Below are 288,358 nucleotides of genomic sequence, written 5' to 3' on the forward strand. Positions count from 1 at the left end.
GCGTGGTTCAGTCAGTTGGGCGTCCGACTTTGGCTCGGGTCGTGATTTCACAGCTTGTGAGTTTGAGCCCCTGTCTGTGCTGACAGCTCGGAGCCTGGAGCCTGCTTTGGATTCTGTGTCTCCCTCATTCTCTATACCTCACCCACTCACACTCTGACTCTCTCAAAAATAAATAAACATTAAAGAAGAAGAAGAAGAAGAAGAAGAAGAAGAAGAAGAAGAAGAAGAAGAAGAAGAAGAAGAAGAAGAAGAAGAAGGTCCTATGATGGGCATTCAAAAGGATGACAAAAGCTTACTAATGAAAGCATGGCCAACACTGGTAACTTCTGCACTGGGATCAAATCAGAGTCCGTTGAGTTTTTCAACTTAAAAGCCACTGGTAACATTTTCCAGAATCGTTTCACTGGAACACTAGAGGCAAGAGACAGATGGTAGGAAGATGAAGACATAATCAGTGTAGACTATTAAGGAGCTTAACTGTGAATGGAAGGGCTATGGTTTTATGTTTGAAGATAAAAGCCAATTGAGCACATTTTAGGCTAAGGAGGAGCTAGCAGAAAAGGGTTGCCATGGTTAGAAAGTAAACAGATGATTTTAAAAAGCCATAACCTGGGGCGCCTGGGTGGCGCAGTCGGTTAAGCGTCCGACTTCAGCCAGGTCACGATCTCGCCGTCCGGGAGTTCGAACCCGGCATCGGGCTCTGTGCTGATGATGGCTCAGAGCCTGGAGCCTGTTTCCGATTCTGTGTCTCCCTCTCTCTCTGCCCCTCCCCCGTTCATGCTCTGTCTCTCTCTCTCTCCCAAAAATAAATAAACGTTGAATAAAAAAAAAAAGCCATAACCTAATCAGAGCCCAGGTGGAAAGTTTAACCTTAAAATGCTGTAAGCAGAGGTACGGCTTCTCTGAGAGAGGAGGAAAAAATATATATATATATGTACGTGGCTGCATGTAAATGTTTATGTTGGGAAGTCCAGGTGGCGTCTATTGGACGGCTTTTATTTTATCTATGATGTGGATATGCAAGAAAAACTGAAGGAAGCAGAGCTTGGGTGCTAACCCTAGAAGTAAAACTGCCAGTTATGTTACCAGCAAAAACAGGTTTATTTGGAATAGCAGATAACTGCAATCTGGGACAAGCAAGCTGCGGCAAAACCGCAGACAAATCCAGAGGACAAAGGTAAGGAACGGGCTGCTCTTTTACGGAGGAAAAGGGGGGAGCAGGGAGGGCTGTTCTAGGCAAAAAGTCCATTGGAATAAACTGGGAGTTCCAAGTATAGGGGCCTTTCCTTGGCTGAGCTGTGACAGAATCCCATTGGCTGGGCTGTTGCGGGAGCGGAAGGAAAAATCTCCTTCCTCCTGCTGGGATAGTAAAGTAGAAGCTAAGGCGGTACCAGCTCGCAAGCTACCCCTCTTCCCATTGGGTCTGCAATTAACCAAGGGTGGCCGGGCGTGAGAGGTCCCCGCCCCCTGCTGGCTCCTGACTCTGTTTTAAACCAGCTTTCCTTTTATTAATTTTCTTCGGGGTCAATGAGAGAGAGGCCTTGCCGAGAGGGGTGTAAGTCTCTACCTGCTAAACGGAAGAGGAGCTGACCACCACCAGGTTAAGAAAAAAATACACATATATTACAAGATGGGCGCCGTCATGACTGAAGAGTTTACATCCAAAGTGGTTCTGATCGGCTGATTGTTTCTCCTGCTGCTGCCCAGGTGCGGAAGCAAACAGGCAAAAGCAGGTGTGGCTCCTTGGGTGTGCGGGGCAGGTACAGACACTAGCAGACGCGAGCCTGGAGCTGGCAGGTGAGAGTGTCGTCAGAGTGATAGTGCACCAGGCCACAGATCAGATAAGAAAGGAAATGTGGCCCGGACGGGGAGATAGAGGGATTAAGATATTTCAGAGTTCCTCCGAGGTTGAGGGTTAAAGGTCGTGGAAGTAGAAGAGCAAGGGTGCCTGGGTGGCTCGGTTGGTTGAGCATCCGACTCTTGATTTTTCGGCTCCGGTCATGATCTCCCTGTTCGTGGGTTAGAGCCTTGCATCCGTGTGAAGCCTGCTTGGGATTCTCTCTCTCCCCCTTTCCCGCCCCCCCCCCCCACGTGTGCACGCTCTCTCTCTCTCAAAATAAATAAATAAACTTAAAAAAAAAAAGGAAGTAAAAGAACAAGAGCTAGAAGGATGAGAGTTTGTGGTCTCAGTGTGGGCTTTTAGAGTTTTAGATTTTTTTTCAACGTTTAATTTATTTTTGGGGGGACAGAGAGAGACAGAGCATGAACGGGGGAGGGGCAGAGAGAGAGGGAGACACAGAATCGGAAACAGGCTCCAGGCTCCGAGCCATCAGCCCAGAGCCTGACGCGGGGTTCGAACTCACGGACCGCGAGATCGTGACCTGGCTGAAGTCGGACGCTTAACCGACTGTGCCACCCAGGCGCCCCATTAGAGTTTTAGATTTTTGAGGTAGAGTTAGGTCCATCCAAGACGTGACCATTAAAAAACAATAACCTTTGATATGAGGTGCAGAGGACAAAAACCATTTAGAGAAACGGCTCAGAAGCCGGAGTTTCTGAAATACCTACCGGTCCTGGGCTTGTTTCCTTTCTTATCTAATCTGTGGCCTGATGGACTATCACTTTAACGACTCTCTCACCAGGCAGCTTCAGGCCCTCGTACCATTTTGTACCTGCCCTGCACTCCCAAGGAGCCAAACTAGCATTCGGGGCACTTGGCTTGTTCAGTCAGTATGTGGGTCTTGATCTCGAGGTCGTGAGTTCGAGCCCCACGATGGGCATAGAATTTACTTTAAAAAAAAAAAGAGATTAAATTAAAGGAAAAGTATTGCACTCAGCAAGAACTAGTCTTAGAGATCATCACATTCCCATCTGTTACCCACAGGTGGTAGACATGACCCACAATCAGGATTCTCGAAGGCGATGGAGAGAAAAGGAAAATCTGCCCTCTCAGAGGATAATCATATAAATGAAGAAAGAGTTATATCAGAGGTAGGTGTTATGCCCAGAATTCGTGATCCCCAAAGACCACCAGGGAGCCGAGTCCGATGCAAAAGCAAAAGAGCCTTTATTCGAGCTAGCTCGAGCTCAATCCCCTACCTGCACCGACGCAGCGGTGAGATACCAGGGAGAGAAAGCGAGTTTCAAAAGGACAAAGGTTTTATTGGGGCCTAGGGGCAGTTGGTGAGGTAATGGCTATGGCCTCAGCCAATTGGCTGGGGAAGGGTCCGAGTCCTGTTAGGCAGGTGAGGGGGGGGGGGGGGTTACTCCAGGGGAGGAGGTGTGGTCAAGGTGAAGGACACAGAAAAAGATGGAGTCGGCTGCGTAGGCCCGCCCTTTCAGTAGGCAATGAGAGATTCCCAGGCCAGTAAAAGGGAACCGTGCCTTGAAGCATCTTTGTTAACACTCCTCAAGAAAGAGGATCTGTCAGGTTGTAGTTGGGTTGGGAATTGAAGCATGAACAAGAATCAGAGACAGCGACTCTGATTTGGTAACTCTAGCACAGAGCCAGGCCAGGGGGCACCTGGCCCACGGACCAAGATAACCTGACACAGCCAGACTCCTGCTATAGATCATAACTACGTGACATCAGCCATTCAAGTCGTCCAACTGATTCCCTTTGTGCCACTTCTGTGCTCACCAAGTAATCCTACTGGAATCTGGCTTCCCACATAGATTTTGCAAATAGGACAAAAATGTACTGGGGTGCCTGGGTGGCTCAGTCGGTTAAACATCTGACTTCGGCTCAGGTCACGCTCTCACGGTTGGTGAGGTTGAGCCCCGTGTCAGGCTCCGTGCTGACAGCTCCTCCCCATCTTGTGCTCTCTTTCTTTCAAAAATAAATCAACATTTAAAAAAAAAAATGTATCGGTTAGGGACACAACTATTTGGTCATGGTAATTACAGATCTACTTAATATATGAACAATTAATTCATTAATTAACAAACAGGCATTTTAGGTTTATATATATGGTTTTGGTCAAAGAGAGTCAGGCTCCCAGACCCAAACACCTAGGGATGCCCTAACAATAGAAGTTTAGAGCCTAAAAAGCTAAGTATCATCCCCTGGAAAGTGGCATAAAACACCGGCACCACGTGAAGTCAGATTGGGGTGACAACAGTCCTCCTCTGGGTAACGCTTCTCTGGTTCCATGTCTCTCCTGTGAATCCATCCCGGATTTCTGCATGCCACCTAAACAGAAAAAACACTCGGCTTCTCTTTCTCTCTAACCAGAGAGTACAGACCAAAGTTAAACTAAGGAAGTTGGGCTGATTGGTTCTGTGGCGGCATATAAATGTATAAATACATCTGCAAGTCGGTGTGGCACTCGCACAGGATACAGGGCAAAGAAACGGGAAGGAAAAGACCTCTCGGGTCCTAAAATGATAAGGAAATGAACAGGTTCGTTGCCATCCCAGTAGGGCAAGGTTAATGATTTGGTAACCAGGCCAGAGCTAGGTAGGCCTGCGTGCAGCTGAACTCTCAGTTGGGCTCCACCCCGTGACCTATGCTGTGCAAACAAGCCTTTCTAGAGCTGTAACTATCGCTCCTACGGCTGAAACTAAGGGCGCATTGTATCGAATAGCATGCCCCGGTATCCCAGAATAAAGTAAATCTATCTTCCACTCCCCTTTGAAATAGATTTCTTGGGGCTGTTCCTCCTCTCCCCCGTGGAAGCAGGCTCTGTGGCTTTTCTAATTGTTCTCAGATAATGCAAGGTCCCCTGGCCCGTTTGGAACCTATCAATTTCACGTCGCAGTTCAGGCTTTGAACTTCACGTTGAGCTGGAGCGTCTCCTCCCATTGCTCCAGCTCTGGCTCATGGCCAGACAGCAGCAGCTTCTCTTTTTCTCCCACTTTGGGCTTGACTAGTCCACCCCTAACTCACTACCTGTGTTTCTAATGTTTCCAGAAAAATTTTTAGGGAGCAGGGAAATTATTACTTGCGTTATTATGCTTGACTAGCACTCTTTGGAACTGCCAGACAGTGAAAACTTTACCCTCCTCTAGCGGGCGCTTTTACGAGTTCTGTGAGACCTCTGATCAGTCAAGGTCCTACGGAAAAGAGCATTTGCCCTAGATGGTTCAAGCAGACGCCAAGAAAGGGCCTGATGATAGAGGTGTGCGGAGCGCTAATGGAAGAGATGTCCAGAAGAGAGCGCTAACAGAAGAGATGATGTCACACTGGAAAGCCGTTTCCACTCCGGACGTGAGAGGACAAGGAAAGAGTAGCACGAGAACCCAGAGAGAGCTGAGGTTATAAAAAAGGAACCGCTTGGACGTAGTGTAGTCCTGGAAGGGTGCAAGCACTGCCAATGGCACAATGCCAGTACAGGGAGGCAGCAGGGGAGAAATGCCTAGAACGTCCTCTCTGATTTGCTGCTAGTATGTCAGCCTGGCCAAACCCAACTGGTAGTGAGCCAGCAATAGAGCTCAAGTCACAGAGCTCTCAAGAGGATAGCCTCCTGGGAAGGATGAAGGATCTAGGTGAACAAGCAGAAAAACCAGTACACCCCCATCACGGGGGATATCTCACCTCCACGTCCCCTGATGAAGGCAAGTGCATCCCTGTTATGACAAGTTGCTGACTCTTTCCTGACCCTCTAGGAATTACTCCTGCAATGCTATCCCTCTGCTATGTAGAGAACTACAGAAAATATTCACACATCCTGTTACATATAACATTTACTATTCACTGAGCTACTTGGAACGAGGCATTGTGCTAAGATGCCCTGCGTGCGTTCTCTTTAAACCTCATAATAGCCCATGGAAGCAGATGGTGTTTAACCAGAGAGAGTGATTGAGAGGAGAGAGAGAGAGGTGGACCCAGAGTGGTCAAGTGACTCACTCGAGCCCCAAAGCTGTCTTTCTCTACCAAGTGTTCTCTAGAAACAGCAAAAAGAACACATCTTTATTATCATTTGTTTTTGCTCTTTATCCCTCTGTCTTGTCCTTGAAGTTGGCATCAGTATATTTACTTGGACATTGCAAACAGCTGACCTTGGCTCTGAGCGCTGAGATTCCCCCGGGGATTGCTTTGCGTCAAGCTGGTTAAAGAAACCAAATCCCATGTGCCCTCCTTAATTAGCTGGCTCATGCTTTAGCTCATTGGATGTTTTATTTGGAGTTCTTTAAGAAGAACAACTGTCCTTCTCCCCTGAGTAAGGGTTCTTTCGTGTATTAAGACATGATTTTTTTAAAGGGCATCTCCCAAGGGGTGTGAACAACATATGGTATTCACATATGGAAAATTCAGCTTTCCAAAGAGATTGGTTTTCATCACCAACCATCCTCTTACTTGATCAGATCGTTAGGGGAGCTGAACGTGGGCCCTATTCATTCAGCTAGGGGAACACTCAGAGACCAGCCCAGACTGAACACAGCCTGTATTCCACTTAGAATAATGCTCCCCTGGGCTATTCCCAGTGTGGAATGAATCTTCACTGGCAACCCTCTTCCAATGTCTTAATTTCACCAAGACATGCTCTGAAGGAGCAAAGCAGCCTTACCTGGATTGCCAGGTATGAATAAGTAACGGGCCTATTGTAGTGGTTAAATCAGCTAATTGGCTCCTAGGACCCTCTATCGAAAGTCTCTTTAATAAGCCTTACAGTTTTGCTCTGAACATTATTAAACACAATTAAAGCTTTCCTTCCTTCCTTCCTCCCTTCCTTCCTTCCTTCCTTCCTTCCTCCCTCCCTCCCTCCCTCCCTCCCTCCCTCCCTCCCTTCCTTCCTTCCTTCCTTCCTTCCTTCCTTCCTTCCTCTCTCTTTCTCTCTCTCTCTTTCTTTCTTTCCTTTTCTTTCTTTTGTTTTTAGAAAATCTGTAGTGCTTTATTTGATTTAATAAGTAAATAGGGCACCTGGCTGGCTCAGCATGAGACTCTTGATCTCAAGGTTGTGAGTTCAAGCCCCATTTTGGGTATGGAGCCTACTTAGGAAAAAAAAAAAAAAAAAGGAAATAGAATTGCTTCTTTCTGTAAAGGCGGTATTTTTTCCTACAAATTAGTTTTACTAAGATGTAATCTTCACGCAATAGAATTCACCCATTTTAAGTGTATAGTTTGATAAGTTTTGACAAATGTAGACAGTTCTGTAATCAGGACCCCAAATGAGACAGAGAACATTCATCCCCTGGTGCCAGTTTGCAGTCACTCTCCGCCCCGACCCCAAGCCCAGGCAACCACTGACCTGTTTTTTTCAACAGAGGCTTTAGAAGTAGAATTTCTTTTTTCACTTAACAGCAAATTTCGTTAAGATTCATCAGTGTCTTTGCCTGTATTGGCGGTCTGCTCCTCCTTACTGGTGAGTAGTATTCCATTACATGGAATGGACCAGGGTTTTGTGATTTTTTTTTTTTAATATCACAATTTGTTGCCCATTCATCAGGTGGTGGACATTTGGATTATTTCCAGTTTGGGGCTATTGTGAATAAAGCTACCATGAATATCTGAGTATAAATCTTTGAGTGGACATATTTTCATCACATCTCTTGGGTAAATATCTAGCATTGAGATCGTTGGGATGTATGGTAAGTGTATTTTAACTTTATTTTTTTATTTTTAATTTTTATTTATTTTTTCGTGTTTATTTTTACTTTTGAGAGAGAGGGGCACAGAGAATCCGAAGCAGGCTTGGCACTCAGCACGGGGCCTGCCATGGGGCTCAAATTCACGAACTGTGAGATCATGACCTGAGCCGAAGTCAGATGCTCAGCCAAGTGAGCCGTCCTGGGGCCCCTAACTTTATCTTTTAAAAAGTCCAGCTGGGGCGCCTGGGTGGCGCAGTCGGTTAAGCGTCCGACTTCAGCCAGGTCACGATCTCGCGGTCCAGGAGTTCGAGCCCCGTGTCAGGCTCTGGGCTGATGGCTCGGAGCCTGGAGCCTGTTTCCGATTCTGTGTCTCCCTCTCTCTCTGCCCCTCCCCCGTCATGCTCTGTCTCTCTCTGTCCCAAAAATAAATAAACGTTGAAAAAAAAAAATTCAAAAAGTCCAGCTGTTTTTCAGAGTAGCAAGTGCTTCACATCGTTGCCAAAATTAGTATTGTCCTTCATTGAATTTTATCATTCTAGTGGTCTGTAGTGTCATCAAGTTATGGTTTTAATTTGTGTTTCCCTAGTGAATAATTATGTTGAGCATCTTCCCACGTGCTTATTTGCCACTTTTTTCATGGCGAAATGTCTGTTCTAACCTTTCTCCCACTTTTAATTGCACTGCTTAATTTACTATTGAATTGTAAAATATACATTTTAAATACAAGGTTTTTTTACAAGATGAATTTGGCAAATATTTTCCCTATGTGTGACTTGTTGTTGATTTTCTTAACGGTGTCTTTGGAAGAGCAAAAGCTTTTCATTTTGATGAAATCCAGTTTATTAATTTTTCTTTCTATGGTTAATGCTTTTGTGTCCTGCGTAAGAAAACATTGCCTAACCGAACACTGCAAAGATTTCCTCCCTTGTTTTCACCTAGCAATTTTATAATTTTAAAACGTTTTTATGTTTATATCTATGATGTATTTCAGGTTAATTTTTATAAATGGCGTGAGGTAAAGGTCAAGTTCTTTTTTTATAAGTATATATTTTCAAGTTCATCCAGCACCCTTTAAGACTATCCTTTCTTGCATTGAACCTTGGCACTTGTGTTGAAGATCAATGACCATATACGTGTAGGTCTATTTTTTTTAATGTTTTTTTATTTATTTTTGAGACAGAGAGAGACAGAGCATGAGCAGGGGAGGGGCAGAGAGAGAGGGAGACACAGAATCTGAAACAGGCTCCAGGCTCTGAGCTGTCAACACAGAGCCTGACACAGGGCTCGAACTCACAGACTGTGAGATCATGACCTGAGCTGGATGCTCAACCTACTGAGCCACCCAGTCGCCCCTGTGTAGGTCTATTTCTGCACTTGATCGTCTATTCAACTGTTATCATTATACAAATATTACACTGTATTGATTACTACAGGTGTATTATAGGTGTATTACTGCAGGTGTATTATAATATATAGGTGCATATATTCCTTAAAATCAAGAAGTGCCCATCCTCCAACTTTGTTCTTCTTTTTCAAGTTTATGTTGGCTATTGTCAGTCCTTTACATTTGCACATAAATTTGAGAATCATCTGATTATTTTCTACAAAAAAGTTGCTGGGATTTTGATGATCAGGATTCCATTCAATCTACAGATAATTTGAGGGATAGTGGAATTTAACATTTTAAGAATATCGAATCTGCCGATCCCTGAATAGGTGTACATCTCCTAAGTAGGTCTTCTATTTTTTTTTTAAGTTTATTTATTTTGAGAGAGAGAGAGCTCATGCACGTGAATGGGAGAGAGGCAAAGAGAACAAGAGAGAACCCCAAGCAGGCTCTACACCATCAGCGCAGAGCCCAATGCAGGACTTGAACTCATGAACCATGAGATCATGACCTGAGCCAAAATCAAGAGTCAAGCACTCAACCGACTGAGCCACCCAGGTGCCCCCTAAGTAGGTCTTCTTTAATTGTTTTATAGTTTTCAGTGGATGGGTCTTATTCTATTAAATTCATTCATAAGCATTTCATATTTTTGATGATACTTTAAATCATTGATTTAATTTTAACTTCCAATTTTCTTTGCTAAAATGTGGAAATATAGTTTATTTTTTATTATTCATCTTGTGTCCTAAAATCTTGCCGGTTCACTTATTAGTTCCAGTAGCTTTTTCATAGATTCCTTAGAATTTCCTATATAGAAAGTCATGTTGTTTGTGGCATTTTTACCACTTATTTGCCAACGTTTATACTACCTGTATTCCTTTTTTCTTGGGTTATTAAACTAAGTAGGACATCCAGTATAATACTGAATGAAAGTAGTATGAGTGGACATCTGTCTTAGTCCATTTGAGCTGCAGTACCAAAATACCATAAACTGAATTGCTTATCAACACCAGAAATTTACTTCTCACAGTTCTGGAGGCTGAAAGTCTGGGTTCACGGTTTCAGCATGGTTGAGTTCCGGTGAGAACTTGCTTTTGGGTTGCAGATAGCTGACTTCTTGTATCCTCATGTGGTGGAAAAAAAAAAGAGGAAGCAAGATCTCATGACTCTTATAAGGACGTTAGTCCCATGCATGAGAGCTCCACCCGCAGGGCCTCATCTGTTCCTAATTACCTCCCAAAGACATCACCTCTAAATACCATCACGTTGGAGAGTAGAGTTTCAGTTTAAACATTCAATCCATAACAGTATCTTGCCTTGTTCACAGCCTCATGGAGAAAGCATTCAGTCCTTCATCATTAAGTTAACGTTAGCTAAAATGTTTTGTAGATGTTCTTTATCAGGTTAAGGGAATTCCCTTCTTTTTGTAGCTTGCTGAAACTTGTCATAAATGGATGTTTAATTTTGTGAAATGCTGTTTCTGTATCTATTGAGATGCTATAACTTTTTTTCTTTCACTCTGTCAATGCAACGAATGATACTAAGTCTTGAATGTTAAACCAACCAGCCTTCCATTTCTAGATAAACTTCATACCGTAATGGTGTATTATCCTTTTGTGTGTTTCTTGATTCAATTTCCCAGTATTTAATTGAGGTTTTTGTGTCTCTTTAAGAGATATTGGTCTAGGGACGCCTGGGTGGCTCAGTCGGTTAAGCGTCCGACTTCAACTCAGGTCACGATCTCGCGGTCCGTGAGTTTGAGCCCCACGTCCGGCTCTGGGCTGATGGCTCAGAGCCTGGAGCCTGCTTCCAATTCTGTGTCTCCCTCTCTCTCTGTCCCTCCCCCATTCATGCTCTGTCTCTCTCTGTCTCAAAAATAAATAAACGTTAAAAAAAAATTAAAAAAAAAAAGAGATAATGGTCTATAGTTTGTGCTTATAATAGTCTTGTCAGGCTCTGTTGCCAGGGTTTTGTTGGCCTCAGAAAACAATCTGGAAGTGTCACCTTTCTCTTTTTCTCTGAAAGAGTATGTGTAAGATTGGTGTTATTTCTTCTTTAAATTTTTGATAGAATTCACAAGTGAAGGTTTTTAAAATTACAAATGCAATTTCTTTAGCAGTGTTGTGTGGCTATAACGATGTTCTGTTTCTCCTTGTATCAGTTTTAAGTTAGGTTTTTCCAAGAAATTGTATGTTTCATCGAGGTTGTCAAATTTATTGGCATAAAGCCCATCATAATATTACCTTATTATTCTTTCTCAATGATTTGTAGTCATATCTCCTTTTTTATTCTTGATATTTGTAATTTGCCTCTTCTATTTTTTACTTTAATCAGTTCTTCTCAATTTTATTAATCTTTTCAGAAAATCAACTGTTTTAATGATTGGTTCTATGTATCCGCAAAATGACCTCCTAAGGCCCAACGAGTCTTTTTTTGTTTTTTTGTTTTTTTTAATTTGAGAGAGAGAGAAAGCAGCTCATGAGTAGGGGAGAAGGGCAGAGGGAGAGAGAGAATCTTAAGCAGGCTTCCCACTCAGCACAGAGCCAGACATGGGGCTCAATCCCACGATGCTGGGATCATGACCTCAGCCAAAATCAAGAGTCAGATCCTCAACCAACTGAACCATCCAGGTGCCCCAGACCAAAGAGTCTTAAGACTGAAGAAATAGGCCAATGAGGCCAGCAGGATAAGAAATGGTTTTTTAAGGGGAGCTATGGACAGAAGGACAGAAGCATGTCTTAGGCAGCCCCAAGACAAGAACCCCACATCCTGTAAGACCTGCTATCTCCAGAGCCGATCAAAGATGTTATGCCTCAGGGTGTACTGAAGGGTGTGGTTACACTAAAAGAAAGAATGTGGGTGGGGTAGGGGCTGTGCTCTGGAAGTCCTCAGTGAGCATAAGTACAGAAAAGTTGAATCACTGTGTTGTACAGCTGAAACTAATGTAACATTGGTGTCGTGTCTAAATGTGGTGTCTCTCTCAATCAGATGGGGACCCCCAAATGTGGGGTGACGATTGGGTGGAAGCCCATGCACAGAGGGTGAAAGAATTCACCTGAGGCAAAACAAAGATGATACAAGTTTATTGAATATACCACAAAGGAGCAGTGGGCAGAACAGCGAAGGAGAGCCTGTCTGCAACTAGGCAGTGGGTGGGGGGCTATTGTTGTTGTTGTTGTTTAAACTTTATTCATTTTTGAGAGACAGAGAGAGACAGACCACCAGTGGTTGAAGGACAGAGAGAGAGAGAGACAGACAGACAGACAGACAGAATCCAAAGCAGGCTCCAGGCTCTGAGCTGTCAGCACAGAGCCCAACACAGGGCTCGAACCCACGAACGTTAAGATCATGACCTGAGCCAAAGTCGGATGCTCAACCGACTGAGCCACCCAGGTGCCCCACAGGTGACCCATGTGATTCCTGGATTTTGATGTCTGTGTCTTTCCCCAGGTTAGGAAAGTTTTCTGCTATGATTTGCTCACATAACCCTTCTACCCCAATTTCTCTCTCTTTCTCTTCTGAGACCTCTATGATTCTGATGTTGTTCCTTTTTAATGAGTCACTGATTTCTCTAATTGTTAAATCGTGCTCTTTTGCCTTAATCTCCCTCTTTTTTTTTCTGCTTCGTTATTCTGTATAAGTTTGTCCTCTATATCGCTGATTCTCTGTTCTGCCTTGTCCCTCCTTGCCACTGCCACATCCATTCGTGATTGCAGCTCAGTTATAACATTTTTTAATTTCATCTGGACTAGTTTTTACTTCTTTTATCTCCGAAGAAAGGGATTCTAATTTATTTTTGACTCCAGCTAGTATTCTTATTATCATGGTTCTAAATTCTGGTTCAGACATCTTGCTTATATCTGTGTTGGTTAAGTCCCTGACTGTCATTTCTTCCTGCTCTTTCTTTTGGGGTGAATTCCTTCGTTTCATCATTTTGAAGGGAGAAAAGGAATTAATGAGGTAGAAAAAGTTAAAATTAAAAAAACTTAATTTTTTTAATTTTAATTTTTTTTAAACTTTAACACACACACACACACACACACACACACACACACAAATCGAATAAATGATGCTAGATCCTACATGTGTTTTGTTCTGGGTGTTGAAAGTGGCTTGACAGATTAGAGAAAAAAAGGGGAAAGAAGAAAAAAAAAGGAAATTGTTTGAAAATTTGAAAAACTGAATACACTGAAGAAGACTAAAATGAAATGATGGAAGTAAACTAGAATTTGAAAAAATGTATACCAAAGTAAAAAATATAGTAGAAAAAAATTAAAGAAAAATATTTTTAATAAAAATTAAAAGTAAAAATGAATTTTTTTCTTTCTGTATTCAAGAAACAGAGAAAAAATGAAAAAGAGAAAAAAGAAAAAAAGGAAATCGTTTGAAAATGTGAAAAAATGAATACACTGAAGTAGACAAATAAAATGACGGAAGTAAAATAGAATTTGAAAAAGTTTACACAAAAGTAAAAAATATGGAAAAAAATTAAAGAAAAATATTTTAATAAAAATTGAAAATAAAAATGATTTTTTTCTCTTTCTGTGTTCAAGAAAAAGAAAGGAAATGAAAAATAGAAAAAAAGAAAAAGAAAGAAAGAAAGAAGGAAAGGAAGAAGGAAGAAAAAAGAAACAAAGAAGGAAAAAATTGAATAGATGGACCTGCTAACAGACTGAAATACAACTAAAATTACATTGTTTTCTCTTAGAAGTCAGACTATGAAGCGCTTTATAGTCCATAAACTAAGCAGGTGGTGAGACTTCTGTTCTTGAAGAGCCAGGTTGGCCCAGTTGCGTGGGGCTTAGTGTAACGGCTCCGTTCTCCACTAGATGGCGCTGTTAGCCTAATGGGGTGGATTGTTGTGGCGCTTGTAGGTGTGTATGCACATGCAACGAAGCAGTAAAAATGGCGTCACCCAGCTACCCAGTCTCTGGTATCGGAACTCTGTTCTCCCTAATCAGCAATCGTGCACCCATTCTTTGTCTTCAGCTTCCATCCACTCCCCAGTTTTACACGGTCTGTGACCAAGCCCCAGGTAGTACCTCTCTCCCAAGTTTTGTCTCAGATGCAGCTGTTTTCCCCAGCCCTTTACTTCTGAGGGACTACAGCTTTCACGCATTCTGTCCCTCTGTGGAGGGTCTCACAGAGCAATGGCTGAGTGCCGGCCGCACCCAGTAATGTTCGCGGGACCATGCTGCTGCCGATTCCCAGAGACTGTGGCCAGGTGCCAGCCTGCCCCAGAAAAAGTTCACGAGATCATGTAGCAGCAGCGTTTCAGGGATTATGGAAAATCACAACACACATCTGGCACCAGGCTTCACCCTTACCGACCTTGTCCCAGCACCAGTGAATGTGGCCATTCTCTGGAGTCTGCTAGGACCAGGTGGCCTCACAGTCTCTATCAAATGTCCTTTCAGCAGTGGAACCGCTTCTCCCTGTGTGGCCCGAGAACCTCCCAGACCCCACTCTGCTCCTGGGGATTTGCCCTTCCCAGCGGAGCACCGCCAGTTATCGAGCTGTGGAGTTGCAGACTCCCGCTGTTCCCGCTGTTTACAGTCTTAATGGAATTTAAACCCTCTCCTTTCTCCTTTCTCCCTTTTTAGTTCAGTCCCTGCGGCTGTTTCCAATTTTCCATTTTCTCTCCAGCTGCTTTTGGGGACGGGTGCTTTTCCCATATTCTCCCCACATCTCCATCCTCTCTCTGCATGCAAAAGGACCTCCCTGCCCTTCGCAGCTTCTCGCTCCCCCAATTCACCTCTCTGTGCCGCTTACCTGCTGAATTCTGTGGTTCACGTTGTGCAGATTGTTGTGTTAATCCTCAGATCAGTTTTCTAGGTGTGCAAGATGGTTTAGTGTTTGTCTGGCTGTATTTCATGGACGAGAGACACACAAAAAAATTCCATGCTGTTCCACTATCTTGGCTCCCTCCCGGATTGTTTTCTTAATTTCTCTTTCTGTTGCATCATTACTGATGTATAGAAATGCAGCAGATTTATGAATGTTGATTTTGTATCCTGGGACTTTACTGAATTAGTGTATCAAATTCTAGCCGTTTTTTGGTGGTTTTTCAGGTTTTCTATGTAGAATATCATGTCATCTGCAAATAGTGAAGGTTTGATTTCTTCCTTGCCAATTTAGATGCCTTTTATTTCTTTTTGTTGTTTGATGGCTGTGGCTAGAACTTCCGGTACCATGTTGAATAAAAGCAGTGAGAGTAGATATCCCTATCTTGTTCTTGACTATAGAGGAAAAGCTCTCAGTTTTCCCCTATTTAGAATGATATTAGCTCTAGATTTCTCATAGATGGCCTTTATTATGTTGAGGTATGTTCCGTCTAAGCCCACTTTGTTGAGGTTTTTATCATGAATGGATGTTGTACTTTATCAAATGCTTTTTGTTCTTCTATTGAAATGATCATATGGTTCTTATCCTTTCTTTTAATAATGTAACATATCATGTTGATTGATTTGTGAATATTGAACCACCCTTGTAATCCAGGAATAAATCCCCCTTGATTGTGGTGAATGATTTTTAAAATGTATCATTGGATTGGATATGGTTTGCTAGCATTTTGTTGAGGATTTTTACATCTATGTTCATCAGAGATATTGGCCTGTGGTTCTCTTTTTTTTTTTTTTTTTTTTTTGTGGTTCTTTATCTGGTTTGGGTATCAGGGTAATGTTGGTCTCAAAATGAATTTGGAAGTTTTCCTTCCTTTCCTATTTTTTGGAATAATTTGATAATAATAAGTTTGAATTCTTTAAATGTTTGATAGAATTCGCCTATGAAGCCATCTGGTCCTGGACTTCTGTTTCTTGGGAGTTTTTTGATTACTGATTCAACTTCTTTGCTGGTCATCAGTCTGCTCAAATTTTCTATTTATGTTTCAGTTTTGGTCATTTATATGTTTCCAGGAATTTATTCATTTCTTCTAGATTATCCAATTTGATGGTATATAGTTTTACATAATATTTTCTTATAATTGTTTGTATTTCTGCGATGTTAGTTGTTATTTCTCCTCTCTCATTTGTGATTTTATTTATTTGGGTGCTCTCTTTTCTTTTTGAGAAGTCTGGCTAGAGGTTTATCAATTTTATTAATTTTTTTCAGAGAACCAGGTCCTGGTTTTATTGATCTGTTCTATTGGGTTTTTTTTTTTTAGTTTCTATAATCATTTATTTCTGCTCTAATCCTAATCATTTTCTTCCTTCTGCTGGCTTTAGGCTTTGTTTGTTGTTCTTTTTAAAATGCCTTTCAGTGTAAGATTAGGCGGGGTTTTTTTGAGATTTTTCTTGCTTTTGAGTTGACCTATATTGCTATATACTTCCCTTTTTAGAACCACTTTTGCTGCCATCCCAAAGGTTTTGGACCACTATGTTTTCATTTCATTTGTTTACATGTATCTTTTTACTTCTTCTTTGATTTCCTGGTTCACCTGTTGTTTAGTAGTATGTTATTAACCTCCATTATTTGTGGCCTTTCCAGATTTTTTCTTGTGGTGATTTCCACTTTCATAGCACTGTGGTCAGGAAAGGTGCATAGTCTGACTGCAGTGTTCCTTAATTTGTTGAGGCCTGTTTTGTGGCCTAATCCATGATCTATTCTGAAGAATGTCCCATGTGCACTTGAAAAGAAAGTGTAGGGGCGCCTGGGTGGCGCAGTCGGTTAAGCGTCCGACAGCCAGGTCACGATCTCGCGGTCCGTGAGTTCGAGCCCCACGTCAGGCTCTGGGCTGATGGCTCAGAGCCTGGAGCCTGTTTCCGATTCTGTGTCTCCCTCTCTCTCTGCCCTTCCCCCGTTCATGCTCTGTCTCTCTCTGTCCCAAAAATAAATAAACGTTGAAAAAAAAAAAAAGAAAAGAAAAGAAAGTGTATTCTGCTGTTTTGAGATGAAATGTTCTGAATATATGTGTTGTGTCCAGCTGGTCCAGGGGCACCTGGGTGGCTCAGTTGGTTACACGTCTGACTCTTGGTTTCAGCTCAGGTCATGATCTCACAGTTTGTGAATTCGTGCCCCATGTCAGGCTCCGCACTGACAGATGTGGAGCCTTCTTGGCATTCTCTGTTTCCCTCTCTCTCTGCCCCTCCTTTGCTTGCTCACTCTCTTTCTCAAAATACATACATACATACATACATACATACATACATACATACTTTTTAAAAAAATAAAAATAGGGGTGCCTGGGTGGCTCATGGCTCAGTTGGTTAAGCATCCAACTTCAGCTCAGGTCATGATCTCACCACTCATGAATTCGAGCACCACGTTGGGCTCTGTGTTAACAGCTCAGAGCCTGGACCCTGCTTCGAATTCTGTGTCTCCCTCTCTCTCTGTGCACCTCCCCCCCCACTCTCTCTCTCTCTCTCTCTCTCTCTCAAAAATAAATAAACATTAAAAATTTCTTTAATTTATTTTTAAAATGTTTTTATTTACTTTTCAGAGATAGAGGGACAGAGCACTAGCTGGGGAGGGGCAGAGAGAGAGGGAGACACAGAATCCGAATCAGGCTCTAGGCTCTGAGCTGTCAACACAGAGCCCAACGCAGGGCTCGAACTCATGAACTGCAAGATTATGACCTGGGCCAAAGTCAGACGCTCAACTGACTGAGCCACCCAGGTGCCCCAACATTAAAAAACATTTTTTTAACAAATAAATAAACTTTATTCATTTATGAGAGACCAAGAAAGACAGAAGAGGAGCAAGAGAGGGGCAGAGAGAGAGGGAGGCACAGAATCCGAGGCAGGCTCCAGGCTCTGAGCTGTCAGCATAGAGCCCGACGTGGGGCTTGAACCCACAGACTGGGAGATAGTGACCTGAGCCAAAGTCAGAAGCTCAACCAACTGAGCCATCCAGGTGCCCCTGTCTTGCTGCTTTTAAGATTTTTTTTCTTTATCATTGCATTTTGCAGATTTAATTACAACATGTCTTGTTTTGGACCTGCATTTGTTGATTCTGTTGGGAGTTCTCTGTGCCTTTTGGATCTGGATGTCTGATTCCTTCCCCAGAGTAGGAGCGTTTTCAGTTTTATTTCTTCACATAAATTTTCTGCACCCTTTTTTCCTCTCTTATTCTCCTGGGACTCCTGTAATACAAATGGTACTATGTTTGAGGGAGTCACAGAGTTCCCTAAGTCTGTTCTCGTTTTGCTTAATTCTTTTTTCTCTCTTTTGTTCAGCTTGATTACTTTCCATGAGTTTGTCTTCTAGGTCATTAATTCATCCCTCTGCTTCTTCCAGGCAGCTGTTCATGGCATCAAGTGTGTTTCTAATCTATTTATTGCACTCTGTTGATCTGATTCTTTTTTAACTCTTTTATCTCTGTGCTAAAGGGTTTCACTGTCTTCCATTCTTTTCTCAAGTCCAGCAAGTATCCTTATAATTGTTTCTTTAAATTCTCCATCAGGCATGTTACTTACACCAGTTTCACTTGGATCTCTGGCCGTGGCTTTGTCTCGTTCTTTTATTTGGGATGAATTCCTCTGTCTTCTCATTTTGTCTAAGTCTCTGCCTGCTTCTCTGTATTAGAAAAGCCAGTTGTGTCTCCTGCTTCTGAAACTAACGGACTTACGAAGAAAAAGTTATGTAGTGTCCAGGATCTGGCTCTTCGGGGAGTGTCTCCAGTATGTGCTGTGTCCACGCTGCTGATTTGGTGTTCTGTGTGCTCTTTCCTTTTTATTTTTGAATGTTTATTTATTTTTGAGAAAGAGAGAGACAGAGTGTGAGTGGGGGAGGGGCAGGGAGAGAGGGAGACACAGAATCCGAAGCAGCCTGACGTGGGGCTCAAACCCACGAATGGCGAGATCATGACCTGAGCCGAAGTCAGGCTTTCCCTGTGAAGCTCCTTGACTTTTAAAACTCCAAACTTTAAGCCTCTCTGGTTACAAGAACTCACAAAATTCAGCCCCTCTCGTTTGCTAAGCCAGTGACTATAGGGAAATGTTCTTGTGCATTTCACTGTATGCCTCTCTCTCTCTCTCTCACCCTTCTCTGAGACCACATCTCCCTCCGTTCCACAGCAGCCAGGATCCATTTCTCCACTAAACACATCTCTTGCACTCCCCACCTTCTTCGACGTGGCCACTTTTCTCCCTTTAGTTGTGGAATTTGTCCTGTCAGCCTTCAGATTGATTTATTGAGTGTTTAGGATGATTTGATAGTTACATAGTTGTATTTGTGGGACTATTGAGTGTTTAGGATGATCTGATAGTTACATAGTTGTATTTGAGGGACAATGTGAGCCTAGAATCCTCCTACCCCACCACCATCTTTCTGTCTGTCTCTATATCCATGATTTTTGTGTGTGTCTTTTTGTTCTATGATACAACAAATTTCAGAGAGGAGAGTTAAACTCTCCAAGTAGAATTGTAGACTCATCTACTTCTTTCCTTCAGTTTTTGCTTTGCTAGGTTTCAGTGAGCCTCGTAAGTGTGCATGCGTCCCCACCTCAGCCAGTGAGCCAAGGGAGCTACCACGTGACCATTTCTGGCTACTCTCTCCTCTCCTGTCCCCTAGGACAGTGCCTCCTCGTTGGTTCCTTGTCCCACAAACTCCCACCTTCTCAGCTGCTCCAGAAGCCCGGTGTTCTTGACTTGAGCTCTGTGTTCTGCAGTCTGGAGACTGCCCACAGGCATAAATCAGAGCAAAACAAATGTGGAGCACACATCACTTATTTGCCTCGTTTCAAGGATTATAGCCCCCCCTATCTGTTATCTGTGCCTAAAAACAGCTGTTTCATAACTTTTTTTCGGCTTTAGACTGGTTTATGGTAGGAGGGAAAGAACAGAACTGGTTACTCCTTCAGTCTATAAGTTATGTAATAACACATACATGCTGTATATTATTACCAACAGAAGTTAATGCTATGTGTACATTTAGGTTTTTTTACTTATTAAATATAAAATCTTTTAATAGCAAAACTAAAACAAATTCAGGAGGAGGAAGATAAAGAAGAGTAGAAAGCATAGCTTGCGCAGAAGTGTAAACCACACTTTCTATCCATAAATGTCTTTCCCAATATAAAAACCACTTTTCTCCCAACGGATTTTTTAATCCTGCTGTTTACGTAGTAACTTTTTCCCACACCCCATTACATTTGGTTTACATTTTGGAGTTCTACATAAGAATTTCATTTGAAAAATATTCACTACCAAAAATGGGAAGAAAGTTTTAAACTTTTATGCACCAATCCAAAAAAGTAAAGAAGGCAATGTACCTCATGCCTGAAATAATGTTGTGTGAACCAGACTAACGCCATCTTAGACAAATTGGCCATGATGGCTGCTCTGTGACTTGAGGCCTTCTGGAGCACAAGCCCTGCCCTCCACATTCTTTCTTTTGTTTAACCACACACCCTTAAGTCCACCCTTGGGGCATAGCATCCTTGATCTGCTCTGGAGATAGCAGGTGTTGTTTTTTTCATTTTATTTTATTTTTTAATTTTTTAAAGTTTATTCATATATTTTGAGAGAGAGAGTGAGTGAGCATGACTGGGGTAGGGGCAGAGAGAGGGAGAGAGAATTCCAATCAGGCTCTGTGCAGAGCCCAACTCGAGGCTCAACTCAACGAACCATAAGATCATGACCTGAACTGAAATCAAGAGACTGTGCTTAACTGCCTAACCTACTGAGCCACCCAGGCACTCCTTTTTTTTTTTTTTTTTTTTTTAAGTGTATTCATTTATTTTGAGAGAGAGAGAGTTGCAGGAGGGGCAGAGAGAAAATGAGAGAGAGAGAATCCTAAGCAGCTTCTGCATTGTCAGAGCAGAGCCTGATGCGGGGCTCGAACCCAGGAACTGAGAGATCATGACCTGAGCAGAAATTAAGAGTGGGGCTCTCAACAATCTGAGCGCCACCCAGGTGCCCCCTGGAGATAACAGTTCTTACGGGAGGTGAGGTTTAGGAAATGTATTTATCTTGCAAGTGCCGGAGACATGCTTCTGTCTGTAAGTCCCTTAATAAACCATTTTTTTTGTGGGCCTTTTTCTTCAATCTTATGACTCCTTTGCCCTTTGGAGGTCATTTTGCATGTACCTTCCTTTCATGGAACAACTGTATAGGTAAGTTCAAAGTCTCCTGAGAATGACAGACCACACTGATCTGGTACATTAAAAAATTTTTTTCTAGGGGCACCTGGGTGACTCGGTTGGTTAAGTGTCCGACTTCAGTTCAGGTCATGATCTCATGGTCCGTGAGTTCAAGCCCCGTGTCGGGCTCTGTGCTGACCGCTCAGAGCCTGGAGCCTGTTTCAGATTCTGTGTGTCTCCCTCTCTCTCTGCCCCTCCCCTGCTCATGCTCTGTCTCTCTCTGTCTCAAAAATAAATCAACGTTAAAAAAAATTTTTTTTTAATTTTTTTTCTAAAAATTAGCAAAGGAATAATGAAGAATGTCAAGAATACACCATAACCTTTGCAGAGGCTAACAAAATGTCACACCAGTATGGCACGTATCTACAGAGCAAATTACCGTTCTCTAAAGCAGAAGGGATCCTTAACGGACTCAAAGGCCGTGAAATCAGAAGCATGGCATGTTTAGAGCAATGCAAGAGCCTCCATTACACACTAATTCAATCTCTTCACTTTACAGGTGAGTAAACTAAGCCACCACCTAATTAATAACGCAGCTGAGCTCAAGGTTGAGATTTCCCGACCCCAAGTGCATTCCATTGTCCCTGACATCATGGCTGCTGCCGTAGACTCAATATCGGTACAGGCCCCCGGGTGCGTGTGATAAGACCTAAGAGAATCTAGAAGTCGCTGTGAAGAGGGAAAAATGAGTGTTTGGTCTGAGAACACTTTGTTCAAGTTCCTACGCTCTCTGCTATGGTCTGAACGTTTGTGTACCCAGGTGACTGTGCAAATCCATATGTTAGCACCTATCCCCCCACCCCGAGTGATGGTATTAGGAGGGGGTACCCTGGGAAGTGACTGGGTCCTGAGAGCAAAGCCTTTATGAATGGGACTAGAGAGAGAAAGGTTTTTCCCCTTCTGCCATGCGAAGTTACAAGTGAAAAGTTGGGAATCTGGGATGTGAGCTGTCACTAGACACGATCTGCTGGTGCCCTGATCTTGGACTTCCCAGCCTCCAGAGCTGTGAGAAGTAAATGCTTCTGGTGTATAAGCCACCCGGTCTGTGACAGACTGAGGCAGCTTATCTTCCTCGGCCAAGTTAATTCATCTGTAAAAAGAGGCCTCACTCAAGTGGCCATGTTGAGGATATTTTTAAATGTAATAATGCGTATGCGATCTCCAACACCACGTCTGCAACACAGTTGGCACAAAATGAAGGCTAGTATCCTCCCTTTTCTTAGTCACACTGGCATGCAAGTTGGATTCAAGGCCAAATAACCTCAACTAAAAAAAAAAAAAATAACAAGCACCAATAGTTGAGAGACAATGAAATTCGTAAGCATTTTTGTTGGTGCACTTTGTTGGGACGAAGGCAGGCTGCAGCACAGAGGAATGGTACGTGCCAGACCCCACCTGGTTTCCAGCCTGCACATCCCTCTTACTGGCTCCCCACTCACATCCCAAGGGCAGGCCCAGTCTTCCTCCAGTTCCCAGGACCAATCTTGATCCGGGGCCAGATGTGCTCAGATGACTCCACCTCTATATCTGGCTGTCAGTCTAATTCTGACCTATTGCCCAAGTCTTGATGGCTGGATTTCTTGGTGCTTTCCTATTTGAGTCCCTGTCCCACTGACCTGATTTCTACTTTTCCCTGACCTCATTATCGTTCGGCTGTACACACCTGATAGGAAAGCCCTGACCTTGTCACGTTGGCTGCTCTTGCAAGCCAAAAATCACCATGGTTTCCTGGCAGATAATGGTTTCCCAGAAGCCATGAGCTTGTTGCCATGCCATCATCTTGTCCTTAAGCTATGCCTAAATGATCCAAGGAAAGGGGCGCCTGGGTGGCTCAGTCAGTTAAGCATCCGACTTCAGCTCAGGTCATGATCTCACCACTCATGAGTTCAAGCCGCATATTGGACTCTGTGCTGACAGCTCAGAGCCTGGAGCCCGCTTTCGATTCTGTCTCCCCCTCTCTGCCCCTCCCCCACTTGTGTGTGCACGTGCACACAGTCTCTCTCTCTCTCTCTCTCTCTCTCTCTCTCTCTCTCTCTCTCTCAAAAACAAACATTAAAATAAATTTTTAAAAAATGATCCAAGGAAAGGGAGTGGTGATGGAACAGGTTCTTGCCTGCGAACTCTGAGAACTTAGAGACAGAACATGGTAAGAGCTGAGTCACCCCTGGTGATGTTCAGGAGAAAAGCCCATAAGCTCTTCCTGATTCTGAAGGACCCACCCTGTTGCTACCTTTCCTGAGACTTGGCTCTTTAGCTCTGCCTTCTCTTGAGAGCTTCTAGAATTCATCGAGTCTTTGCTTAAGTGATAGAAGATCCGTGTCTGGTGCTCGCCTCCACATGAGCCTTATCCAGTATACTTCTCAACTGTTGACTATTTACCTGAACTCAGCGTGTCCTGCTGTGAGTCCGGGACCTCTCTTTCCATCGACGTGCCCACCCAGGCCAAGTCTTAAAGCATAAAAATACACACTGGTATTGGGGCGCCTGGGTGGCTCAGCCGGTTGAGCATCTAACTTCGGCTCAGGTCATGATCTCACAGGTTATGAGTTCAAGCCCCGCGTCGGGCTCTATGCTGACAGCTCAGAACCTGGAGCCTGTTTCAGATTCTGTGTCTCCCCCTTCTCTGCCCCCACCCCGCTCATGCTCTGTCTCTCTCTCTCTCTCTCAATAATAAATAAACGTTTAAAAAAAATTTTTTTTTTAAATACACACTGGTATTTCACTTGAGATTTGCCCCAGCTTCTCCAGAGGATCATAGTTTGGGGAACTGACTCTAGTAATAGCAATTTCTTCAGTCGTATTCACTTATTCATCTACCCATCCATCCATTCAGCCCTGCATGCAACATCTGCACACAAGGCACTGTCAGTGGGTCCAGGGTTATGAAAACACAGCAGATAGCATTTCCGGTTTTCAGCATCATAGACCAGTGAAGGTAACTGCCATACCAATAAATAAGGTCGGTACAAAGGCCTAAGAACGCTTATGGATGTACAAATATGGGCAATGAAAGCACTGAGTTAGGAGCAAATGGCTGTCTTCACAAAAGGGGTCAGGAAATCTTCACAGAGCAGCTAATGTTTAAAATGAGTATTGGGAGAGGGGCGCCTGGGTGGCTCAGGTGGTTGAGCACCTGACTTTGGCTCAGGTCATGATCTCACAGTTCATAGGCTCGGGCCCTGCATCAGGCTCTGTCCTGACAGCTCAGAGCCTGCAGCCTACTGTGGATTCTGTGTCTCTCTCTCTCTCTCTCTGCCACTCTCCTGCTTGTGTGCACCCCCCACCAAAGGTGAATAAATAAACATTTAAAAATAAAATGAGGGGCGCCTGGGTGGCGCAGTCGGTTAAGCGTCCGACTTCAGCCAGGTCACGATCTCGCGGTCCGTGAGTTCGAGCCCCGCTTCAGGCTCTGGGCTGATGGCTCAGACCCTGGAGCCTGTTTCCGATTCCGTGTCTCCCTCTCTCTCTGCCCGTCCCCCGTTCATGCTCTGTCTCTCTCTGTCCCAAAAATAAATAAACGTTGAAAAAAAATTAAAAAATAAAAAAATAAAAAAAAATAAAAATAAAATGAGTATTGGAGAAAGAATGAGTTCACCAAGAGAAAAAGGGTAGTACTGCTTTAAGAAAACACTGTAAGAATGACATATTTGTTAACCATTTAACCCTGCAATCCCACTTCTGGGATTTATCCTACAGAAATATACGTACATGCAACAAATGACTTATGCATGAGATTAACAATTGCAGCATTGTTTGTAAGAATTTGAGATCATAAACAATCCCTGGGTGGCTCAGTGTAAGTGTCCAACTTTGGCCCAGGTCATGGCCTCATGGTTTGTGAGTTCAAGCCCCACATTGGGCTCTCTGCTGTCAGCGCAGATCCCGCTTCAGATCTTCTGTCCCCCTCTCTCCCTGCCTCTCCCCTGCTTGTACGTGTGTGTGTGCACACGTGTGCTCTCTCTCTCTCAAAAATAAACATAACAATGGGGCGCCTGCGTGACTCAGTCGGTTAAGCGTCCGACTTCGGCTCAGGTCATGATCTCACGGTCCGTGAGTTCGAGCCCCGCGTCGGGCTCTGTGCTGACGGCTCAGAGCCTGGAGCCCGTTTCGGATTCTGTGTCTCCCTCTCTCTCTCTGCCCCTCCCCTGTTCATGATCTGTCTCTCTCTGTCTCAAAAATAAATAAACGTTAAAAAAAATTTTTTTTGAATAAATAAACATAACAAAATCCACGTGTACATTAATAAATCCACGTGTACATTAATTAATAAATACGGCATCTTCACTTGGTGGAAGACTATGCAGCTGTAAAAAAGAATGAAGAAGGTCTCTCTGAAAGCTCTCTAATCTGAGACATCTTTAAGATATAGTGCTCAGTAAAAAAAAAAAAATAGCAACATTTAGAACAATACTGTCTGTCTTTTTTTTTTTTTTTAACTGGGGTAAAATGAGAATATACACTTGTATTCACGTTTATATGAAAAGGCTATACACATAATAGACATCGGATAAAAATGGTTACTATTGAGTACGGGGACAGTAGAAGGGGAGAGAGTGACACTTTTCATTAGACACTTAAGTTTTTCAGGGTTTTTTTTGACAGATACCTATTAAAAACGTGAGTAATTTTGCAAAGAATATGTTGCAGGGAAACACTGAAGTTGGATACAGAGCTCCGAAGACTTTTTTCTTAACTGCTCCATGAGTCAGAAACTTTCTAGCAAAAGAAAATCAGTAGAGAATATTTTGTTTCACCTCCCTCTTACGTGGGTAGTGATACTCTAAGAGCAATGACATAATATGAGAATAGGTGTGTGCAAAAACACAAACATGAGTGGAGACTTATGGCTGATGAGAGAGCAAAACATTGTTGGCAGAGAAGCCTTCCATCTAGATTTGGAAGCAGACTTTCGATTCCTTCTTATGTGGGTGTATTCACTCAATGTACACAACATTTCTTCTGCCTTATTCCTGAAAGGATGTGAAGGCTTTTCATTTAAAGCCCTGGGAAAATAAAAACAAATATTATTGTGTATCCTAAAGTCATCTTCCAATTTAAAAATAATCCACTGAAATTTTAGGTTTTTTTTAACGTTTATTTTTGAGAGAGAGAGACAGAGAGACAGAGTGAGGGAAGGGAGGGGCAGAGAGAGAGGGAGACACAGAACGTGAAGCAGGATCCAGGCTCTGAGCTGTCAGCACAGAGGCCGATGCGGGGCTCAAACTCACAAACTATAAGATCATGACCTGAGCCAAAGTCGGCCGCTTAACCGACTGAGCCACCCAGGCACCCCAATCTACTGAAATTTTGAGCTTTAGAAGCCTCTTTCATGGAGAGTGTAGGATACAAGGTGGAAAAGTCTCGATTTACTCCAGGCAATGGGCCAGTGAATGTCATCAGATGGGCTTTTTATATGTTTTTTCCATCCTTTCAAGCCTCAGTGCCCTCCTCTTCAAAAGGAGAACAAAAACCCCCCTTAGCCATTTCATGCCATGTGATTATTATAAAATTCATTCAGACGCTCAACTGAAAGAAGATGAAATTATGTAAACTCAGTGTCTTTCAAATTAGAGTGTCCCCTAACATTTAGCGTTACCTGAGAGTTCAGTCCTAGTTTCAAAAATTTTGCTTTCAGTTCATTAAGGATGACCAGATTTGGGGGGATTGGGTCATTCTACCAAAACTCCAGAGAATCTTGGTTGTCGTTGACAGCTGTTGGTTTTGTCTGCCCATTATTGCCTCCCTTTCTTTGGGAAATTATTCTTCTCCAGTCCACTTGGCAACTCAGATTTGGAGTCTGCTGGAACTGTCAACTACAGTATCTAATATGTGGCCACAGGGTAGCGTACATCTGGCCAAACCTAACAGGTCATTCCTCTAGCCCCAGTTATTGTTTCAAAGGAACGGGGACACCGTGGTTGGTGGGCATGTGTTCCAAGCTGGATGAACCATCCTCCTGGGTGGTTGTTTTGGAGCTAGGTCAGAGGGAACCTTGCCTCTCAGATCACAAAAGCTGGAAAGATATAAATATGGCAGACAGCAGCCATATAAACTATATGTGAATATTATAAATGTTTGTTTATTTATTTATTTGAGAGAGAAAGTGTGAGCAGGGGAGGGGCAAGGAGAGTGGGAGACAGAGGATCCAAAGCAGGCTCTGCACTAACAGCCGAGAGCCCCACGCCGGGCTCGAACCCACAAGCCGCAAGATCGTGACCTGAACTAAAGTCAGATGCTTAACCCACTGGGCCACCAGGAGCCCTGTGAATATTATAAAATTTGGAAAGCTACTCAATGCATTTTTAAAGTCATTTTGGTTGTTACCATTATGTATGATTAAAAATTTTTAGTGCTGGGGTGCCTGGGTGGCACAGTCAGTTAAGGGTCCAACTCTTGATCTAGGCTCAGATCATGATCTCCCGGTTTGTGAGTTCGAGCCCCAAATCAGGCTCTGTGCTGATGGCACGGAGCCTGCTTGGGATTCTATCTCCCCTTCTCTCTGACCCTCCCCCACTTGTGTGTACTCTCTTTCTCTCTCAAAGTACATAAACTTAAAACAAGTTGTTTTTTTAAATTTTTAGTGCTATGATTTTGCTTTTCAATTTAAAAAAAAGAAAAAAACTTCATGGGGATGTATAAAAATATCAAACCACTATGATGTACACCTGAAACCAATAGGATATTGATGTCAATTTTACTTCAATTAAACACACACACACACACACACACACACACACACACACAAGATAACAAACAGGCCGATTAAACATTTGAGGTAGTAAAGTATACAGGACAACTTAGAGAATTTGGTACAGATTGGAGTGGGAAAGCCTTCATAGAAATAAAGAATTTTAGTTGTACCTTACATGGATGAACAGAGGGAAATGGCGACCACATTTTGTGCAGAAAAGAGAGCTAGTAAGAAGACTGACCTCACAAGAGGAAGGAGTGGGTGTCAGTAGAAGTGCAGTGGGCCAGAAAACATGAGTCGTATGTGAGAGTTTCAAGACTAAGGGAGGAGCAGGGCCAGCCCGGAGTTGAGGTAAGGGGGAGTACATAAGGAGCCCCCTCCAGCCTGAGGAGTAGAGGAGGCGGCAGGAGCAGGCCTGGCGTGAGGTGCCTACCCCAGACTCACGTGCACTAGACATAATTACATTCCTAACTGCCTTGTGTCTATGGAAACGAACTCCGTGTATGCCCCTACACCCCACCTCCCCCCAGCAGCCCATCACCATGGCCTCAGCTGGTTAGAACAGAAATGGAGGTAGGACAGGGCCGTCTGAATGCCCACCAATGGCCTAGCGTGGCCTGGTGCTCAGGGTTTTTCCCACACAGGGAGAATTGGGCCAATCCTCTCCTCTTTCTTTCTGCCTCTGGCATTTGCTTTCTCTCTCTCTGGAGAGCCAGAGAAAAGTTTCTTACAGCTCCAGGGGCTGATGTGAAAGATTATGAAGTAGGCTGTAGGCCAGGCACAGTTCTCCAGAAAAAATAAGAGTTAACTTTGAATTTCAGATCAACAATAACAACAACCATTTTTTTTTTTACTATGAGTATGTGCGAGGTAGTGGACGAGACATACTTACACTAAAACAGCATTTGTTCATTATTTATTTATAGCTGGAGGTCAAATGTAACTGACCTAGCTACATTTCTAGCTTTGTAACATTTCTAGTTACATGTTCTAGCTTCTTCACTTGCTAAATCTGGCAATCCTGTCAGGTATCCTTTAGCAGCATGTGAGTGTGGAGTCTATGGAGTGTTAAAAACCGAAATTCAACTAAGTAAATTTTAAGATCTATTTGGCTTTTATTAGACAATGTATGAATAGGGCAGAAGGGCGATCCAAAGAGTTGTACAGAACGGAAGGCTTTAGTAGGAAGAAGGGTGAAGCAAGGAAGTTGTTAGCAAAAGTTGGAGCGCCTGGGTGGCTCAGTCGGTTAAGAGTCTGGTCACGATCTCACAGTTCGTGAGTTTGAGCCCCGTGTGGGCTCTGTGCTGACAGCTCAGAGCCCGGAGGCCGGTTTCCGATTCTGTGTCTCCCTCGCTCTCTGCCCCTCCCCTGCTCAAGCGCGGGAGCCCTCTCTCTCAAAAATAATAAGATAAACATAAAAAAAAAGTGATTAGCAAAAGAAAAGAAAGGATTGTTTCAGGCAAGATAACCTTCCCTTACTGGGATGGGCAGAGGGGTCTTGATGAAGAAGACGCCTGTGACAGATTACCTCACTGCTACTGATCAGAAAATTCCTGACGGACCAGTTAAGTCTACCTTTCTGGGGGAGGTTAAAACTACCATTAGATTAGGCGTTCGGCCCGGGTTCACTGACTTGGGGCCTTAGCCATTTGATGCTCGCGGTTTTCTTTTTAACAGGAGCAAAGCAGTGCGGATCTCTCTTTCTGCCCTAAGGAGACTCTGCCTCGATGCGGCTGGTGTGTGTCTTGTCCTCTCCCTGCTGGAGCCCCGCTAAGTCATGGAGAACACTTACTGTTCCTGCCTGGGAATCCCAGCTGCCCAGTCTTCCCTGACCGGACACCCGATGTACTGTAAGTGGGCCATAGGGTTTCATCTCCATGGAGTCAGGCTGTAACTGTGCCGGACTTTATCCTCCTACACCCCAGGGAAAGCCTCCCAGACTAGGCCTTCAAAAGGAGGGAGTCTGATATAAATGCCCCCTCTCTCTGTCCTTCTTCAACCTCTCTCTAGCTAATGTAGTCTGTCTTTGAAGCCCCCAGTTGGGTGCCCCCATGCCCACCCATCCCTCAGGAAAACCCTGCCCTCCCCGTAGGAGGACGTTCCTCCCCTCGGACTTTGGTAGGGACTTGCAAACTTGAGCATCCGAGAGGCTGTGCTTTGCTTAGTCGCAGCTGACCCTGGGAGGGCGAGGATCATCCCCAGTGTTTGATGTCTTTGGCCTCCTTAGAAATGTCCCTAAAAAGTAATGCACACCTCTCTAAGGTGTGAAACAGGGTGCTGTTGAAAAACCCACCAGATACCCAACAGAAGCAAGGCAAGATTTTATCCACAGCCTGGCCAAACCTGATATCCCGATCTTAAGGAGAAAAGTGCCAAGAATGGCCCCGAACAAAGGTAGCAGTGGGCTTATATGGATTTTAGCAAGTCAGAATACGTCATTATTTAGTTAACCAATTACAATTTACAACATTTCATGGTAGCCAATTATACTGTGACACACAGGCGTTAGTTTTGGCGGGAACCTATCAATTTAAAGTTCTTTGTCCTAAGAGGGTTTAAAGTGACCAATCATAGACACCTAAGGTACCATGGGGCAGTGAGTTCGTGACTTTTTACATGTTGGTCTTGCCTAGGCCAGATCTGGGTAGAAGGGGTGGGGGAGCGTTTTGCCACCTAAGTCATCCATTTAGCAAGCAGGCGAAGTTACAGAAGCGAGATAGGGTGGTTAGTAATATCCGATAACCCTAATAGGGAACTACATAAGCTTTTATCTCATTCTTCGTGAAAGGTGAGTTTAAGCCGAACTTACATACAATAAGCTTTCTGATATCTTATGAGTTGACCTATTACAAGGTGAGCAGTTTTTTCTCAACTACAATCACATACAAGGGAAGGATTATTCTTCCTGGAAATGGTACATATTTGACAAGGTGCAAAAGAGTAATTGTGTTGAGAAAGAATAGCTTCTGTCCCTTAGATCTAGCTCACATGACCAGAGGTGTAGATGGCTCTCTTTCCCATCCTCAGGGGTGGGCCAGCTCTGCTTAGATCCTTCTTTATTATACACCTCCTCTTCCTAGACTAGCTAGAAGGTGAAAGTTTTCCCAACCATTTAGCAGTCTACAGAGGGAGGAGGTGAGAACTACGTGACAGAGAGGAGAGGAACGGAGGGGAGATGCACAGTGACAGTCAAAATGCCACAAGAGGGGCGCCTGGGTGGCTCAGTCGGTTAAGCGTCCGACTGGGTCTCCCTCCCTCTCTGCCCCTTCCCTGCTCATGCTGTGTCTCTCTCTGTTTCAAAAATAACCATTAAAATGCCACAAGAGAAAATGTAGCGTTGATTCCTGGTATCAGATCCTATGTTTTGGATTTCCATAAAACCTCTACATATATTTTTTTTAATGTTCATTTTTAAGAGAGAGAGAGAGAGAGAGAGAGACAGAAGAGAGAGAAGAGAGGGAAAAGATGTTTTTGTCCAAGAGCAGGGCAGAATCTTCTATCAGAGAGTATTTCATTATCTGCCCCCGCACTTCTAGCCTTCAATCATTTTATACCATTTCCAGGATCTATCATCCTCACATGAGTGAATGTGTCTCATAGAGGAAGTAGGGTTGTTGCATCCACACGACTCCCGAAACAGAATGCTACGGGCACCAGTGACAGTCACAACAAAATTTATTGCAATGAGAGGCAAGGCCAACCGATCGGGACCAACACTCTTGACCAGAGTACGGTCTCAAACAGCCGGGTACAGAGGTTTTATAGCCGACCACATCGTCTTATCATCACCTGGGGACAGAACAAAGAAATAGTTTCCAGATGGGGGTGGAAACAGTTCAGACATTGCCCTTGCCCCAATCCAATCAAACATAAACCAGTTGATTTCCCTTAAACTTTTGTTCCCTTGATTGATAGGACAAGGCTGTTATCTCTTAATCTACAGTGTTAAAACAAAGCTGTTATTTCTTAAGGCTACAGGTTAGCCCTACACTACAATTTAACCCTTACAGGGTAACTTAAGCAGATAAAACAATATTTGGTTGGAGGGGCACCTGGGTGGCTCTGTCGGTTAAGCATCAGATTCTGGATTTTGGCCCAGGTTATGGTCTCATGGTTCATGAGTTCTGTGCTGAGGGCACACAGAGCCTGCTTGAGATTCTCTGTCTTCCTCTCTCTCTGCCCCTCCCCACCATGCACACATGTGCTCTCTCTCTCAAAAATAAATAAACATTTAAAAACAAAAAGGAATCTTTGGTTGCAGAATCTTAAGATGATCTTCCAGGATCATGGAAATTAGACAATGTCCCAAGTTCCCTCCATCAAAAATCGCAGCCTCTCCAAGTCTGTTCTTCACATCCATAGTCCCTATAACCAAAGGGGGCTGAACATTTTGTGATCGTTTTCTCCAGGTCTATATTTTCCACTAGTGGCCATTCTTACTCCCTTTGCTCACTAACACGGAACAGTACAGGTATTCTAAAGCAATTCATTGGGGGCAATTCAGAGAATAAAAAGAAGGTCGTTATGCAAATACGTATTAACTGTTATTCAACCTTGAAAAGCATCATTGCTTACAATGAAAGGGGATGCTAGATTCATGTTTTCCACCTGGCTGTTAACATTCCTTGCATTCAGTGTCAGGCCTCTGAATAGTTCTCTTATTCCTCACTAAATGGTTATTATTCTACCGACTGCCTTTATGACTAAGAGCACTCCAGCTGTCTTTCCCAGCCACACCATTCCATTTCTGTCCTTCTACCACTCCTCCTTTCTTTGGCAGAGAGGAAGCCCCAGGTGGTCCCCTGGCTTCAGGAAAATCTCTCTCCACCTGAACACACAATCTGTTGAAGCAGAGAACCCAGGAACAGTACCAAGGAAAAAGATTTTCTCTTGTTTGTGTTTTCAAGGAGGAATCCCCAGCCCTTCTTGTGGAGAAGAGCTGGCTAGTTCCTCTTTTCCTGAAGCCTCACAATGTCTAAAGGGCATTGGGTGAGGCCTAGGCCTTTGCCTCTACCCCTGCTCACTAGAAATGCCAGAGGGTGGGCTGTGGAGGCAGGGCCTTGGAATCTGGTGGGAATGTCTGCCCCAGAGAACCTGAAAGGAAGAAAGGTCAAGAAAGGCACTTTGTGATTGTCATTTACATTTTAGAATTGAGGTCTGCTCTCCCGCTAATTGTGAAGTGGTTGGTTTGCATTTGAAAGGAGCACTTAAAGAAGAGTCCTTTATTATTCCTTGGAATTGGCTATCTCTGGGAGGGGAGATCTCTTCGGTGTTTGCAAGATATCTAAGCGTCATAAACACACGGTTAAGACAGCAGTTTGGGATGATAACCCAAAGCATAAAAAATGAATCCATGATATAAATAAAAGATTAAATACTTAACTCAATGGAGAAGAGTCAAGTCTCTCTTACAGAATTCCAAATAATCTATGTAACTGGAAAATCAGTTGGCTTAGAATAACATCAGAAACAGTGTAGCTATGGTAATTCATCAGTAGGGGTTAAGTTCAATTGAGGTAATAGATGGCAAAGAAGTATTTTTTTAGAGACACAATTTCTATTTTTCAGTTCAAACTCATCAGTGCTTTGAAACGCAGCCAACTCTCAACCAAAAGAATCCGTGTGTGTGTGTGTGTGTGTGTGTGTGTGTGTGTGTGTGTGTATTTCACAAAGGTGAAAGCAAAGGAAAGAGCAAAGAAGAAGGTAAGTGGGCCTTCGCTCCCTTGTCTCCCTTTGATTGTCCAGATTTTTCCCAAACAACATGGCAGGCAACACCACAGGCCAGGTGTCCCACAATTGGAGATGCTAGCCAACAAGATGAGACTGAGGAGGAAAGCTGGTAAACGCAAATAAAAAGGACCGGCCAGGTGTCCCACATTTGGAGATGCTAGCCAACAAGATGGGACTGGGGAGGAAAGCTGGTAAACGCAAATAAAAAGGACCGGCCAGGTGTCCCACATTTGGAGATGCTAGCCAACAAGATGGGACTGGGGAGGAAAGCTGGTAAACGCAAATAAAAAGGACCAGCCAGATGTCCCAGACCCGATACTCCCCTTATATGCTTTTGGCTTCTGCAGTCTTTCTTGCCTCTTGCATCAGCCAGCAGTCAGGAACCAGAAACTTGACGGTACTAGTCCTGCCCAACCCGGAAGCATATATGTATAAAAGATCAGTAAAACCCGAACTGGATGCTCAGCCTTTGGAGGTGCCACTGTTGGGCCAGCACTGGTGCGAAATAAACAGTCTTTTCTGATTCCCCAAGTGCTTGTTGCTTGTCTCTCCCTGGACACTGAGTATTTGCTGTAACAGGACCAACAGAGTCAAAAATGATCTGAGGAATGAAGAGGCCACTGGATAGGAAAAGCCCATTCTGACCAAGCTCACGGCTGAAAGGTGACTTTAATGGGTGCAACGGCATTTAGTGTGCTGAATCAATCATTCTTGGAAATAGTGCTGTTCAAGCATACAAATCTTCATGCATTTTTATTTTTTTTATTTAAAAAATTTTTTTTTCAACGTTTATTTATTTTGGGGACAGAGAGAGACAGAGCATGAACGGGGGAGGGGCAGAGAGAGAGGGAGACACAGAATCGGAAACAGGCTCCAGGCTCTGAGCCATCAGCCCAGAGCCCGACGCGGGGCTCGAACTCATGGACCGCGAGATCGTGACCTGGCTGAAGTCGGACGTTTAACCAACTGCGCCACCCAGGCGCCCCACTTCATGCATTTTTATTATCATCACACATAATTCTTGCCCCTGCCCTAGCAAACTCTTCTCTTTGTAAGATGTATCCTTATGTGTTGTGCTGGCTTAAACCCTAGGGCTTTGCTCCACGAGGGTCTCCTCTGGGTGTTGCATCTTCCATGCTGTCTTTCTACCACTTTTGTGCTCTCTTCCATCTCTCGACAATCTCGTTTTTTATTATTACTTTATCTACCATCTTCCTAAACGACCCTGCAGATCTATGTCCTTAGCACGGTTCACTTTCATTTAGGTTCAGATTTTTCTCTCTACTGGGCATCTCCACTGGACTTCAAATTAGGGTGCCCTGTATATATTGTCATAAAAGGATGTCCAAGATATAACCTTATGTGAACAACATGAGGTATAGAATATAGAACGTGAGGTATAGAATATACTATATATACTATATATAGTATATAGTATACTATCACTTGTGCAAATGTACGTGTGTGTGTGTATGATTTTTTGGAAAGATACCCAGGAAACTGCTAACTAGAGGTATGGATACCTCCAGGAATCTAGGAAGGGGGTCTTGCATGGCTTGGGGAGAAGGGAGAAAGACTTTCCCTGTATATTTGTATCTTTTAAATTTTGTGCCATGTGAGCCATTGCCTACTTAAAGATTACTGTTATTATTATTATTATTTTAAAGTTTATTTATTTTGAGAGGGGAGGGGCAGAGAGAGAGGTAGAGAGAGAATTCCAAGCAGGCTCCACACTGTCAGCATGGAGCCCAACGCAGGGCTTGATCCCACCGACCACGAGATCATGACCTGAGCCAAAATCAAGAGTTGGATGCTTAACTGACTGAGCCACCCAGGTGCCCCTATGTTCCTATTTAAAAATTGTTTTTAAAAATCTAGATCAGTTGTACATCTCAGAGGAAAAGAAGCTAAGGCCAGAGAAGAAGAATAAAATAGATGACATAGGAAAATGTAGACATCAGAGAGAACTAGATGGAAATACGGCTTGGACATGTAATGCCCGAAGTTCCGAAACCTCCCACAAAAGTCCACCAGAGTCGTAAGTCAAAGCCAAGCGGCAAGGGTCGTTTATTGCAGGTTCGAACCTGGTCCTCTGCGCACTCGTCGCCGGTGACGCAAGAGGCCACGATTAGGGTTGGTACAGCGTTTTTATAGACAGAGACAAATAGCACAGGGGAGGTTTCAAATTATGAGGGGCCTGATTAGTTGATTTTAAAGTAAGGACATTTGTTGTTCTCTGATTGGGCGTCCTTTGTCTGTCCTTTGGCGGGAAGGCTTTGTCCGTTACTTGTGGCGGGAGGAAAAAAGGGGGAAGGGGGAAGGGGGTAGGGTAGGTGAGGAATGTGCTAAGCAAGCAGGTTTACAGAAGCGAGAAATGCCGGTTAGTTTATGTACAATCACTCATTCCATTACATATCAGACTACATTTAGGAAGGTTTACAACCCATTCTACTACACAGCGGGTTACATTCAGGAAAGGCCTCACAATGCTCGTAGCAAACAGCAAGCAAAACAGACTTCTCAGCAATTGTATTTCTTATCAAAGATCCATAATAAGCAGAAAAGAGAACCTAGCTTTAAACTAAGGCAGGGCTGTCATTTGGATTGTTCCTTTCAGACAGTCAACACTGAAATGATGGAAACATGATTTTTGTCTCAGGTGAGGCTCTCAAGTGCCTATAGTTGAATTCTGATAAGGAGAACTTGGGGTAGAATTATTCTGGAAAGCAAACTGGAAGTTCACATGTGGAATCACATTAATTAGGAATGGGGTGGATTGTAGAGATATAATACATCAGAGATCACAAACTGTGGGCCTCAGGCCAGATGCCTCTGTGTGTTGTATTTGGTCTGAATATTATTTTTTAATTTTTTTTTATATTTGTTTTTGAGGGGGCGGGGAGGAGCAGAGAAAGGGGGAGACACGGAATCCGAAGCAGGCTCCAGGCTCTGGGCTGTCAGCACAGAGCCCGACGGGGGTCTCGAACTCATGAACTGTGAGATCATGACCTGAGCTGAAGTCGGACGCTTAACTGACTTCCACCCAGGCGCCCCTGAATATTATTTTAAAATGTTATATGAGCTGTTAAAAGGTAAACTGAGGTGTATGAAGACATTTTTTTTTTACAAGTCTATCTGACCAAAACTGGACTCAAATCAGGCAGGCAGTGCCACATTGAAGTGATTAGGAGCATCCCCTGGGAGGAGCTTGGAGAGAGGTGATTATGGAGAGAAGGCAGGAGGAAAGCAAGGAAATTGACTGGAGCTTAAGCCTGGTTGGCTGTTTGTGATTGGTCGTCCTTAGCATTTTGATTTCATAACTTGGATACGTTGATGGACTTACATTGGGTTCGTTTACTTTGGCCACCATGGCATTAGAGCCATCTCCGTCTAATGGCTTCTTTGTTTAACAAACTTAAATTTGTCGCTTCTTTTTTGAAAGCTGAATATCTGACTTCTTTAGGACTTTTGGAGGCTCTGGTAGATGAGGCCTGCATTCCTGCACGTTGGCCATTGCAGCTCAAGGTGTCTGTGTGTTTAGAGGAACCGGTTCCTGTGCACTTGGCCTCTCACCACACCTCATATCCTCCTGTGTCTCACACCTCTGGTTTACTGCTCCTCCTCAGTTTGCCACAGTGCCCACAAGCAAGCCAGTTTTCATCACCTGATAAGCCCATATAAGCATCTCAGGCAAGGAAACTAAAAGCTCCGAGGCAAACTTTGAGAGCTCATGTCTCCCTAATTCCTACTACTCAACCAAGAGCCAGATACTTCATAATCTTGGTTTGTGCCATTACCCAGAATCCCAACTCTTTTTAAAAAAAAATTTTTTTTAATGTTTATTTTTGAGAGAGAGAGAAAGAGAGAGAGAGAGTGCAAGCCAGGGAGGGGCAGAGAGAGAGAGAGGGAGGGAGACACAGAATCCAAAGCAGGCTCCAGGCTCTGAGCTGTCAGCACAAAGCCCGATGCGGGGCTCAAACTCACAAACCATGAGATCATGACCTGAGCAGAAGTTGGATGCTTCAGCAACTGAGCCACCCAGGCACCCCACCAGAATCCCAACTCAATCATAGGCCACCACCTCAACCTAATGGTTCCAATATCCACAATTGGGAAGCCTTAGAGGTTTTTTTTTTTCTCTGTCAGGAATCATACAGAGCTCACCAGAATTACAGGGACTATACCTATCCTGGGTGTGGGTATATACCCGCCTTTCTGCCTCCTTTCTGCTATTGTCTAGTTCTAGGGCCAGGCCCAGCAATATTCCTGTCTTCTGCCAAATTCACCAAAGGATGGGAAGCTGCCTTTGCCACGGCCTCGTTGGGAAGGAAAAACTTTTCCTCTACTCTCTGGGATTCAGCCATTGGCAGTCTGTGAATTAAACTGACGTCAAATGACTGATTAAAGAGGAAAGATAGGGGTGCCTGGGTGGCTCAGTTGGTTAAGCGTCTGACTTTGGCTCAGGTCATGATCTCATGGCTCGTGAGTCTGAGCCCCGTGTCAGGGTCTGTGCTGACAGCTTGGAGCCTGTAGCCTGTTTCAGACTCTGGGTCTCCCATTCTCTCTGATCCTCCTCTGCTTGTACTCTGTCTCTGTCTCTCAAGAATTGATACATATATATATTTTTTAATTTTGTAAAGAGAAAAAATAGATTTTTATTCACATATGTATGATGTATGGGAGAGTTCACAGAAAAATGTGACTCAAGGAGACGGTTCTAATTTTGGCTTATACACCATCTTAATAGAGGCAGAAGGGGAGAAGGGCATTTAGGAAAACAAATGACTTCATAGGGGGAGGGTAAGGGCACTTACCGGAAAATAGGTGGCTTTTAGGAAAGATAAACTGGCCTTGAGGAGAATAGATGGGAGATATGATAGTTTTATGACAATGTCCGTTTGAGTGTGTGTGCCCACTTCTAAGTCAATCTTCTTTGGCTGCAGGGAGGGGATTTATGACAATTGTGTTCCTTGGGGCGGCTCTGCATTTAGGCAGACAATGGAGTTCAGGGGGAAATGTGTATTCTCAAACACCTTCAGTTCAAAATACTTTTTATTCTGCAGTGGATATTGTGGACCTCTTCAGCCTTATTCCAAGGGGAGGCTGCTGATAAAAAGACTCACCTGAGTGCCATATTGCAATGGCCGGCTGCTGGTGCTCATCACAAATCCTTTCCCCACGAATGCTTGCAATCCACACCTCTCAAACTGCAGCTCCCAGCACCACACCTTAAAGTGATGAGAACCACCTTTCCCTGATACGATTATTCTGGTCCTGCCCCTACCCACTGCTGCTCAGGGACCATTGTGGCCTCCACTCCTGAAGCCATTGTTAACTAAATCCCAGATGTGTTTTAGAATTCTGCCTGAAGTGTGACCTCATTGTCTGGAGTGAGAGCTCCCCCTGTTGAGAGGTTTTGGGTGAAGTCTTACAGGCACTGGAAGGATTGTGCAAGAATCCAACTCAAACTAGTTTAAGTTAAAACAACCACTGGCTTACATCATGAGGGGAAGATGGCTTTAGTTACAATGACACATGACTTCTCTCCACCTTCTGACTTTGCTTATTTAAACTCTTGGCTTTCTTTATTCTCTTAGGCAGGCTGTCTGGGTCACATCCTTAGGTACTCAGAATGGAAGAAAAATTTCTCAGTTTATAGATAAAACCCCAGAGGAGGATTCTGCTTGGTGCTAATTGAATAATCTACTCATCCTTGAACGAATCACTGTGGCAGAGTTGGAAGGATTCTATGTTAGGCAGCCCTAGGAGGACCAAAAGGAGTAGGAAGGTCAAGTCTAATGGGTGCCTGGTGGCTCAGTCGAGTAAGCATCCAATTTGGCTCAGGTCATGATCTCATGGTTTGTGAGTTCGGTTCAAGCCCTGCATCGGGCTCTGTGCTGATGGTTCAGAGCCTGGAGCCTGCTTTGGATTCTATGTCTTCCTCTCTCTCTCCCTCTCTCTCTCTCTGCCCCTCCCCTGCTGCTGCACACATCTGCTGTCTCTTTCTCTCTTTCTCTCCCAGAAATAATAAATGGTAACTTTATGGGGCGCCTGGGTGGCGCAGTCGGTTAAGCGTCCGACTTCAGCCAGGTCATGATCTCGCGGTCTGTGAGTTCGAGCCCCGCGTCGGGCTCTGGGCTGATGGCTCAGAGCCTGGAGCCTGTTTCCGATTCTGTGTCTCCCTCTCTCTCTGCCCTTCCCCCGTTCATGCTCTGTCTCTCTCTGTCCCAAAAATAAATAAACGTTGAAAAAAAATTTAATAAATGGTAACTTTAAAAAAAAATGAACAGTATACTAAGCAAAAACAACAGATGTTTCCTACAACAATATGTAGAGAAATACCAGATCTCCTGTAAAAAGACATATAACCTAACTAAAAATTGGCAAAAGACTTAAATAGACATTCCTGCAAAGAAGATATACAATTGGTCGGTAAGTACTGAAAAGATGCTCAATATCACTAGGTATGATATGCAAATCAAAACCACGAGATACTACTTCACGTCCATTAGGATGGCTACAATAAAAAAATAAGATAATAACAAGTGTTGACAAAGATGTGGAAAAATCTGAATCCTCATACAATATTGGTGGGAATATAAAATGGGGCAGCCACTATGGAAAATGGGCAATTCTTCACATGGCTATATAGTCACATAGTGACTAGAGAGGGAGAGAGAGAGAGAGAAAGAGAAAAGAAAAAATACCTATGAAATAAATGAAAATATACGTCACAAAAAACTTGTACATGAATGTTCATAGCAGCATTGTTCATAATAACCAAAATGTAAAAATTTATATATATAAATATATATATATTTATATATATATATTTAATGTTTATTTTTGAGAGAGTGAGGGAGGGACAGAGAGAGAGGGAGGCAGGATCCTAAGCAGGCCCTGTGCTGAAGAGAGCCCCATGTGGAGCTTGAACTCATGAGCAGTGAGATCATGACCCGAGCCAAAGTCGGTTGCTTAACCAACTGAGCCATCCAGGTGCCCAGAAACAACTTTTTGTTGGGATAAACAGAATGTGCTTTACCACGCAATGCAATATTATTCAGCCATAAAAAGAAATAGATACATGCTACAATATGGATGGTAAGCCCAGAAAATATGCTGAGTGAAAAAAGCTAATCACAAAAGACCACATAAACGTGCCATTTATACTAAATGCCCAGAATCTGTAAATCTATAGAGACAAAGATTGGTGACTGGGTAGGGCTGGAGGAGTTAAGAGGATTGTGGGTGATAGCTCAAAGGTGCAGGGTTTCTTTCCGGAGCGGTTAGTTTATCCTCAAATTGATTATGGTGATGGTTGCACAACTCTGTAAATAGCCTAAAAACCACTGGATGAACATTCAAAATGGGTTAATTATATGATGTGTGAATATATGGTATATCCTACTGGTATATGATATATAGCAATAAATAGCCATCCAGAGCTCCTTCTATATGTCCTGCTGAGTCCTTTGGGGCTTCTGAGCGAGGGAGAAAAGTTCCATCTGAAGCTAGACAGTTCCATTCCTGCTTCTATTTCCTAACAGTTAACTCCTTCCTCAACAGTTACGATGGGGCCGATAATCCCTTCCTGAGAGGGTTGTGATTTTCAAAAATATACATTAGAGTTAATAATGTATACAGTATCTGATACATAGTTGACTCTCAATAAACACTATCGTGCGTGCGTTGAGCGATGCATACGTTTATACTCAAGAACATGGGGCCGCTGGGGAGATTTTTAACGACCGGAATCTGGAGGTCCGGTAGAGTCAGTGGTCTCATCCCTCGCCCCCCAGGTCTCTCAAGCTCTGGGACAGTGAGGCAACAGCGCAGCGCACGAACCCCGGAGTCAAGGAAAAGTCTCGCATCCCGGGGCCAAATACTGCAATGATCGGGGATCGAAGGGCGTACAGAGGCCGCCCTACCTAGCAGAGAGCGACGCCACGTAACCGTGGGGGACGGGAATGCAACAACACAGGTGACCCCGCACTGAGAACCCAACCAACAGCTGCTCGTGAATCCGCGAGCCGAGAACAATGCGCTCAGCCCTGAGCGCGGAAGCTCGCGGTGCCGCGCCCGGGGGCGTGCCCGGCCCGGGGCCTGCTGGGAAATGTAGTGTCTGAAGCTGAGCCCACGCAGCCCCGCCGCCCCTCGGACCGAGCCCCGTGCAACTACAAGTCCCATTACGCTCCGCGAAGTCTTGATCGCCCGGCTTTTGCAGGGAAAGGAGTGGGTGAACATGGCTGAAGGCACCCGGATCGGCCCAACGTGCCACGGGATGGGTAGCAGGCAGGACCCCGTCTCCAGCAGTGGGAGCTGCAACTTTCCAGAGTACGAGCTTCCCGAGCTAAATACGCGTGCATTCTATGTGGGCGCTTTCGGGGAGCTGTGGCGTGGCCGGTTGCGCGGAGAAGGGGACTTGTCGCTGAAGGAGCCGCAAGCATCCGCGCTGCCAGGGAGCCAAGGGGTCGCCGAGTGGGGCCAGGAGGATGCTGCGGTGGCCCGGGATCTGGGCTGCAGCTTGGAGGCGGCAGCAGAGCTGCGGACCGTGTGCGGGTGAGTGCGCGGCCGAGGGGCTCTTGTTGCTTGGGGCCAACCTGATTGAAGCCTTGCTACTGCGCTTCCCTGGGACCCACCTTGGGAGGGCCTGTGATTTACTCCCCGGGGTAGAAGGGCCGCCCTTTGAAAGCTTTAAACCTGCTAGAGCTTTCCTGGAACCCTGGGAGATGTCCCGTGATCGGAATGCACAATTTCTGCGAGTTGGAGTGAAGGGACGGGAGAGCTGCACGAAAGATTAATTCCCCCTCCCCTCCCCCCGTGATTTTTTTAAAGTCCTTGTTAATATAGGGAAGCGGTCAGAGTAACAGGATGTGTACCTGCCATTGACAAGACACTTTGACAATGGAGGAGCTTTAGCAATGATGGGGCCGGAAGGAGAGGAGCGTTAACCAGAGGAGCGTTAAGACCTTGATTCACTGTGGTCCCTTTTGGGGACCTTCCGGGTATGCTATTACGAAAATTTCCCCCCCAAAAGTGGCTTCAATGGGGTGAAAATATAAACGATCTCTTTCTCCATGTAGTAGCATTAGCCGCCATATGTCAATCGGCCACGTATCCTTTCTTTATAGAATATCGGCACAGAAATCATTGTCTTGAATTCTGACTTCCTCTGAGCCGCCTGCCGGATTTGATCTGACTTAGTTATTTAATGATATTTTTAGGACACAAACCTGACTCTCTGTGGACAAGATGGGTGATTGCTTTTCCTTTTTGTTTCTGTTTTAGCCTTGATAAATTAAAGTGCCTTGAGGAGGGTGAGGACCCAGAAGTCATCCCAGAGAACACCGACCTAGTGACTTTGGGGTATGGCAGGCTTTACTTTTATTATGTGGTACTTATTTAACTATTTTTTCAACATTATGTTATTCAGAGGTTGAAAGTACCTATAGTTATCACCCCCCCCTCCCCAATTCAACCATTGTTAACATTTGGCTGTATTTGCTTTAGCTGTGTGTGTTTGTGATACCTGCTGCAAGGCTTTATCTATTGCCGAACTATTCAGTAAGTTATCAGACAGTAATTTATACCTAACTATATCAGTGTATATCTCCGAAAAGTATCATTCTTCTACGTAATGAGTGGTATTATTACCCTAAGAAAATTAGCAGTAAATAACAACTAATGTCCAGTCCATATTCAGAGTTGTGTTTATTTAAAAAAATTAAAAAAAATTTTTTTTTAATGTTTATTTATTTTTGGAAGAGAAAGAGAGACAGCATGAGAAGGGGAGGGGCAGAGAGAGGGGGACACAGAATCCCAAGCAGGCTCCAGGCGCTGAGCTGTTAGCACAGAGCCCCAACACACGGCTCGAACTCACGAATCATGACCTGAGCCGAAGTCAGCTGCTTAACCGACTGAGCTACCCAGGTGTCCCTTACAATTTTTTTTAATGGTTATTTTTGAAAGAGTGAGAGAGAGGGAAGGGGAGGGGAAGAGAGAGAGGAGACAGAGAATCCAAAGTAGGCTCCTCACTGTCAGGGCAGAGCCCATCATGGGGCTGGAACCCACGAACCATGGGATCATGACCTGAGCCGAAGTCGCATGCTCCACCGACTTGAGCCAACCAGGCACCCCAGATTTATGTTTATTTTTAAATGTGTGTAGGGGCACCTGGGTGGCTCAGTCAGTCAGCTCAGGTCATGATCTCGTGGTCTGTGAGTTTGAGCCCCACATAGTTGAGCCTGGAGCCTGCTTCCTATTCTGTCTCCTTCTGTCTCTGCCCCTCCCCTGCTTGTGCTCTGTCTCGCTCTCTCAAAAATAATAAACATTAATAAATAAATAAATACATAAATAAATAAATAAAATGTGTGTTTACAAAGAATGCAGTTAATCTACTTAGATTTCAGTGTAAGTGAAATATGCTGATAGTGTTTTTCAAGCTGTTGTAAAGAACCAGTTATCTTTTGTTTTCAATGTTTAATTTTTGACAAATTCATACTTTTGTAAAATAGGATACCAATGAATTACTAGGAAAGTGGAATGACAAGACAAACATTCTTGTCTGGCTTTTGATCTCAGCTCAGGTCTTGATCTCAGGGTCTTGAGTTCAATCCCTGCGTTGGGCTTCTTGCTGTGTGTGAAGCCTACGGCGGGTGGGGGGGGGGCGGTGGGGCAGGGGGACAACAACCACAAACACAATAAAAGTTTGTGGTTGTTTTTTTTTTTTTAGACCAAAGTTTATTATTACTATTATTTTTTGAAGATTTTTTTTTTTTAATTTTTTTTTTCAACGTTTTTATTTATTTTTGGGACAGAGAGAGACAGAGCATGAACGGGGGAGGGGCAGAGAGAGAGGGAGACACAGAATCGGAAACAGGCTCCAGGCTCCGAGCCATCAGCCCAGAGCCCGACGCGGGGCTCGAACTCACGGACCGCGAGATCGTGACCTGGCTGAAGTCGGACGCTTAACCGACTGCGCCACCCAGGCGCCCCTATTTTTTGAAGATTTTTAAAAAGGGCTGTCAAAGACAACTTTTCCCAGAAAACTTCCAGGTCATTATGCTTTTTGTTTTGTTTTGTTTTTATTTTTTTTAAATATGTCATTGCCTTGAATTTGTTTTTATTGAAGTATAATTGATACACAATGCTTCATTGGTTTCAGGTATAAAGCTTAGTGGTTTGACAGCTATATATGTTCTATGCTTACAAGTGTGGCTCCCGTCTGTCATCACACAAGGCTATTTATTACAATATTATTGACTGTATTCTCTCTGCTGTCCCTTTATCCCCATGATTACTTATTCCACAACTGAAAATTTCTACCTGTCACTCCCCTTCACCCATTTGTACCCCCCCCCCCAACCTTTCCTGGCAGCCATCTGTTCTCTGTATTTATGGGGCTGTTTTCTGCTTTTTGTTTGCTTGTTTTGTTTATTAAATTCCACATATAAGTGAAGTTGTATAGTATTTGTCTTTCTCTGTCTGAATTATTTCATTTAGCGTAATACTCTAGGTCTGTCCATGTTGTTGCAAGTGGCAAGATCTCATTCTTTTCTATGGCTGAGTCATATTCCGTTGTGTAAGTATATCACATCTTTATCCATTCATCTATCCATGGGCACTTGGATTGCCTCCATATCTTGACTTGTAAATAATGCTGTAGTAAATCTAGGGATGTGTATATCTTTTCAAATTAGTGTTTTTGTTTTCTTTGGGTGAATACCCAATAGTGGAGTTACTGGATCATATAGTATTTTTCTTTTCTTTTCTTTTCTTTTCTTTTCTTTTCTTTTCTTTTCTTTTCTTTTCTTTTCTTTTCTTTTCTTTTTTCTTCCCTTGCCTCCCCTCCCCTCCCCTCCCCACCCCTCCCCTCCCCTCCCCTCCCCTCCCCTCCCCTCCCCTCCCCTTCTAGAACCTTCATACTGTTTTCCACAATGGCTGCACCAGTTAATTGTCACGAACAGTGCACAAAGGTTCCTTTTTCTCTACATCCTTGCCAACACTTGTTATTTCTTGTCTTTGTGATTCTAGCCATTCTGACTGGTGTGAGATGGTATATCATGGTGGTTTGGGATTTTTTTAAATGTTTATTTATTTAAAAAATTTTTTTAATGTTTATTTTTTTGAGAGAGAGAGAAAAAGAGAACGTGAGCAGGGGAGGGGCAGAGAGAGAAGGAGACACAGAATCTGAAGCAGACTTCAGGTTCTGAGCTGTCAGCACAGAGGCCAATGTGGGGCTCGAACCCACAAACTGTGAGATCATGACCTGAGCTGAAATTGGACTCTTAACTGACTGAGCCACCCAGGCATCCCAATGTTTGTTTACTTTTTGAGAGAGAGAGAGAGAGAGAGAGAGAGAGAGAGAGAGAGAGAGAGAGAGAGAGAGACATAGTGTGAGCAGGGGAGGGGCAGAGCGAGACGAGACACAGTCTCCAGGCTCCTAAGCTGTCAGCACAGAACCCAATGCAGGGCTCAAGCCTGAGCCAAAGTTGGACCCTTAACCGTCTGGGCCACCCAGGCACGCTCATGGTGGTTTTGATTTGTATTTCCCTGCTGAGTGGTGTTGAGCATTGTTGGCCATTTGCATGTCTTCTTTTGGAAAACATCTGTTCAGGCCCTCTGCCATTTTTAATTGGGTTATTTGGCTTTTTTGCTGTTGAGTCGTGTAAGTTCTTTATTTTGGATATTAATGCTTTATTGGATATATCATTTATATCTTCTCCCATTCAGTAGTTTACCTTTTCGTTTTTTGATGGTTTTTGTTGCTATGTGAAAACTTTTTGCCTTGGTATAGTCCCAATAGTTTATTTTGGCCTTTGTTTCCCTTGCCTGAGGAGACATCTAGAAAAATATTTAGAGATTAATGTGTTTTTTCTTTTAGGAGTTTCATGGTTTCATGTCTCACATTAAGGTCTTTAATCCATTTTGAGCTTATTTTTGTATGTGGTGTAAGAGAGTGATTTGGTTTCATTCCTTTGCATGTAGCTGTCCAGTTTTTCCCAACACCATTTGTTGAAGAAGACTGTTTTTCCACATTATATATTCTTGCTTCTTTTTAAAAAAAAAAAAAAATTTTTTAATGTTTATTTACTTTTGAGACAGAGAGAGACAGAGCATGAATGGGGGAGGGTCAGAGAGAGGGAGACACAGAATCTGAAACAGGCTCCAGGCTCTGAGCTGTCAGCACAGAGCCCGACGCAGGGCTCAAACTCACGGACCGAGAGATCATGACCTGAGCTGAAGTCGGATGCTTAACCGACTGAGCCACCCAGGCTCTTGCTTCCTTCTTCATAGATTAATTGACCCTATAAGTGTGGGTTTATTTCTGGGCTCTCTATTCTGTTCCATTGGTCTATGTGTCTTTTTTTGTACCAGTATCATACTCATTGATTACTACAGCTTTGTAGTGTATCTTGAAATCTGGGATTATGATACCTCCAGAATTGTTCTTTCTCAAGATGGCTGTGCTCTTTGGGTTTTTTTGGTTCCATACAAATTTTTATGTTATTTGTTCTAGTTCTATGAAAAATGCTGTTACCTTGATAGAGATTGCATTGAATCTGTAGGTTGTTTTGAGTAGTAGGGATATTTTACCTATATTAATTCTTCCAGTCCATGAGCATGCAGTACCTTTCCATTTCTGTGTGTTATCTTCAGTTTCTTTCATCAGTGTTTTGTAGTTTTCAGAGTACAGGTCTTTCACCTCCTTGGTTAAGTCTATTCCTTACTATTTTATTCTTTTTGATGCAATTGTAAATGGAATTATTTAAAAAAGTTTCTCTTTCTGCTACTTTATTATTACTGTATAGAAATGCAGCTGATTACTATATAATAATTTTGTATCCTGCAACTTTATTAAATTCATTTATTACTTCCAGTGTTGCTAAATGCTTACTCTCGAAAAAAATGCTTACTCGTTGTCTGTACTGATTGGATTACAGATAGCTGTCAGACCAGTGCTGCTCTGTCAGTCACACTTTATACTGCGCTGTGATAACACTAGAGGAAATGTGTGTGTAATAGTGACGTTTATAATTTTCCGGTTTGTAGCCCACTTCCTTCACACCACATCGTCTTTCCGTAACCTTGATCCTACCCTTCCTGTTGTCCCCCTCGACCATTTAGTCAGGCGTTTCAACTCCACCCTGGTTTCTTTTATAATATCAGCCAAATCTGTTTGCCTAATCGCCATGGCTAGTGTTTACATTAGCGATGCTTGGAGCGCTATGAAAGCCTCCCACCTCTCCTGGGCCCAGTTTTTCTCCTTTTGATTTATTCATCATGCTACCACCCGAGCATGCTCATCTGCTATGGACTTTTCAATGGCTGTCCCTCTTCTCTGCGACATATTTCAGATTCCTTAGACATATGAAGCCTTCCACCTATAGTCCAAATCTGCCTTTCAACCACTGTCTCTTTCAAATGGCTCAGGACGCACTTGGCCCCTCTCCCATCTAAAACTCCATTTATTTTGGCCCTAAGATGCCTTTCCACAGGACTACAACTTCTCTCTCTTCCTTGGGAAATAGATGTACTTCTAATATCCGGAGCTCTTCTTGTAACATTCCTAAAGTTTTTGAAGGGTCTTCTAGAGTCCAGACTCTTTCATCTATGTATTGCCCTTAAGCCTATCGTGTTGTTTTGCTTCCGTTGGTGCTCTCTCTCTATTGTTGGTTGATGCGTTGGAGTTTTCTGAGTTGCACATCTGGTTGTGCCTCTCTTAAAACCTTTCAGTTTCTCTTAGACAAAAGTCTTGAATTATTCATTGGCTCACAGGGCGTCTATCTTGCTAATGTTTTCAGCTGTATCTCTGCAGTGCTTCAGCTACACTCCAGTTTGTGGTTCAGTTCCTGGAATGTGCTCTCACTCCAGGCCTTTGCCTAGAACATTCCCTTCTTATCGTTCTGGTCTTGCTGACTTCTACTCATCCTTCAAGTCTTAACCAAAGGACTATGGACTCCCATTTAGGTCCCCTTTGATTGCCACGTAGCCCCCTGTACTTCTGTATTTTTTAAAAAGTATTTATTTTTGAGAGACAGTGTGAGGTGAGGGGGCAGAGAGACAGGGAGACAGAAGATCTGGAGTGGCATTTTCGCTGACAACACAGAGCCTGATGCAGAGCTCCAGTTCACAAACATGAGATCACGACCTGAGCTGAAGTTGGACGCCCGACTGACAAAGCCACCCAGGTGTCGCTTCTTCCCTATTGAAATACTCATCAAACTTATGATACACTTGTTTAATTTTCTGTCTTCCTAGCTAAACTTACTTAAAATTTCCATAAACTGTGTCTGTTGCACACACTGCCGTATCCCCAGTTCCCAGAACTTTGGCACGTAATAGGGAATCAGTAGATATTTGTAGAGTGAGTAGAATGAATGAAACGTTCATAAAGCTGTGAAAGTAGTTTTAGGCAAATGGCTGAAAAAAGATTGCTACAAAGCAAACTTCTTTACTATATTAAAAAAATTTTTTTAACATTGATTTATTTTTGGGACATAGATAGAGCATGAATGGGGAGGAGCAGAGAGAGAGGGAGACACAGAACTCGATGCAGGCTCCAGGTTCTGAGCTGTCAGCACAGAGCCCAACGCAGGGCCCAAACCCACAAAACATGATATCATGACCTGAGCCAAAGTCAGACACTTAACTGACTGAGCCACCCAGGTGCCCCACCCCATGCTATATTTAATAACATACCAGTTGGCTTATTTTTTTTTTAACTTTTTAAAAAATTTTATTTTAAAATTTTTAAAATTTACATCCAAATTAGCATACAGTGCAACAATGATTTCAGGAGTAGATTCCTTAGTGCCCCTGACCCATTTAGCCCATCCTCCCTCCCACACCCCCTCCAGTAACCCTCTGTTTGTTCTCTATATTTATGAGTCTCTTCTGTTTTGTCTCCCTCCCTGTTTTTATATTATTTTTGTTTCCCTTCCCTTATGTTCATCTGTTTTGTCTCTTTAAGTCCGCAGATGAGTGAAGCCATATGATTTTTGTCTTTCTCTGACTAATTTCACTTAGCATAATACCTCCAGTTCCATCCACATAGTTGCAAATGGCAAGATTTCATCCTTTTTGATTGCCGAGTAATACTCCGTTGTATATATATATGTATATATACGTATATATATATATATACACACACCACATCTTCTTTATCCATTCATCCATTGATAGACATTTGGGCTCTTTCCATACTTGGCTATTGTTGATAGTGCTGCTATAAACATGGGGGTGCATGTGTCCCTTTAAAACAGCACACCTGTATCCCGTGGATAAATGCCTCGTAGGGTAGTTCTGTTTTTAATTTTTTGAGGAACCTCCATACTGTTTATTGTACCAGTTGGCTTATAATGATTTTATTAAGCCATGTTGAATAGTAATTTTCAGATTATTTTACACATTGCTTCACCTAGCTGTTTTGTATTACTAAATCAACTGAATCTCATCGGTTGTCTTCTAGTCCCTTCCATAGGAAATGTAGGAGAATTTTATGTATAATCTAATGTAAAAGGAGTCAGTACAGCATTACTCTGCTGGGATTATTTATGTGTACTTTTTTTTTTAACGTTTATTTATTTTTGAGACAGAGAGAGATAGAGCATGAATGGGGTGGGTCAGAGAGAGAGGGAGACACAGAATCTGAAACAGGCTCCAGGCTCTGAGCTGTCAGCACAGCTGGCATGGGGCTCGAACCCACGAACTGCGAGATCGTGACCTGAGCTGAAGTCGGACGCTTAGCTGACTGAGCCACCCAGGCGCCCCTATTTATGTGTACTTTGAATGAAACTTTTATTTACTTATTTATTAAATATTTTATTTATTTATTTTTTGAGAGAGTGAGAACGAGCACGTGGGCAAGTGAGTGAGGGGCAGAGAGAGAGAGAGAGAATCCCAGGAGGGGCAGAGACACAGCAAGAGAGGGAGAGAGAGAGAGAAGCAGAGCTTATGCTCACCTGAGGTGGGGCTTGAGCTCACCCAATACGGGACTTGGACTCATGAACTGTGACATCAGGTCCTAAGCCGAAGTCAGATGCTTAACAACTGAGCCATGCAGGCGCCCCGAAACTATTGTGCTTAAAATATAATATTGGGGCGCCTGGGTGGCCCAGTCAGTTGGGCACCCGACTGTTGGTTTCGGCTCAGGTCATGGTCTCACGGTTTGTCAGTTCAAGCCCCATGTTGGGCTCTGTGCTGACAGCGCAGAGCCTGCTTGGGATTTTCTCTCTCTCTCTCTCTCTCTCTCTCTCTCTCTGTCTCTCTCTCTGCCCCTCCTTCGCTTGCTCTCTCTCTCTCTCAAAAACAAACTTTAAAAAAATAAATAAAAAATAAATAAAATATAAGTAATATTAACCTTAACAGTACTGCAAGTAAATTAGACTTGTGCCAAAAGTTAAAATCTGTATCTTTATGCTTTCTTTTTCTCTAAACTGTCCTTTCTTCTCTCCACCAGTAACTTCAAAACAAAAATAAAAACAAAACCTGATTACATGGCATAAAATAAATACATTTTATTATGGCATAAATATATAGCAATTGCTATATATATATATATATATATATATATATATATATATATTGCTATATAGCAATATAGCAAATTCTTGCACCTTCTTTGCCCTAATAAAGGAGTTACTGGGTTCATTTTATGCCTGTAAGGAGAACAAAAGTCCCTTGGAAGAGATTGATTCTCCTTTGATACATGCTACCGTATTTATACTAAGCTAAATAACTTGTCATCAGCATTTTTCACATTATTTAACTGCTTAAAGATTTTAATTCCTAGAAATAGTAGAGGTAATTGCTACATGGGTACTAGTGAAACTTAATCTGTCACCCCAAAAGCTTCAACAATACTACTTTTAAGAAAATAGCAGTTTCATTTAGTCTGCCCATCCCTGTCACTTTGCTAGGCAACAAAGCACTGCTCAGTGCACCATAAAGGATTGAAAGGGGAAACTTCAGCGTCCTGCAAGAAAAAGAGAACCACAGAATTGAAGGACTCTTAAGCCTGTCACCAAAATAGAAACAAACAAAAACACACTCTTAATTTACCTGGACTTTGTTGGAATGACAGAAAAGACTACCATTAAACTAGGAATCTTATAAACCCCTTCCCCACAACTAACACAGAATGAATAAGAAGAAATAAAATCCATAGGGAATTTATTGCAGAAAATCAGGAAACATCTGTTTTTACAAATCCACTGAGCAAATCTCTCCCCTTCTCCCAGAAAATAACTAAGAAACTATGAGTCTACATTCCAGACAAAATTGAATATGCTAAAACAAGCATTTGAGGGTGTGAAAGCACTTTGAATCTGAAATTTTATTTTATTTTATTTTGTTTAATTTTAGAGAGAGAACATGTGCACAAGCAGGGAGGGGGTGGGGGGTGGGGAGGGAGAGAGAGAATCTTAAGCAGTCTCCATGCTCAGCACAGAGCCTGATGCGGCACTCTATCCCACAACCCTGGGATCATGACCTGAGCTGAAATCAAGGGTTGGACATTCAACTGACTGAGCCTCTCAGATGGCCCTAAAATTTCAAAACTAAGAACAGAAATGATGAGAAAAAGAGGAATGGGGAAAAAAATTGATGGAATTTGGAAAATGGAAGAGAAAGACAGAATTATCTTAAATGAATTATGAAATAACTAAAACAGAATAGATGCTAATGAAAATTTACTAAGAGGCGACGAAGAAAGACATGAATACAGTTAGAATGAAGTGATGTAAAGAAAGAAATGAGTGAGAAAGTAGTGGGAATGGAAAACAGACAAGGAAGACAAAATACATTCATATTATATGAATGCCTCAAGAGAAAAAACAAAACAATTGAACAAAATTAATACTTAATATAACCCAAAAGGAATTTCCAGAATTGGAAAAAAATCTGAATCTACAAATTAAAAGGGTTCACTGGGTATCTGGGAAAATTAACCCAGAATTATCAATTCTGAGGCATATCCTAATAAAACTATTAGATTTCAGAGATAAAGGTAAAACCATTAAGGCTTCTAAGCAAAAAGAACACATAACGCACAAAGGCGAAAGAATTAGAATGACATGAATTTTACAAAGAAGACAGCAGCTGAGCAGGATTTTTTTAAAAGCTCAGTGAAAGGATTTTCTATCCAATTGAGATGTCCTTCCATATTGAGGCTATAGAAAAAGAATTGTAATGTACAAAATCTTGGATAATTACTCACCCACCAGCCATTTCTGAGGAATATACTAAAGGATGAACTTCGTCCAACCGAATGATGAGTGGGAAATTTTCACCAGAGGACTGATAGAGGAAGGATACAGGCAGAAGGCTAATGTACAAGTGTTGTATGTTGTAACAGATTAGAAGATTGTAGCTAAAACAATGGGATAAGAAAAGAGGAAGAAGATAATGTGTAGGCAGTAAGTGGATTTTAAAAAATACTGATGAAAAACTTGGCAAATTTAGTAAAATATTAAATAAGGCAATGGGTAATGAAGGGTATTAAAATATATGTAAGTACAGAGGTAACCACTGGAACAAAAATAAGTGCCAAACCCTCCTCAATTTTTATTTAAAAAAAAAAAATTTTTTTTTAACGTTTTATTCATTTTTGAGACAGAGAGAGACAGAGCATGAACGGGGGAGGGGCAGAGAGAGAGGGAGACACAGAATTGGAAGCAGGCTCCAGGCTCTGAGCCATCAGCCCAGAGCCCGACGCGGGGCTCGAACTCACGGACCGCGAGATCGTGACCTGAGCCGAAGTCGGCCGCCCAACCGACTGAGCCACCCAGGCGCCCCCCTCCTCAATTTTTAAAACACAGACAAGCAAAAAGACACATCTCCCAATGAGCACAACAGCTAATATCATAAAATACATATAATTAGGAAATGTGATATAATTGAAACCAAAAGCATCAGTTCTCTACAACCTGTTAAAAGGGGTTTAGACTTGGCTCACAAAACAAAAACCTTGTGGAGACAACAGACATATGTAAAATAAAGTGATTCAGAGAAAAATAAAGGATTGGACAAAAATATTACAGATAAATGAGAAATTGAACAGGTGTAGCTGTTCTGATACAAGGCAAATTGAATTCAAGCCCTAACACATTAAATGTGACAAAGGACACTTCTTTTTTTTTCTTTAATGTTTATTTTTGAGAGAGAGCACGTGAGCCGGGGAGGGGCAGAGAGAGAGGGACACAGAATCTGAAGCAGGCTCTAGTCTGCTGTCAGCACAGAGCCCGAGGACGTGGGGCTTGAACCCACAAACCATGAGATCATGACCTGAGCTGAAGTCAGGGGCTTAACTGACTGAACCACCCAGGCGCTCCAACAAAGGACACTTCTTAATGCTATAAGCCACAAACTCCAATTAAGATAGGATACTTACGAAATATATATTCACAAATATATGTATGTATACACACATATTAAATAATACAGCAATCAGGGGCATCTGGGTGGCTCAGTTGGTTAAGTGTTTGCCTTTTGAGTTTGGCTCAGGTCATGAGATCATGGTTTGTGAGTTTGAGCCCGCATCAGGCTATGTGCTGGCAGCGCGGAGCCTGCTTTGGATTCTCTGTCTTTCTCCCTCTCTCTGCCCCTCCCTCGTTCATGCTGTCTCTGTCTCTCTGAAAATAAATTTAAACTTTAAACATACTAAGAAAAAAATAATACAGCAATCAACTTTATAGAACAAAACTATAGGAGATGCAAAATGCATAGTTAAATACACTAACAATAGGACACTTTAATAACAAATGGTAAAAAAAAAAAAAAGGAGAAAAGCTCTCAACAACATAATAGGCTGTATTTTATGGAGATCTGTACTTAAAATTTATAACCTGATGGAAAAGACAACGTGGCGTACTCAAAAAAGTTGTTTGTATATTAGATCACAAAGAAAACATCAGTAACATCCATAAAGTAGAAATTTTACTGTAAACAACACTTTTAGAGCAACGTGACAAAACTAGAGCTTACTAACAAAAACAAAAATCAGGCCAACCTACCTGGAAATTAAAATTTAGTTAGTTAGTTAGTTATGGGAGAGCACAAGTGGGGAAGGGGCATTGGAAGGGGACTAGAGGATCTGAAGCGGGCTCAGCACTGACAGGCTGACAGCAGCAAGCCTGATGTGGGGCTTGAACTGTTGGACTATGAGATCATGACCTGAGCTGAAGTTGGATGCTCAACTGACTGAGCCACCCATGTGCTGCCCCACCAAATTGTTTTTGTGTTTGTTTATTTTTGAGAGAGAGAGAAGAGAGACAGAGGATCCAAGCCTGATGCGGTGCTTGAACTCATGAATTGTGAGATCATGACCTGAGACGAAATCAAGAGTCAGGCCCCCTACCTGGAAATTTTAAAACTTTCATTAAATACACGCATGCCTTGGAGATCTTGTGGGGCAATTCCAGACCACCACAATAAAGCAAACATTGCAATAAAGCGAGTCAAATGAAATTTTTTTGGTTTCCCAGTGCATATCAAAGTTATACTTACACTATAGTCTATTAAATGTGCAGTAGTTTTATGTCTAAAAAAGTACCTATTTCAAGTAAATACCTATTGGTAAAAAATGCTAAAATTTGAGCTTTCAGCAAGTTGTAATCACTGATGACAGATCACCATAACAAATATTATAATAATGAAAAAGTTTGAAATAGTAGAGGGAGGGATAAGAGTAGATAAAGAAGAAACACTAACTGTATCTGCCAGTGATACAATAGTATACCTGAAAAATTTGAAAGAAATCAATGCTAAAACAAAGAAACAAGAAAAACAAGAATTTAGTATAAGAGCAGGATACAAAATTGATAATTATAAAAAAGTAGCTTTCATATATACAAACAATTAGTGGACATAATGATGGAGAAAATCCCATTTATAATAGTCAAAAGGAAGACTATGTAGGAATAAATTTACAAGAAATGTGTAAAAGTTAGGTAAGGAAAATTTTAAAACATTCTGGGAAGATTTGGAAAAAGACTTAAACATTGAAAGATGTCCTCTTTTGGATAGGAATACTAAACATCATGATAACAGTTATTTATTTTTTAAATGCTTTGACCTCTGCAATGGCAGTAAAGATTTTAATTTGAAACTACAGGTTTCACCTATAAAGCTGAATTTAGCAACAAGACAAAAAATTAAATAATTTGGTAAATGCAGTGCTTTAAAAAATTTTTTAATGTTTATTCATTTTTGAGAGACAGAGTGTGAGCAGCAGAGGGAGGACAGAGACCGAGGGAGACACAGAATCCAAAGGAGGCTCCAGGCTCTGAGCTGTCAGCACAGAGCCCGATGTGGGGCTTGAACCCACGAACCGTGAGGTTATGACCTGAGCTGAAGTCTGACACTTAACCGACTGAGCCACCCAGGCGCCCTGAAAAATATTTATATTCGTAATTAGAGAAATGCAAATTAAAATGACAATATTTTTTCTCACCTACCAGACTGGCACACATTTAAAAATATGTATTCTTTTGATGAGGCCATGGAGAAATGGGCATTTTTGTACATTGCTGATGGAAATGCAGACTGCTACAAGCCTTCTCTAGGGCAATTTGGGAATGCGTAACACAAAGGACATAGGTGCTTACCTTGTGACCCAAGCGATCCTACTTTTAAGCAGTCTCTACTGGAGCTACACCTCCAACAGTATGAAAATACAATATGTACGGGGTTATTTATTGTTTGTTTATATTGTTGCATTGTTTATAATTGCAAAATATTAGAAATGCCCTAAATATATACATAGGAGAGTGTTGAACAAACCATAGGACATCCATACAGTTAAGTGTTGTGCAGCTATACTAAAGGCTGAGGAAGGATGAACTGATAGCATAGTTTCTAGGAGATACTGTTACATGAAAAAAGCAAAGCCCCATGGGGACGCCTGGGTGGCTCAGTAGGTGAAGCTCAGGTCATGATCTCACAGTTCATGAGATTAAGCCCTGAGTTGGGGCTCTGCACTGATAGGATCCTGCTTAGGATTCCCTCTCTTCTCTCTCTCTCTGCCCCCCCCCCCCCACCCCCACGTGTGCTCTCTCTTGCTCTCTCTCTCAAATAAACTTTATTAAAAAAAAAAAAAAAAAGTCCGAAAGCATATGCCACCTTTTATGTAAAAACTCAGTTTGCCAGGTATCAGTTTGTTGGCTCTCATCTATAAACTTGCCTTTTTTTTTGCCTTCTCTGTAAAAATGGGCCTTGGCCCTTATCCTTGGCCAACTGGCACATTGTTAAGCTTTGTCAGTAAAAGTGCAGAAGAGACTTTGCAAGAGGGAAGGGTTTTGCCTGCTGGGCCGCTGTTCAGGGCGCACAGCGCCTGGCTGGCAGTAGCTCCCATTGCCCAGCAGTGTTCCCTGCCCCTCCACCCCCCTTCATGTTTCCCCTGTGCAGCTCCTCCTCGTACCCTGCATTTCCAGCAGTTCTGCTGCTGGAGCACCATAGCAACTTTCTCTGCCCTTCAGGGAGTCACAGCCATGGCCTCTTTACCAAACTGTGGATCTCAGTCCTGCGGGGAGAAAAGGAAGACTTCTTGGGCACTCTGTCTCAGCCCAGAGGACAGGATGCTCCTTAAGTATGCTATGCCTATATTCTGCAGTTCTTTACTTCTTACTTACTAATCACTAATCATCTGTTAAAGTTAATACTTCCTTAGATTAAGCTTTCTCTGTTCTAATTACTGTGTAGGTTTTTTTCCTCCTAAATTGAACTCTGATAGAAAAAGAATTTTTTTTTTTTTGAAAGAGAGAGGGTGAGTGGGGGAGGGGAGAGAGGGAGGGAGAGAGGGAGACAGAGAGAGAATCCCAAGCAGGCTCTGCACTGTCAGTTTGGAGCCTAATGTGGGGCCAAACTCACAAACTGTGAGATCATGACCTGAGCTGAAACCAAGAGTCGGATGCTTAACTGACTGAGCCACCCAGGTGCCCCACAAAACTTAAGAAAACACACAGATATTTGCTTATTTGAACAAAACAAATGGAAAGCATAAACCACAACTGTAGAGATTGGTTGCCTACAAGGGGTGGGTGGGAAAGGGGTGGGAAGTAAGGAAGGAATGGGAACAAGTTAGTAGGGATGAGGAGGGAATGGTGCTTCTTCAGGGGTGTGTGTGTGTGTGTGTGTGTGTGTGTGTGTGTGTAAACACATTATATGTATCTATAACTCTGACCGTTAGGACCGTAGTGAGGTCTCACCTATCCTTTACCTGTCTCCAAAGCAATCAATTAAAACCAGCCAGGATGTGAGTTATTTGGGGGGACCCAAAATAGAGCACAAAAACTAACAAATGACGCTGTGTCACAGAAAACAACACTGAAGAGAATGAGGAAGAAAGAACTGACCTAAGTCCTGCAGAAGCGTAGCTTGATTCAGTGTTGCAAGGCTAAAAACAAAAAGTACTGTTCCTGACTTAGTGATTCTGAAACTGTGTTTTCTAGGCTTGAACAAATAAGTGAATTAATTAATGGGTAATGGGAGCCAGGTTTCTCACCTGTGGAGAAAGAAGAAGTTACAAGGAAAGGTTGAGGGCTAAAGTGAGCCCTCTGAGTTTTGTTTGAGATTAGAGTGTCGGTATAAACTCATGGTTAAATATATACCAGATAGAAAAATATAGAAATGCAGATGTTTGTACATGCGTGGGATAATACACATCTGCATGTTTTCTGCCTGTCTCCGCTGAGAGGTTTGGAAGCACTGGTGGCAGTGGCATTGCGAACACCCAGCGCTCAGCTCACGGTCTCTGTGGGGCTCTTAGTAGTTGATTCCAGGTGAGCCTTGAGCATCTTATGGTGCTAGAAAGTAAGGAAATGCTCAAAAAAAGGATGAGGGTTTGTTGAAAGAAAGGGAGCCAACTTGAAGGAGTTCCTGATGGCCACAGTTTGATCAGCAGAGTAATTTAATTAGATATTAGTTAACTAGGTACTAACCTACAGAATGAAACAAATATGAGTTCGTGTTAATATAAATGACCAAATAAATGGGAGAAAAGAGACCGGTCTTTCTCATAATGCCAGTGAATAAATGTAGAAGGAGGGAAATAGAGAATCACCACGAGGCATATTCCACAGTAATATATGTGCAGACAAATTTTTTTAAATTTTTTTTAACATTTATTATTAAGAGAGAGAGAGAGGGGCGCCTGGGTGGCGCAGTCGGTTAAGCGTCCGACTTCAGCCAGGTCACGATCTCGCGGTCCGTGAGTTCGAGCCCCGCGTCGGGCTCTGGGCTGATGGCTCGGAGCCTGGAGCCTGTTTCCGATTCTGTGTCCCCCTCTCTCTCTGCCCCTCCCCCGTTCATGCTCTGTCTTTCTCTGTCCTAAAAATAAATAAACGTTGAAAAAAAAAAAAGAGAGAGAGAGACAGAGCATGAGCAGGGGAGGGGCAGAGAGAGCAGGAGGCACAGAATCCAAAGCAGGCTCCAGGCTCTGAGCTGTCAGCACAGAGCCCGACACGGGGTTCAAACTCACAAACTGCAAGATCATGACCTGAACTGAAGTCGGTCGCTAACCAACTGAGCCACCCAGGCGCTCCAGACAAAATCTCCTTTTGAATGCTAAAATTCCTGGGTGAAAGTTCTAGGAGAAACAAGATTTGCATGGTTTCAAAGGGTCTCCCCCTAAATACTCAGCAACTACAAAGGAAAATAAAGTATCTTTTTAGCGTAGGAATCGGGCAGACAGGAACCTAACCAAGGGCAGCCTCACCGGTAACAAGACATGTGAATATCGACACCATGAACTTCTTGGTGTGATACCGTGAGGACATGATTCTTGTGGTATTCTTGCCCCAAATGTACAACCTTACTCTAATTGTGAGTAGACAGCAGTCAGTGCGAATTGAAGGATATTCTACAAAGTAACTGAGCGGTGCTCTTCAGAAGTGTCAAGATTATGAACGGCAAGAAAAACTGAGGAACTGCAGCCACCTGGAGGGAAAGGAGAAGCAAGAAATGCAGCGCAGTGTCCTACAGAGGATCCTGGCGGCGGAAAAAAGGCATCACGTTTAAAAATTTGTGAAATTCGAAGAAGACTTACAGTTAATAATGCTGTATTAATGTTAATTTTCTGATCTTGACAATTACTCTCTGATCATATAAGGCATTAACATAGGGAAACCTAGTGAGAGGTGTAGGGGACTCTCTGTACTAATTTGACAGCTTCTCTTTAAGTCTGACATTATTTCAAAATAAAAGTTGAGTATTGAAGATACCTTGGAAGACTCAATAAAGAATATTGAAGTTTGATTTTTCTTGTGTCTGGCAGGGTTAGAAAGAGGCTTCTGGAACAGCGGGAAGAAACCATAACAATAGATCGGGTTTGCAGGCAAGAAACCTTTGCTTACGAGATGGTAAGAGTCTCCTCTTTTGCACCTTTTCCCGTGAAACGATGAACTGTGTCATTAGGCGTAAGTGGTGTCTCCGTGGTGGCTTTCTATTGGATATGCTTAGTTGAAAACAAACCGGAGAAACCTCGTTGGGACTGGGAACTGGTAGGAGAAACAGACCCATACCTGGGTCTTTCAGATCTCTGCCTTTATTTTTGCTTTTAGCTTAGTCTTGCTCTGTGTGTTAGGCTAACTTCATGCCTTTTCATCACCCTATTCCTGATACTTTTGTTCTGCTCCGGATTTTGATTTCACCACATTCTTCCTTAATCTACCAGCTCTTAATGTAAACCGTCAGAAGAATTTAAGATGCGGAGTAGTGAGGAATTGAGTGTTAGTAGACATGATGGTTTTATTCAGTACATATTCTTGAGGACCTACTGTGTGTCAAATGCTGTGTTGGGCACATTATAGTACATAAGGGCATCTGTTTTCTCTCCCATGTATATTTTTATTGTAAAATTTGAGTAACATAAACCTTACTATTTTTTAAAAAAAATTTTTTTTTTTTTTAACATTTATTTATTTTTGAGACAGAGAGAGACAGAGCACGAACACGGGAGGGTCAGAGAGAGGGAGACACAGAATCTGAAACAGGCTCCAGGCTCTAAGCTGTCAGCACAGAGCCTGACGCGTGGCTTGAACTCACGGACCGTGAGATCATGACCTGAGCCGAAGTCGGCTGCTTACCCGACTGAGCCACCCAGGCGCCCCTAAACCTTACTATTTTAACCATTTTCAAATGTTCAATTTAAGTGACATTAAATACATTCACTGTGTTGGGTATCTCTTACTATTTCTAGAACTTTTTCATCACCTCAAACAGAAATTCTATACTGAGCAAGGAACTCCCCATTTTCCTTTCCCCCAGCCCTGAACCTTTATTCTACTTTCTGTGTCTGTGAATTTGCCTATTCTAGATACCTCACATGAGTGGGATCATGCAATATTTGTCCTTTTGTGTTCAGCATATTTTACTTAGTATATTGATTCAAAGGTTTATCTGTGTGTTATAGGTATCAGGACTTCATTTCTTTTTTTTTTTTTTTTTTTTTTTTGACTGAATAGTATTCCATTGTATGGATATACCACTTTTTTTAAATCTGTTCATCCTTTTTTAAGTTTATTTATTTTTGAGAGAGAGCACAAGTGTGCGTGAGCAGAGGAGGGGGAGAGAGGGAGAGGGAGAGGGAGAGGGAGAGGGAGAGGGAGAGAGAGAGAGAGAGAGAGAGAGAGAGAGAGAGAATCCCAAGCAGGCTTCTTGCCATCATCACAGAGCCCAAAGCAGGGCTTGATATCATGAGCCTCAAGCCCATGACCTGAGCTGAAATCAAGAGTCAGATGCTCAACCGACTGTCACGCAGGTGCCCCCATCTATTTATCTTTTGATGGACATTTGGCATATTGGCATATTTCCACTTCTTAGCTATTGTAATAATGCTGCTGTGAACATGAATATACAGGTATCTGTTTGAGTCCATTTTCATTTCTTTTCAGTACATATCTGGGAGTGGAATTGCTCAGTCATAAGGTAATTCTAGGCTTAACATTTTGAGGAACCACCAAACTGTTTTCCAAAGGAGCTGCATCGTTTTACATTCCCACCAGCAATGCACAAAGATTCTAGTTTCTCCACATCCTCTTTAGCATTTGTTATTTTCTGGGTGTTTTGTTTTGTTTCGTTTTGTTGAGAGTAGCCATCCTAGTGGACCTAAAGTGGTATCTCATTATGGTTATGCATTTCCCAGGTGATAAGTGATGTTCAGCATCTTTTTATGTGCTTGTTGGCTCTCTAGATATCTTCATTGGAGAATGTCTATTCAAGTCCTTCACTAGTTTTTTAATTGGGTTGTTTCTTTGTTGTTGAGTTGTAAGAGTTTCTTTGCATGTTCTGGATACTAGACCCTTACCATGTGTGTGATTTTAAAAATATTTTCTCCCATTCTACAGGTTGTCTTTTCACTCTCTAGATAGTGCCCTCTGATACGCAAAAGTTTTAAAATTTGATTATGTGTGGGCACCTGGGTGGCTCAGTCATTAAGCATCTGATTTCAGGTCATGATCTTGCTTGCGGTTCGTGAGTTCGAGTCCCACATCGGGTGAGCATGAACCCCACTTCGGGTGGGCTCGAGCCCGCATCAGGTGAACACGAGTCCCACTTCGGGTGAGCCCTACTTCTCTTTCTCTCTCTCTCTCTCTCTCTCTCTCTCTCTCTCTCTCTCTCTTTCTCTTTAGCATTTCTATATGGCAAGTCTACTAGCAATGAACTCCTTCATCTTTCTTTTTTTTTTTAATCTGAAAATGTCCTTAATTTGTCTTTCATTATTGAAGGATATTTGCCAGGTATAGAATTCTTGCTTAATGGTTTTTGTTTTCCTTTCTCTCTCTCTCTCTCTCTCTCTCTCTCTCTCTCTCTCTCTCTCTTTCTCTTTAGCATTTCTATATGGCAAGTCTACTAGCAATGAACTCCTTCATCTTTCTTTTTTTTTTTTAAATCTGAAAATGTCCTTAATTTGTCTTTCATTATTGAAGGATATTTGCCAGGTATAGAATTCTTGCTTAATGGTTTTTGTTTTCCTTTCTCTCTCTCTCTCTCTCTCTCTCTCTCTCTCTCTCTCATGTTTTAAAATATGTTGTCCTCCTCCCTTATCTCCATGGTTTCTGTGAGAAAATACCTGCTAATCTTACTGAGGAACCTGATTTCCTTTAGTTGTTTGGGGTTTCTTTTAGCTTATTGAGTGCATTTAAAAGACTGTTGATTTAACATTTTTGACCAGTAATTTCAATATCTGGGCTTCCTCAAGGATGGTTTTTGTCAGATTCTTTTTTTTTCTTTGAATGTGACATATTTTCTTGTTTTTTTTGTGTGTGTGTGCTTTATAAGTTTTTATGGCTACCTGGACATTCTGAGTGTAATTTTTTACTTGTTGAGGGTTGGAGCTATCTATGACTTTTCCAAACTTTTCTCAATGTGTGTATTCCTTGTGTGTGTTTATGGATATTTCTGTTTCATTTCCTCTGTGGGCAGCTGGTGACCGTTGAAGATTTCCTTAAATGTCTGCCTCCACAAATGGGGGGCGGGGGGGGAAGGCCCTGTCTCTAAATGTTCTAGTAGCTGCTGCTGTGGGAAGCCACTGCTGGCAGGAGGCTCAACACCAAGGCTAGTGTGGGCATCAGGCCATCACCAGACCAACCAAAACACCTAGTTTTGGGAGAACAGGGTCCCCACAGCTTGTCATATGACATTAGCCATCTGTTCCAGGAACACAGGCCACTATTTCCACACCTGCAGTGGAGCTAAGGAATGGGGATGGGAGCTGGTTTGTACCCTGTGCTGACTTGTGAAAGATCAGTGGCTTGTTTTCTCATCAGACGCTTCCCTGGTGGATGTAACTGACCTATCACTTTCCAGAGTTCCAAAATAGTTAATTCCAGTCTCTTTCCATCTTATTGGTTGCTTTGGTGGAAGGACTGACCCCCAGAGCTGCCTACTATGCCATTTTGTTTAACATCACTCCCTCTTATTTTTGTACGTGTACTTATTTTTGTACTTCTTAACTAGTCCACCCTGGTGGCCTCTATTCTGTAGTTACCGCACACACATAATAGAGGGTGTAAGGTATTAAAGATGTGATAATGTTGTAAAAAGCAAGACAGTGTTGGTTTTAGAGCTAAATAGATGTGTATTTGCATCTTAACTTGCTGATTTACCATGATTAAATCTGGGGGCGCCTGGGTGGCGCAGTCGGTTAAGCGTCCGACTTCAGCCAGGTCACTATCTCGCGGTCCGTGAGTTCGAGCCCCGCGTCAGGCTCTGGGCTGATGGCTCAGAGCCTGGAGCCTGTTTCCGATTCTGTGTCTCCCTCTCTCTCTGCTCCTCCCCCGTTCATGCTCTGTCTCTCTCTGTCCCAAAAATAAATAAACGTTGAAAAAAAAAATTAAAAAAAAAAAAATCTGAACCTCTGTGCATAATCTGTCAAATAAGCGTTCATAGTGATATGAGAGGGGGTATGTAAAAGTGTTAGCAACTGTAAATGCCAGTGTTGTACCAACATTCGTTGATAGCTCCTGTTTTATCATCAGTGGCTAAGCACTTAGTGCCAAACATTGTCAGATGCTTTATGTACACACTCCCAGCAATACTTCTATAAATTGAGTATTTTCTGGTTTTTTACAGAAGAGGAAACTAAAGCCTAGAGAGATTTTTAACAATTTTCTTAAAGTAAAATTAAGAGTCAGACTCAGGGCCGTCTGATAGCTGTTGTTCCATTCTGCCTCTTACCTGTGTCACAGTGTCTGATTTTTAAGGTCTCTTACTCGTTCTTCTCCTTCAGGAGTCACATGCCATAGGAAAAAAGCCTGAAAACCCAGCAGACATGGTTGAAGAAGGGGAGCTTATCCTATCTGTGAATATCTTGTACCCCGTTATATTTCATAAGGTCAGTAGTAAAATCTTTTGAATTTTGCAGATAATATGGTTGACTTTTGTCAAAGGGTTTCATTATTTGAAGAGTCACAGTCCTTAGGGCTCAAAATAAATGAAACATATGCTGCTTTATCTGACATCCTGCCTATATCCTTGGTTTCTTGTTTTAATAAGAATTATAAATAAGGTCAAATTTCAAATAATCTCTTAAGAGGATTACAGTTATAACACGGGAATGTATACCTAATTGCTGCACTGGAAGCAACTGAAAGTATATGCAAATCTTCAGTGATTCTAATTATATGAATTATTGAGGGAGTTGTTTTTTTAGTTTTGTGTTTTCTTTTTTTTAATTTTTGTAGTATCAGAATACAGACATTTATTAGGTTTTAGTAGTAAGCACACGAGATGTATTTGGGTAGAAAGCTGTGAAGTTTTGACTTTTTTGTGACCATAGTAGGGAAGTGAGCCAAGGACACTGGTGGAATATGACCAGGGATCTTGGCTAAGGACGATGGTGTGAGTCTCCTTTCTGATTTCTGGAGTTTTGAGTTACCTCTTTTTAATTTTCTTTCTCTATTTATTGTTTTTTAAAATTACATCCAAGTTAGGTAGCATATAGTGCCTTAATGATTTCAGTAGTAGATTCCAGTAGATTCCAGTCCCTGTGTATAACACCCAGTGCTCATCCCAACAAGTGTGTTCCTTAATGCCCCTTGCCCATTTAGCCCACCCCCCCCCACAACCCCTCCAGCAACCCTCAGTTTGTTCTCTAAGAGTCTCTTGTGTTCTATCCCTTCCTTGTTTTTATATTATTTTTGCTTCTCTTCCCTTATATTCATCTGTTTTGTGTCTTAGATTCCATATATGAGTGAAATCATATGATAATTGACTTTCTCTAATTTCGCTTAGCATAATACACTCTCATTCCATCCACCTTGTTGCAAATGGTGAGATTTCATTCTTTTTGATTTCTGAGTAATACTCCATTGTGTGTGTGTGTGTGTGTGTGTGTGTGTGTGTGTGTGTGTGTGTGTACACACACACATCATATCTTCTTTATCCATTCATCTGTCAATGGACATTTGGGCTCTTTCCTTACTTTGGCTATTGTCAATTGCGCTGCTATAAACATTGGGGTGCATGTGCCCTTTCGAAACAGCACACCTGTATCCTTTGGATAAATACCTAGTAGTGCCATTGCTGGGTCGTAGGGTAGTTCTGTTTTTAATTTTTTGAGGAACCTCCATCCTGTTTTCCAGAGTGGCTGCACCGGTTTGCATTCCCACCAACAATGCAAAAGAGATCCTCTTTCTCCACATCCTGGCCAACATCTGTTGTTGTCTGAGTTGTTGATGTTAGCCCTTCTGACAGATGTGAGGTTGTATCTCATGGTGGTTTTCATTTGTATTTCCCTGATGATGAGTGATAAGCATTTTTTCATGTGTCTGTTAGCCATCTGGATGTCTTCTTCGGAAAAGTGTCTGTTCATGTCTTTTGCCCTATCTTCACAGGATTATTTATTTTTGGGGTGTTGAGTTTGAGAAGTTCTCTATAGATTTTGAATACTGACCCTTTATCTGATAAGTCATTTGCAAATATCTTCCCTCATTCCATCGGTTGCCTTTTAGTTTTGCTGAATGTTTCCTTTGTCGTGCAGAAGATTTTTATCTTGATGAGGTATGTTCATTTTTGCTTTTGTTTCCCTTGCCTCCAGAGATGTGTTGAGTAAGAAGTTTCTGCGGGCTAAGTCAAGGAGATTTTTGCCTGTTTTCTCCTCTAGGATTTTGATGGCTTCTTGTCTTACGTTTAGGTCTTTCATCCATTTTGTAAGAAAGTGATTCAGGTGCATTCTTCTGCGTGTCGCTGTCCAGTTTTCCCAGCACCATTTGCTGAAGAGACTGTCTTTATTCCTTTGGATATTCTGTTCTGCTTTGTCAAACATTGTGGCCGTATGTTTGTGGCTCCATTTCAGGGTTTTCTATTCTGTTCCATTGATATATATGTCTGTTTTTGTGCCAGTACCATTCTGTCTTGATGATTACAGCTTTGTAATACATCTTGAAGTCCGGAATTGTGATGCCTCCAGCTTTGGTTTTCGTTTTCAGGATGGCTTTGGCTGTTTAGGGTCTTTTCTGGTTCCATACAGATTTTAGGATTGTTTGTTCTGGCTCTATGAAGAATGCTGCTGCTATTTTGATAGGGATTGCATTGACTATGTAGATTGCTTTGGGTAGTATCAACATTTTGACAGTGTTTGTTCTTCCAACCCATAGCATGGAATAATTTTCCATTTTTTTGTGTCTTCTTCAGTTTCTTTCATACACTTTCTGTAGTTTTTAGTGTATAAATTTTTCACCTCTTTGGTTAGGTGTTATTTCTGGTTATTTTATGGTTTTTGGTGCAACAGTACATGGGATTGATTCCTTGATTATTTCTCTTTCTGCTACATCATTATTGGCAACCGATTTCTGTGCATTGATTTAATATCTTGCAACTTTGCTGAATTCATGGATCAGTTCTAGCAGTTTTTTTGGTGGAATCTTTTGGGTTTTCCATATAGAGTATCATGTCATCTGTGAAATGTGAAAGTGTGACTTCCTCCTTGCCAATTTAGGTGCTTTTAATTTCTTTTTGTTGTCTGATTGCTGAGGCTAGGACTTGCAATACTATGTTGAATACCAGTGGAGAGAGTGGACATCCCTGTCTTGTTCCTGACCTTAGGGGGAAAGCTCTCAGTTTTTCCCCACTGAGGATGATATCAGTGGTCTTTCGTATATGGCTTTTATGATCTTGAGGTGTGATCCATCTACCCCTACCTTCTTGACAGTTTTTATGAAGGATGTCGTGTTTTGTCAAATGCTTTCTCTGCATCTATTGAGAAGATCATGTGGCTCTTGTCCTTTCTTTTATTAATGTGAGGTACCACATTGATTTATTTGCAGATGTTGAACTAGCCCTGCATCCCAGGTGTAAATCCCACTTGATCATGGTGAATAATTCTTTTAATGTATGGTTGGATCCAGTTGGCTAGTATCTTGTTGAGAATTTTTACATCCATGTTCATCGGGGAAATTGGTCTATAGTTCTCCTTTCTGGTGGGGTCTTTCTGGTTTTGGAATCAAGGTAATGCTGGCCTCATAGAATGAGTTTGGAAGTTTTCCTCCCATTTCTATATTTTGGAACAGCTTCAAAAGAATAGGGTTAACTCTTCATTAAATGTTTTGTAGAATTCCCCTGGAAAGCCATTTGGCCCTAGACTCTTGTTTTTTGGGGAGAATTTTGGTTACTAATTCAATTTCTTTACTGTTTATGGGTTTGTTCAAATTTTCTATATCCTCCTGTTTCAGTTTTGGTAGTGTATATGTTTCTAAGAATTTGTAGATTTCCTCCAGATTGCCCATTTTATTGACATATAATTGTTCATAACATTCTCTTATTATTGTTTTTATTTCTGCTGTGTTGGTTGTGATCTCTCCTCTTTCATTCTTGATTTTATTTATTTGGGTCCTTTTTCTTTTTGATCAAACTGGCTAGTGGTTTATTAATTTTGTTAATTCTTTCAAAGAACTGTCTCCTGGTTTCATTGATCTGTTCTACTGTTTTTTCGGTTTCAGTAGAATTGGTTTCTGTTCTAATCGTTATTATTTCCTGTCCTCTGCTGGTTTGGGGTCTTATTTGCTGTTCTTTTTCCAGCTTTTTAAGTTGTAAGGTTAGGTTGTGTATCTGAGACCTTTCTTCCTTCTTTAGGAGGTCCTGGATTGCTAATATACTTCCCTTTTATGACTGGCTTTACTGCATCCCACAAGTTTTGGGCTATGGTGTTATTCTTTTCATTGGCTTCCATGTACTTTTTAATTTCCTCTTTAACTTTTTGGTTAGCGCATTCATTCTTTAGTAGGATGTTCTTTAGTCTCCAAGTATTCATTGCCTTTCCAAATTTTTTCCCGTGGTTGATTTCGAGTTTCATAGCATTGTGGTCTGAACATATGCACAGTATGATCTTGATCATTTTGCACGTGTTGAGGGTTGATTTGTGTCCCAGTATGTGGTTTGTTCTGCAGAATGTTCCATGTGCATTGGAGAAGAATGTATATTCTGCTGCTTAGGGTGAAATATTCTGAATATATCTGTTAAGTCCATTTGGTCCAGTGTGTCATTCAAAGCCATTGTTTCCTTGTTGATTTTCTGCTTAGATGATTTGTCCATTGTTGTAAGTGGGGTGTTAAAGCCCCCTACCATTACGGTATTATCGATGAGTTTCTTTTTTTCCTTTTTTTAATGTTTATTTTTGAGAGAGAGAGAGAGAGACAAAGCTCAAGCGGGGGAGGGGCAGAAAGAGAAAGAGACACGGAATCTGAAGCAGGTTCCAGGCTTTGAGCTGTCATCATAGAGCCTGATGTGGGGCTCGAACTCACAAACCATGAGATCATGACCTGAGCCAAAGTTGGATGTTTAACTGACTGCACTACCCAGGCACCCCTGAGTGAGTTTCTTTATGTTTGTGATTAATGGATTTATATATTTGGGCGTTTCACATTGGGGGCATAAATGTTTACAATTATTAGTTCTTCTTGGTGGGTAGACTCCTTAATTATGATACAGTATCCTTCATCTCTTGTTACATTCTTTATTTTAAAATCTAGATTGTCTCATTTAAGTGTGGCTACTCCCACTTTCTTTTGGTGACCATTAGCATGATAGATGGTTCTTCAACCCCTTACTTTCAATCTGAAGGTGTTGTTAGGTCTAAAGTGAGTCTCTTGTTAACAGCACATAGATGGATTTTGTTTTCTTATCCATTCTGTTACCCTGTGCCGTTTGATTGGAGTGTTTAGTCCATTGACATTTAGATTGAATATTGAAAAATCTGAATTTATTGCCATTGTGTTGCCTGTAGAGTTGGAGTTTCTGGTGGTGTTCTCTGGTCCTTTTTAGTCTTTGTTGCTTTTGGTCTTTTTTGTTATTTCTTTTCTCCCCTCAGAGAGTCCCCCTTAGAATTCCTTGCAGGGCTGGGTTAGTGGTCACGAACTCCTTAACTTTTTGTTTGTCTGGGAAACTCTTTTATCTCTCCTTCTATTCTGAATGACTGGCTTGCTGGATAAAGAATTCTTGGCTGCATATTTTTCTGATTCAGCACATTGAATATATCCTTTCACTCTTTTCTGACCTGCCAAGATTCTGTGGATAGGTCTGCGAACCTGATCTGTCCTCCCTTGTAGGTGAAGGACTTTTTTTCCCTTGCTGCTTTCATAATTCTTTCCTTATCTGTGTATTTTGTGAATTTGACTATGATATGCCTTGTTGATGGTCAGTTTTTGTTGAATCTAATGGAAGTTCTCTGTTCCCAGGTTAGGAAAGTTTTCTGCTATGATTTGCTCACCTAAACCTCCTATCCCTTTTTCTCTTTCTTCATCTTCTGGGACTCCTATGATTCCGATGTTACTCCTTTTTAGTGAGTCACTGAGTTCTCTAATTCTTATCTTGTGCTCTTTAACCTTAGTTTTCCTTTTTTTTTTCTTCTTCATTATTAGCTGTAATTCTTCTCATTGGCTGATTTGCTGCTGTGCTTCATTCATCCCTGCCGCTGTGGTATCCATTCAAGATGACATCTCAATTATAGCGTTTTTAATTTCACTCTGACTAGATTTTACTTCTTTTATCTCTGTAGAAAGGAATTGTTTTTTTCAACCTCAGCTGGTATTCTCATTATCGTGATTCTAAATTCTAGTTCAGACTCTTGCTTATATCTGTGTTGAGTAAGTCTCTGGCTGTCTTTCCTTCCTGTTCTTTCTTTTGGGGTGAGTTCCTTCATTTTGTCATTTTGGAGGAAGAAGAAGTTAATAAAATAAAAATATTAAAAACAACACAAAAAATCAAATAAAGGAAGCTAGATCCTAGGTATGTTTTCATCTGCTTGTTGAAAGAAGCTTGAGTGAATAGAGAAAAAAGGGAAATAAGAGAAACGAAAAAGTGAGAAAATGTTTCAAAATTAAAAATAAATAAAATAGAATAAAATGAATTGAAGGTAAAGTAGAATAGAAAAGTAAATTAAAAAATAAATATAGTAGAAAAAAATTTTAATTTCACATAAAAATGGAAAATAAAAAACTTTTTCTGTATCCCAGAATAAGAAGACAAAAAAAGAAATTACAAATACCAAACCAGTGCAACAAAAAAACACAAATAGATGGACCAATGAACAGAATGAAATTACATCTAGTTTCCCTTAGAGGTCAAACTATGAACCACTTTATAATCCATACACTAAGCAGGAGGAGAGTCCTGTGGTTGTCCTTTTGGGCTTGGTTGGTGCACTTGGACGGGGCTTGGTTAACGGCTCCGTTCTCCATTAGGTGGTGCTGCTTAGCTTGCTGGGGTGGATCGTTGTGGCACATATACGAATGTATGTGCTTGCGCGGGAGAGGTGAAATGGAATGCCCAGCTTCCCAGTTTCTGGCTCAGGAACTCTGTGCTCTCACCAACTGGCAGTTTAGCACCCCTCCTTTGTCTCCAGCGTCTGGCCACTCCCTGCTTCTACACTATCTGTGTCCAAGCTGTCAGCCTTGCAGGCGGCACCTCCCTCCCAAATTTTATCTCCAATAGGGCTGTTTCCAAACCCCTCCCTCTGAGAGCCCTGCGGCTTGGACCGGCAGGTACTCCGGTCCTCTCCGACCCTCTAGAGGAGGATCTCATGGAGCAATGGCCAGGTGCCGGCCCACCCCTCAGGAACATTCACACAAGCACGCTGCTGCAGATGCCCAGAGACTGTGGCCAGGTGCCAGCCCGCCCCAGAAAAATTTCTCACGATTGTATAGCAGCAGCATTTCAGGGATTACGGTAAATCACAACACATCACCAGCGCCAGGTTTCACCACACCCTGGCGTCTTTGTTCCAGTGTCAGCAATTATGCTCTCCGGGGTCCCCTGGGACCTTTGCCTGTGGGGAGGCCGGAGACCTCTGCCAAATGCCCTCCTAGCAGGGGAACCGCTTCTGCCCGTGTGGCCTAAGGACCCCTCTGACTTTTCTGCCTGCTCCTGAGGATTCACCCTTCCCACCAGAGCACCACCAAGTAATGGGCTGCGAGATTTCTGATGCTGTCCTCCCTTGTTTATGAGTCCTGATGGAATTGAAACCGTCTCCTTTCTCCTCTCTCCCTTTCTTGTTAAGTCAGTTGTGGGTGTTGCCACTCTTTGTCTCTCTCCAGCTACTTTCTGGGAGAGTGTATTTCCTGGACTCTTCCCCCTTTCTCTGTTCTCCACAAATATAGCTCCCTGCCCTCTGTGGCTTCTCTCTGCCCCACTTCACGTCTCTATGCCATGTACCTGCCGAGTTCTGTGGCTCAAGTTATGCAGATTGTTGTGTTGATCCTCAGATCAGTTTTCTAGGTGTGCAAAATGGTTTGGTGCCGATCTAGCTGCATTTGAGGGATGAGAGAAGCAGAGAACTTCCATGCTGCTCTGCCACCTTGACCTCTCCCCTCAGAGTGTGTGTATTCTGGATTCCCAAAATAGATGTGTCATACACTTTGATAAGGTTTGCTTGCAATATTACTATACATGAGTTGTACTTTGGAATGAATAGTTACTAATGAAGCATCTGGGATATAGTTAGTACTAATTACCTCGTTTGATTAGCTTCTGAAGTTACCAGTCAAACCAAACCAATAAGCCTGAACCTCTGGGGTCTGTAACATGAGAGTATAAAGATTGCTTGACTTCAGTGAGGTAACTTCCAGGATATTTTAAAACACAGTGCTGCTAGATGAAGTTATATGCCAGAGGTTCTTCTTGCTAATGTCATTTTAATAGCCTTTTGATTATAACTTTACCTTAAACTAAAAAAGTTCATTGCCAAGTGTCTTAGTCCCTTTTGGCTCCTTTAACAAAATATCACTTACTGAGTGGCTTATAAAGAGCAACTTATCTATCACAGTTCTGGGGCCAGCATGGTCAGGTGAGAGCCCTCATCCAGGTCTCAGACTTCTCATGTGGCGGAAGGGGCTCGGGAGCTCTGTGGGATCTTTTATAAGAGCACTAATTCCATTCATGAGGGCTTAACCTTCATGACCTGATCACTCCCCAAAGACCTAGCCTCCTAACACTATCACTTGGGCGTTAGGATTCCAGCGCCTGAATTGGGGGCGGACACATTCAGACCTTTCACCAGGTGTCTCAATCGTGCCCTTGCGATTTTAACTTACGGACGTGACTGAGTGACCACACTGGAGGCCAATGCCATTGAAAGAAGACTTTTATTGCTTACATTTCTTGAGAGGAGCGAGTATGCCAAGATGCAGGGCCACAGGGGGAAGCACCAGTGAATTCAGGAGGCAGAAGGAGTGAGGAGAAGCCAGAGGCGACAGCCTTTATTAAGGTTTCCATGGGAAAGGCTGGGCAGGGCAGGGCAAACAGTTTGGGATTGGCCAGTTTGGATAATTCTGGTGGGCTCTGGGGTGCAGGAGCTATCCCTAGTTGTCCACTCCCTGACCTTACATTGATTTAGGATGGGAAATACTGGCTTGGTGTGTGAGGGTTAAACCAAGGAGGTGGTTTCAGAGAACAGGGTGTGAATCACAGGGGAGAGGTAAACAATTGTGGCCATTAGTTGGGACCTGTGATTAATGGGTTCCAAATAGGCCAGTACAGAAACCGAGAGAACACAGAACACTAAGTTATGAGGATAACTTTAAGAAAACCAGTAACTTCATTGAGATCTGATCAGGACAGGATTTATTGTTTAATTGCTTTGTCTCTAAGTGGACACTTACTTATCTACCATTTGACTTTTAGCACAAAGAACACAAACCATACCAGACGATGCTGGTATTGGGCAGTCAAAAGCTCACGGAACTGAGGGATTCAATTTGTTGTGTCAGTGACCTCCAGATTGGTGGCGAATTCAGCAACACTCCTGATCAAGCTCCTGAGCACATAAGCAAAGTAAGATGGTTTTTGTTGTTGTTTTTGTTGTTGTTTTAACCCTCATAAAATAAGAAGAAATCATCATCATCATCATCATCTAAGTAAGTAGTGATATTACAAGGCTGCTAGTAAATCTTCCAGTAAATGCTTTCTTCTTCTCTGCCACTCCATCAAGCCTATCTCTTCCCTTCTTTATCTTCAATGAGACTATGCTCAATTTTGATTTCCTTATCTCCCCTTCAGCTCCCCGTCAACCATTCAGTATACACCCTTCCTTTTAAGGCCGTAGGGACCACCTGTTGTCTAACCTCTTCTCCATGTTCATACAACTTTTCCTCACTGTGCCGGTTGAATTCACTGTTCACTGTTTCCTCTTTCAAACTCTGAGTTTCAGTCTGTCATAACTGCCCCCCACCACCTGAGAGCCCCCTCGGCCATAGAAGGTTCTGTCAGTCCAAGCACCGGCACCAAGCAGGGATATAGATACCAACCGATGTTGGTCTTTGTTGGTGTTTCCCATGGAGGTGCTCTCAAAAGGACAGAGAAACTCTACATACCCATTGGATAAGGATGGAAAGGGTCAAAGTGGTAGACCAGGCCCCCACAAAGTTTCACAAGGGATTGTTTGCCCAGTAAAGTAGTAGGTTCTTGTGAATTCCATTGGCGGGCAGACTTGAACTCCTTCTGTTACTTGGTACAGCTCTGGTAGAAGCCCTCAGGTTTACTGGCCCCCTTGAAAGGGGCAGCATCTCCTGTAGGTCAGAAAAAGATATTTGGGTCAACTAGAACGGACATGGAGTTTGGACACGAACCATCATAATCACTATTTTTGCTGGTTCCTGTGCCACCAGCCAGATAAATGTTGTTATAACCCAGGTTTCATCTTGGTTCTTCTAAATTCTCCTGGTCTTTCCCCAGTTTTCATGGTTTTAAGTGGACTCTAACCTTTGTTAGAGTCTCTCTCTTGTAGCCATGTTCTCTCCTGATTTCCAAATCATTTCTTTTCTTTTTCTTTTTTTTTTTCTTTTATTTTATCATTTCACTTCATTTGATTTCATCTCATACCATTATTTTAATTGCCTCCTGGACATTTCCACTTAGCCTCACTGCTGCCTGGCATTGTATTGCATTTCTGTAGCGACTCACTCTACCGCCTTTTAGGAGAATTGTTTCTTTCATTCTGAAACTGCTAGCATCTTTTCCTCATGACTGACCGTCAGCTGAAACCCTTGCTGTTTGTTTCACTGAGAAAATAAAGCTACCAGAAAGGCATTTTCCATCACCCCTCACCTGCATTTACCCCCTCTACCCGTCTGCCCGTGAGCCCTGCCTTCCCACCTGTGACGGTGGCTGGACTAAGCCTGCCACTCCCTGCACTGGGATTCCATGTCCTCCAGCTGCTTGCCCTCACGCCATGGTTGTGCCATCCTGGCATCTCCCCCATCGTTACAAGTGTGCCGTCGGATCTCCCGTCCAAACCCTTTTCTTGGCGGTGCAGCTCCCTCTAGCCACCGCCTCATCTTTCTACTTCCTTCTCAGCACACTGACTCATAGCAGGTAGTAATAACGAGTTAGTAATCGTATCTAAATTCATTGTTTTCTCTTTTTCTGCCACCACTTTGGCTTGCACTCACTTTTGTTCCCTACCAGTCCTCAAAAATCACTTTTACTGATGTCACCGGAGACTTCGTTCTCACCTTTTTTGACAGCTCATCGACATAAGACACAACCGAATAGTCCTTCTTCCTTGCCACATTTTCTTTACTTAGGTTTTAGGATATTATATGCACTCGATTTTCCTTCTTTCTTTCTTTTTTAATATTTATTTGTTTATGAGAGAGAGCACGCAAGCATGGGAGGGGCGAAGAGCGGGGGACAGAGGATCCGAAGTAGGCTCTCCGCTGACAGGGGACAGCCAGCTGCAGGGCTTGAACTTCTGAATGGTGAGATCATGACCTGAGCTGAAGTCGGACATTCAACCGACCGATCCACCCAGGTGCCCCAAAACTCACCTACTACATAAAATTGTTCCTGACCGTCCCTCTCTTGGCCACTCTGGCAGCATTTCTTTTGGCCGTCATAGTGCCTAGAATTATAGGCTGACGCTGTTTGATTTCTCTCTGCCCCACAAGGCTCCTTCCTGTGTCCCGGTCTTTTCAGTGAGTGGCAAGAGGACCAGCATCGTGACTCACACGCAGATCTCACTTAAATTTAGTCACGTTGAAAATGGGTTTAAGGTCATTGGATTCTTCACATTTGACATCTTGGTGCTCTTGGAAGTAAACATTAAAGAGAAACAGGTTGAAGTTCCAGGCTGTGTGCAGAGCAGAAGTCTCTTGTAGGGTTTTCTCAACCCTACCAAAAAAGTCCCAAAAAACAGAACCAAAAAAAATCCAAAAACAGTTGGAACTGTAGTTTGTAAGTTTACTTTAATAAGCAAAATCTGAATTCATTCTCCTTGCAACCGTGTCGTCAGTGCTCAAAGGAGCTCAAGTCCAATGTGCGAATTCGTTTTAGCTCCAGGAACCCTGGAGAGTGTTTTTCACCAGCCTTGGCTCGTTTGTCGTGTTTGTCCATCATTGCTGATGTCTTCCCAGCTCTTCCCAAGTTGGGGGGGGGGGCCGCTGACCCATAGTCCTCTTTTAAATATTTTCCAGCTATGCTTTGGAAAGTGACCTCAAAAATAAGTGAAATTTTGCAGATACTGACATTTGGCCCGTGGAAAGATTTTTAGGTCACCAGTTGGCATTTATGTTTTATGGTTTGGGATTTTTTTAAGTTTTGCTTTGGAATTTTTTTTTCTATTTATGTGAGTCCTCTTTCTTCTTTCTTTTTTCTTTTTTCTTTTTTTTTTTTTTTTTTGATGTTTATTATTTTTGAGAGAGAGAGAGACAGCAAGCAGGGAAGAGTCAGAGAGAGAGGGAGACACAGAATCAAAAGCAGGCTCCAGGCTCCGAACTGTTAGTGCAGAGCCCGATGTGGGGCTCGAACTCACAGACCACAAGATCACGACCTGAGCTATAGTCGGCTGCCCAATCGACTGAGCCACCCAGGCGCCCCGAGTCCTCTTTTTTCTTGAGTAGTCTGGTGCCTTGGAAAATTCCGAACATGCTCACAGGAAATGTTACGATGAGTCCTAATGTACCCATTACCCACCCTCACCAGTTCTCAGCATTTTGTCAGATTATTTTCTCTGTTCACCTCATGCCTTTGTCCCACCTGACAACATTGAAAATTGGTCCTTCATTTATAATCCTCTTTTTGACAGCTATTTGGCATGTATTCCACTGGTGATTGTAGAAGAAAAAAATCAGTGAGTGGCAGTTCTTGTAGTTGAGGAAAGGAGAATCTTTATTCCAACCAATAAGCAAGAATTTTGAACATTATCTTAGGTGGCTTAGTATGTGAGAAGTCTGGGAGAATTGGGCCAGGATATTTAAATCTCTTTTAAAAGCATATGTCTAAAACGTAGTATGTTTTGCTATAACATTTGTTTCTGGACTATAGTAGTTAAAGAATGGAGTGCATTTTAAAAATGTGTGTATAAGATTAATGCCAGTATTTTCTACTCAAGTGTTTGGTTTTTTTTTAGTGTTTATTTTTGAGAGAGAGACTGAGCACAAGCAGGGGAGGGGCAGAGAGACACATACAGAATCCGAAGCAGGCTCCACGCTCTGAGCTGTCAGCACAGAGCCTGATGGGATTTGGGACTCGAATTCACAAACCACAAGATCATGACCTGAGCCGATGTCAGACACTTCACCGACTGAGTCACCCAGGCGCCCTAAGTGTTTTTTGGTTTTTTTTCTTTAATGGTCCTTCACATTTTAATCTCTGGTCTATTGATTTTTTTTTTTTTTTTTTTTTTTTTTTACATTGCTCAGATTAGTTCTTTTTTTTCTTTTTGTTGGTAATCTCTTAAAGGTCTTGCGGAGAGGAAGTTTAAGAAAATACTTTGCACACCTGTTTCTCTGTTATGTGTTGTAAATAAAGCCCTGTTCTAGGACACAGAGTAACAAATCTAAGTGGCAACAATTTCCTTACCCATAGTTCTTCTGCACCTTCCTCCCGTTACCATTTCTCTGACAGCAGATCCTAGGATTATTTCTGAAATTCTAATATAGCTGATTTGAATGTTAGCAAGAGAACAAGTGACTAATGGATGCCTAGAAGGATATATAAGTGACTTTGTTCCGATGATACTAGTTGTCGACAGTGACGTCGTTTCTAAAATGGAAACGGTAACAGTAGACTCTTAGGCTACACTAGAAGATAACAGAAGTAACTTCTTACACTAGCTTTTCCTTGTTGGTTGGTGATCCTCCCTCCCCAAAGTTGGTCAGCTAAATTAACTGGCAAAATAGGGAGACTGTTTAGTGAGGATCTCTGGTTCCCACTGAAAATGAAAATTACCTGGTAATGAGATTGCTAACATCTATTCTATTTGTATGCTGGGACAAGGAAAGGTTATTAATGGATGAATTAATTTAGAATTCAGATGGAAAACATTTTTGGTCTTGTAGAGTTGCCCTTCTGAAAGATCATAATGGTGCCAACCACAAGCCTTGAGTTGCCTAAATTGCCTAAAATGACGTTCTGTAGAGGCGTTTTGTAATGAAAAAAAGTAAGCGTTTGTGTTTGTTCCCCAAATAAGGCAGTATTCTTTCAGACCCTTTATTTGGGACCCTAGCTTACCTCTTTGAGTGTTCAGAAGTATATTTAGTGGCAGTTTATATGTTAACAGCAGCTACATATGGCACTCTAGTCCATATTATCCTTTTGTCTCTACAAGCACCTGGGAAGGAGGTACTGGTTTTACTCACATGTTACATGAGGAAACAGAGGGTCAGGGACACTTAGTGAGGGTCCAAGGAGAAACAGCACGGCCAGTCTTGTAAGGGCGTCTGATGCTGTTACCAGATAATTTATAAATAGGGGAGTGAAGAAAGAAAAATAGAAGCTTCAGGGACGCCCGGGTGGCTCAGTCGGTTAAGGGTCTGACTTTAACTCAGGTCATGATCTCCCAGTTCGTGGGTTCAAGCCCCACGTCCTGCTCTCTGCCGTCAGCACACAGCCCACTCCGGATCCTCCGTCTCCCTCTGTCTCTGCCCCTGCCCCGCTTGTGCTCGCTCTCAAAAATAAACAAACATCAAGAAAAAGAAAAGAAAAAAGAAGTTTCCAAGGAGGAGATAAATTTGGCTTTCTTTAGAGTAAGATTTAATACCCGAAACTTACATGTTTTTATAGTTCATAAACTGTTCTGGAGTCCTGGAAGATAGCATGGCAGATGTGGTCATTATAGGTGAGGAAACTTCGGTCTGAAGAGTATGTGTAAACTAAGAAAAAGAACCCCCCTCCCCCAGGGGTCTAATGTATTCTAAGAACATTGTGAAGAGTGAGTCTAACATATGAATCTCCTGGGGAGCTTGGGAAAACAGTGGTGCCCGGGTGAGTCTCATTTAACAGCTCTGAGGGGAGACTTGGGCTCTGGTGTTTCTGTGACTCTGTTACGCAGCAAGAGACACCCATCTGGAAAGTTGCTGGACGGAAGGTTAAGAAACCTTAGGGTTCAGACCAGCTGTGTGACTACAGCGGTACTTTGGGGCAAGATTGCTTGAGTAAGAATAGATACTCAAATTCTGCCTAAGAATTACTGAAAATTTGAAGGGAGAATTTTTATAAAAGAATGCTGAAAATATTAAAAAATAACAGAAAGACATAACTCTCTGATTGATCACTGTTATCATAGCTGGGGAAATACCAAAAACATGACTTCCAGTTTTTAATAATTCTAGAATCCGAAACAAATCCCTGCTGTGTATGCATATAATAAGATAATATTGAAGTTTATTTCTAACTGGGTTCCTTTCATAAATCTCATGATATCTTTACACTTTTATCCCTGGTAAGTAGCATAATACTTGTCACATAGGAGATTCTCATTAAATATTAAACTAATGAGCTAAGCATATTTTGTGCAGTTGCCTAAAGTTACTGTAAAGCACATTAATAGGTGTGATTTTATGACATACGTTTTGAATTGTAGCGATTCGTAATTGTTAATAGTGGACTTTCTTTTAATACCATCTCGTTTCTTATAGGACCTGTACAAATCAGCCTTCTTTTATTTTGAAGGAACATTTTATAATGATAAGAGATACCCTGAGTGCAGAGATTTGAGCAGGTACAGTCTTCAAAAAGCTTCTGTCTTTCCTGTTTCTAGTTCTCAAAATGGTGAGAGCTCCACAAACTGGTCTGTTAGGGACCTTTGCCAAGGAATTGTTTCGTTAGACTGTTTTGTTTGTTTTGGGGTCAAAAATATCTCCGTTTCTTTTGTTTGTTTGTTTGTTTGTTTTTGAGGGAGAGAATTAGTGTGCACGCAAGCAGGAGAAGGGTAGAGAAAAAGAGAGTCTTTTTTTTTTTTAACTTAAAAAAAGAACTTTTATGTATTTTGGGAGAGAGAGCATGAGCATGGTCGAGGTGGAGAATGAGGGAGAGAATCCCAAGCCGGCTTCGTGCAGTCAGCACTGAGCCCCACACGGGGCCCGAGCTCACAAACCATGAGATTATGACCTGAGCCGAAATCAAGAGTTGGACACTCAACCGACTGAGCCACCCAGGTGCCCCATGATTTGCTATAATTTCTAAGACAGTAGATAACACAAAGATTTTGAAGTGATCTATGCATACCTTTGGTCAGAAAAGTTTCTTTCTGAAGAAAAATTTTAACTTACCAGTACCTAGGGCAAGCACATGAAATAACTGAATACATTTTAAAAACAGAGAGTGGCCCCTGGGTGGTTCATTTGGTTGAGTGTCCAACTCTTGATTTCAGCTTGACTCAGGATCCCAGGGGCATGGGATCGAGCCCCACACCTGGCTCCTGCTGGGCCTGGAGGCTGCTTAAGACTTGGCGCCTGGGTGGCTCAGTTAAGCATCCAACTCTTGATTTTGGCTCAAGTCACGATTTTACAGTTTGTGAGTTTGGGCCCCACATCGGGCTCAGTGCGGACAATGAGGAGCCTGCTTGGGCTTCTGTCTCTCTCTCTCTCTCTCTGCCCCTCCCCTGCTTGTGCTCTCCTCTGTCTCTCTCACAATGAATAAACTTTAAAAAAAAAAAAAAGCCAATTTACAGCAAATCTTGTATTGAGCTATAGATAAATCTAAAAAAAAAAAAATGTAAATCCCACTTAAAGAATTTATTAGTCTCTTTCATATTTAGATGATAGCAGTAAATTAATCGTTCACTATTTTTTCTGCTTGTCCAGTGTATACTGTTGTTTGCCCGATGGGAGTATGTAAGTCCATGGTTAAGTACATAATATGAAAAATCTGTAGCTAATGACCATGTTAATTAGGCCATACTTCTGTTGTCAGTGTCCCAGTGACTAGAGTACATATGTGTATTTTTTCTTGAGTGTTTATCTGCATTCTTTCATTAGAGCAACTTGTGTGTGTATTCTAATGTGGCGGTTCTCAGACTTGTTCTCAGCATTCCTCACTACTCTAAATACTTGTAGACTCCAAAGAGCTTTTGATTATGTGGGCTATAGCTATCCATGTTTACCGTATTCGAGGTTGAAACTAAGAAATAATTTGAATATCCGCTAATTTAAATGATCCCATTAAATGTTAACATTAATAATTTGGGGGGGGGGGATAACTTTTCCACAACAAAATGAGAGGAGTGGCATTCTCCATTTCCCAGTCAGTAGCTTCTGGGCTATCGGTCCTTTATGAGTGAATAGGAATTGAAAAGGGCAAATGACATTTTTTCATAAAGATAATTTTGACCTCAGGAAGCACACTTTGAGAACTGTTGCTGTAATGGATACAGAAGGAGTCAGAGTTCTTTTTTTATTTTTATTAAAAAAAATTTTTTTTAACATTTATTTTAGAGCGCACGAGCCGAGAAGGGGCAGAGAGAAAGGGAGACAGAGTCCGAAGCAGGCTCCAGGCTCTGAGCTATCGGCACAGAGCCCGATGTGGGGCTTGAACCCCCGAACTGTAAGATCATGACCTGAGTTAAAGTCCGGCGCTTAACCGACTGAGCCACCCAGGTGCCCCTGTTTTTATTTTTAAAATTTTTAAAAAATATTTTTGGAAGAGAGACAGAGACAGCGCAATCGGAGGAGGGGCGGAGAGAGAGGGAGACACAGAATTCCAGGCAGGCTCCAGGCTCTGCCCTAAGAGTCCGATGTGGGGCTCGAACCCACAAGCCGTGAGATCATGACCTGAACCCAAGCCGGACACTTCACTGAGTGAGCCACCCAGGCGCCCCAAGAATCCAGAGTTCTTAATTTCAACATGTGTCAACCACTAAGATTTTTGCCTCAAGACGGCAACTGTCGTTGAGTGAGCCAGGTTTTAAGAAATAGTTGCGGTCATAGAGCATTTTCTGTCATTTCTAGGTTTTTGAGGAGTAATGAAATACCGTTGCCTTTTTGCCCCCTTCAGAACTATCATTGAGTGGTCAGAGTCCCATGATAGAGGCTATGGAAAATTTCAGACCGCTAAAATGGAAGATTTTACCTTCAATGACTTGTATATTAAACTGGGTTTTCCTTACTTATATTGTCACCAGGGAGACTGTGAGCATGTTGTCGTCATCACTGACATAAGGTAAGTGGCAGCATTTGGCAGCATTTTCTGTTTTTGTTTTTAATACGAGGAATAAGATTAGTCACCGCAGCCTGGCTTGGGAGCAGCAAAACTGTCCACTTTCCATAGAATAACCACCCATTTGCACGCTTTCTTTTGGGAAGATCTGTGATAAATACTTTACTGGTTATCGGAGGGTTGAAAATCTGTAAAGAAGTGTCTCCTTTGGAGGATTAGACAGGCAGTCTCCACCCACTTTGTACGTAGCCCCTTAGCTTATTGCCAGATTTGCAACTACGTCTAAGTTTCTTGTCTCTTTGCCAGAATTTTAAGATTTAAAAGCAACTGGGGGAAGGGAAGAGTAAGTCTCATCTTTGACAAATGTGAAGCCTTAATGCTTTCATAAGTATAAAGGGGGAAGGACCAAAGTGGTTTAAAATCGGATTCCTTTTATTTTAAAATGAGCTAACTTTTGTGTAGCTGGCATCTCATGAATAAGGCCAGTCATCCCCTTATTTCGGAATCTCAGTGTATGAAGGATCAACATATAGGAATGAGCCCTGCTCTCTCCCTGCTTTGGTTCCGAGGGACTGTTTTTATGTTTTATGCGAAGCACTGATCTACCCGTGCTTTTTATTATACCAGTGGTAGGAACCGATGCCCGGACAAATCCCTGTGTCCACTTCTCTTGGGTCTTAGGGACCGGTCTCTCCGAACATCTGACCTCCCGTGCACTCATTCTCAGGAAGTTCCCAGAGGAAGTACTTGACACAAAGAGTAAACCTTGGAATAGGGGGAGACATGAGGAGGACTCCCAGGGACTCCCGGGAAAGGGAAATCCCAGCACAATGGCCACGTAGCCGAGCTGTTGAGCAGCTTAGTCCCAAGACTGGGGCGCGGCCGAGAGCTCGGGAAGCACGTCTAGAAGTGCCAGACCTCCCGCTGACGCACAGCACACGTGGAGAGCACGTCTGTCCTTCTGTCAGGAAATACAGAACTGAATTAGCGACAGGTGCATCGAAACCTCATTAAGCAAATGCAAACACGAGGGAATTAGCAGCTAGAAAGCCACGTGTTACGCTATAAAAGGCGCCTACGGTCAGTTGTGTGGTTTAGGTGTAAGTATTAGTTTGGCAGCATTTGAACATGCAATATTTTACCAGAATTAGTCTGGTTCCTTAGAGGAATGTTGAGGACCTAACTTTAAAAGAAACCGTTAAGAATGCAAAAACAGTTGCCCTGAGGGAAAAAGAATTGCTCAAGCCAGAGCCAGGAGAGCTCATAACCCTCAGCTTTATAGGCCTTGAAATTATGTGCGTTTCTTTGATAATGTGTTAAATTTTACAGAAGCTGTCACTCAAATGAAGGGGAATGTGCCTGAGAAATTAGCATAAGATGGGAGACAATCCAGTTTTTTATGATTTTAGTTTTATGGGTGTTTTTAAGTTTATTTATTTTGAGAGAGAGCACAAGCAGGGAAGGGCAGAGAGGGAGAGAGAGAACTCCAAGCAGGCCCCACACTGTCAGCGCGGAGCCGATGCGGGGCTCGAACCCATTGACTGCAAGATCGCGACTTGAGCCAAAATCGGGAATCAGACGCTTAGCTGACTGAGCCGCCCAGGCCCCCCATTTTACATTCTTACTGAACAGCGAGCGTTATCAGTCCTTACACTCGAGGCAACTTGGGGAAACAGTTGACACTTACTAAGCATTTATAGCATGGGACTTTTCTAAGGAGTTAAAAAAATTTTTTTTAAGATTTAAAGTTTTGTAACTATCTTTTAAAAGATTTTATTTTTTATTTTAGAGAGAGAGAACATGTGCACAAGTAGGTGAGAGGGGCAGAAGGAGAATCTTTTCTCTCTTTAAATTTATTTTGAGAGCGAGTGAGCACAAGCAGGGGAGAAAGATAGAAGCAGAGGGAGAGAGAATCCCAAGCAGGCTCCGTGCCCAACGTGGAGCCCGATGCGGGGCTCAATCTCAATAACTGCAAGATCAGGAACTGAGCTGATAACCAAATTTGGATGCGCGACAGACTAAGTCCCCCAGTTGTATTTTTAAGTAATCCCTACACCCAACATGGGGCCTGAACCCACACACCCGAGGCCAAGAGTCATTTGCTCTGCCGACAGAGCAGCCAGGTGCCCCTTTTAAGGAACTTCTAAGTGTAGTTTTAGGCTACAAATCATTTTTATCTTCTAGGTGGATTAAAGTCTAAGACTTGGTAAACGGTTACAAGTGTATTAACCATTTGCTGATGGTAAAGTTGATATATTGCTACCCTTTCATACTAAAAGAAAATCATTACATTTTAGAATTGTCAGGGACATTCAGAATACTCTTGTGCAGTCCCTTCATTTTTGGGGTGGAGAATCTGAGGTCCAGCATGGTTCAGGGACTTATTCAAACCCAGTCATCCGATCAATGGCGTAGTTGAGAGTGCCTTCCGTTTTCAGTTTACTTAATTCTGACACCTAAAACTGAAGTCCTGTCAGCTCACATTATACCAGGAGTCAGATTTAGATTTTAATAAAGAGGACAGTAAACAGAGCCATGTACCACAGAACCAAGTGGGTAAAACAGTTGCCCAAACTATGTTTCATAAAAAGGTATTGAGTAAAGCAGGGGCTCTCTGATGGAATACCTTTGAGATATGCTTCCTCTTAGTTCAAGCATATCCCCATAAAGAGCTTTGGGAAGTTTCACAGGAAAGAAAACATTGTTTAATCCAAAATGATCTTTCGGAGAATGTTTTTGTGGAACGGTTTGGTCAGACCTAGTGAAACGAGTTTATACCTAAATCTTTTAGAAAAAAAAAAAAGAAAAATATACCTGCTATGTTAATGTTGAGGTACAGATACATTTAATTCTTTACAGATCACACCAATTTGCATTTTAATATCTTCATTTACTTCTCATGTACACAAGGCTTGTGCATCGTGATGACTGCTTGGATAGGACCCTTTATCCCCTTCTTATCAAGAAGCATTGGTTATGGACCAGAAAATGTTTTGTTTGTAAAATGTACACAGCCAGGTAAGTTCATAATTATTTGAGAATTCCTGGTTTTCAGTAGTCAAGTACTTTCCGTTTCTAGTATTTCAGTTTTTCCTATTTTGAATTTGAATCTAGGGACTTCTACTTTGGAGGTATAAATAGAAATGGTTTTATCTGGTAGGTTAAGTGCTGCAAAGTAGGTTACAACATTTTTAAACAGTAAGGAAACAAATAATATGTAATGAAAGTCCAGGGGTGGGTCAGACTTTGGATGAATCAATTCTGTGTCATCAGGGAGCCACGCTGTGTCTTGTGTCTGCAATTTACAAAAGAAGCTTCATCCACAGCTCCTCCATGAAAAAATAACACAGCGTCTCATGTATATAATGAGGTTAAAATACGGTTTCGTAAAATTTTTACTCTGTGGTACTTCACATTTAGTTTGCTTTTTAACTGTGGATCATAGTTGGAAAGAAGCATTCAGAAGAAAAGAGAGTAACTGCGTATCGTAGATTTCTTTTGGGCTCCCTGCCCCCACTGAAATATGCTTTTCTAAATGATCAATAAGAAAACATGAGATAAATCGGTTACCAAACTGGCAATCAGGGAATGTAAAAACATACCAGGAGATGCAGAATTCAAATAGACTGAAAACGTCTTTTCATCTTACTGTGACCAGTAACATTACAGGCCAAAAAACAAAGTATCAGTTGAATATTACCCATATTCCCATTTGTATACACACTAACATTTTAACCTGAATTCTAGGTAAAACACCTGGAGTTTGCAAATTAACCAGTACTAATTTACTGGTTTACACAAAAGTTTATCAGGTCTGTAGCATCTAATATATTGTGGGTTTTTCAAAATGGTGTAAATTTTAAGTTACTTGGAGGATAAGTGAGTCGTGGCTAAAGTGTATGACACATTCACATACGAATTTGTAGTTTTCTCTACTTACCTTTAAGAAGTCTTTCAGAGAAACAGCATTCTACAGGGTTTCTGTTAAGTTGCCCTTTTGCCTTGCAGAGTATTGGGTAATAACATACATCTGTATTTATCTATCTATATACACACACATATACACATACGTACATACACAAAATAATATAAAGGATTATAAAGTATTGTTAAGATAGAATAAGGCAATAGTGGGAATGTTATATTTACACATTACCACGAGTTATAACTTACAGCATGTTAAAGAAAGTCCATTGTAATGATGTACATCTTTTTTTTTTTTTTTAATTACAGATGGGTGACGAACAATGACAGTTTTGCACCAGAGGACCCATGTTTCTTTTGTGATGTTTGCTTTCGGATGCTCCACTATGATTCAGAAGGCAACAAACTGGGAGAATTCCTTGCTTATCCTTATGTTGATCCTGGAACCTTTAATTAATAACAAAAGTACACCCTTGTGAAGTAACTACCCTGTGGATGGTTACTTTATTTCCAAAACATGTCACTGAGGAACAGGATCCACCCGAAACAATCAGCCAGTTACCCACCCCCCTGCACAAGTTCAGATCACAGGTTTTCTTACAAAGTAACTTGTGTTTAGAAATACATTAGTATTTATTCCAAAATATGGTGATTATTTAGTGCCTCTGCCCATTAAGTGTGTTTATCTAAGTTGTAGGAGTACTTTATATATTTTGAATACAAATCCTTTGTCAGATTCAAGTGTTCTGATTTTTGCCCAGTCTGTGGCTTGTCTATTCATTCTGTGTCCAGAGTGGTTTTTGCTAATCTGTAATTAGAAAAATTCAGTTAATGATACATCAAGTGGTGGGAGTATTTTGAAAATTCTTTGAAGAGTGCGAGAGCTACACCTTGTACAGAGCTACACCTTGTACCGTGAGGCTTCCAAGGTAAACATCATTCAACTATCTGTAATAAAAATGAGGAACAAGAATAAAAGTAGATTTAACAAATAACAGCATTAAGAATAGCTATTGTGTAATCTGTTCTCACAGTGGGTTCGTTTATAGTGTTTTGTTTTGTTAGAAACTAGTAGGCACACCACACTAAACATTTTAATGAGACTGCATGAATAATGAATGTAAAAGAATCCTGAGTATATACTCCTACCTTCACAAAAGTAACCTTTAAATTGAAGATTGATTTCTTGGGCAAGAATTTTTTCAGTTTAATGTTATTAAAAGAAAATAGATTTTGAGGCACATGGCTGGCTCAGCCGGTACAGCGTGCAACTCCTGATCTCAGAAGTTCAAGCCCCACGTTGGGTATAGAGGTTACTTAAAAATAAAATCTTAAGAATAGCGGATTTTATGTACTATGACCACTGGGACATGGGTGGGACATGGGAAGTCAAGATCCTGTGGATTGCTAGGATCACTCATTCTTGGGCAAGAATACCCAATATTCTATCAGAATCAGTTGGACCAGAGGTTTTCTGGTCCAGTTCTTTCATTTTTCTGCCCCCCTCACTCGGATAATCCTACTTATTCTCTTTCATTTTGGTCCAGAGGACACCTTTGATGAATTCCAAGATCTAGGTCATTAGAGAAAATTGTAGTTATCTAGTTGTCTATATTGAAATGTTTTCTGGAAATTTTGGTGGAAAGTTTAAGACTTCTAAGAATGCTGTAAAATTGTTCCTTTTAAACGTGTCATAAATTCTGCTCTCTTCTAGGTTATTCATTTAAAGTCAATTGAGTTCCACATTCCCTGGATGGTTAAGAGCAGACATTTACCATACAAGTCAAAACTGATGAATCCTTTAAGCCTGTATGTTTAAAAGATTGGCAGTGAAATGTTTTGTGGACTTAAGTACCACATACCCAATTAAGTCCATTGCTGTACAGAGGACACGCACCTGTTTCTGGTATGTGTAGTGACCGTCTCTTTCACTCATTCAGTGAATACACCACCAGAGGATCAGTATAAAGAACTAAGAGATCCCTCCCTCCCTTGCCTGGCTTCAGTTGCTGCCTAAATGTTTACTTTCATGTTTCCAATGATGCTAATAAATTCAACAGATTGAAAATTCTGCTACAAACCTATTGATTTAACCAATTCCTAGAAGTTCCAGGGGGTGAAAATGAATTTCTGCGTCCTTTATTTTTAAACTGCATTCCTTATAGTTCTTGCATTAGTATGCAAGGGTCTGTTTACTTCTATTCATTTTCCTTTCCTAGTCTCAAAACAGAAAATTCCAAAAAGTGCATTGTCCCAGTGGAAGCATTAATCCATATGTGGTGCCCATCAATTCATTTTAGTGGACGAAGAAGACTGTCAGTTAAAACATTACTGCTAGTAAAATTCTTACTTTATCATTAATATTGTCCTGCTGGCTCTTAAGGTTAAACTTTCCCATCAAAATTACAAAGGCTCTGATATCTTTTTATCATTTCCTTGTGAAATCTAAAGGAAGAAAGGCTAACCTTGTTACTCCCAGAATTTGCCAGCGTATTGTTGGATACACAGGTGTCCCACCAAATTCAAGTCAAAAGAACTTCTAACTTTGAAACAGTCCTAAAAGAGGTCTTGAGTGAGGGATTTTGTAGCTGTAAAATTCAGTGTTAAACATGACTTAAATTACGTATTTTACCTGATGCAAAGCAAATCTGAAAATACTGTAATGAACTTTATTTAATCAGTATCCTCTGTAGTTAGAATAAGATTTTGATATAATAGATGAGTGTGTGCAAAAATCAGTATTTAGAAAAGCAAAATTGGTTTATTTCTTTCAACCCCTGGTATCTTGTAAGGATAGTTTTACCTTCTCCCAATCCAGTCACAATATCTTTATCATCTCTAAGGTTAGAGAACTAAATTAAAGATAAAAACATTTCTACCTACGTAGCGGTTCATTTCTTAAGGTTTGTAATTATGGGTTTGCTATTTCCAATAGATCATCCTTTCTCTGACCAGTGGGACAAAATAAGGTGTTAGTGAAGCCCTCACAGCCTTGTAAAAGCCTTTGCTCTTATGTAGGATTAGTTGGCAGACCTCATCTTGACCCGACCTCTTCAACCAGGTAAGTGTGTGTGGGTACACTATAATCAGTGTTATCAGCCAAAAGCGGGTAAAGTATCTTCCTACTGTTTGAAATTACAGGATAAAACAGCAGAAGGCTTAAGACAGTCAAGTTGTTTATACATTGTTTCTCCAATTCAGATGGTACCTGTGAAATTTCTCCAAAGCAGCTAAGAAAACTTGAGACAATTCGTTCTATAGGGCCACAACGTACTCTCTTTTTCCAGAAAACTTTAACATTGATTTTTGAGAGAGAGGGAGACATAATCCAAAGCAGGCTCCAAGCTATCAGCACAGAGCCCACATGGAGCTCAAACTCACAAACTGTGAGATGATGACCTGAGCTTAAGTCAGATGCCCAACCGACTGAGCCACCCAGACACCCACTCTTTTACATGTTATCCAGTGGTTGAAAAAACATGAAGTAGGTGGTTTATACCTACCAAAAGAAAAATTTGTTCCCCACTTTTGTTAGCTATCTCATTTAAATTATCTTGGTGACTTGACTTGTTCAGCACTGGAGTTTTGACCAAATACACAATTTAAATTGAGAATATGCTCCTGAAAGTTATTGGTATTTATGACTTTTTAGGGGTTCTCACAGTGGTAGTTACCTGTGAATCAGCCTATGACAAACCGAAAATAGAAGGCCAGTTACGTTTAACACTATGTAAGTCAATGGTTTAGAGCAAGGCCAGCCCAAACACGCAGACATAAGTTATCAGAAAGCTATTATATAGATCTCCTGAAGTTGAATATTCTGTGGTTTCTCAGTAAAACTGTTATCAATCTGCTGGGTCACAGAAGAAAAGGGGAGGGTGAACAAAAAATAACATTTTTAGCTTCCTATAGATTTAGTTGTTACCCTGTCTCCCCAGGCAACACAACCTATATACCAAGTTAAGAAATTAACTCCGCTAGAAGCAAATCCAGAATTCCAAAAACATTTTTAAGTAGCAAAGAATTTACTAGTAGAGTTTGATAGAAAAATCCTTTAATCAAAACAAGTTTACAATGTTGACACTTATGGCTTAACTAGAATAAATCTGTTCAAATTTAAGTTGTATTAAGGACCAGATATAGTGTAATATCAATAGTTCCCTCAAAACAGTGGGTCCTGGTTCCATTGTAAGACCTCTCAAAAAGCAAAACTCCAATTGTTGAAATAATTCACACTTTTCATCTATAGATGAAAGCCATTACCTGAGAGGTCAAAAACATATAATGCATGTCACATGCAAACACTGGTATTAGTATTAAGCCTTTTCCCCATATTCATAGTTTTGAAACATGAGAAGTGTCTTAGCTACTGAAAACCACCAACTGACCTAATATTCAAAATATCTTAGAAATTCTATCTGCTAAATTACCCTTAAGTTTTGTTAACGTTGGCTTACCCTGACTTAAGTCCATATATATGAATATACAGACCATCGAAATACTCCTTTACTTTGTCTTACTGCCTCAGAGCAACATGTATTTCTAACTCCTTACAATTCTGTCACATGCAGGATCTCTAAATAATAATCCCCTTCTGATATAGCCTTGTTTTCAAATAGGTTAGTTTTCTTATATAGTATTTACTATTTACTGCGTAAGAATCATGGATTTTTTTTCCAATTAAAAAAATACTTAGTGACTTCCTTAAATGAGTGTGACTTTTTAAAAATTCGGAAACTTGAGACAGTTCTCAAAAATAAACTTTTATCATTTACTTTTAGTTTCAGCTACTAGTGCCTGTAAAGGATCTTAGATGGTAGAACCCTAAAGCCAGATTCATTCCTATATATACCTATTCTGCTTTCTGCAGGGAAGTCACGTGACTTCACTGAATTCCCAGCCATAAAACCTAAATTACCTTCGAAAGTTGACATGAGTTTTGTACCTCGTAGAATTGTCAGTTCAACGTCAGTTGGGTATCTAGTTGTCATACAAAAAGGCATACAGACCACAAATTGTTACAAAGCAGCAGGATAATAATGTAGCACAATGTAGACTGTGAGATTAAAATTAACTTTTGATAAAAGAAGTGAGTACTTGTATAGAAGTAACATTTTATCTACCATAAAAATGCATAACTTCTACAAAACCCACAAACAGTGAAAAGACAACTCTGGTAAATCCAATATTTGTAAAAACTATGCACAAAACCCACAGTATTTGGGAAAGAGGAAAGGTTTATACAAGTAGCAGTTTTAAAAATGTAACTTTTTTCTACTATCAATTACACGTTAACATACACACACTAATTGAAATTATGCTACAACCAATGTCTGGAAAAGCAGTTTAACATTTCCTAAATGAGTTTTCCCTCACACTTAGTGAATAATGTAGCTGTTAATACTGCACAAGTACAATTAGCAATAATGTTTAATTACTTTTAAACAAATATAAAGGGATTTTTCTCCCTCCAAACAAGTTTTCAACATCAAAACCTATGCTTATAAAAATTTAAAATTTTCAGCATTCTAAATATTTCAAATGAAAACCATTACAAACTTCTCAAATGTTCTTTATATTCCAGGTATGTCAACCTAATTATCTAGTGTAGAATCCTTCAGAGATATTTCAGTCTCTCTCTCTTCATTGGATGGCCTAAAGAAAGGAAAGAAAGGTGTGTCAACTGGGATTAGGGGCTCTTTTCCTTCAGGGGGAGGGGGAAAAACACATTAAATCCGTGCATTATGTTTTTAAGGCCACCAAAAGATTAAAGAAATAATAATCTTGACTTCCTTTTGTTCAAAATTTTATTTGACCATGTTGTGTCTTCTTCCTCAAGTAATACTGGGATCAAACACAGAATAACTCAGGGAAGCATCATGGCCCAGGCCCTTTCCATCATTTCCAGCTTTAAAGTGAATTCTCTTTGAAAAACATGAAAAGGTTAGATCTGTGATACCGACACATTATAAACCTTAATAAAGAGAAGGGGTGACAGACACAGATGACAAGATTTCCCTGCCTTTCAGAATTAGAAGGGATGCCTGATTCCAAGCCCTTCAAATGTGTAGCAGAACAAAGCCAAGACTTGGAGAACCCCAGTTCAGGTAACTAGTTATTTAGAGTGGGTGCAGCAGAGAACAGCCTGTGATTTTAGTCTAATTTTTGTATTATTCTGTCACAATTCAAGAAAGTATAAATGTAAGTCACTATTAGAGCTGCATCAGTGAAAGAAATCCAAAGAATACTTATTTAAACCGGAATCCTACCATCTAGCTCTAATCCTTTGAATACAGGCAAATTAACTGTAAATTGTATTTTTTTGGTTTTGCCTTTTTGATTTCCGTCTTGCTTCCTGAATTCAGGAACTGAGTGATCAAAATAGAATTCTTCTACAAATAACCTTGGAACAGCAATGTGACTTAAGAATTAAAAATCTACGTGATGACCCATTAAAACCTGTCCTCACTTTTTCTTACTGCTGGCCTCATGCTTGTCTTTGCTTTCTTCACTGCTGTCTCCATTGTGCTGTGCTTGGTTACTGTCTGGAGCGTCGGATCCTCCATTCAGAGTCTTTGAACCTTTAGAAGGGTTCCAAAGGAAAAACCGTTAGAGCTTCTAATGCTTTTAAGATATCCTCTAAAGAGTCAAAATAAAAAATAAAACCTGGCCCTGAGGTCTCTAGTACTTAATGTACCTCATCTGAAACTACGCTGTAATCTTTTGGGTATAACTGAGGCACAGTAAGAAGCAGGGTTACTCTATATACCTATCCGTACAAGAACGGGGATTTTTTTTTTCTTTTTTAAGTTCTTTATTTTGAGAGAGAGCCAGAGCAAAAGCACAAGCAGGAGAGGGGCAGAGAGAGAATCCCAAGCTGGCTCTGCACCGTCAGCACAGAGCCTGACACGAGGTTCAGTCTCAGGAATGGTGAGATCGTGACCTGAACTAAAATCAAGAGTTGGATGCTTAACTGACTGAGCCACGCAAGCACCCCAGAAAGAGCATTTTTCATCTGATTATTCTATTTCTTATAAAAATGTGAATCAGGGGCACCTGGGTGGCTCAGTCGGTTGAGCGTCCGACTTCAGCTCAGGTCACGATCTCGCGGTACGCGAGTTCGAGCCCTGCGTCGGGCTCTGGGCTGATGGCTCAGAGCCTGGAGCCTGCTTCCGATTCTGTGTTTCCCTCTCTCTCTGCCCCTCCCCCGTTCATGCTGTGTCTCTCTCTCTGTCTCAAAAATAAATAAACGTTAAAAAAAAAAAATTAAAAAAAAAATGTGAATCACAGTAAAAATTTTGTATTTCTCATTAGTATTTTATTAAAACAATTTTTTTTAGTGTTTATTTTTGAAGGAGACAGACAGTACGTGGGCTGGGAGGGGCAGAGAGAGAGGGAGACACAGAATCCAAAACAGGCTCCAGGCTCTGAGCTGTCAGCACAGAGCCCGACGGGGGGCTCGAACCCACGAACCGTGAGATCCTGACCTGAGGGAAGTCCATCGCCCAACCGACTGTGCCAACCAGGCGCCCCTCTCATTGGTATTTTAGAACAAAAAGTGTCAAATGTACTATTTACTAATTGACACGATTTTATGTCCTATTACTAATTAAATGATGAGGGCACTTTCTAACAAATCTCTAAGGAGACCTGAATCATCATTCCCTAATAAATGAGTAAAAACAATCCAACTCCTTTTGAATATGTTTTCTACATTAAGCAGCTCCTAAGACGTTTAACAACATGGAATTGGGGCAAATGATAATAATACTGTGGTTCTAGGAGTCTGTCACAGAGGTACCCTAAAATATCTGTGGTGGAAATTGCGTATCTGGAATTGGCTCCCAAATTATCTTCAGGGAGGTCACAGAGAAGCCTGATGAGAGTAAAACAGAGCAATAATCGCAGAAGCTAGGTGATGGGGACCTGGAACTTCCTTTCTTGTCTACTGTGGGGTCAGAAATTTTTCCTAATTGAAGTGAAAAGAGAATAGTAACTGCTCATAGTATTATTACTAAACACTAGTATTTACTACTACATTAAGCTTGATGAAAATGATTTAAACTGAATGAAAAAGAAAAACCCAAGTGTTTAACCTTAGCTTCTCTTTTTCTAAGTGCTTTATGAGCCCTCTTCATCATTTAATGCAGAGAAGATATTAATGAAATTACATATCAAAGTCATTTTTAAAAAGCAGTCCCAGCAGCAAACAACTTATTATCACATACCTGTTTGTTCCTTGTCTAGCTTTTTGTTTGGCCCTTTCTTCCCTTGATCTTTGGTTTTATTTGCTTCCTCATGCTGTCTTTGTTCGGCAAGAGATTTATTCAGCACTTGTGTGATCACAGAATCTCCTTCACCAACCAAAAACATATTCTTAAACTTGTTATACAACATTGTGGACTTTTCCATGATAATCTGACTAACTTTGAATCGCCGTATCTGAGAAAACAAAATGTACACTCACGATTGTTTTCTTCACTGATTTTTAAAACCTTATTTCTTAACCAAGTGGTAATGAGAAAATTTTTTAAATCTGCACGATTCACGATCACTCACTTTTTTCAGCGTGGTGATCATCTCTGTGTGTTTCTGAGCTTGTTGCATCGTGACCTGAAGTGACGCAAGTTCATCCAAGGCCTCGATACATCTGTTCACGTCCTTCATGACAAAACAGTAACGTCATAACTGTTAATTACCACAGCCTGGATAATCTATTCCTAAAGAATACTTTAAAAATCTCAAACAAGGCAATACAAAATAACCGTAACGGTCCCACTTCTTAAATTATCCATACTTATAACATCACGAGAGAACATGAAGCTATAAAGGCAGTACTATATTTTTAAGTGAGGTATGAAACACTTACAAGATTATCAATTTTGAGTGAATTTTTAATTTCAGCATGTATCCTCTGAAGTCGAGAATCCATTGATGTTTCTATAAATTGAAATGTGAAACACAGTGAATAGTTTTTCCAAAACCCGTATTTCTGTATAAATCTACTAAGCAAAGCACAGTGACAAGACCTGGTGAATTTTTAAAAACGTTCTTAGTAATCTGCCCAGATCACTAAGAAGTTATTTGGCACATTTTAGTGTTTAGGAAAGCAGCGTTCATCATTTAAAGAAAAAAAAAAAATCACCTTCTAGCTGCATAGGTGTCTAAAATAAGCTGTCTGCATCCAGTAATTAACCCCTTTATGCCAATCCTTAGACAGCTGTTTCACCTTACACATTTAACCAAATAGAGAAACTATCTGAAACAATGAGATCTGTCAAAAATGGGAAAACATCTAACTTTTGGCAATGTTACAAAAACATGATCATCAAATAATGAGCAATAAAACCGCAAGCATGACTCCTTATTAGCAAGTTCACCTGATTATACTTAAAATACAAGGACTATAGAATCCGTTAGGGATCTGAAAAAGCACAATTATAGGGGATTTGAGAACTCTTACGAAATGACTTAAAAACCTACACATGAAAAATTAAATATATAACTTCCTTTCTATGTATAATTTTTATACATCTTAGGAAGGGAAATAACTAACCTCGCTTCTTCTCCACTTTCTTAACTTCTGGCTTCTTTCCTTCATCTTTATTCTGCCTATCAAATGTTAACACAAATATTTCAAAACGTTGGAACTTTGTGACTGATTACCAAATGCCCACAATCCCTTATGTAAAAGCTAAAAAAAATTTTAAGGTAGAAAATAGCCTAGATCACAAGGAATTGACTTGGAATGCATACAACTTTAGAATGCCACAGCATTAACTATAAACAAAAAACACATGTAAAAACGAACATGCTAAAATCTAGCGTTTCAGTGGCATCACAAATAATTTTGATGCTAGTCATTGTGAAACTTTTTTCCAATAGTAAATAGTGTGTTGCTTAAAGACCCAATTTCAGGGTCAGTGGACAAACATACCATAGTGGGAAAAGAATGCTTATAAACATTTCATGAATTCTACATAATTATTTTTAAAAGTAGTATGTCAAAACAGACTAACTTTTCCCACATCTCCAAGAGGGCAGACAGTTGAAGGAGTTGTTAAGTTTCAAGGTTAAACAGACTGTTCAAAGACAATAGTATTAAAACGGGGGTTTGGCCAATACATCAAACTTAAATGACACTCACTGACATTTACATACCATTATACAAAAGAAAAAGTACCATTTTACTGTGAATAACCCTTTAAAACAACTCCTAATTTCTAGTGTCTTGGCTTTGAGTTCGGGCCCTATTGTAAACCAATTGAAATAGACAAGAACAAAACAATATCTAAAAATCAGGTTTTTTTAAAAAAGACTTTATTTTAAAATTTTGGTTACAGTTTCATTTTTGTTTTCTTAACAAGTCTACTGTTTAATCTCTCAGGATTAAAAAAACAATTATTAAGATTCTAAAGAATTAAACAACAAAGGAATGTCAAGGGAAGGGCACAACTGCCCCCATTCTCTGGGGTATAAGAGCTATTCCAGTTTAACACCTAGCTTCAAAACAAAATGAATTTTTATATTTTCTAAATGAAATAATGTACAACCACCATCTTCTAACTTTCAAACACAAAGCTTCACCTTAAGCTTGGAAAAAAAAAAAACAAAACAAAACAAAAAAAAAAACTTAACAGGAATGATGGCCGACCTTAGTATGTAGTGTGTACCTTACAGGTTTTTTTTTGTTTGTTTTTTTTTTTTAACAATCATAACACAGTAATGCCATTAATGAAGTCCTCAATTTAGAATCTGCAACATTCTTCCATCAAGGGGGGGGAGGGGGGAATTCAGTCCAATGAGTCTGTCTCGAGATCTTCATCTCTTGTTTGCTCCACTTGTATTCTCTTTTCAGTAACTGGATTAATGCTTTGAGCCCAAAATGAGATATATTTTTTATTACTGTAGATTACATGTTGTTTGGCTGGGAATACAATACAATAAACTTTATTTTGCATAATGCATTTCACACAAGCTGCATCTGAAATGCTTTACAGAGCAAAACTGTCCAAGTACAAAGTTTTGTAATAACAGGAGAAGGAAAGAAAACACAAATATTAGAATTTGAGAAAGTTACATTCGGAGGACATTCAAAAAGAAACTGAAACACATAAAGATAACTTTGAGATACTGAAGAAGGGCCGGGCTAGATTTACTAATAAGCAACCACTAATTTTCTATCTTAGTTTGGGGAGCACAATAAAGTCAAAAGTAACAAACAGTCCAACAACTCTTCAGTGAAAGGATAGAAAAGGATAGGCAATAAAAAGTAACTTTAACATATTTACAGAAATGGTCAAGTCTAACAGACTAGAGGGAGTAACATTTCTGAGCTTTAGATCTTTGATGTCACTCCACTCAAGCAGCTGAAACTGCTTATGTATTATCCTCCAAACAACTAAGAAAGCAGATAGTCAAACGCTATACTTGTGAAGAGACTTTGGCTCACAACTCTATCTTATAAAGAGAAAGTACAAATTAATTAAAGAATTCATTACTTATCGTTAAATGTGTCTTAGTGACCTACAGCATGTTTTTAAAATCACTTCCATTAACAAGAAACCAAGTTTAGTCAGAATAATGCAAGACGCTTCGCAACAAAATGCTTTTCAAAGAAAACTCAGAAGTGACAGTCTAAAGATAACTAGGAAAACAAATGTAATAAGCACATGGAGTGTAATCATCACCAGTGCTATTTTCCTCCTAATAAAATTATGTTATGGAATAAAATTAAAGGGGAAAGAAATTCCCCACGGTAAGTGCGTATTGTCTCCAAGTATCAAAACTTAAGTCAGCTTGGAGCTTTTGTATCGCACACATCCAACTCAAACCCTGTCAGCCTCTAGATTTACTTTTACTGGCTTCTCGGGTTTCCAACTGTGCTCCTCTTATTGTTGCTGTTCTTTTGGGAAGAGGTCTGCTGGTGGTATGACAAGGATGTTTCCTTCTTCCTCCACCAACATATTATCACCACTTTCTGTATTTAATACTAAACAAGTAAACAGTAGAGGATGAGGACATTTTCAGCAAAGCCACTAACAGTTAAATCCTATCTGCACTTTCAGTTGAAATTAAAAATATTCACAAGTGATTACCTCTGAATTTCCTCCTCTTACTCAGCAAAGAATGAAGCCTGAAACATGATTATCATCATATATTGAAGACTGTTTTCTAACACAGGGGAGAAGTCACTTCTCTTAAAGGCTTCATCAAGGTCTGAAAAATGAGATTCTATCGTTTAAAAATTTCATGCTAGCTTAAAAAATCAAAATTTAGAATAAAAAAATACTTACTGCTCCGTTTCCATCTGTTCCTCTTGCTTGCGTTTTCTATCTGCTGCTTCTTTCTCATGTTGGCCTTTCAACATATTCCTTCTATGAGCAGTCTGAAAGTTTCTTCCACCTTTTCTCTTCTGTTTTGAGGATTAGGATGAATTTAGTTAACTACCAAGTCAGTGACTATGATTACAATCTTGGGAGGAAAAAAAAGCAACTGGTTTTCTTAAGGGACAAATACTTAAATGACTGATTTTTAAAAATCTCAGAATTATACATGTTGCTGTCTAAACTGAACTTTCCCATGCTGATTCGGGGAATTAAAATCTATTTCCTGCACTGCTGTAATATACTAAGCGATGGCCTTTGGCTCAAAGTATGTCAGGCTGTTGGCCTCCACACTATGGTTCTGATTTCAGTACTGTTTACTGACAGGTACATTGCTTGGCTTCTCAAGTATTTGGAAATCAGGAAAAAAAAAGAAAAAGAAAAAAAAGATTCACACAAACCAGGTCTGTAGATCTCCAAGGCTACATACAGTACTTATTCCTAAACAACTGTGGCGTTCAAATACCACTGATAAAACGTACACTAAATAGGCCTGAAGAGTAGTTCAGAATTTCACTGTAGGAAATAATAAAAATCCCCGTATAAATGCATCGCTTTTAGGTCTTCTCTCGTCGCAGCTCATCTAGCTTAATTTCTACTTTTCTACCTTTTCTAGATAGGTGGGTTACTGGAGTAAACATTTGATTTCCGTATCATAATTGTGAAGGGTGAGATAAACTTAGAATTATAATAAAGTTTCAAGTATGGTTTTTAACACAGCTAATTCAAGTTTACTCAGAAAGGCAGGGAAATTCAGTTTTACTTTTAATCACATTCATACTTTCACAGATACTGAAAGCTTACGAGAGAAAAAGAACTACACAGGAAACCAAAAATAGAATAAGTATTTTACTTGATAGTACCTTTTCACTTTCTTGATCATCCCCTTCCTCTTCAGAATCAGAGGTTGATGTAACCCCTGTTTTAGCTGAATTTTTTCTTTTGGACTCAACTTCTTTCTTCCCCTCTTTTTTGTCTGGCTCTTTTCTTGGCTTATCTTCTTCTTTCTGGCCCTCTTCATCCTTTTTAAGCTGCTTTTTAGGTTGTTTTTCTTCTTGCCCCTTTTTCTTACTTTTGTCTTCTTCAGTTACCCTATTTTTGAAAATACAGCAATGGAAAATGAATTTTTAGGTATCATTATTCATTGTCTTTTAGCCATACTCTCCCAATCAAAGAAGTATTTTGGCTACTAAAAATGGGCAATAATTTACTTAGACAAATTTAACATATCTTCCAGTAAAATATGAGTATCTTTACCATCCAGTAATAGAAAGAAAAGAACATCCTTTTCATATAAATTAGAAGACACAAAAATCATAGTGGCATTAAGGTAATAAAGCGATTTTCCCTTTGTTTTCCCAGTTTTTTGTCATGTTACTCATTCACTGAAAAAAAGAATACGGAGTAGGACCTTCTGTGCCAAGATACTACTCTTCACTGTGGGGCCACAGCAGTATATTAGATGGGTGAAAGAGCCAGACCTTCTATTCTACATCATTATAAGAATAACAGGTTTTAAAAAGAGTAGACTGGGAAAAGTACAATTGTAGAAGTGAACTGGTTATTATCAAATATGGCCATTTTAGAATTCAAAGAAATACTCCGCAAGGTAAAAGGCTCCCAAATTACACACATAATGGTAAAATATATGGCCACTAAGCATAATATCCAACGGTGCTAAATTCACCAGCAATAAGCATTCCCATCACCAGTGGATTTACAGACCTCATTAAAACTAAGTCAAAACTACCAAAACTGTCCAGTAAGCGTAACATTATCATTGGATGACATCTATGCTAATGAATACAGCAGAAATAAATATGAATATTTAGTATTTATGATACGATGTTAGGCTCTAGCAGAATCAAAGGATGCCAGTGCAGGGGCCCTTGGGTGGCTCAGTTGGTTGAGCATCTGACTTCAGCTCAGGTCATGATTTCCCGGTTTGAGTTTGAGCCCCGTGTTGGGCTCTGCACTGACAGCACGGAGCCTGGAGCCCACTTCGAGTTCTGTGTCTCCCTCTCTCTCTCTCTCTCTCTGCCCCTCCCCTGTTCATGGTCTCTTTTTCTCAAAAATAGATAACATTAAAAAAAAAAAATGATGCCAGTGCTAACCACATAATTACTTCTATGGTATATACGTTCAATGAAAGCAACCCTATAAAAAACGACAACAAGTTTTAACAGCTGTTTAAAAAATCTTTTTGGGGGGGGGGGGCACCTGGGTGGCTCAATTGATTAAGTGTCCGACTCTTGATTTGGGCTCAGGTCATGATCTCTCAGTTTGTGAGATCAAGCCCCATGTCGGACTCTGTGCTGTCAGCACAGAGCCTGCTAGAGATTCTCTCCCTCCCCTTCTCTCTGCCCTTTCCCTGCCCATGCTCACTTGCTCTCAAAATAAACTTTTAAAAATAAAAAAATAAAGATTGATCTTTTTTACTGTTCTAGGAATTTCAGTGAGATTTTCAAAAATTACACAATTATATCAATGGGTCTGAGAGGTGGAAGAGACTTCAGATCATATAATTGGTCCAATATCTCAGTTCCAAATCCACTGACCACCTATCACACACTGCTTCCTTGAACTCTTAGGAGATTATTAAACTGGAAGAGAAAAAATTCACTTTTTAACCTCTTTAGAAATTTGTCTTATTAACAACCATTATTGGCTATGCTTATTTTCAAATGTCATATGGGTTTCCTCATCAATTTCTAACTGATGGAAGAAAAGGCATGCGAGTAAAATCATTTAAAATTTTAAGTTTATATAAACTTTATATCTTAAGAGTGATACATACAGTGGAATACCATTTGGCTTTTTTTAAAAAACAGATTAAGAAGTGTACAATAAGGTCATAAGAAATGGGATTATTATTTCAAGGTCTGAACAGTATCAAAGCAGATTGCCACAAAATTAACCATCAGAGCTTGCTATAAACAAGTATTTTCCGAATGGTCCTCCATACCGCCTTTCACGAAAAACACTTCTCCATAGCAACAATTTCCCTTTTTACTAGGTCAAGGCACAGTAGGAAACTATTTGTAAATAGTTAAAAAAACATGTTAACGTAAGCAAAAACTACTGCAAATACAACCCCAATTATCTCAGTCGCTTATAACAAATATTTCTTACTTTACGTGAGAATTATAAGATGGTTTCAGCTCTTCTGGGTTCTATACCACTGTCATTTCAGGACTCACGGCAAAAAAGCTACCACTAACACATACGTTCTGTTCTCATGATGGGAGAGCAAAAGTATAAGAAAAGCTTACATAGTTTAACTGCATTCCACACTGAGTTTGTGCTCAGATACACAGCTGAGAATAGCTATAACCGATACCCAGCCTACACATAATGTGAAGTGTCATTAAGTTACCACTATGTGAGGCTGTCCATAAATTGCCTTTGCAAAAAGCTCATGGATACAGAAATTTATGTAACACAATGTGACACTGACTCTGGGGCTGAGAAATTGAAAATCCTAATATATTATTATACAATAGGTAAAACTGTCATTTGTGATAACGTGAAAGAAAATTCAGTGAATGTGTGGCTTTGAGTGACAAGTTTTCAAGACCGAATGCTAGCATCTTAAGTTGGTTGTTACCAGGATAGATTTGATAGGGTACTTCAAGAAAGGAGTTTAAAAAAATAACAAAATGACAAAAGGAAAACCTAAAAATTCCACGCATTTCTGTGTTTAAAGTCACCTCCATCTTGTAAAAATTTCAAATTCAGAAAACAATTAGGGTCAAAGATCCAATCAAGGGTATGAGCTGCCAGCCTCTCCTTAAGTATTCAAATTGGGCTACCGTGGTCCTTCAGATGAACAAATAGTTTCTAGGAAAGAGACCAAGGGGTTCTCAGGAAAATCTGTAAACTCAAAGTGAGTGCAAATTAAGTATAATAAAATAAGCATGTGGGGGCAGGGGGGCAGTGGGAATACAATTTTTTAAGCAAAAAAAATTGAGAAAAGGATTGAGAAAAAGGATTGAGAAAAAGGATTGAGAAAATCCTATAAAAAGACCACCTGCATGGCTCAGTTGATTAAGTGGCCAACTTTGGCTCAGGTCATGATCTCACAGTTCGCGAGTTCAAGCCCTGCATTGGGCTCTCTGGTATCAGAGAGGAGCCCACTTCAGATCCTCTGTCCCCTTCGCTCTCCCTAAAATAAATAAATAAACTTAAATAAAAGACCACTAGGCATGAAGCTGGCTCAAATAAAACACACACACTCACAATAAAGTATTATTAGCAAATGTAATACAGCCTGCATCAAGAGAAATTAATGGAGATCTAAAAAGGAACCTTGGGTCCCTCCAACTCCCTACTGCCTGAAAGCAGACGGAATCCTACCCAGCTGATGAAGGTAGTATTTTCCAATGACCTTTTCAGACACATCTAAGGACGATACTGAAAAAGTAAACTGTCACAGGATTAGCTAAAAGCCACGGAGAGATATGGTCTGGCAAGAGACTCTCAGGGAAAAACTGGGGCCTAATCAAGGGAACCTTCCTTATACCTAAAATCAGGAGATCTCACACTATTTTCCCAGAATTCTACATTTCCTAGGGAACAATGACTACTCTATGCCTCTTAATCTTCTCCTTTCCAAACAGGCGTATTTATTATGGTTCCCTATCCCAGATCTAGGTGTGTGATAAAAGGGAGAGGGGAGCAGATACCTTGTGTTTTCAGTTCCTAAGTCTCCAGATCAAGACCTTGTATCAATTATGAAATCCTAGACTTTATACCTAATGCCACGATTAGATTAGGAAGGGAATAAGATTTGGCATGTTTAAAAAGAAAAACTCATCTGCATGTACCTAATTTCTTCACTACAGCAGTTAAAACCACGTTGTAATATTGTGCCAGTATTTTTGAGGATAGTTTAATAGCTAGCTTGGCAGTAAAACTCTTTAAACACATTTTAATCAAAAAGTACAAACTTCCATGTTCTGTAACTAAAATGTCCTATAAAAATGTTTCATATAAAACACTGTAAAAGCCCCTCTTAAATGACCAACACACTTGAGCCTTCTCTATAAAATCTTTAAACATAAGAGCTAAAAAAGACTTTTGCCCTTTGTCTAAATATATACTCTCTCTCGTGAAGTTTCCACCCAGAAAAGTCATATAAAAATACCCATATGCAGAAAAGAAAGGTGGCAAGAAAAAAATTTTTTTTTGTTGATAACTAAGTAGTTAGCATATCAAAATACTTTAAATTCACATTGCAAAAGTAATTTTAGTAGGGTTTTTTTTTCTTTTTTCTTTTTTTTTTTTTTTTTTTTTAAGTAATCTCTATACCCAACGTGGAGCCTGAACTCATGACCTGGAGATCAAGGGTCACATGCTCTACTGACTGAGCCAGCCATTACTAAGGAGTCCCTTAGTAATATTTTTAAAAGTTATTCTAAAGGAACTAGAAAAGATTTGTGGAAATTGCTCCAAAAATACTTTGTCTAAAAATTCCTTGGGGCACCTGGGTGGCTCAGTTGGTTAAGCATCCAGCTCTTGGGTCTCAGCCCAGGTCGTGATCTCACGGTTCATGAGTTCAAGCCTTACATTCGGCTCTATGCTGACAATGCACAGTCTGCTTGAAATTCTTTCTGTGTCCCCCCCTCCCCCCCACCATGTGTCTCTCTTTCAAAATAAACTTTAAAAAATAGTTTGCTTAAAAAAACTATATTGCCTAACTTCTCTTTTATAGATTTACCCTGTATTATCTAAGTATCTTTATAACCTTGATATACCAAGAAAATGTCTTTAATGAAAGGATAATCACATCAATTTTTACTTTTTACACAATGAAAAACTTTTCAATAGTTTTTTCCCATAATTTTTAGAATTACTAAAAAGTAACAGCAAATATCCTACATTAAAAATAAACTCACATGTCACTCTCTGAAGGGCAGGGCTGTTTTACCATTTTGGGTCTGCCTCTTGGTTTCGGAATCTTGACTTCTGTAGCTAACATTCACAAGGAAAAACAAAGTCAGTAACTACCCACTTTTCCTTTTAAGATGCAATTGTCACATATAAAGATTACAAATGGTATGTACTATAAGAATATTGGTTAGTGGTTTATTACAGATACTATCTTATTTATTAAGTTTTAAAGATAATATCCCCCAATGATTCAAATGAGCAACAACAGAATATTTAAAAGGGGTCAATCAACAGAGTAATTTTCAATCTGTCCTTAGTATGTCTGAGAGGACTTCAAAGAACATCCCTCATTGTTTTAACAGGAATATCACAAAATTCAACTTTATAACAATACCACTTATAGTCAATCTCCATATACATATTACAATACTGTATATATATGGTACATTTACATCTCTGAAAATCTGTATAATTCACTGAATTTTCTAACACCACTAATTTGATCCATTAAAATATTAAATTCCAAAATAAAAATTATGGAAACAAATCTCAGGATTTTTCTGGGTATTATGGATTTTCCCTTTTCAAAGAATCCTATTATGCAGTAGAAAAAAATGGGCTCTATTGTGTTAATTTTCTTTGTTTTACTTTGCCTTACTATTAGAGACATATCCTTCCAAACTACAGTGAAGCTTATGCTTTCTACAGTGAGAGGTAAAATAGATCCATCATTCATGGAATTTGATCTCACCACAGCCTCATTTGCAGCTATTAGGAGACATTTAGGTAAAACAGAAAATGAAAACAGTCCCAAGCAATTATTTTAAATCTAAATACTTTATCATAAAGCAGAAACCATGTTTATCTCCTTTGAAATGTATATATTATCCATAACCAATTACCTATCCACCTATTCGAAGGTATCTGAGGTACAGCGCTGTAATGGTTTGAAATATTAATCACAAGCCAGAGATTTAAACATTAATAATCCTACCTGCAGGTCGCCCTCTTTTAGGACTCACTTTCAGATTAACAGATGCTGCTGCTGTTGTCACTACTCCTGCCTCCTCAGTTTCTACTTGTTTTTCTGCCTGAATCACAAAGATTTAATTAACTTACTTAGCAAACAGTAGGCATTTCAAATTTAATTCAACAGCAAAGATATCCCACTTTACGATACAAAGTTTACATATAACTGCAACTTGTACATGATTGTTATTTTTCAGTAGTGAACTCATCAGAGCGACATCCCCAAACACCACAACTAGCAGACTCTAGTGAACAATTCTAAGAAACAAAAAACATCAGGGGCACCTGGGTGGCTCAGTCAGTTAAGCATCTGACTTCAGCTCAGGTCATGATCTCGCGGTTCATGAGTTCAAGCCCTGCACTGGGCTCTGTGCTGACAGCTCAGAGCCTGGAGCCTGCTTCAGATTCTGTGTCTCCCTCTCTCTGCCCCTCCCCCGCTCACGCTGTCTCTCTCTCAAAAATAAACATTAACAAAACAAAAACAAAAAACATCACTTTTTAGATGTTCTCAGGCTAAAAAACACCAATTTGTAAAAATACAGCTAACACTCGATGCAAAATGATGACCTAAGTATAATATGCTTAACCCACACATGCTTATAAATGTACTTTCATTGAGTATCTTAAAATCCTAACACTTTACATTGTGTACTTATGAGGGAACTTAAGTTAATATTCTAATATTAGTAAAGGGAAGAAATTAAGTTGTTGATATTTCTTATTCTTTAACTTTGTTAATATATACATGTTTTATTTTTGAATTAAGACTGAGATCTGCTGTTTCTCTAGGAGTTACTATTTTCTGTAAAGAGTGATTTACTACAGTAATCAATTGCAGTGCCCCTTTGCAAACTATGATGCCTGAAGAGACAAGAGCCCAAAATGAGTCAGTTTAATGGAGTCAAGCAGTAGAGTAGAACAAAGGTTAAAACCACCAATTAGAAAGGAAATGCAAACAACTTGATCATGATGGAAATGGGAGGAAAGAGACAGTGAAGAAAACAAAGACAAGGATGGGAGGGGCCCTAGGAGCTGCTTCCCCATGACCCATTATTTAAAATTCAGCATTAACTAAATTAACAAAAAAAGGCAATAAAGCATGAAAAGACATGCACAATCCAATCTTATTGACAAAACAACTTAAAAATCTTTTAATCAACAATCTGATTCACAAACGTTTAAGAGATAATGCCCAGTATTGGTAAGGAAATGAAGAATCATATACTGATTACTAATGATCAATAAACAGGCAACAGCTTTCTGAAAGAATATCTTTATATCAGCAATAAACAGGCAAATTTCTGATTTATCAATCCTACTAAGTTTTAGTTATCTATGTAATCTCTATACCCCAGGTGGTGCTTAAATTTACAACCCCTAGATATGAAAAGTCAGGCTCTTCTGACTGAGCCAGCCAGGCACCCCAGTAATCCCACTTCTAAGAATCTTTTTTATTTTAAACATTATTTTTGTTTTTATACTTTGAAAACAACAATGCATATTCAGAGCATTATCAGAAGTCAATTAACTCAGCTACGTTCACCCCTGAACTGTTCTCAAGGAACATTACAAAAATTGCTCCCTTAAACATTAGCTAAGGTTGTATTTCTAGAATTTTAATAATTTAAATACCACCCCCCCCCCATCTTGATTCAATAGCTCCCCTGGTGGGGAACCAGGCACCTGTTTTTTCTTTGTTTACCATTACCAAGCTCCCTACGTACCTAAGGTTGAGAACCCAAGACTGTATGACAACTCTTCCTAGTGAGGTGTTAAGAGGGCAAAATCTTCTAAAATTCAGTTCAAACTGACGAGCTTTTCAGTGCAAAAAACAAAAACAAAAACAAAAAACACACACCTCTCTATTTACACTTTCTATTTTTGAAAATAAATCAAGACATCATACAAGAATTAAAGGTAGAATGGATCTTCTGGAGGAGATACCAATAAGAGGTAACAAATTCATAAATAATTAGTATCATAAATAAAAAGATATTAACATTAATACTGAATAAAAAAAACCAGCCCTATCATGAAGATGTATTCTTCACTGTTAGAAAAATTAGGCAACTCAAAAGCTTTCCTTATGAAAATAAAATCAACTGTTTAGCTCAAAAAAAAAAAAAAGTTATTTCAAATATACAAATATCCAAATCTTAAATGTAAATACACTGCAAATTAATTTCTTCTATATTTTACCTTATTCACAGAGACCTCTAACCCTTTGACACCTGCACTCATTTATCACCCCACTCTGTAGCTACTCCCTTCATCATCTTACCTAAAGCACTCCCTCCCACAAAACACCCCATGAGATTATAGTATTCATATGCATCCTCAAGTCCTCTGCATTCTTGTTTTACTGCACCTGTCCCACAAATCTCCAGCAGAGAATTACTGTAAAACTCTACCTTTTCTGCTCTATTATTCCCTGATGCTGAGATCTGCTGAAAAAAAAAAAACCCTATACAAACATGCATTCATTTAATGCCTCTCGGTTGGAAATCTCCAAGCCATCCATTAATACCTTTACCCTGTTGTGTATGCCCTCTTCTCCCCTCACCAGCATGAACTTTCTATCCTTCCTTCCTGCCTTACACATGTAGTCCTCCCTTGAACTGGGCAGTGTAGAAGAGATTGAGGCCAGCAGGAAGGAATTCCGTTAATTCCCTAGTCTCCCTAGAATTTTTTTTTTAATTTATTTTTGAGAGCGAGTAGGGGAAGCACAGAGAGAGAGTGAGAGTGAGTGAGAGTGAGTGAGAGTGAGAGAGAGTGAGAGAGAGTGAGAGAGAGTGAGAGAGAGAGAGAGAGAGAGAGAGAGTGAGAGAGAGTGAGAGAGAGAGAGAGAGAGTGAGAGAGAGAGAGAGAGAGAGAGAGAGAGAGAGTGAGAGAGAGAGAGAGAGAGAGAGGCGCCAAGCAGGCCTCACGCTGTCACAGCACACAGCACAACTTGGGGCTCAAATTCATAAACCAGGAGATCATGAACTGAGCTGGAATCAACAGTGAGATGCTTAACCGCCTAGGCCACCCAGGCGCCCCTGCCTAGAATTTTTAAATAACCTTTTCCATATTTCCCTTTAATGTTAAAAAGGATGAGATGTCCATCTCCTTCTCCCTGTTATGTTTCTTCCTTCAAATGTACCTCTCCCTTCTCTCATCCAACATCTCTTTACTACAACAATTCATACTTGTTCCATACCTTTAATCTTTCCTAGCTTTGCAAACAACTTGTTAAATCTTTCACCATATCTTTTCACTTTAACCATGCAAATCCCTGATGCTGCATTCTCTCTACTTCCCTTCAAAAATTTCAAAAACAGTGTAACTCTACCATTAAATATTTTATTCTCCAACCTCCTTCATCTGCCCTTACCATCTGACTTTAAGTATCCTGGGGCAGGGGTGCCTGGCTGACTCAGCGGGTTAAGCCTATGACTTTGGCTCATGTCCTGACCTCACCATTAGTGAGCGAACCCCACATCAGGCTGTGTGCTGACAGCTCAAAGCCTGGAGCCTTTGGTTTCTGTGTCTCCCCCCATCCCCCTCCTCTCTGCTCCTCCCCACTTGTGCTCTCTCAAAAATAAGCAAACTTAAAAAAAAAAAAAAAGTATCCTGGGGAAGCCCAACTGTCAAACATCTTCCAGTATCCTCTCCATTACCAAGACATAACTGACCACTCCCCTTTTTAAAAAAATTCTCTCCTCCCAGGGCACCGGGGTGGCTCAGTTAAGCCTCTGACTTCGGCTCAGGTGATGATTTCGAGGCTCAGCATGTGAGTTCAAGCCCCACATCGGGCTTTGTGCTGAAAGCTCAGAGCTTCAGATTCTGTCTCTTTCTGCCCTTCCCCCGCCCCCCTGCCTCGCACACCCATGCCCACCCCCCACACCCTCTCTCTCTCTCACAAATATAAACATTAAAAAATTAAAAAAAAATTCCTCCCTTGTTTAGCTCGACATCCTCCTTTTTTTGATAGTTAATTCTCAGCCTTTTTTTTTTTTTTTAATTTTTTTAAATGTTTGTTTTTTGAGAGACAGTGCAAGCAGGGAAGTGCACAGATAAAGAGGGAGACACCAAATCCAAACAGGCTCCAGGCTCTGAGCTGTCAGCACAGAGCCTGATGCAGGGCTCGAACCCATGAACCTTGAGATCATAGTTGAGTTGAGGTCAGACACTTAACCAACTGAGCCACCCAGGCACCCCTCTCAGCCTTAACTTTACAAAGCAACTTCTCATCTCCATTATGTTCCCTCAGGGTTCTGGTTTCTGCATTCTTCCTAGTAAACTTTCTCCCTTGACTACCTCATCTATTTCCTGTCTTTCTATCAGTGACTACATCTTTAACTTTTACCTTTTCCCCTTTTGATATCAAAACAATGTATCTTCAGTCCAATTCCCCTAGATGTTTCATTTCCTCCTCCCCACGCCTCTGCTCCCAAAACCAAGCCAACCTTGGAGTCATCCTAGATTCCTCCTTCCCACTCACTTCCAATCAACCATCAACTTTACCTCCTGAAGTGCTCTTAAATCCCGTTTCTCATTCTACACTACCAAACAACCTGCTAGAAGGTCCCTCTTCCTTCCAATCTCATGCTAACTCCTTAGAAAAGCCTTTCATGACTTAGTTATTACCAAGCCACTATCGTAACACCCCATTTTAACTCTTACTTTATGTATTTATTCTGTCTCAACAAAAATGTAAGTTCAATGAAAACAAAGACCTTATCTCCTTTATTCAATACTACTCCATTCTCTGCCTACACCTGTGAGGTCAGTACTAAAATTCTGAATGAATTAATCCGTGAATTTGTCTCACCATCCCAATCCAGTCTCCATCATTCACACTGCTTTAAAAGAGGATGCATGTGAAATATTGTTCCCCTCCTCCCGCCTCCATCTGCCTGACAAGACTCAGCCTATGTTTAAAATCTTGTTAAAGTTATCATAGCCCCTTCCACAGGAAATAAAAAGCCACAATTATTTGTTTTCATATTTTACTTCCTCACAAGATACCGAAGCCTTAGTTTTCCTTGAATCTGTGGTATATGATAGTCTGAGACAATAAATACGTTAGAAAAAGGTGAAGAACAAAACTTCATATAGGGAAGAAGAAACTTATTTTTTATTATTTTTTTAATGTTGATTTTTGAGAGACAGAGCTTGAGCGGTGGAGGGGCAGAGAGAGAAAGAGAGAGACACAGAATCAGAAGCTGGCTCCAGGCTCTGAGCTGTCAGTACAGATCCCAACGTGGGGCTCGAACTCACAAACTGCGAGATCATGACCTGAGCTGAAGTAGGACGCCCAACCTACTGAGCCACCCAGGCGCCCCACTTACTACATTAATTAAAAGCACAGACTGTACCTCCCACTCAAGTGTCACACAGTCTCATTTTATGCAACAATGTTGCTAATACTAGAATGAACAATACTTACACAGATATTACTGTGTATCAGGATTTATTATGGATAATGTAACGTGTTAATTCACTTAATCCTCTCAAAAACCTCGAGTATACATTATTATCTATTTTACAAAGAAGAGTTGAAGTGTCATTAAAAGCAATGAAAAGAGATGCATTTTGTTTCCTTTACTATTCATCTTAAGGGTGCTGTCACTAAAAAGAAACAGCTAGTTTTTGTAACTGAACAGTATAACCTACCCTTTAATAAAATGAAGGATTTGGAAAAAAGGGCCAACTCTAAACTTAAAAAAAGTAAGGTTTCATTATCTCTACCTTCCTCAATTCAACTAAAATAAAAAAATTATTTTAAGATCCCTGTGGTTAAGGGGCACCTGGGCAGCTCAGTAGGTTACACACCAAACTTCAGCTCAGGTCAGGATCTGCTGATCCAACAGTTCGAGCCCTACATCAGTCTCTGTGCTGGTGTTGTGGAGCCTGCTTGGGATTCTTTCTCTTTCCCTCGGCACCTCCTTCACTTGCATTCTCTCAAAATAAATAAATTTGAAGGGAAAAAAAAGATTCCTGTGGTTAAGCAATAATATTACCTTTCTCTTTCTCCCTCTTCTGGCAGCTTTTGGAGTGGTTATGTCAATTGCTTTAGTCACATCCTAAAATTGAAAAAATATATATACAGATGAAACTGAACAAATTATATCAAGACTTAAAGAAAATTTCTTAAACTAAAAATAACAGCATATTTCACTAAAAGCACTAGGGAAACTTGTTTTGTTTCTCTGAAATTTGAAAGCAATATCATAAAAGTGAAAGTAATAGCCAGTGTCTTTAAAAAAAAAAAAAAAACACTTTCCTCTGTCAGACAAAATAGAGGTCATGCTTGCTAGTACACATGGAAGTTTGTCTTTTTAAATTTACAAAACTTTTTTCTACATTTTAGGGTTGTAAATTTTAAATGGCTGAGACTCTGGAGATCATCTAACAACCCACGAGACCTGAAAAGGCTCAGGTGAGCATCTCCCCTCAAAGATAATCAAATAGAGATGGAAGTAAACCTAGATTCAACAAAATTCAGTTCAATGCCTTTTCTAGTATCCCCCCCACCCATCCCACAATATCTTGAAAAAGATTCCTAATAAACAGTAACCCACTCTCTTATGGGTGGACCTCATATTTTGCACAGCGAAACAACTTCAAATAAATATATCCGTGCATCTTTTTTTTTTCCTTTTTTTTTGGAAGTAATCCCTGCTCCTGAACTCATGACCTCCAGATCAAGAGTTGCATGCTCTACCGACTGAGCCAGCCAGGCGCCCCAACCATGGCCCCAGCCATGCACCATAAAGATGCAAAAATTATTTTACAATACAGTGTTTAATAGTCACACAAGGAAATAAGTTTTAAACACTTTCTCATTCAGTACTCAAATACTTTAAAGATTACTTTCTATTATGAGATCAAATGATCAACCCATTTTCCAATTTCTTCCCTGCAACAAAATGGGTTTAGAATGTAAGAGAAATTAAACATACCTCATTGCTGGCTTTTTCTTCATGGTCAGTATCTTCCTTTGAAACACTTGTTTCTTTTTCTTCAACTTCAACATCAGATGATGCATTCGATTGCTTAGTTGATGCCTATAAACGACCAGGTCTATTAACTTCACAAAGTACGATTTTACCCCATTTCAAAATTTTCTACTCATGAAAAAATCCAAAAGCCTATTTACAGGTTATAAAAGTCTCTTCATTTCTGTTCCACAAAATGCTTTTAACATATACAATTTTTTAAAAAGCTTTAAATTCTATTATTCCTTTAGAAAAGTATTATAAGGGGCTGTATTCCTGTAACTGAGTGTAAAGGATAAAACAGTGAGGCAGAAATGGAAGTAACATTACAAAGAAGACCATTCTAGTGTTCTAACCAATAAATATCCAACAAGATACAATGTAACGTGATTTAGAATAGCACAGACCTATACTGTATTCAACTACTGGCATATTCTAAAGAGAAACTTATCTTAGAGCCTTAGCAAAGGACATACAAGAGCTTTCTTTAAAGACTTTGATCTATATCTCATATTTAGTTTATTTAAAATTCAGACTCTTGAGACGGGATTCTGATTTAATAGGAGGTACTGAATGGGAGTCCAATCATCATTTTTTTTTTTTTTTTTCTTTCCAATTCATGAACCATAATTCAATCAGGCCAGCGATTCCTCTGGGCTCGGGGCAGCGGTGAGAACATACCCCCAGATGACAAGATACTTACACAGAAGATCTACTAGGGGCCTAAAAAGATGAGTAACAGAGATAAACACAGTACACACTGGGAGGTGAGGGTAAGCACAGGTCTATATGACGACAGCACTGCAGTCTAAACTGTGCCCCTTTCTAATGGTTTCCTTTTCAAGCCTAAACTTTTGCCTCTTTTATAAAAAAGGCAATGCTGATAACCCACAAAATGATAAAGTTACAAGAAATATAAAAGCATCCCCCCAAATTACTTCTAGCACTACAATTTTTGTAAATCATGATGGCCAACTTTTCTACTATGTTTGTTATGTTTGAGGTTCACTGCTTTCTCCATATCCTAGTTATGTGCCACTGGGGACCTATCTGGGCCAGAAACACAGAGTATACCACATCAGCACAATCATTCATACTTTTGTTAAGGACAGTACATTGCTAGGTTTCATGCACACAAACCACCAAAAATTTCATTGTGAAATGGAAAATCCCGAATATAGATGGTGAAAACCACCCGGAGATTAAGTAGGTACATAGGAACATAGGATAGGGTGACCATGCTGGGCTATCTGGAGGATGAAAAAGTCCTTGAAGGTACAATCACAATCACAGGACACATGATCCAAGTGAAGTTACAAACCGTTAGTTTCAGGAAATAATCAATTCAGTGTCTTTGGACTCCCATTATACAGCTGAGGCAACAATGATGGGAAACCATCCAGTCTTACATTCATGGAACAGTATTTAGCGAATACTTATTCTTGCCATGCATATGACAACGCCAGGCACATAGGACAACTTCTTTGTTCATGGAGCTAATAACCCGTGGCAGTTAAGTACAAAAGCAAACATAGTATGGTATGATTAACAAATAAATTTGGGTGATAATGAAGGTACTCAGGATCATCTAACGCACTCTTGGAGCACCATTGTAAGATTTAAAACCTTCCAGACAGAATAGCACCTGAAAAGTTCTCTAAAGGTAAGAAGCAGCATGGCACGTGCTACTTTTTGCTACTATATCTTTTAGTTCTTACTACCTCAGTCTTATTATTTTTTTAAAGTAAGCTCTACATACAATGTGGGGTTTGAACTCGTGACCGCAAGATCAAAAGTCGCATGCTCTACTGACTACCAGCCAGATGCCCCTTTCTCAATCTAATTTAAATGAACAAAACCTCTGGATACACAAAAAACAGATTAAGAAGAAAGTTTAAGGCTGCTCTTCTAAACACCAAAAACATGAAGTATACTTTGCACAGTGCTATCAGTACTTCTGTCACATATTTAATTTAACCCATATGAGGTTTGTAGTCTAATACAATTTTACGGATTTAGGAATTAATATGAGTAAGAAAAAGGGGCTCCTGGGTAGCTCAGTTGGTTAAGTGTCCGACTCTTGATTTCAGCTCAGGTCATGATCTCATGGTTCGTGAGATCAAACCCTGCATTGTGCTCTGTGCTCCGAGCACAGAGCCTGCTTGGGATTCTGTCTCTCCCTCTCTCTCCCCTTCTCTCAAAATAAATAAAAATAAACTTTAAAAAAAATGAGTAAGAAAAAAATACACTCTACAAGTTATACTACCTAAATTTCAGAGAACAGTACATACGGCTTTAAATTCAATGACACATTAAATAATCAATCAGAAGGACTTAAATAATTGACTATTTTCCAGTATACTGTTTACCCATGAAGGTAACATTTTCATCAGTTCATCTAGATATGAAAGGTCAAGATTCAACCTCACAAATAAGCACAATTTAATCTGAAATTTACAAGGCTTTTAATATTGATTTTCCTAAAGCTAGAATAGCGATTATCCCCCAAGACTGAATAAATGATACTAAACTAAATTTTATGTAATATGACGCACCTGTTGACTTGAAAATTTCACTTTCGGATTATTATCTATCTCCCATAAACCTTCATTAAAGCCTTTTCGTTTATTTGGTTTGCCGTACTTTTCCTTATTTTCTGAGTAAGGAAATATATCCTTTGGGCCTAAAAAAGCACTAAAAAAGGAGAGGGAGAAAAATGTGAGTGCAAAGCATTCTCAAATATGTAAGTTATTAAACAGTACTACCCTAGGATGCAATTCTAGACAATTCTTAACCCAAAATGCAGTAAAAATCTTACATAAATTAAAGGGCAGACACAAATGATTCATTAGATTTAAGTTCAAATACTTTTGTTAAATTCAATCATAAGCTCCTAGGATCCACAGTCCCGTATTAAAAAAACACTCAAGTTGCATGATGTGAATGTACTTAATGCCACTGAACAATACACTTAAAAATGGTTACAACGGTAAATTTTATGTATAATTTATAATTTTAAAAAGCCCCAAAATGAAAAGAACTGTGATAAAATTGCATTATCACCCAAATACTAATTTCAATGTAATCTGGTACAAGGCACAATTCAAAATACTGTCAATGAGGTACATTTGTGTGTGTGTGTGTGTGTGTGTGTGTGTGTGTGTGTGTGTGTGTGTGTGTTGTGTGTACACGCAGGCTTTTGGAATAAAATACGGTAAGAATTTTACTTTATTCAGTGAAGGAAATCAGAGGTTATAGCTGGTTAATTTGTTCATTCATATACTCATTAAAGTCACTCTTTTATTTGTGGTAGTGTGTTCTACAAAGTCACCACACACTGAATTAATGAATAATGCACACCACTGCCCAAGGGAAAACACAGGGTAGGGTTCCTGTGAGCCTCTGGTCACCTTGTCACCAAGCAATACATAACCTGGTTTTTCACATCTTTCTGTTTAAAGATCTCTTAATATGTATTAGTGACTCACTAATAATGAACTCATAGCTTCAACTTCTACACCACAGATTTTCTCCATATGGCACAAAACAGCCTTCTTGCACTTAGGAACGCTAAATAGCACCTCGGCACCATATCTGGGGGCTATTCCAAACTGCATAATGACCAACAAAAAAAGCACAAAAATGCAAAAATTATAGCACTACAGAAAACTGCAAAAAGGACACTTGTTTACAGTAAGAGAGTGAAAGCAAGAAGGCGGCAAAGTACTGCCATGGTCAGCCTCAGCTAGGAATGTGTGCATCAAACTACTCAAATTTTTGCCGTTTTGCTTGCACATGAAGGCACCATGAGTACTGACTGATGTGGGATTACAAATATATTTTCAGTGAGCAGGCAAATTCACAAATATGGAGTCTGTGGATGATGAGAATAAACTGTGTGTGCACGCACTGGAGATGTTCTCCAGAACAGACCCTTTGCATCTCCCTCAGTCAGTCCCGCAGAAGTCTGTCAGTTCCATAAAGGAAGATGCACCAGTATGTGGGAGTTTTTTTGTTATGCTATTTGATGTGTATGTATTCTCCAAAGGAAGAGGAAAACCAGATACTATTCATTTCCTCTAAAATGTGCTACAATTTAAGATATAAATTATTACGTACATGTCAAATTACTTACCTGGTGAAATTCTTTAAGAATTAGGGACCTAATGACTACAGGTATCACTCCAGTTAGAGTATCTTAAAAGGCTTTAGGATATTTTAATTAAAAAGAGACATGGAGCTCTATTTAAGTAAAGCCAGTGCATACAACAGTCAGCTTTATAATTTAAATTCTGTAATTTAGGAATATCCCTGTATACATGAATTTTTAACTACACACTGATTAAAGCACATTTAATCATTATCTCATTTGATCCAGAAATTCAGCCTTTTACTAGGAATCATGCATTCCTACCTATCTTCTCAAATTAGAAAAACACATTTAGTTAAAATAGTAAAACAATTCTTCCTACATGTTTCAAATTCCAAGTAAATAACTTGAGTTAAATCTCCATCACAAATATACTTCTATTTAGACCAAAGCAATGCAACACAAATTATCTCTCCTAAAACCTTACAAAAACAACCCATAAGGCCAAAGGCGACAAGAAAGATAATACCATCAGAGTAGAAGATGGAAAGACAACTGAAAAGGCTGGATACTAAGTAGCAATGTACAGAGTCAGCATCATCCGTTACAGTTCAAAATGCCCAACGGGCTCAAAACTGGCATCAGGAACTTCCAAAAGTGGTAGGGACCTTAAATACTTAATAAAATTATAGAAAAATGTTTTAGAACTTCAAACATGGGGTATTTTAAGATGACTCTAAACCTAAAAGTTATTCAAAAGACAGATTCTACCATGATATTACTTACCATATAAAGGTTTGACAATTAAATTTACCTGGATTATTTTTCTTTTCTCAAAACAGGCAGTCCTCACTTTGCATGACAACATAAGACTTAAAAAATGACCATGCAATGGGAAAAATTATGATTGTTCCTAACTTTTAAAAATTGTCAAAACATTAAACACTATTTCTGACAGTGAAAAGACATGAAATAGAAAAAAAATAGTAAAACTAGTACTTAGGGTACATTGTAATTGAAAACATTAGAAAAAAAAACTAAGCTAAAATAATTTGAATGGTTCTTGCCTTCTTCTGATCACATAACTTATGTGTAGAGTGAGCATATTTTCTATGCCTTGGCGAACTGTCATACTCCTTTCTAAGCCTGATCAGCTTCCAACATTTTATCCTTTGCACTTTCAATGTTGTGAAATATCTTTAATGTTTTTTGTTGGCATCATTTCCTCTGAGACATCTTTATCCCTTTTATTACAACCACTTTCCTCATTTATGTTGATAAGCTTGCCTTCACAAATTCCTCTGGCTGCATATCCAGTCTCTCCAAATGCAGCATGTCTACATTCGAAGGTTAGCGATTTCTGCTGTTAACTCGATTTACATTCAGTTCAAATTTCACTTCTAGTGTTACTGTTTCTCTGCTGCACTTTCATCTATGTTGGCTAATTCCCGATTTGGTTCTTTAAGTGTAACCTGGGCAAGTATATCACTGAGAGACAGAGGCAACCCCACCACTAAACACTGTGCCATCTACGCGTGAATTGAAAAACAGATGCACAGTGACCAATCACCAAGAGTCTTTTGAAAAAAGGGACATGCTATGCATTTGTCATTTACATTTTGACTTGTGAACTGAAGAGCTAGCGGCAAATTTTGTAGTTTATGCAATTAGTTAATATTCTAGGGTATGTGAAGTCTGAACAATGTTGCTGGGGGAACTGGTGTTATTTAAATCATGGTAGCCATGTGTACTGGGCTTATATGCTTCTCTCCTCCTCATGCTCTGACTTTAAAATTCTACTTATAGTAGACAGTATATACACTGCCATTCTTGCTCCCTGTGACATTATGTTGTTTATCTGGTCATGTCTTGTTTAAGCCTTGTCTCACAAAATAAGACATAGCTAAGATCATTAATTAATCCAATCTGAAAGTCTTAATGGAATTCTATTCATACAATGTAATAATTTATATTTGTTCTAATTCACACCACCTTCTTTGCATACACACCTTTTGATTATCCTTGTATAACTGTTATTCTTACTTTTGCTGAATAGGTTTTAAAAAATTCTCCCCTGATCCTCCTCCAGACTCAGATTTCAAGCTCTACTTTCTATTATTTTACTATTCATGATGCTCACATTATAGCTGACCCTTGAACAAAATGGGCTTAAACTGTGCAGGCACACTTATGAAGGGATTTTTTTTTTTTTTTAAACAGCATTGTTAAATGTATTTTCTTTTCCTCCTAATTTTAACTACATTTTCTTTTCTCTAGCTTACTTTATTGTAGGAATACAGCATATAATACATATAACATACAAAATATTTGCTAATTGACTAAATTATTCATAAGACTTCTAGTTAACAGTAGGCGATTAGCAGTCAAGTTTTTGAGTCAAAGTTATTTTCAGGTTTTCAACTGCATGGTCAGTGCCTCTAACCCCTATCTTGTCCAACAGTCAACTATAGAAGTCATACTTCAATCTGCATCTTTAATCAATATACCAAATTTAAGTAACTATGCCTTTCTAAATGAGAAAAACGTTATAAATCTGAATAATTTATGTTATGCACAGAAGCTTAGAACATTTACACATGAAAAGATGCTCAAATCATTAGTCACCAGTAAAATGTAAATCAAAACCACAAGATACTACTTTCACACCCACTAGGATAGGTCAAATAAAAAAGAGAACACATTTTGGCAAAGATACAGAGAAATTAAAATCCTCATATATTGCTGGTAGGAATGTTTAAATGATGCATGGCTGACTTGACAACGGTCTGGCCAACTCCTGAAAGGATTAAACCTAAGTTATCATTTGACCCAGGAATTCCACTCCCACAGAAGTAAAAACATGTCCATGCAAAAACTGATACACACAAATCTGGCATTATTCACAATAGTCAAAAGTGAAACAATCCATATATCTACACACTGATGAATGGATAAATAAAATGGGACAGATTAATACAGTGGAATAATTGGCAATAAAAAGTAATGAAACACTATCACATGCTACAATACACATGAACCTTGAAAACATGGTACATGGAAAAGGTCAGTCATTAAAGACCACATACTGTACAGTTCCACTTATATGAAACGCTCAGGACAGGGAAATAGGTTAGGGACTGCCTATGGGAAAACAGGAAGACACAATGGGGAGAAGTGGGAAGTATCTGCTAACGGGTACAGAGTTTCTTTCTGGCATTAAACGTTCTGGATAAAACCGTTTTAAAATTGTGCTAATGGCTGCACTTCTCTCTGGATATACTAAGATGAACTGTACACTTTGACTGTCTACGATAAACTCGCTTTATTTTTTCTGAACTGTACACTTTCAATGAATTGACATATGAATTATATCTCAATAAAGCTATTGAAATATTCTTCAGTGAATACCACATCCTACCAAAGAAAACAAAAATGATCCAAAATTTTACCATCAATAGCCACTGTTCAGCCTGCTTTTTAGCTGTATATATACATGTAAATATTAATTTGATGTATATGCTACACACTCTTGCATACTTCTTCAAATTAAAACGAACATCTCTTCGTGGCAATAATTACTAACAGCTACCTATTATTGCACTGAATGACTATATCAAAATTGACTGGCCTATTGTTGGGACTATTTTCTGTAACACATTTTCTACCATAAAATAACACAGCCACAATGAATATAACATTGCTCAATCTTTGAACCTATCTTCATAATATATCCTCAGTAGTACTGCTGGGTCATGGAATATGCTCAAGACTAAGGAACCCCTTAAGGGGAGTCAAAAAAAACCATGGAGGAAGAAAAGAAATCCTCCCACATTCTCATCATAAATAAGAAATGATAATTATGGAACATGACGGGAGGTTTTAGCTGTCGGGAGGTTTTAGCTGTCGCTATAGTGGCAATCATACTGAGATATATATGTGTATCAAATCCTGGTGGTTGTCGTATTGCAATATATAAATGTATCAAATCAAAAGGTACACCTTAAATTTATACAATATTATAGGTCGGTTATATTTTAATAAAATAAGAGCACGAGCACCCCCTCCACCACACATACACACACGCTTCTCTGTGGGATGCAATCCCACAGGTTTGATAAAGAGGGTCCAGATTAGCATTTTTTTCGGTTTTCTTAATGTTTATTTTTTAAGAGAGGACAAATAGGGGTGGGGCAGTGAGAGAGGGAGATACAGAATTCAAAGCAGGCTACACGCTTTGAGCTGTCAGCATACAGCCTGATGTGGGGCTCAGACTCATGAACCACAAGATCATGAACTGAGCTGGATTCAGACACTTACCCGACTGAGCCACCCAGGTGCCCCCAGATTAGTTTTTAGACAGCCATCGCTAGTCCCCAAGGGCACAACTTGATGTGGCTGTGGCCCTGATTCATTCTTCAAAGCATTCCACTTTAAAATGACATACCAAAAAATAATAATAAAAATTAAAACTAAAAATGTAAAAATAAAATGACCTACAAATCTCAAATACATCAAAACATTAACACATTTTAGGGTCATTTCTAAAAAACAGGAGTAAAAGTAATTTGTTTCCTTTTTAGAAAACTATGGGTTTTTTGGTTTTTTTTTTAGTTTTAACAATGAAAAGATATACATTAATTCAAAGTTACACACCAAATTCCAGAGGTGAAAGGAAACTTAAGTACCACCAAAATCTTCATTTTAAGGATTAGAAAACTGAAGGTCAGAAGCATTAACTCATTCAAGCAAGGCCATCTAGCTATTAAACAGTAGAGCCTCAACTTTGTACAGAATTCCTTAACAGGGTTCCAGGGTTTCTTTTATCCAGTGTAATACAGTCTTTGAAACATCTACTAAAATACTGATACTGTACCCCTATATACATGAACTCCTGACTTTAAATACCAAAGTCATAGCCCATAAGAATCAGGATTAATGTAAAACGTCCTAAATACAGGAAATCATTAACCGTTGGCCCTTGAACAACATGGGGGGGTTTGGGATGCTGACCTTCCCATACATTCAGAAATCCACAAGTAACTTTGACTCCCCCAAACTTAACTAACAGCCTACTGTTAAACTGGAAGCCTTACCAATAACAGTCAGTCAGTCAACACACATTTTGTAGGTTGTATGTTATAAAGCTCAATTATCACACACCTGGAGCACTCTACCTTTAAAGCAAACCAGAAGTTGCACATAAAAAATGGGAAAGCTTATCAGAGCTGAAAATACAAAGCTCAAAACTCATTTAATTGTTGCCAAGTAATGAACAGAAAGTGTTATTTCTTAAAACACCGATTCTAACTTGCTGCTTCATTTCTCATTATTAAATCACAAAATATGAAATATACTGTTTTATAACTAGTTTTATAACAGCACGCATTCTTTATAATAGCAAATGACTCAAAAGACAGCTGAATATATATTTATTATGTGCCACAAACCTGCTGGTATAGAGATGAGTAAACAGTTCCTCTCCCCACTACTTGGTACAAGGCTTATAACAATCTACACAAGTCCCATAGCAACACACACAGTTATGGCTAGAGTACAGAAGCTGTATATAAGAACAAGTGTAGATGAAAATAAAATCCTACACTATGATTTCATTCCTTTATTCCTTTCCTGTGGACAGGTTATACACAACCCTGACTGTCCCCTCCCCATTCACCTTCACTCCTAAAACTATGTATCTGGCAGGTTTTAGAACAGCCCGTGATAGGTATTTCTTGAAGTTCCTAGAATTGAGCATCTCAGTTAATACGAAGAGCAACCTCTTTGTATTAAGATCAGTAAGGAGATACACTCAACAAAAATACCATCTTCATTTAAATTTCCTAGACTTTAGAGATAGAACTATGAGAGTATTTCCTCCGTAAACAATAGCAAGCAGTCAGCAAAACTCAAACTGCATTTCAAACAGTTTAACACAAGTCTTCAAAAAATAATATGCAACATTATCTTTGGTAGCTGACATTTGTTTAATACATGCAAAGCGCTCTTCTAAGCATTTTTCATGTAGTATCTTGTTTGCAACCCAAAATTCTGAGATAAAGTATATTATTCTCATTTTACAAATGAGGAAAAAAAAGACACAAGGCTAGGCAACCTGCCTAAGGTCATGTAGCAGGTAAATGAAGTCAGAATTCACAGCCTTCTGACCTAGTTGTTTTAAACACTATATAAATGTTGGTTAATGGACAGTAAATTCATAATCAACATATGATTTCAGCTAAAGCAACTTTCAATATCACCAAGTATTTACTTAATAGCTACTATGCACCAGCACTTAAGTAAATGATGATAAACAAGATAGACCAGGTGTCCCTGCTCTCCAAGCTCCTCACTTGTAGGTGAAGGAAAAAGAAAAAAAAATTCAATCATCATAGCAAGGAAAAATATAAACATTAGAGGATCTGAGCTAATATATCTAAATGACTGAAAATCTGAAGGCGCTTCCCATCAAAGAAAAAACAAGCAAGGATCTGAGACAAGAGAAAGATTTATGTAACAGTGGAAAAATGTGATGAGGCTAGAGAGTTAAGCACAGGCTAATTCATATAAGTTCTTACAACAGCACTTACAGATAAAAGTTGGGGGTTCTGTTTGTTGGCAATGTTAATAAGGAAGCCACTGAAGATCTCTGAACAGGGAAATGACATGATCTGACTGGGATATGCAAAGTACAAACAGACCAAGACATCATTAGGACACTATTTATAAGTGAGCTGTAGAAGGGACAGACAAAAATGGACAGATCAGCATGCACTTTACAAGAGGACTTGCTAGCTGACTAAACGTGGAGGGGAAGGGGAAGACTTTAATACCTAATCAAAGATAACACCAAGACTTGGCTCCAGGAAAAGCACTAGGTCCTTGTCAGTCTCGTTTACGAAGAATCTGTCTTGAATATGTTTTAAGACACCTAGCAGATGGTCACAGTTGGTATACATAAGGGCTCATTGTTGTCTAATATTCAAACTTGATTGCTGGATGAATTTACTGTGAATGTCATAAAATGCTAAGAAAAACCAATGTTTCTAGGTCAGAGCAAAAATGAAGCTACAAAAGGATTCTGCACTAAATTAATTCACATTTTAAAAATATCTTTTAAAAAATCTTATCTATAAATCAGTTACAAATAAGTAGTTCTCCAAATTGTCGTTTCTTCTCCCATGTTCTTCCTTTCCCATATCCCTAATTACAGGCTGTTATAATAAACTCTCATATATGCAAAATCCAAACCGAAAGGCTCAAATAACCACATCCCAATGTGGGGGCGGGGCAAGGCAAATCATCAGAGACCCAGTTTCTGAAAACCTTAAATACAAAAAAAGTCACCAGACCAAAAGAGATCTAGCAATGCCACCTTTCCAAAGATGAAGGGTATACTTATGAAAGCACGAAGGCACAAAACATCACAAGTGCATTTTGATTTTTTTTAACATTTATTTATTTTTGACAGAGAGAGAGCACGCGCAAGCGAGCGCGCGCACAAGCGGGGGAGGGGCAGGGAGAGAGGGAGACAATCCAAAGCAGGCTCCAGGCTCTGAGCTGTCAGCACAGAGCCCGATGCAGGGCTCAAACCCACAAAACGGGAGATCATGACCTAAGCCAAAGTCGGATGCTTAACCAAGTCACCTGAGCGTCCCGACAAATGCATTTTGAAAAGAAAATTTAATATTAGCTCAATTTATATTTATTTTTGAGAGAGGGGGAGGGAGACAGTGTGAACTGGGTGGGGGGGTGGGGGTGCAGAGAGAGAGAGAGGGAGACACAGAATCCGAAGCAAGCTCCAGGCACTGAGCTGTCAGCATAGAGCCCCACGAGGGGCTCGAACTCACAAACTGTGAGATAATGATCTAAGCTGAAGCCAGATGCTTGACTTACTGAGCCATCCAGGTGCCCCTAGAATTCTAAACCTACAAAACTGGAAAATTCTAAGGAATGTCTACTCACTAGTGTTTCCAAACTTCATCAGAATCACCTGGAAGGCTTGTTAAAGCAGACTGCTGGGTCCCACACCCGTTTCTGGTACAGTAATTATGAGGTGGGGGTCCAAGAATTTTTGCATACTAAAATTCCCATGTGATACTGGTACAGCTTGACCTAGCACCACACTAAGTAAACTGCCACTCCAGTATGCAGTACACGAATTTCTCATCAAAAGATACCTTCCTTCTCCTATTAAATTTATGGAAACTTTTAAAATGGTAGATTACTCTACTGAATCAGAAATTCATCATTTCTTACAAAACTAAGTTTTTATATATGGGTTATACCCTAAACCCAGCTCAAAGTTATTTTGAAGGCCAAACCAATTCTAGACTCAAAACTTTATTAAAAAAAAAAAAAAATTATGTGGCATTGTATGATACCATTAATATGAACTATCCAGGACTGATAAATCTACAAACAGTAAATTAGTGGTTGTCTAATTCTCAGAAGGGAATGGAGAATAACTGCTAACGGATATGAAAATTAATGTACTAAAATCTACTGTTAAATACTTTCAACAAGTGACACTTCAGGACATAAATTTCACCTCAGTAAAGCTGTTAAAAGAAATTATGTGAAAGCAACATTACACCAAATGTTGCCACTGTAGACACTCAGAAAGGTATAATCCTAATTAGAATCAACAACTTTGTTTCTCCCGTCCAAGGTAAACAAGCCTACTTTACTAAAATTATTGCAAATTTTAAACTTCAAGAGCAAAATCATCAAAAATCAATGAAATAGCACCTGGAGTAGCCCTATGCACCTAAAAGTAACAGTTCAAGAATATTCAATTGCAATCTTTGAAAACTTGATGTGCTCTACCAAATCAGTCCTCTGCCCATGTATATAGTCACAGTGGCTCTCAGGACCCCATAAATAGAGAATTTCCCAGATTTCTTCTTGGTTTTCCCATAACAAACCATTTGCGTGGCTAATATCACAAAGCCTAAAATAGGGTGTCAGGTTGTCCTTATGAAAAGCATTTATTGTACCCATAACTGTACCAATACCAAATGCTCTGTTAAAACTTTCCTTACATACTGTTGCCTATCAATCTTCTGGTCGCTGAAAGATTCCACACACATCCCCCTTTTATTAAGTAAACATCTACTCCAATAAAAGTTAAACCTGCAGTATCTAATTTTTCTGCCCTAAAAATAAATTTTAAAAGGGAAACTTGAAGACTTTTTCCAAAGTTCAAAGATTATTTTAAAGTTTCGTATTATTACTCTACTGCTTTCTCTTTGAACTAATCTCTACTTGTTTTTCATTTTATGCTCAATGACCCCACTAAATTAACTCTGATTTGCCTTTAGAGCTAAAAGGACTTACGTCTCATGAGTTCCAAAAAAGAATATGGGTAGTTTGTTTGTGGGTGGTTTTACAGCTCCATCAGGAACTTCATCTACCTAAAAGAAAGATCAGAAAAATTAAAATCTTTTAAATCATACACACCTCAACACACCAGAATAAAGTGAAAACAAGCCATCCAAAAAGGATCTGATAAAAGTAGACCAGTTCTACAGGTCATAATCCCTATCCCAATTCTGAAACCCAAGAAGCTCAAAAACCCAAAATATTTCTCAGAACTCATTTGGTGGCAAAACCCGGACTGACACTGAAGCAGTTTCGTCGTATCTTTTATCCACCTAGTGTTTCTGATGCTTCTCTGCGAAGATACTCTGTTAGATTACCACGTGCCATTCCAGAAGGCCCTAACCAGGAGCAAAATACATGCCACATGTACCACTGTTACCTTTCTAAAATCCTCCAACACTGAATTGTTAAACATATCTGACCCTAAGCATTTCAGATAAGGGAGTCTGAACCTGTTCAAAAATCATAAATGATACTTCCGCACGAAGGCTATACAAATATTGGAGTCATGTAAAAGACATCAATGAAAGTTCTAAGCAGTATTTCTAAAAGTTTGAGACACACATTCTGGAAAGATCTTGCACCTACATAGTTGAATCACAGGAGGTTCTGTTCCTTTTTTCATTTCTCTTTCAGTCTTTCTAATTAAGGAAAAAAGTATTAGGTGCTGTTAAGTCTAACATCAGTAATACCTGTTACTTTCCCTTATCAACAAGGGAAAGCAAACCTGAGAGGTAAAGCCATCAGGCAGTACTATCAAGCCAGGATTTAACCTATTTTTTCATCACTTATTTAGACTTCATAATAACACTTGTGTCATAACCTTCACAAATTGAAAGACGTTAAAAAAAAAAATCAGTTAGCTTTGTTAAGAAGAGAGCAGACCACTCGAGGACCTACCCTGCACTCTTTATGCATTATCATGTTGAAGAAAAGACCGTGAGGGTGATTAGACTGTTTGGCAGTCTGAGGTTGCAGAAATCCATAGAATCATTATCACCTAACACTCTTAGAGACTTTAATTTCCTCACATATACCATCATTGTACTGGTCATTTCAACTTTGTGACAAGGCCCCCAAAATTGTGAAAATGCTTAGAGCCCTTACGATAAGGGATATTTTTCTGTTAACCCAGTTCATATGTTCTTTCTGCTAGCAAACAGTTTTAAATGTGCAGTACCTACAGAGTGTAATAAATGTTTGGCAACTTTAAGTTGACTGTAAAAACAATTATTATTGATACAGGATTACGAGAACATGCAAAACTTAAAAAGTAAGGAAGTTTGGAATGTGGAGACAGAAAATATTAAAATCAAATTAGGAACAATTGTCACAGTCACAGATGAGACCTAATCTCTCTTAAGCAAAGACATAATTTAAGATTGGAGAAGATGGAAAAATGAATATAAATTTTGCACACAGATAATATCAAACCAGAATCAGCAGCTTCCAAGAAAAAGACAAAAATTTCCCCTTCCGATCCAAATGAACTTGTTGAATACAGAACTTATTAAACAAAGAAGAAAAATACTCTTGCCTTCCTAAGGTTATTTTGCTTTCAGCAGTACTAACTCAATCAAAGGAGGTAACTTTTTAAACATTTTCACTTGGCTTTTAACTGCACCGCAGCATCAAAATGTGACTACAGATATATCCTGTAATCTCAGATTTTAGAACGCCTCAAAATAAATTAGGATGTAAAAGCCATGAAAACAAAGTGCCTTGGAGGGGTCTTAAACCTGCCCAATTTCCCTCTGCTCTAGTCAAACATGGAACAGTGTTTTATATAAACACATGATTACATACTAAGGACGGGGGGGGGGGGGCATGAAGACATTCAATTTATGTCTACTGCCCTCAAGAAGTTTTCAATCTATTTGGAAGTCAAAGCATGCACGTAAGAGTTAAAATGTTATCACAAAGGAAATAGAGTGTCAAATATATAGGTAAGAATTTTGAGTTAAGGATCATTCAAGATAAGGCTCCAACCAAAAAGCAGACTTGATAGACTAGGGGGAAGAAAAATCTGTCCAGGTTTAGGAAGGAAACCTGTAAACAAGAAATGGATGGGAAAAATCAAGAAACAGTGAACACCTTACACTTGGACAGCAGTCAGCAAACACGCTGCAGGATTCTCTATGGGTATGTTTTCTCCCAGCTGACATAATTAAAACTACAGGATTTAAATGTCTTTAAGAAACACACTCCTCAAAGAAGAGCAAGTTGGTGGAAATTACAACTTTAGAATATCAAGTTTATATTTAAAAAGGCTCTTGAACATTCTAATGGATCTCAACACTCTTTTGGTTCTATCATGATCTCAGAACCTGAGTCCTACCATAAGCTAACAAAAAGACCTCTTTTTCCGAAAATGGCGCTTAGATATTAAACAGTCTCAATTCTTAAATGTCACCAAAAAACCCTAGGCCTTAATTACCTCTCTGTACCACTAGATGTGAGCCTAGGAATCGGAGTCTATTGCTCTTTTGCCTATGGGAAACAAAGAGGAAAAACAACTTTTTCAAGGTCACAAGGCAAACTTCAATAAAAATGTGAAAATACATTTACATCTTATTGTAAAATTTTCAAGAATATCCAGTCCTACATCTCTGTATGAAACAAGCAAATCCAGAGGCCTCATCAACTACAAAACGTTTTTAAAAACCCTGTGAATCCAATTTAATCACCTCTTTGACATCTAAGAGGCTGCATAAACTCCACGGATTCTCTACATTTCACTCAAAATTTCAAAACCCTCCATGTTTCATTAATTTGTAAACATCAAACCCCACACGTGATTATTTTCCCCTACAATGGAACATTAACTGGCATCCCGTTTCAATATTTCCTATTAAGAAAACCTGCCAAAGTCTGTCAAAAACAAACCATAGGGAAATGCTTAAGTAGAAACACCTGGATTTTTGCAATTCCATGGGCGATTCCCGGGCAAAAAGCTAAAACGAAAGGTTGCAAATGAGCCCGAAGGAAAGCGAGGGGGAGAAAGGACCCGGAGAACAAAATTAAGAGGAAGGGTAGGAGGTAGGCCCCTGGGGAAGGTAGCACCGCTGAATCGAAGGCTAAAAAATCACTTACTCGAGCTGGCCAATGAGGATAACCTTTCATCTTGGCGAAGATGAGGTCTCCAGGTTTGAAATCGCGAGTCATGTTTCGGGGGCGAGGCCGGGGGTCTGAAGCCCGGGGAGGAGGCGCGGCGGTGCGCACAGCGAGGGGATGCGGGAGGGCGGACGGGAGCCCAGGCTCCCGGGGCGGCGGGAGGGGGGAAGATGCCTCCGGGCGTCCCGACGCGCCTGCGAGGGAGAGCACGGAGGGCGGTTAATGCTAAGAAACCCGAAGGGAGGGGCCGCACGGGGAGGCCCGGGGGAAGGGGAGGGGGAGGGGAGGCCCGGGGAGGGGTGGGGGTGGGAGAGTGAGGGGAGAGCCGCCTCCCGCTCCTCCCCCGCGAGTGCGCGGCCTCCGCAGCCCAGGAGCTACCCCTCCAGGCTTCGGCAGGTCCACTGCTCGACGCCCGAAGAGACGCCACCACCTGAGACAGAGATGCTTCTCAGCCCCCGATTCCCCTTTCTCCCGCCCCATCTTTCCTCTGGTTTTTTTTCTCCGGGCTTAAGCGCCGAGAGGGAGGGGGTCTGGGGAGAGGGAAAAAAGATGGCAAAGGGAAGGGGAACGTTCCCCTCTCCTGCACACAGGACCTCTCCCCCCGACCTGCTCCCCGACGGCCGCAGCCCCGGGGCTGCCCCTGGGCTCCAGGGCGGGCCGCAGCCACTTCCCCGCTACAGCCAGGAGCGAGGCCACTGAGGGGGGGCGGGGCGAGTCCCCGCCGCCCGCTCACCTGCCGGGGCCGCGGGCGCTGAGGCTGCGGTGGCGGGCCGGCCGCCTCTGCCCGCGTCCACGCAAGCCACCTGCGCCACCAGCTGCCGCAGAGGCGTCTCAACGGCTCCGAATCGCAACCGCCGCCGCCGCTGCCGCCGCCGTCGCTGCGCTGCTCCCGCGCGGCTCCCGCTCGGCGCCCGCTAGCACTGGGGCGAGACCAACTGCTCGCCGAGGGAGGGGGGACAACGCAGCACCGGCCTGAGGTGTGTGACGCGGAAGCGGAACTTCAGAAGACGACGGATCCCCAAGTTGGCTTTTGCCCGTCAGTGACAGCCAGATGCAGAGAGACGCTGGTGCGAAGGAACAAAGAAGTGGGCGAAAATAGCTCGGCCCCAGGCGGCTCCCCCCTGCGGTTTGCAGAGTGGTCGGGCCCGGCCCGCCCCTGCTGGCTCCTCTGCGTGTGTGTATTTGTATGTGTACTGTATGTAAAAGGCGGGGAGGGAGGAAACGATTGTTGTGGACGGGGTTTGGGGGCGGGTATCCGGGCCTCCAGCCCTCGGCTGTGTGTTAGGGAGAACCTGGCAGCCTAAGTTGCATGTTCTTGCATCGTTTCCCAGGGTGGAGAGGCTTTAATGCTGCACTTGCGCGGTTTGCACCATCCATCCAAAAAAGAACTGTACAAAAACCCATAGATGAAATCGGAGCAGGAGGGTGTGCAGCTTGTAGGCCTCTTACAGCTCGCTGAATGGGCCTTACAGTAGCCTTTTCCTTGAAATTGTAATATGAGAAAGCCCTATTTCTTTTATTTTAAATTTAAAGCACCAAAGAAAACTGCAATCCTAACGAATGCAAAATGTGAAAGGAAGAAAACAATGACAGGAAAGCCTAAGTCTTTTAGATAGGATGTGGGTTTGGGCCCGTACTAAATTTTAGCTGCATCTAAATTTTATTTCTCTAGTAGAGTGGTAGCTGGGAGGTGGAAAGTGTAGAAGTGTTTGTAAGGCTCACATAATTTATCTCTTAAAATACTCTTCAAGGGATTTCTAAGATTTATTTTTTTGATCCTTCAGCTAATGCAGTTTTTAATATGTTGGTAGTAATATGCCCGGCTTTCTAATGTGCATTATTGGTAGCTTAATATTTTTACTGTACCAGAACTGTGTCACTAGATTGTCTAATTTTATTTAACCATTAACATTCACCCAAGTTCCTAATAAATGTAGTGAATAAAAAGGCATTTTGAAAATGGGTAAATATTAACCTTAAGCTTTGTTTCATGCTCCATTGAATCCCACTTCCCCAAAAAGTACCTACTGTGTGTCAAGCTTTTTTAGGTGCTGGGGTTACAACCGTGAACAACAAGCACAAATTCTTCCTGAAACAGAATGAAAACATGGAAAAGCCTAAATGTTAAACCATGTAAATAATGGCATGTAGCTTATACTTATTTAAATGAACTCACAACTGGGAATAAATCAGGAAAAGCTGTATTAAGTAGGTAAAAATTGAGAAGAATTCTCTAAAAGCGATACACATGTCTTCAAAAGGAATGTAGACATTCCCAGTGCAAATTGTCCTGCAGGGAATTTCAGGAGACTAAGTCATACCACAGCAACAGGCAGAGGGTTCCAAGTGTTGCAAAAAGAGAAATTGACTGGCAAGGGAAAGGGAAGGGTTAGAAAAAGGTCTTGAAGCCTTTCATCCTGATCAGTTTGATATGATGTATGCTAGGCAGCTAGGTTGCTGAGCTAGAAAGGAAAGATGAATCTTTAAAAAGTTACTCTTGCTTGCTACAAAGTAGATGACAGTAGAAAAAGCCTGGAGGTTACTGTTCTACTCCCTAAGTGACCCATTTCTAGAAGAGACTGGTGACTGAAAAAGGGAAGAGCTAAGAACACGAAAGAATGATTTTCAGGCATTAGCCATAAATCATGCACAGGAAAAGTGGAGAAAGATGTAGGGAAGAAAATTCCAAGACTGTTGAGTAGGAGAGACCAAGGCATCATCCAGCAACCATTTCTTGTGCACCTCCTTTGTTCTAAGCCTGTTAAGGCTTTGCAGTTCCAAGTCTTGGTCCTGGGCCCAACAGCATGGGCTTCCCCTCACCAGACTTGCTAAATCAGAATCTGCATTTTAACGAGATCCCCAGGTGATTCTTATGCATATTCAAGTTGAGAGACTTCTGCTGTGGAGGATACTACAGGCTACAGGAACACAAAATCAAGTAGGAAAACAGAACTGGAATAGATGAATTATAATTAATACTAAAAGATAACTTTTTATTAGTGCAAAATGATAGAACAAGTAAAAAGGGAGTGGTTACTGTGGGCGGGGGGGGGGGCGCTTCTCAGAAAAGAAATGAAAATAGAAGGCAAATGGAAAAGCATTGGTGCTTTGGTGTTAATGTTAAAAATATAAAGTACAAACCTTGCTCTTGCTATCTTTAAGTTTGGTAATTTCAATTTGTGAAATTAGTCTATAGACAACAAGCTATACCCTTGAAACAATAAGTCAGGGCAAAACAGGTGGTAGTTTAAGCCTCTACAGAACAAAAGCCCAGGATCCCTGGGAGCAGCAGTTCAGAATGGGAGGGAAAGGGGGAGTGGAGAGGGAGGAGGGAGGCTTGTGCTCATCAGAACCACTTGGAGAGCTTTTCTGAACTGAGAGCCTGTGCCCCTCTCTAACCGTGCTAGATGCATCCCGCACCCATACTCAGCCTTCTTACAGGGGATGCCAGGAAAAGTACAGCAAGATAGAAATTAAAGGGCAATGATAAAGTTGTAAAGAGAAAGAATACAATCTCCAAAACAAATGAGGCAAGAGGGTGGGGGGTGGGAGAGCTAAGTGAATCAAGGAAGGAACATGATTCACGTTCTCTCATTTTATCTGGGTGTTTTTACCCCCATTTTACAGATGAGAGAACAGGCTCACAAAACTTCAGCAACTTGCCCCCAAATCACACATCTAGTCAAGAGGCCAAGGCAACATTCCAGCCAGTCAATTCTCAGGTCCACGCCTTTGTGTGGTCCCACGCCACCTCTAGGTGGAGCAGGGGGCCAGTAGTGCTGGATACCAAGGAGCTTATAATTAGAAAAAGATGCTGGAAGGAAAAGCACCCAGCCCTTACTCTTCCAACTTCTGTCTGGACTTGGAAGTATTTCCAGCTTAAATTTCCTAATGACCTTCCTCTACCCCACCCCATTCCCCAGCTTGGCCCTATCATCGGCCCATGCTATTAACTCCCTCCGGTTGTAAGAGATTCAGCCCAAAAATCACCTCTGGAAAGGCTTCTAACCACATCTTAATGTGACATAATTTCTTATTTACAATCCTTATGACTAATATTTAAACTACTTAGAAATAGGCACGACCTTAGTCATCAGTGCCTGGCATTTAGCAGGCACTAAATAAAATTTTTCTCAAGAAATATTTGTTGAATGCATGAGAGGAGGGGCCAAGTGAGAAACTCCCTTGACCCTTAGTCTGAGAAAACAGATAAAAAGACACTTTAAAAGACATTTGTTTTTGTTTGACTTTGTGAATTGTTCAAGTCACAAAGCTTAACCCTTTAAAAGCACTGATATGTTTTCATTGACTAAAATACATCCATTTACCAGTTTTGTTAAGGGAAATCTTTCTAAATAAGAGTTGATACATATCCTCCAAATTTAGCAATAATAATCCCTTCCTTCACATCTTTTGCATAGAATACATATAATTCCCTACCTTAATATATAGTATTTGTAACGTACCTTAAACTTATCAGTATAAACCTCAATTATTAAACTTTCCTTATGTGTCATCCTTCAAGCCTCACAAATAGGGAAGTTAGCAAGAACATGGCGAAGACAAAGGGCGTTAATCAAAGAGCTAGTTCAGTTAGAGATGTCATAAATCTGGTCTAGACCCAGCTTCCCGCTTGTTTCCCTGAGCATTTGGATTTTTGGCCGTATGGAAGGGAAAAACCAAGATGTGCTGGTTTGTGAGACAGTGACTGAGCTACTTTACCAATGGCTATGGGGGAGTCATTCTCAGACACATGGAATAAGAGAAGTCTTAATGAGTGTGAGTGCTCATTAGAACAGCTGTCAAGAAGCAAGGCTAGGACAGGGATGGCCAGTTGACCTGTGAGTGCTGTTGGTACCTATTCTGAAGGCTGCCTAGCTGTGTGTTGTTCTAAGGGAATTTTAAAAATCACTGCACGACCTCCTCTGTAATCACTTCTTACCTCAGAAACTTGCTTTGCTTTTTTCTTAGATCTCCACATCCAGTCTCATCCTACATGCTCCTCTTTATTCTTCTGCCTATTTTTTTGTGAATTTTCCCTTTTTCATCTTCTTCTTTCTTGTACATTCTTCATCATTGCATGCTCTCGCTTTCTGACTTAGGTCGCCCAGAAGTACAGCTTTGAAAATGGAATGATCCCTTGTTTTGGTCAATAGGCCTACTAATGTGATAATATCTTTTATTATCTTTGTGCCTTTGGTTTTTCTAAGGGTGGAGAAATGAGTACTGATTGCCAAGGGTTAGGAATGGGATGGCTACAAAGTGGGGGATTTTCATGGCAATGGAATAGTTCTGCATCTTGATTGGGGTAGTGGTTGCCGGAATCTACACATGCTACGAAAATGGCATAAAACTGTACATGCACCTTGTACCATGTCAGTTTCCCCTCTTTGTCATAGTACTTACAGTTGCTTAAGATGTCACCATTAGAGGAAATGGGTGAAGGGTTGTAGAGGACCTTTCTGGATTATTTTTGCCATTTCCTGTGAATCTATAAATTTTTCAAAGTAAAAGTGAAAACACCAGGTATATATATTGACAGTTCAAGAGAGGTCTTTTGTTCAGGGCAAGGAAAATCTGCTTGTGTTTATAGGCATTAGGAAGTTAGGAACAGGGCTAGGAGAAGGAGAGAAATACAATATTGCAGTTTCTTCTCACCTATGTGTGTGGTTGTATGTGTGACGCATGGCTCCTAAAATGCTTTCTTCATATGCATCATCATGAACACTTCCCTAGTGCTACCACCCTTTATAGCCATCCAAACCCCTTCCCCTTGCAATTCCTAACCATTGACAATCACTAATGATTTCTCCATCCCTATAATGTTGTCATTTCAAATTTTGTCATTTCACTTCATTATATACATGGAATCGTACGGTGTGTGACTTTGCAGATGGGCTTTTTCCACTCATCTTAATACTTTTAAAATCCATTTAAGTTTTTCTGTGAATCAATAGTTCATTAATTTTTGTAAATTTACATAGTTTGTTTAGCTATTCACCTATTGAAGGGCATTTTGATCGTTTCCAGATTTTTGCTACTATAATGAAAACTGCTGTAAACATTCCTGTACATGTTTTGTGTAGCTCAAAGTTTTTATTCCTCTGGGATACATGCCCAGGAGTGCAATTACCGGGTCATATTGTAGTTGCATACTTAATTTTGTAAGAACTCGCCAAACTATTTTCCAGAATGACAGTACATTTTACATTCTCACCAACAATGTGCAAGAGATCTACTTTATGTACACCTTCACCAACATTTGGAATTGTCACTAATTTTTCCTTTCACTGTTCTAATAAGTGTGATCTTAATTTCCATTTTCTTTTTTAAAACTATTTATTTAGTGCACGTGTGTGCGTATGTGTGTGTGTGCGTGTGCGTGTGTGTGTGTGTGTATGCACGCATGCGCACCAGCCAGGGAGAGGCAGAGAGGGAGACAGAATCCCACGCAGACTCTGCACTGACAGATACAGGGCTTGATCTCACAAACAGCTAGATCATGACTTGAGCTGAAATCATGAGTTAGACGCTAAACCGACTAAGCCACCCAGATGTTCCTCAGTTTCCATGTCCCTAATGATTAGTGATATTAAACATCTTTTCATGTGCCTATTTACCATCTGTATATCCTCTTTGGTGACATGTCTCTTCATGTCCTTTGCCCATTTTCTAATTGGATTAGTTTTTACTGTTGAGTTTTGATCATTCTTTACATATTTTTCTTTATTTAAAAAATTTTTTTACATTTATTTATTTTTGAGAGACAGAGAGAGACAGAGCACAAGTGGGGGAGGGGCAGAGAGAGAGAATGAGACACAGAATCCGAAGCAGGCTCCAGGCTCTGAGCTGTTAGCACAGAGCCGGACGCGGGGCTCGAAGTCACAAAACGTGAGATCATGACCTGAGCTGAAGTTGGATGCTCAACTAACTGAGCCACCCAGGAGCCCTTCTTTATATATTTTTCATAAGAATCCTTTGTCAGAAATGATTTGTAAATATTTTCTCGCAACCTATACGTTGTCTTTTCATCTTCTTTACAGGATCTTTCACTGACTAAAAGTTAATATTGATGAAGTCCTATTTATCAACGTTTTTCTTTTATAGATTATGTTTTTGTTGTCATGTCTAAGAACTCTTCACCAAGCCCTAGGTCCCAAAGATTTTTCTCCTATGTTTTCTTCTAAAAGTTTTAGAGGTTAATATCTTATGTTTAAATCTATGATCTATTTTGAATTAATTTTTTCGGATAAGATATGACATTTAGATGGAGGTTCTTTTTTTGGGGGGGTCTATGGATATCCAAATGCTCTAGCAGCTTTGCTGAAAAACTATCTTTGTTTCATTGAATTGCTTTTTTACCTTTGTCAAAAATAATTTTACTATATTTGTGTGAGAATTTCTCTATTTTTTTCTTTTTTTAAAAAACTTAAAAATTTTTTTTTAATATTTTTGAAAGAGAGAGAGACAGAGCATGAGCGGGAGGAGGAGCAGAGAGAGGAGGAGACACAGAATCCGAAGCAGGCTCCAGGCTCTGAGTTGTCAGCACAGAGCCTGATGCAGGGCTCAAAGTCATCAACTGCAAGATCATGACCTGAGCCGAAGTTGGAAGCTTAACCAACTGAGCCACCCAGGGGCCCCTCTCTATTTTTTTCAATTGATTATTTTGTCTTTCTGTCTGAGCCACGGTTTTGATTAGTGAAGTGTGATATACTATCTTGATTACTGAATCTCTATAATAAATCATAAAACAAGATAATTTCTTCCACTTTATTTTTGGCATTCAACTTTTTTCTGGATATTCTAGTTCTTTGGTTTTCCATAAAAATTTTAGAATAAGCTTATCTATATCCATTTTAAAATCTCCCTGAGATTTTGATAGGAATTATGTTAAACTTACATGTGAGTTTGGGGAGGATTTACTTTTTTACTTTTTTACTTTTTTTTTTTTTTTTTTTTTGAGGGAGAGAGAGACAGAGTGTGGGTGGGAGAGGGGCAGAGAGGGAGACACAGAATCTGAAGCAGGCTCCAGGCTCTGAGCTGTCAGCACAGAGCTGGACACGGGGCTTGAACTCATGTACCATGAGATCACGACCTAAGCTGAAGTCACATGTTTAACTGACTGAGCCTCCCAGGTGCCCCAGTTTGGGGAGAATTTATATATTTACCAGGGCAAGTCTTTTAATCCATGAACACAAATGTCTTTACACTAATTTAAATAGTCTTTAATTTCTTTCATTAGCATTTTGTAATTTTTATCTTATAAGCCCCATGTATGGTTTGTTAGATTTACAACTAAGTATTTAATGTTTTGGAGCTATTAAAATTTTAATTTTAATGTCCATGTGTTTATTGCTAGTTGGTAGAATTGATTTTTGTAAGTTTATTTTATATTTGGAAAACTTGCAGAACTCATTTATTAGTTTTAGGAGGATCTTTGTTTTGTTTTTGTGTGGTGTCTTTGGTAATTTCTCGGGATTTCTACATAAACAATGATGTGATCTGCAAATAGAGCAAAAAACACGCTTTACATAATTTTAGTTATTTTAAAATTTTTGAGGATTGTTTTATGGCCAGCCCAGGATATGGTCTATCCATATGTCTGTAATGACTGCATATTCTGCTTTGCTGAGTAGAATTCAATAAATGTCAATTTATATCCTATTCTGCTGGTTGATGTCATTGAGTTCTTGAATATTCTTAATTATTTTTGTTTATTTGTCCTATCAATTATTGAGAGAGAGATACTGAAGTCTCCAACTAGAGTTGTAGATTTATCTATTTCTCCTTTCAGTTCTATCAGTTTCTGCTTTCTGTATTTTGTAGCTCTGAGAATTGCTATGATTTTGCCATGTTTTCTTTATCATCTTTTATCATTATTTATTATTTTTCTCTTTTTTTGGTGATTTTTTTTGTTCAGAAGTCTACTTTATCTGATATTAATGTAGCTATTCCTACTTTCTTCTGGTAAATATTTTCACAGTATGGACTCTTTCAGCCTTTACTAACATGTTTTATATTTGAGGTAGATTTCTTGTAGGCTGCAGATAGTTGAGTCATATATTTTTTTAAGATTTTCTTTTAAGTAATCTCTACATCCCACGTGGGGCTTGAACTTACAACCCCAAGGTCAATAGTTGCATGCTCTATCAACTCAGCCAGCCATGTGCCCCAGTTGGTACTGTTTTTAGTCCACACTGCCAATCTCTGTCTTTCAGTTGGAGTATGTAGACCACTTACATGTAATGCAATCATTGATATGTTAGAGCTTGGTTCTGGTATTTTTTGTCTCCTTTTCCCCACCTTCCTGTAGGTTATTGGAACTTTTGTTAAAATTCCATTTTGATGTATCCAGTTTTTTTTTATTTCTTTGCATAAATTTTTCAGGTGTTGCTGTAGGTATTACATTATACCTACCTAATTTATCAAAGCCTACTTCTGTTGATATTTCACTAGTTTGAGCAAAGTGTAGAAATCTTACTGCTCTTTGAGTCCTTTTACTCCTCACCATTTATAAGATGATTATCTTAAATAATTCTCTTACACACACTGAGAACCACATTAGAAAGATTTGTAAGTTTTGCTTCAACCATCAAACAGAATTGATAAATACTCAAAGGGGAAGTAAAGTCTATTGTATTTACCTGTATTTTTATTCTTTCCATTGTTTTCTTCTTCCTTCCTGATGTTTTAAGTTTCTTTCTTTCTTTTCTTTTTTTTTTAAATTTTTTTTTTAATGTTTATTTGTTTTTGAGACAGAGAGAGACAGAGCATGAACAGGGGAGGGCCAGAGAGAGGGAGACACAGAATCTGAAACGGGCTCCAGGCTCTGAGCTGTCAGCACAGAACCCAACGCGGGGCTCGAACTCACGGAGCGCGAGATCATGACCTGAGCCGAAGTCGGCCGCTTAACCGACTGAGCCACCCAGGCGCCCCAAGTTTCTTTCTTTTATCATGGAGGTAGGACTACAGTTTTTCTCCTTGGTGTTTGGTTAGAGTAGGTATTAATTATCTAAACTTTTCTGTCTTGCTAGGCTGCCCCTTTCCTGGTTCATTGGCTATGAAGAGCAGGCTTTTTTTTTTTTTTTTTTTTTATGGTTTCTTTTGTTTGTCCAAGCACCTAGTGCAAGATGTATGAGGCAAAAGGAAAACCCAGGAAATAATTCATCACCATTGTCATTCCTTGAATCCCAAAATCGGTAGCCAGCCATCTTTCAGAGACTTCTTATATTTGTTTTATTTACAATGTCCGGTGGACCTATTTTTCTCTTTCTTTTTGTCACCAAGCTTGTGGGGAGAAAATAGTTTACTAACAATAGTTTACCCCTACTTCATCATTCACACCTTAACCTTCATCTCCAGTGGAATTGAACTCCATGACAGCAGGGACTTGGTTTTGTTCATAACTGTGTTGCAAGGATACAGTGCTGACACAAAGAAAATCTTTGGTAAATATTTCCTGTCACTACATTATCCTAGTAACTTTTCCTTCTTTATTTTCTCCATGTACCATCCCAGTATAGAAACTTCATTAGCTCATGCATAAATTAAAATATGTGTGCTTTTCTTCCTGTGCCTTTCTTTACACCATTATCTTACTCAGAAATGCCCTTCAATCATTCTATGTTTATTAATTTTTTTTTTCTTCTCTTGAAAGTCCAAATCTAGTTACACTTCTTAGGTCTCTTCTTAGCTTCATTATCCTATTCTAAAGTCCTATATATGCTACTTTCTGCAGTACTCATTTTTTAAAATTAACATATTGTCTCGATTAAAAATGCTTTCAGCTTTAATTAACAGAAAACTCTACTGTAGGGGTTTACGCAAAAGAAGTTAAGAGATCGATGCTGGCATTGCAGCTTGATTACTTCAAGGCCAGTGTCTCTTCAATTCACTTGACTTCTTCCTCATGCTGGCTTGTTTACTTGTGAACAGAAGATGACTGCTCTTCTGGGAGCCACATCTGAATTTTAGGTAGGAAGAAAGGGCGTAGAATGAAGAGATAGGCTACCTAGGTCCATCTCTTTTTATTTAGAACACAGAAGTTCTTCCAAAAATCACGTTGAGCAGACTTCTCATTTTATGTTATTGAACAATATTTTCTTACACAACCACACCTAGCTGGAAAGTACAAGTGAGAAAAGGGTTATCAATAGGAATTCAGTTAGCCAAACATTGATATATCTGCCATATGTGTGTATGTATGTATGTATCTATCTATCTATCTATCTATCTATCTATCTATCATGTCTCCAAACTAATTAGAGAGACAGATTTACCTAAATGTAAGATCTTTGTGATCAGAGATCTAATCAGAGTTAATCGTTTCATACTTCACACCAGATGAATGTAAGGGTCCCCCTAATCTCATATATTTCTGCTACAAACAACAAAGAAAGTTCTTAAATGGGGACTTTAAACCTAACGTAATTATTTAAGAATTATTTAGTTACCTCAGTTTTTTCTGAAATTAATAACTTTTTTAGTCAGGGAGAACCCCTATGTACTCATAGAATCACTACAAGTTATGGGAAAAGAGTTTCTTTTTTCTTTTTCTTTTTTACAAGAAGTAGACTTTACACAATCATGGGGGGAACTGGAGAAGTCAAGGTCCAAGAAACACATCAGAAGATTAGAGAGGTAGAAACTAAGGAGTCAATCTAAGAAACCAAGCACGTCCAGCTGCCAAAATAGGACTAGATAGGGAAGGCTTATGGGGAGATGTCTGGGAAATAGTGCCTCCATTCAACTACCACCTCTGTGGATCAACTGCCAAACATCCAATGTTGGGCCTGGGGCCACCTTTGGTCAGCAGGGTCAAAAGTTGGGAAGAAGAGCCAGATGTGAATTGGTGGAGAATGAAGACATGCTGAAATCTGCTGGTCCTCTACATCTGTCTCTTCCAGCATCTAACCACAATGACCTTCAGAGCAATGGCTGCCACTTCACTTCCACCTTCCAAATATCTCTGAATTTATTATTTTTTTATTTTTTTCTGTTTATTTTTGAGAGAGAGAGAGAGAGAGAGAGAGAGAGAGAGAGCGAGCGCATACAAGCAGTGAAGGGGCAGAGAGAGAGGGAGACACAGAATCCCAAGCAGACTCCAGGCTCTGAGCTGCCAACACAGAGCCCAACGTGGGGCTCTAACTCACAGGGCGTGAGATCGTGATCTGAGCCAAAGTCTGGCGCTCAACCAACTGAGCCACCCAGGCTCCTCTCTCCAAAATTCTTTTGGCCAACTCAAACTTGGAATCTTTCGGGGAAGAGGATTTGGGGAAATGTGATCCAGCTTAATCAAATTAACATAGGACAAAACCATCACATTAAGTAAACTACACAAATGGAAGTTGAAACTCATCATTTAGGGACTCAAAATGACTGGAATCCCTGAAGGGCCAGGACTATGTCTTAGTCCATTTCTTCTGTCCTTTTTATCCTAGCCACTAATTTGATTCTTAAATCATGTGTTGTCCTCATTGATCTTCCTGTGCGAGCTAGTTTTTCCTCTGCCCTGGTACCCATCTCTTGGAAGGAAAAAGGAGTCCCTTCTTGGATTCAGGCAATAACATGCTGCCCAGGCAGTCTTGTCTTTTAACTTTTACTGGTCATTTGCTCTACTCTAAGTTCTTCTATTTCTGTTGGCATTCCTCTTCTGTTTCTCTATTCTGGCTACAATCCTTGTGTGTTCTTTAGTACCTTTGGCTGCTTCTCCCCTGCCTGAGTATGTTCACGTAACATTACTTTTAGGTAGTAATCTATCTTTGGGTGATGTAGTTCTCCCATTTTTGTTTTAACTAACCAATATATATTCAACTGCAGATATTTATTGAACGCCTCGGATATCATCTTACCCTCCAGAGGAATTTAAGTACAAATATATCTATATAACAAGAGAAGAAGTAGAATATACCAACATAAAGCAACAAATTTCAATAGCTCTCAGAGTTCAGAGAAGGGAATTGAATTCTACCTTCCTGTGGGCCCTTTTCACCTTTTCCAATCAAGGAACTTCATATAAGATTTCCAAATCTTCATAATATTGCCCTAGTATTTATATTATAAATTAGCTTTGAATAGTAAAATTAGTTGCTTTAGTACACAGAATTTAAGCAATATGAAATAAAAGAGTATTGGAAAAAGGTATCTACAAATGTTTGTGAAGGAAGACGTAATAATTATTTTAAACCACATTAAAACTGAAGAAACTCTGACTGTGAAAATGTAAGTACAGAACTAGGAAAATTAGGCTGTAATTTTATTCCACTGGCTCTATTTGGAAATTATTTTCTTTTTTGCACTGCTTTAGTGACATAGACTTCTGGGGCTCAGAATTATTTAGTGTTGCCTACATTCGTTCAAGCTTAGCTTTCAATTCATAAAGGCTGTGATTTAATGGCATGAGTAAGCAATAGTGGTTTTAGAACATTTTACCCGCATACAACATCATCACCAATGAATGCCAGACACCTTTTGGGGACAGCACAGACGTAGAAAATGTTGTCTTTTTAATGCAGTTGTACACTTCCCCTTTTTATAAAAATTAAATACCGTGAACTATTTCGGTTGTAGTTATAATTTCACATTGATGTTTGTGAATAGGAAAGGGAAATATGACCATGCTCATTAGGAAGTTCACGTGTGGATTTACATATAATAAGGTCCAATTGTCCAAATAGCAGGACTGAGGAAACAGTCATAAATGTGGTGCAGGAGCAATGCTGAGAAGCTGTCATAGGTTTTCTTTTTCTTTTTTAAATTTTATTTATTTATTTTGAGAGAGAGAGAGAGAGAGAGAGAGAGAGGGAGTACACAAGCAGGGAAGGGCAAGAGAGAGAGGGAGTGAGAGAATCCCCAACAGGCTTTGCACTGTTAGCATAGAGCCGCACGAAAGGCTCCATTTCACAAACCCATGAGATCATGACCTGAGCTGAAAGCAAGAGTCAGACCCTTAAGGGACTGAGCCACCCAGGCACCCGTCATGTGTTTTCTTTGCTGACATTTTAGGTAAGGGGAGCATAAAGATGCAGAATTTGTTCTAGAGGATGCCAAACTCAACTTCTCCTTCAGTCTAATCTCATCAATCCAGCTTAGATTTGGTCAAGCCTCTCAAATTCAATATAGTATCTTTTTACCCACTCCTACTTCATGCTTCTTGATTAGTGTAGAACAAAAAAGAGGAAAAAGATATATTGAATTTTTATCTTTATCTCCTGTTTTAGTTTACTCTCGATATGGCACCTTAAAGCTTTCAAGGGATTTTTTTTTTTTTTCCTATTTCAGGATACTTTACAAAAGCTAGGAGAGCTGTATTTAAAAAACACTTTTTTATTGTGGTAAAATATAACATAAAATTTGCCATTTTTTTTCAACGTTTATTTATTTTTGGGACAGAGAGAGACAGAGCATGAACGGGGGAGGGGCAGAGAGAGAGGGAGACACAGAATCAGAAACAGGCTCCAGGCTCTGAGCCATCAGCCCAGAGCCTGACGCGGGGCTCGAACTCACGGACCGCGAGATCGTGACCTGGCTGAAGTCGGACGCTTAACCGACTGCGCCACCCAGGCGCCCCTAAAATTTGCCATTTTAACCAGTTTTAAGTGTATAGTTCAGTGGCATTCAGTTCATTTCCATTGTGTTGCAACCATCACCACCATCCATCTCCAGAACTCTTTCCTGATCCTAACATGAACACTTCTTGTCCTAATTTACTTGTTTGGGAGGGAGTAGGGTCATGACTATGTGTTAGTCATGTCGCTGATTGAAAGAGAGTGAGCACTAGTGTCTTGACCTTGGTGAGTAGCCTACTTCCAGAAGTCATGAAGAGATATGTATAGAGAACAGCTCAGATAATGCACAACGTTCCTTGCTAAGGAATAATGCCTTTGATCCCCAAGGTGTAACTCTTGGATTTATTGCGCTGGGTTGAATCTCAAGGGATCTTATGGTATTTTTTTTTTTTAAATCCCTATAGTCTCAAACCTCACTACAAACAGGCTAAACTTGGCTATTCCTATGGGCTATGAAAACTTTTCTCTAGAGTTGAGAAGAGGCTCAGAAAGATAAAGCCAAAGAAAAGAGTGACAAAGAAAGAGAAGCAGTTCTCTTGAAGACATAGAGCAACAGGTCTAAGACATCTACACCCTTCCCGTCTTCTTTTTTTTTTTTTAATTTTTTTTCAATGTTTATTTATTTTTGGGACAGAGAGAGACAGAGCATGAACGGGGGAGGGGCAGAGAGAGAGGGAGACACAGAATCTTCTTTTTTTTTTTTTAATTTTTTTTTCAATGTTTATTTATTTTTGGGACAGAGAGAGACAGAGCATGAACGGGGGAGGGGCAGAGAGAGAGGGAGACACAGAATCGGAAACAGGCTCCAGGCTCTGAGCCATCAGCCCAGAGCCTGACAGGGGGCTCGAACTCCCGGACCGCGAGATCGTGACCTGGCTGAAGTTGGACGCTTAACCGACTGCGCCACCCAGGCGCCCCGCTTCCCATCTTCTTAATCTTGGGCCCTACTCTGAATTCTCCTTGTTCTAGACAGGGTAAGGGGTGGGAAGGTGAGACTCTAGGCTTTCTTACTGCACCAGCTACATAAAACAGGATAGGATTAAACAACACAAAGAAATAGGACATTGAAAAATAAGGAAATTACAAAACCAAAATAAAAACTGAAAATTCCAGAGGGAATCAAGCAATCAGAAATGCCCTCCCTAAAGATTCTAAAATCATGATGATCATAATAATTTTAAAAATTATTGAATGCTTATTATGTGCTCCAAAAATTGTATGAGGAAGGGGCAATTTTTCCCATTAAAATTTTTTTTCTAATGTTTATTTATTTTTGAGAGAGAGAGAAGCAGAACATGAGCAGGGGAGGGGCAGAGAGAGAGGAAGACATAGAATCTGAAGCAGGCTTGAGGCTCTGAGCTGTCAGCACAGAGCTGGACCAAGGGCTCGAACCCACAAACCTGGAGATCATTACCTGTGCTGAAGTGGGACACCTAACTGACTGAGCCACCTAGGCATGTCAAATTTTTTCCCATTTTTTGATGAGGAAACTGAGGCACAGAGAGGATAAGAGGCTTTATTTAACCCATTCATTCCACTAATACTTACCTGTTTGGTGAGAGGTGCTAGGGATTCAACATATTTGATATGGGCCATCTGCCCTCATGTAATTTACAATCAAATGGAGGATGTAAATAAACAAAAATGCAAGCAGACAAAGGAATGTTTCAGGTTGAATCAGGTGATATGAAAGGAACATATGAAAAGGCAGGTGAGTTAGGGACTAATTTAGGCAGGGTACTCAGGGATGACATTTCTATAGAGATGAGGTCTAAACAGTCCCTCAAAGGAGGAGAAAGAGTGAATCATTCCAAGGGTAAAGGAGGAGGTCCAGGCAAGATGAATCGTGTGTGCAAAGAGCTTGGTGTATTCCTGAAACTCAGATAAAACCTGTTTGGCTGGAGTGTGGAGAGATGGGTGCGAACAAAGCATTAGCCGATGTTGAAAGACTCCAGATCATGCTGGGCCTGTAGACCACAATAAAAGCTTTTGACTTTACTCTCTCTTTTTAATATATGCCCATATGTCAAGGTCATTAGCGCCTGGTAGTGGAGTTAGAGTTGTTTTTTTAATAGTTTTCTTTTCTTTTTAACCTGTATTTTTGAAGTTTGAAAAGCAAGCATACATTACTTATGTAAAGACAAATACAAATCTTTTTTCTTTTAAAAGTGGTCGTGATATTATATGATTGCCTATAATATTCACATTCACATTTATGTAAAATGTCATTAAGTGGCAAATCTACAGAAACAAGGAGCAGCTCAGACTGTGACGATGGTTGTTCAGCTGCATAAACAACAAACAAACAAACAAATAAACACATATTTAATTGGTTGGGCAAATTTTACGGCATGTAAACTATACCTCAGTACATCTGCTTTGGAAACTGGAAGTGAGCACAAACATGGGATGATTTCTAAAACCAGAGACAACATAAATTCTCCATAGAAGGGAACAGAAAGGTTTGGCTGTTCTGGGCCTGTAAAGGACCTTAAAACTTTGCCCAAATTTGAGCCCTTTTGCAAAACTACTCGATGCCACTCCTTCAAAGTCCTCTTGCTTCTAACATCTGCTCTTAATTGAAAAGGAGTTACACTGAGAAGTAGGGTGGGGGTACAGGCAGAATATAAGAATAATTCATAATTAATTATATGTTCAAAATAATAAAATTAGCCATAACCAACTTAAAAATAAGGGCTTCAGGTGTGACCATCAAACTCCTTGAGCTTCTAGAACAGTTTTTTTCAGGGTTAAAATATCTTGCGGTGCTTAGAATCTTTTGAACAACTTCAAAATTTGAGAACTGTCCTAAGTAGGAAATCTGTTTTCTCAAATCAGAATCCCCCAACTTACGTTTCGCATGCTCTCTTGTCCCTAGGCTTGTAACCTAAGTTCCAGCAATCATAAGCATTTGCGTGAATCTTTGATTCAGAGGTGAGGACACAGGTAAGGATAGAAGCAGCCATATTGCTGGAGGAAGTACCTGCAGAAGCAGTGTGTTTGAGTGACTGCTGGTGACAGACACTTTCTTACCAAATCTATTCTGTCGTGTGATTTTTTTTTCCCCCTCAGTTTGGGAGATTTTTCTGGTTATTTATTGCTGTGTAACAAACTCCTTCAAAACGTAGTGGCTTCGAAAGACAACTACATTACTATCTCTCATGATCCTGTGGGTCAAAAATTTGAACAGGGCGCAGAAGGAATAGTTCATACCTGCTCCGTGTGGTGCCCGCAGTGGCTGCGCCATCCAAGATGGCTTCTTCACTTCACGCTGGTGCCTTGGTTAGAGTAGCTCAGGTAGCTGGAGGCCGGCTGGAAGAGCCCAAGATGGGCCATATGTCTGTGGCCTTGGTTCTCGAAATTGGCAGGGCTCCCCCTCAGGGCTTCCCTGTATAGTCTTGTGCGTCCACTCCTCCACGTGGCTTCTGCAACTGGTTTCTCCCCTGGGGTAGCTGGACTTCTCATAGGCGGAGAGTTTTCCCTGAGTGCAAGAGCGAATGGTGCTAGGTCTTCCTAAAGCTTAGGACCAGAACTGGCACAGTACCACCTCACTGCATTTTATGGGCTCAAATAAGTCCCAGGGCCACTCCAGTTTTAAGGGATGAGGTCTCCATAAGGGTTTGACAACCAAGAGGCATGGTTCATTACAGGCCACTAGGTTACTGTCTCCGACACTCAGTGTAAAGCCTTTTCCTTCAGCCCTTCTCCTCAGTAAACTCTTGTATTAAATATAATAAATACTTTCTGCTTGAAATATATAGCTTAAGATTCTCCTGACTGAAATTTTCAATGCAAATATATTCTCTATGATTGCATTAAAAACTAAGGTCCCAATAATAGTAGCAACATTATTTCTCTTCTTCTTATCCCTATGTGATTATCAAAATTCCCACATCGTCCCCTAAAACCTTCCACAGTTATTTCTAGGAGCCCATGTGGCTGTCCTAATTCTGTCAAAATTCTCCCACCCCAAAAGATGTTAGTTAGGCATAGAAGTTTTTAAAATTTTTATTTACTTTTATTTTTTTATGTTTTTAATTTCTTTTCTTTCTTCTTCTTCTTCTTCTTTTTTTTTTTTTTTTTTTTGAGAGAGACAGAGAGACAGTGTGAGTGGGGAAGGGGCAGAGAGAGAAGGAGACACAGAAGGCTCCAGTCTCTGAGCTGTCAACACAGAGCCTAACACAGGGCTTGAACTCATGGATGGTGAGATCATGACCTGAGCTGAAGTCAGGTGCTCAACCGACTGAGCCATCCAGGGGCCCCAGGCACAGAAGTTTTAAAGGGAAGTTTTAGCAACCTTTCAAAGAAAAGGTTATTCTCGTAGTATTTAAATATGAATATGAAAAGATTGCAAATTCATTTTTACAACTAGTGTAATGCTAACGCTAAAACATAAAAAACAGCATGAAAGGAAAAGTATAGCCCAATCTCATTTATGAATACAATTACAAACTTGAAAACATGGGGCCTAGGGGCGCCTGGGTGGCGCAGTCGGTTAAGCGTGGACTTCAGCCAGGTCACGATCTCGCGGTCCGTGAGTTCAAGCCCTGTGTCGGGCTCTGGGCTGATGGCTCAGAGCCTGGAACCTGTTTCCGATTCTGTGTCTCCCTCTCTCTCTGCCCCTCGCCCGTTCATGCTCTCTCTCTGTCCCAAAAATAAATAAACGTTGAAAAAAAAATTAAAAAAAAAAAAAACCATGGGGCCTCAAATCCAACAGTTACTACAAATACAATAAATTCAAATATAAATTTGAATGCGATGATCAAGTCGTCTCGGAATTACACAGTTGGCTCGACGTGAGAAAATATTGATGCAACTTATCATATTCATACGGTAAAGTAGAAAAATGATTACGTGGTAGGACATTAAACTTCACATTTCAACTGAGGTGCTGGTCAGCTTTGAAGTGAGTCATGAGGCCCATGTAAATACAGAGAACAAACTGATGGTCGCCAGAGGAAAGGGAGTGGGGGCTTAGGCAAAACTGGTGAAGGGGAACGGGACATACAGGCTTCCAGTTATGAAATGAGTAAGTCACAAGAATAAAAGGAACAGCATAAGGAATGGAGTCATGGATATTGTGATACCATTGTACAGTGACAGATGGTAGCCTTCCGTGCTAGTGGAGAGCATAGCATAACGTAGAAACTTGTTGAATCCTTAAGCTGTGAGCCTGATACTAACATAATACTGTGTGGCAGCTACACTCAAGAACAACAACAACGATAAATTAAACAAAAGAAATACAACATCTTTCACAAGAAAGGGAAGCTTTTCTTATTTTAATTACTTGATTACGTTTATTATTTTTTTTAAACTTATTATTTTTTTTTTAAATGTTTCGTTAACCTAGAGGGAGAGAGACAGAGTGTGAGCAGAGGAGGGGCAGAGAGAGAGGGAGACACAGAATCCGAAGCAGGCTCCAGGCTCCGAGCTGTCAGCACAGAGCCCGACGCCGGGCTGGGACTCACAAACTGTGAGATCATGACCTGAGCCAAAATAAAAATTCAGATGCTTAACCAACTGAGCCCCCCAGGTGCCCCAAGATTTTTTCTTTTTTAATTTTTTAATATTTTTGAAAAAAATTTAAAACATTCTGGTTTATTATGATTGGTGTTGTAATTTTTTTTTTAATGTTTATTTCTTTTTGAAGGAGAGAGAGACAGAGCATGAGCAGGGGAGGGGCAGAGAGAGAGGGAGACACAGAATCTGAAACAGGCTCCAGGCTCTGAACTGTCAGTGCAGAGCCCGACGTGGGGCTCGAACTCATTAACTGTGAGATCATGACCTGAGCCGAAGTTGGAGGCTCAACCGACTGAGCCACCCAGGCGCCCCCAAAGAATTTTATTTTTAAGTAATCTCTACACACCCAACATAGGGCTCAAACTCGTAACTCTGAGATCAAGAGTTGCATGCTCTCCAGACTGAGCCAGCCATGCACCCCTTGATAAAATTAATTATTTATTTATTATTATTTGTTTTATTTTTTAGATTATTTTGTTTATTTATTTTTTTTGAGAAAGAGAGAGTGTGCATGCTTGTGTGGGATAGGGACAGAGACAGAGGGAGAGAGAGAGGATCCCAAGCAGGCTCCACACTATCAGTACAGAGCCCTACGTGGGGCTTGAATTCACAAATCTGTGAGATCATGACCCCACCCAAAACCAAGAGTTGGATGCTTTACCAACTGAGCCATCCAGGCACCCCTATTTTATTTTTTTAAGATTTTATGTTTAATGTCTACACCCAAGGTAGGACTTAAACCTACAACCCCAAGATCATGAGTTGTACACACACTGTACCAACTGAGCCAGACAGGTGCCCCTGATAAAATTAATTTTGAACATTTACAGGAATAGGGGTCACCTGGGTGGCTCAGTCAGTTGAATGTCCGACTTTGGCTCAGGTCATGATCTCACAGCTTGTAAGTTCGAGCCCCACATCGGGCTCTGTGCTGACAGCTCAGAGCCTGGAGTCTGCTTCAGATTCTGTGTCCCTCTCTCACTCTGCTCCTCCCTTGCTCATGCTCTGTCTCTGTCTCTCTCTCTCAAGAATAAATAAAACAGTAAAAAAAAAAAATTGAAACATTTACAGGAATAAGCAACAATATTAAAAAAGTTTTTTTAATGTTTATTTCTGAGCTGTCAGCACAGAGCCTGATGTGGGGCTCAAACCCTACGAACTATGAGATCATGACCTGAGCTGACATTGGATACTTAACCCAGTGAGCCACCCAGGTGCCCCAATAAGCAACATTATTAAAAGTCCTTCCCCTTGATGTTGTTTTCCAATGCACATAGTGACTGTGATGTGGACTGATGGCCAAAAAAGACATGTATGAGATGTTCATAGCAGAATTATTCATATTAGCCAAATTGAAAGCTTTCTAAATGCTTGTCAACAGTGAAATGGATTCATACAATGGAGTATTATCCCGTAGTAAATTAAAGAATGGCTTACTGAATCATTTAATAAGATTGATAAATCTCACACACACTGAGTGAAAGAAACCAGATACAAAATAGTACATTCTGAGGGGCGCCTGGGTGGCTCAGTCGGTTAAGCGTCCGACTTCGGCTCAGGTCACGATCTTGTGGTCTGCGAGTTTGAGCCCCGTGTCGGGCTCTGGGCTGATGGCTCAGAGCCTGGAGCTTGCTTCCGATTCTGTGTCTCCCTCTCTCTCTATCCCTCCCCCGTTCATGCTGTGTCTCTCTCTCTGTCTCAAAAATAAATAAACGTTAAAAACAACAACAACAACAAAAAACAAAATAGTACATTCTGTATAATTCCATTTATGGAAAAGTAAAAAAAAAAAAAAAGGCAAATCTAGCCTATATTGATCGCAGTTGGCATAGTGGTTGAATATAGAGTAAGCATAGTGAGTGAGAGGTGTATAAGGAAGAATTCCGGGGTGTGGCAATATCGAGATTCTTGATCTGGGCTCTAGGTACATGGATGTTGTCATTTTGTAAGATTCTATTGAGCTGTATGATGTATAATATTTTATTTTGGAAATTTACAGACACAAATTTTCCAGATCCAGAGAGTATGAGATCATCTTACAATAGCAAAAGTTAAGTATAAATTGTGTGCTCCCCTTTTACCGCCTTCCTCCAGGTAGTAAATGAGAAAAGAAATTTACTTTTATAAAAGCTAGCTTTTATAAAAGCTAGCTTCCTCTATAAAAGCTAGCTTCCCACCGGAAACCAGACCCTACTTAAAGTTGTGTGTTGGGGAAATCTTAACCTTTGCATGCAGTTTAAAGTGTTAATATAGATAGATTTGGGGCGCCTGGGTGGCGCAGTCAGTTAAGCGTCCGACTTCAGCCAGGTCACGATCTCGCAGTCCGTGAGTTCGAGCCCCGCGTCGGGCTCTGGGCTGATGGCTCAGAGCCTGGAGCCTGTTTCTGATTCTGTGTCTCCCTCTCTCTCTGCCCCTCCCCCGTTCATGCTCTGTCTCTCTCTGTCCCAAAAATAAATAAAAAACATTGAAAAAAAATTTAAAAAAAAAGTGTTAATATAGATAGATTCATATATTGGATAAGACATCCAAATTATTGAATCGAAAATAGATTTTTGCCTCTTACTATGATATCTGGAGTTGATTTCAGAGCTGTGAGTTGTGAGTTCAAACCCCACAATGGGCATAGAACTTAGTCAAAACAGTCATTATTTAGAGGCAATATAATTATTACCAAAATATTCCAAGAGAATGAACTAAATGGGCATTGGCATTAAGTCTGAACTATCTTAAGGTAACCATAAGAGGAATATATTAAAAATGAATAGTTACTCTATATATTATATTTACACATTCATATTATTATATTTATATAAGGATGAACAAACAATAGGCAAAACTAATCTGTCTGATAGAGGTTAGGAATTTAGAGTAATAGTCATGAGTGAGAGGTGGTCCAGTTAGAGAATGTAATGGGGGGGGGGGCGGGAATCTCATTTACAATAGAAAAATCCAAGCCAGGGGCACCTGGGTGGCTCAGTTGGTTAAGCGTCCGACTTCAGCTCAGGTCATGATCTCATAGTTTGTGAGTTCGAGCCCTGCGTCAGGCTCTGTGCTGACAGCTTAGAGCCTGGAACCTGCTTCAAATCTTGTCTCCCTCTCTCTCTGCTCCTCCCCTGCTCATGCTCTGTCTGTCTCTTCTTCAAAAATAAACAAAAACATTAAAAAATTTTTTTCTAATAAAAAAAAGAAAAATCCACACCAAACAAAAATAAACCCTTAAAACCTAGTAATAAACTTAATAAGAATTTCAAAGATTCATAGGACAAGAGCTATTAAGGTTTACTGAAGTACATAAAAGAAAGTCTAGAATAAATGGAGAGATATGACATATTCTTGGATGAGAAGACTCAATATTGTAAAAATGTCAGTTATCCCCTAAGTAATCTATACATTTCATGTGATTCTTTGATAAATGGATTCTAAAGTTCCCTGGAATAGTTTCCCATCTCATTTAAAGAAAAGGTCTTGTTTCCCTTCTATTATTCCTCATATCTCAACTCTCTATTTACTCTCTTTAGCCATACTGGCTTTCTTCTTACTTCTTCAACATGCCAGGTAAGCTTCTGCTTTATATTCTTTGCAATTGCTATTCCTTCTTTCTGGAATGCTCTCTCCCTAAATAGCTGCATGCTTGCTCTCTCACCACCTACAGGTCTTTGATCAAATGGCATCCATTCAGGGAAGACTTCCTTGATCATCTCATCTAAAGTTGGAACAACCACATCTACCCACGATCCACATGCATTTCCTTTCCTTGGCTTTTTTTTTTCTTTTTCATAGCACTTGCGCCTATCTGTCGTGAAATATATTTTTTTGCTTTCTTGTTTATTGCCAGTATCAAGTGTTGACCTCCTCTAACACACACACACACACACACACACACACACATGCACACCCAAAACCTGTTGATCAAAAAAAGTCAGCTTACTTTACTTTTTTTTTTTTTTAATTTTTTTTTCAACATTTATTTATTTTTGGGACAGAGAGAGACAGAGCATGAACGGGGGAGGGGCAGAGAGAGAGGGAGACACAGAATCGGAGACAGGCTCCAGGCTCTGAGCCATCAGCCCAGGGCCCGACGCGGGACTCGAACTCACGGACCGCGAGATCGTGACCTGGCTGAAGTCGGATGCTTAACTGACTGCGCCACCCAGGCGCCCCACTTTACTTTTGTTTAAGGGAGAACATCATAATGACTGAATCTAAGGAGTGCCTCAAAATGAGGAAACTAGGGAAAGGTAAAGAGACTTAGGGCCTGGGCTAGCTGATTTAGACTGGTCTTTCAAGGTGAAGAACTCGTTGGGAAAGAGCAAAGTTTATGAAATAAGAGTTTTGGATTAATGGCCTCAGTGACTCAAGGATGTTTAAGTGAGTCTTGATGGGCTAGCTGTTTTGATAAATAAGCATTTTCGTCCACTTGCATTACGTTCCCCAGCCAGCAGCTAATATATTGCTTTGTTATTAGTTAACACAGGGACTTGAGAATTATGTCAGTTTGAATTCCCAGTTTCCCCTTTTATCATTCTTCAGGCTAATCGGGAAGAACATTATCATTTGGGAATATCATCAAATCAGATATATGACATGTTTGATATGTTGTGGTTGAGTGTATTTTCTTTTTTTCTTTTTAAGTTTATTTATTTATTTTGAGGGAGAGAGAGAGTGCAAGCAGGTAGGGGACAAAGACAGAGGGAGAGAGAGATTCCCAAGCAGGCTCCACACCATCAGCGCAGAGCCTGATGCGGGCTTGAACTCACAAACCACAAGATCAGGACCTAAGCTTAAATCAAGTGTCAGACGCCTAACCAACGAAGCCACCCAGGCACCCCAAGTGTATTTTCTGATGGGAGTTGTTCCAATTTCTACAAGTCCTGACTTTTTTTGTTCTTGGTAGAAGTTCATCAGGACTCACAGTGACTGAACAGCAGCATTTTAAGATTCTGGAGTTCCGCACTTGTACATTGCAACACGAACAGATGCTAATCTAATTTGGGTAAACATATCCTAACTAAATTAAGAAAATAGATTCCATTTCAACTACAAAGAGTCCACAGAACCAGATATTTAGGCATTAGACAAATTATTTGATTTCATGATATCTATATTTGTTTTTCAGATCTTTCTCGTGATATAAAGGGCCCCGGAGAAATCTGCAAAAATATAAGAACAATATTATTTCCCTTACAGAGCACACAGTCTCCTTCAGGAAAAGAGTATTATGTCTAATGACTCTATGTTTTGAGCTATCATCTGTCTAATCTCATGAAATTCTTAGGAGAGAAGTTCCATGGCCTTGGACACATTATTTAGTTTTACTATTTTCTGAACCCTAGCATGTAGGATTAGTCCTATCTTTCAGGCCTTTTGGAAAGCATAAGATGAAAAGTTTGGATATAGAAAAAGGCAGTCCAAAAAAAAAAAAACCCCTTCAGTTTTTAAGTTTTTTTTTTTTAATTTTAAAATGTTTATTTTTGAGAGAGACAGAATGTGAGCAGGGAGGGGCAGAGAGAGAAGGAAACAGAGAATTCGAAGCAGGCTCCAGGCTCTGAGCTGTCAGCACAGAGCCTGACACGGGACTCGAACTCACGGACCACGAGATCATGACTTGAGCCGAAGTCGGCCGCTTAACTGACTGAACTACCCAGGTGCCCCCCAGTTTTTAAGGTTTTTTAACTCAAATCACAGATATGTTTCCCTCCTTGCTGAATTAAATTATTTAGGTAATTAAAAAAATTTTTTTTAGTGTTTATTTAATTTTGAGAGAGACAGAGACAGAATGCGAGTGGGTTGGGGCAGAGAGAGAGGGAGGCACAGAATCTGAAGCAGGCTCCAGGCTCTGAGCTGTCAGAACAGAGTCTGACGCGGGGCTCGAACTCACGAGCTGTGAGATCATGACCTGAGTCGAAGTCGGATGCTCAGCCGACTCAGCCACCCAGGAGCCCCTAGGTAATTTTTTGTTGTTGTTCTGGGAAGGGAAATTTGTGGGCTAAAATAAATGCTGTGTGATACCAAGGCTTATCCTGAAAGTGGTGTCAGTTAACCAAGATAACATATCTCTGTCCATTCTGCTGCTAGCAGTCAGTGTTTGTGCCACAAATTTAATACCAATTGCAAGGGGCCAACCAATGATATGTTCTTGGTGATAATTACTGTATGGCGTTGCAATATTACATATTACATATGATGGCGTTGCAATATTACATAAGTATCGCTGGTGTCGAGAAATGATATTTGTAATAAAGAGATAGCTATGTAGCTCTAAAGTAAAAGATCTTGTGGTGAAGTACAGTAGTGTGCCTTTTGCGTAAGATCTATAAAAGTGAAACAGTCTTGGAATATTCTCCATCTCTTTCTGAATCTTCTCCAAGCTCTATTTCTATTGGTTGCAAAGGCTAGCTTCTACAAAAGCTTCCTACAGTGAGTTTGTCAAAATGCAAATTTTGAGAGCACAGCTCTTCACATGCTGCCTTCACTCCAGATACCAGCCACAAATGTGGGGCTCTCCAGGGTGACTCTCCCTTCTGACCAGTTGGCTACAAATTGAGAGGGTCCCATGGCCACCTTCAGGTTTGAGAATTTACTAAAGAGACTCACAGAACTCACTAAAATTGTTACACTAATGATTGCAGTTTTATGATAGCAAAAGGCTACAAATGAGAACCAGCCAAAAGAAGAAATGCAGAGGGTGAAGCCCAAGAGAGTTCCAGATATGAAGCTTCCATCATTCTCCGGGATGTGTTGCCCTCCCGGCAACTAAGTGTGAAAATACTCAGAGAACTAACCAGGGAACTTTATCTGACCTTCAGTGTCCAGAATTACTATTGAAGTTTTATGACATAGGCATGATTAATTGAATCATTGCCTGTGTGGTTGAACTCAATCTCTAGGCTTCCTTTCTTTCCCAGAAGTCAAGATGATGTCACGTGACTCAAAACCCTAATGCTGTAAGCACATGGTCGGTCTTCCTGTCATGGCCACCCCCATCTGAGTCACCTTACCGGGGGTCCACCATCACACCTATATCACTCAGGAAATTATAAGGGTTTAGAGATTATCTCCTAGGAATTGAGGCCAAAAGCTAGCCAAATTATTTATTACACAGTCCCCAAGTATTGTTTCTTTGGAGGGGAATATGATAAGGGATTTCTGGCTGCCTGGCCTATTGTGTTACCCTAAAAAATGTCACTCTGTCACTCTGTGTGGTGCTTGGGTGGCTCATTCAGTTAAGCATCAGACTTTAGCTCAGGTCATGATCTTGAAGTTCATGAATTCGAGCCCTGCACCAGGCTCTGTGCTGACAGCTCAGAGCTCAGATCCTGGAGCTTACTTTGGATTGTGTGTCTCCTGCTTCCTCTGCCTGCACCCCCACTTGCGCTCTCTCTCTAAAATAAATAAGCATTTACAAAATTTAAAAAAAAAATAAAAAAAAGTCACTGTGATTGAACTCAATTACCCAGGAAATTAATTTATTACAAGGAACCAGTATAAAAGGAAAATGAATGGCACCCTAAGGAAAGCAAATATGAATTCAAAAGTTGATTTGATTTTGTGTCTTAACCAAATCACAAGGAAAATGTAGCCAAGCGTTAGACTTTTACCAAGAAGCGACTAGGAATGCAAGAAGCATTACTGAGCATAGGGATTTAATAGATATCATAGTTAATTAATAATCCCAAACCTTAAAGCAACCAAGGGGAAATAAAATGGCTTGGTAAATGACAAACACAAGCTTGCTGATGGAAGCAAGGCAGTCTGTACCTCCAGTCATCCAGATTTGATTTCATGAGCCTTCGCTGGAAGTGATGTACTTCATGCAGTCATCTTATCAATCTGAAAGTCTTACGTTGTAGCTGTATCCTCCTGATGTTGTCGTTTCTGGTGAGTACAGTTTTCCAGTAATTTACAGTGACTTAAATTTCTTTAGTAGAGATGTGGTTCTAAGAAATAACACTCTAGATTTTTGCTGTCATGCTTGTTGTTTACAGTAACTGATCAGATCCTTTTCAACAAGCCTCAAAGGCTGTATTTCTCTGAAGTCTCTTCCTCAAGATGAAGTAACGTGGGACTAGAAGGCAGTAGAAGTCTTTCTTGAGGTGTAACAGAAAATTAATATAGAAGGATATAATCAATGATTATCTTTTGAATAGAAACATATTATGAACAGGAAGGAGACTCCAAGGCTTTTTGATTTGTATCACAAAGTGTATTATGATGGTCCCTGATTGACAAAGGCATTGGAAGTTAATAGCCTAGAAATGAAATCTTTTTGGAGACAATTACTGTAGCAATTCTTGGACATGAACAAAAGTATATTTCTAAGATATGTCAGTCAGTGACCGGTCAGGAGACAGAAACCACATCAGTTTTTTTGAACAGGGAAAATTAATATAAAAAATTATCACTTAAAAAAAAAAGAATTATTAACTAGGAAGGGGTAGAGATAAGAGAAGGCTCTAAGGGATCCAGAATAGCAGGTACAAAAGTGTAGCTAGTACCTCTAGGCTGAAGGAAAAGGAGTGATACGGGAACCTAACGACTAAGAAAAGAGCCTCCTTCCACTCTCCACTCACTCCCCCGAAGGCTGAGATTCAGACCTCTTCAAAGGGGACATGACTACCACTTGCACAGCCACACAAGCTGGTAGGGGTGAAGAAACTTGCTACAGCGGTCTGTAGAGGTGATCTACCATTGCTGGAGAGTATTGGCAGACTGAGTCAGTCTGTAGAAGTATCTAGCTTTTGCCAGAGGATGTAGGTGGGCCGGACCTTGTCAAAGGAGCTTTAAGAAGAGAGCACAGGCTGAAGGTACAGCTGGAGTGCCTGTATTGGTTTCCTGTCTTCAAGAATAATAATGGAAGTTGAGAGCCCAAAGGAAAAGTGTCTTCCTGCTGCTGTGGCCATGCAGTGTCACTCCATTGCCCTCTGCTGATCAATCATAACATCTCATCTGCTGGCAAAGGAGAAGTGATTGGAGGGTCCAGTACTGGAATCACAAATCAGGGCAACAAAGTACAGATGAAATATTAAACTGATAACTGGTGCAGAAGAAGTTCACAGTCATTGAAAAATACCAGTAATTTTATTTTTATCCTAAATTCCATAAAGAGTTATCATAATAATGTTTTAAGTTAATTAAAATTTGGAGAATATCAAAAAAAGCCTAGTTGTTTCTACTATCTTTCTTGCATAAGTTGAGGGAATGAGCCTTTGCCTTGAATTGGTTGCTATTCCAGCAAACTCAAAGTTTTGATTTACAAGAAAGCTTAACAGTTGTTTTGAATTTGGGATGTGAATATGGAACAAAATCAAGAAGAGTTGTCAGAGGTGATAAGATACAAATGTGAGCCATTTTATTCAAAGACAAGAAATAGTTGTACACATAATAAATAGGAAACACACAACAATAGGTAATAATGTTATTAGAAACTTAACTTTTTTTTTTTAAACTTCTTATCAAAATGATTCAGAAGCATGCCAAAAATCTAGAGAATTAACTGAATATTTTAGGACTGAAAAATAACTCTTGTTTATCTGAGCCAGAATAGGCTGTTTTACAGAAAAAAATGCAGATTCTAATTTTACTTTTTGTTTTCCACCCATATAATAATTTACAGCAAAGAATACCTAAACCTTCAAATTTGTCTCTTATTACTTTATTTATTTATTTATTTATTTATTTATTTATTTATGTTTATTTTATTTTTTAATGTTTACTTATTTTTGAGAGAGAGAGAGAGAGAGAGAGCATTAGCAGGGGAGGGGCAGAGAGAGGGAGACAGAGGATCTGAAGCAGATTCTGTGCCTACAGCAGCAAGTCACATGTGGGACTTGAACTCATCAACCGCGAGGTCATGACTTGAGCTGAGGCCACATGCTCAACCACTCAACCCACTGAGCCACCCAGGTGCCCCTAAAGCATTTTTAAAAAGATTTTTGAACTCATGCCAAAAGTTCTTAGTGTCTAGTTTTTCTTATTTAACGATCAAAGCTATTGCCTAAACTCACCTCTGTAGTGCCTTACAGTGAAGAAATTAAGGAAGAATCTTTTCTAGAAAGATTTTTAAAGGTGGGTTTTGCTAGCAAGGAACTTACTAGTGTGGCTGGATTGTTGGGCACAGTGTGGAGGAATGTCTTGAGGCAAATTATAAGAAAGCTGTTAGTCCTGATAAGTAAACTGTTTAGTTCACAGCATTATCTTCTAGGAATAGGTATTTTCTGGACAAATAGGTGAATTACTTCTGCTTCGTGTAAGTCTTATTTAATATATAAGCAAGAAAGCATGCTTGATGTCATGAGGGTGTGACACGTGGGCAAGGATTATGTTGGTTTCACTTTTCACCTGTGTCCCCTCACTAAAATGTAAGCTCCATGAGAGCAGAGAGTTTTGGGTATATTGCTTGCTTTTATATCCCCAGAACCTGCAATATCTAGCAAGTGTTCAATAAATATTTTTAACAAATCTAAATTAATAAGTGCATAGAATAAAAAAGAAAATTTTGGAAAGTGAGGAGATGATCTAGCAGTTCAAAAATGTACTACAAAGGTACAATACTTAAAGCAGTGTCATATTGGAACATAGATCCATTGAACAGAGTAGAAAATTCAGAATATATACATATAGAGATGTACGTACATATTTATCCATCTGTATGTATATGTATATGTATATGTATATGTATATGTATATGTATATGTATATGTATATGTATAGATAGGTATCTTCCAAACTTTTACTCCACTTTAAGAGACATTTTCTCAAGTATATTTTTTAAAAGGGAAGGGATTTATCTCATGGTTGCTTCTGATCCGACCACTGCTTCTCTGTAAGCCCCCACAACGCTTCTGTGTTCCTTTGGGTGCTCACAACCTGGAATTCATTAACTGCACATTCCTCCTTCATCAGTGCTGACCTCTCCACAAGGGCTTCTTTAGAGAACTAGCAGAGGGTAATAAGGGACAGGCCTAGCTTTCCTTCATGAACTGGTTCTTACTTCATCAACAACTCCAACTACAGAGTTGTTAATTTCTCCAATGGAGTCATGACAGTTAAAATTATACATTAGGGCTAAGCACTTGGCAGGGTGCGCTCATTTGGTAGAGCATGCAACTCCAGATCTCCAGGTCATGAGTTCAAGTCCCACGTTGGGCATAGAGCTTACTTTATATTATTTATTTTTTATATATTTTTTTAATGTTTATTTTTTGAGAGAGAGAGAGAGAGAGAGAGAGAGAGCAAGCATGAGTGGAGGAGGGGCAGAGAGAGAGGGAGATACAGAATCTGAAGCAGGTTCAAGGCTCTGAGCTGTCAGCACAGAGCCCGACATGGGGCTTGATCCCAGGAACTGGGATATCATGACCTGAGCTGAAGTCAGACGCTTAACTGAGTGAGCCACTCAGGCGCCCCAAGCTTACTTTATTTTTTTTAAGTTTATTTATTTATTTTGAGAAACAGCGTGTGTGAGTGGGGGCAGGCAGGGAGCGAGGGATAGAGAAAGAGTCCCAAGCAGGTTCCGCACTATCAGCGCAGAGTCTGATGGGTGGTTTGAAGTCACAAACCTCAAGATCATGACCTGAGCCGAAATCAAAAGTTGGATGCTTAAACAACTGAGCCACCCAGGCACCCCTAAAGCTTACTTTAAATAAAAACCTATACATTAAATGTGAGGTTTCATGAGTTTGGGGACAGGGGACAAAGATGCTCAGTAAGTTATACACTTCTTGGGGGTCCAATATGGACTCACTTGGTTTCTAAATTGTCTCTTTATTCCTCACATCCACCTCTTTTCTGCATAGTGCCTCCTTTTTCCTTTTCGGAAAGCCTAACTTCTAACCACAGACACTGGTCTCACTGTGGGAGACATTCTCCTCCCCGGAAGTATGGTTCTTTAGATTTGAGTTATTTTATCTAGGACAATAGCTCAGAGCCTCAACAGAGAAATGTAAGGTGAGCTTTGGGAGATGAAATTCTGTCCGGCAGTCGCATACATGCAGGTTGTTAACAAATCTGGACCTCTTTCAGATCTTCCCACCCAAGATAAATGCACATACTCTCTTTACTTCTCTGGAAGTCTATCGTGTGAGTAACTATTAGATTAGAGATATGTACATTCATATCATTTAAGGATAGAGAATGCTTGCCTATATTTGCAAGTAGAAGAGAAACACTTTCCTATTACATATAATTTGCAAGAAGACCACTATTCATGGTGAAGTAATTACTTTACATTGTTTTGCATACCAATTTTAGTTCCTTTCTTCCATCATTGTCCTCAACTAACGCCCTTCAACATTTCTGCTTTCCAGCTGTGCTTCTTAGATCGGTTGAGAATAATAATAATAAAAAGGCTCAATACTTATCAACATATTTCTTATAGGATGCCACCTCACCTATAAAGACTTGGCTATAGCTTTATAATAATTCTTTGTAAGGTAAAAAAAAAAATTCTTTGTAAGGTTATGCCAAATGCTATGGGGATTCATCTTCCCCTTGTGGGCTCTCCTGTGTGAGGGTCTATTTCTCTCTCTTCTCTGCCTCTGCGATCCTGCCCATGAGTAGCTCATGAGTCCATTTAGCTCTCCATCACATCTCTGCCCTTCCTCTCCTCCTGGATGTAGTCTCTTCTCTACATTTACTTGTGGAGTTTATTCTGCCGGTCCTCAGGTCATTTTATGAGTTGTTTATACTGATTTGAGTGTTACGTAGTTACATTCATGGGAGAGGTGAGCGTAGTTCTTCCTACTCCACTATCTTCCTTGAGGACTTCCCTGAAGTCGAAGTTCTTCTTTGTAAAGTGATGAATTGAATTTTTAGGCTTGGCAAATTCTCCGCTCTAATTTCTGTTGGACAATGGTGGTGTAACAGTGGTTTCATGCTTCGTGGAATGTAAGATTAAAATGGCATTTCTAGATGTTACCGAACTTCATTAATGATCAGAGAAATGCAAATTAAAAGAACTTTAGAACAATGATGCATCACGTTTGGCCTATCAGATTGGAAAAGTTTCAATACTGCAAAAATATCTAGTGCTGGGGTGCCTGGTGGCTCAGTCGGTTAAGTGTCTGACTTCCTCTCAGGTCATGGTCTCATGGTTTGTGAGTTTGAGCCCCACATCGGGCTCTGAGCTGACAACTCAGGGCCTGGAGCCTGCTGCAGGTTCTGTGTGTGTCTCTCTCTCTCTGCCCCTCCCTGACTCACACTCTGTCTCTCTCCCTCTCAAAAATAAATAAGCATTAAAAAAAAAATGTAGTGCTGCCAAGGGCAGAGGGAAGCAGACATTCTCTCACAATGTTGTTATCTCTTTCTTTCTTCCTTCCTTCCTTTCTTTCTTTCTTTCTTTCTTTCTTTCTTTCTTTCTTTCTTTCTTTCTTTCTCTCTTCTTCTTCTTCTTCTTCTTCTTCTTCTTCTTCTTCTTCTTCTTCTTCATTATTATTATTATTTTGCCTTTATTTATATTTGAGAGAGACAGAGACAGAGTGCAAGCTGGGGAGGGGCAGAGAGAGAGGGAGACACAGAATCTGAAGCAGGCTCCAGACTCTGAGCTGTCAGCACAGAGCCCGATGTGGGGCTTGGGCTTGTGATCGGCAAGATCATGACCTGAGCTAAAGTCGGATGCTTAACTAACTGAACTACTCAGGCGCCCCATCTTTTTTTTTTTTTTTTTAAGTAATCTCTACACCCAACGTGGGGCTTAAACTCATGACCCATGATCTCTTGATCAGATGCTCCACCGACTGATCCAGCCAAGTGCCCCACCTCAATTTCTTAAGTGACAATGTATTATTGGGATGAATGATAAAGGTATTTGCATTTTTGAAAAAAAAAAGAGGATAAATGTGAAACCACTTAGCATAGTGCTTGACACATATGTTTAATAAAAAATGTGTTGGAACTCAAATCTTTTACATTAACCTATATATCTTAAAACTTAAAAAAATTTTTAATTCCAGTATAGTTAACATACAGTGTTATATTAGTTTCAGGTTTACAATATAGTGATTCAATAATTCTATATATAACTCAGTGCTCGTTGTGGAAGTGTGCTCTTAATCACCCCCCACCTATTTCACCCATCCCTCCACCCACCTCCTGTCTGGTAACCATCAGTTTGTTCTCTATGGTTTAGAGTCTTCTTTCTGGTTTGTTTCTTTTTTTTCTTTGCTCATTTATTTTGTTTCTTAAATTCTATGTATGAATGAAATCATACAGTATTTGTCTTTCTCTGACTTCTTTCGCTTAGCATTATACTTTCTAGACCCATCCATGTTTTTGCAAATGGCAAGATTTCATTCTTTCTTTTTCTGGATGAGTAATATTCCATTGTATATATACCACACCATCTTTATCCATTCTATGAACATCTGGGATGCTTCCATAATTTGGCTATTGTAAATAGTGCTGCAATAAACATATATCTTTTCGAGTTTGCATTTTTGTATGCTTTGGATAAATACCAGTAGTCTAATTACTGGTAATATGGTAGTTCTATTTTTAGTTTTTTGAGTAAGCTCCATACTGTTTTCCACAGTGGCTACACCAGTTTGCATTTCTACACACAGGGCATGAGGTTTCCTTTTTCTCCACATCCTTGCCAACACTTGTTGTTTCTTTTGTTTTGATTTTAGTCATTCTGACAGGTGTGATTTAGATTCACATTTCCCTGATGATTAGTAATGTTGAGCATCTTTTCATGTGTCTGTTGGCCATCTGTATGTCTTTGGAGAAATGTCTGTTCAAATCTTTTGCTCATTTTTTTAGTTGGATTATTTTTTTGGTGTTGAGTTGTATACGTTCTTTATATATTTTGGATACTAACCCTTTCTCGAATGTGCCGTTTGCAAATATTTTCTCCCATTCCGTAGGTTTGTCTTTTAGTTGATTATTAAATTTGCTGTGCAGAAGTTTTTTATTTTGATATAATCCCAATAGTTTATTTTTTTGTTTGTTTCCCTTGCTTCAGGAAACGTATCTAGAAAAATGTTGCTACAGCTGATGTCAGAGAAATTACTGTCTGTGATTTCGTCTAGAATTGTTGTGGTTTTAGGTCTCACATTTAGGTCCTTAATCCCTTTTGTGTTTATTTTTGTGTATGGCATAAGAACATGGTCCAATTTCATTCTTTTGCATGCAGCTGTCCAGTTTTCCTGGGACTATTTGTTGAAGAGACTTTTTCCCATTGCGTAGTCCTACATCATTTGTTGAACGTTAATTGACCATATAATCATTCTTAAAACTTTTAGGGGTGCCTGGGTGGCTCAGTCAATTAAGCAACTGGCTCTCGATCTTGCCTCAGGTCGTGATCTCACAGTTCATGGGATCGAGCTCTGCATCAGGCTATGTGCTGACAGTGTGGAGTCTGCTTGGAATTCTCTCTCTTTCTCTCTCTCTCTCTCTCTCTCTCTGCCCCTCCCCACTCAAAATAACTTAAAAAATTAAAAAAATGTAGTTTAAAATTTTTAAAAACTTTTACTATAAGTCCTTGCCTATGTCTTACTACATTTATTCCCCCAATGTTTTGTGTTTTCCATTGCTATGTGAATGAAAGGGAGGATTTATTGTTTAAAAGGAGAAAGCAGGGGCGCCTGGGTGGCGCAGTCGGTTAAGCGTCCGACTTCAGCCAGGTCACGATCTCGCGGTCCGTGAGTTCGAGCCCCGCGTCAGGCTCTGGGCTGATGGCTCAGAGCCTGGAGCCTGTTTCCGATTCTGTGTCTCCCTCTCTCTCTGCCCCTCCCCCGTTCATGCTCTGTCTCTCTCTGTCGCAAAAATAAATAAACGTTGAAAAAAAAATTAAAAATAAAATAAAAGGAGAAAGCAAGGCTGGAAAGGCAGGTAGGGACAAGACTAGGGGCCCTTGATTGATGAGGGAGGGAGAAGAGTTAAGTTTGGGTTTTATGCAGTAAGGACTGAGGAGCCATTAAAAGAATTGATTGATAGGGTAACATCATCTGAGTTACAATGTGATAATTATATATGTAACTCTTATTTTCCACCAATGAACTTTTGTTCAAAACAAGTCCTCCCAATTTTCTCCTTTCCTCTATAAAAGGATGCTCTCTTCCTTTTGTTCTCTGGACTTGCCTATGGTTCACCATAGTTGGCATGTTCCAAGTTGCAATTCTTCTGCTATTTCTGAATAAACTCATTTGCTGCTTGATAACCTCTGTTGTTTAATTTTTAAGGTTGACAATGCTTTAGCAGGGCCATTTCTGTTGTAGCACACAGAATGGGGACTGAAGGAACAAAGGACCAGAGCCACTGAGAGAAACAATTATGGTGAGGTCTTGTAGTTCTGAGAATTGATACCAAAGCAGCATAATAATCAAGCACCTGGTGTTTGAACCTTCTGAGGGAGGTTATTGAAGGGTCAAAAGGATGCGGTTCATCTGGTGCTTAAAAAACCCTGGGGCTCACATGCATAAAATCAGCTCATAACACTCCCCTAGTGTCAGAAAGGTACACATGTGCCCTTAGGCCTGCTTTTGATTTTTTTTTTTTAAGTTTTTGATCTTCTTCTCATATTTACCAGCTTAAAAATGCCCTAGGTGTTGAGTTGTCAACTTATAAAAATGTTGAGAATTTGCACAGAAAGGTGGGGAGAGTGACTTACATTAGGGCCACAGCACAGGTTCTGATTGCAAGCGTCTGAATATGAAGCAGTAAAGAAACGCACACATGAAGATGTTTAGTAGTAGGTATAGAAACAAGACAGGAGAGTTAAAGGAAGTAGGATTTAGTGATTCTTAGGTGTGGGAATTGGGAGCTTGAAAAAGAAGAAAGATTCTTTGAGTTTTTTTCTTTTTGTTTTTTAAGTTTATTTATTTATTTTGAGAGAGCAAGCGAGAGAGAGGGAGAGAGAGAATACCAAGCAAGCTCAGCACTGTTAGTTTGGAGCTTGATGGGGCACTCAATCCCATGAACCGTGAGATCATGATCTGAGCTGAAATCAAGAGTTGGACGCTTAACTGACTGAGCCACCTCAGTGCCCCCTGAGTTTTTTTCATTGGGGTGTCTAAGAGGTAAGTTAAACAATTTTTTTTAAAACATTTATCTAGTTTTGAGAGAGAGAGAGAGAGAGAGAGAGACAGACAGACAGACAGACAGAATGTAAGCAAGGGAGGGACAGAGAGAGACGGAGACACAGAATCTGAAGCAGGCCCCAGGCTCTGAGTTGTCAGCTCAGAGCCTGATGTGGGGCTTGAACTCAGAGTGAGATCATGACCTGAGCCCAAGTTGAACGCTCAACCAACTGAATCACCCAGGCATCCCAGAGATTAGTTTTATAAATTGGTAGAGGAGCGGTTTTGGGGGGGCGCTCCATGAGGAATTTAAGAAAGATCGTGTTTAGATATGTTGAATTCAATATTTCCAGATATTATTCAGATGAGAGTTAAAAATTCACAACCACAGGGGTGCCTGGGTGGTTCAGTCAGTTGAGCATCCAACTCTTGATTTTGGCTCAGGTCACGATGTCATGGTCATGACCTCAGGTAATGGAAGTCCTGGAAAGAGAAACCATGGATAAGGGGGACTAGTGTATGACCTAGAAGGTCCTTGTGATCTGGGGTTGGCTTACTTCTCCAGCCTGTTATCTTACTCCGCCCTCTTCTCCCACTCTGAAGACTTCGCACAGAACTTCTTCCAGTTTTCCAAATAAATACTCCTGCTGTTTCCTGTGCTGGCCTGTGTAGCTTCCATGTCTTCCAGTTCCTTTCTCAGCTTGATGAATCTATAACCATCTTCCCAGAGTAAGCTAACTGTACTCTTTAAAGCCTTTGGGGGTGCTCGTGGTTGTTTATTAACATTTGCCTGTTCTGATTCCCATTGTACTTATGTTAAATATCCTGTATTTCTATCACCTAGCTCCAAGCTAGGTATATAGTCTGTATTCAATAAATACTGAATGAACAAATAAATAAAGATTGCAAGGCTTCATTCTCGGCTTGAAAAAGTGCAGTAATACCTTTGCCATTTATCCTTGCCATACAATATTCAATTTTGTGATTAAAAAAACTTTTTTTAATGTTTTATTTTTTTGTATTTTTGAGAGAGACACAGTGTGAGTGGCGGAGGGGCAGAGAGAGGGAGACACAGAATCCAAAGCAGGATCCAGTCTCTGAGCTGTCAGCACAGAGCTGGAGGTGGGGCTCAACCTCAAGAATTGGGAGATCAAGACCTGAGCTGAAGTCGCCCCTCGACCCACTGAGCCACGCAGGAGCCCCAATTTTGTTATTTTTTAAAAAAACATAAATAAGTCTTATAAATATTTGAAACTTGTGAAGCCAAACAAGCCCTAATCTCATTAGTCTGTTGTAATTTTCCACTGCATTTCTAAATGTTAGAGCGGGCTCGTTTTTCCTTTCCATAAACTCTTTCCTTTGAAGTAATTATCCTCTTTCTGGCAAAATTAATAGGAAGGGGGACGGGCTTCCTTTTTTAATGTAAGTGAAAACTCAAACCAATTAAGTTTCAGTGTTACAGGAATCAAGGATGTTTTAATCTCAATTTATATTTGCATTTATGACCGTTGGCTTTCCCCAAGGAGACACGGAAAAGCCGGCCCCTACACCTGGTTTCAGGTTGATTACAATTAACATGGCACAATTTTAGCATTAAAGGTTCATTTTGTATCAAACGACTTTTTGTGCGGAGGAGGTGGAGGTGGTGAAGACAAAATCCTCAATCAAAATCCCCGCCAAATTGCATTGTTCTTTGGGGAACAGGTTTTCAAATGCCAAGGAACAAAAGAGGGTTTGGTTTTCCAATCTTCCTGGGGCGGCAGCAGATTGTGAAGCAGCGACCGGAAGAAACCAAAGTATAAATTATCAACTGGAGGAAGGCGCGTGTGTGTGCGCGTGCACTAGGGGGCTTGGAGGAAGACTGGAAAGAGATGGGAGCACATGTTAAGGCTCTAAGGACTTTTTTTGCAAGGTATCTCGTTACGTAATATTTATAATGAAAGGCGCTGCAACAGTATCAGCGCGCTGACCCGTATTTTCCCGGCCCTGTTTACCACCCCAAGCTGGGCTACAATGGGGATGGGGGGAGGGAACAAGAAGCGTCTGGCAGGCAGAGAGCAGGCTAAACAGCGGGAAACCAGCCACTTGCGCAGAAGCGGAGTCCCGAGAATTTCTGCCAGGCTTTGGCACCAATCCACAGACCCCGAAGGGCTCCACTGGCCTTAGGATCCGCAGTTGAATGCACAATCGGGGATCCAGCCTCCTAAGATTTTTTTTTTTTTAACGCGGAAAGGGTTTAAGGCTTAGGAAAATGCATTGTCTGTCGGCTCTGGGATTCTGAGACTGGGATTCTGAGGTCCTGGGGACCTCACGCTGAGAACAGCACACTGGAGCCTGGGCCAGGCCGTTCTCGTGGCGGGAGGGACGGGCGCGGCGCGGGAATGCGCGCGGGCACGGGCGCGCCGCTTCTCAGCAACGGCGCATGCGCCTGCTCGCCTTCCAGCGCGGCCGCGCAGCTTCGCGGGCTTAGCTCTTCCAACCCGAGCTCGGCTTTCTCCGAGTGCGTATCCTGGAGCTTCGGGCCGCGGGAGGCGGGAGGAGAGAGGTCGGCTGGGGCGGGGCCGGGAGGCCTGCGAAAGTCTGCGGAGGTCTGCGAGGGAAGCCCAGTCTCCGGAAGTGGCCGTTGTAAACACCGTCTCCCTAGGGCTTGTCAACTCCTGTCCCCCTTCTCTATTCGTTCCCCCTCCCGGGTCCTAGAGTCCGTCGGGTTCCAACAGTTTTTGCTCTGACCCCCGCGATCGGCCTAGACCTCTTTCTACCATTGAGATTTGGAGCTGCCCCTGGGGTCTTGGGTGTCTTGTCTGGACCACGGGAGCCCCCTGAGGTAACCACGGGGTGTGGGGGCTTCGAGGCGAACGACTTGGTCGGGGAGGTGTTGAGAGGAACGGTATGGGTGGCTGCAGTGAGAGTTATGGGGAACCCCGAGTTAGTTTGTGGTTGTCCTGGGACTGTTGCTGTCGTTTGTGGGGACACGCCTCCAGCTCCCTGGGCTGGTCCTCTCCGCATATTTGGGGGAAAGATCCCCTTGGAGAATCTTAATCTGAGACCGCTGCAGAGGTACCCAGAGGACTGAATAGGGACCCAGAGGGCATGCCCTTGCTTCTAAGGTTTACAACTCCTGACTACCGAGCTATTCCCCATCGATAATCAGTAAGATCTTGGAGGACAAGGACCACGTCTTTTTCATCCTTAAAAAAAAAAAAAATGCCAGCCACACATTAGACACTGTATAAATGTTTGATAAATGAAAGAATGAATTGTGTTAGGCTGTTATCTGTAGCTTCCACTGCTTACTTTCAGGACTCTAACAGATGTAGAAAATTTGGCTGTTTTTCCAGGGCTGTACATTTTCTACAGAAGTAGAGCCTCCTTTTGACTGGTCTTTATTTCATCGTGATAATTACCCTAGGCAAATAAATATTTTTTTCATTTTCAGTAGATCTCTCATGATTCTGCGTAAGTTTACTCACCAATTTCAGTTGGTGCTCACCTCTTTCGAATACAAAACACATCGATGTTTTGTATAGTTCACATAATTTTGGAGAGAAGATCCTCCCATTTGTCACCTCCCGTTTTGTCACCTGTTTTATTGAAGAGTTAGTGCCTAACAACAACAAAACGATGGTAGAGCAGAAATTACAGTGGTTTCTCATGAAATGAAGAAGAAACAAAGGCAGTGCAGCCTGCTAAGAGGAAAGAAGGGAGTAGTTTTAATCTGGAGCTTTGTGTATTAGTCCTGGTATAGAGTTTTATTAGCCTAGTAACCTAAGGCCAATCACCTAAGCTTACTAGACATTAGATTCCTTATCTGTGAGATTAGGAGGATAGACTTGGTCTTTAAAGTCCTATTTAATTCTAAAATTCTGTGATTGTCTCAGCCCCCTTGTCATGGTTTGTTTTGATGAAAGAACCAGACATCCTTTTAAAGGTGAAATATAGAAATCTGCAGATAGAATTCCCCAACACAGATGTTATTATTGAGGTCAGCATTGTGTTATGAAAAAGGGTGGGCTTAGGAGTCAGCCAGAGGTGAATTTGAATTCTAACCCTCCCATTGAATATCTTTATGCAAGTTACTCAGCCTCTCCAAGCCTTAGTGCTCCTTATCTGCGAAATGGGCATAATCATCTCATAGACTGTTAGGAGGATTCAGTGACATCAGGGTATGGTTAGTGCAGTAACTGGCACATAGTAAGCGCTCAATAATAGTGGCTTTTATCTTTTCATTCCCCCCTCCTCCCTTTTCCCCCTGGATCTGTACAGACACACTAAGAGATGAATACATTCTGGATGATCCACTGAAGGACTCGACTGTGAGGTAGGAAAGCTTTGTACCAGCAGTGGCTCTGAAATCTAAAGTAGAATTGTGTTTCTGGCTGGTATTTACTCTTAGGATGTCTAGATCATTGATCCCTTGGTCTCAATTGCCCCATTACCTATTTCTAAATAACTTGTTATTGAAGAAGGATATACATAATATCCCTCATCTATTTTAGTAGGAATGGTGAGAATAGTCCAACTCCACTACCAACAGAAGATTAATCTATTAATACATTAACATAAAAAGCTGAATTAAACTTTGCCTTTATCGATCACTGCTACAGGATAGCCTGGTTTGGGCCCAAGCCTGTGGTAGTGCATTTGGATTGAAAATCCACTGGAGATCTGAGTCCTCCTTCATTAGGAAGCCCCTGACTTGTAGTTAGTTTGGATGGGGTAGGGGTGCAGGGAAGAATGAGATGTGTTTGAAAAATCTGCAGTAGTGAGTAGAAGTGCTTCCCTGACAAGCAATGCCTCACATGTTCTCTGGCTGGGCATGAACCACGTCTTGAAGGCCAGTGGCAAGGCACACAGCAGACCTATGGAGTCAGCCAATATGGGCTTGAATCCAGACTCTGTCGTGTACTAGAGATTTGACTTTGGACAAGTGATTGAATATTTTTAAGACCTAGTTTCCTTAGATAGAAAGGGGGGACGTTAACAGTATCTCCCCCTCGGGATTGGTATAGACAGAAATCAGATAATCTATAGAAAGTTTTTAGCACTCTGTCTGGAGAGGGGATCTTTGTTACAGTTGTTGTGATGATAGTAGGAGTGGCTTTGAGGTATCATAATTTGTTCATAGATAATGGCGTATTGAGTGTTTTCAAAAGGAAAGCATTATTTACAGAGTTAGATACATATTGGAGGAAGGCTGATGTTGATTGCATGTCATAAGAAATTTGTAATTACTCGTACAGATTAGCTAAAGTGTTTATTTTAATTTGTGGCATCTCATAGGAAGTTTTTTTTTTTTTTAATTTTTTTTTCAACGTTTATTTATTTTTGGGACAGAGAGAGAGACAGAGCATGAACGGGGGAGGGGCAGAGAGAGGGAGACACAGAATCGGAAACAGGCTCCAGGCTCTGAGCCATCAGCCCAGAGCCTGATGCGGGGCTCGAACTCCCGGACCGCGAGATCGTGACCTGGCTGAAGTCAGACGCTTAACCGACTGCGCCACCCAGGCGCCCCTCATAGGAAGTTTCAAGTAAAGCTTGGAACGCATTATGTGAGGAACCTGTAATTCTTTGACCGAACTCCCTATTTCATTGACATTTTCATTACTGTACCTAGCTACTTGCCTCATCATTCGTTATCTTCTTTTCCTTTTTTTTTTTTTTTTAAAGTTTATTTATTTTGAGGAGAGAACATGCACGTGTGCAGGGGAGAGGCAGAGAGAGAGGGAGAGAGAGAGAATCCCAAGCAGGTCCCACACTGTCAGCACAGAGCCCAATGTAGGGCTCGATCCCACGAACCATGAGATCAGGACCTGAGCCAAAATCAAGAGTCAGACGCTCAACCAACTGAGCCACCCAGGCACCCCTAATTATCGTTATTACTTTTAAAGTTTATTTTTATTTTTGAGGTGGGGGAGGAGCAGAGAGAGGGAAACACAGAATCCTAAGCAGGCTCCAGGCTCTGAGCTTTCAATACAGAGCCCGATGTGGGGCTTAAACCACAAACCGTGAGACCATGACCTGAACCAAAGTCGGATGCTTAACTGACTGAGCTACCCAGACGCCCCTAAAGGAGACTTTAGATAGGATTTTTTTCTTTTGATGGTGAATTTAAAAAATTGGGGTATAACTTACATCTCAAAATTCACTGTTTTAAAGTGTACAATTCATTGGTTTTTAGCATATTCACCATGTTCTACAACAATCACCACTATCTAATTCCAGAACACTTCCATCACTCCCAAAAAGAAACCCAGAACACTCCCCAGAAGAAACCTCATACCTATTAACATTCAGACCCAATTCCCCTTCTCCCTGTCCTCTGGCAACTACAAATCTACTTTTTGTTTCTATGTATTTGCCCATTCCATACATTTTATATGCATGGAATCACAATATGTGGCCTTTTGTGTCTGGTTTCTTTCACTTAGCATACTGTTTTCAAGGTTTACCCATGTTGTGACACATATCATTACTTAATTTTTTTTAAAGACTTTATTTGTGAGTAATCTCTACACCCAACATTGGGCTTGAACTCAGTGGGTTCAAGAGTCACATGTCCTACCAACCGAGCCAGCCAGGTGCCCCTACTTAATTCCTTTTAATTTAGCTTTCTTGGAACAACTTTATTAAATTTGGTAAACTACCTCTTCCCATACTTCTCTGCCCAAGATAAAATCAAAACACAACACAACGGACATTATTAAAGCCCTATCCTTTTCCTGTGAGTTAGGGGTTCTGTTTGTGCATTTTGTGACACATATGTATGTGTGTGTGTGTGTGTGTGTGTGTGTGTGTGTGTGTTTCATCTTTTTCACAAAAATAGAAACGTTTTATATATCTGATTTTTAGCCTTGGACATTACTGTTAAGTATAGAAGAGTTTGTTCTTTCTAGGTTTTAACTCTTTAACTTCCATTGTGAATTGTGAGGACAGTTTCTCTGAAGTCTGACCTTTGGGGGCACGGTGGTAAGGTGAAAAGATTTGGGGACTCAGTATCAGAAGAGCTTGATTGAGTCCTTAGTATCCACCATTCAGTTGGTGACTGGCCTTATGCAAGTCGTTTAGCCTTTTTGAATCAGATGAGTTTCCTCAGTTGAAGTGAGGATATAAACCTCAGGTAAGATAATCTTTGCATTGCAGTGTCATAGGGGCCAGGGTTCTGCGTATGAAGCACAGGTACAGGGTTTGGCACTGTATTAGGTGATCAATAAACTGACAGTGGTATTTGTTTGTCTGCCACTCTTTCCAAACTTAGTCTTTAGGGTCCATGGGGAAATAGAATTCTTCCCTCCATGTTGGTAAAAATTCCATCTTTGTCTTGGGTCACACTATTGTAGTATCAGCTAAATCACTGATTGTTTTTAAATATCCCTAGGTGTTTGTCTGTAGGAATCACTACTAGGTTCTCAGCATCGAGGTTCTGTCTCCATCTTGATTGGCAAAGCAAAGCAATGGCCTAGACCAAACTGCAGGAGGAAACAGGGCCAGGAAATCTCAGAAACGAGCCACCATAACTTTTAACGCACAAAAACAACACAAAATGGCATTCCATGAAGTCAGAAAAGCTTGCCTGAAGTTTGTCCCATTCTCAAAGTTTGTGTTCAGTAAAAGAGGGTAATAGAGAGTAGGGTTTGTGCTCAGTAACAGAAATGTACAGTGACTGAGAACTGTATATATGCTGGATGTATTATTTCTATCTCAAATATATGAGATTGATGTAATCATTCCCTTCTTAAGGTTGAGGAAACAGGCTCACACGGTAAGCCACTTGCCCACGGCAACACTCATAAAGATACTTAAAGGCATCCTAAGTCACATCTCTCCAAGTCCAAAGCTATGGTCTTTCTGGGATGTTGCACTTCTTCTAGGGATACCAAGGGACACTTCTGGGATCTTGATTATTTGTATCTGTTTGGGCTTAATTATTGTTATCTCTGTTTAAAATATTTCTCCAGAGATTCCTTCATACTATAAATATAGTAAAGCAACTTACTTTAAATAGTGGGCTTTGTATAATTTGGATTATCTCTCATAGAAGGGGGTTCCAGAGAGGTCAGTGTAAGTGACAACTACTCTCTTTATTCTTCCTTGGTCCCTTAAGAGAAGGACTTTAAAAATTACCATGAGATCATTTGTTGGGAGTACTTTGGTCTCTTTGATTGTAGCATTGCATTAAAAGTATCTCACTTATGCCCAGCGCCTGGGAGGCTCAGTCGGTTAAGCATCTGACTTCAGTTCAGTTCATGATCTCATGACTCCTGAGTTCGAGCCCTGAATCAGGCTCTGCATTGACAGTGTGGAGCCTGTCTGGAATTCTCTCCTTCTCCCTCTGCCCCCCAACTTGTGTGCACGCTCTCTCTCAAAGTAAATAAATAAGCTTAAAAAAATCTCATTTATGAAAAAGGCTTTAGGGACTTAAAAACGTCCCTGGACTTCACTTTCTTTCAAACTGAATTCTGTTCCCTAGAAATAGGTTCTACATTCCTTTTCTAGTTCAAGAGTAATTGGTCACTATTTAAAAAAAATTTTTTTTAATGTTTATTTTTGAGGGGGGGAGAGAGAGAGAGAGAGAGACAGAGGGGTAGGGGTAGAGAGAGGAAGACAGAATCCACAGCAGGCTGCAGGCTCTGAGCTGTTAGCACAGAGCCCTACTCGGGGCTCAAACTCATGAACTGTGAGATCATGACCTGAGCTGAAGTTGGATGCTTAACTGACTGAGCCACCCAGGCGTCCCATTGGTCACTATTTTATTGAGATAATTTTTTCCTTTTATTAGAGAAATTAAAATAATATAATAGAAACTTGTTGTTACAAGAAGGAATATTTTTTGAACATTTTGCCATTTTTGCTTCTAGTCTATCTTAAGTCAAACGTAATAGCTTTTAAAAATATGAGTATTTAAATGTGTGTTAATGGAATAATTTTAAAAATACAAGTAAGTTGAAGAAAAACACGAAAATCACCCGTAGTCTCAAGACTCACATATATAACCACTGTTATATTGTTTACTATGTTAACAGACTTCAGCCCATCTAACCTGTAAGCCACAGACATCTCAGACGGTTTTAATCATCAATAACGAAGTATATCATTGAGAAGCAGTGGGCTATTGTGAAAGTTGGAAGACTTACCATGAGTTTAAACACTTTGAGTGATGCCCCTGTTGATACCCAAAGGTAAGCCTCCAGTCTCTTCCTTTTGTTGAGGAGAGCTTTTGGGTCATAAGCAGCAGGGAGAAGTGGTTGGGGCTGCTGACTGTAAGGATTCTCGCAGTGTTCGAGAATGGACACACACAGTGTGTGAGAATGGACCCTCGCAGGGGGGGCGAGGCTTTGTGCACCTGGAGGAGCAGGCAAGATGCTTCACAGGCACCAGAACAGTCTGTTTTCCTTGGTTAACTCATCCGTGAGAGTCAGAGTGTGTGTTCTTTCTCCTGTCCTTAGAGAATTGCTTATTCGTTTCTACTTCTCTAAATCTTTTGTCCTCATATTTCTGCGGCTTCACATTTCTCTGTGGTCCTTCCTTTGGTCAGCCCCAGTCTCGGTGGCTCTGGTTCTTCCTTCTTGCCCCGGTGGTAGTTCACGACTTCTGGTCAGGCATTCCTTTGGTTTTAGCTCCCATCGCAACTGCTTTTACTTGCAGTTTGTATTCCAAGAATTGCTGTTGCTGGTCTCTTTTGCACCCGGATATCAGCCTTTGGGGGAGGTGCCTACTTTTGGTTGATTCACCTCTAATGTGAAAAATATAAAACTCTAAGTCTGTCGTGTGAAACTGAGTCACTTTGGGGAGTGCAACCCAAAGGGTGGTTTACAAAGGAACAAGTACAGAAATTGAAAGTGTTTAGAAACTTTTATAATCACGTAACAGAGTAATTTTCTGTTCGTGGAATCTGGTAATAAAACACTTGGGGTTGTATTTTATCTGTTTTTAAAATTTCGTATTTAGTTACTCATATATATTTTAGGAGCACCTTGGTGGCTCAGTCCGTTGAGACTCTGACTCCTGATTTCAGCTCAGGTCATGATCCCTGGGTCGCGGGATTGAGCCCTGCATTGCGCTCGGTGCTGAGTGTGGAACCTGCTTCGGATCCTCACTCTCTCTCTCCCCCTCTGCCCCTCTCCCCTGCTCGTGCTCTCTTTCTTACTCTCTCTAAAAAATTAAAGCATATTTTACATTTTACAAGAGCATCATGTAGGGGGTTGAGGGGAATAGTGCTGGCGCATGTTTAGTTTGAGAAGAACTGATCTAGACTGCCTTTTCAGCCAGGATGTGTGGGTGGGGCAAAGACCATGACTAACATGTACTTCAACTATAAATAGGATTTGCTATAGAAACATTTTCCACCTATCTTTAGAAGCTACCTTAAGTCCTTTCTGGAGAAAGGTAGGGAATAAAATATAAACTTTTTATTTTGCTGAAAGCCTTTTCACTTTTGGAGGGAACATTTTACCACATAAATATTTATCTGCCATGATTTTTAATGACTAAATCATTCTTTAGGGTTCTAGAATCTGGCTAAATGAAGTTAAACTTTGCTATATACCACTAATTTACTGTTTATTTCTATAGATTTTCCTTTTCTGAACAATTCATATAAATGGAATCACACAATATGTGGTCTTTTGTGTCTGGCTTCTTTCGCTAGGCATGTTCTTCAGGTTTATCTTATTGTTAACAGGAATCAGTATTTCGTTTCTTTTTTATTGCTGAATACTATTCTGTTGTATGGATATAGCACATTTTGGTTACCCACTCACCAGCTGATGGACATGCAGGTTGTTTCCACTTTTTGGTTATTATGAAAAATACTGTTATGAACGTTTGTGTACAAGTCTTTGGGTGGAGGTGATTTCTCTTGTGTAGATTCTTAGGACCAGCATCACTTCATTGTACAGTAAGTTCATGTTAAATTTTTTTTTTTTAAGTTTGTTTACTTGAGAGAGTAAGAGGAGAGGAAGGGACAGAGAGGGAGGGAGGGAGAGAATCCCAAGCAAGCTCGTCGCTGCCAGCACAGAGCCCGATGTGGGGCTTGAATTCACAAAACTGAGATCATGACCTGAGCCGAAACCAAGAGTCCGGCAGACCTTTAACCGATTGAGCCACCCAGGCGTCCCTATGTTAATTTTTTTAAGAAACTGCTAGGGGTGCCTGGGTGGCTCAGTCAGTTAAGCATCCAACTTTGGCTCAGGTCATGATCTTGCAGTTTGTGAGTTCGAGCCCTGCGTCAGGCTCTGTGCAGACAGTGTGGAGCTTGGAGCCTGCTTTGAGTTCTGTGTCTCCCTCTCTCTCTCTCTGCCCCTCCCCTGCTCAAGCTCTGTATCTCTCTCTCAAAAATCAATAAATGTAAAAAAAAAACATAAAAGAAACTGCTAGATTGTATTCTAAAATAGCTGAACCATTTTACATTTCTACCAGCAGTATATGAGGGTTTTAGTTTCTCCACATTCTTGCCAATACTTATTTTCTGATCTTTTTAAAAAATTTATTTTAATTCCAGTGTGGTTAATTAACTTGATGTGCTATATTAGTTTCAGTTGTACAATATAAGTGATTGAATTTTTTTGATTGACTTTTTGATTATAGCCATTACAGTGAATGTGAAGTGGCATGTTATGATTTTAATTTATATTTTCCTAATGAGTAATATGTTGAGCATCTTTGTATGTGCTTTTTTTTTTTGCCATTTATATATCTTCATTGGTGAAAAGCCTATTCAGATCTTTTGCTCATTTTTATTTATTTTTTATTTTTTTACTTTTATTTATTTTTTTAACATTTATTTTTGAGACAGAGAGAGACAGAGCATGAACAGGGGAGGGGCAGAGAAAGAGGGAGACACAGAGTCTGAAATGGGCTCCAGGCTCTGAGCTGTCAGCACAGAGCCTGACGCGGGGCTCAAACTCATGGACCGTGAGATCATGACCTGAGCCGAAGTCGGATGCCCAACTGACTGAGCCACCCAGGCACCCCTTTTGCTCATTTTTAAATTGGTTGTCTTTTTGTTACTGAGCTTTAGGAGTTTTTTATATATTCTGGATACAAATCTTTTATCAAATATATAATTTACACGTATTTTCTCCCATTTGTTGCCTTGGCTTCATTTTCTTTCTTTCTTTCTTTCTTTCTTTCTTTCTTTCTTTCTTTCTTTCTTTCTTTCTTTCTTTCTTTCTTTCTTCCTTCCTTCCTTCCTTCCTTCCTTCCTTCCTTCCTTCCTTCCTTCCTTCTCTTTCTTCCTTCCTTCCTTCCTTCCTTCCTTCCTTCCTTCCTTCCTTCCTTTTCTTTCTTTCTTTCTTTCTTTCTTTCTTTCTTTCTTTCTTTCTTTCTTTCTTTCTTTCTTTCTTTCTTTCTTTCTTTCTTTCTTTCTTTCTTTCTTTCTTTCGAGAACCCAAGTGTGTGTCTTCACATGAGGGCAGGGGAGGGGTAGAGAGAGAGAAAGAAATCCCAAGCAGACTCCTCACCCAGCATGCAGCCTGACCCCTGGGCTTGATCCCATGACTGACTGGCTTACTGACCGACTGACTGTGAGATCCTGACCTGAGCCAAAATTAAGAATTGAACACTCAACCCCATTGACTTCATTTTCTTAATAATGTCTCTTTGAAGTGCAAATGTTTTCAATTTTTTTGAAGTCCAGTTCTTTTTTTTTTAAGTATGCTCCATGCCCAACATGGGGCTTAAACTCACAACCCTGAGATAGTGTCACATGCTCTACTAAATGAGCCAGCCAGGCACCCCTCTAATTCTTTTCCTTTATGGACTATGCTTTAGGTTTCATATCTGTGTATTTATGAAATCTTTGCCTAACTTAAGGTCATGAAAATTTTTCTCCTATGTTTTCTTCTAAAAGTTATATAATTTCAGTTTTTACATTTAGGTCTGTGCTCCATTTTAAGTTATCTTTTATGTATGGTGTGAGGTAAGCGTCTAAATTAATCTTTTTGCATGTGTGGATAGCCAGTTGTTTCAGAACTATTTGTTGATAAGACTGTTTTTTCCCTATTGAATTGCCTTGACACCTTTATTGAAAATTAATGGGCCAAATATAAATTTGTTTCTAGTCTCAATAATGGTACATTGATCTACATGTCTTTTCTTAGTTTAATTCCATGCTATTTGTTTGATTACTGTAGCTTTGTAGTAAGTTTTGAAATTAGGAAGTAAAAGCTCTCCCATTTGTTCTTTTTAAAGATTGTTTTAGTTATTCTGAGTCCTTTGCTCTTCCATGTAAATTTTAAGATGAGCTTGTCAATTTTTTACCAAAAAAGCCTTCTGGGATTATGATAGGGATTATGATGAATCTGTAGATCAATTTGGAGACGATTGCCACCTTGATGGTACTGACTCTTCCAGTGCATGAATGTGAATGTGCATTGTCTTTCATTTATTTAAATCTTTAATTTCTTTAAATAATAATTTGTATTTTCACTATGGAAAGCTTACACTGCTTTTGTTAAATTTAATCCTAGATCTTTTTTTTTGATGCTATTATACATTGAGTTATTTTTTTAAATTTAATTTTTGAATTGTTTATTGTTAATATATGGAAATGTAATTGATTTTTGTATATTGATCTTACATTCTGTGACATTGCTAAAATCTTTTTAATTCCAGTGTTTTTGTTTCTTAATGAATTTCTTAGGATATTCTTAAAGGATCATGTCCTTTGCAATTAAAGATAGTTTTACAGTGGCTCAGTCAGTTAAGCATCTGACTTCAGCTGAGGTCACGATCTCACGGTCCGTGAGTTCAAGCCCCGCTCGGGCTCTGGGCTGATGGCTCAGAGCCTGGAGCCTGTTTACGATTCTGTGTCTCCCTCTCTCTCTGTCCCTCCCCCGTTCATGCTCTGTCTCTCTCTGTCTCAAAAATAAATAAACGTTAAAAATAAATAAATAAATAAATAAAGATAGTTTTACTTCCGGGGTGCCTGGCTGGCTCAATTAATAGAGCATGTAACTCTTGATCTCAGAGTTGTGAGTTCAAGCCCCACATAGGGGCATAGAGCTTACTTAAAAAAAAAGACAGTTTTACTTCCCTTCTAATATATATTCTCTTTGTTTGTTTTCTTTCTGCATGATTGTACTGCCTAGAACCTCCAATAGAAGTGGACATCTTTGTTTTGCTCCCAGTCTTAAGGGAAGCTTTCAGTCTTTCACCAATAAGTATGCCAATTGTAGGTTTTTCATAGATGCTTTTTATCTGATTGAGTAAATTTTCTTATATCCCTAGGTTGTTGAGGTTTTTTTTTTTAATTTATTTTTTTAACATTTATTTATTTTTGAGAGAGAGAGAGAGACAGAGTGTGAGTGGGGGAGGGGCAGAGAGAGAGGGAGACACAGAATCTGAAGCAGGCTCCAGGCTCTGCGCTGTCAGCACAGAGCCTGATGCGGGACTTCAACTCACGAAACATGAGATCATGACCTGAGCCAAAGTTGGATGCTTAACCAGCTGAGCCACCCAGGCACCCCAAGTTTTTTTTTTTTTTTAAATCACAAATAGGTATTTAATTTTGTCAAATGCTTTTTCTGTATCTATTAAGATGATTGTGTAATTTTTGTCTTTTATTTTAGTAAAATGGTATATCATGTCAATTGATTTTCAGACATTAAATCAACTTTCTATTTTTGGGATAAATCCCACTTGGTCATGCTGTGTAGTCATTTTAAGATGTTGGATTTGGGGGGCGCCTGGGTGATTCACTCGTTTGAGCATCCAACTTCAGCTCAGGTCATGATCTCACAGTTTGTGGGTTCGAGCCCCGCGTCAGACCCTGTGCTGACAGCTTAGAGCCCGGAGCCTGCAGCCTGCTTCGGATTCTGTGTCTCCCTCTCTCTTTGCCCCAACCCCGCTCGCACTCTGTCTCTCTCTAAAAATAAATAAACAGACAAATATTAAAAAAAAAGATGTTGTTGGATTTGGTTTGCTAATGTTTTGTTGAGGATTTTTTGCATCTCTATTCATGAGGGAAATTGGTCTGTAGTTTTCTTTCTTGTGATGTCTGACTCACTTTGATCTTAGGTAATGCTGGGTTAATAGAATGAGCTGGAAAGTGTTTCTACCTCCTCTAAAGTTAGGATTGGTATAATTCTTCTTTAAATGTTTGGTAGAATTTACTAGGGAAACCATCTGGACTTGGGCCTTGTTTTTAGATTTTTTAAAATTATAAATTCAATATCTTCAGCTGTTATGAGTCTATTCAGATTTTGTTCGTTTTGGGGTTAGTTTTGATAATTTCAGTCTTTCTAGGAATTTGTTCATTTGATATACATTGCCTAACTTGGCGTACAGTTGTTCGTAGTATTTATTGTAATCCTTCTAGGTTGGCATTCCCTCTTTCATTGTTTATTTTTATAATTTGAGTCTTTTCTCCTTTTTGTGAATCTAGCCAAAGATTTATCAAGTGTGTTAATCTTTTCAAAGTACCAAATTTTGGTTTCATTGGTTCTATTGGTTTTTTAGTTTTATTGAAAAAAATTAACTTTACATATATACGTTATTTAAAGAACCTAATGTTCTACAAGACTTACTGCTATTAGGAAAAATGACAGTACTAATTTGCTTGGTCACTGTCTTGATCCCTAGAAACAATCATTTTCAACTCTCCAAGATGATTTTTATTTAAAAAAATTATCATTAAAAAAATTTTTTTAGGGGCGCCTGGGTGGCTCGGTCGGTTGAGCATCCGACTTCGGCTCAGGTCATGATCTCACAGCTCATGGGTTCGAGCCCCACATCAGGCTCTGTGCTGATGGCTTAGAGCCTGGAGCCTGCTTCAAATTCTATGTCTCCCTCTCTCTCTGCTCCTCCCCTGCTCATGCTCTGTCTCTCTCTCCTTCAAAAGTAAATAAAAACATTGAAAAAATTAAAAAAAAAATTTTTTTTAATGTGACCTTCAGAATTTTTTTTTTTTTTTTTTTAATTTTAGAGAGAGAGCAGGGGAGGGGCAGAGGGAGAAAGAGAGAGAATCTTAAGCAGGCTCCATGCTCAGTGCAGAGCCTGACTCAGGGCTTGATCCCACGACTCTGGGATCATGACCTGAGCCTAAATCAAGAGTTGGATGCTCAGCCAACTGAGCCACCCAGGTGCCCCTTAAAAAAATTATTTTTAATTTTATTTAAAATTCTGTACTTTCTGTGTTGAAGTATAGTTGACACACAATGTTACATTGATTTCAGTACAAGATAGTGATTCAACAAGTCTATATGTTATGCTATGCTCACTAAAAGTGTAGCTGTAGCTACCATCTGTCACTATACTCTGGGCAGGGGCCAAGCTAATCTCTGTGTCATTCCAATTTTGGTGTATGTGCTGCCAAAGCGAGCACTGTCACCATACTCTGAGATGATTTTTAAAATCTGTATCTCTTAAAAATTTTTTGAAGTTTATTTATTTTGAGAAAGGGGGGGGGATGAGTGGAGTAGAGAGAGGGGAATGAGAATCCCAAGTGGGCTCTGTGCTGACAGCAGAGCGCCCGATGTGGGGCTCAAACTTATGAACTGTGACATCATGACCTGAGGCGAGGTTGGACGCTTAACCGACTGAGCCACCCAAGTACCCCTGTATCTCTTAAAATTTTTTTATATTGGTGTTAGATTTTTCAGGTTTAGCCATTATATATTGACTACAGAAGATCATAATTTCATTTTCATTCACGCTTGCCTCCTTTTTCTGTCCTCTTTATATTTATTAATTTTGCAATCTTGGTTAGTTTTCAATGTTTATGGTATTATAATTTTGGAAACTTTCTAGTTGAGCCTCTGAGTATTTAGTTTTTTCTCTCTTGTACATTGTTTTTCTGGGATTTGATAATTGTTTCATTGATTGTTTAGTTTGCTTAATTTCTATGAATTTATCATGACTTCAACCTCATATTCCAACCAAGTTATATGATAGTTGAAATATTCTGGTTTATTTTTAATTTTAATGCCAGCATACTTCACATACAGTGTTATGTTAGTTTCACTTGTACAATATAGTGATTCAGCAATTCTGTACATTTCTTAGCGCTCATCCTGATAAGTGTGTTCCTAAATCCCCTTCACCTGTTCCACCCATACCCCGGAAGTATTCTGTTGTGTTCTGTTTGCATCTTCTTCAAGAAATCACTCCTGGAAGCTGTGGCCAGTCCAGTACTCCAGCTGGGACAGATTGCCATTTAGTGCTGTGCTTTACTGACCAATTATTACCTGGTGCTCCTTTCTTTACCATCCTGGAAGTCCCTTTGCTGCCTTTTTTTTTTTTTTTTTTTTGGTCTTACCTACTTTTGGGATCCCCTGTCTTTCTCAGTTTAGGTCCTTATTTTAGTGGAATCTTCCATCAGCCACTTCATAGGAGGTAAATGTTTTGGTGCTTGGTAGGTATGAACTAGAACTTTCTCATTCCCTTGTCTTTGAAAAGTAACTTGTTGGGCATAAAATTCTAAGTGGAAATTATTTTCCCTTGGAATTTTTTTTCAGGCATCCAGGAGATTTTTCTTTTACATTTACTTATTTGGCCTTTCTTTTCTTAGATTGTGTTTTGATTTCCAAGAGTTCTTTTTTTTTTTGTTCTCTGATTATTTCCTTCTTTATTACATTCAGTTTTTGTTTTATGGATATTAGACCTTCTCTTTTTGTCTGAAGATATGTTTTTTCCTCTTTTTAAAGCTATCTTTCCCCTGCATAGTCTTTGAGGACTCTTCCCCTACCCCCACAATTTTGTCTCTTTCTAACTCTTGCTTCCTAACTTCTGGTGATCCTTAGCTGTCTGTTCACATTTAAAATAGGGGGATGCCTGGGTGGCTCAGTCGGCTGAGTGTCCAACTTTTGATTTCAGCTCATGTCATGATCCTAGGGTCATGGGATTGAGCTCTGTGTTAGGCTCCACGTTGAGTGTGGTGCCTGCTTGGGATTCTCTCTCTCTCTCTCTCTCTCTCTCTCTCTCTCTCTCTCTCTCTCTCTGCCTCTTTCCCTCACACTCTCACTCTCTCTCTCACTCTCTCTCTCTCTCAAATTAAAACAATAAAAAATAAAAAAATAAATGGAGAGGGGTGCCTGGGTGGCTCAGTTGGTTAAGCATCTGACTTCAGCTTAGGTCATCATCTCACGATTAGTGAGTTCAGGCCCTGCATTGGGCTCGCTGATGTCAGTGCACAGTCTACTGTTCCCTTCTCTTTGTACCCCTCCCCTGCTTGCACTCTCTCTCTCTCAAAAATAAACAAACATTAAAAAAAAATAAAGGCAGGGCCTATCAAGCTGATTGGAAGCTCAGTGGGTAAGACTTTGTGTTTGTGGCATTCTCTGTAGGATGATGTAGTTAAGCTGTTCATTGGAGAACCCCTAGCATCAGTGTCTTTAGGTCTTTTTCACCTTGCTGGTTAGATTCTCTAGGGAAGACCCTTCCCTTCTCTCCTTGGCTGCCATTGTTCTGGCAGGCAAGATGTTTTAGAAGACCTGGGCTCTCGCTTATTACATAATTTTTGACTTGAGTCTCCTATTTTTGGTGTGAGGTTTTACACCATTTGTATCTGATGTCTCTAATCCAGAGACCTTCTGTTTTATCCTCTCCAGGGAATAAACCCTTACCTAGTGTTCTGCCAGAGTGGGGAAGAGATTGGTACCCAGTTGTGTCGTGTATAGGGTAGAGAATCTGAGGATCTCATTTGTTTGGCAGACGTTCAACCAATTATCTTGTTTTCTGTTCTACTTTTAGCCCATTTGCAAAGCTGTTGTCAATTAATTGAGCTTTTGGGGGCTCAGGTGTAAATCAGGTTGCTTTCTCCACTTTTGGCTTTAAATTCAAATCTCTTATGTAAATCAATGACCACTTATCCAACTGCTTTCTAACTTCTAATGTGTTATTACTATTTTCTCATCTTCTGTGTTCTTTCTCCTTGTGGATTTTTATCTCTTAATTCTCTTTGCTGATATTTTCATTAACTTTTTTTTTTATATGAAATTTATTGACAAATTGGTTTCCATACAACACCCAGTGCTCATCCCAAAAGGTGCCCTCCTCAATACCCATCACTCACCCTCTCCTCCCTCCCACCCCCCATCAACCCTCAGTTTGTTCTCAGTTTTTAAGAGTCTCTTATGCTTTGGCTCTCTCCCACTCTAACCTGTTTTTTTTTTTTTTTTCCTTCCCCTCCCCCATGGGTTCCTGTTAGGTTTCTCAGGGTCCACATAAGAGTGAAACCATATGGTATCTGTCTTTCTCTGTATGGCTTATTTCACTTAGCATCACACTCTCCAGTTCCATCCACGTTGCTACAAAAGGCCATATTTCATTTTTTCTCATTGCCACGTAATATTGCATTGTGTATATAAACCACAATTTCTTTATCCATTCATCAGTTGATGGACATTTAGGCTCTTTCCATAATTTGGCTATTGTTGAGAGTGCTGCTATGAACATTGGGGTACAAGTGGCCCTATGCATCAGTACTCCTGTATCCCTTGGATAAATTCCTAGCAGTGCTATTGCTGGGTCATAGGGTAGGTCTATTTTTAATTTTCTGAGGAACCTCCACACTGCTTTCCAGAGCGGCTGCACCAATTTGCATTCCCACCAACAGTGCAAGAGGGTTCCCATTTCTCCGCATCCTCTCCAGCATCTATAGTCTCCTGATTTGTTCATTTTGGCCACTCTGACTGGCGTGAGGTGATACCTGAGTGTGGTTTTGATTTGTATTTCCCTGATAAGGAGCGACGCTGAACATCTTTTCATGTGCCTGTTGGCCATCCGGGTGTCTTCTTTAGAGAAGTGTCTATTCATGTTTTCTGCCCATTTCTTCACTGGGTTATTTGTTTTTCGGGTGTGGAGTTTGGTGAGCTCTTTATAGATTTTGGATACTAGCCCTTTGTCCGATATGTCATTTGCGAATATCTTTTCCCATTCCGTTGGTTGCCTTTTAGTTTTGTTGGTTGTTTCCTTTGCTGTGCAGAAGCTTTTTATCTTCATAAGGTCCCAGTAATTCACTTTTGCTTTTAATTCCCTTGCCTTTGGGGATGTGTCGAGTAAGAGATTGCTACGGCTGAGGTCAGAGAGGTCTTTTCCTGCTTTCTCCTCTAAGGTTTTGATGGTTTCCTGTCTCACATTTAGGTCCTTTATCCATTTTGAGTTTATTTTTGTGAATGGTGTGAGAAAGTGGTCTAGTTTCAACCTTCTGCATGTTGCTGTCCAGTTCTCCCAGCACCATTTGTTAAAGAGGCTGTCTTTTTTCCATTGGATGTTCTTTCCTGCTTTGTCAAAGATGAGTTGGCCATATGTTTGTGGGTCTAGTTCTGGGGTTTCTATTCTATTCCATTGGTCTATGTGTCTGTTTTTGTGCCATTTCATTAACTTTTTAATTTTAATTTGGGGAGAGAGTGCTTTAGTCTGCTGTTATTTTTTTTAAATAAGTTTATTTATTTATTTTGAAAGGGAGGGAGAAAAAGTGCAAGTGGGGGAAGGTCAGAGAGAATCCTAAGCAGGCTCCATGCTGTCAGCACAGAGCCTGACGTGGGGCTTCATCTCATAAACTGTGAGATCATGACCTGAGCCGAAATCAAGAATTGGATGCTTAACCAATTATAACTGAGCCACTTAAGCACCCCTGGTCTGCTGTTTTTAAGCCTGAATCTATATTGTTACTTACACTTCATTTTGTAATATGTATTTATTACATTTACGATAAGTAAATATAGTATTTAAAAAAGAAAAAGAACTCAATATTTTTCAAAGCTACACAGCTTGTGATAGGATCATTCTGTAAGTACCATCTTGAAATGGTGGTTTCTTTCTAGCCATACACTCCTTTGTATTTCTACCTAGATTTTGCGATCAACATCTTTTATTAGGTTGTAAGTTTCTTTAGGGCAAAAACTGTATCATGTTCCTTGTGATTTCTGAAAAATAAGTTATTAGAATATCAGAAATGCTAGAGATTACACTTAGAATTATATTTTACTATCTCATTTTATAGGCTGAAGAATGCCTCCTCTGATGTAAAACAAATGTTTAAAAGTGAAACAGACTTGGATATTACTGCTGATCTCAGAAAGAAACTTCATCGGGCTAAGAAAGAAAAATTAGAAATAACGACTAAGCACAATGCAGAGGTAGAATTTTGTTCTCTCAAATAATGTTAAAAGCAGAGTTTGATTATTTGTGATTCACTTCATGTTACAGACTCCATGTTTAACATCCCCATGACATTCTTGTGCTTAAAGAGAATTATAAGAAAGAAAACAGTTTTTTTTAATACAGTGGAATTAAAGTACTTAGTTTAATGAATTATGTTTATTTGTATGTTGTCTTAAATTTATTTTAATTAATGGGTTAAACTTGATAAAAAATTAATTGATGAATGACTGTAGTGACTAAAAGATTTGTAAATTAGACATTTTTGAAATTTTAATTTAGTTTTTTATGGCTCAATTGTGGAATAGTCTTAAGTAGATTTGAGTATGGAATTTTTTTTTTAGGAGAGAGAGCAAGGGAGAGTGTGAGTGTGAGTTGGGGAGGGGCAGAGGGAGAGAGAGAGAGAGAGAGAGAGAGAGAGAGAGAATCTTAAGCAGACTCCACACCCAGCATGGAGTCTGATGTGGAGCTTGATTCCGTAATTCTGGGATCATGACCTGAGCTGAAATCTAGAGTCGGACACTCAACTGACTGAGTCACCCAGGTGCCCCATGGAATTTTAAATTACAGTGTGATTCAGGGGTGCCTGGGTGGCTCAGTCGGTTGAGCATCTGACTTCGGCTCGGGTCATGATCTCGCAGTTCGTGAGTTTGAGCCCCGTGTCGGGCTCTGTGCTGACAGCTCAGAGCCTGGAGCCTGCTTCGGGTTCTGTGTCCCCCTCCCTGCCCCACCCCTGATTGTGCTCTGTCTCTCTCTGTCTTTCAAAAATGAATAAACATAAAAAAAAATTAAAAAATACAGTGTAATTCATAAATTATCCTAGTTTATTTTTGTTTTATTATATCATTATATCTTTTATTAGTATGTATGTATATGTATAAATAGATACTTCATGTTATATGTATATATTACAAAGATAGTACTTTCTTTCCCACTAAGATAATTCATAAATTATATGTTTATGTCTCTTCTGTCTGTTGTATTTTTCTCTGTTTTCTTGTTTTTCTCTGTTTAAATCTTTTTTTTTTTTCTCTGTTTAAATCTTACAAGTTCTTTAAGCTTAGCTTAGGCAGCCTGGTGTGGTGGGAAGAATATCAAGTTACACAAACCTGGACTCATTTCTTGGCCCTTCTATTTACAAGATATGTGACCTGCGAGTTATTTATCCTGCTCATCATTGTTTTCCTACTGTGAAATGCTGGTCTCAAAGGGTTGTTGTGATAAGGGAAATAACATTTATAAAGTGTGCACTGTAACGGTAGCTGTAATTTATTGATATTTACACATAAACAGTGTATTTACCTTCCTTCTTTGTTAGATTCTGATGCTGTCCTGTCAGGAAACCTTTTAAAACCTTCCTAGGTGAAACTAATCACTCCTTTCTTTGCTCTCCTACATCCTGTTACCGTTATAGATATTTTGGACCTAAAACATGTATTTCATGCTTACCTGCTCTTCATTCGTCTGTAAGCTTCTTGAGAGCTGGAAGCAATGGCCGTGCTTTGTCTCTGTATCTTCCATTTCTCACTGACACATAGTAGGCCCTCAGTGGCTGTGTGTTGAATAAAAAAAAAACAAACTTTTTTTTCAGGTTATTTAAGGAACAGTAGCTTCTGATTAAAATAACAAGCCATGAATATATGACTGTTTTAAAATTTTTTTTTTCAACGTTTTTTATATTTATTTTGGGACAGAGAGAGACAGAGCATGAACGGGGGAGGGGCAGAGAGAGAGGGAGACACAGAATCGGAAACAGGCTCCAGGCTCCGAGCCATCAGCCCAGAGCCTGACGCGGGGCTCGAACTCACGGACCGCGAGATCGTGACCTGGCTGAAGTCGGACGCTTAACCGACTGCGCCACCCAGGCGCCCCAATATATGACTGTTTTATTTGTGCTTTCAGTGGCAATTGAGGTCATTTTAAAGGGTAATTGAAGTAATTGCTTTTATTTGCATTGTAATATTATATACTGAATATGAAGTGATATTTGTTAAATGTATGTTATTTATAATCTTCAAAATTTATTTTTCAAAACCAAATGTACATTTTACTTGAGAATAATTGTGTCATTATAGATAATCATTCATCTATACTCTTTCACAACTATTCACAGGTGTCATCAGAAGTCTCACTTAGACCATACTATTCTCTCCCTCTTTTTTTTTAAGTTTGTTTATTTATTTATTTATTTATTTATTTATTTATTTATTTATTTAGAGAGAAGAGAGAGAGAGCGAGCAAGCACGGGTGAGGGGCAGAGAGAGAGGGGGACAGTGGATCCAAAGTGGGCTCTGTGCTGACAGCAGAAAGCCCAATGCAGGGATCAAACTCGTGAACCACAAGATCATGACCTGAGCCGAAGTCGGATGCTCAACTGATTGAGCCACCAAGGCACCCTGCACTATTCTCTTTTATTTGATCAGAATGTTTTGAAATATGTGTTCACATTAAAGAGATAGGAAATTATTTCAGGGAAGAAAGATAATTCTCTCACAATAGGCAGTTACAATTGGTTCAACTCCAATTTCATATTACTATTCATTTTACTGTTTCAGTTATTTGTTTAGATAATTTTAAACTTATATAGTAATTTTTTTTAGCCACATAATCTCTAAATATGTCCCATTATAAAGCAAGGCAGAGAGGAATGAAATTATCTAAAAACTAAGGCCATATATTAGCTTTATCAGATACTTCCAATGCTAACACACATCATGCTGGTGATCAGCCTAAAACATCTTTAAAATCTGGGGCACCCAGCTGGCTCAGTCAGTAGAGCATGCGACTCTTGATCTCAGGGTTGTTGAGTTTCAGCCCCATGTTGAGTGTAGATATTACTTAAAAATAAAATCTTAAAAAAAAGTCTATGTCCATTAGTGGGTGAGTTGATACAGAAAATGCATGTGTATACACACACACACACACACACACACACACACACACACAGAGGAATGTTATTCAGCCATAAAAAAGAATGAAATCTTGCCATTTGTGACAACATGGATGGATTTAAAAAAAATTTTTTTTAAACATTTATTCATTTTTGAGAGTGAGACAGACAGAGCATGAGTCGGGGAGGGGCAGAGAAAGAGGGAGACACAGAATCAGAAGCAGGCTCCAGGCTCCGAGCTCTGAGCTGTTAGCCCACGGCCCGACGCGGGGCTCGAACTCACGGACTGCGAGATCATGACCTGAGCTGAAGTTGGACGCTCAACCGAGCCCCCCAGGTGCCCCAATATGGATGGATTTTGAGGGCATTATGCTAAATGAAATAATTGTCAGACAAAGAAAGACAAATACAGTATGATCTCATATATGGAATCTAAAAGCAAAAACCAAAAAAACAAGCTCAGATACAGAGAACAAATTGGTCATTGTCAGAGGTGGGGTGCAGGGAGTGGGCAAAATGAGTGAATGGGGTCAAAAGGTACAAACCTCCAATTATGAAAGAAACAAGTCATGGGGCTGTAATATGCAGCATGGTGATTATAGTTAATACTATATTGTGTATTTAAAAATTGCTAAGACAGTGAATCTTAAAGTTCTTATAACAAGAAAAAATTTGTAATTATGTACAGTGACAGATGTTAACTAGACTTATTGTGGTGATCATTTTGCAATATATACAAAATATGAAATCATGTGCACCAGAAACTAATACAATGTTATATGTCAACTATATCTCAGTAAAAATAAACTAACATACATATCTTTAAAATCTCTAGGAATTTTATTGTTGTGGGTTCTTGGACGAGTTATCTAATTTTTCTGAGCCTCGGTTTTCTTTGATAGGTATGGAAAGAGCAGATCACTGTTGAGATTTACTAGTAGGCAGAGGGTATGGAGAGAGGGATTGCTTGTAAGACTCACTGCTTCCAGATGAGACTAAGTTGTGTTGATGTGGATGATTGGATGGGACAATGCCACAAGATTTTCAGTGTTGCAGTGGTTGTTAGAATCATTTGAGCACAGTAATAGAGATGTGTGAAATAGGATATGCAAGCATGAAGCTATTCAGATGTCTCCTTGGCCGAGTCGGTGATGACAGAGCAGGAAAATCTAGAGAAATGAGAATGGGAGAGGATAAAAAGAGCAATATAACTTTCTTTAGCTAAAAGGTCCTGGGAACTTAGGACCGACAAAACAGTAGACTTTTTAGGCCTCAGGACCTGAAGATACTGTTTGACTGATCCAGCCAGGCCTCTTAAGAGTAGGGGTTCTTAAACCGAGGTCCTTAGAAACAGCGAAATCAAGGAATCCATGTACTTGGATGGTTTTATTAAAAATAAAATTAAAAATTTTTTTACATTTATTCGTTTTTACATAATTCATTTTGAGACAGAGAGAGACAGAGCATGAGTGAGGGAGGGGCAGAGAGAGAGGGAGACACAGCCTCTGAAGCAGGCTCCAGGCTTTGAGCTGTTAGCATAGAGCCTGATGCGGGGCTCGAACCCACCAACTGTGAGATCGTGACCTGAGCTGAAGTCGGACGCTTAAAATTGACTGAACCACCCAGGCACCCCTAAAAATAAAAAATTATATTTGATGTTTATTACCCTCTAACTCACATTAAGCATTTCTTTCTGTTATGAAAGGCATAGCCCAGTTAGCCCTCCTTCAACAAGCCATGGTGGTATTAGCAGTACTTTTGACTTTATCCTCACCAGAAGTCACAGATCTACAATTCAGTTATAGAAGTATTTCAAAATATTGTTTATACTTGCCACTACTTTGAAATGACAGTGGTTGTTAGACCTGTCAGTAGAGCTTGTTGTTCAGTGTGCTATTAAAGAAGTACATGATGGCATCACAAGGTTGCTTTTGTCTTATATATTTGATTTTATACTTTGATTCTTCTTGTTGTGTGTTTTATTTTATGCATTTAATTACATTATTCTGAGAAGGCTCTGCCAGATTGCACAGAGGGCCATGGCATACAAATTGTGAAAAACCTTTCTTATAGAGGCTGAGGCATGCTCTAGGGGGCATAAACGTAGATACGGGGGATGACATAGTTGGTTGAGCGTAAAGGTGTTAAAGAACGCAGACATGTTTTAAAAAGGAGGGAGACACCATTTTGTGGCTGTTGCATGTATTGAAGCTTAAGCGAGAAAACAATCTCATGGGCAGAGGATGTTTCTCTTAGCTGTGTGGGTAGCTGAAGAAACCAAATATGGTCCAGTCAGGAAAAAGAGGGACGTTAATAGAGGGAATTGGTTGTACACATGATGGAAGACCTAGGAATCCAAATAGGGAGTGATGAGGCCATTCAGATTAGTAAGAGCAGAAAGCCCCCACCACCTCTAGGCCAGAGGGCCAGTGGGAAGAGGTGATGTGATCAGAGTCCTGAAGTTGGGGCTGTCTGGTGGAAAGTAGAGCCATGGTAAGGGCTGTTCAGTGTTGGGGTGCTGGAGGGGAGGGATGGGGACATGGACCTCAAAAGAGTGCAGCTACCGCCAGAGATGCTGCTGGAAGTAGAGATATTTGGCGGTGGAGCATGGGAATCATATAATAGAGTAGAGCGGCTGAAGGGGGTTGGGGAATGGATCTGAGATCAAACGGGCAAATGGTTGGCGGTCCACATCTTATGCTTCAGCGTTATCACCCTTATACTCGTATGTAACTCCCATACGGCAGTACCTTCCAGGCTGCAACTCAAATACCCTCTATACAAAGGTGCTCCCACACTCACCAAAATGGGCTTATTGGTCATTGCATCCATCTCACAAATGGTGCATATTGTCACTACTGGGTCTTTATGTTGGGTGCCTCATGAATTTAATTGAAAAGTTATTACTACCAACATTTTTTTGTATGATGCCAGAGGGGAGGGACAAAGAAAAAAACCACTAATATATATATACATGTCTTCTGAGCACTTGAAATGTGACTAGTCTGAATTAAGATGTGCTGTAAATGTAAAACACTAGATTTCAGAAACTTGGTACAAAAAATGCAAAGCATGTCACTAATCATTTTTCATAGGATTACATGTGGAAATAATGGTAACCTTGGATACATTGGGTTAAATAAAAGATTAAAATTAATTTCATATTTATTTTTACTTTTTAAAATACTGGTACTAGAAAATTTAAAGTTACGTGCGAGACTTGCCTTATGTTTCTATTGGACAGCGCTGCTTTAGAAGGCTGCCCATGTCTTTAATTCCTATGTACACCGTAATCAGTTAGATACCACCACAAATACTGGGGGTCAGACTGCTATGATTACTACTGTAATCCTGGTACCTACCGAGTACTGCGCTGGTTAATTGCTACCACTGGGACTTTGCCACTCTGGAAGTCCATTATTTCCATCGAAACTGGGGAGTTCATTTCAGTTGTGATATATTCCACCATTATCTCCACCATCTCCTGTAATCTCTGGCACATAGAGACTAGCTACCAGAGTTTTCTAAGGGTGCTTACGTTTTCCACTCCAGTGTATTTTATAGCATTTAATTAGGAAAAGAATATCCTTTGCACTCTTGAAGAGGATGTAGTCGGGGAAAGGGGAGGTTTTGGTTTGCTCACGATGAAATCACACCCATCTCCTTAAATCTCCATATTATGTCAGGAAAGTACTGGCATTTTGACTTTATTAAGTGATTGTAGGCTGGTGTTAAGTTCAGCTTAACAGTCACCCATCCTAGTAAACTGTTGGAACTAGCTTATTAAGTCCAAATCAATCCTATGTATGTTCTGCACATTCCTACTAATACAAGATTAGCAAGATTTTGCATTTGTTTTGCTACATAAGCTATTTTTCCTGGAGAAGGCTGCGTATTTCTCCTCCTTTGGCACACTAACATCTGGGTCAATCTATGGTGACAAAGAGTGGTGGATGTGGGTCTTCGCAAATCCTCTTGCAAGGCAACTGTTTCAGGTGCACTTATTAGTAAGTCTTTAAGCAAGAGGCTTAATAATAATAAGCAAGGCTAATTATCCCAGGGAGGAGAAGCTGCTTTTGCTGGTAAGGGATGTGTAGGGGGGATTTGGAAGTTTATAATTTTCAGGTTTGTCTAATGCCAGAAGTCCTCATCCCATCTCCTGCCTTCCTACTTAATGCCCAACTGATACGTACTATCTTAACATTAGAAACTTGGTGAAACTCTTCATTCAACCTGTAGTGTAATTCTGCATTCCCCATAATTAGATTTTGTGTGTGGTCCTTAACCTGGTCTGCCAGGGGGTGACAAGATATAAGAGATTCTTTTAAAGTCAACATAGAAACTCTGACTTTCTGACTGAGCTGAGCTTCTAAAGCTCTGAGATTATCATTTTGTTTTTATCTAAGTTTTCTAACATAGTCAGATTTAGCCTTCCTGCTCTACAGGTCTTGAAATAAACAATGCTGCCCTAATGGTTAGGTGCAGTTGCTACCTCATTTCTTCAAGGCTTGTCCTCAAATGACATTTTATTCTAAACTGCACGTGATAATTTAATAAATTGTGATCCCACTGTATGCCATGGGTCACTGCAAAAGTATCCCATTTCTGCCTGCAGAGAGGTCTTCACTGATTGATAAGAGGGACTATCCAGAAGGATTTGAAGCAACAGGGGAGACAGAGACGCTGCTGGAGGTAGAGCCTGAGCTAGATCTAGAACCACCCTGGCTTCACTACTTCTGCCCTTATAAGTGTATCACAGGTGCTTCCTATTGGCCAAACGTGAGAGGCCAGTTGTCAAGGGAGCCTGGGAAATGTAGTTCATACAATACAGAGCAGAGCTGTAGAAGAACAGGGAGGGGATCTGAGGGCAAACTGGTGAATGACTGGCACGACTGGAAATGCCCAAATATTAACAACTTTATTCTCCTTGGGCATTAGTGGGGGAGATAGTGGGCAGGGCGGGATGGAGTGATTCTGAAACAAAGTGAGTTATCTTGAATATGTAATTAAGATTCTGTGGTTTTATTCTTCACTATTAAAGGATATTTGTCAATTCTTGTTTTGTAAGTGTGTTTTGAAGACATTTACTTTTCTAGAATTTCTTAAAGACAAAGCATAAGAGACTCTTAAAAAATGAGAACAGGGGCGCCTGGGTGGCGCAGTCGGTTAAGCGTCCGACTTCAGCCAGGTCACGATCTCGTGGTCCGTGAGTTCGAGCCCCGCGTCAGGCTCTGGGCTGATGGCTCGGAGCCTGGAGCCTGTTTCCGATTCTGTGTCTCCCTCTCTCTCTGCCCCTCCCCTGTTCATGCTCTGTCTCTCTCTGTCCCAAAAATAAATAAAACGTTGAAAAAAAATAAAAAAAAAATGAGAACAAACTGTGGGCTGATGGGGGGTGGGAGGGAGGCGAGGGTGGGTGATGGGTATTGAGGAGGGCACCTTTTGGGATGAGCACTGGGTGTTGTATGGAAACCAATTTGACAAGAAGTTTCATATATTAAAAAAAATAAAATTTCTTAAAGATAAAATTAGTATTTTTTATTCTTTATATGTGGAAAAAGGTATAACTCTTGCTGTACTCTACATAATAACAGCTACTTGTGGTAACTTCTGATGCTGCCCTTCTGGAATTCTTTTGTCTTTTCTTATCTGATAATGGGACCGTCTTTTTCTAGCCTGGTATAGTAGCTCAATGTTTTCCTACACGATGCCTTTCTAGCATTGTCTCTCATCCACCATCTCTTTCTCAACTGTCAGCAATAAATAATTATGCTTTTCCTTGAACTATCATAACATTTTTACCTCTTTTAGAAAACCTATTCCACATGCCTTTCTATAGCATTTCATTATTTGAGATCAGGGACTCCATAATGTTTTTATATATTTCTCTGTACTTGACACATAGGAAGTGTTTTTTTTTTTTTTAATTTTAATGGTTATTTATTATTGAGAGACAGAGACAAAGCACGAGGGACAGAGAGGGGGAGACACAGAATCTGAAGCAGGCTTCAGTCTCCGAGCTGTCAGCACAGAGCCCGATGCGGCCTCGAACTCACAAACCGAGAGATTGTGGCCTGAGCTGAAGTCGGACGCTCAACTGACTGAGCCACCTAGACTCGCCGACACATAGGAAGTGTTTAATGTTATTTAATGAATTATTGATTGGATTATAGAATTTTAGAGTGGGAATGTACTTTATAAATCATTTAGTTCTGACTCTCTGACCTATCTTCTGTCATACTACTCATGGAAGTATATTAGATAAATTAGATCTAGTTATTAAATATCTAGTTGTCTAGATATTAGATAAGCTAGATATTAGTTCATTAAAATCCCTGAAAAATTGGCACTTTTATTACTTTATGCTCCATCAGTAATGTCATAATCAAGAGAAATAATATAGACAGTATTTATTAAAGTATACTTTGATGCAATTTTCTTCTAAAAAAAAATTCGTTTATTTATTTTGAGAGAGAGTGTGAGTGGGGGAAGAGTAGAGAGATGGAGAGAGAGAAAGAGAGAGAGAGAATCCCAAGCAGGCTCTGTGCTGTGAGCTCGGATCCCGACTCGGGGCATGATTTCATGAACCGTGGGATCATGCCCTGAGCTGAAATCAAGAATTGGGCACTTAACCGACTGAGCCACCCAGGTGCCCTGATGTAATTTGCTTCTTGATTTCATTTAAAGAATAGGAAGAAGAGAGGGGAGAATGAATTTTGAAGTACTTAACTATGTTCATGCATTTTTTTCACTCCTTAGTCATGACTATTTCTGATGAAAACTTGCAATTATTCAGGGGTGCCTGGCTGGCTCGGTTGGTAGAGCATACGACTCTTGATCTCGGGGTTGTGAGTTCAAGCCCCCAAACTGGGCATAGAGCCTACTTAAAAAACAAACAAACCAAACAACAACAAAAAACCCCCAAAAAACCTTGTGATTTCTCTTTATTTTTGTAAGATCATATAAGAATTTTTTGCTTTTTATTTTTTTCTCTAGCGGATTCTCTAGAATTAGAAAACTAATGAGTGTCATTTGGTGAGGCTAGTGCTTCTTTTCCAGTCTTCTAGAAAAGTATAAATTGATAAATCCTTGTCTTATAAATATTATAGAAACAAATTCCTCTAAGACATTTAAATGTTTGCGTGCACGATCTCATCATCTTGGTGACATATTTTAATATTGGTTCATGATCTCGAAATCTGTTGTTAGCTGGCAAGCTATGAGAGCCAGATTGCCAAGCTGCGATCCGAGGTTGAAAAAGGAGAGGCATTGCGACAAAGTCTGGAGTATGACCTGGCTGTTGCTAGAAAGGAAGCTGGTCTCGGGAGACGGGCTGCTGAAGAAAGGTTAGCTGAGGCACATAGGATCCAAGAAAAGCTCTGTGGTAAGACTAGTTTTATTTTTCCCCATGCTGAGGGTTTTGCCCTTATTGTATATCATTGCTCCCTGTTGGGTGTGTTTACCATCTAGGGTCAGAGGTGGGGTTTTGGATTTTTGGCCTTTGATGGACAGACTTTGCTGCATGGGTATAAAGCCTACAGAATGTGAACATTCATCTACTTTGCATTGAATTTTTTTTTTTATGTTGTATATGTATGGAAAAAGGGATTCAGAATTCTTTTAATCACTTTGTAGAGCAGTTGTTCCATGAATAGTCAATCAGCAGAATCACATAGAGCTTAAAAAAAAAATTTACAGGCCTCCTATCGCATGTAGTCTGAATGAGAATTTCTAGCTCAAGAGAATCTATATGTCCAAGAAGCACTACAAGTGATTCTGTTGATTAGGTTTGGGAACCATAGGGTCAGAGTGTGGTGCCTAAAGAAGAAAAAGGCAGTGGATTTAATCCTCAAACACTGTTATATAGCATATGAACACTTAAAAATCTTTTAAGTATAATGTATGTAAAGAAATGTGCCTAGTATGAGTGTATAACTCAGAAGAAGCACCCATATCATGAAATGGGAAGTTACCTGCTGTCCTTCCACATGGATAACTACTACCCTTTTTTTTTTTTTTAAGTTTATTTATTTATTTTGAGAGAGAGAGATAGAGCACAAGCAGGGGAGGGGCAGAGAGAAGGAGAGACAGAATCCCAAGCAAGCTTTGGACCATCAGTACAGAGCCCATGTGGGCCTTGAACTCACAAACTGTAAGGTCATGACCTGAGCCGAGATCAACAGTCTGATACTGAACTGACTGAGCCGCCCAGGTGCCCTTACTACCCTGATTTTTAATAGCAAGGATAAATTGTGCCTGTTTTTTGTACTTTATATTAAATGGAATCATATAATATGTACTCTTTTATATCTGGCTTCTTTCCTTCAACATTGTGTGTGAGTTTATTCATATTGTTGTATGAACTTTGTATTGATGCTTAATATTATATTCTATGACATACCACATTATATTTATCCATTTCTGCTAATGGGCACTTGAGTAATGTCCGGTTTTTGGTTATCAAGAATAATGTTGCTATGAACATTCCTTTTTTTTTTTTTTAAAGATTTTATTAAGTAATCTCTACACCCAAAGTGGGGCTCGAACTCACAACCCTGAGATCAAGAGTCACATGCTCTACTGATTGAGCCAGCTAGGTGCCCCAATGTTGCTATGAACGTTCTTGTACGTAGCAGGTCTTAATTAAAAGAATATTGAGCATGAATTCAGAAGATTTAGGTTTAGGTCTTGGTTTTACCACTTACTGATATTTGAACTTAGGTTGTTTTTTTTTTTTAATTTTTTTTTTTAACGTTTATTTATTTTTGAGACAGAGAGAGACAGAGCATAAACAGGGGAGGGGCAGAGAGAGAGGGAGACACAGAATCCGAAACAGGCTCCAGGCTCTGAGCTGTCAGCACAGAGCCCGACGCGGGGCTTGAACTCATGGACCGTGAGATCATGACCTGAGCCGAAGTCGGTCGCTCAACTGACCAAGCCTAGGCGCCCCTAACTTAGGTTGTTTTAAGGATGAAATGAAAAACAAAACAAAACAAAACCGAAAGTATTTTATTAACCACGTGGGACGGAACAAATGTTAAGCTGTAGTCATTGTAAAGGTTCTGGTCCCTAACTGGCCAGCTGTCGTAGGTTATTGCCATCGATCGGAAGTATTTTTGATTACCTCTGGCATTTAATAACCACACCGCTACCTGGAACTTAGGAATATAAGAATTGAAAGGCACTAGATATACAAGTTAATGACTTTTTTTTTTTCAACGTTTTTTATTTATTTTTGGGACAGAGAGAGACAGAGCATGAACGGGGGAGGGGCAGAGAGAGAGGGAGACACAGAATCCGAAACAGGCTCCAGGCTCTGAGCCATCAGCCCAGAGCCTGACGCGGGGCTCGAACTCACGGACCGCGAGATCGTGACCTGGCTGAAGTCGGACGCCCAACCGACTGCGCCACCCAGGCGCCCCACAAGTTAATGACTTTTATTTAATTATGAGGAGATTGAAGTCCAGAGAAGATAGGATGTTATTTTCCTGATGTCAAGTGATTTCAACAGACTCTTTACAGAGGAAGATAGAAGAATAGCCGTTAATGAAATTAAAATTTTTTTTCTTTAAGTTTATTTTTGAGAGAGAAAGAGAGCAAGCACGAGTGGGGGAGGGGCAGATAGAGAGGAGACAGAGAATCCCAAGCAGGGTCCGTGCTGTCAGTGCAGAGCCTGATGTGGGGCTTGAACTCATGAACCATGAGATCATGACCTCAGTTGAAATCAAGAGTCAGACGCTTAATCGACTAAGCCACCCAGGCGCCCCAAGCCCACATTATTTCTTAAAAGATTTAATTTATTTAGGTAATGTCTACACTCAGTGTGGGACTTGAACCCTGAGATCAAGAGTCTCATGCTCCACTGACTGAGTCAACCAGGTGCCCCCCCCCCCCAAAAAAAAAACCCCACAACATTTGACTTATTTTCTTGAATAGGAGAAAAAGCAGTAGAATGTAGCTGGTGCTATAGGTACACCTAAACTTGGGCATGATTCTAGGAATATGTCATATTGGGGCGCCTGACTGGCTCGGTCGGTTAAATATCTGACTTCGGCTCAGATCATGATCTCATGGTTTATGAGTTTGAGCACCGCTTTGTGTGAGCCCCGCTTCTCTCTCTCTCTCCCTCTCTCTCTCCCTCTCTCTCTGTCTCTTTCTCTCTCTCTGTCTCTCACTCGCACCCTCACTCTGTCTCTCTCTCAAAAAAAAAAAAAAAAGGAACATGTCATACTATTTCATGGCAAAATCACCATTGCCTGGAGGGGAAGAAGAGATTAGGAAATTAGAGAATAGATTGTTCTGAAACAGTGAGCTCTCCTAGAGCTTACTGATGTGAAGTGGTTAAATCTTTTGTCCTAAGATCACGCTGTAAATGGAATCAACTCCAACGCCTAGGTGTTTGAACTCCTAGGGATTTAATCTGTGGTTGGAAATATACCTATTATTCCTTTATATTTTTAACAGCTCAGAATGCAGAACTTCAGGGAAAGGCAAATGAGATCGAGAAAGCATTCCAGACTTCTCAGCTGAAATGGAAAGAAGAGTGCAGAAGATTTGAACGTGATCTGGAGGAGAGAGACAATATAATTCAAAATTGCAATCGAGAACATGATTTACTTACGAAGGAAAAAAGCAGACTAGAGAAAACTCTACAGGTACCTTATTTTTATAAAGGAAATTTTCTATATTCACTGAGATGTGTTACATGTTATTTGAAGTTATCCTTGGAAAGGAAAATAACTACCAGAAATCAAGAAAATCTGGTTTCCTCTCACCCACCCCGTCTCTTTCCCTCTCTTTCCTTTCAGGAGCATTTTTGTGGGTCTCTTTTGTAATATGCTTTAGCAATACGTTAATACGTACACTGCCTCTTTTATGAAAAACAGTTTGAGATCTCCGATCAAACTAAAAGAACTCAATTTATGTGGGATTATAAGAAGATGAGAACCCATAGCCCTTTAGGTCCAGTAGCATGAAAATTTAGAATTTTAGAAATGTGGGCCCTAGATTTAGGTCTGAATATCTAATAGATACAAAAAATATTTATGTCTCTGATGTAAACTTCATTATCTATGTAGAGCCCTTTCTATTTAGACATGACGTCAAAAATATTTGATGACCTTTTACTGAGCTATTTATTTTCCCATTTTTTCCTTTTTTTCTTTTTCTTTTCTTTTTTTTTTTTTATTCTCTAAAGTAAAAGTATGACTTAAGGTTGAATTTGCCTACACCTTAAAAGATAGCTTTTTGATTGCTTATATTTGCCATTTTTTTTTTTTTGAAGCACCAGTTTAAAGTAAAAAATACATGATAGAAATGCTTTATATTTGCCACTGGCATATATATGGCTTTTCAGAATTCTGGAAGTCTTCATTAAAAGTAATTTTACACGAGCATTTAGTCAGTGTGAAAGTTTCAGTATAAGGGTTCCATGGCATTGTCAGCAGATCTTCTGATTTTCTCCATGTCAGACACAGTTTGTCTCTTGTCTTTGTGTGATGTTCCCAGACCGTAGAACAGTGCCTGGTATGTGCAAGGGCTCCCTTAGTAGCTGAATGGGGGGAGCCTAGGTGCCTACTGGTGCTCCAAGTCCCTGGGTGGCCCTGTATAACCTTACGTCTTGCGGCTACGGCTACGTGGAAAGAAACATAATGGCAGTAGCCTTCCTTAATAGTCCATCAGCCTGCACCTCAAATTATAAGATCTTTCTGTGATCTTGCCTAGCTACTGGGTAGGAGAACTCTGCTTAATTTTATGCTATTGGCTTTGAACTGATCTGCACAGACTTTGCGGGTATTTGGGGTTGAATAGGAGTCACACTATTTCAGCAGAGGGGAAAAAGCTCGGGTCCCTTTGTGATGGTTTCCATTAGTGAAAGTTATAAGGGTAATCTTTATTATGCAGATCCCTTCTGTTTATTTAGACACAGAAGGCCTCTTCTCATATAAGCCACAGACTCTTTCTCCTTGTGTTAATGGGAACTTAGTTTTAAACCCTATAGATTAGAAAATTGGGCTTCTTGGGGAACCTGCATTTTATATTTTTAAGAGTTTGAGCCAAGTTAGATCTTGTAAATGTAGTACAACTAGGAAAACCCAAAAGAAAAACCTTTTGCAAGTATTATCTGTAGAACTAGAAGTTAGTTGCAGTCCAAAACTTAAAAAAAATTTTTTTTTTGACTTTTCAAATTTTTAACATTCTGATTTGTTGCACAAAACTCCTTCCTTCTCACCTTTGGTAAATACAGGTTCTCTGTTAGATTTGTACGTAAATTACCAGGAATAATCCAGTTTGTTCATAGGTAATTAGATCTTTACATGTTGCCTACTTTACGTGTAGATTTACATATAGATTACATATAATCTACTTTGTTTTTGTCTCTGTGTCATATCATTTTGTTCAAACCTCTGAAGTTAAATTTTTTAGAGAAATTGGGTTAAACATATGCCTCTCTCTCTTTCTTTCTCTCTTTCTCTCTCTCTAACGTTGTTTAAATTAAATGGATAACCTTAGTTTCTTATTCACATCTACATTCTGATGATCAAAACATGATATAGTTCTATTAATAATTTTAACATAAATTATAATGAGTTTTAGCAGTCTGTAGATAAGGCGAGCCCTTTGTATGCTTAAATTGGGGCTGAAGGAAGAAAGATGACTTTCACTGACCTAATAGTAAAGCAAGATTTTATTCATATAAAGGAAGCATTGGAAAAACATCAGCAGGAGAAGAATGAGATGGAGTGTCATATCAGGGAGACAACATTGGAGGAGTTTAGATTACAAGCAGAACAATGGGAAGCAGAAAGAAGAGAGTTACAATTTATAGTACAGGTATTTAAAAATACTAATTCAGTTCCTTAAATGTCTTTTTAATGCTTATGATATTAAAGCATGAGTGCAATAGTTGGCTAGCTTACTCAGTGCAAAAATGATTCCTAGTCTTTGATTTCTGGAAGGCCATGTTTCATTTGTAGTTACATGATAATATGGGCAACTGTTACCAGTAGATGCTATCAGAATTAGAGTAGGGCGACTTCATTGCACAAATTATGTGATTTTGAGAAGGACATACATACATTTGGTATTTTATTTTTCCAATTTAAAATATGCAGTGGTTCACTTTAATAGCATAAAGAAATAGAATAATTGGATTTTAGATATTAAAGGATGCTTATAAGTTAATATAGCATAGTGATTTTTCAACTCTTTTTGTTAAGGGCAAATTTTTTTTTCTTGCTTTTTACGAAGATCATATTCTTAATTATGTTCTATTTACTCCTTTCTTCCAACACACAGAATCCCCAAGGCTTCAAATAGTCCAGTTGGAAAATAACTGATTACATCCAACCCCCACTGTAGATGAGCAGATGGAGATTTATGGTTTACTCAGATCATAGACTGAGTAATTAATGTGGGAAAAGACAACCAGTCACCAGATTCTCACTCTGGGGTACTTTGCATTTTATTTCAGGAGATTACACATAAATTATTTTGAAGGGAAGATAAGATAAATTCAAACTGTTAATTCACTAACCAACTAACTTAAACTTTAAAAGAAATTTTCATCATTTCTTCTTTACTTATTTTTGTACAAGGCATTTTTTCTATATAAACCAACAAATTGAAATATAGTCTTTGTACATGTCCAAGATACGCATTCTTCACAGAATGAAAAATATCCATCTAAAAATTTTGGAGTAGATTTGTGTTAGAAACAACTGTGCAAGACAAAGGCAGCCAAAAACATACAGAGAATAAAAGCCACCCTATTTCTTTAAGAGTAAAAGCTGGCAGTAAACAGTGGAAATACTGGATTTGTTGTATACGTAAGTATTCAAAATACCAACAAATACCCAAACCTTTGGTCTTTGGGCAATGCTTTTCTTACTAGTCACCCCATCTGTAGAATCTGGTAAAACATTACAATCACTCTGTAGACCTCTTGGTATTCTTAGAGTCTGATTGTAATTTGTGTAGTTCATTCATTCATTCATTCATTCCTTAAGTACACACTGAGTTTCTGCTATGGGTATTGAGGATACAAAATTGAGATACGATTTCTGTCCTAGAAGATTTTAAAGCAGAGAGATATGTAAAGAGAGAAAATATATTGTAATATAATAAAGTTTTGAACAAAATTCTATGGGATCACAAAAGAGAAATGTATTAACTGCCTAGGAGAATGGGGAAACCATCACAGAGTAGATATTTGAACTGTTGATAATGTTAAAGCCTACCTAAAACAAACAAGTAAACATTAGTAAATGAAAATAACCTCTTCATTTCTAAACACTCAGAAATCTCCAGTGCCCCCAATCAGTAGCCTGAAACTTATCAAATATGATTCAGACACCTTTATATTTAAATGTGTGGATGATGTGATTTATTTATTTTTATTTATTTTTTTAACATTTATTCATTTTTTGAGAGACAGAGAGCACAAACAGGGGAGGGGCAGGGAGAGGGGGAGACATGGAATTCGAAGCAGACTCCAGGCTCTGAGCTGTCAGCACAGAGCCCGATTCGGGGCTTGACCTCATGAAACGCCAGATCATGACCTGAGCCGAAGTTGGATACTTAACCGACTGAGCCACCCAGGGATCCCTGGATGATGTGATTTAGATGTGATTTCTAAGTCACTGAAATGTATGTCGTTATACCAGACTTTGTATTACGAAGTACTAAAGGAATATGGTACCAGTCTTTTTCTTTCTTTGTTTCTTTTTTTTTTTTTTTTTAAGATTTTATTATTTCTTTTAAGTAATCTCTATACTCAACGTGGGGCTCAAACTCACAACCCTGAGATGAAGTCGCATACTCCACTGACTGAGCCAGCCAAGGAGCTCCTGTATCAGTCTTTAATTATTATGTATGGGGAAGAATAGGGAATATACTCCTAGTTACTACCACCTTTTGTAAGATATATTTTTTAAAGTTTTTATTTAAATTCCAGTTAGTTAACATGTAGTGTAATGTTTGCACAAGATAAATTTTATTGTATTTTATGACTGAAATGTTCAGAGCTCAGTCTCTCACTTTCTTGTCCTTTTAGCATTAACAAAAGAAAACTGTCTTTCCTTTTTAAAGCAAATTTAAGAAACTATTCATATTTTTAAAAGTCTTTTTTTAAACAACTTGTGGGCTAGATTGAAATTCTCTGCTCTCCCTATTGGCTGTTGATGGGTTTAGGTTTCCATCCTATAATTAGATGTTAGTATGGTATAGTGTTCTCTTTGTGTAACTAACTCTCTAAGGGAATTCAGTTTTTAAAATAAGTTAAAAAAAAAAAACAAACCCTTCTAAGTGAAACCCCATCTTTAACAGACAAAGCAGGTGTAGTATTTCTTTCATCTGGGCTTTAGAATTCAGACCCACTATAAAAAAAAAAATCTTAATTTTATGCCATGTCTCCTTTCTTTCCTAGTAATTGAAACGCTAAATAGAGGTGTACTTCTCTGGAATATTAATGCGAACTCTAGTACAGTTACCTCATTTTAAAAAAGTGTTTCTCATTTTTTTTAATGCATGTCCTTTTTTGATAAACATAAAAACTCCCCATCTTTCTTTAGCATCATTGAAATTTCAAAACAAATCAAAGGCAAAAAGCCCCCACCAAAACAACAAATCAAAGCCAATTTAATTTAAAAACAAAGTATTAATATTGATTTTGAAATATATTACCTTTTTTATCTTTATTAAAAATTTTAATTTAAAATGGCCGTTTGTTGTGTGGTTATTAGGTTTTCTTTATTCCTGCTATAGCAATGTGAACTTTGAGGATGCTTATTTGTTCTAAGCTTTTCTATTGTAGACAATGTGGGACAGGCAGCAGTAAAGGGTTGTTTTAAACCACCGTGCCCTTTTCTTTGTCATTTTTCCAGTTCATTTCAACGTATAAGTTACCAGTAGATTGAAAGCATTTGGGAGACCAGTGTATATTTTTACATATTTATTTTTTTCCCAAATTCTATAACTCAACCAAGGAATAAAATGATCCTTTCCTCCTTCGTTGACTAAATTTGGTTTATGTATCTAGTGATTAAGGGGTAGGAGAGTTTGTAATGGCAACGAGTATGAGACATGTCAGTTGAAAATTATACTGTACCCTAAAGACAGAGGGGGAAGAGTGGGGAGCAGTGAAAGGAGATATTAGAGCAGACTTAGGCCATCAGCAGGCTGTGTATTAGGGATTGGAGGGCAGCGTGTAGAGATTGACCTGGTGGGCATGACTGTGACCTGGAGATAGCTTGGAGAAAGCCACATGGACAGGAAATATTTCAGATCATTCAGAGATGATCTAGACCAGCTAGGAGCATTTCTTTGCAGTTTCCTAGGAAACTGCCCACCGAGGCCCCATGTAAGCAAATGGCATAGACAGGGACTCTGGCATTGGTACTGCCTGTTATTTTCAAACGGGAAATGCCTTTATACTCAATTTATAAAATTACTATATATTGTGCTCATTGTAAAAATGCCCTAATTTAGGGAAACTGAAAAGCAAAAGTGAAGGTCTTACGACCACTCCTCGAGTCCCACTCCTTATCTGAGGGTATATAAACATATATCATTGAATTACATAAATGGAATTATATTCTTCATTGTGTTTGGTGTCCATCTTTTGATATCCTTATATTATTCTTATAGGTGTCTGCATGGTTTTCTGCTATGTGGACATTCCTAATATATATTAAGGAATCCCTTATCGATAGACATTTCATTTCCTTCGAAAATTTTTTGCTCTAGTTAAAAATGATCTGGGGGTGGGGGGGGTGCCTGGGTAGCTCAGTCGGTTAAGTGTCCGAACTCAACTAGGGTCATGATCCTGCGGTTCATGAGTTTGAGCCACACGTTGGGCTGTCTGCTGTCATTGTGGAGCCCACTTTAGGTTCTCTGTACCCCTCTCTGCCCCTCCCCAACTCGTGTGTGCACACAAGTTTAAATAAACATTAAAAGAAAAAAAAAAGATTTGGAGCACCTGGCTGGCTCAGTCGGTAGAGCATGCAGCTCTTCGTCTTGGGGTTGTGAGTTCAAGCCCCATGTTGGGTATAGAGCTTTAAAAAAAAAAGAAAAGAAAAAAAGTAAAAAGCTAACATTCCTGGCCATATCTTTTTAAAAAAAAAAAAATTTTTTTTTCCAACGTTTATTTATTTTTGGGACAGAGAGAGACAGAGCATGAACGGGCGAGGGGCAGAGAGAGAGGGAGACACAGAATCCGAAACAGGCTCCAGGCTCTGAGCCATCAGCCCAGAGCCCGACGCGGGGCTCGAACTCCCGGACCGCGAGATCGTGACCTGGCTGAAGTCGGACGCTTAACCGACTGTGCCACCCAGGCGCCCCTCCTGGCCATATCTTTGAGCTGTTGTAAAGTTATTGAACTGTGTAAATGCCTACAAGCATCACTGCTTTGGTGTGCAAGTTTATGGATTTATAATTATGATAAGTACTACACAAAGTTAGTGCCATTTTATACTGTATGGCTGCAAACACTATTTCTGATTGTAGAACTGTGCTGGCTTTGCAGATTTAGGGAAGAACAGCTTGTTCTGGTTCTTTCAGGAGATAAGCATTACTAGGTTAAGGTGGTAACTAGCTAAATTGAAATATTTCATAAGGTAAGAAGGAGGGGTACTTTAGCTCTGATAAGTTTCTTTTTTTTCTCTGATATGTTTCTAACTATACTCATAATTCTTCAGACTTGAAACTGTATTTTGGAGTCTGAGAAATGTTTATGTAAGTACAAATGAAATTAATACTTTTTGGGCTATGTTTCTGAAAGATGTGGAAAAAAAGCAAGTTTATTTTCTAATAGCACAATGTGGTTTTCTGGGTTGGTAAATGTCAGTTCAAAAATAAGCCTCATTTTAAAATATTTTAAGTTCAACACCTCCCTCTAGTGGAAGAAAGAAAAATTCCTTCAATTTCCATTGTCTTTAATTATGATTTGGTTACACACACACACACACACACACACACGCTCGCGCGCACACGCCACACTTACTTTTTCACTGTAAGCTTTTTGTTTTATTAGAAAATAAATTCTGTGACAAAATTTTTTAAAGTTTATTTGAAAGGAGCAAATTAATCTTGATATATAAATGCAGGAACTATTTTATAGCTCTTTTGGAATTTTCTTGTATGTTATAATGCATCCCAGACTTGGATTGTGTTGATAGCACCATAAACTTAAAACAAATATTTGAACATACAAAAAGTAACAGGGATTAATATAACCAGTACCCAGTATAACCTACCAATGCCATTGATATAACTAATATTTACCATTTAGATCGTGTGTTTGTCGTATTTGTTTCAGAATTAAAAATAGATGAGCAATAAGTTGTTATATTATTTAAGACTGTTTTTTAAAAATGTTTATTTATTTATTTAGAGAGAAAGAGAGAGAGTGGAGGGGGGTGTGGGGGGAGGAGCAGAGAGTGAGGGAGAGAGAGAGAGAATCCCGAGCAGGCTCTACGCTGTTAGCACAGAGCCCAACTTGGGGCTCGATCCCACAATGTTGAGATCATGGCCTGAGCTGAAATCAAGAATAAGACATTCAACCAACTGAGTCCCCGAGGCTCCCCAGAACTTGCCATTCTTACAGAGATTTCACTGATTTTCTTGAATAAGTGCTTATTGGATTATTGCAAGCCTATGGTTAATTTCCAGTTATGAGAAATTTTATTTTGGCATTTTTTGCACAGTCCTTATACTCTGCCATTCTGAAATTACTTCTGTTCTCTGAAGATATTGTCAAGTTTTATTCTTTTTATATGTGTTTCTCTCAGGTTGTTTTTCCCCTTTCTCCTTGATTTAGATTTCATCTTTTATGTTGTCCCCCCCCCCACCCCCCATAACTTTTTCATATGTTTAAGAGTTGGGGACAGAAGAGCTTATTAGAAGCTCTGAGCGTTTGTATTTGTTTTTTCAACTGTGATCTTCACTGTAGGGTTGCCTGGCTAGGTATTTGAAATGGATACGTATATAATTCTCCTACCCACCCCAAATAACTTAACAAGAGGCAGAAAGTAGAAAACCTGATAGAATCAGTGTCAGAATTCCAGGTTATATTGCTTCACCAATAAGCAAAAAGAAACTCCAAGGAGTAAATAATTTCAATCTTATATGAACTCTGACAGAGAATGGAAAAATCTTGATAACGTACGAAACTGATAAATCTCTTAAAACAGTTTTTAAATTAATTAATTAATTAATTAATTAATATTTTTTAGAGAGAGAGAGTGAGTGCATGTGAGCAGGGGAGAGGGGCAGAGGGAGAGAGAGAAAGAATCTTAAGCAGGCTCCATGCTCAGCACAGAGCCCAACTTGGGGCTTGATCCCATGACCCTGGGATCATTACCTGTGCTGAAATCAAGAGTCAGAACTCAACCAACTGAGCTACCCCAGGTGCCCCCATGTTTTTATGGAGCCTAAAAGTAGGCTCCACACCCAGCGTGGGGCTTGAACTCATGACCCTGAGATCAAGAGTCCCACACGCTCTACTGTTTGAACCAGTCAGGCACCCCCCAAAAACTGATAAATCTTGATGCTAAATTGACAAAGATACAAGAAAAGATAATTATAACCAATCTCACTAATGAATATACACACAAAAGTATTATATAAAATATTAGCCAACTCAATGCAGCAAAATATAAGAGATATAAAAAGCCTTTATGCAATAAATGCCAAGTGAGTTTAACATCAGAAAATTAATCAGTGTAATTGTAAATTAATGTAATCCCTTAACTATGTAATATAAGTTTCCTGGATATGTAAATAGAATTCCTATAAAATCTATACTATATGCAGAAAGCAGCTTTTAAAATAAAAACTGTGCGTATGTTTTTATATCCATATTCAAGAATATATAGGAATTGTCACATAATATTAGTGACTATTGGACCTCTGCATTAAAACTGATTGTTAGGTCAGAATTTCATCTACATATTGAAAGACTTTTATTTAAAAGATATTTTACCGTGTGTAACATTTAAAATAGGTCAAATATCATAAAGTTAAAATCTCACCAATAAATACAATATGTCCTAACTGATCCATCATTGATTTTGCAGTTGTTCTTTTTTTTATAGGATTAAATTTAATCTGTCATGGAATGATGGACATGCTCTTTGTTTAGTCTAATGAAATAATTGCGTGTTGTCTTTCTGTGCTGTTTATCAATAGGATGGGAATCACAAGCTATATTTTCTTATAAGTAAATTTCCTGAGACTTCCTGGATACTTTAGTTTCTTTGCTTTTTGAATAAATATCGTTTGAAATAATTGCCATCAACTAGGATATAAGCATTTTTTGGTTATAGACTTGATTTTGTTTTTATTTCAGATTATTTGGTTTACTTTGTGATTAACCTTGTAAATGGCTGTTTATTCATTTAAAAATACACGTAGTAATTTGTGTGGACGATAGAAAGTTCGAGATTATGTGTCAATCAAGAGGGCATATAATTTAACAGTGAATTTGGATTAATGCTGGTAGTATTGACTGCTTGAAGGAGGGGGACCTATCCTCCAGAATAATAATAGTATCTCATACTTGTATAGTGCTTAATGGTCTTAAAAGTACTATTGTATGTGAAAGTACTGTTATGATGAAATTAGATTACATATGGCTATTTATAAACCCATTTATTCCTGAATCCATCCAGAGTGTTAGTAAAAACTACGAGTGCTATCTGCACAGTGCTGGCACACTTTTGCTCTGGTACCCAGCTTTGCTCTTATCTGCGGTAGTTTAAGGATTGAAAATATGTAAGTAGATGAACTTCTGTATATGAAGACGTTTCCATTCCCAGAAGAAAATAATTTTTAAGAGTTCATGTATAGTCAGCTACAGAGTACTAATCTCATGAATGAGGGGATGTGGAAAGAAGAAATTAAATGACGTTTTGTTCTTCATCCTTTGGCTGTGGACTGTACCGCTGGGTACTTTCCAAATTAGAATCTTTTATAGAGAATTGTATTTGATGCTTGCGACATTTTCACTCAGACTCTGGTGGCATTATTTGAGTGGCTAGTAATACTTGAAACCATAATAATATGTATTTGTGCAAGTCCCTGAATAAGATTGTGCTGGTGGGGGCAAGGTGGGAGAGAAGCCTTTGTCAGAGACCTCAGTGAGAATGATGAATCTAGACACGTTACTGTGGAAAATACCTTTGATACGTGTGTTACTTTGTTTGAATTCTCACAAAATTCACCTCTGTCTGATTTCTGAGTTTAGTTGGAAAAGGGGATTGAGAGATTTAAGTAGAAGACTACCTGATGTTATCGTTCTTTCAATAATACAACAAAGAGTTGAAAACTTGAAAGCTGAAGGAAATGAAACACAGCCACCTAGTGGATGCAACTTTAAGAGCTATAACCATAGTTAAAGTACCATGAGCTCACATAAAAATCTCTCCAGGGTCATTATTAGGCATTCAAGCTAATCATTTCTTATCACACAAAAGGGCAATGTACATTTGTATTACAAAATATTTTAAAATTTTAATGAGAGGGAAAACATTGCATATGGCTGTTGGACTACAGCATTATGTAAATAGCCTCAGAAGTCAATTGAACTAGCATAACATTATAGAGAGCTGTACACATTTTCAACTATAACATGTATTAATCAGATTTTTAAAATGTTAAAATCCCAGTAGTGTGTTTTGAACACGTGTATATTCTGAAACATCGCTGGAATATCTAGACCCCTCTTGCCTATGAGGGCAAGTGTCTATAAGACCCTTGAACAACGTGGGTTTGAACCGCATGGGTCCATTCACATGTGGATTCTTTTCAATATGTTGGAAAATTTTTTGGAGCTTTTGGACAATTTGAAAAAAAACTTAGAGATGAACCGTGTTGCTTAGAGATACTGAAAAAATTAAAAAGTTAGGCATTTTAAGAACACAGTATCTAATACATGTAACATACAAAATATGGGCAGTAGACTATTTGTGTTATCAGTAAGGCTACAGTAGACTATAGTCAACAGCAGGCTATTGGTAGTTAAATTTTTGCAGAGTCAAAATTAATTAATTAATTAATATATTTTTTTGACCGTGCACGGGTCAATGTCCCTAACCCTCATGTTGTTCAAGGGTCTACTGTGTAAATTAACCTATTGTGGTCGAAGCACAGATTTAGTTACTCGTGGTCTTCTATAAAATGAATTTTTGTCATTGTTGACTTTTAAACTTAAATGAATTATTTTCCAGGAGCAAGATAATGCTGTGCAAAATATGCACAAGAAGGTAGAGAAATTAGAAGCTGAACACATGGACTGCTCTGACCTTTTACGGCAACAAACGAGTGAGCTTGAATTTAGCACTCAACGAGAAGAACGTCTTAGGAAAGAGTTTGAGGTATATTTTTCTCATTCTTTTAAAACATATATATGTTGGGGCACCTGGGTAGCTCAGTTGATAGGGTGTCCGACTCTTGATTTTAGCTGAGGTCATGATCCGAGGGTCATGGAATCAAGCCCTGAGTCAGGCTCTGTGCTGAGCATGGAGGCTGCTTAAGATTTTCTCTCTCTCCCTCTGCCCTGCTCCCCTGCTCATGCTCTCTCTCTCTCTCTCTAAAATAAAAATTAAAAAAACCCCCAAACATATATATGTTATCCAGTCAGTAATTTAAGGCCAGAGAAGGTTTTACTCTGTAATAAAATATAAAACTAATTTTTTCAGCATTTATTTATATTGAATATTTGGATTCTTTGAAAACATTGTGTCTGAATAAATTGTATTTTTCCCCTAATTTTTAAAATCTATCCATTTTAAACAATTCTCATGGAATATTTGGAAAATATGAGGGTAATTGTTTAAACTGTAAGGTTGAGGAAGCAACACAAGAAAGGTTTTTGCACACATAATATTAAATTCTAATTTTGTAGTTTCAACCCTATACTAGCTCCATGGTTTTGTGGGTAAGACTTTAAATGGGAAAGAAGCATCAATTTACAAATTAAAAATGTGATTTTTATGAGAGAATGATACTGATGATCAATTTAATTAATTTTGAGAGAAATCTATTTGTTCATTCTTCTTTTTAAAATTTCCTTTTGTTTGTGGGAAATGAAGTATTTCAATAGATAAAGAAGTTTTGTTTTAAACATAATCTATAATTGTCATTAGGTAAATAGACATTTATAAAGAGAATTCCATGATAAAATGCTAGAGATGCTCTGGTTAAACTCACTGCTGCCATTTAGCGTTGTTCTGGAAATTTTAGCCAAAGAAGTATATGATGGAAGAAGAGCAATAAGAATTATTATTGTGGGAAAGAAGGAGGTATGACTCTTACTATTTTCAGATGATACACTTATACCCTAAATAATCAAGAAAATCAACTTTAAAAATATTAATACTAGTAAGAACATTCAGTAAGGAGGCCAGAAAGAAAATAATATGTAATAATTATATATACATTCTTATATAGCAGCAATAGTCAGAGAATAATATATTTAAAATATTTAAAAAGTTTTCTTCACAGCGACAAAAATAAGAATATAATCAACTACAAACACCTTAAAAGTTACAAAAAGTAACTGAGAGTCTTCAAAGAAAATGGTGAGACATTTTGGGAACACTCAACCCTATAATGATATGAATCCTCCCTAGGTTATATTACGGGGTGAAACAGTTCCAATAAAAAAATTCAGTGGAATTATTTGGGGAAGATAGATTCAGAAATTCATGTTGAAGACTAAAGAGCTACCCGAGAGTCTCTAAAACATTTTGATAAGGGTAATGAGCGGGGGCTTACTATTTCAGAAGTTAATATGCATTATAAAGCTTTAGTATTGTATTGCTTGTGGTTATTTGGTCGTATGCAATAGAAACCAACTTTGGTTAGCTTAAATAGGGAATTCAGTGAAGAATGTGGGAATCATATTTGCAGAATCAGGATGAAACCTGGGGAATTAGGCTCAGAAATGAATCCCAGAGCATCTCCAGAAGGCTTGGGAACAGAAATGATGGATGAAATTGAGATGAATTAGTATCCATAATTTTTATTTTATTTATCAGTAACAATTTGGTATCATTCGTTTTGTACTTTTATTTAGGATTCAAGTCCCAGAGAGAAAATATTTGACTGGAAGAGGTAGTTTGCCCCAAATAAATCTTTCTCAGTTCTACTAAAAATAAAGCTCAGGGGCACCTGAGTGACTCAATCGGTTAAGTGTCCGACTCTTGATTTTGGCTCAGGTCATGATCTTGTAGTTCGTGGGTTTGAGCCCCGTGTTGGGCTCTGCACTGATACTGCAGAGCCTGCTTGGGATTTTCTCTCTCTCTCCCCTCTCTGCCCCTCCCCCCACTTGGACCTCTCTCTCTCCCTCTCTCTCTCTCTCCCTCAAAATAAATAAATTAAAAAAAAAAATTAAAGCCCACAGAGCACCTAGTTGGTTAAGCATTGAATTCAGCTCAGGTCATGATCTTGCAGTTCAAGAGTTCAAGTCCTGTGTTGGACTCTGTGCTGACCTCAGAGCCTGGAGCCTGCTTGATTGGTGACTCCTTCTCTCTCTGCCCTCTCCTGCTGGCACTCTCTCTCTCTCTCTCAAAAAAATAAGTAAACTTTAAAAACATTAAAAAAAATTAAAGCCCCAAAAAGAAATTTTTATAAAGAAAATTAGGGTCCAGTACCAAAAGAAGGGGAAAAGAGATTGTTGAGTGGCTAAAAAGTACGGTAACTCTAAGAGCAGACTAATGGCATAGAATTGAAAGGCTGGTAGTAGTCTTGTTGAATATATATAAAATCTAGTATCTTAAATCAGTGAGGATAGGAAAGATTATTCAGTGAGTCATGTTGAAACAATTGGTTAACTCTTTGGGACAAAATATAGTTAGATTCCCATCTTACATTATATTCTAAAATAAGTTCCAGTTGGATTAAAAAAGAGTAAAACATTAAAAACTGATAAACTAAGAAGAAGAAAATTTAAGTCCTTTTGCTCTCTGAGTGCAGTATGACTTACTACTAATCGTAAAAGCAGAGGAACAAAATCATAAAGAAATGGACTTATAGCTTTGATTATAAAAAATTAAAGTAGTATACAGTAATACCTTGGTTTGTGATCATAATTTGTTCCAGAAACATGCTTGTAATCCGAAGCACTTGTATATCAAAGTGAATTTCCCTATAGGAAATAATGGAAACTCAGATGATTTATTCCACAGCCCAAATATATTCATATAAAAATGATTACAATACTGTAATATAATACAAAATAGCAGAGAAAATATGAAGAAAAATAAACCTACACTTAACTTTGAAAACCTTCATGGCTGGTGTGAGGGAGATAAGAGAGAGAAGGGTTTTTGTGTAGGACAACTTTCACTATCACTAATGGAATCACTGCTATCTGTTGGCTCAATGGAATCTTTGTCTGCATGGGGGCCCTTGTATATGCTCGCACGGATGTTGACTTCAGTATAGTATTAATAAACTCTTGACTGTATTTAATGTAACTGGCAATAAGGCAGCAGAGGAAAGGGTCTCTATATCTGCAGGCAGCCTGACCTAGAACCAAGCAAAGCATTCCTAAGCTTACTCTTGAATGGAAAAGGAAAGGACGGTCCATAGGTGCTCTGAAGTGACAAAACATACTCTAGTGCCGGTTGTGGACACACCTGCCAATGTTCTGAAAAATCACTGATTTCTGCCAAACACCGCGGCCTGAGATCAGGCATCTGAACATGGGAGATCACCCACAATCCTGCAGTGAATGACAGAAAGAGAGAGAGAGGGAGAGAGGGAGAGAGAGAGAGAGAACCATTGGCTTAGTTGTGATCATGTGAGTCTTGGCATCAAGTACTACTTGTATTGCAAGACGTCGCTCATTTATCAGGTTAAAATTTATTAAAATATTTGCTAATCTTTCGGAACACTCGCAGAACGAGTTATTCGCAATCCAACATTTTACCATATAAGTAAATTCTCCACTCCAAATAAAGTAAAAAGGCAAACAAATGAGAAAGATATTTACAGGAAAGGGTAAATAAAACTCTATCTCTGTATCTCTCTATGTAAATCCCACACTATCTGATGAGAAAAAGGAGAAAACCTTTTTGAAAAGAAAAATCTACCAAGGACATCAAAGAAGATGTGAAAGATGTTCATATGGACAACAAACACATGAAAAATGCTTAATCTCACCATGATATAAGAAAGGCTATAACACTCATTATGCCAAGATTAAAGAAAAAGAAAGCACCCAGTGTTGGCGAGGGTGATTTTAAAACTTCCTTTACCTTGCTGGTGGGAGTGTAAAGGTATAAAGCCTTGAAGGAGGTCCATTTGTCGGTGATCCTTTGCTCATTCTCATCGTCTCTGTAAGTTTTCTTGGTCCTCTGTTTTTTTTCAAACATTGTTTTACATGCAAAGCTTTAAACAGATTTTAAAAGATGAACGAATAGTATAATGAACCTAACGTACCAATCACCGGCTTCAACAATGATTTATATATGGCCAATATGTTATCATTTATACCCCCAGTCACTTTCCCCCCTTCTATATTATAGTGAAATGAATCCCAGGCATCAGATTATTTTAACCATAAGTATTTCATTGTGACTAAGAAATAAGGTGTCTTTATTTACAGCCACATTATCAATATCAAACCTGAATTGACAGTGATTACTTAATTCAGTCAAATATCCAGGCATTATTCAGACTTCAAATTGCTTCATAAACAGCAAAAACGTGTGTAAGATTGGGGTTTAAGTCAGAGTTCCAGTTAGGTCTATACATTACAATTGGTTGATATGTTTTGTGAATCTCCTTTTTTTTTTATTAAAAATTTTTTTTTAAATGTTTATTTATTTTTTAAAGAGAGCGAAAGAGAGACAGAGTGTGAGCTGGGGAGGGGCAGAGAGAGAGGGAGACACAGAATCTGAAACAGCCTCCAGGCTCTGAGCTGTCAGCACAGAGCGACACAGGGCTCGGACCCACGAACTGTGAGATCATGACCTGAGCTGAAGTCAATTGCTTAACCAACTGAGCCACCCAGGCACCCCATGAATCTCCTTTAATCTACAGATTCTCCACCTATAGTTTTGTTGTTCCTTGTATTTGTAAAGACTCCAAATTATTTGTGGTATAGAGTTCCCACTGACTCTGCAGTTGCAGAACATCAAACATAAACAATGTTTCTTAGTATAGATCTTTTTTATTTAATGCAGGGGCTGGGGGCATGGTGAGCATTTTAGTTAGGAAACTCATGTCCTTCATTTTGAGGAATTCTCTTGTGTTATTTCTTCATGATTTTTTCCTCAGGGTTTTTTTGTTTTGCTTTGTTTTTGTTCTTTCTCAGGCTTTTATTATTCAAATGTTAGACCAACTGGATTGATGTTTTATTTATTTATTTTTTTAATAGCCTTTCTGTTGTCTTTCTCTTTGTTTTTTACTTATTGTGGCTTCTTGGGAGATTTATTTGACTTTACTTTCTAATATTCTAATTGAATATTTTCCTTTTTATTTTTAATTTCTGAGAGCTCTGGTTCTCTGTACCACTTAAAAAAATTTTTTTTTTTACATTTATTTATTTTTGAGAGACAGAGAGAGACAGAGCACGAGCAGGGGATGGGCAGAGAGGGAAGGAGACACAGAATCTGAAGCAGGCTCCAGGCTCTGAGCTGTCAGCACAGAACCCGACGCAGGGCTCGAACTCACAAACCACGAGATCAAGACCTGAGCCGAAGTCAGATGCTCAACCGACTGAGCCACCCAGGCACCCCTTTCTGTACCATTTTTATAGCATCCTGTTCCTATGAGTACTGTATTCATTTGTTTATTCAGTATTTGTAGGGAGTTTTAGGCACACTAGGGTGCTTGAGGCATAGCAGTGAGCAAAACAAAGTCTCTTCCCTCTTGAAGCTAACACTCTAGTCAGGGAGAATCACACATTAAATGAAACAAAACATGATAAGCCCTGTGGAGAGTAATAAATCAGACTAGGGGAAGTAATGAGTGATGGGACAGGATGGTTACCCTTTTAGGGTAGTGTTCATGGAAGGCTGACTTGATAAGATGGTATTTGAGTAGAGACCTGAAGGGACAGCCATGTAGATACCTGGAGGAAGAGCATTTGAGGTAGAAGGAAGTACAAAGGCCTTGAGATGTGAGTGTGCTCGGAGTGTTTGAAGAGTAGCAAGTAGTCCGTTGGGACTGACATGGAGAAGCTAGTAGGAGATATAGAAAGGTGGGCAGATTTTCTAGCCTTGACAGTCTTCTGTAATTCATTGTAAGAACTTTGGCTTTTGTCTGAGTGAAATGAAAGCCATTGGAAGGTTTTGAGCAGAGGCTTGATATGCTTCCTCGGATTTGTTTGAAAAGCATCATTCTTTATACTCTTTGGAAAATAGCTTGTAAGAGACCATTTAGGACACTATTAAAGTCACCTAGATGAGATATATAGCATAGAGGAGGGGGTTGGATTTGTATGTATTTTGGATGATGGAACCAATAGAATTTGCCAATTAATTGCCTCTGGCTTGTGAGAAAAAAGGAGGGAGTAAAGGAGAATGCCAAAGATTCTGGCATGTGCAAACAAGTGAATGGCATTGCCATTTACTCAACTGGCAAAGAATGCAAGTGGTGTAGATTTGGGAGTGGTCAGGATTTTGCTTTTAGGTATGTTAGATAGGCATGCCTGGTAGACATCCATGTGGAGATTTTGAGTAGGCAGTTCAGTAGAAGTGTGGGGGATGGTAAGGAATTTTGGGAAGTATTGCATTGTGAAACTTTGAATGTTATAGGTCTTCTCTCTGTGTTGTTATAGTTTCTGCAGAGTGCTCTGCTAGTTTGCTCTGAGGTGGTTATAAAATGGAAGAAGGACATGGAGGGAGAATTCACATATCATACTCTTCAGCACACAGACTTTCCCCTGGTTTCAGTCTTGTGTACTCCCCTCCCCACCCCCTCTCTGTGTATTCCTATGTCCAGCCTCTGGTTCAGATTCACATCCTTCAGATGATAAACCTCAAGTGTGTATGGTGGTTAGGAAGGAGTAGTTGTTTGGCTACTTGAGGTGGAGATGAGTGTCTGGACGTTAAACTTCTAATGCTGATGGTATTTAAAAAATCTTTATTGAGATTCACCCATCAAGCATCCGACTCTTGATTTCAGCTCAGGTCATGATCCCAGGATCGTGGGATCAAGCCCCATGTTGGTCTCCATGCTGATTGTGGAGTCTGCTTAAGATTCACTCTCTCTCTCTCTCTCTCTCTCTCTCTCTCTCAAAGAAAAAAATAAATAAATAAAGGAACATTTTTACCACTCAGGAAAAAAATCCATTTCTCTCAGCCCTAAGCAACTGCTACTCTGCTTTCTATCTCTATAGATTTGCCAATTCTGAGCATTTCCTATGAATGTCATCATGCATTATGTGGTCTTTTGTGATTGCCCTTCTTCGCTTAGCATGACGTTTCCACAATTCATCCATGTTGTATCATGTATCAGTACTTCATTCCTTTTTATTACTGAATAATATTCCATCGTATTATATACCATATTTTGTGTATACATTTCTCAGTTGTTAGGCATTGTGTTGTTTTCACTTTTTAGCTATTATGAATAATGCCTCTATGGATATTTGTGTACAGGTTTTTGTGTGAACATGTTTTCAGTTTTCTTGGATACATACCTAGGAGTGGAGTTGCTGGGTCATGTGGTAACTCTGTATTCTATATTTTGAGGACTGTTGCACTGTTTTGCACAGTGGTGGCACCATTTTGCGTTCCACCAGCAATGTATGAGGGTTCCAGTTTCTCCAGATCCTCACCAGTACTTGTTATCATCAGTCTTTTTGATGAAAGCCACGCTGGGTGGTGCGTAATAGAATGTTATTTTGGTCTTGGTTTGCATTTCTCTAATGACTAATGATATTGAATACTACTTCATGTGCTTGTTGGCCATTTGCATGTTATTAGAGAAATCTATTAAGATTCATTGTCCATTTTAATGGGTTATTCATACCGTACAAATGTCAGATGTTAATAATAAGGGAAACTTGGTGTGGGGTGTATAGGAACTCTCAATGATAATGCCACGTATGGCAAAGATAAAATTACTCACCCATGGTCTAATTTTATGTAAAGTTAGAGAACAAATAAAAAATCAGATTATATTCTAAATAATATTTGTAGCCTATTTATCACTTGTGATGAACATTTTTTTCAGGCCAATGAATTCGGGAATATATCATCATATTTTAATTATCATTTAAAAATATTGTGTGGCTTATGGATGGCCTATTAAAAGATTAGAATAAAGTCTGAATATGCTTAGAATTAAAAAAAAAAACACCTTATTTAGAAGTCACTTTAGGAAGTGCCTGGCTGGCTCTTGATCTCAGAAGAGAGTATGACTCTTGCTCTCGGGCTGGTGAGTTTGAGCCCCACACTGGGTGTAGAGCTTACTTAAATAAGTAAACTTAAAAAAAAAAAAGTCACTTTAGGATGTTATAAAACCCTATGATCATCACTGAAAATATTTTAATTGCCTTACAGGTGTGAAGAAATACTACATAACAGTGATTTCTGTCTTTTTTGTTTGTGTGTTTTGTTTTGTTTTGTTGTTGTTGATAAAATTCTTATAAAGCCAGTTTTGACTGAATTGAGGGAATGTCTAATGCCTAAACTTTAGGATTTGTTTTTGGATAACTTAGTATTGACTTTCCTTGTAAAATAACTTGCCCCAGTTTCTTCTTTTATTGATTGATGTTGTAGACATAAAATTGTTTTAGCGTAGTTTTACTTTATGGTTTTCCTTAGCTACCCTGTAATTACTTTTGGTAATAACTAGGTCTCTGCTTTTGGAGAATTTGAAGCTTTGAAGTGTAGTCCAGATAGTCTCAATTTTTGTTCTGTTTATAAGAATTTTATAAGTGGACAATATAGTTCCCTGACTCATCTACAATTCTTTATATTTAAACATTTAAAATTTTAAATTAAAAAAATTTTGCTTTATATGGGCACCTGGGTGGCTCAGTTGGTCACGCGTCCGACTCTTGATGTTGGCTCAGGTCATGATCTCATAGTTTGTGAATTTGAAACCCGCATCTGGCTCTGTGCTGATGGCACAGAGCCTGCTTGGGATTCTCTCTCTCCTTTTCTCTGCCCCTCCCCCGTGTGTGCACGTTCTTGGTCTCTCACTCTCTCCCTGTCTCAAAATAAATAAACTTAAAAAAATTTTTTTTGCTTTATATTTAAGTGAATATATCTTGTCTTGGCTTTTGGCCAGATGGTGACATAGTGAAGGAAAAGTTAAATTACTAGAGAGGATTTTATGCTACTTTTATATTCAATTGTGGAGACATTAACTCTTAGTAATTCTAGGTACTTAAGTAACTGTCAGTGGTATTTTTTTAAAAAAGGATTACTATAAGATACATGAAATATGAGGATTAATATAAAAATAAATGAGACAATAATGTTAATACAGAGGGAAATTGTTAACATTTTAATTTAATAGAACATATTATCTAACGTTAATAGTATTACATTAAAGCAACTAATACAACAGATGTGTAGCCTAATCAGTGTTTTAAATTTCAGTGAAGTTTTCTAACAGTTGTATTTCATAAAATGGTGATTTCGTAACATGCTTGGATCAAAGCAGTTTATATATATATATATATATATATATATATATATATATATATATATAATTTGTATTAAAAAATCTGATAAACTATATACCACTGTGTGGCTTAATCATCTTAACACGGATCAGTGGTTTCTGAGATTTAAAAAAAGAAAGCAAATTCCCAATCCAATTTTATAAATGTGGTGCTGGATACCACAGAACCAAGGGAAAAGTGAACTGGAAAAAGAAATATCTGTGGCTTTTATAAACCTCTTTACAACTAGGGGAGCCTTTTTTTTTTTTTTTTTTTTTTACCATGGGAAATAAACTTAACTCAATAAGAAAAGAGAAAAGAGAAGATGCAAACCTAATAGCGAGAGGACTGAAGAGTCTTGCGAAGATTACAGTGGAATGAGAACAGCCTGCAAATAAATTCTGAATTGCTTCTGTCAGTCATATTCTGTGGCATAGTAACAGAAAGCAGGGTAGAGTAGCTTTTTTCTCTGTATGTGTACTATACTCAAGTGAAAAAGGTAACGAAAAATGTACCTCACCTTTCCTATTGTCCGTGAAGCCAACCTTATCTGATTTCACTTTTTAAAGGCATCATGTGTTTGTAGGAATTATTTTTAAACACCTATTTGTGCTCATTACTAATTATAAAGTAGGTAAATGATGAAATCACCTGGGTTATGTAATTGTGCTTAGAAGTATTACATATTTTTGTTTTTATGTGCATAATGGACTTTAAAATTGGGAGTTTATTTATTAAAAAAAATTTTTTTTTTCAAACGTTTATTTATTTTTTTGGGACAGAGAGAGACAGAGCATGAACGCGGGAGGGGCAGAGAGAGAGGGAGACACAGAATCGGAAACAGGCTCCAGGCTCTGAGCCATCAGCCCAGAGCCCGACGCGGGGCTCGAACTCACGGACCGCGAGATCGTGACCTGGTTGAAGTCGGATGCTTAACCGACTGCGCCACCCAGGCGCCCCTAAAATTGGGAGTTTATTAAAAAATTTGTTGAATACTGCAGTTTTTGTTACCAGGAAAGGTAAAGGTGATTTTTAGAGATGCTAAATTAATTTATGACCAGAATTTGTGTTGTGTCAATTCTGTCCCTGAAATTTCCTATTTTCATTTTTTGTGGTTTCTTTTATTATATGTAAAAGTAATAAAAGCTCTTTTTTTCCATTAAGCTGATTTACAGTCTGAATGATAGACTTCATTATTCACTCCTGGTGAATAAAAATGTGCTGCTGTATTTTCCAGTTGATTCCTGTAGTCATCAGGTTGCTTTCCTGTGTCGGTTCTGAAACTGTTAAGGCGCTGACTGTTGCTGCCCTCAGTGACTAGCTTTGTGTTTCCTCTCCTAAAACTGCGCAGCGAACCACGGTTGAGATGATGGGCATGGAGGGCTCTGAATGTTTGTACATTTGCCTGTTTCTTGAAACTGCTGTGTGATTTTATTTATATTTTTATGTATGTATTTATTTATTTTAAGTTTATTTATTTTGAGAGAGAGAGAAAGCACGGGTGGGTAGGGGCAGAGACAGAGGGGGAGAGGGATGCTCAAGCAGGCTCTGCACTGTCAGCACAGAGCCTGATGTGGGGCTTGAACCCATGAACCGTGAGATTGTGACCTGAGCCAAAGTTGATGCTTAACCAACTGAGCCACCCAGGCACTCCTATTTATGTTTATTTATTTTATTTTATTTTATTTTTTTTAATTTTTTTAACGTTTTTTATTTATTTTTGGGACAGAGAGAGACAGAGCATGAACGGGGGAGGGGCAGAGAGAGAGGGAGACACAGAATCGGAAACAGGCTCCAGGTTCTGAGCCATCAGCCCAGAGCCTGACGCGGGGCTCGAACTCATGGACCGTGAGATCGTGACCTGGCTGAAGTCGGACGCTTAACCGACTGCGCCACCCAGGCGCCCCTGTTTATTTTTAAATTAAATTGGATTTAATTATTAGATTAAATGAACTCGAACTCATGATCCCAAGATCAAGAGTCGCACGTCTACTGATTCAGACAGCCAGGTGCCCGCAGGATAATAAACAGTAAAGGACTCATAGATTTTCTTTGTTACAGTCCTTTAATATTTGACTCCGTTTAAGTGATACGGTATTGTGGGGCTTCTGTTGTTCAAATACTTGTCAAATACTTAGAGACCTTGACCCTTTAAGATTTTTGTTTCTGATAATAAAAAATACTTTGAGATCTTCACTTTAAAGCCTCAAAGTACAGGGGCGTCTAGGTGGCTCAGTCAGTTAAGTGTCCAGCTCAGGTCTGATCTCACTGTTGTGAGATCCACCGTGGGACTCGCGCCTGGCATGGAGCCTGCCTTACATTTTCTCTCTCCTTCTCTGCCCCTTCCCCGCTCATGCATGCTCATGGGCACACACATATTCTCTCTCTCTCTCAAAAAAAAATTCTCAAAGTACAGTAACTACTTCCCCTCCACCCCAGGTAGGAATAAGTATTGCAGTTAATTGTTTGCACACGTATAAAAATTATTTGCAGTCACTAAAATGTAACAAAATACACTTCCCACTAAAATAATGATTGATCAGTCTATGATGATTCAGTTCCTTAGAATTATCTTCTTGAAGATGGATTATTACTCTATTGGTTACTGTGAAAGTGTCCATTAGTGGGAAATACCAGGTGATAAAATCTGGAAAAAGAGTTCAATAAACAGCCACTTTCTATTTATACAGCTGTTGACATTCTGGGGTAAACTTTGTGCAACTGTTTTGGAAACGGTGCTGTATAATGTACTACTGAGAAATCCCTAGTATGCACTTTTGTGACATTTCCTCCCCTAGTTGTCTTGTTCATTTTAGTGAGCTAAATTTGGTGTATCAGAGCTTTGCTGCTTGACTAATTCCTTTAAGCTCACGTTGCTACCCTCTGAGCTGCTTATATTCTATTTGAGGAGAAAATAATGTAGTAGGAGCGGGTGTTTTTGCTCAGTCTTTCAGCAGTGTACGTGCACGTTTTCATAACTTTTGTGAAACTTTTGAAACAGGCCCATGGAAGCCACAGGAGCAGATGTGGTGCAGAGAGCAAATGTGGTCTGGAAATGTTTGGTTAGTTCTGCTGCTGAATTGGAGCTGGCGGCTTATGCCCTGTGTTATGATAAAATAACATGTACCAAGGGATTGAGCCAGAGACATCCTTCTCTAAACTACCTTCTTCAAACAACAAAGACTCACTTTTTAAAAGTGAAGTAGATTATCTAATTGGGCTGAACATGATTGAATGAGATGTAAATCATAAAATAATGAAATAGTTATGATGGATATATAGTATTTATTGAAATAAAGATCTCTTGGCAGTATATTGCAGTAGGAAAGGTCACAAAAATCAGCTAATACATGATAAAATATGTGCTCATGTTGTGTTAGATAAAGAACTCTTGTTCGTAGTGTTAAGGAACAAACATAGGATAGTGTAGTACTTCGTATTATAGGCAAACCTGTGTATGCTTAAATTGACCTGTGGTATGTATGAATTTGTGTTGATTTTTGTATTTTAACCTGAATCCCGTTACCACTTTTGCCCTTGCTTTGTAGAGTATGTTAGGACTGGATACTAATGAGACAGTTCATGATTGTACTGGTTCTCTTAGACAGTATTGGAAAAAAAATTTTTTTTGTGAACAGCACGTTTATGTTCCTCTAGCGCCCTCTGCTGGATATAAGACTTAATTCACCAGAGTAGGAGCTGAAAAAAAAATTATTAGGAGGGCCTTAATTTAATTATGTCTATCAACAAAGTCCACTTTTGGAAGTTTGTTTAAAGATTTGAAGATTTTTTTTTCTGTCCTTACTGATTAATTGATAGTTTTAGTAATAACAGTTGATAGAGTTGTTTTCTTCTGGACATTCATTCAAAGCAAGAACGTATGAAAATAAAGATGTGATCTCTGGCATATTATTTCAACCCATTTAGTTTTGGCCTGGGCAGGAATAACAGAGCCTCTCCTTGACTTTTGGAGTGTAAATCAGATGACTAATTAATTAATATGACATAACATATACATAAGAAATAAAAAGAAGACATGAATTGTTGATTCTTTTATCATAGAATCACTGAATATTCTGTATTTTATAAAATATAAGACTATTATTTTGATAAGAGAAGCTTATGCATATGATTTTTGGAATCTGAAAAAAATTGTTAGATTGGTTTCTTCCCTCTGTCTTTATTAACTTTTTTTTTGTTCTAGTTTTTTGTTTTCAGTGCCTATGGGCTATTTTCTTGTGACTGGTTAGGCTTCTTCTGACTTACAGAATCTAAGCTGAGCATTTTGTAGAGTTTACAGTAAAAATTTTTTTCAGGGGCACCTGGGTGGCTCAGTTGGTTAAGTGGCCAACATCTGCTCAGGTCATGATCACATGGTTTCTGAGTTCAAGCCCCACATCGGGCTCTGGGCAGACAGCTCGGAGCCTAGAGCCTGCTTTGGATTCTGTGTCTCCTTCTCTCTGCCCTTTCCCCCATTTGCTCTCTCTTTCTTTCTCTCTCTCCTAAAAGTAAATAAAACATTAAGAAAATTAAAGAAAAAAGATTTAAACTAGTATTGGGCCTACCTAGAGTAATGCTATTTTAATCTGGCTAAATATAAGAGTTTTTCTGCTATAGTAGATACCATGCTTTATACCTAAAACCAATGGGGATCCCTGTTCTAAGGATCAAAGTCAGCATTTAGAGGGAATTTTTTTCAGAAATTATGAAGTTGCCTTAGGGGGCTGTCACTTCTTTGACATTGTCTTTGGTTCTCATACTCAGGATTCTTTTTATTTTTTGTTAAGATATATTTCACATATTGTAACATTCATCCTTTTAAAGTATATTTTTAGTATATTCACAAAGTTGTGCAACCATTACCACTCTCTAATTCCAGAACATTCTCACTACTTCATGTCCATTAGCAATCACTGCTCCTTCCTCCCTCCCTCCCTAGCTACTGGCAATCACTAACACACTTTCTATCCCTATGGATTTGCCTATCCTGGAAATTTCATATAAATGAAGTCATACGATACATAGTCTCTTTGTGTCTGGTTTCTTTCATTTAACATATATTTTCAAGGTTCATATATGTTATAGCAGGTATTGGTACTGAATGTTTTTTGGCTGAATAATATTCTATTATAGGGATACACCATATTTTGTTCATCATTCATCAGTTGATGGACATTTGAACTGTTTCTACTTTTCGGTGGTTATGAAAAATGCTGATGTGAACATTTGTGTACACGTTTTTGTTTGCACATGTTTTTATTTTTCTGGGGGTATATACCCAGGAATGCAAATGCTGGATATGGTGACTGTGTAACTTTTTAAGAAACTCAGAAACCATTTTCCATGGTGGTGGCACCAGTTCACGTTCCCACCAGTAATTTATGAGGTCTCTCTAATTTCTCTACATCCTCACCAATGCTTGTTATTTTCCACTTTTAAAATTATAGCTAGCCTCACATGCATGAAGATATATCTCTTTGTGGTTTGGATGTGTATTTCCCTGATGACTAATAGTGTTGGCCATCATTTGATATACTTGTCATTTTCATATCTTTTTTGGAGAAATGTCTATTCAAGCCCTTTACTAATTTTTTAAATTGTGTTGTTTGTCTTTTTATTGTAACAGCTCTTTGTATATTCTGCATACTAGACTCTTATCGGATACATGATTTATAAATATCTTCTGTCCTCTAGGTTGCCTTTCACTTTTTTATAATGTCCTTTGATGCTCAAAATTTAAAATTTTTATGAAGTCCAATTTTTTTTTCTTTTGTTACTCATGCTTTTGGTGTTGTATTTCAGAATCTGTTGCCAAATCTGAGGTCATAAATTCTATGTTTTCTTCTAAGAGTTTTATGGTTTTAGCTCTTATATTTACGCCATTGATCCATTTGAATTCATTTTTATATATGATGTGAGTTAGGGGTCCACATTTATTCTTTTGAATGTGTATATCCCATTGCCTCAGCACTGCTTAATAAAAAAATGATTCTTTCTCATAGAATGGTCTAGGCTCCCTTGTCAAAAATCAATTGACCATTGATGCATGGATGTATTTATGGACTCTCAGTTCTTTTCTGTAGATCTATAGGTCTGTTCTTATGCCAGTTCCACATTGTTCCGATCACTGTAGCTTTGTAGTAGTTTTGACATCAGGAAATGTGAGTTTTCCAACTTTGCTCTAACTTTTCAAGATCATGTTAACTTTTTGGAAAGTGCTTTAGTAAAATTGGCTTTAATTCTGTGTCTGTCACCTTATGATGGTGAAATTGCTTTTTCATATAATAGCTAATAACTTTCCATGGGACTAATGTTTGGTGTGAAACATGTTTTGAGACAGGTGGTAATGAGTATGAAGGGAATATTTTATTTGATATATCTTAATATTTTGACAATATAGGTAGGAATTGATTGGTTCAAAGTCTCACCTTCCCACTGACCTTTTTTGCTTAGGAATGAATGGCTTAGTTTATTTTAATGATCTTTTCTGGTCAGAATACAATACTTCCTTTGCTTTTGTTGCTGTTTTAAAATGTTTTTCAGTATGGAAAATTTCAATCATCTGTGAAAGTCAGCAGAATACTAAAATGAACTTCATGTGCCTATTACTCAGCTTGAAGAATGATCAACTGATGGCCAACATTATTTCATGATTATCAGCTTCCCTTCCTAACCCCTGGTTTATTATTATTTTTAAAGTTTATTTATTTATTTATTTATTTATTTATTTATTTATTTATTTAGTCAGTGTGGAGCCCAACATGGGGCTCGAATTCACAAACCGTGAGATCATGACCTGAACCAAAACCAGGAGTTGGTCACTTAACTGATTGAGCAACCCAGGCACCCCACCCCCAGTTTATTATTTTAAAGCAAATCCAGACGTATAATTTTATCCATGAACATGTTAGTATGTATTTCAAAGAGATAGGAGTTAAAAAATACTAATTATTAAAAAAAATTTTTTTAAGTAAACTCTATACCCAATGTGAGGCTTGAACTCATGACCCTGAGATCAAGAGTTGCATGCTCTACTGATTGAGCCAGCCAGGTGCCACAATACCAATTATTATTACACCTAAAAAAGTAATAATAACTCTTTAGTTTTTTTTAAGTTTATTTTTATTTATTTTGAGAGAGAGAGAGAGAGAGAGCACATATGTGCACAAGTGAGGGAGGGGTAGAGAGGAAAAGAGAGAGAATCCCAAGCAGGCTCTGCACTGTGAGAGCTGAGGCTAACGTGGGGCCTGATCCCAGGGCCTGTGAGATCATGACTGGAGCGGAAATCAAGAGTTGGATGTTTAACTGACTGAGCCATCCAGGCACCCTTCTTTAGTTTTATATTTCCTCATTTCCCGTTTTTTTGAATCTTGAGTCTTGAGTTGTCAGACTAAATTATGAATATTTACCAGTTTCATCTTTCAGTGGAATGCCCATTATTTCAAAATACTGTAGCAGTATAGGATATAAATGTCAGATTTTACCTTTAAAGATACTGTATTCTACTAACTTAAAAAAAATCATTTTATTGTTTTGGATTTAAATTCAAAAGATCACATTTGGACTTACTGCTTTTTCTGCCCTCTGGAAAAAAGTCTTTTCTAGTAACTCACTAAGAAATATTATTGATAGGATTGCAAAATCTAACTAAAGCACATAAGTCGGTGTAAAAAAATATTTTGTGAGTTTCGTATTTGTGAACCGGAGTGATTGACTGTTGAAGCAGAATTGCTTCTTGACTATGAAGGCTATTAGTAGCAAAAGGACTACAAAGTCCTCTAGAGAAGAAGGGATATTTGTGTTTTTGCTCTACTCTAAAACAAGACATCATAGGAACATGCTTTGCTCAAAAAAACTAGTCATTTCTTACATATTCACAGACTGCTTGATTCATTTGTGAATTATCCAGTTTTTATTTATTCTCCTCCCTGTGTGATTCATTACATTACTGTCTCTGAAAAAAAAAAAAAAAGGAAATAAGGAAAGGGTAGGAGGAAAGAGGAAAAATCAAATTAGTCAAGTTGGGCCTTTAAAAAACTTCAGCTTTGGGGCGCCTGGGTGGCTCAGTCGGTTGAGCGTCCGACTTCGGGTCAGTTCACGATCTCACAGCTCATGAGTTCACGCCCCGCATCAGACTCTGTGCTGACAATCGGAGCCTGGAGCCTGCTTCGGATTCTGTGTGTCCCTCTCTCTCTGCCCCTAATCTACTTGCATTCTGTCTCTGTCTCTCTCAAAAATAAATAAACATTAAAAAAAATTTTTTTTTAAAATCTTCAGCTTAGGCTAAATGATAAAGTAAATATAATTAATAGAAACTTCTTTCTTGTCCAGATTTTATTTGAAAAGGAAATCAAATTAGTAATGCCTTACTCTATCACTATTGAACCATCTTTATTTGACAGACAAGACTCTAGGCATGGCTTTTCTTTGCTACTGTTACCCTGAAACATCTATAGCTGTCCTTGCCCCCAACAAGCTTTTGGTCATGACCAGTGACCTCTTTGGGACTAGGAATCCAGTGCTTCCCAGGGTTGCATTTTCTGAGCAAAAATGGCATTCAAAAATAAAGCTCTTGACTTCTGATTCTGGCCAGAAGTTGACCCCTATCTGAAAATTAATAAATTGGACTTCATTATAATGAAAACTTTTTTTTAAGTTTCTTTATTTTGGGGGGGGGATGAGTGGAGGAGGGGCAGAGAGAGAGGGAGACACAGAATCTCAAGTAGGCTCTGTGCTGTCAGTGCAGAGCCCAATGTGGGGCTCCAACTCATGAACTGCAAGATCGTGACCTGAGCTAAAACCAAGAGTCGGTTGCTTAACTAACTGTGTCACCCAGGTGCCCTGAAAACTTTTGCTTTGTGAAAGACACTGTTAACAAAAAGACAAACTATAGACTTGGAGTAAATGTTTGCAAATCACATATCCAGTCAATGACTTGTATCCAGATTGTATAATGAACTCTCAAAACTCAATCAATAATAAGAAAACAACCTAATTAAAAAATGGGGAAAAGATCCGAGTAGATATTTCACCAAAGAAGGTATACAGATGGTAAATAAATATGTGAGAAGATGCTCAATGTCATCTGTCATTAGGGAAATGCAAATTGAAACTGAAATGGAATACCATTACATGCCTATTGGAATGTCTTAAATCACCCTCCTCCCAAAAACGAAAAAGCAAAAATTGACCATGCCAAGTGTTGTTAAGGGTGTATAAAATTATAAACAATTCAGAAAAGTTTGGGAGTTTCATAAAACATTAAACATACACCTACCACATGACCTTGTCATTCTTCCCTTCACTGTTTACCCCCAAGAAGTCAAAGTACATGCCCTTACAAAGACGTGTGCACAAAAGCTCATAGTTTCATTTGTAATCGCCTGTACTGGAAACAACTCAAATGTACGTAAACTGGTGAACAGATAAGTCAGTTGTGGTGTATCAACACAGTGGAACACTTTAACAATAAAAAGGAATAGACGGTTGATAAATGCAACCACATGGTGAATCTCAAAATAGTTATGCTGGGAGAAAGAAGCCAGACGATATAGAATATATGCTGTATGACTCAATCTCTATGAAATTCTGGGAAATACAAAGTGATTAATAGTGACAAAACCAGATCAGTTGTTACTTGGAGATGGGGGTGGGGTGTTAAGGGCTGGAAGAAATTACCAAGAGATAGAAGGAATCTTGTAGGCGTCATGGAAATATTTCTTATCTTGATTATGGCAGTGACTTCATGTGTGTGTATATACACTTATCAAATTACACACTTTTTAAAAAATGTTTATTTGTTTTTGAGAGAGACAGAGACAGAGCGTGAGCAGGGCAGGGACAGAGAGAGAGGGAGACACAGAATCTGAAACAGGCTCCAGGCTCTGAGCTGTCAGCAAAGAGCCTGATGCGGGGCTTGAATTCACGAGCCTTCTAGCTGTGAGATCATGACCTGAGCTGAAGTTGGCCGCTCAACCAACTGAGCCACCCAGGTGCTCCACATTACACACTTTTAATGCATATAATTTATTACATATAAATTATACATCAATAAAAAAGCAAAAAAAAAGCAAGGACTGGAGTATTCTTCCTGAGCATGATTTTCACACTTTTTTTTTTTACCATGTCTTTTACAATCTTGGAAAAGCAGTTAAAATGAGGCTACAGTAATCTAAAGTGTGATTTATATCCACTTAAAAAAAAGTTTTTAATTTTAATTCCAGTATGTTACCATACAGTGTTATATTAGTTTCAGGTGTACAATATTGTGATTCCACAGTTTTATACATTCCTCAATGCTCATCATGATGAGTGTGCTTTTAATCCCCTTCACCTATTTCACCCATCCCCCCACCCTCCTCCCCACACCCCCCCTCCCGTCTGGTCACCAACCATCTGTTTATCCTCTATAGTTAAGTCTGTTTTTTTTATTTGTCTCTCTTTTGTTTTCCCTTGGTTCATTTGTTTTGTTTCTTAAATTTTATTTTTAACATTTATTTATTTTTGAGGGACAGAGTGTGAGCAGGGGAGGGCCAGAGAGAGAGAGAGAGAAAGACACAGAATCTGAAGAGGCTGCAGGCTCTGAGCTGTCAGCACAGAGCCCGACGCGGGGCTCCAACTCTCAAACCGCGAGATCATGACCTGAGCCGAACTCCGACGCTTAACCGACTGAGCCACCCAGGCACCCCAATTTGTTTTGTTTCTTAAATTCCACACGTGAGTGAAATCATATGGTGTTTGTCTTTCTCTGAGTGACTTGTTTTGCTCAGCATTGTAGCTGCGTCCATGTTGTTGCAAAGATCCATGTCCACTTTAAGCACCAATGTCTGGGGCGCCTGGGTGGCTCAGTCGGTTAAGCGGCCGACTTCGGCTCAGGTAACGATCTCGCGGGCTGTGAGTTCAAGCCCCGTGTCGGGCTTTGTGCTGACAGCCCAGAGCCTGGAGCCTGTTTCAGATTCTGTGTCTCCCTCTCGCTGACCCTCCCCTGTTCATGCTGTGTCTCAAAAATAAATGAAACGTTAAAAAAAAATTTTTTTTTAAATAAATAAATAAACACCAATGTTTGTGAGCTTAACCTTTGAATTTGTTTTCAGGCAACTACTCTAAGAGTGAGGAAATTAGAAGAAAATATTGAAGCAGAAAGAGCAGCACATTTGGAGTCAAAATTTAATTCTGAAATTATTCAGGTAAAGCCTAAGGCGAAATTTTTTTGGTATGGATTTTATTAGGCAGGGAAAAGTGGGATTCTGTTCAGAGAGCTAAGGTGTGCGTTTAGAATGGGTAGCATATTGTTAAGGCACTCATTATCCTATTTGTATCAGGATATAGTTGAGGATGGTTTTTACTATATTAGAGGAGGGGTTGACACACTACAGCCCACAGGCTAAATCTCACCCTTTGCCTGTTCGAGGGAGGTTTTGTCTTGTCTGTGGGGCTTCTGTGCTGCAGTGGCAAGCGGGGGGGGGGGGGGGGGGGGGTTTGTGACAGAGACCTTATGGCCGGCAAAGTCCAAAATATTTACCCTCTGGCCTATTACAGAAAGATTTACTGATCAGAGTATTCTTTTTATCAACAACCGTGGGTTGAATTTCTTTTTTGAAAACACTGAAAAAATAAGCACCTCCATTTATCGTGTGTATATCTTGTGCACATTACTTATCACTGTATTAAGAGCTGAAGGTGGGGCACCTGGGTGGCTCAGTCAGTTGAGGGTACAACTTTGGGTCAGGTCATGATCTCATGGTTCTGTGAATTTGAGCCTGGCGTCAGATTCCCTGCTGTCAGTGCAGAGCTTTGGATCCTCTTTCCCCCTCTCTCTCTCTGCCTCTCCCCCATTTGTTCCCCCCCCCCATAAATAAACATTAAAAAAAAAAAAAGAGCCCAAGGGATAAAGGTGAAAGAACTCCTTTTGAAACTTACATTTCATTACCAGAAATACTGTATATTTGTATCTATACCTCTACATCTATACAGATACATAGATAAATGTGTGGATAGAAATATCAAATACTAAAATACTACGGGGCATAATAAAGATTAAATGTGAGAGGGGAATTAATTGAAGGCATCCTTAAGGAAGGTGTCCTTTAGGTTTTAGAATGAGAAGGAATTTCTAAGAGAAGTGAAGGCATTCCAATTGGGGGTTGGCAAACTACTGTGCATGGACCAAGTCTGGCCCATAGCTTGTTGTATATAAATCAAGTCTCACATAAAGTTCCAGAAATCTAAATTCCTTAATTTAATGTTTCTAAAGTGGACTCCACACCCAGTGTGGGGCTTGAACTCATGACCCTGAGATCAAGAGTTGTATGCTCTACCGACTGAGCCAGGTGCCCCTAAGTTCCTTAATTTAATTTGGATTTTTTTTTTTAAGACATACACTTTCCCTTATATTAAATTTTAATTAATAAAACTTGCCAAGTTTTACCTTATTGCTTAAACATGTCTTAATATAGGGCGTAACTAAGCTCATAAGAAATTTATAATAAATTATTTTTTTACTTTTATCTTTAATGAAATGCCTCCTTTACCTGCAAAATTCTCAGGCCCATGTATTTGAGTGTTTGTATTTTAGGCAAACTTGTACAAGTTAAGCTTTTCTTTAAAAAAAAAAAAAAAGATTAAATCACCCAAAAATAAGCAATAAGGCTAAAGTTTTAAGTTATGAAAGAAGTACAATTCAGAAATTAAGTTTTTCATTGTAGTTATAATTTATACCTGGATGTATATATAGTTAATAGCTATAAAAATAATTATTACATGTATAGTTTTTACTTATATACATTAATATTTCATATTTAACTTAGGGTTTTGACTGTGAAAAAAAGCCAAAGTTTATATTTGAACCATATACATCTATAAATACCGACAAGTATTTTCAGTGAGGTACATCTAGTAAAATTCAGATTAGTTTAAAAGCAAATGAGACAAATGAGACTACTAAATAGTTGTAATGAATCACCATTTTATCATAAACTGTACTTAAGTTTGTTTAGATGCTATATCATAAAAATGAGAAAGTAGAATCAGAGAGTTGACTCAATTAGTAATTTGAAAACTACTTCTCTTTCAGTTGGATTGATTTATCCTTTGTGATTGAGTGTGCTTATTTTCTGAAAGGAGATAGCAATGCAGATAGAAGAAAATGTTGTCCACATTTATTATTTTACTTGTAAACATTGGATTTAGACAAAATAGCAGAGAAAAATAAAGTTTAGGGGCGCCTGGGTGGCTCAGTCAGTTAAGTCTCCGACTTTGGCTCAGGTCACGATCTTGGGGTTCATGAGTTCCAGCCCCGTGTCGGGTTCCGTGCTGACAGCTCAGAGCCTGGAGCCTGCTTCATTCTGTGTCTCCCTTTCTCTTTGCCCCTCCCCTGCTCATGCTCTGTCTCTCTCAAAAATAAATAAACATAAAAAAAAAAATTGAAAAAAAAAAAAAGAAAAAGAAAGTTTAAAAGACCGAATCTGAAAAATTACCAGGTTGTATCTCCATATCTATTCTATTTCCTTACATTAGTGTAAGAATGTTTCAGTTGTTCCAAAATATTTTTGGATAATTACAAATAATAATTCTGGTGATTATTTTTTGTATGGATTAATTTAAGAACATTTTTATGTTGTCCTAGGCTTCATTTCTTGGTGACTTAATCTTTTTTTTACCTCAGATTGTCTTTTGCCGTCCCCATGAGGCTCGTTCAGAGCTTTTCTCTGATTTCATGGCCCTTTGTGCCTGTTTCTGTGACAGGAGCCACTTACATATTCTCTTGTGGTGTCTCCTCTCCTAAAGACTAGGAGCTCTTCAAGAACTAAGACTGTCTATTTTCATGATCATCATATAATACCTTGAGCACTAGCTCATTGCCTGGCACATATTAAGTGCTTAATAATATTTATTCAAACATTTATTAAACAAATATTATGTATTCATATGTGATATTAAGTATATATTGATATTAGATAAATATCTCATTAGATCTTTGTAGCAACTCTGTAGATAGTCTGTTGATGAGGATGATGATGATGATTTACTGTTTACAGGTGCGGAACCTCAGGTTTTTGGAGGTTTAGTAATATGCCAGAGGTCACCTGAGTTAATTTGTAGAGCTAGAATTTAAACGTGAGCTTTAGGATTCTGAAGCCGATTTTCTATCTCGTATAAAGCGTTTTCTACCACCCCCCTTTTTTTGAACTTAGCGTTCTAATTTTTGTTTTTAACTTAATTTTCTGAAGAAGGTAAAACATAGTTCAGAAATCAAAACAATATTAAATGGATGAGAACTCTTGCTTTCACTCCTGTGTCTCCCTTCAATCTACCCTATTGCCTCTTACTTGTTCTTATTTTTTCCACTTATTTACCCAAAATATAGACTTTATCTGGACTTTGCTTTATTGATATATGTTAACCCTACATAGAGAACCATATAGAGAACTTCCTTTTCAAAAACTCTTTTTTTTTGAGAGAGAGAGAGAGAGAGAGTGTGCAAGTGAACGAGGGGCAGAGAGAGAGAGAAGTGGGGCTCCCCCGAAGCAGGGCTCGAGCTCACCTGATGCGGGGCTCGAACTCATGAACTGGGAGATCATGACCTGAGCCGAAGTCAGATGCTTAACTGAGCCACCCAGGTGCCCCTCAGAAGTTGTTTTGTAACTTTTTTTTTTTTTTTTTTTTTTACCAATGCAAATTCTTCTTTTATGGGAATATACTGCTTTGTTCCTCTGTTCTGCTGTCATTGTTTACATGGAATCCAGTTTTTAAAGTGTTTTATTATATAAAGTTTCAAGTATATGCAGAAGTAGAGAGAATGGAACAATGAACTTCCTGTGTAGCCATCACTTCAAGATTTACCTCAGGCCAATCATGTTTTTTATTTATTGCCCCTGTCTACTCCTATCCCTATATCACTTTGAGGCAAATCCTAGATATCCCACATTTACAAATATTTTAGTCAAATAGTATTATTCGGTGGGGCGCCTGGGTGGCGCAGTCGGTTAAGCGTCCGACTTCAACCAGGTCACCATCTCGCGGTCCGTGAGTTCGAGCCCCGCGTCAGGCTCTGGGCTGATGGCTCAGAGCCTGGAGCCTGTTTCGGATTCTGTGTCTCCCTGTCTCTCTGCCCCTCCCCCGTTCATGCTCTCTCTGTCCCAAAAATAAATAAACGTTGAAAAAATAGTATTATTCGGTAATAAAAGTTTTACTTGTCAACAGTAAGAAACCTCTAGGAATAAAACTTTATTGAGATTCTAACGATGTTAATGTAATGGTGTTTCTCTTAAGAGGGGAAGAATTCTTTGCTTTTGTTTTCAAAAACCACTCATTTTATTATGTTTCACACAAAGTTTTGAACGTGGATTTGTAGGTCGAAATTAGGCACTTTGATTAGGCATTTCCCTAGCACGGTTAACTCTTCTTCCACTCTTCCTTCCATTAAACATGTTCAGAAAGGGAATACACTGTCTTTTGTTTATTTTCCTTTTTAAACCAAAGCAGAAAGGAAGAAGCTTAGGTAAATGATGATCTGCTACTGATAAATTACGCTGTTCAATTTGACTGACGCTAGCGTTTCCTTCCTTGCTTTAACTACTTCTCTGACATCTGGTAGTTACGGATTCGAGACCTTGAAGGAGCTTTGCAGGTCGAGAAGGCCAGCCAGGCAGAAGCTGTTGCTGACTTGGAAATGATCAAGAATGAATTCAAAGAAGTTGAAAGTGCATATGAGCGAGAAAAGCATAACGCACAAGAGAGCTTTGCAAAATTAAATTTGTAAGTCTTTCACTGTAAAATTCTTTAAATTAATGTAAAGGGTTTATGAAACCTACATAAGTATGAATGTGTAGTATTTTAGATGTAGTTCTCATTGATGTCAGTGCTAGTTTGCGGATAAAAGATTTCATAAAACAGATCTATACTTCTCTACTTTTTTGGATTTTGAAGTATCATGGCTATTCCAAGTGGTCTCAGAAATGCAATTTTTACCCTAGAAAGTAAATATGTTAATGTATTTTGTATTTACTGATGTAATACAGTATCTTTAAAGACCTTGATTTCTAGGCCACCTGAAAAGGGCTATGTGGAGATGGATAACGTTTGAGATTTTCTCAAACTACGGGCATAATAGCAGTAGGACTAATACCACTCTTAGTGGCTCGCGTGCATTGTGGCTCACTTGGCGTCTAGCGTTGCATGATTTCATTTAATTTATATAACACCCCATGAGGTAGCTTCTCTTTTTATCCCTGTTTTACAGATGTGGAAATTGAGGCTTAATGAGGATGGGGACACACAGCTAGTAAGTGGCAGAGTCAGGATCTTTTTGATTCCTACTGATTTTAACCTTTATCAGTTCAAAAGCCTTTCATCTGGAATGTTCTGTAGGATGCTTTAAAAGTTCATAATTCTTTAATATGTTTCCAAAAAAAAGTTGATAGTAGATTTTTTAAAATATAATTTATTGACAGATTGGTTTCCATACAACACCCAGTGCGCATCCCAACAAGTGCCCTCCTCAATGCCCATCACCGACTTTCCCCTTGATAGTAGATGTTTTATTTATTTATTTTTTAAATTTTTTTTTTCCAACGTTAATTTATTTTTGGGACAGAGAGAGACAGAGCATGAACGGGGGAGGGGCAGAGAGAGAAGGAGACACAGAATCGGAAACAGGCTCCAGGCTCTGAGCCATCAGCCCAGAGCCTGACGCGGGGCTCGAACTCCCGGACCGCGAGATCGTGACCTGGCTGAAGTCGGACGCTTAACCGACTGCGCCACCCAGGCGCCCCGATAGTAGATGTTTTAAAGCATTTCTCCCCAGAGGGTGAAATACATACCACCATTGGTACATGACATGATAATAGGTTGGTATATTAAAGTTGTGTATTTATTTTTAATGTTAGTTTGTATATGACAAATAGATCATGATTTTCCACTTACAGCAATGACATGAAGATTCCTCTTAAAATACTTCATTTGACATAAAAATGAGTTAGAGAAAAGCGTTATTAAATAGTAGTAATTATTACAGGTATAGCAAAATCATAAAGATGGCACTTGAAAGACTGACTTAAAAAAACTGATGTTGAAAAAATTTAAAATTCTTTACCTGAGATTACTGTTATTGGTAATGTTTATAATATATTTTTTTAAAACATTTATTTATTTTTGAGACAGAGAGAGACAGAGCACGAGCGGGGGAGGGTCAGAGAGAGAGGGAGACACAGAATCTGAAACAGGCTCCAGGCTCTGAGCTGTCAGCACAGAGCCTGACGTGGGGCTCGAACTCACAGACCGTGAGATCATGACCTGAGCTGAAGTCGGCTGCTTAACCGACTGAGCCACCCAGGTGCCCCAATGCTTATCATATTTTAAACCAGTAATTCTGAACTGAAAGTTTTTGCTTCCTCTGGGATGACTTAGATGACCTTCTGTGAATGTTACTCTAAGGACTTATCCTCCTGTATTTCCTTTGAACCATTGCTTGAATCTGCACATTTATATATAAATATGTTTGAAGGGCCTTTATATAGAATATAGTGCAGACTTTTTAACTGTTGCTTTGAGATAATAATTAGAATCTGCAAGTGAAAGAAGCCAGACTGTACTCCCAACAAGTAAAGCTTTCACCAGTGAAATAATAGGCTCCTTTGGGGAACTAGTGAGTTTTCTGTCCTGGGAGGTTCAAAACAGAAGGTAGAAGATTCTTTGTCATGGATATTGAAGAAGAGAATCCTGCAAAAGTTGGACTAGTGGAATTTTAAAAGACCTGCTAACAACGAAGCTCCAATATTTTGTTTTAAAGTAAACTCGGGGCGCCTGGGTGGCTCAGTCAGTTGAGCATCTGACTTCAGCTCAGGTCATGATCTCACGGTCTGTGAGTTCGAGCCCCGTGTCGGGCTCTGTGCTGACAGCTCAGAGCCAGGAGCTTGCTTCAGATTCTGTGTCTCCCTCTCTCTCTACCCCTCCCCATGCTCATGCTCCGTCTCTCTCTCTGTCAAAAATAAATAAACATTAAAAAAAATGTTTTAAAGTAAACTCTGCCGACAATGTGGAGCTCACACTCAGGACCCTAAATCAAGAGTTGCATGGTCCACCAACTAACTGAGCCAGCCAGGTGCCCCAAGCTCCAGGATGTTAATCTATGTGCTTTTCTAATCATACCCCAAGCCAATTTTTTTCTTTAGGTTTGTTCTGCTATTATTTGTGTTTTGGTGCTTGAAAAATTTTACTCAAATTTTGTATTCCAACAAGCATCAACTAACAATTCTAAATATTAGTTACATATTCCAACTAAGCACCAGCTAACAATCCAAAATACTTTAACACAGTGTCCCTTATCCATTCTTCGTCTCTATATAACTGTGCTATAATAATAAACAGTGAATATTAAATAGTAATTAAAGCCCACTACTCATTTCTGTGACTCCGTTCCTGTGACTTCTCTTCTCCATCGCATCTTCCTTTTCTTTGTATGTAACATGACAGCCTCTTCCGTTCCAATGATCTGTGGTACTACAGGGAATGAATGATATGGCATGAGGAATGATTGGTTAAGCTATTTCATTTTCTATTTGTACTTCTGACTTGTCTTCAGAATCTTTTTTTTTTTTTTTAAATTTAATGTTTATTTTTTAGAGAGAGAGAAAGACAGAGTGCAAACAGGGGAGGGGCAGAGAGAGAGAGGGAGACACAGAATCCAAGGCAGGCTCAAGGCTCCAAACTGTCAGCACGGAGCCCTACGCGGGGCTCGAACTCACCAACCGCGAGAACATGACCTGAACCGAAGTTGGTCGCTAAACCGACTGAGCCACCCAGGCACCCCCAGAATCTAATTTAAAAAATACTTTAAAATGTTTTAAAGTTATGAACTCTCACATATTGATTTTTCAAAGTAACTCTAAGTTTGGGATCATGTATTTCAAAAGGAAACTTGGTAGATTTTAGGTCTTTAAGGTAAATGATACCTTAAAAAATTTTTTTAATGTTTATTTATTTATTTATTTATTTATTTATTAAAAAAATTTTTTTTTCAACGTTTATTTATTTTTGGGACAGAGAGAGACAGAGCATGAACAGGGGAGGGGCAGAGAGAGAGGGAGACACAGAATTGGAAACAGGCTCCAGGCTCTGAGCCATCAGCCCAGAGCCTGACGTGGGGCTCGAACTCCCGGACCGCGAGATCGTGACCTGGCTGAAGTCGGACACTTAACCGACTGTGCCACCCAGGCGCCCCAATGTTTATTTATTTTTGAGAGAGAGAGAGAGAGAGAGAGAGAGAGAGAGAGAGAGAGACAGAACGTGAACAGGGGAGGGGCAGAGAGAGAGAGGGAGGCACAGAATCTGGGGCTGGAACCCACGAGAGATCATGACCTGAGCCAAAGTTGGACACTTAACTGACTGAGCCGCTTAGGCACCCTGGTAAATGATACCTTTAATTTACAACTTTGAGACCAGGGAGTTTGGGGTAGGACATTGTTTTACCTGTTGGATAGAACTGATACAACAACTGGTGATAAAGATTTTGTAGAGAAAATGCTGCCTGAACTTTGCCTAAGGTTCTTAAGCTTCTTTTTTTTTCCCGGGTAGGTCTAGGTCAGGAGAAAAATCTTGTGTGTGTATTTTGGATTTATGATTTTGGTCAACCATTTCATAACTGTGAACATTCCTGCATGAAATTATTTTAGGTGGAATATATATGTGTTTATATATATTTTGCATACATATTGTAAAGATCTCAATGGAGAATTTGATACCAATAACAGGCTACTTTAAAAAATATATATATTATATATAGAATTTTAGATAGAATAGATCCCTCTTCTGTATTTCTATAATCACATTTTCTTAGTTATCATTTTTTTTTTGCATCTATAAGTTGTAGTATGAAACTAAAGCTTTTAAATAATCTTTTCATTTTAGAGTTTTTTTTATGCCAGGTCTTTATTAGCTGTGGTAACTGATTGCCTAGAATTGGTAGGGGGAAGAAATTAAATAAAAAATTTTTAAAGTTTATTTATTTTTGGGAGAGAGAGGGAGGGGCAGAGAGAGAGGGAGATGGAGGGTCTGAAGTAGGCCCCCCGACACGGGGCTGAAACTCATGAACTCTGAGATCATGACTTGAGCTGAAGTTGGATGCTTAACTGACTGAGCCACCCAGGCACCCCTAAAATTAAATTAAAATTAAAACAACACTGTTCAGGAAGAAATGGACAGGTTCCTAGAAATATATAAACTACCAAAACTGAAACAGGAAGAAGTAGACAATTTGAACACACCTGTAACCAGTAAAGAAATTGAATTAGTAATCAAAAATCTCCCAAAAAACAAGAGGCCAGGGACGGATGGCTTTCCAGGAGAAGTCTACCAAACATTTAAAAAAGAATTAACACCTATTCTTTTGAAGTTGTTCCAAAAAATAGAAATGGAAGGAAAACTTACAAATTCATTCTACGAGGCCAGCATTACCTTGATTCCAAAACCAAAGACCCCACTAAAAAGGGGAACTATAGACCAATTTCCCTGATGAACATAGATGCAAAAATTCTCAACAAGATACTAGCCAACCGGATTCAACAATATATTAAAAGAATTGTTCACTAAAATCAAGTAGGATTTATACCTGGGATACAGGGCTGGTTCAATATCCACAAATCAGTCAATGTGATGCATCACATTAATAAAAGAAAGGACAAGAAGCACATGACCGTCTCAATAGATGCAGAGAAAGCCTTTGACAAAATACAGCATCCTTTCTTGATAAAAACCCTCAAGAAAGTAGGTATAGAAGGATCATACCTTGAGATCATAAAAGCCATATATGAAAGACCCTCTGCTAATATCATCCTCAATGGGAAAAAACTGAGCTTTCCCCCTTAGGTCAGGAACACGACAGGGATGTCCACTCTTGCCACTGTTATTCAACATAGCACTGCAAATCCTAGTCTCAGCAATCAGACAACAAAAAGAAATTAAAGGCATCCCAATTGGCCAAGAGGAGGTCAGACTTTCACTCTTTGCAGATGAGATGATACTCTATATGGAAAACCCAAAAGATTCCACCAAAAAAATGCTAGAACTGATCCATGAATTCAGCAAAGTTGCAGGACATGAAATCAATGCACAAAAACTGGTTGCATTTCTATACACTACTAATGAAGCAGCAGAAAGAGAAATCAAGGAATCGATCCCATTTACAATTGCACCAAAAATCATAAAATACCTAGGAATAAAGCTAACCAAAGAGGTGAAAAATCTATACACTGAAAACTATAAAAAGCTTATTAAAGAAATTGAAGACAACACAAAAAAATGGAAAAATATCCCATGCTCATGGACGGGAAGAACAAATCTTGTCAAAATGTTGATACTACCCAAAGCAATCTACATATTCAATGCAATCCCTATCAAAATAACACAAATATTCTTCATAGAGCTAGAATAAACAATCATAAAATTTGTATGGAACTAGAAAGACCCCAAAGAACCAAAGCAATCCTGAAAAAGAAATCCATAGCTGGAGGCATCACAATTCTGGACTTCAAGATGTATTACAAAGCTGTCATCTGGGGCGCCTGGGTGGCTCAGTCGGTTGAGTGTCCGACTTCGGTCCGTGAGTTTGAGCCCCGCATCGGGCTCTGTGCTGACAGCTCAGAGCCTGGAACCTGTTTCAGATTCTGTGTCTCCCTCTCTCTCTGACCCTCCCCTGTTCATGCTCTGTCTCTCTCTGTCTCAAAAATAAATAAACGTTAAAAATTAAAAAAAAAAAAGCTGTCATCATCAAGACAGTATGGTACTGGAACAAAAACAGACACATAGATCAATGGAACAGAATAAGAGAACCCAGAAATGGACCCACAAACATATGGCCAACTAATCTTTGACGAAGCAGGAAAGAGTATCCGATGGAAAAAAGACAGTGTCTTCAGCAAATGGTGCTGGGAAAACTGGACAGTGACATGCAGAAGAATGAACCTGGACCACTTTCTTACACCATACACAAAAATACACTCAAAATGGATGAAAGACCTAAACGTAAGACAGGAAGCCATCAAAAGCCTCGAGGAGAAAGCAGGCAAAAACCTCTTTGACCTCAGCCACAGAAACTTCTTACTCAACATGTCCCTGGAGGCAAGGGAAACAAAAACAAAAATGAACTATTGGGATCTCATGAAGATAAAAAGCTTCTGCACAGCGAAGGAAGCAATCAGCAAAACTAAAAGGCAGTTGACAGAATGGGAGAAGATATTTGCAAATGACATACCAAATAAAGGGTTAGTATCCAAAATCTATAGAGAGCTTATCAAACTGAGCACCCCAAAAACAATCCAGTGAAGAAATGGGCAAAAGAAATGAATAGACATTTTTCCAAAGAAGACATCCAGATGGCTAACAGACACGTGAAAAAATGTTCCACATCACTCATCATCAGGGAAATACAAATCAAAACCACAATGAGATACCACCTCATACCAGTCAGAATGGCTAAAATTAACAACTCAGACAACAACAGATGTTGGCAAGGATGCGGAGAAAGAGGAACCCTTTTGTACTGCTGGCCGTAATGCAAACTGCTGCAGCCACTCTGAAAAACAGTGTGGAGGTTCCTCAAAAGTTAAAAATAGAACTACCCTACGACCCAGCAATTGCACTACTAGGTGTTTATCCAAAGGATACAGGAGTGCTGTTTCGAAAGGGCACATGCACCCCAATGTTTATAGCAGCACTATTGACAATAGCCAAAGTAAGGAAAGAGCCCAAATGTCCATTGACAGATGAATGGATAAAGAAGATGTGGTATATACATACAGTGGACTATTACTTGGAAGTCAAAAAGAGTGAAATCTTGCCTTTTGCAACAATGTGGATGGGACGAGAGTGTATTATGCTAAGCAAAATTAGTCAGAGAAAGACAAATATATGACTTTACTCATAAGTGGAATTTAAGATATAAAACGGATGAACATAGGAAAGTGACGCAAAAATATATAAAAACAGGGAGGGGGGCAAAACATAAGAGACTCTTAAATATAGATAACAGGCTGAGAGTTGCTGGAGGGGTTTTGGGTGGAGGGATGGGCTAAATGGGCAAGGCGCATTAAGCAAGACACTTGCTGGGATGAGCATTGGATGTTATTTGTAGGGGATGAATCACTGGGTTCTACTCCTGAAATCATTATTGCACCATATGCTAACTAACCTTGGATGAAAATTAAAAAAAAATTAATTAATTACCAAAAAACACTGTTCAAAGATATGATATTAGATGGACTGAATCTCAGTTTATCTATTTCATTACACTCAATATTTAGGAACTTCCTTATTTTTCTAAATATAACATCCAAAAGCATAAAAATAACAAAAGTATTAAAATTTATTAGCAGAATTATTACTTACATGGTGGATAAAAGACCAAAGATAGTTATTTGTTAAAACAGTCTGTGGTGAAGTTCTTAGCTCAGCTCTTTTATTTTTATTTGTATTTTTTTAGATTTTTAAAAAATGTTTATTTTGAGAGAGAGTGTGTGAGCAGGGAATGGCAGAGAGAGAGGGAGAGAGAGAATCTCCTCCAGGCTCTGTGCTGTCAGCACAGAGGCCGGGATGGGGCTTGATGTCACAAACTGTGAGATTACAACCTGAGCCGAAATCAAGAGTCAGAAGCCTAACTGACTGCCACCCCAGCACCACTTAGCTGAGCTCTTTAAAAAAATAATAGCCTGGGAATCTAGTAGGAAAGAAAGCATCTTAACTATAGGTTTCCTTCCTCTCCCTTCTCTTTCTTGCCTAAATCCTCCACCTGCCAAGTCCTAGTCCTTCTTCGGAATTCAAAGAGATGGGGCTCCCTTCATTATACCCCCGCCCAACTCATTGCCCTTGGTGGGGCTTTACAAGAAGCCCAGGAACCGATGATTTCTTGGGTTGTGCATTACATTGCTGACAGTGAGGAGTGTCCCCCATTTCAGTGGACCTAGTTTGAACATGAACTCAGCCCCAAATGACTGAGGCATTTAATTTTATATTTGCTGAGTAATCATAACTTTTAACTGAAACTGTGATTTTGTCAAAATCTTGTATGTAGTCTGAAAAGTAAAATAGTACTTCAAGGTCAGCAGTTTCATACCCCTTGCTCTCTACTACCAGTTTCCACTCCTTTGAAGCAACTGTTTTTAATTCTTCAATAAAAATTTTTTTAATGTTTTTATTTATTTTTGAGAGAGAGAGAGAGAGAGACAGTGTGCAAGCAGTGGAGGGGCAGAGAGAGAAGGAGACACAGAATCTGAAGCAGGCTCGAGGCTCTGAGCTGTCAGCACAGAGCCCAACACGGGGCTCGAACTCACAAGCTGTGAGATCATGACCTGAGCCGAAGTCAGATGCTTAACTGACTGAGCCACCCAGGTGCCCCATACTGCTTTTAATTCTTATTGCTGTTTCTTCTGATATAACCTCATATTTCTGAATAACATGCATATCCTGCCGTGTTTTCAATTTCCACCTTTACAGATGGTCTGTTGGCTCCCACTTACTTATCTCCATTGTACCCCTTCTCCCACACAGCACACTTATTCCTTCCCTCCTCTCATCCTTTCTGTGAGGTTATATTTTGGCATATTTTTTTTCCTGTAACTTTTTTTTTTTGGTAACTCATCTTTATTTCTCTTCATAGGACAATTTATGATATTCTTTGTTGTTTATTGTCTTTCCTCTTACATGGATGGGAACTTTGTTTTGTTCATTGCTATCTCCCAATGCCTAGAATAGTGCCTGGCACTTAAGAGCTGCTAAGTAAAGATTTGCTCAATTATCAAATGAAGGAATAGTTAGTAATTGCCTCATTTTAAATTGGATTAGTTTATATGCACCAATTACTGAATTACTCTTAAATTACTCTCTAACAGGACTGAAAATCTCTCATTATGTTCCTACACCTCAGCAATTCTATTGTTTTAAGTTTCTTGTAGGAGACATCCATTCTGGACTCTTCTCTCCACCTTCTCCATTCTGAACAAATTATTTTTTAGGCTCCCTGTCACTGTCATCCCTTTCACCAGAATAGATCCCATACTAGGTCACAAATCAAGCCTCAGCAAGTACAAAAAGATTGAAATCATACCATTGCATATTTTCCAACCACAACTCTATGAAACTTGAAGTCAATCACAAGAAAAACTCTGGAAAGACCACAAATACATTCATCCTACTAAAGGATGAATGGATCAACCAGGAAATTAAAGAAGAAATAAGAAAATACATGGACACAAATGAAAATGAAAACACAGTGGTCCAAAACCTTTGGGATGCAGCAAAAGTGGTCCTAAGACAGAAGTGTGTAGCAAGACAGGTCTGCCTCAAGAAGCCAGAAAAATCTCAAACAAGCTAACCTTACACCTAAATGGGCTGGAGAAAGAACAACAAATGAAGCCTACGGCCAGCAGATGAAGGCAAATAATGACGATAGGGCAGAAATAAATGATATAGAAATGAAAAAAAAAAACCCAGTAGAACAGATCAATGAAACCAGGAGCTGGTTCTTTCAAAAAATTAAGAAAATTGATAAACCTGAGCTAAACTTATCAAAAAGAAAAGATAAAGGACCCAAACAAATAGAATCACAAATGAGAAAAAAGAAATCAACAATCAATATGACAGAAATACAATTACAAGAGAATGTTATGAAAAATTATATGCCAACAAATTGGACAATTTTGAAGAAATGAATAAATGTCTAGAAACATATAAACTACCAAGAGTGAAACAGGAAGAAATAGAAAAATTGAACAGACTGATAACCAGCAAAGAAATTGAATCGGTAATCAAAAATCTTCTAGCAAACAAAAGTCCAGGGCCTGATGGCTCCACAGGGGAATTCTGTCAAACATTTATGTATTTATTTATTTATTTTAAAATTTTATTTATTTATTTGGAGAGATTGAGGGAGAGAGAGGGCAGAGGAGGGGCAGAGAGAGAGAGAGAATCCCAAGCAGGCTCCTCACTGTCAGTGTGGAGCCTGACATGGGGCTCGAACTCATGAACCGTGAGATCATGACCTGAGCCAAAGTCAGGAGCTGGTTGCTCAGTTGTCTGAGCCAAACTCAATTGCCTGTCTACCAAACTTTATTTATTTACTTAAGTTTATTTATTTTGAGAGAGGGAGCGAAACAGAGAGAGAGCGAATGTGCGTGCACAAGTCGGGGAGGGGCAGAGAGAGAGGGAGAGACAGAATCCCAAGGAGGCTGTGCACTAACAGCGCAGAGCCTGATGCGGTGCTCAAACTCACACTGCAAGATCATGACCTGAGCCGAGATCAAGAGTTGGACGCTTAACCGACTGCGCCACCCAGGCGCCCCTCTACCAAACATTCAAAGAAGACTTAATACCTATTCTTCTCAAACTATTCCAAAGAATAGAAATGGAAGGAAAACTTCCAAACTTATTCTATGAGGTCAGCATTACTCTGATTCCAAAACCAGACAAAGACTCCACTAAAAAAGAGAACTACAGGCCAATATCAGCGATGAATATGGGCATAAAAATTCTCAACAAAATACTCACAAATTGAATCCAACAGTACGTTAAAAAAATCATTTGCCACGATCAAGTGGGATTTATACCTGGGCTGCAGGGGTGGTTCAATATTTGCAAATCAATTAACATGATACACCACATTAATGAAAGAGAGGATAAGAACCATAAGAACCTCTGAATAGATGCAGAAAAAGCATTTGACAAAGTATAACATCCATTCTTGATAAAAACCCTCAACAAAGTAGGTTTTTAAAAAATGTTTTTAATGTTTATTTATTTTTGAGGTGGGGGGTGCAGTGAGAGAGGGAGACACAGAATCTGAAGCGGGCTCCAGGCTCTGAGCTGTCAGCATGACCTGAGCCGTCAGCATGACCTGAGCCGAAGTCAGATGCTTAACTGATTGAGCCACCCAGGTGCCCCAACCGTCAAAAAGTAGGTTTTGAGGGAATATACCTCAATGTAATAGAAGCCATATATAGCATACCCACAACTAATATCATTCTCAGTGGGGAAACAGCTGAGAGCTTTTCCTCCATGGTTAAGGACAAGATAGGGAGGGGGCACCTGGGTGGCTCAGTCAGCTAAGCGTCTGACTTTGGCTCAGGTCATGATCTCACGGTTTATGAGTTCAAGCCCCATGTCTGGCTCTGTGCTGATAGCTCACAGCCTGAAGCCTGCTTCAGATTCTTTGTCTCTCTCTCTCTCTCTCTTTCTGCCCCTCCCCCACCCATGTTCACTCTTTCTCTCTGTCTCTGGCTCTCTCTCAAAAATAAATAAAACACTAAAAAATAAAAAAAAATAATACAAAAAACACAAGGTAGTGAGGTCCACTTTCACCAGTTTTTTAACATAGTACTGGAAGTCCTAGCCTAAGCAATCAGACAACCAAAAAGAAATAAAAGTCATCCAAATTGGCAAGGAAAAAGTTAAACTTTCACTATTTTCAGATGACATGATACTCTATGTAGAAAACCCAAGGACTCCGCCAAAAAATTGCTAGAACTGATGCACAAATTCAGTAAAGTTGCAGGATATAATATCAACAACATACAGAAATCTGTTGCATTTCTATACTCCAATAATGAAACAGCAGAAAGAGAAATAAAGAAATTGATCCCATTTACAATCTCACCAAAAATCGTAAGATACTTAGGATTAAACCTAACTGAAGAGGTAAAAGATCTGTACTCTGAAAACTATAAAATACTGATGAAGGAAATTGAAGATGACACAAAAAAATGGAAAAACATTTCATGCTTGTGGATGGGAAGAACAAATATTGTTAAAATGTCTATACTACCCAAAACAATCTACACATTTAATGCAATCCCTATCAAAATACCACTAGCATTTTTCACAGAGCTAGAATAAACAATCCTAAAATTTGTATGTAACTATGAAAGACTCTGAATAGCCAAAGCAGTCTTGAAAAAGAAAAGCAAAGCTGGAAGCATCAATTTCAGACTTATATTACAAAGCTATAGCAATCAAGACAGTATGGTACCAGCACAAAAACAAACACATAGATCAACGGAACAGAATAGAAAATCCAGAAATGGAACCACAACTATATGGTCAACCAATCTTCGACAAAGCGGGAAAGAATATCCAATGAAAAAAAGACAGTCTCTTCAACAAATGGTGTTGGGTAAAGTGGACAGCAACTTGCAAAAGAATGAAACTGGACCACTTTCTTATACCATACACAAAAATAAATTAAAAATGGATGAAAGACCTAAATGTGAGACAGGAAATCATCAACATCCTAGGGGAGAGCACAGGCTTCTTTGACATCATCTGTAATAACTTCTTACTAGATAGGTCTTCTGAGGCAAGGGAAACAAAAGCAAAAATAAACTATTGGGACTTCACCAAGGTAAACATGTTGTACAAAGTGACGGAAACAATCAACAAAACCAAAAGACAACCTTTGTAATGGGAGAAGATATTTGTAAATGACTTCTCTGATAAAGGGCTAGTATCAAAATCCATAAAGAACATATCAAACTCAACACCCAACAAACAAATAATCCCAAATGGGCAGAAGATATGAATGGACATTTTTCCAAAGAAAACATCCAAATGACTAACTGACACATGAAAAGATGCTCAACATCACTCATTATCAGGGAAATACAAATCAAAACCATGATGAGATACCACCTCACACCTGTCAGAATGGCTAAAATTAGCAAGATAAGAAGCAATAGGTGTTGCCAAGGATGCAGAGAAAGGGGAACCCTCTTGCACTGTTGCTGGGAATGCAAATTGATGCAGCCACTCTGGAAAACAGTATGGAGGATACTCAGAAAGTTAAAAGTAGAATTACCCTATGATCCAGCAATTTCACTACTAGGTATTTACTCAAAGTATACAAAAATCCTGATTCGAAGGGGTTCCAGCACTGCAGTTTTTACAGCAGCACTATCAACAATAGCCAAATTATGGAAAGAGCCCAAATGTCCATTGACTGATGAATGGATAAAGAAGAGGTGCTGTATATGTGTGTGTATTTACACACACAAACACATACATAGTGGGATATTACTCAGCCATCAAAAATAATGAAATCTTGCCATTTGCAATGATGTGGATGGAGCTAGAGACTATTATGCTAAGTGAAATAAGTCAGAGAAAAACAAATACCATATGATTTCACTCATATGTGGGATTTAAGAAACAAAACAGATGAACATAAAAAAAGAGAAGAGGGGGAAAAAAAGAGAGAGGCAAACCAAGAAACAGACTTGTAACTATAGAGAACAAACTGAAGGCTGCTGGAGGGAGGTGGGTGGAAGAAGGGCTAAATGGGTGATGGGTATTAAGGAGGCCACTTGTGCTGAGCACCGGCTGTTGTTTGTAAGTGATGAATCACTATATCCTACAGACTGTATCCTACTGACTAACGAACGAATAGGCCTACACCTACACCTGAAACTAATATTGCACTGTATGTTAACTAACGAGAATTTAAATACAAACTTGAAAAAGAAAGAAAAGCAAAGAATTCTATGTGTTTCAATCGTGAATATGAATGTGTTTTGAGGATTCTTTCTTTTGGATTTTCTACGCCATCACACTAAGTTCCACTTGCAAGGACATTCACGAATAAAGCATTTGTTCCATTTCCAGTGTTGTATTTTAATCTGAAAATTGTTTGATAGAACTGTTTTCTGTTTTGAGGCAGTTTCTGAGCTAACTGAACTGTGGTGTGTGGGTTTTGTTCATCAAAGATAATGATGAGACCAAATCAACGCTAACCAAATCGATTTTGCTTATAACCTTGGGCATAGTAAAATACCTGCTAACAAAAGGGCAAGGTATTATTCCTTTAAAGTCTTTCATTTAAGGATATGCAATCCTTACCTTTTGGGATGAGCACTGGGTGTTGTATGGAAACCAATTTGACAATAAATTTCATATATTTAAAAAAAAAAGAATATGCAATCCTTTCTGTTCGGAAAAATGAGAGGTGGCCTTTAAAAGCCTTTGGCACAAACACATGATAGATAACACATCTGCCAGTCATGTTAAAGCTATGTAATAGGACTTGATAAAACCATATTTGAAAAATCTGCTCTGACACTTTAACTTTTCAGATTAGAAAGAGAGTATTTCTCCAAAAACAAGAAACTAAATGAAGAGATCGAGGAACAGAAGAAAGCAATTATAGACCTTTCAAAGAGACTCCAGTATAATGAAAAAAGTTACAGTGAATTACAGGAAGAACTTGTAATGGTAAGGATAAAAAAGAAAACCCTATGGCAATTACTTTATTGGGTCAAATCTGATGTTTAACAGGTTTTTTCCCCTCACTACATGCCATGAGATAATAGTATGAAAGTAATTTTAGTGACATTGATATAAAATTTTGAAACCAGAGATGCTGATTACAACAAAGATATATGTAAGAATCATCTCTTCTTTAGAAAAATTGGGAAAACTAGTCAAATTAGTGAAAACTGAATTGTAGAATATTTTAGAATTTATTCAGGGGTTTACCTTTTTCTTGCCTTTTTTTTTTTTTTTCGGTGCATAGAACAATGATACCAAGATGAGAGGGGGTCAGGGTTTATAATCAATAAATCTAATGATTTCAAAGACTCCCTTTTGTAGTCATTTTGTACCTGATCATTTTGTTTCCATTCCCCAATAATCAAGCTTTCACACCATCACCACATTTGTCTTCCTAAGATATTGATCTGATCTTGTCACCCTCACTTTATTAAAAAACCATCAATGTCTGCTTGTTGTTTTCAGAATGAAGTTCAGCTTCTTGTCATACAATCTAAGGCCCTGGCTTTGTGACTCCGTGTTAACTCTTTCAGCTTCTTCTCTTTCCATTAGCCCTCTTATCTTGCTTCAGCCACATTAGCGTGCTCTTGGCTTCCTAAACACATTGTATATTTTTCTATCTTCCTGCTTTTTAAGGCTGTTCATTTTTTGGACCCACATTGACTGAACTGCTCCTTTTTTTTTCTCTTTAGTAAACTCCTATGTATCCTGTAATGCCCTATTTTTTTTTCCTTTAGTAAACTCCTATGTAACCTGTAATGCCCTATTTTTTTCCCTTTAGTAAACTCCTATGTATCCTGTAATGCCCTGTTCTGACATCTTGCAATCTGTGATGCCTTCCGTGATTCCATCTTTCCCCACTCTCCCATCCTACTAGTCAGAATTTTTCCTTTTCCCAACTTTGTGTTTCCTTAGTACTTAGTTTAGCATCTTTACCACAGTTTAGCATAACACTCACCCAAATCTGGTACGTGTGTCTCTCCCATGAGATTATGAATGCATTGAGGTTAACAATTCATTTTACATACCAAGATTCCACCATAGTGTGTCCTTCCATAAACATTTATTGGATGCATTTATTTGGCTGATGCAGCACACTACTATTCTGCATTTGCTGGGAATCCCAAGGGCATAAAATCTAGAGTGATACCTTATTTCTTCTTTGTCTTGTCCCCACATGTATACCTTCTGCAGATACTGGCTACTTCACTTTAAACTCTTAGTGATATCCGTTATTGAAGAAAATGAATGGTTTTTTTTTTCCCCGTGTCAAAAAAGATGGAGACTCTGGGTTATATTAAGAAGTAGTGGCCTAATCAGTGCTGCTCAGATAGAAAGGTAGTGTTGGGATAAAAGTTATACTCTGTCACTTTCAAATTATTTAATGTTTTGTACAGTCTTCATTCAACCCAAGATATTCAATGTGTTCTGATTCAGGGACTGATATTATTTTTTTGCTGTTTGGTTAAATTAGTAGTTTGAGTATTTTGGATGTGGATTTTAGATAAGTTTAGAGCTCTCTGTGTAGCATACTTTACTGTCTGTTCACTCTTATGTGCTACCCTAAATTTCATGGGCTATCCTACCTCTTAGCTCCTGGTTCAGGAGGTGAATCAGTGGTGGAGAAAAACATGTGAGAGCCATCGAGCTGAGTCATGGATTTGGGCTTCTTGCTTAGGGACCCTGTTTTCAGTAGTTTGGAAAGTTAGCCAGTTATGACTAAGAATGTAACAGGGAAGATAGTCACAAACATAAGTTGCATGAATTTTCCTAATTTAGCCTTCTAGCACTCCAGTGACAAGGTGCAAAATAAAAGCAGCCTGGGTTTTTCACCATAGAGGATACTAGTGCTTTGTGATTAAAAAGTTTTACTTGGGGGGTGCCTGGGTGGCTCAGTCGGTTAAGCGCCAACTTCGGCTTAGGTTGTGATCTCATGGCTCGTGAGTTTGAGCCCCACATCGGGCTCTGTGCTGACAGCTCAGAGCCTGGAGCTTGTTTCAGATTGTGTCTCCCTCTCTCTTGCTCTTTGACCCTTCCTTTGCTTTGTTTCTGTCTCTGTCTCTTTCTCTCAAAAATAAATAAACATAAAAGAATGAAAAAATATTAAAATAATTTTTTTACTTGGTGCCAACAAGTTTTTATTTTTCAGCTTTGCAGTGTGGCACATGATCTGAAGTAAGGTATGTTGCAGCCTTGTTTGGGTCTACTTGCTTGTTTGGGTCTCATCCTGTAAAGCACTATTGTTCTGATCATAGCGTGAAAGATTGCAGGCTGATTGTTTCTTCAAAGCTTAATGGATTACTAAATGTTGTTGCTCTGTGAATAATAGTCCTTGCTGCAGAGCTTATGGGATGTTCAGAAAACTTATTCAGGTTGTACCTAAGTGATCTCCAGTTTATATGGTTCAACCTGACTATTCGTACTTTCCTCTCTTTTCTCATTTCTCTTAAATCCATAGCTTTGTGTCATATTTTTCTTCCATCTTTCTGTTTCTTTTGCTCCTCTTTTTGCTTTTCTTTACTTCCTCGTAATGAGCTTTCTGACTTGTTCTGTTTTCTGATTAGAACTATTGTTCTCGGGGCGCCTGGGTGGCTCAGTGGATTAAGTGTCCCACTTTGGCTCAGGTCATAATCTCGCGATCAGTGAGTTCGAGCCCCGCGGCAGGCTCTGTGCTAACAGCTCAGAGCCTGGAGCCTGTTTCAGATTCTGTCTCTCCCTCTCTCTCTGACCCTCCCCCGTTCATGCTCTGTCTCTACCTGCCTCAAAAGTAAATAAACATTAAAAAAAAATTTTTTTTTAAAAGAAAAAAAAAAGAACTATTGTTCTCTATCTCTTTACCTGGCCATAATATGAAATTCAAAAATTATTTAATGAAAAAAAAGTTTTTTAAATCAGTCTGCTTTTATTATTTATTTTTTAAATTAAGTTAATTAATTTATTTGTAATTTAACTTTATTTTTTATTTTTTAAAATTTACATCCAAGTTAGTTAGCACATAGTGCAACAATGATTTCAGCAGTAGATTCCTTAAATGCCCCTTACCCATTTAGCCCATCCCCCCTCCCACAACCCCTCCAGCAACCCTCAGTTTGTTCTCCATATTTATGAGTCTCTTCTATTTTGTCCCCCTCCCTGTTTTTATATTATTTTTGTTTCCCTTCCCTTATGTTCATCTGTTTTGTCTCTTAAAGTCCACAGATGAGTGAAGTCATATTATTTTTGTCTTTCTCTGACTAATTTCACTTAGCATAATACCCACCAGTTCCATCCACCTAGTTGCAAATGGCAAGATTTCATTCTTTTTGATTGCCGAGTAATACTCCATTGTACATATATGCTGCATCTTCTTTATCCATTCATCCATTGATGGACATTTGGACTCTTTCCATACTTTGGACATTGTTGATAGTGCTGCTATAAACATGGGGGGGCATGTGTCCCTTTGAAACAGCACACCTGTATCCCTTGGATAAATGCCTAGTAGTGCAATTGCTCGGTCATAGGGTAATTCTATTTTTGGTTTTTTAAGGAACCTCCATACTGTTTTCCAGAGTGGCTGCACCAGCTTGCATTCCCACCGACAATGCAAAAGAGATCCTCTTTCTCTGCATCCTCACCAACATCTGTTGTTGCCTGAGTTGTTAATGTTAGCCATTCTGACAGGTGTCAGGTGGTATCTCGTTGTGGTTTTGATTTGTATTTCCCTGATGGTGAGTGATGTTGAGCATATTTTCACGTGTCGGTTGGCCATCTGGATGTCTTCTTTGGAGAAGTGTCTACTCATGTCTTTTGCCCATTTCTTCACTGGATTATTTGTTTTTTGGCTGTTGAGTTTGATAAGTTCTTTGTAGATTTTGGATACTAACCCTTTATCTGATATGTCATTTGCAAATACCTTCTCCCATTCTGTCGGTTGCCTTTTAGTTTTGCTGATTGTTTCCTTTGCTGTGCAGAAGCTTTTTATTTTGATGAGGTCCCAATAGTTCATTTTTGCTTTTGTTTCCCTTGCCTCTGGGGATGTGTTGAGTAAGAAATTGCTGCGACCAAGATCAAAGAGGTTTTTGCCTGCTTTCTCCTCGAGAATTTTGATGGCTTCCTGTCTTACATTGAGGTCTTTCATCCATTTTGTGTATGGTGTAAGAAAGTGGTTCAGGTTCATTCTTCTGCATGTCGCTATCCAGTTTTCCCAGCACCACTTGCTGTTGAGACTGTCTTTATTCCATTGGATATTCTTTCCTGCTTTGTCAAAGATTAGTTGGCCGTATGTTTGTGGGTCCATTTCTGGGGTCTCTATTCTGTTCCATTGATCTGAGTGTCTCTTCTTGTGCCAGTACCATACTGTCTTGATGATTACAATTTTGTAGTATAGCTTGAAGTCCGAGATTGTGATGCCTCCTGCTTTGGTTTTCTTTTTCAAGATTGCTTTGGCTATTTGGGGTCTTTTCTGGTTCCATACAAATTTTAGGATTATTTGTTCTAGCTCTGTGAAGAATGCTGGTGTTACTTTGATAGGGATCACATTGAATATGTAGATTGCTTTGTGTAGTATCTACATTTTAGCAATATTTTTTCTTCCTATCCAGGAGCATGGAATCTTTTTCCATTTCTTTGTGTCTTCTTCAATTTCTTTCATAAGCTTTCTATAGTTTTCAGTGTATAGATTTTTCACCTTTTGGTTATATTTATTCCTAGGTATTTTATGGGTTTTGGTGCAACTGTAAATGGGATCGATTCCTTGATTTCTCTTTCTGTCGCTTCATTGTTGGTGTATAGGAATGCAACCGATTTCTGTGCATTGATTTTATATCCTGCAACTGTGCTGAATTCATGAATCAGTCCTAGCAGTTTTTTGGTGGAATTTTTAGGGTGTTCCATATAGAGTGTCATGTTGTCTGTGAAGAGTGAAAGTTTGACCTCCTCCTGGCTGATTTGGATGCCTTTTATTAGTTTGTGTTGTCTGATTGCAGAGGCTAAGACTTCCAATACTATGTTGAATAACTGGAGAGAGTGGACATCCCTGTCTTGTTCCTGACCTCAGGGGAAAGCTCTCAGTTTTTCCCCATTGAGGATGATATTAGTGTTGGGTCACTCGTATATGGCTTTTACCATCTCAAGGTATGATCCTTCTATCCCTACTTTCTTGAGGGTTTTTATCAAGAAAGGATGCTGTATTTTGTCAAAGGCTTTCTCTGTGTCTATTGAGAGGATCATATGGTTCTTGTCCTTTCTTTTATTGATGTGATGAATCACGTTAATTGTTTGTGGATATTGAACCAGCCCTGCATCCCAGGTATAAATCCCACTTGGTCGTGGTGAATAATTTTTTTGATGTATTGTTGGATCCAGTCGGCTAATATCTTGTTGAGGATTTTTGCATCCATGCTCATCAGGGAAATTGGTCTATAGTTCTCCTTTTTAGTGGGGTCTCTGTCTGGTTTTGGAATCGAGGTAATGCTGGCTTCATAGAGTTTGGAAGTTTTCCTTCCATTTCTATTTTTTGGAACAGTTTCAATTTAATAGGTGTTAACTCTTCCTTGAATGTTTGGTAGAATTCCCCTGGAAAGGCATCTGGCCCTAGACTCTTGTGTTTTGGCAGATTTTTTATTACTAATTCCATTTCCTTACTGGTTATGGGTCTGTTCAAATTTTCTATTTCTTCCTGTTTCAGTCTTGGTAGTGTATATGTTTCTAGGAATTTGTCCATTTCTTCCAGATTGCCCATTTTATTGGCATATAACTGCTCATAATATTCTCTTATTATTGTTTTTATTTCTGTTGTGTTGGTTGTGATTTCTCCTCTTTCATTCTTGATTTTACTTATTTGGGTCCTTTCCTTTTTCTTCTTGATCAAACTGGCTAGTGGTTTATCAATTTTGTTAATTCTTTCAAAGAACCAGCTTCTGGTTTCATTGATCTATTCTACTGTTTTTTTTTTTTTTTTTTGGTTTCAATAGCATTAATTTCTGCTCTAATCTTTATTATTTCCTGTCTTCTGCTGGTTTTGGGTTTTATTTGCTGTTCTTTTTCAAGCTTTTCAAGTTGTAAGGTTAGGTTGTGTATCTGAGACCTTTCTTCCTTCTTTAGGAAGGCCTGGATATATACTTTCCTCTTGTGACCGCTTTTGCTGTACCCCACATGTTTTGGGTTGTGGTGCTGTCATTTTCATTGACTTCCATATACTTTTAAATTTCTTTTTTAACTGCTTGGTTAGCCCATTCATACTTTAGTAGGATGTTCTTCAGTCTTCAAGTATATGTTACCTTTCCAAATTTTTTCTTGTGGTTGATTTCGAGTTTCATAGCATTGTGGTCTGAAAATATGCACGGTATGATCTCAATCTTTTTGTACTTACCTAGGGCTGATTTGTGTCCCAGTATATGATCTATTCTGGAGAACGTTCCATGTGCACTGGAGAAGAATGTATATTCCACTGCTTTAAGATGAAATGTTCTGAATATATCTGTTAAGTCCATCTGGTCCAATGTGTCATTCAAAGCCATTGTTTCCTTGTTGATTTTTTGATTAGATGATCTGTCAATTGCTGTGAGTGGGGTGTTCAAGTCTCCTACTATTATGGTATTACTATTGATGAGTTTCTTTATGTTTGTGATTAATTGATTATCTCCCACATTTGGCGCATAAATGTTTACAATTGTTAGGTCTTCTTGGTCTATAGACCCCTTGATTATGATATAATGCCCTTCTGCATCTCTTGATACAGTCTTTATTTTAAAGTCTGGATTGTCTGCTATAAGTATGGCTACTCTGGCTTTCTTTTGTTGACCATTAGCATGATAGATGGTTCTCCATCCCCTTATTTTCAATTTGTAGGTGTCTTTAGGTCTAAAGTGGATCTCTTGTAAACAGCATATAGATGGATCTTGTTTTCTTATCCATTGTGTTACCCTATGTCTTTTGATTGGATCATTGAGTCCATTGATGTTTAGAGTGAGTACTGAAAGATATGAATTTATTGCCATTATGATGCTTGTAGAGTTGGAGTTTCTGGTGGTGTTCTCTGGTCCTTTCTAATTTTTTGTTGCTTTTGGTATTTATTTATTTATATATATATATTTTCATCTTTTCTCCCCTCAGGGAGTCCCCCTTAAAATTTCTTGCAGGGCTGGTTTAGTGGTCACAAACTCCTTTAATTTTTGTTTGTCTGGGAAACTTTTTATCTCTCTTTCTATTTTGAATGACAGCCTTGCTGGATGAAGAATTCTTGGCTGCATATTTTTCTGATTCAGCACACTGAATATATCTTGCCACTCCTTTCTGGTCTGCCAAGTTTCTGTGGATAGGTCTGCTGCAAACCTGATCTGTCTTCCCTTGTAGGTTAGGGATGTTTTTCCCTTGCTGCTTTCATGATTCTCTCCTTGCCTGAGTATTTTGTGAATTTGACTATGATATGCCTTGTTGATGGTCGGTTTTTGTGGACTCTAATGGGAGTCCTCTGTGCTTCCTGGATTTTGATGTCTGTGTCTTTCCCCAGGTTAGGAAAGTTTTCTACTATGATTTGCTCACATAACCCTTCTACCCCTATTTCTCTCTCTTCCTCCTCTGGGACCCCTATGATTGTGATGCTCTTCCTTTTTAATGAGTCACTGATTTCTCTAATTCTTAAATCGTGCTCTTTTGCCTTAATCTCCCTCTTTTTTTCTGCTTCGTTATTCTAAGTTTGTCCTCTATATCGCTGATTCTCTGTTCTGCCTCATCCGTCCTTGCTGCCACTGCATCCATCCGTGATTGCAGCTCAGTTATAGCATTTTTAATTTCATTCTGGCTATTTTTAAATTCTTTTATCTCTGCAGAAAGGGATTCTAATATGTTTTCGACTCCAGCTAGTATTCTTATATCGTGATTCTAAATTCTGGTTCAGACATCTTGCTTGTGTCCATGTTGGTTAAATCCCTGGCTGTCGTTTCTTCATGCTCTTTCTTTTGGGGTGAATTCCTTTTGGGGCTTCTTACTCCCCAAGTTCAGCTCTTTGTGTCACATACCTGCTGAATTCTGTGGTTCAGGTTGTGCAGATTGTTGTGTTAATCTTCCAATCGGTTTTCTAGGTGTGTAGGATGGTTTAGTGTTGGTCTGGCTGTATTTCATGGACGTGAGACACACAAAAAGCTTCCATGATGTTCCGCCATCTTGGCTCCTTCCCCCAAATTTAATTTTATTTTTAAATTGACATCCAAGTTAGTTAGCATATGGTGCAACAATGATTTCAGGAGTAGATTCCTTAATGCCCCTTACCCATTTAGCCCATCCCCCCCTCCCACCCCCCCTCCAGTAGCCCTCTGTTTGTTCTCCATATTTAAGAGTCTCTTATGTTTCCCCCCTCTCCCTGTTTTTATATTATTTTTGCTTCCCTTCCTTGTGTTCATCTGTTCTGTGTCTTAAAGTCCTCATATGAGTGAAGTCGTATGATTTTTGTCTTTCTCTGACTAATTTCACTTAACATAGTACCCTCTAGTTCCATACACGTAGTTGCAAATGGCAAGATTTCATTCTTTTTGATTGCCGAATAATACTCCATTGTATATATAAACCACATCTTCTTTATCCATTCATCCATCAGTGGACATTTAGGCTCTTTCCAGACTTTGGCTATTGTTGGTAGTGCTGCTATAAACATTGGGGTGCCTGTGTCCCTTCAAAACAGCATACCTGTATCCCTTGGATAAATACCTAGTAGTGCAATTGCTCGGTCATAAGGTAGTTCTATTTTTAATTTTTTGAGGAACCTCCATACTGTTTTCCAGAGTGGCTGCACCAGTTTGCATTCCCACCGACAATGCAAAAGAGATCCTCTTTCTCCACAACATCTGTTGTTGCCTGAGTTGTTAATGTTAGCCATTCTGACAGGTGTGAGGTGGTATCTCATTGCGTTTTTGACTTGTATTTCCTTGCTGATGAGTAATGTGGAGCATTTTTTCATGTGTCTGTTAGCCATCTGGATGTCTTCTTTGGAGAAGTGTCTACTCATGTCTTTTGCCCATTTCTTCACTGGATTATTTGTTTTTTGGCTGTTGAGTTTGATAAGTTCTTTATAGATTTTGGATGCTAACCCTTTATCTGATATGTCGTTTGCAAATATCTTCTCCCATTCCATTGGTTGCCTTTTAGTTTTGCTGATTGTTTCCTTTGCTGTGCAGAAGCTTTTTATTTTGATGAGGTCCCAATAGTTCATTTTTGATTCTGTTTCCCTTGCCTCCAGAGACATGTTGAGTAACAAGTTGCTGCGGCAGAGGTGAAAGAGGTTTTTGTCTGCTTTCTCCTCAAGGCTTTTGATGGCTTCCTGTCTTACATTTAGGTCTTTCATCCATTTTGAGTTTCTTTTTGTGTATGGCATAAGAAAATGGTCCAGGTTCATTTTTCTGCGTGTTGCTGTCCAGTTTTCCCAACATCACTTGCTGAAGAGACTGTCTTTATTCCATTGGATATTCTTTCCTGCTTTGTCAAAGATTAGTTGGCCATATGTTTGTGGGTCCATTTCTGGGCTCTCTATTCTGTTCCATTGATCTGAATGTCTGTTTTTGTGCCATAATGAATATTTATTTAATTAAAATACTGTTCCTTTACATAGTAAGTGCAGTGTTTTTCTTTTTATAAAAAATTCATCTATCATGTTTCCTTAATATATTTTTCTTGTATATATTCCTTTATTATTATTATTTTTTCCTAATAGACTAGTGGTCTTTGGAGTGGGGGGCAAGAGTTTAAAAATTTTTTCTCTTGGGGGCGCCTGAGTGTCTCAGTTAAGCATTTGACTCTTGATTTCAGCTCAGGTCAAGATCTCACAGTCATGGGATCAGGCCCCACATCGGGCCCTATGCTATCAGACTGGAACCTGCTTGGGTTTCTCTCTCCCTCTCTCTTTGCCCCTTCCCCGCTTGTGTGTGCGTGCACTCTTTCTCTCTCTCTAAGTAAATAAATAAATAAACATTAAACATTTTTTTTCTAAAAAGATATCTGCCAAATTAAAAATTTTAAACCATAAAAAATGAAATGTTTCTGGTTTTGCATCCTCAGAGCTGGCTATTATTATTTTTGCTTTGAATTCATAATTGGTTTTGACTGAAGAGAAAATGACTTAAGAGAAAGCATTTACCTTTCGCTTTTGGAAATGAAACTTTATTTTATTTATTTATTTAAAATATTTATTTAGTTTTGAGAGAGAGAGAGAGAGACAGAGTGTGAGCAGTGGAGGGGCAGAGAGAGAGGGAGACAGAGAATCTGAAGCAGGCTCCAGACTCCAAGGTGTCAGCACAGAGCCTGATATGGGGCTCAAACCCATGAACTGTGAGATCATGACCTGAACCAAAGCCAAAATGCTTAACCGACTGAGCCACCCAGGTGCCCCCACACTTATATTTCTTTTGAACATAATATTTTCAGTATTTTATAGAATATAGATGAGAAGCATAAATTACCCACAGGTAATTTTTCTCTTTCTTTGAGGTAACAGCTTGTTTTCTAGTTTAGGTCATGTTCATGGTCATTATTCAAGTCTTTGTCTTTATCTTCTCTGTTGCATTGCAAGAGAAAATTAAAGAGAATTTCCTCTCTAAAGTTTACTATTGAAATCAAGGTGTTATTAATAATATGCAGAGACTTTGGGAAGTTTTGAGGCTTAAAAATAATAGTTGTAAACTAGTTGTATAATTTAGCTTTTTAGAACTGGAGGGGTTCTTAGAGATTGTCTAAGTCAAGATGCATGATATATTAATAAACCAGTTGGAAAGTGTTAGCTCCCCTGTTTCAGGAGATATAATACAAATACGGAACATCATTCTGGAAAAGTCCAAACTCGGTATGTTGAGTCTTTTGTTGGTATTTAAGAAATATAAACCCAGAGGACTTTAATTGTACTTTTATATTAATGAAATTCCCATTCAGTGTATGGATTTGGAAGATATGATTGGTAAATGAATCATATATTATTATTATATTTAATGCCTTAGAATTAATAGAATTTCAACATAGGACATCTAAAGATTTAACAAAATTAGTTTCATGTTCTGTGTTACACACTATTGAATTTGACTTTGAAAAGTTTTGATTAAAATTGAACTATTAATTTCACAATCTATGAATTTAATAATGATTTAATCAACCACTAAATAAAACTGACTTTCTAATTTAAGTTGCTTAGTGATTATGCTCATTAAAGTCCATCAGAGGCTCAACATATCCAGTTGGGTCTTTTAGTCATTACGGTGAGTTTTTATATTTGCTTCTCTCGAAGCAGGGGAGCTATCATTTTAAAATTGGTATTATTAGGATTTGCTTTGTGCTTTCTACAATGAAATTTTTTAAGTCCATCATTTCTTGAGATTTGTTTTTCTGCCACTCAGTAATATTTAGTTACAGCTCTAGGAGAGACCATATATTGAAAAGGGAATTCTGGTTCTCATGAGGTTTAGTTCAAAGAATATTTTATTCTCTAAAGAACTTGTGATTGAAAATGGTCAAGTGTATGTTTTTTCCCTGTACTTTGGGGGTTTAAGTGATTATATAATATAATGATTGCTAGCATTAGATCGGATTTTGAAAAGTGTTTTGATTGCTATGCTTTGTGGTAAAGTTAATGTTCCCTGATAATATTTTTGCTTCGTATGATCTGTTAGGTTTGCTTTAGAATGACATGTCTCTGATTTTGCAGGAGGTGTTAAAAACTAATGGGCCAGTAAACATTCTATTCTGACTTTTTTTACTAAAAAATTGTTGATTCCTCCAGAATAGGGCTAGTATTTGTATGTGAACATTGTTTTTGCTTATATAAAAACCATTTTCTGTCTTTCTTAGCGGCCCTTAAAAATTTAATAGTATTAAATAGCACTAACTGTGTATGTTTGTATCTGTGTATTTAAATGTTCATTAAATGGCTGGCTTTCTAAATTTATAATGTGAGCATAAAGCTTTTTTTTTAGTGAGCTTTTTGAAATTAATTCTTTTTCCTTTTATTTTGAAATTTATTCTTACATAAATTACTAAGTTTTGAAAATTCAAATTTCGTCTTTGACCTGGGAATAAATAAGATGGTATTGTGTGTGTGTGTGTGTGTGTGTGTGTGTGTGTGTGTGTGTGTGAGAGAGAGAGAGAGAGAGAGAGAGAGAAAGAAAGAGAGAGAGAGATAGAGAGATGTCTTTATGTCAAGGCCCATATTCAGATTGGAAGGTAGCACCTATGAACAACGAACTAATTATAGATCTGCATAGGGAGGGTGATATTTCATCTTATGATACAAACAATTGGAAGCATAGAGTACTTACATCCATGGAAATAGCATAGGCAAGCAAAGTAAGAGATACTAGTTATCATTAATACGATCGAGGGAGGGGTGCTTAGGTGGCTCAGTCAATTATGCCTCCAACTTTTGATTTCAGCTCCAGCCATGATCTCACAGTTGTGAGATTGAGCCCTGTGTTGGGCTCTGCGCTGAGTTTGGAGCCTGTTTGAGGTTCTCTGTCTCTTTGCCCTACTTCCCTGTTTGCACTCGTGCTTGCTCTCTCTCTCTCTCCCCCCGCCAAAAAAATTATGATTGAGGGAAAGCTGCAGATAGTGATGATCATGAAAGCTGACCGGATCAAATTCAGTTCAGCTGAGCAAACTCTGCTTCTGTCTCACAAATGCTTTGGGTATGTAATGATTCTTAGGACGAAGATATGATGAAAATGTGAGAGAAAGTATGTGATGTTGATTATAGATTCTGATGTTTCCCTGGTTTAGTTAGAATTCCTTCATAATGGCATAAAATATATTTGAATACAATTTTTTTTTTAATTAAAGGAAAAAACACGCACCTGGGTGGCTCAGTCAGTTAAACGTCCAACTCTTGATTTTGGCTCAGGTTATGATTTCATGGTTCATGAGATAGAGCTCTGTGTTGGGATAGAGGCTGCTTGGGATTCTCTCTCTCTTTCTCTCTCTGCCCCTCTCCTGCTCATGTGCACTCTTTCTCTCTCTTAAATAAATAAACATGAAAAAAATTAAAAAAAATTTAAAACTTACTTGAGTTAAAAAATATTCACAGGGGCGCCTGGGTGGTTCAGTCAGTTGAGTGTCCAACTCTTGATTTCAGCTCAGGTCATGATCTCACGGTTTGTGAGTTTAAGTCCCACATCGGGTTCCGCGCTGACAGTGTGGAGCCTGCTTGGGAGTCTCTTTGACCTGGGAATAAATCTCTCTCTCTCTGCTCCTCTCTGCTCACATGCATGCTCTGTCTCTCAAAATAAATGAATAAACATTTTTAAAAAGTTCAGAAATTATAAGGATTATGTATCACTGCTACAAAAGTTCAACCTATGTTTAAAGTGAAAATTTCATTTAAAAATCTTAGTGATTAAATAAAGATATTTATGGTGTTTTTTTCTTTTTTTACTACTTTTAACCTTATTAACAGTGTCCCTTATTTACTTTTACTGTTATTAATGGCTTGAGTCAACTTTTTCCATTGCAGATCAGGAAGACCCATTTGTCAATTTCTAGTTATGAATATTTGCATATGCTTTTTGTATGTTTCTTCAAGAGATTGCATTAGAAATTTTTATTCATATGCATATCCATTTGAGATATTTATGCATGGTTAGTAAAAAAGTGAAGGATGTGTCTTTGTAGACTAGAGAAAGATAAGATACTTATGGAAGACACAAAGAGAATGATGCATTAGATTGAGCCAGCAGCAATTCATTCATTTAGCAGTGTGTGAGATATAGCATACCAGGGTGGAAATATAACTTAGGTCTTTGTCATCTCATTGTGCTTTCTGGGTAAAGGTATTTTATAACCAACCTTGACTCCTCTTTAATAATACATTAAAGTCTGCCAGTCACACATTTTTCTGAATTTTCTTTGAATATTTTTATATTTTTGGTTCCCTGTCTACACTGGTTGTAGATTCATTGTGACATCTAAAGTAGTCGTTGGGGGGCGCCTGGGTGGCGCAGTCGGTTAAGCGTCCGACTTCAGCCAGGTCACAATCTTGCGGTCCGGGAGTTCGAGCCCCGCGTCAGGCTCTGGGCTGATGGCTCGGAGCCTGGAGCCTGTTTCCGATTCTGTGTCTCCCTCTCTCTCTGCCCCTCCCCCGTTCGTGCTCTGTCTCTCTCTGTCCCAAAAATAAATAAACGTTGAAAAAAAAAATAAAGTAGTCGTTGGTTCATCGTGAGTAATCAATAAATGTTCATCTAAACATCATCTGGTTACCCGACACAGCTTAAGAGATTTTTATTGTGAGGGTAACAAACTCTTTATGTGGATTATGTCCAAGGAAAAAAGAAGTGAGTCCTTTTACCCTACAGTTTTCCTTTTAAACTGCTGTGGATGTTTAGAATTACAGAATTATAGAATTTGTTAAGTCAATAATGTGACATTTAACCTTAACTTACTCTTTATGTCACATGATAAAACATGTTAATCAAAAATTAGAAACTTAGTATTTTATTTTTGCTTGGCACTTTGTTTTCAACCCAACAGTTTACTTATAAGATAAATTCTGTTTTCATTCTAGAATTTTTTTGCCCATCAAAAAGCTATTAAGGGAACTAACAACTTTGGGAAAAAATATTTAAATATAAGTGCAATCCACATTTCAGAAAAGCTCAAACACTTTTGATATATGAATAAAGAATGAAAGCTTCAAAATTATAAAACCAAAACGATTTATTGGGAAGGAAAATTGTCACCTGTAAAACAATGACAGTTTTTCTGGTCAGTAGTTGGTTCATAAACCTAGTTATTAAATGTAAGTTAGATTTGTATTAAGAGACTATTAGCCAGATATCTTTGTAGAAAATTATAATCTACTAATTATGAATGTAATAGCAACTTTTTGGCATATTTAATTCCTTTTAACCCTCGTCATTGGTCAAGCCTCTTCTTTATTCTTGGAAACATTTTATACTAGTCAGTGTCTCCTGGCTAATTTGCCATTAAATTTGGTTTTAAACTGTAATGGTGTTGAAATTTTAGCTTGTCTTTTAGTCAGGATTGAGCCCTATAGTTGGGAGAGAAGAATTATTGTTGAACTAGGATGTTAATTGAACCCTTTATTTTAAACTGACTCCAAGTGTGCAATTTGTCTGGCTTTTTACATTTATATTTCTGTTAAGTTTTATTCCTTGATATTGGTGAGGACTTAGCCTCAGTCAGCATACATTTTGGAGACAGATTGATCTGGCTTTCAGTTTCAGTCCTGTCTTGTAATAGTTGTGTGACCTTTAGTGATATTATCCTTCTGAATCTGTTTGCTCATTGGTAAAATGGTGCTAATAATCTCAACTGTGCAGGATTTCTTTTCTTTTTTTTGAAAGAGCATGTGCTTGTGCTCATGTGCACGGGAGGTGTGTGTGGGGAGGGAGAGGAAGAGAGAGAGGCAGAGAGAGAAACAGAGGATATTAAGCAGGCTCCACGCCCAGCTGGAGCCTGACTCAGGGCTAGATCTCATGACTGTGAGATCATGACCTGAGCCGAAATCAAGAGTTGGATGCTTAACTGACTGAGCCACCCAGGCACCCCTCAAGTGTACAGGATTTTTAATGAAAAAAGATACTATTACATGTACTATTAAAGATAGTACATGTATTGAAATAGCAGAGGGGCATTTTTGTGTGTGTATCTGCATATAACTTGTGAATATGATGCTGGAGTTCTTCTGGGAATATAATTATATGATAATATCCCAGGAAAATATTGATTCAGAAGATCTTTAGGATATTAAAATATATTACAGGGAAGAACTTCTGGAATGATAGTGTAAAGAGCTTGGAAAACTCTCTACTTAGCAGAACAACAATTTAACTGATGAAAAATTAAAAAAAAATCATATAAAGCTTTAGAAATTGTCCTGAGGGCAAAGGAGAATCTATCATTTAAGAAAATATACTAATCAGATTAAAAACCTTGGTCCTTTAAAGAACAGCATCAGAAAAATAAAAAGACGACTCATAAAAAGAGAAAATATTTGCAGATCATGTATCTGGTAAAGTAATTTTATCCAGAATATATAAAGACCTCTTACAATTCAATAATAAAAAAATCCATTTGAAAAATGGACAAAAGATCTGAACAGAGACTTTTCCAAAGAAAACCTATAAGTGGCCAATAAACATGTGAAAAGATGCGCAGTCATCAGAAAAATGCATATCAAAACCATAATGAGCTGTACTCAAAAAAATTAAAAACCATAATGGCAAGTTATTTCACACAAACTTAGATGGCTATAATAAAATAAAAGCAAGTAATAACAGGTTATTAGTGAGGATGTGAAAAAATTGGGAATTCTCATACACTACTGTTGAGAAGGTATAATGATACCCCCCACTTTGTAAAACAGTTTGGAAGTTTTTCAAAATGTAAAAATTGTAGTGACCATATGACCTTGCAATGGTACTCTTAGGTATATAGCCAATAGAAATGAAAATATGCACTCACTTGTTCATAGCAGCATTTTATATGACAGCCATAAAGCTGAAACAACCCAAATGTCCATCAACTGCTGAGTGGATGAACAAAAGTTGTTACATCCATAGAATGGAATATAATTCAGGCATAAAGAAAAAGCGAGGTACCGATCATCAAATGAAGTTCATGTGGATGAGCCTTGAAAACATTAAGCTTAGTGAAAGAAGCCACACATAAAAAGCCACATAGTGTGTGATTCCATGTATATGAAATGCCCAGAGAAGGCAAATCTGTAGAGATAGGAAGTAGATTAGGGTTGCCTAGGGCTGAAGGGACTAAGGGAAGATGGTAACTGCTGATGGGTATGGGGTTTCTTGCTGGTGTGAAGAAAGTGTTCTAAAATTGATTGTGGTGTTGGTTGTATAACTCAATGAATCTACTAAAAACCGTTGAATTGTATACTTTAAGTGATTTCTTTTTATGGTATGTAAACTATATCTCAAATTATCAAAAAGAAGAAAATCAACGAAATTTCAGTAAGAACAATGAGAACCTGGGGGGCATTTGGTTCTATAACCCCTTTTCCATCGTGCTCCCTGTTACAGAAGCTGTACCTTGGGTGGTTGGGCCCTTCCTCTCTCCTTGGCCTTTATGCTGGGGCTATGCTTTCTTCCTGGGAGAGGCAGATTGCTGGAATGTCTCATCCCTCAGAGCCCTGTGTTGCAGCAATTTTATTCCGGGCAGGGATGAGTGAGAGGACCAGATCACTCTTCCTCCACCCAGACCTCATTTGTAATGCTGACGCTCTATCCCAGTCTTGGCAGGTCAACAAAATTGGGGCAATTGCTCTTGCCCCAGAAGACCAGACGTTGCAATGCCCCAATGGCCACTTACAGAGCAGGATTGTTGTCCTGGAAAAAGTGGGTCTCCACACCCAAATCCAATCAGAGGCACAAGGGTTCTGCCCAGGAGGAAAGGCAGGCTGGCTTTCAGGGAAAAGAGCTCTGTACCTCTGCTTGGGGAGACTTACCTTATGTGGAGTAGAGAGTGGAAAATTCCATGGTTAAGGACATGGTTGACAACAATATAAATCTGGGTGAAGAGAGATTAAGAGGAACCTGGTACCTCTATGATACAATAAAATGACACAGCAGCCAGAAGTTTAAAATAGAGAACTAGAGAAAGAGACGGCCAAGAGGACCCCTCATGGGGTGACAGCTGAGTCGGCAGTTGGGAAGGCCGTGTACGTGTGGTAGGTGGCATCCACTCAAGAGCAATCTGAGCAGGATGTGAGGCAGACCGGAAGCATGCCCCAAGCTACACACAGACACATCAACGCAGAGTGGAAGCCTTGCTGGTGCAGGGGGGCTTAAACACAACCAAAGACCGACTGAACATTAAGACCCTGAGGTGATTGCTAGGAAGCCAGGCTTCAATATAATGTCACAGTCATTCCTGACAAGTCTGTCAGACTGTGTGCATGCCCGAGGACAAGCCCTCCCAGGCATTGACATAAAATGAGGTGTGGTTGAAAGGAGTTTGCTGTGAATAACAAAAGACATCCATTTTACCTTTCTGACCCTGAAGTTATTTCAGGAATTGGGAACAAAACTAAATAATATAATAAAAGATGGACTTAGGACTGTTCCGAAAGGAAATTACCAGGGTTTTAGGAGCTATGTGCCTGGAACCGTGGATAAAGACCAGAATTATATTTCTTACTATAAATCACAATATCACAGTATGCCAAATCAGTGTTTTAAAGATAAATTATCCCAGAGTTTTCAGGTAACGGGACATACATAAGAGGAAATAATGTGACTAAATCCCTGCCATATTGCTTATATCAAACAAACTTTAGATTGATCAAAGAGCCATAAAAAAAGAAGGTGAAAAGGCACCGGAAGAAAAAGGGAATTAATTATTTTATAATCTCGGGAGTAAAGAAGGTCTGACACAAAATTTAGAAGTCCCAAAGCAAATTATTGATAAATTTGGTCACTTAAATACAATTTTGTTTCTACGAACATGATTGCAAGGTGAGTGACAAATTGGCAATAATGATCTGCAATATGTATGACAAAGGGATCGTTTTTATAATTTAGAAAAGACTAAGGGGCGCCTGGGTGGCTCAATCGGTTGGGCGTCCGACATTGGGCTCAGGTCATGATCTCACAGTTCGCGGATTCAAGCGCCGCATGGGGCTCTGTGCTGACAGCTTAGAGCCTGGAGCCTGCTTCGGATTCTGTGTCTCCCTCTCTCTGCCCCTCTCCTGCTCATACTCTGTCTCTCTCTTCCTTCAAAAATCAATAAAAACATTAAAAAAAAAAGAAAAGACTATTATAAATCACTATGGTCAATATGGACAATGTAATGTAAAAACGGGCACATGATGTGGAAAGGCGTTCACAGGAAAAGAGATACAGGTGGCTAGTAAACATGAAAAGATCCTTAATGTTAAAGTTAAAGAAATGCACGTTAAAATAAGTTGATAATTCCTATCATTGGGAAGATATTGAGAAATAGGCACTTATACTGGACATGGTATTATACAAGGTAGGACTCTTTAGAGAGCAATTTGGTAACAATTGTCTGAAAATAGATGTTCATACCCTTTTACCCAGCAAATCTATTTCTAGCAGTTTATGGAACAGATATACTTGCATGTTTATGCAAAGATATATGAGTACACATACAAGGATGTATATTGTACTATTATCAGTAATAGCCAAAAATGCAAATAGCCTGTAGATTTTAGCAATAGGAGACTAGTTAAGTTAATTAATGGTACATCTAAACAAACTAAAAAAATCTATGAAACTAAAAAAATGTGATGTGGAAAGATGTCAAAGACATAATATGAATGGAAAAGTAAGTTATATAGCAGCATGTATACTATGATCCTATTTGAATTAAAAATTATAGACATGAGGGGCGCCTGGGTGGCGCAGTCGGTTAAGCGTCCGACTTCAGCCAGGTCACGATCTCGCGGTCCGTGAGTTCGAGCCCCGCGTCGGGCTCTGGGCTGATGGCTCAGAGCCTGGAGCCTGTTTCCGATTCTGTGTCTCCCTCTCTCTCTGCCCCTCCCCTGTTCATGCTCTGTCTCTCTCTGTCCCAAAAATAAATAAATGTTGAAAAAAAAAATTTTAAAAATTATAGACATGTAATATGTATTTTATATAAAAATGGTTTTTTAACTATTACTTTTGATATTCAGTATTGTCTAGGTGGTGGCAATACACTGGTGAGGACAAAACCCCTCCCATATCTCCTTTCACGGGGCTTAAATAGTATGAAATAGAGGCTAATAAAAGACCTATTCAAATAAATACAGAATCATAATTGTGATAATTGCTGAGAAGAATCTTATAGAGGGAATTGATGTAGTCAGGGGGGTGAAAGAGAAGGATAACTTTTCTGAAAAAGTGATAATTGAACGGACATCTAAAGAAAGTCTTATTAGTTTTACGTATTTTAAGGATATAATTTTGCCATGTATGATCTGTTCTCCCATTTCTTCTGTATATGTAGGCACTCTTGCACTAGTGTTTCCACCTCATCAGCTTCTACAGATGCTTAAGTTTCTCATTTATTAAAAAAAACAAAACTCTTCTCCGGCTTCGTTCTTCCTTCCAACTACTTCCCTTTATTTCTCCTTCCCTTCTTACCGGGAAAGGGGTATCTAAACTTCCTGTTTCCGCTGACTTAGCTCTCAGTCAGGAAAAAAAACCCAAAATTCAGGCTTATTGCTTCTTCAACCTATTCCAGTCTGAATTATAACAGATTTCATCAAGGTCACCAGTGACCTCTATGCCGATTGAACACTATTTGGTCTCCATTTTGTTTGAATGTTCTGTGACATTAGACATAACTGACATCTCTGTCTTGGAAATGTTCTCGGTTTTCATGACACTATACTTTTCTGTTTTCCTTACTCTTTTTTCAATCGTCTTTGCTGGTTTTTTTCTTTTCTAACTATTAACTTCTGTAGTTCCTTAAGGCCTTGTCCTAGGTTCTCTTCCTGTCTAATGCTCTCTAGGTAAGCCCCAGGGAATATCTGTATGTGATTTCCAAACCTATTCCTGACTTCTCTTCTGAGCATTATACCATTATGTCCAGCTGCCTCCCATACCTTTCTATTTTATTTGTTCTTTGTTAATTCAAATATATTTATTTAAAGCCTGCTATTTGTCAGGTGTTGTGCTGGTACTAGGAATGTCTTAAAAGCCATTTCCAATGAAATGTGATCGAAACCAAATTCATTTGTACTCGCTGCCAAAAACAAACAAGCAAGTAAATAAACAAAAACAGCCCAAATAAGACCTTCTCTACCTTCATTGTTCTCACTGTACTACTGAAATCTGCCAGATCTTTGAGCCTGAAACTTGAGATCACTCTTGACTCCTCCTTCTATCTGAGCATTTACCCAAGGTCATCAATCCAGTCCAATCCAATCCAATCCAATCCAATCCAATCCAATCCAATCCACTCCAATCCAGTCACATCTAATCCAGTTTAATCTGATGAAGTCTAACCGAGTGCAGTGTCCCAAGGCCTGGTCATTCCATCTCCTAAGTATGTTGCCCCCCACTGTTCCTTTTCATGACCAAGACCCTCGCCTATGCTACCATTTCCTCTTGTGTAGACTGCTGTAGTTCCTTCTCTGTGGTCACTTTTGACCACCATCTGGCCGTTTGCCACACGACTGCAATCTCGATCTCGTAACGGGTTTCCTAATTCCTCTTTGTCTCAGTTTTCTTATCTGTAAAATTGGGATAACAATAGCCCTTACCTCTTGGGTTGCTGTGGGGATAAAAAGAATTATTAAGTATAAAATAGTATAAAGTATAAAATAGTGCCACTAAGTGCACTAAGGCCTCAGTAAATTGTTATCGAGACCTTACACAGGGTTACATTCAGCCAAGTAAAAGGTATGATTAAGACAGAAAGAGGTTTATTAATAAGAGATTTGAATGGAGTAATTATTAGCTTGTTTATACTTAACAGTGCCATATATGTTCACACAAATCTATAGCTCTTATAATATGTGACCTTATTATGTGTAATTGTTTTCTTAATTAAAAGGCTAAGAAGCACCAGGCCTTTCTAGTAGAGACATGTGAAAATAACGTGAAAGAATTGGAATCGATCTTGGACAGCTTTACTGTGTCGGGCCAGTGGACATCAGGTTAGTTGAAGGTATAAAATGACAGTTGCATCTGTCAATGTTCCAAAGTCACTACATTTTGGGAATTCTGCAGATGCCTCTTCCAGTCCCTTATCTCAACATGTTTCGATTTGATGACATGATAAGAGCAGTTCTCACAGCGGTCAGTTGGCCTAGCTGGCTGAGAAAGGGTGACGGAATGTGGACCTGCTGCTGCCCTCCCAGAACTTGATTTACAAGTGTTGGGGTCTGTATGATTGGACAGACAAGGGCTCACTTGCTGTGTTCTGAATCCAACTGAGAAAAAAGTCCTTACAGTATACCTGCGAGGGGAACAGATGTTTCCATCAAACTGAGCCAAATTCTGAGGCAACCTTCAACAACTTAAAGGTCATGCATTCAAAAGGTTATGTAGGACACAGCCTGTAACATAGTGCATATGCTAAGCTGGTTTTCGCCTTTGCTTCCCGCTACCCTACTACACATACTCTGCAGATAAGAGCGCTTAGGAAAAATGTTTGGGTTTTAGTATTAGTGTAGCTATTAAGATAAAGAAGGATAAAAATTGTATATTAGGTAGGCATAGTTTGGGAACTAGCAGAAGCGTTAGCTGGCTAATGAATGCTGTTCACGATTTCCACGTCTTTAATTTTTTTGTGTCTTTGCCATTATGTGTGTAATAGTAGCTTTGACTTAAATACTTTTACTTTTCTACCTCAGTTTCCTTTTGCCCTACTGTCGGCCTCAAGTTATTTAGTTGCTTTCTGACTTGTGTTTTTCAAAAGGCATGTAAAATTAAATTCATTCCACTTTAAAATTGAACTCCTGGACTCAAGTTATTTGAAGGAATCGAATAGATATTTGGCAAATGAGTTCTTCAGGAACTTTTAAGTTCAGGATATTTGTTGTGCTTGAAAAAGCAGAGGGATATGATCGGGCCCATTTGTACCTTATAGATCTGCAGACTTGTGCTGGTGAACTGTTAGAAATTTAGTGTGTTTTGCTATTATCTGGTGGGTTTTTTATTTTTGTCTGCTTTTTTCCTTTATACTGTTTCAGCCATAATTAAGAAATTAACAGATAACTTTTTTTTTTTTTTTAACTTTTCCCCCAAACAGTAGTGTTTCATGGTTTGCTACTGTGGAAAAATCAAGGTGTATAAAAGTGGCATAAAAATATAGATATCCTTGGGGTGTCTGGGTGGCTTAGTTGGTTGACCGTCCGACTTCGGCCCAGGTCGTGATCTTGTGGTTCTTGAGTTTGGGCCCTGTGCTGTCAGCATGGAGCTCAGTTCAGATCCTCTGTTTCCTCCTCTCTCTGCCCCTCCCCTGCTTGTGCTCTCCCTCTCTCAAAAATAAATAAACATTAAACAAATAGATATCCAGTGTTCAGTTATATTTGCTAAAGCTGTGGAGGATACAATTTTCTTTTGCAGTAGTACTGAGATGTGTCATTGCTTAGTGGTATTAGGAGCTTTAAAAATTGTTATCATGGTATATCTGATACTTCTATGTTACTTTAAATATTTCTTCAGAGTTGAATTAAAAAAACTAAAAATATTGAGGTCGTATCTCCTTTCAATTTTAACATGAAATAGTTGATAACAAAGCAACTCATAAGCTTTTGCTAAGCCTATAGGAAAAGACTATTAAAGTTTTTTTTTTCTTTTCATCTTTCAGTAACCATCCTTTTTAAACTCCTAGTTTCCCATATAAATGCACACTCTGTATATTATAGATAAAGCATTTCCGGAAAAGGGACTGTATGGTGATTCGTGATGTGGGTTTTGTTTCTGTGTGGTGCTGGCTCTTTTACTCTTTTACCCACCAAGAACCACTTTTTCTCTGATCTGTGGATATTTACGGAAACATGGACAGGTTCAGAGAACTAATAAGATAGGATAGGGCGGCAAGAACAAGTAAGAGTGGGAAAGCAACCCCAGGCCTAAGCCTGAAGGGTCCGGTGGAGGACACATTGTCACAATACAAGCCACACCGTGGAGGAGGGCCTGCCCGACAAGAGCTGTGGCTGCTAAAAACTGAAGCCACTGCCAGGAATGCACCAGAGCAGAGGAAACAGAGGAAACAAACACCAGGCCATTCTTTTCTTTCCTTTTTTTTCTTTCTTCCTCCATCCTCTTAGCCTCCTCCTGGTGCACTCACTGTCCAAATCCAACCAGAAGTCCGAGGGCAGAGGAGCCCAGATCATGCAGTCTGTAGAGGTCAGCCTTTACAAGGCAAAGCATTGCTTGTTAAATTATTTACCAAAACATGTCATTTCTGAAAATATCTTGGTTAGATTCTCTTCTGATGAACTCTTCTGAGTGTGCCATCTTTTTTTGCGCTGGCGCCCTGGCTACGTTTACCTGCTTAGGACTCGATTTCCCTCTGGCCCTCGGCTTCCACAAAACAGCCCTGTAAAACTGTGAAGTACTCCCTGAACCAGGGTAAGGTTGGGGTTTTGTTACTTCCCCAAGAGAGATGTAAATAATAAACTTTATTGCTTGATATTTTGTGGAAGAACCCGAACAATTAAGATCGTCTGCTATGTCAGGCCTGGCTTCGCCTACACAAAGTTGAACAAATATTTTGTTCCTTGCAAATAAAATAACGTAAAAACTTATCTAGGCTAACATCCTGTGTGCATGTGTGATGTAAACATGTATATATCTCACAGTGTATATGTGTTTGAAAAAAACAAAAGTCTATTTTAAACAGAGACATGTTGTTACTCTGTGATGACAGCTCAGCCTTACAATTTGTTACAAAGTTAATTCAGCTACCTCCAGAAGGGTTTTCAAGAGAGATGGACTCTTCTCCAGTATGGCAAGTAGGGAAGAATGCTTTACTTCCTTTTTTACCTCTTTGTAGCTTTCAGTTCAATATAGACTCAGTATCTACACTCCCCAGTCCAGGAAGAGCAATCTATGGAAGAAATTTAGATGCTTACAAAATTGTTTGTTTTGACTTGCATTTTAAAATGGAAATAGCCAGATTTCATTCTTTCTCCTTGCCAAGTAGTGCTCCATTGTATATATAAACCACATCTTCTTTATCCATTTGTCAGTTGATGGATATTTAGGCTCTTTCCATAATTTGGCTATTGTTGAAAGTGCGCCTATAAATATTGAGGTACAAGTGCCCCTATGCATCAGCATTTCTGTATCCCTTGGGTAAATTCCTAGCAGTGCTATTGCTGGGTCATAGGGTACATCTATTTTTAATTCTTTGAGGAACCTTCACACTGTTTTCCAGAGAGGCTGTACCAACCTGGATTGAACTGGAGGGTATTATGCTAAGTGAAATAAATCAGGCCGAGAAAGACAGATACCATATGTTTTCACTCATATGTGGATCCTGAGAAACTTAACAGAAGTCCATGGGGGAGGGGAAGGGGAAAAAAAAAGTTATAGAGAGGGAAGGAGGCAAACCATAAGAGACTCTTGAAAACTGAGAACAAACTGAGGGTTGATGGGGGGTGGGGGAGAGGGGAAAGTGGGTGATGGACATTGAGGAGGGCACCTGTTGGGATGAGCACTGGGTGTTGTATGGAAACCAATTTCACAATAAATTATATTCAATATAAAAAAACACAAAATAAAAAAAAATAAAATGGAGTGAATGAAAATTACTTTTTTGGATGAATTTTAGTCCGGAGTTGACAGAAGCTGCCAGGTGTTGTATTCCCCGTCTTCTTCAGCTTCTGGGGACTTCTACATTAAGAAATGTTTCTGAAGCAAGAGTAACCCGTCAGCTTATCTTCAGGTAGAGGATGAAGCAAAGTTGCAGCTGGTCCAAGACATTCAGGAATTCATTTACTTAGAGGATTTGATGTGATTTTCTCACCGTTGATCAGTGTGACAGTTCACACTTTGTTTCCTGCACAAAGTGTAGGCCTCCGACACAGCCCTCTCCTGCTAACCCGTCTCTGCTTCTCCCTGACTCTCCCTTCAGTCTGTTTTCTCTAAAGCCACCAGAATGATCGCTTGAAAACCTAAGTCAGAGCCTGCCATTCCTTTGCCTTAAACCTTATTGGGCTCTGCATTTCACAAAGCATGGAAGCCAAAGTGCCAGCAAGGGCTTTCAAGACCCTACATGGTCTGCCCCTATTCTTGATCACTCCTTTGACCTCCCCTGCACCTTTCTCTGTTTGGGCCACTTTGGCCTCCTGCCGTTTCTCGAGGCCACCAAACATGCTCTTGCCCTGGGGGCCTTTGTGCAGGCCGTTCTTTCCACCTGGAAAGTTCTTCACACAGATGTGTCTGCATAGCTTTCTCTCTTGTCTATTTTATTTTATTTATTTCACATTCTTTTAAATGCGAGTGAGAGTTTTTATTTTTTTAAGAAAGCTCTACCCCCAATGTAGGGCTCAAACTTATGACCTCAAGATTAAGAGTTGCATGCTGAGATCTCACCCTATGAAGGCTACCCTCTGCTCACCCCATGTCACTTGTCTCCCTACCTCTCCCTTTTCTGCTCTACGTGTTTTCTTCCCTGTAGTCCTTATGGCTGTCCAACATTTCTAACACACTACATGGTGCACTTATTTTATCTGTATTAGAATTCTCCATAGAAACAGAACCAATATATATAGGATATATATACTTCTTCAGTATGGCAAGTAGGGAAGAATGCTTTACTTCCTTTTTTACCTCTTTGTAAAGGTGTATATATATATATGATATATATATATATCATATATATATGATATACATATATGATATACATATATATGATATATATACACATATACATATATATATGATATATATGATATATATATATATCATATATATATATATACACCTTTACAAAGGTATATATACCATATATATCATATATATATATATCATATATAGGAATGGCTCATGTGGTTATGAAGGCTGGGAAATGCCATGACCTGTGTGTCATCTGCAAACTGAAGAACCAGGAAAGCCATTGGTATAATTCAGTCTGAATCCAAAGGCCTGAGAATCTAGGGGCTCCTGGAGTCTGAAGGAGGAGATGGACGTCCCAACTCTAGAAGAGAGAATTTGCCCTTCTTCTGCCATTTTGTCTGTAGTGGGGTGTAGGGAGGCAATAGATTGGATGATGCCTGCCCACATTGGTGAGGGCATATCTTTACTCAGTCTACTGATTCAGATGCTAATGTCTTTCGGAAACATCTTCACAGACACACACAGAAACGTTTTGCCAGCTCTACGTGCATCCCTTAGCCCAGTCAAGTTGACACATAAAATTAATCACTACAGTGTCCAAGCTCCATGAGGGCAAAGATCTTTGTCTCTTTTATTTGCTAATGTACTTTAAGCAGCTAGAACATTCCTTGGCACAAAGCAGTCACTCAGCAAATATTTGTTGAATATTAATGAATATAAGTGTGAATGAATTAGTATCAGGTTGAATGTCTATTTTACATTTCAGTTTTTAAGGTTATAAAGGTAGTCATGGAGTCTCTTTCCTAATTATAAGGGTCTTTTGGGTAGCAGTCCATAAGGAGTAACCAGGAAGATTGACCTTAAGTGGAAAAGATGTACAATCTAAAATCGGCCATAGAAATGTCACCTTGATTGCCTACTTTTATTAGGCAAGATTGTCTTCATTTGCTTGAACAGGGATATTTATTTCCTATGTCTACTTTCCACCAAAACTGAAGTACTATAGCTGTTCATATCTCCTTTCTTTTCTGGTGAAAATTCTTACAGCAGGGTGTGTATGGGGAGATATCCTTTCCCACTTTGAACCTATGCAGTCTCCCTGCCTCAAGTATTTCTTCTAATACAGTTTCACCTCTGCCTGAGGATGTTAATAAACACATAGAATGTACTTTTTCCTTGGTTAGGTATGTGAAAAAAAAAAAAACTTTTCTTGTGGCTCAGTCTTGGATCCTCCTCAGGGTGCTTGATTTTTGTGTTGACTGAAATAGAACCCTCCGACCTTCATCAACCTTTCCTTCCTTGAGGAAATCGTTTGTAATACTCTAGAGGTGTTCTTTTTCTTTCTACTGGAGAGGACCCTGGGAAGTAATGGTAACAGAGTTTGATGCCTTTAGGCATATATACATCACCCAGGGATTGGGCAGTCTCAGGGACTGCTCTTAGGATAATCAGGGCAACAGATTGGACTTTTCCTCTTCTCTCTCCTGCTTTACTTCTTTAGTAAAGGACTATTGCCTAGATCTGGTATCTTCCTGAGAATTTTAATTGTCCTTGTGAACCCCACGGATAGTACTTTTTAACTGGATATTCATGGATCGATGAGAAGCTGAGGATGCCTATCAGAGCAGCACATAGGTCTCCTTAGTGTCATTTGCCAAATTCTTCTCACTTACTTCTCTCACGTCCCAATCCACAGGTGTACAGACCAAAATTGGCCTACTTCATCATGCTCATAGTTTCCGTTTGTAAAATCAAAGGGAGTGACTTTAATAAGAGTGCTCTGATGGGATCATTAATTAATCACACTGTTATGAGGGCTAAGAAATCCAAGATCTGCAGTGGGTAAGCTGGAGACTCAGGAGAACTGCGGGTGTGGTTCCAGTCTAAGTTTGAGTCAAAGGGAAGGAGAAGACCAGTGTCTCAACTTGAAGACAGACAGGCAGAGAGACAGAATTCCTTCTTATTGGGCCTTTTATTCTATTCAGATCTTCAGTGAAGATTGGATGAGGCCAGCCCACTCTCGGGAGGGCAATTTGCTTTCTCAGTCTACTGATTCAGATGTCCATCTCATCCAGAAACATCCTTATAGACACACCCAGAAATAATGTTTCACTGAATGTGTCCCAGTCAAGTTTATGCATAAAATTAACCATCATATCCCCTTCCCCCTTACTCTTAGCCTGTGGTAACCACTATTCTACTTTCTGTTTCTGTGAATTTGACTACTTTAGACTCCTCATATGGTGGAATCATATAGTATTAGTCTTTTTGTGAATGGCTTATTTCACCTAGCACAATGATCTCAAGTTTCATCCATGTTATAGCATGTGACAGGAATCCTTCCTTTCTGAGGATGAATAATATTTACATTTTGTTTGTCCAGTCATCCATTGATGGACCGTTGGGTTGTTTCCATCTTTTTTTTTTAATGTTTATATTTGAGACAGAGAGAGAGAGAGAGAGAGAGAGAGAGAGAGAGAGAGAGAGAGAATGAGTGGAGAAGGGGTAGAGAGAAAGGGAGACACAGGATCTGAAGCAGACTCCAGGCTTTGAGCTGTCAGCACAGAGCCCGATGTGGGGCTCGAACCCATGAACCGTGAGACCATGACCCGAGCTGAAGTCTCGCACTTAACCGACTGAGTCACCCAGGCGCCCTGGCTTGCTTCCACCTTTTGGCTATTGGGAATACTCCTCCTATAAATGTGGAAACACCTCTTCAAGACCTTGCTTTCAATTATTGTTTTAAAATTAATTTATTTTGAGAGAGAGAGAGAAAGCAAGGGAGGGGAAGAGAGAGGGGGAGAGAGAATGCAAGCAGGCTCCACACTGTCAGTGCCCTGCCTGACATGGGGCTCAATCCAACGAACTATGAGATTATGACCTGAGTCGAAATCAAGAGTTGCATGCTTAACCAACTGAGCCAACCAGGTGCCCCTCAGTTCTTTTAGATATATATGCAGAAGTGAGATTACTGGTCTATTAACTTTAAAAAAATATTTATTTATTTTATTACTCTTTTTGAAGTTTATTTATTTATTTATTTTGAGAGAGAGAGAGAGAGAGAGCAGGCAGATAAGGAAGGGGCAGAAAGAGAGGGAGAGAGAGAATTCCAAGCAGACTCCACACTGTCAGTGCAGAGCCTGATGTGGGGCTTGTACTCATGAACTATGAGATCATGACCTGAGCCGAAGTCGGATGCTTATCCAACTGAGCCACCCCGGTGCTCCTAAAAAAATATTTTATTTTACAATAATTTCTACACCAAACACAGGGCTTGAACTCATAACCCCAAGATCAAGAGTTGTGTGCTCCACCTACTGAGTCAGCTAGGTGCCCCTGGTGTATTAACTTTTATCACAGAACATTAGTGTACTAAGACATGCCTTGTGGGATGTCCTGTTATTTTAGACTGCTCTAGTTTGCTTTAGACATACTACAAAATTTCCCCTGATAATCAAGGCCAATTATCCTGTATAGAAGAACCTTCTTTGCTCTTTGGTTTCCTGGTTTGAGGAGGCCAGAAATGATTAGGTGATATTCCCGGCTTGCATTTTAATGGAATGTTGGTATGTCTCATGCTGAAACATTTCTTCTTCAAAAATCAAGACTTAGACCAAAAAAAAAAATCTACAGTTTTTGGGATGGGAAAAGCATCACTAGTGAATCATTAGGTGTAATAGTGAGATGAGCCAGTCCCATTTCCAACATTTGATTCCAGGAACCATGAATCCTGGCTAGGGCAAAAACATACCACAAATTGATTGCTGACTCACAGCACAGTTTATATCCTGACAATATTATCCTTGTTCTTCAAAATATTGCCATCCAGGCACTGTAATGACTCTTCAAAAGGCAATTCAACTATGCTGTATGCCAGCTACTTCAGAGTGATGGGAAACATAGTAAGACCAGTGAATTCTATAAAGATGAGCCATTTTCCATATTAATTTGCTGTAAATTGAGTTCCCTAGTTAGAAGCAGTGCTGTGTGGAGTCTGTAATTGTAAGGTGTCTTGTAAAATCACAGATGGTGGTTTCAGCAGAAATTTTATGGTCAGGGAAGGCAACTCTATACCCAGAGTTAGTGTCTACCTTAATAAGACTAAAACATTCCATCATTCCGTGATGGAAGTGACTTAGTAAAATCAACTTGCCACCAGGTGGCTGGCTGGTCTCCTAATGATGGTGTCATTTCATGGGTTCACTGTTTGTCTTTGCTCTTGATAGATTTAGCATACAACAGGGGCTGTATTCCTATCAGTCTTGGTGAATGGAAGTTCATGTTGCTGAGCCCATGTATTGTCTCCATCCTTGCTGCCATGACCCTTTTGTTGTAAGGGAAACAAAGGTGGTAAGGACAAAGGAGGCTGGGAAAAGATGCTGGCTGACATCCACAGAATGCCTCATTTTGTCCTCCTGATTATTAAGATCTTTTTCTACTGGCTGGTCTTGGCACAGTGCCCATTCGGAGAGGTATACCCACGTGCTCCTGCCCAGATCACCTTGGTACCAATTTTCCGGTTGTGTTCTTTCTGAAGCCCTGACCATTTTAGTCAAATAGTTAGCTACTATCCACAAACTGGTGTATATTTGCACTTTTGGTCATTCCAGGCAAAATAATAGTCAGGTCCATAACTTGTTTTTGACTACTGGGAGGATTTCACTTCATTGCTATCCTTCAGGGCCACCCTTGAGGGGCGTTGTAGTGCCACAACTGTCTACTTTTAATTAGTGCCAGCATATCATACAGTACTGTCTATATACTGAGCCCATTTTTTTCTCCCATTAGTCAATGGGTCATAGGAAATTTTTCATGGATTCAGGGTGTGGGTAAGAGAGGAAGCAATATAACATGAATAGGGCCCATTGGAATCTGGACTATTTGCTCATGTAACTTACTTGTGCCTTCACACTGTATAGACCACTTTCATCTGATGATAGAGTGCTGTTGTGCGTGCCAAAATTTATAGATCGTGGATCAGACAATAATGATTTTATGATAGGCAATTCAGGTCACTTGGTAAATTGGTGGCCATGGATGTATTATCTGCTGAGGACTAGTAGCAAGTTTGATTTTTTAAAAATGTTTATTTATTTTGAGAAAATGAGAGAGAGAGGAGAGAGAGAATCCCAAGTAAGCTTCATGTTCAGCACAGAGCCTGGATGCCGGGCTTGATGCAGGTCTCAATCTCATGACTGTGAGATCATGACCTGAGCCGATATCAAGAGTTGGACGCTTAACTGACCGAGCCCCCCAGGCGCCCCCTATAGCTTGGTTTTCGAGAAGAGAATAGTTATCTGTAGAAGATGACTTGCTTTGTTGCAACTCCCTGAAAGTTTACACTAAGATTCTGTAAGGACCTGCTTGAGCTTGAGCAGTCAGAATGCCATCATCAACTTGGTAGGGAGCTAAGTAGAACATGAGAGTCTTCTGGAATGAAAAGTTGATCAAGGTTCCTATAGACTGGATTGCGCCGGAGTTAATATAGCTCTGAGTTAAAGCTGTGAGGGTGTATTGCTAGCCCTGACAGCCGAAAGAAACTGTTCAGGTAGTTTTTTTTTTCTAAAAGGTTGGAAGAAATAGCTTCATTCCAGTTGCCAGGAAAGGTATTGACCTGCTCCAGCAATGAAACTGCATCTTTCGCTGCAGCTGCACTTAGAATCACATGTGACTATGCTTACAGTAATATGCTGACATTCCCTAAGATTCATCTGTTTTCTGCACTACGCCAGATAAGTTGAATGCTCATGTGGTTGAAGTCACCACCCCTGTATCTTTTAAGTCCTTAACAGAGGCACTAATCTCTGCAATCTCTCCAGAAAGGTGGCATTACTTTTGATTTACTATTTTGGTAGGTAAAAGTTCTAGTGACTTCCACTAGCTTTTTTTCTGTTTGGTTTTCCTCTGTAAATCCTTTAATGCTTGAGTCAGGTAACCAATATAGATATGGTGTCAGTTTCTGCATTTGTCTTTTCTTCGTTATGGATTCCAAACTAGGGAAATAAGCTGGGTTCAAGTACCTACTGCGCCCAATGGCGAAAGATCTGAGCCAAAATTCAGTCAGTCTCTTGACCTCTGTAAGCTCCTACCCTAACTAGTGAACCATAATAGCATGTTAGTTCTTCAGGAATTAGTGTTAGTTCAGATCCAGTGTCTAGTTATCCCAGTGAATAACTCCCCTTCTCTAGTGCATAGTCACCTTGGCAAATGGTTGCATGTTTCTTTGAGGAAGGCTAGGAAGAAGATTTACAGTATGACCTTCTGGCAGTATGTTGGGGTTTCCAAATGGGACCCTACCTCTTTATTCAAGGGATACCTGGTCTATGAACTAGCCCAAGTCTGATAATTGACTGAGAGCAAAGACTCTTTTCTGAGTTGATTTAAGTCCTACCTCTGGTAATCAGACTTAGAACTTTTATTCTTATACAAATCAGATAACATTTTATTTTATTAAATAATTTTTTTTTTAGTTTATTTATTTTTTGGAGAGAGAGGGAGAGAGAGAGCAAGCAAGCATGGGAGGGGTAGGGAGGGAGAGAGAATCCCAAGCAGGCCCCCCACTGTCATTGCAGAGCCTGATGCGGGGCTCGAGCTCACGAATGGTGAGATCATGACCTGAGCCAAAATCAAGAGTTGGATGCTTAGCCAACTGAGCCACCCAGGTACCCCCCCCCCCCAAATCATATAACATTTAAGTAGAGTATGTATTTTACTCCTATGAACACCATGATCAGTTAGCCAACACCTGTGATCTCTGTGGGTAAAACCATTTTGTTTACTACTTTGATTCCATTATGGTAAACATGTCCATTTTGTTTCTGGAAGTTAAGTGCTACCACCTGGTCTTTGTCACTCCAGATACCATTGTCTTCATTGATTTCAAGGACCCAGCCTGATGGCTGTTATCTGTGGCCTTTCAGCTGCACAGAGCTTATCAAGACATATAGAGCTAGCTCATGAAAGATTCTGGGACTCCCCTCACCAACGCATTTCTCAAACATTGGTAAAGGAAGGTTTTTTTTTTTTTTTTTTTTTTTTTTTACTTTCCCTGGAGACATAGTTAGGGGTGGTTGAGCAAGACTTACATTATAAATATTCTCTGTATGTTAAAAAAGTTATAAGCCATTTTCCTTAAGAACTCCAGAATGGGTACCTGTGTTTACAAGATAAGGAAGAAGTTTGTTTATGATCTCAGTGAATAAAGCAAATTGATATACAGAATGTAGTCTCAGTTTGCAAAGCATATCTGCCAACAAAATGTTTATATCTAATGCTTTTAGAGTGAAAAAGGAATTTTCTTGATCATCAATGTATTAAATGTTTAGACTTTCTTAGGTGAAGGTAAAACCCATTTGTATGTTATTTTCTGTGTTTTACTATGTGATTAAAAATCCACATTAAATAATAGGGTTTTCTTTTTCCCCCTATTCTAAGGATGAACATGACTGTTCATGTTCTACATGTATTTATACATATATACATATACACACATATATGTAGTCTAAAAAAATCTCAGTCTTTTGTCTTCTATTGTCTCTCTGTTATTTCTTTATTATTATTATTTTTTAAATGTTTACTTAGTTTTGAGAGAGAGAGACAGAGTTTGAGCATGGAAGGGCAGGGAGAGAAGGAGACACAGAATCCAAAGCAGGCTCCAGGCTCTGAGCTGTTAGCACAGAGCCCAACATGGGACTCGAACTCACGAACTGTGAGATCATGACCTGAGCCCAAGTCAACGCTTAACTGACTGAGCTGCCCAGGCACCCCATGTCTCTCCATTATTTCTTAATAATTCTCCCCTTTTGGAGTCTTGCAGGAGACTGAGGTAGATAAGAGAATGAATGTCTGAGAAAGTTGAAGAGATAGACTCAATTTAGTGTTTCTACTGTGGAATTACAGGGTACCGAAGTAATAACACTAGCTTCAAAAGCAGTGGTTTATTTGGGTCATGTACAAATACTTAGTTTTTGAGCTTGTCTAAAAGAAAATATTTATTTATTATTATTATTATTATTATTATTATTATTTTTATTTTAGAGAGAGAGAGTGTGAGGGGGAAGAGGGACAGAGAGAGAGAGAGAGAGAGAGAGAGAGAGAGAGAGAGAGAGAAGAGAGAGAGAGAGAGAGAGACAGAGTCCCAAGCAGGTCCCACACTTGGCGTGGAGCTTGACATGGGGCTCGATCCCATGACCCTGGGATCACGACCTGAACCAAAATCACCAGCTGGACACTCAACTGACTGAACCACCCAGGCATCCCTGAAAGAAAACATTTAAATAGAGAGGTTGTAGCCATTTTTTTCTATCTTCTCTCTGCTATGGGCTATTCATTAAAAAAAAAAAAAAAAGATTTGCCTTTATGTAATAACTTTAGGTAAGTCTATACCTAAGAAACATAGAAATTGGGTGCTATATATTAGGCTAGCAGTTTCTAATCTACCATGAGATAATGAAAGAAATATATGCCCTTGACAAGAGATTGATTAGTCCCAAACAAGATGGAAAATTTATTCTTCCCTGAGAACCTTCTCTGATAAGCACAGCCAGTTGAGGTTGGCCTTTTCAGCCAGATAATTATGCCACAACCCTAGTGGAATTGTTAATCAGAGTCAGATTCAGGTAATTCGCCCTGAATCACAAAAGATAATAATGCTCAAGTAGGTGTCTACAAAACAAAATCATATTGTACATACCAGAAGAGAAGAATATCATTATAAATAATAAAACATTCACTGGGTTATGATATGGGTACACACACATGCATATATTTTTATATTTAATGTAAGTGTTATGATGTCTCGTAGTAATATGAAATAAAATGTGGAAAAAAACCCAAACAAACAAAAAACAAACAAACAAAAAATGTTGCCAAGGAACATCCAGAGTTGAAATGGTCTTAATATTAAAAGTGAGTGAGAGAGATTGAAGCAGATAGTGGTGATGTGCAAGTATAGGCTGGCATCCAGTACAGAGACGTACACATATAGACGACATTGGAAGGTTTTGAGTTAGTGCTGTTGAAGCATATAGTGTTCTGACACATTCTGTTCTTCATTTGGACTTTGACCTTTGAAAAGCCATTTATGACCACTTTTCAAATTGTTTTTTATTGCTCTTTATCTGCGTTTTTAGAGCTCCTTTTGATATCTTTAACTGTTTATTGTTTCTTGGGCCATGGTGCAGTGGTTATTATTAGGGTAAGTCAAATTAGTCAATAAGGTCCTGGGTCCTAGTGACCTTTTCTTTTTCTTTATAAGCCTTTTGCCATGTTAAGGAACCAGGGACTATTTCTTTTTATGATGGATGTGGGTGACTTAATGTATACGTTGTACTTCAACTGAACTTTATTGTATAAACATTTTCAAGCAAAGAAACTTTATTTTATGTAGAATATAAGAATATGCATGGGTCAGTAAGGAGAGGTCATTTTGTCCCCTTACCCCTCAACACTCATATTAAACTGGTTTTATTCTTCTGAATTTCTAAGAGGAAGTTTTCTCCCTTATTGTAAAAGCCAGCAGATTTCCCGAGTGTCCTTGAATGATTTATTCATGGCCTACTTGTGTAGTAGCAAAAGAAAAGAATTATACATTACATTTTTTTTTATCTTGTGCAAGAGCAATTTTTAAAAAAAATATATTTGGTAAGACTTTTAATAAAATTTTTAATGAGTTGTCTTTCTAACTCATAGTAATTACAAAGAGTACTGTCTTCTCCATTATCATGGCTCAGAGCAGCGTCTTTTTTTTTTGCCCAGCTGGGATATGTGTTGCTTCTATATTACTTTTGGTTTTTAAGTTAAATATTCTTCTTCTGTTTAAAAAAAATCTAAGGTGTACCCATACTTGAGATAGTGTTTAAATTATACCTTGATGAATATAATCAATTTATTAATAACATTTTATCCAAAATTAAAACACTAAATATCAACAATGTGCTGAGATAAAGTTAGTCTGTCATTGAGCCCAAAATTTTTTCTTCTTTCTCTCTCCTTTTATTTTTGTCTTTCTTTCTTCCTTTCTTCCTTCCTCTCTCCCTTCCTCCCTCCTTCCCTCCCTTCCTTCCTTCCTTCCTTCCTTCCTTCCTTCCTTCCTTCCTTCCTTCCTTCCATTATTCTTCTTTCCTTTATTATTGCCTTCTTTCCCATCTTTCCAAAGTTCCAGCAATTGAATACATGAAGAATGGGTAAATGATCTCATGTAATTACTGGCTTACTATCTTTCCTCCTCTTTTTAGACTGTAAATTCTATGAGGACAGATACCACGCCAATCTTATTTACCTCCATGTATCTAATATCTTGGATTAGTACATAGTAGGAATTCAGTAAAGTATATGAATGAATAATAAAACGTATATTATGAGTGCTTCTTTTTGAAATCACCTTGTTGAAAATATGTTTCTTGTTTATTGAAATATTTAGATTATAAAATATGCTAGGGAGAAATTATAATATGAAAAGAAAAATCTTTTAATAAGAATATTTTGAAATTTGCTATTTGTTTAACAGAAGTACAGTGGACAATCAATTTAAAGTGGTTTT

General features: G+C 39.4%; 3 protein-coding genes and 1 long non-coding RNA gene across 23 annotated transcripts in view; 3 read left to right on the top strand and 1 right to left on the bottom strand.

Moving 5' to 3' along the window:
- The first annotated feature begins 1,024 nt into the window (after nucleotides 1-1,024).
- LOC109493804 lies at nucleotides 1,025-33,947 on the top strand. Its single transcript, XR_002148227.3, has 5 exons — nucleotides 1,025-1,707; nucleotides 2,885-2,991; nucleotides 7,389-7,530; nucleotides 21,278-21,494; nucleotides 29,364-33,947. It is a non-coding gene; the product is annotated as an uncharacterized LOC109493804 (long non-coding RNA).
- A 7,592-nt stretch (nucleotides 33,948-41,539) lies between these two features.
- On the top strand, nucleotides 41,540-87,774 carry SNAPC3 (small nuclear RNA activating complex polypeptide 3). 4 transcript variants are annotated; one of them, XR_441686.4, is made up of 10 exons: nucleotides 41,556-41,975; nucleotides 42,705-42,782; nucleotides 59,689-59,773; nucleotides 64,144-64,248; nucleotides 73,029-73,178; nucleotides 79,262-79,344; nucleotides 81,618-81,782; nucleotides 84,690-84,797; nucleotides 86,013-86,632; nucleotides 87,418-87,774. XR_441686.4 is itself a non-coding variant. In XM_003995489.5 (9 exons), exons 1-9 carry the CDS (start codon nucleotides 41,659-41,661, stop codon nucleotides 86,158-86,160), a joined length of 1,239 nt encoding a protein of 412 aa, XP_003995538.2. In that variant the 5' UTR covers nucleotides 41,556-41,658; the 3' UTR covers nucleotides 86,161-86,707. The 4 variants fall into 4 exon arrangements, 3 of the variants coding, with proteins under 3 accessions (XP_044899676.1, XP_044899677.1, XP_003995538.2); XM_003995489.5 differs by lacking the exon at nucleotides 87,418-87,774 and having other exon boundaries at nucleotides 86,013-86,707; XM_045043741.1 differs by lacking the exons at nucleotides 64,144-64,248; nucleotides 87,418-87,774 and having other exon boundaries at nucleotides 41,540-41,975; nucleotides 86,013-86,444.
- A 1,966-nt stretch (nucleotides 87,775-89,740) lies between these two features.
- PSIP1 (PC4 and SFRS1 interacting protein 1) lies at nucleotides 89,741-129,463 on the bottom strand. 6 transcript variants are annotated; one of them, XM_023242197.2, is made up of 16 exons: nucleotides 129,312-129,463; nucleotides 128,558-128,772; nucleotides 125,420-125,496; nucleotides 114,549-114,687; nucleotides 111,958-112,062; nucleotides 111,016-111,078; nucleotides 104,976-105,072; nucleotides 103,987-104,062; nucleotides 98,953-99,181; nucleotides 98,000-98,118; nucleotides 95,260-95,315; nucleotides 94,573-94,643; nucleotides 94,263-94,364; nucleotides 93,932-94,145; nucleotides 92,173-92,284; nucleotides 89,741-91,358 (listed from the first exon to the last, which is right to left on the bottom strand). In XM_023242197.2, the coding sequence occupies exons 2-16, from the start codon at nucleotides 128,627-128,629 to the stop codon at nucleotides 91,298-91,300; spliced, it is 1,593 nt and encodes a 530-aa protein (XP_023097965.1). In that variant the 5' UTR covers nucleotides 128,630-128,772; nucleotides 129,312-129,463; the 3' UTR covers nucleotides 89,741-91,297.
- Nucleotides 129,464-167,489: 38,026 nt separating this feature from the next.
- The window catches only part of CCDC171 (coiled-coil domain containing 171), a 310,942-nt gene continuing 190,073 nt past the window's right edge, over nucleotides 167,490-288,358 (top strand). For 2 of the 12 annotated variants that reach the window (XM_011288345.4, XM_019815994.3), the window contains exons 1-12: nucleotides 168,198-168,504; nucleotides 169,944-169,998; nucleotides 174,701-174,856; nucleotides 186,622-186,757; nucleotides 196,876-197,050; nucleotides 200,131-200,321; nucleotides 202,369-202,500; nucleotides 211,893-212,039; nucleotides 232,390-232,482; nucleotides 236,892-237,052; nucleotides 251,401-251,539; nucleotides 273,080-273,182. In XM_011288345.4, the coding sequence (XP_011286647.2) occupies nucleotides 174,813-174,856; nucleotides 186,622-186,757; nucleotides 196,876-197,050; nucleotides 200,131-200,321; nucleotides 202,369-202,500; nucleotides 211,893-212,039; nucleotides 232,390-232,482; nucleotides 236,892-237,052; nucleotides 251,401-251,539; nucleotides 273,080-273,182 (1,321 nt within the window). In that variant the 5' untranslated portion in view covers nucleotides 168,198-168,504; nucleotides 169,944-169,998; nucleotides 174,701-174,812. The other 10 variants (XM_045043841.1, XM_011288346.3, XM_045043842.1 and 7 more) reach the window with 10 other exon arrangements.

This window comes from Felis catus, chromosome D4 (assembly GCF_018350175.1).
Source record: "Felis catus isolate Fca126 chromosome D4, F.catus_Fca126_mat1.0, whole genome shotgun sequence".
Lineage (NCBI taxonomy): Eukaryota > Metazoa > Chordata > Mammalia > Carnivora > Felidae > Felis > Felis catus.

Bases quoted from the DNA above. Each gene is read 5' to 3' on its own strand.
- SNAPC3 (XM_003995489.5), top strand. From the start codon at position 41,659: ATGGCTGAAGGCACCCGGATCGGCCCAACGTGCCACGGGATGGGTAGC. The intron at 41,976-42,704 runs GTGAGTGCGCGG...TTTCTGTTTTAG, and splicing joins GAGCTGCGGACCGTGTGCGG to CCTTGATAAATTAAAGTGCC. The intron at 59,774-64,143 runs GTAAGAGTCTCC...CTTCTCCTTCAG, and splicing joins AAACCTTTGCTTACGAGATG to GAGTCACATGCCATAGGAAA.
- PSIP1 (XM_023242197.2), bottom strand. From the start codon at position 128,629: ATGACTCGCGATTTCAAACCTGGAGACCTCATCTTCGCCAAGATGAAA. The intron at 105,073-111,015 runs GTAATATTATTG...TTTGTGATTCAG, and splicing joins GAAGAGGGAGAAAGAGAAAG to GCAGAAAAACAAGTAGAAAC. The intron at 99,182-103,986 runs GTGAGTTTATTT...TTTCAAAAATAG, and splicing joins TGCCCTTCAGAGAGTGACAT to GGTAACTGAAGAAGACAAAA.